Here is a 219096-nt window from a genome sequence, read left to right as displayed (position 1 = left end):
ACATGTTAAGTCATTTCTGTTATCTTTATTCACATTGTGCGTAATAAAATACTGCAGGATTAAAAATGTATTTAGTGGTTTTTATTTCATATTCAAAAAAAAATAGCATCAGGGAGGGACAAGCCCCCCGATTTTTCTTCTCGCAGCAGACATAATGATATTAAAAATTGGAGTGATAGGTATACTTGCCCCCCCCCCCTCCCCACGGACTAGGAATTTCATGATTTCGGAATTTTTTTTTTTTTGGCAGGTAAGATTTCTTTTTTTTTTTGGAGTTATAGGTATCTCCCCCCCCCCCCCCATTATCCCTTATATCTAAATTATCGCATTCATTTGATGATTTTCAGAGGTATTTATCGATTTCTACTGTTAATAAGACATTTTTATGCAACAGTATCGCATTATATAATAAAGGGTAGCCATATAGCCATCTGCATCTGTGTGAAATATGTAAAAAACAATTGCATACGAGTTAACCTGTATACGAGACAGTCTGTGTACGACTTGTTTATAAAATAACCCCACACTCGTACTTCCTGGTTTTTTCTAGGTATTCCTTTTTCCAAAAAATGATTTTGACCATAATGCATTTGACAACCTTTTTTATCGACCCTCTTTATAACAGTTATAGGTAGATATAAGTTCATATTGTGGGAGGCTCCTAGAAAGAATAATCATACCGTGACCAGGAACCGGGTCCATAGGACATTCTATCTACATGTTCTAGGAGGCACCAAGATATGGTAATTTCATTGAAAATCGAGCATTTTGACTGGAAACCCATCACAAACTGGGAAAGAAGGTGGCTCTAATCAGTTCAGCTTCCATTCATAGGCCTACAAGTCCCTACCGCGGTAAATAACTGGTAAGTCTTTTATCGTTACTTTCTCTTAACCTGTAAAAGAGCCATGCATTCTTTCTACGTCTTACTTTTTTATGATAAAAGTACTTGATAATGGAACATTCATTAAACTGATAAATGTCGAGGAAGGAATGCAGTCCATTGGCCTATACCACTTGTCCACTACCAGTACTTGCATAAGACTAATTTATTCTTTACACATAGATCTAGTTTAGCATGTTCAGATTCTAACGTTTCATTGCAATGATTATGACGAGAAATTGTACTTTGTAATGATTGGTCCAGACAACCCATACTGGCTAGTAGGGGTACTAGGCCAGTATGGGCTGTGGGTATAGCCAGGGCAATCTCAGCCCAGCAAGAATCCTCTAGTCTAAAAATTTTGATTGACATCTCTTCCAGAACAGACGTGAGATGACAATTTTTGGTGTCAATGAATCTTACTTGTATTATGGCCAAGATAGCTCATTATAGAGTAGGGATGTAGGGTTATGGCAGTGCAGTTGCACATGCAGCACATATCATGCCGTGTATTAGCACATATTGTTGCTGCATGAATACAATACAGCATCTACAATGTATGTCTTTCTCAGAGTAATATTATATTTTTCCCAAGCAAGAAGTGAGACAATATATGTATTACCATTCTGGCAAAACATTGGAATTCCCAAAATGGAGTAAACTCATGCACTGCAATTTACTTGACTATCTGTTTTGTATCATATAAACATAAACATGTTATAATGGTGAGTTTCCTTCAGTATAAAAATGTGAGTAGAAAATGAATGTAAACATTTCAGAAGCTTAGAAAAATTAGACTTAAAATGTATTGAAAATGAAATGGTTATTTAAAACTTAAAAGTCATAAAATAAAGATAATGAAAGATCAAAAAAATAATTTGAAATTAAAAGATCAAGAAGTTTGCATGTTTCAGCATAAAAATAATAGAAAAGCAAGAGTACGTAAACAATAAATGAACTGCTTACCTGTAAGTATGTATAAATACAGTAACTAATATTTATAAGTATATATGTCATTGGGTTTCAATAATATTCAAGGGTATCAAATTTTCGTGGATGAAGTGAAAATCACAGTTTCAAGGATAGGTAAATTCGTTGCCAATGACCCTATTAATACGAATTTTTAATAGAAATTACACGTCGATGAACATTTAATTTCGTGGATCACTAAACAACGAAATCCATGAAAATTGGTATTCAACGAATATTGATGAAACCACAATATGGTGTGCACCAGTGCCAATTGAGCTACTGATTTGTAATGAGTATAAGGACGAATTTACTTCAAACCAGGGCTGCGTTTTACAAAAGAACTCACGACCACATTTGTGAATGTTTATTAATCACAAACTTATCAATGTTTTATTGTAATATCTGTAAAATATAATTTTGTAAATAAATGGTTTGATATAAATTTTGTTCATTAAAGACCATTCCATGAGACTGAAAAGAATTACGGCAATGCCGTAAGTTCTTTTGTAAAACGCAGCCCAGATAAATAAGCAATGAATTATTCCACGTTCAAGCATATTAATTAATGTGTAATGGAAAGGTAATGGCACAATATCAGATTTGGGAGGAGGGGTCATACATCTGGGACAAACTGTAAATTTGTCCAAAGTTATGCTTCTCATAGATCATTTCTTGGAGTTTGGAAAATAGACTTCAAATTTTCTACATGAATGATCAGATTGCATTTGCGTTGAACTGATATATGGTTGAATAACCTATGATCTGCATTGGAAAAAGGTTAGCTCCTTACAGGGACTGCTATTTTTAAGAAGGAACAGCAACACACACACATGTACATACAATTTATCCTCTTTAAATGGTGGAAGAAGTGTTGATGGGTTGTATGCATGATCTCCATCTTTCAAGAATTAGATGGGTTTTTTCTAATGGAGCATACATATGTATAATACATGCACACATGTGGTTGAATAATAGTTTAGCTTAGAAACCCAAGATAATTAGTCTGCTATCCTCAATTGGTCAAGATAAAACTGTTTTAAAAGAGTATAATAATGATTAAACCATGAACATTAGATGAGCTCAATTTTATTTTAAAATAAATAATTAACATACATTTGGTGAATTAATGAATAACAGAATTTTTTTGCATAGCAGCAAGGACAACTTGTTTAAACTTTCTTCATGTTCTTATTAAATATATTCTAGAATCAAAGACTTGGCCTTAATTGGAAGTTGCATGAAACTTACCTAGACTGCGACATATTTGTTAATTTCATTTCATGACATGCATTTATTCCTATTTTTATTACTGTATAGTGATTAGAGCATAGTTTGAATACATGTCCAATGATGCACATACAGTGTCACTTTTCCAGGGAAAACAACAGAAATGAGATTTAATTCCTGACACAAGCTGCATGGGAACACATTTCCTGTTTGGGCTGTTGTGTGGATCGAAAAATCATGAACAGGAAGAAGGTGAACAGCCTTGGTGTTTTGCTGGGGTCTCTCTGACATTTTAAAGGGAACTTTATTACACTGAATAATGTAGGTCAGTCTTCATCTTTCTTTCTTCCTTCTTCCATCTTTCTTTCTCTTCATTCTTTCTTTTGCTCTCTTTCATTTGTGTATATGCCTTTTAATCTTCCTTATGCTCTCCTTATTCTCTCAATTTATGATTTATGAAGCAGTGATAGTCCTCTCTTTCTCTCTTCTCTCTCTCTTCTAAGATGTTATAGATTATTAAAAGAATGTAACTTTCTTTTAAAGCAGGAAGTGCATATGTCAGGAATTCAGTTAGACGATGAAGTGAAAAGATGTAAAAGTATGATGAAATCTACATGTAAACATATATGTGAAGGTAATTTCATGGATTGCAAGTAAACTGATCAGTAAATGGCACATTATTTTTACTTTATTCTCGGCTTCGTGCTGTCCAGTATATACACATACTACAAACACACTTTTTTCAAGTAAGAGAAATTTATACTGAATCTTTATACGACTTTAGGGGTGTTTGGCTGGTAAGCAATTGAAAAGGCATTTCCTCTTAAGAGAGCTCAATGGTTGTGGCCATTTTTAGACTGTATGGATCTCCATTAGAAAGAGAACTCTATATAAAATCATAGGAAAATACCAAAATTTCAAAAGGTGAAATATATGGAGTTTTTCTTTATTAAATACTAGTAATAGCTTATAAATGTAGCTAAACAAATCACATCTTTTATATTAAAAATTTTTAAACAGATTTGTTTGTTAATTTGTTGGCCATCCAGCCTCCTTAAGTTGTAATATGTTACACCCGGAATTTTATTCCATGGATATAAACAGCTATATTTAAATGTCAGTTTGGTCTCTTGAGAAAATATATCTGTACTCTGTTCCGAGTTTTTGCATCCACCACTTTTTGCTTGATATTTTAATAATAGTAAATACCTTTGTGCTCAAACTACGTTCATCCACTAATATGAAAAATGTCCAGATTATCTGTTTTGAAATGCCCCCTCTACCGCTTCAGGTTTCAATACACATCCCAAAAGTACTTCCGAATGGAGAAAAGATGTAAACATTTCCCATTATAAATCTCCGTAAGAAAATTGTTTTCGTTCCTGTGAAATTTTATGAGTGAAAAGGGATAATTGTTCAATGAAGATATCTTGGATATATTCCCTTTCATCGATTTCAATTGTATTTCTTTCACAGGTATATGTATTTTTATTAAAAATTATCAAAAACTGATGGAAGCAATAACTTGGGACAGACTATAGCACTAATGATGTATATGTAAAGCATGCATGTATATTTGCTGGTTCCTCGTAAAATGAATTAGAGCACATGATGAACCACTTAAAACATGGAAGTGCTCGGGGAAAAAAATCGGCTTAATGCTCTACATCTGATATATCTGATCTATATTATGTAAATCAAGGTCTCATGGTTTTATTCCATCTATCTTTTTTTCTCAGAAGTCTTCAAGGACGAAAGATGAAACTGAAACTTAATGGAATAATTCTGATAAAGGTAATGAAATCTTACATCAAATGTGAAGCGTTGTTAAAGTTAATGATATGTCCATTAACAACTACCACTCTTTCTTTTTTGTAATTTCAGGCCATCTTCATCACCATTTTGCAAGCTTACACTCCGATCCGTCGCTATCATGTTGTTGAAGGGGAGAGTGGACGATAGTGAGTCTTAATTACAATAGTAAATTTTTTTTAACACCCCCCCCCCTCCCCAGTATCTAGTATTTTGTCAATTTCCTGTTTAAACTAAATATGATTAATTTTCATATTGAGTGCTATGTTGTTTATGTTGGACAATGCAGACAGCATTATGTGTCATATCATTTTATCGATACTTAATATCTTTTCACTAGTCTGTTTTGGTACAAATACCTCATGAAAAGCTATATACACTGTTTCAAAAAATAAGAATATAGAACCATTTTAACAAGAGCTTGGACTTTTGGTAGTTGTGTCAATCGGCAATGTGACGTAGGCCTGTCTATTTCATTGCTGGCCACTCAGTAATGGCTCTTTGAAATCAACAAGATTTGTCTGGCTTTTGAGCGAATGCTACGCAATCGGCATATATTTCGCTTGAAACCATTGTCATTTTAACTTGTTTTGACGCAAGAGATAAGGAATAAGGAATCATTCTTTGAATATTATGAGGTGATAATTTTGGTCGGGGTGTGATCAAATCCAATAAAGCCCTGCGGGCTTTATGATAGATTTGATCACGCCCGGACCCAAATTATCACCTCATAATATTCAAAGAATGATTCCTTATTGCTTATATTTATATAATTTTAGGCCATCGTACGATTAAGTCTTTAAATATAAATAAGCAAACCCCACTGGCGCCTCAATTTGGCGTCATTTGTATTATGGGTTATACAATGTATAGTACAAAATTGATACGTAGTGTTATCACAGACAAAGACACTGGATAATGTAAATATAAATAGATATTTACATCCTACTTAAAGTCCAAGGCCTTGTTAAAATGGTTCTAAACAAGGATGTCAATCAGTTCCATATACATCCTGCTCGAATAATATATATCAAGATTTCAATCTTACAAGTTGGTTATTGTTGTTCAATTAAACTATTTGCCATAGGGCAACCCACTTATTTTCATGTAAATGTTTCCTCTGTAACTTATGTGAAACAGATACTGCTTTGTGATTATTTTATTCTGAATACAACTTAGTCTCCATATTTTACACATTTCAACAAAAAGATTGTGTGATTCAGTAATGAAAGGGTAGGTGTGTGGTGGGGGGGGGGGGGGGTGGGGGGGGGGGCAAAACAGGTAAAGTTTAGTATTTCAAACCAAGAAATGTTATTTGGAAATAAGTATGTGCTTTTTTATCTGTTGAGAATGTTTTTTTTTTACTTGCTGCTCTTGTATTCACAATGGTATGGTATTCCTGATTTCCTCGTATTGATTTATTTGTGTGCTTTATTAGAGTTTAGTTCATTTCCTTCCATTTTTAAGGGAATATAATGCAAAATATGTAGCCAAAGATTTAAACTGCAATTTATCCAACAACAATTGCTCATATTGACTGAAAAATTTACTAAATTTACCAAAGCTATATTTGTTGAATGCCAAAATGTAGCCTCTTGCTCTATTGATATTTTATGAATTTGAAAAAAAGCAAGAACAATAAATGAAAATCTTTAGGTTAGTTTGTCCCAGAAACCAATCAGTAATGAGCAAATTCGGCAGAATGTAAAAGCTGGCACTTTGCAAATTTGACCAAATGTATAATTTGGAGCATTGCAAATTTTGTTAAAGATTGCAGAGCTGTCTAAATTGAAGTCAATGCTTTCAGAAAATTCTCACTGAAGAGGAATTGTAGAGATGTGTTAGTTAATCAGAATTTCCAAAAATAAAATTTAACTTCATCAATAAGCTCACACCTTTTTTTCAGTTTGGGGCGTACTAATGCTGGGAGTCCATATATTTGTCATTACTATGAACATGGACAACCAAACACCGACTTGTCTAATCAGTGCTACGATCAAAACAAAGAATATTATGAAGATGAACGAGTAAAAATGGCATACATGTATCGGGGTCAGAGCTATCCAGGTTTGTTTACTTCTATACAGCAAAACTCGGTTATAACGAAGTCACTGGGACCTACGAAATTACTTCGTTATATCCGTTATAACCGTATAAGAAATTCATTAAATTTACATAGCTGGGAATCCAAGATGACTTCGCTATATCCGTGAATTCGCAATATCCGTGTTCGTACTAAACAAGTTTTACTGTACATAGTTTTCTCAACTTTAAATTGCTTTGGTTGTTGATTTTTTTTTTAAATACGGTAATCAAATCTATTTATAAGAATGTTTATGCTTTAAAATGCAAAATATTTTTTTAACAAGTTAATAAAAAACTAGTACCGTATCATATCTTCTTGCATTTAAATATAAAGGTAGAAGTATATGATTATTACAGTAAAGCTTGTTTAGTAAGAATCTAAATACTCTGTATATTAGCAAAATCTGGGATGTAGCTGATTTTTTTTTAATTCCTGGCAAAATTCCTAACAAATCCTTGTGAAATTTTACTGTTATATATTACATAGTGACCTCATTTATGATGAATTTACAGTTATATTAAATTGATTTTGTGTCCTATAGAGGTTAAAAATAACAAATTTTACTTTTTAACTTTTTTAAAAACTATAAAATAATTTCTTGTAAATGAACATTTACAATGAATTGTTTTAAAAGTTAGCAGTACCAATTTTTAAAAAAACTGTTTGAATGAATTTATTACCACATAATCTTTCTACTTGTAATCCAATTATTAAATGTTTCCAAAGAAGGGTAATTTTATTTCATATGAATCAGTAAGCGCAAATGATAGTCATGCAGAAGGAATTATTAATATATAAATAGTGCCTGTTTGGGAGGGTAACAGTTGAAATTGACACCCTTAGAAAACCATTGTCAACCGACGCGAAGCGGAGGTTGACAATGGTTTTCGAGGGGTGTCAATTTCAACTGTTATTCTCCCAAACAGGCACTATTTATTTTGCTATACTGAATGTCTTAATTTTTATGAAACTTTTACTGCTTTTATATAGGAATAACATGAATTCTACAGCGAACCGTACGCGCATAATTTTCGCGCATGTAACATTTTTTAATGTTACCCGTTGCTAAGTGCGTTGCTAATGCTGAGGGTAATAGAAAATATTATTAACTGCGTCTTAACCAATCAGATTTCAGTATTTAACATGAAAGTATAACAATAATATATGTGCTTTACTTATAATTATATATAGAGAAGTAAATTCACTGCTCTCAGGGACTACGCTATAACCAAGCTTTATTGTATTTGATAATTAAGGACAATATATACCGGGTATTCATTTTGCTTTGCATGAGCATACCATATTGCACAAGTATTTTACCATATATATAATCATTATTGTTGTGTAATTTTATACATTGAAACTTACAAAACAAGAATTAAATCAGCATTTTAAAACAATACTGTATCTATTAATTTCAGCATGTCCTCCTCTCCCTAAAATAAACAATGGCTACTGGAAGTGTCCACGTGGTGTCTTTTCAAACTCTGTGGAGGTGTATGCCTCTTGTGCCGCTCAGTGTTTCCATGGATTCACCAGTAATTCTACGAAAGAAGTTGTTGTTCGGTGTCCAGAATCTTTACAGTGGGAAAACTTTGCTGATTTTCAATGCATCATCAATAATGGTAAAAGTTTACTTCATTATTCTACCTTTACATATTCACATTTAATCAGTTTATTTCATGAAATTTGTTGGTACCTCAATCACCAATTTATATTTTGCTGTCTTTAATCTTGCACTTTATGCAGTAATAGTTTGAGCCATGAGCCAAGCTATAGCATGCACATCTTAGTTAAGGAAGATCGATATATGTACATTTAAATAGTTGACATTTTTTCACAAATTTCAAGTACCAGTATTAATATTTATTTTTCCAGTTCTGAATTGACAAATTTTAGAGATCAAAATTCAATGTCTAATTACTGGTAGAAGTTTCTGTTTTATTAAAATTCCAACCAAAATGCTCAATTATTTGATAGCAAATGAATGTTCATGTCATTTGACTGCAAAGATGTGTTGTCTTTTCATTAGTAGATATTTGTCAGCTCTGGAATTTGAGCTTCATTACCAGTAAACCCTTCCAAGTCATCATTTCATGGAATGTGACAACAGCCTGCCAGGAACACAACTTTACATTTGAAATGATTGGCCCCAAACAAAACCTCACAAAAAGACTACAGAAAAACACCACCTTCATTGTTATAAAAGATGTTGATTTGGACACTACTTATGAAGTTTTCCTTTATGATCAGAGGAAGGAGCTTGCTTCAGGAAAGTTTAGATCTGCTGCAAGGGGTAAGGGCTTTAATGAATGTTAATGATATAAAGAAATTTGAAACAGCAATGCTCCTTAATTTAAAAAAAAACAACAGGAAGTTTATCTCTCTTACTTACGATTATGGAACTGATATATTAAATATATAAACAAACTTCTTAATTTTGGAACTAAAGTTTCTCCAGCGAAAGATCATCATGCTCACCAAGTGAACCCCACTTCTGTGAACATAACATGGGAAGCCCCTGTGAACGACTCTTCTGTCATTGGTTATATGGTGAACATCACAGACGGGGACAACTGGTTCACCCTGAACACATCAGATACCAGTCTAGTGGTGTCCAGGTTAGAGACCGGAAAGAATTACGCCATTACTGTAGCCGCATTTAACCAGTACAGTAGAAGTCTGCTGAGTGAACCTGTTTATATAGAACTGCCAGGTAATTTATAACAGGTGTTTGTGTTCTTGACCTAAAAAAATTTGGTCCAGAATGTTAATGTTTTGTTTCTCAGGCATTGCAGCATCAGGTCAAATGCTGCGGCATAGATACATTTAGCACCATATTGAAAAGTGGAATACCTCAATTAAATTTTTGTTTAAATATGAAAAATGTAATATTCCCCTATGCAATTTTGCAATAAGACTAAAAATAAAAATTTTGTCTGGTGCATTATATTTTTTTAATTTTTGACCTGAGAAACTTAAGATAATTTGTCTTTGCCCTACAATGTTATGTCCTTTATTTTTCAAATGAATTTATTTTCTCGAATGTCCTTCAGCTTACAATCCCAGTTTTTAGGTTCCAAAATAAGATATTTCATTTTTATGCCTCAGTAAACACAAATGGTAGTCAATACAGACGTTATTCAGCCATCATTTTCATTGATAATATATTTCTATTGTCTCTTTACTGTTATAAATCTATAGGTTGTGTACTGGTAAGTTTTTATATATTAACACAAAGGCATGTTCAGCAGGGCAGGTGCACAAGAGCACTAGCCAGTATTAATGTTGCATGTAAAGGGAATTTGAGCAAGATCTCTGATGAACATGCCCGAGTAGTTGCAATCAATTTCAAGTGTATTGCTCAAAATGTAAAATGCCCTTAACCAGAAGGACAAAAGCTTTGTTGTGGTTGAAACAGCCAAACATACTATAAATAAATAAAACCTTATAAAACCTTAATTATTTTAAAATCTTTTTAATTTTTAAACAGTTGCCCCAACAAAAATTGTTCATTTTCACCAAGTTAACACCACCGCAATGCACATAAGATGGGAAGCTCCTATGAACAACTCTTCTGTCATTGGTTTTATGGTGAACATCACACACGGGGACAACTGGTTCACCCTGAACACATCAGATACCAGTCTAGTGGTGTCTAGTTTAGAGACCGGGAAGAATTACACCATTACTGTAGCTGCATTTAACCAGAATAGCATTAGTCTACAGAGTGAACCTGTTCATATAGAATTGAAAGGTAATTCGTAAGTTATTTGTTTTTCTGACTGAAGGTTTTTTATACCTGAAATATTAATAATTTGCTTTTTTTGATACTGGTACACTGAAAAGAGAAATACTGTGGAATCATTCAAATTTGTTGGGGCTAATTTTCATGGATAGCTTTGTGGGAACCAATTTCGTGTATTCTCTTATATTTACATATTCCAGTGTCTTTGTCTGTGATAACACTACGAATCAATTTTGTACATACAGCCCAATAAATTCAAACAGCGTATTGTTGGGGCGCAAGCAGGGTTTGCATTCTTTTTATTCAAATTTTAATAGTACAACTGCTGAAAAATTATATAGATATACATGTAAGTAATAAGGAATCATTCTTTGTATATTATGAGTTGATAATTTTGGTCGGGGTGTTATCAAATCTATCATAAAGCCCTTTGGGCTTTATTGGATTCGATCCTGCCCCGACCGAAATTATTACCTAATAATACTCAAAGAATGATTCCTTATTCCTTAAATACTTACGAAAGGAAATATGATTTATAACCCTCATTCATTAATTTGTGAAGGATCTTCATTCAGATGAGAGGGACCCACAAATTACATGAAATTTGAGCCACCAAGAAATCAAATGATTCCACAGTAACTCAATTTTTAAATTTTAGTTAAAAAATGAAAATTGAGTTATTCCCCATTGCAATACTTACAATAACAACTATCTGTATGCTGCCATATATTTTGAATGTATTGACCTAAGAAACTAAAAATCATTTTTAATTTGCATGGTCTTGCAATGTTATCTTTTTTCCTGTTAAACTTGCTAAATCTTTGAAATTTTGATGTTCAATTAATACCAATATGTTTTAATCATAGTTAACATATTCTGATGAGAGATCATTACAAAGTTTCTCTTTGATGTTGTAACCAAAATATGAATGCTGGCATTAGCTCTACTTTAACCGTATGTAAAATAACCCATTTCATTTTGTAGAGAAAAGTGATGGAGTTAAAAACAACAATGATGTGGGTAAGAATTTGTCTTGATGAAACATCAGTACAGTATTTTGGTCTGAAAAATTATCACGCAAAGGATGATCAAATAACTTTACCAAAGGACTACTGGTATATATGATATGGGCCTAATATAGCTCCCTAAAATGAAAATCATCAATTTATTGTAATTCTTTGCTTCCTTGGTACAGATATACTTGTGAAGTTTTTATTTCTTGACTTTCATTTTGATCTAATAAATCAAATAAATAGGTGAAAAACATATATCATATAACTATTCCAAAAAATGATACGGGTATAACAATTTAATGTAGCTTAAATACTTTTAAAATTGCAAATTACGGGGGCCAAATTTGACTCAAATCATATTTAGTACTTTATGCTTTTTCATGATAATCCTGTTATGGCTTATGGAATGGTTTGAGTCATAACTCTAAGGAATCATCCTCAACTTCTTGAATTATTAATTATCTTGAATCCCATAAAGTTAAAAAACAAAGATGTATATAGTTTCTAGTGCTAAGAATTTATTTCTACATAGATTATTACGAATTGCCCTGATGATAATGACATTATTGTTCAGTTATTGTAATATTATTCCATGTTCCTAAATATTACTAGTGGTTATGAATTCTTATGAATTTCAAATTTATTGTTACATTTCATTGTCATTTCAGAACCTACAACAACATTTTCAATTTATGAGCTAATTATTCCGCTGGCTGTTGCTGTTATAGTTGCTATGATATGTATTGTAATGGTTCGTCTTTTCAAAAGAAGATGGCATCCTAAAAGAAATAGTCAACATGGTAACTTTAGAATTCTTTTCATACAAAACTGACTTTCACTGACATAAGGTATCAACATCAGATTTTTTTTTTCTTAAAGTTTAATGAATTTTGATTGTGCAAGTGTCCATTTTTATTTTTATAGTTTATTTATGTTTACACATGCAGCTGTCTTAACATATACTTAATTAAAAAAAATGTTTCCTTCAAATTAAGGAAATATCAATGGAGTTTCACAAAACAACCAAAATTCTATAGAAATGGATACACTGCACAATGAAGAATGCAGTCAGAGGTCAAGAGAGGAGGATAATGGAGCAGATGATCGAGTTAATAACTGTCAAGAAGGATCTACTTGTTCAAGCCCCCTTCTGGCACAACAGCCTCACAATCTATCAAACTCAACAATTCCCATACTTAATGTAAAATCATTCGAGTATACTTGTAACAGTTTGGAGTTAGCTGAAGCAGAACATCTAGATCCCGAGTCAATCTCTCTACGTGAAGAAGAATCGGGCTTGCCTTTGAGGTCAAGTTTTGGGAAATCAGGTGATGATTTGCTAAAAGAAGTAGACAAAATTGCCCCAAAGAAGTGGTCAACAAGCGGTGTCTCAAAGAAAGGCCCAGGGTCAGATTCTGGTCAAGGGTCAGAGACAGGAACATGTTCCACTGTGTCTGACGGTGATGATTCTCCAAATAGATCTTCTCAAAGCAGTCGAAATTCTTCCCAGGGTAGAGGATCCAGACAAATGAACTACAGTCACCAAGATTCCGTTGACTCTGGAAGAGTATCAGAGGGAGAAACTGGAAAAGAGTCGGAAAAATCCAGTGGTGCTGAAAAGGTTATTCCTGTTGAGGTGCTGGAAAGCCGTCTTACAGACATCTCAGAAAAAAGTGTTGAACAAGACAGTTCTGTAGAGATACCAGTATCTGTAGAAAATGAACCAGGTAAGACTACAAAGAAAAGGCTTATTTGAGTTGTAATAATTGTTTTAAAACAAACTGGTAGTTACATACAGGTGTATTTTTCACCATAGCAGTAAATGGGAGGATTACTAAGGTGGTATGGGACAATAACGATTTGTAACATACCGGTACATGTACTTCCTATTGGAAAAAAACAACATTTAACCATGTTTAATTTTATAGATTTTGTAATTAACAGCTTAGCGCAGTGAGTTAGAGTGTGTTTTTATTGAATCTTTAAGTCATGAGTTCGAATCTGATGGGGCTTTTATTGTTGTTACCTTTCCAAAAGTATTTAAAACATTTTTTTTGGCCAAATATTGTAAAATTTAAAAACTCTAAAACAGTGAAATTATTTTGATTATAATGTACTTTATCCACATAAATATTGACAGATGCCCTGTACCACCTTAATTAGAGATAAACATTTTTAATGATTTTATCACAAAGCTTTATACAGTGGCCATTCTGAATTATATTAATGGTTATACCTTTCCAGGACTTGAGCCAATCCAATCTGTCAATCTCTCTGAATTAGGACCAATAATGGGACTATTCCCAATGAAAAATAAATAAACCCCCAAACTAGTCAAGTAATGTTAAATAAATCCCAATTTTAACATGTTTAATACTATAGAAGAAATGTGCATGTAAGGGAGATAATAAATGGATTTAATCAGTGAGTTAAATGTGACTTAATAAATATGAGTCGAACAGACCATGTACGGGATACTCAAAAACATTGAAAAGGCATAGATGTCGGAACTAAGTGGGCAGGGAGGGGGCTAACACTTTTTCTGCAAAGTTATCCATAGCCATAACCAAAGACCATGTTGTTTTTTTTTTTAATTTGCTTTTGATCATGATCAAGATTTTTGAACAGTCTAGTCCCCACACATTCAATTTGCTTTCGACGCAACTGAAAGGTTGGTAAAGTATTTTATGACATTTACAAATACAATGTATAAAATAAAAGATCTTGGTAGTTTAATGTTGTCTTTACTTTTGAAACTTATATTAGTTACATTAATCAAAATTGGATACACAATTCTAAAGAAACCAGACCCCGCTGGGTTTCTGTTTACACGTACATCGTACAGTCATGCAATCTTATGTGAAGACCTTTAACATTGGATGAGGCACTGATAGTTTAATTACTGCCTTTCAGAATTTTTTTATTCCCATTTTATTTTTGCTTCATATACCCCCGGTACTCTCTTTATCATGGAGTCAATTTTAAATAGTAAGTTTTATCTCTTTGATTATACATGTAACTTTGTTCAGGCAATTATCAAAAGGCAAAATTTTTTACAAGTAAATATAATAGTTGGCAAAAACAATGCTGTAATATACAGCTGCCCTTTATTTTTCTCAGCTGATGTACACATATTTTACAGTTGATTTCTCACTGCACTGATTTAAGCAAATAAATGTCTGTTGATTGCATTTTAAACATGCATGCTGAAGCTTTATCAACAGTGCAGGCATTAAATGGTGTTTACAAAAATATTCTTCTATTTTGTATTAATATAAATTACATGGAGTACACTGTGTAAATATCACAATCAGGGGAGATATATTACCCAAGGATATGTCATCAATAGTAGCAGATATCATATAATATGATGTTTTTTTATTAGATCCTGAAGAATGTTCCTGCACCTTTTCAAACTTCACTTCAACAGTAAAACCCGAGCATGTTTATGATCTGGGGGATTTGTTGGATCCCCATGATCATTACGGAGTCAAGAAAAGCTGGAAGAGTTTTGCAGAGGATGTTCTGAATTTTGATTATTCCAAAATTGTTGCTATGGAGTAAGCATTGTTTGATAAATCACTAGATTAAGTATTGAGGAAAAGCAGAATTTTTCAGATATTTAGCTAAAAGTCGGTTTCATCTGTTTATACTTTTGTATTCCTTTTGTAATCCTTATGATAAGGACAGCTATTTTTTGTCATTTTTACACTGCATTTTTACAATGTTACAGACACAGGACGAAAATAACCTTTGAGAACGAAGTTTTACCGCATTTAGTGGCAAAAGAGAAGAAGCTTGGTCACATGGTTTTACATTTTTCACATCATGATCATTTTCGCAAAGATGTGCTGGAATTGATACAGAAAATTCATTCTGAATGTTCGTTCTGTGATAAAATATTTGCAAATTCTCTTAAGGATACCTTTAAAGAATGAATGGGACAATTATAAAAAAAAAGTCCTGATTGTCTGTGATACATGTACCGTTGATGAAATGTACTGACATTTCAAGGTTCCAAACAAAAGCTCTCTACTGCTGTAATTCATGAAGAGCAGTTCAGGTAAATGTCCATTTTCCCCCCAGAAAATGGTAATCCAAGATCCATACACCTGGCGTCACACAACGGTTCAAGTTCTTCAAGCATGCAGCCATTTGCCCATCCTATACAGTGTTGGATGTAGGTCTTTGAGATGTACACCACACACTTCAGGGCTGCTACTGAAGTGTCTCCTTGGAATCCCAGTAACAAAAAGTGGCCATTTCTCTCACAGAGGGGAATATGAAGACAAAGACTGCATCAACATCACGTCTGCTGGCTTGTCAAGATACAGAGCTTACAATTTTTGTTTTGTAAAGGAAGCTCATCAATTTTCCCACTAACCTTGTATGAAAACTCTGAATGCTAGTGTCATGCATGGATACCAGTGCATTGAGATACAGAAGCGGGAGCTTATATAACAATTTCTAAAGACATCCAAAGATATCAGATCTTCTTGCACTGAAGATGTGTCCTATTCTTTCCCATGAATATCAAATATCTCTGCATGCAAATATCTGTACCAGGGTATGTGCTTCACTGTGAATCGTTTAACACAAATTTAGCAGCTGTTCTCATGAAAAAATATACCAAAGAACCCTGCTTTTGTTGTTCAGTTGAACCAGTACAGACAGCACAAAACCAATGTTATTACGTTTAACATGTGTAAAATGTATACAAGTGCTCCCATCAAATGGGGAAAAAAATTGTGATTATAAAATAACTGAATATTCCATGGAATCATTGCCAAAAAAAGTTGAAATGTGTATGTCTGTGATAATGCATGTTATGGTGATAAATTAATAATTACTTTATTTCATAAAGACTGTCTTTATGAAGTATCAGGAAATACAATTTATCCAAATTGTTTTCATTTTTACATTATTCCAATGTATGACTAAATGTATTCATTTACATGTTTATTTAGTTACAAACTTCATTTTTTAATGTCATTTGCGCGATTGAATTATCTATCATCAATTTTAATAACATGACATGCCATATTGTTTTGTTTATTTTTTTAAATAAAATCTGTGTTCCTTTTTTGGAGAGAAAAAAAAATCTTTTTAATCATCAAACTGATTTAACTGTAAGATTTACAACGGGCATGCCCTTCATTTCCTTTAACATCTTATTTTGAAACAGATTCATTCACCATACTTTCATAGTTTAATAATCTAAAACAAGCTGCAATATTAAAGTGGCAGCTCTAGAGCAACTTAAGTGCTTCCAAAAAGTTTTGTAAACATCAATGCAATGTACATTTCCTGTTATCCTGAGTGCCATATGTTGGAGGTGGGTTTTTTTTCCTCAAACTCTCAAATGTACCTGACAAGCAGCTACATGTAGGTTCAATTTGTATCATTTATTTTTTTTAATGAAGAAAAAAAAAGAATTTTTATAAAAAAAAATTTATCATTATACTTAATTATATCTGAAATCATTTTATGATATTTTACTTCTATATATATGTTTACATCGCATATATATTTTGATTTGAATTTGACTGGTTGTTATTCAAGTGAATGAATGTTAATTCATTAAGATTTACAAGCTCATTCTCATTTTTTGGAGACTGCATGTAGATGAACAATTTTGACCGAACTTCATGCAGCTCATCAATTGTTACACACTTTCATTTGAACTGTCAAGATCTTTGTCTCTACTGTACCTTATCTACTTAAAAGACGGCAGGTTTTGACTCTTTGGATTATAAGGATAAACCCACCCCATCTAGGTCTGTGCATGATTGTTTCCAAAACTTTTTTTAAAAAGTGCTGTCTCTGAATTTTTTAAAAATGTATTTTTCCTAAAAAAAAAAATTGTCAATAAATTTATTTCGACAAATAAAAAACAGTTTTGAATTAATAAGTCTTTTACTTTGTGTAACTGAACTTTGATTACCACGTCGAAAATTGTGTTACCTTGCTTTTATTAAAAGTTCTTGGCTTTGCGTCATGTGGATGTTGAAGACTAGGTGGCCTTGAACTTTTTTTTACAGACAATTGTCTGTAAACTATACACAAGCATCTGTAGACTGCGAGTTGATGGTTAATTTTATTGAGCATTCACTTTCGTCGATAATGGCAAGCGCACAGTTTTGATGACTTGATTTTTCTTTTTGTGAAAGATCGACGCAGCAACGAAATCCGTGAAAATTGGTGCTCAAAGAATAATGAATAAAACACAATACTGCTTTATACCCGTATAAGTATCAATACATTCTTTGAATAATTTTAAATACAACTTCATGAAATCAGTTTTCGAGGCGCTAACAATAACAATTGAAACTCGCAAAAATATTCTCGTTCTGGACAACTGTGTATGACGTCACACCTCGAAGATGTTTAAAGCGATGTGTCTCTGAAGCGAGCTAGCCATTCTAAATCTGAAACTATTCAACGTTACTTGACTTCACACAGTCGTAGATTTCTCCACATTCCCGACAATAAGGGTGATAACGCTGGATGCACTCTATGACGTCAATACGCCGTGACGGCAGTTTGTAGAAATAAGAAGTCAAGTGGACAATGCTAAGTCCATGGGAACTCAACAAGGGCAAGACGGCCTCCTTGAAATGGTCCTTTGTTTTGTGTCTGAAATAAATAGTATCTTTTTTTTTTAAATGAAAAAAAAAGATAAAGTTTTGTTCAAGTAATATGCTCTGTATATTATTTTGTTGGTTTGTAAAATAAAAAAAACGTATGAATGCGAGATGTCAACCTTAAGAAATTATATTAAGGTATCATTAAACATTCCTAAATTATACCAAAGAATATTTTATCCGTGATTTATGAAAGGTTACCTACCAAGGATTACTGGTAGGTAACCTTTCATAAATCACGAATAAAAAAGCGTAAACTGTTCCATGCATGTCTTTAGAAGTAGAAATGTAGATATTCACTACTTATTTAATTTTCTGTTGACTATAGGGCTAATTTCATTGAAATTGTACAGAATTCAAAGTTACGATACAACGCATGAAGTTAGTCTTAGTGCAGCGCAAGCGACTTAATTTTTGGTTCACATGACCTTACGTACCTTATTTCTTGGATTTTGTTAAAGGACAAACTAAAATAGGCCTGAATCAGGCCCTGCCAATTGCCAGGATTATCTGGGTCCAGCAAAGTAGAAAGGTCGTCAACAAAACGAATGCTATCGTTTACTGCTCCTTCTAACATTGCGGCAATGGTTGGACACGATCCTACAGTGAGCCGAAAAGTAATTATACATGTCGAGAAAGTGGTTTATGTTAAGATAATAGTTATAAAGATGACAAATTCGAGAAAGTGGTTTATGTTAAGATAATAGTTATAAAGATGACAAATTATCTAATTTATTATTCCAATAAAAGCTTTCTACTGAAAAAAACGAGGGGCACACATAAAGACATCAACAAAAAGATATTACATCACCATGGTAACCGGAATACCTGCACGTGTTGCTCCGCTCTGCTTCCAAGAATGATCCTCAACAATAGCCACATTCTCTTCCACGTTTTTTAGACTGTCTGTTGTCAGTATTGAAATATCTAAACCATTAAATTCGTTTGAGAGTTCAATATTTTCAGTATTTTGATTCATATTGTTCAGAATACAGTCACATTTTGTCGGACTATCGGCATTTTGTACTGTAGCATGAGGTACCGTTATATTGTTAGAAATTGTTTGTAGAAAAATATCCGTGTCCGCAAGATCGCTGGTTTGGAATGCCTCTCTAGAGACACAAAGGTCTATGTCATTATCACTTAAGGTGTTATGCTCTTTATCCACATCGCCGTTTTGATTATCCACATCGCTGTTTTGAGTACGCAATTGGTTTTTTGCTGTATCCTCATTTACAACGTTTCGTTGTTGAACGTTTCCCACATCAGCAGTACATACAGAATTCAGTGACATTGTGTTGTCTGGAAATACAGAATTGCCGAGCAGCTTTTGCAGACGACTACATTTGATGCGTTTAAGTTTTCGGAAAATACAGAGTACGATTAGAACAATTACAACGGACACAAGGCCAGTAATGATTGCAACTTTCAACTCCTGGTTTTGACCATGTAAACTGGCACCTATAAAAGTGATAATCGGGCATTCAAACTTGATTTTTCAAAAATACATTGAGGTTTAAGTTGGTATAAATCGATTTTAACGTACCGGAAGAATTCTTTATTACGGCACAAACAGCGGAAAGCATTGGGTGATCCCATTCCAACTTCTCCGTGCATCTGACTTTGACAAGAGTCCGTCTCTGTAGAGATTCTCCCTTACAGAGTACACGACAGGACTCGTATACGGGGACTGAGAGAGGAGACACGCCATATGGACACTCCCATTTACTACCATTCACGACTGGTAGAGGACCACACCCTAAGAAAAAAAATAAAGGCATTCATTTCATAACAGAATGGCAGTTCACACGTTTCTTTGATAAAGTCAATTTTTTGTTGCTTATATTTAATATACATTTTTTTTAAAACCATGACTTGATGCATATCGGTCAGATGACGACCGATAAGAGATTTTTACCTGGAGGGGCGCCTACCGATGGATTAAAATACGGGTATGTCCTGCTGCTGTTCTCGTGTTCCGTCAGAAGGTTTTTGTTTTGTTTGTAACATTGCTCCGAGAACCGGTTTTGAAAATGCATATCTGACGCACGACCATAGTGGCACAGATAGTTATGGTCAGAGGAAACAAAGCTGTAAAAAAAAGATGTGTTTTGAAAGTTTTGGCAGGAAGTGATAGTACTATAGTACTAATTTAATCCGGGCGGGACAACACGAATGTGGGGAAAAGCAACAGGATATACTCTCATTAGTTTAGATTCACAGAGCCAAAGAGGTGTACAGAGAGTTTGTGATACTCACTATCTTCCAGTTTCGCCTTTGTCTTTGTCTATGAGAAATTCCGACGAAGGGACTGAATTCTGTGAAATAGAAAAAAAATATATAATTCGAAAATGTAACGTGTTTGACACATTTCTTAAACCTGAAAAAGCAGTTTAAATCAAGTCATAATTTAAACAAAATGTGCTGTAATACCCGAAAAAATTTTCCTAATTAATTTGGATTGCGTAATGTGATCTGTCGATCTTCATCTACTTTAGGAAATCTGGTCAAAACAATGGCTTCTAGAATTTAATCCACAAAAAAACAAAAGTTGTATTCTTTAGTTTTAAAAATATTGAAAATTTTCCAAATTTGTTGTTTGATGATTGTGCTTTGTAATATGTTTCACAACACAAGCATCTAGGAGTATTGTTATCTTCAAATTCAAGTTGGTCTAATCACATAGACATCATTGTTAAAAAGCTTACAAAAAACTTGGTCTACTTAAAATTTATTTAAATTTACTGTATCTAGAGATATTTTAGCATAAATGTATGTATCATTTATAAGACCACAACTAGAGTATGCTGTTGAAGTTTGGTCTGGATGTACCCAATTTGATATGGATAAGCTTGAAAAGGTTCAATTATATGCAGCAAGAATAGTTTCAGGTCTTTCAGTCCTAGCTTCAAGAAATTCTCTATATTTGGAAACAGGATGGGAACCATTAATAATGAGACGAGGCCGTTTTAAATTATCAACTATGTTCAAAATTCATAATAATCTTGATCCTTCTTATCTAAAAGATATAACTCCTGTAATTAGAAATGTCACTTCCAACTATAATACTAGAAACGTCTCAAACTATTCTTTGCCTAGATGTAGATTAGAAGTTTTTAACAAGTGATTTTTAACTAGTATTCGTAAGTGGAATAGTCTGAGTAATGATACCAGGGAAGCTACTTCATAAAATATTTTAAAGAAAACACTACAGAGCGATTATACAAAGCCTCCTAAGTATATCTCTTGGTAAAAGATTTTTAAATATCATTCATACGAAATTAAGGCATAATTGTGTTCTCAATTATTATCTTTATCGATGTTACATAATAGCCAACCCGATTTTAGAAGATGTACATCACTTGTTCTTCGTTTGTAAAAAATATTCATTATGTTAATCTTTTATCGTTGAACTTTTTGAATATAAATGATGTACATTTGATACTTTGGGGTGACAAAACTTTATCTTTTGATGAAAATATTTAAAGAAGTTCATACATTTATACTAAAGTGTGAAAGATTTATCTAAGTTTTTAAATTATTTGCATAACTTTCTTATCCATTCTAATTCTAGATTTGTACAGTATTACAGCATGCATTCAAAACTAATGATTTAATTGCATTTCATTAAGTGTACTATAACTGTTATAAATGTTAACTGGCATTGTATGACATTGTAAATGTAATATATTACTAGACTTTGACCAGTCCGTGCACGGGTTGACGTTGCATTTCTGACATTTACGAAATAGGTACATCGACACACCGTATTATTGACATATATTTACATTTTCCAGTGTCTTTGCCTGCGATAACACTACGTATCGATTTTGTACTATATAACCCATAATACAAATGACGCCAAATTGAGGCGCCAGCGGGGTTTACTTATTTAAAAAAATAAATATTTAATCGTAAGATGGCTTAAAATTATATAAATATAAGTAATAAGGAATCATTCTTTGAATATTATGTGGTGATAATTTCGGTCGGGGCTTTATTGGATTTGATCACGCCCCGACCGAAATTATCACCTCATAATACTCAAAGAATGATTCCTTATTCCTTATTGACATAACAAAGCTATATTTACCAAGCATTATTTCCTCTGTTTCTTACGGAAACTTATAGTTAATTCATAGCTCTATTGAAACAGCCAGACTGAAATCTACACACCCTATTTATCTACAGCGGCTGAAAGTGACAGGACTGAAATTGACACGCCCTGTTTATCGATTGGTCTGAACCTACAGCGACCTTAGTAAAATCCCGGACTGCATGAAATAATCATGACGATGCCAGACTCAAAGTCTCACAGGAGACGATTTGGCTGTTTCTTTTAGCTAACGTACTTTTGTACATTAACAGTAATTTAGTGAATTTTACTAACTTTTCATAATCAGCTTATTAATTAGTTAAAGAAAGATGTTAATATAAACAATAAAATGCTTTCTTTGATGATTCATGCGGGTTATGAAGGTAGCGACCATTGCAGGCTAACGCGGGTTATGTATTTTTCCTGCAACTTCGCTACCTTCATATCCCGAATGAATCACCAAAGAAAGCATTTTATTGTTTAAATAAGCCTAGAATAATGCTATTAATTTCACTACACTTTCCTTAGTTTGAATAATCTAACCGTGTCTCGGGAAAGGCCCTCACCACAGTTAGAATGCCTCCCAAATACCCGTAATGTAGCAGAAAATTTCAAAATCGCTCAGGAACGATTTTGGAGAAAATTAATGAAGTTGCATTGAAAAAAAAATCAGTCAAATTCATCATAATAAACCTTTTTGAAATTGTAAATACCTTTCATATAAAAATTTTAATCCATATAATGGAAGAATTTAACAACTTTTCATCAACGTACACGTATTTTCTTTGCTAAAGAGACAATACACGGAACGCATTCTATCGTAAAACTGGGTCCGTAGGACATAATTCATTTTACGATAAAACATATTCTATCTTCACTCTCCTAAGAAATATAATGTGAATTTTTTTGCATGTAATCAAATATTTTTTGTCATCACGATAACAAAAGTAAGTATATGTACTTAGTTGAAAAGTATTTTGTTATTTTATACTTTTATACTCTCATAAGAAATCATTAATATAGATGAACAGAATATAATAGCAAATTTCCCATGAAAATTTACCCGTAACGGTATTTGTGTTTTCATTTCTGAGTTTATTCATGCAAATATGATATTGTGGAAACATAAACTAAAGATCTCGTTAGCGTGAAAGAATTGCGCAAGCGCAAAATTGTAAAATCCAAAAAATCCTGATGATTTCCTTGATTTTTTGAGGAATTTTCGTTGATTATTAATTAGCGAAGCTTAACTGAGAAAAAATAAAAACAAATTGGTAATCTTCTAGTACCAATGATGTTTAAAATATATAAAACAAAAGACAGTATTCTTCCGATTTATCGGTATTAAAGACCAAAAATTCGAGTCTATTATTTTAATATAGAAGTATAGATATACAAGGAGAGGGCTTTCTAAGTTTTTGGAACTTGTGTCCAATCCTTTTGGCATTAGTCAATAAAATATGTTCAATTCAACTCATCTGTCGATATTGATGTGGATAAAAGTTTGGTTTAATCAAGATACTCTCACCGTTTAAGAATATTAAAAATTTACAATATTTATCCAAAACTTGTTTCAAAAATATTTTGAAAGGTAAGAACTGTAAATGCCCCAGCGGGATTCGAAATCGGGACTTGCAGATTCGTAATTTCCGTCTAACCCATCGCGCGACTATATGTTAGGTATCCCTTAAAATAAACGAAAAAATTACAAAGTTATATTTGATTGTATTGTTTATTTCGTAAGGAAGTACATCACAGTACGGAGGTGTCTCATAATTAAAACCATTATTATTTTTATTGAATACATTTCAGGTCATGGGTGTTAACTCAAATTTTTAAAAATCCAATGGGTTTTTGGGAAACTCCGGAAGAAAAGTCTCTATGATGTCAGCATGTACTTGGGAGATTCCACGTAAATTTTACATAAGATTGATTAGGAAATAATGTACGTAAGGGTATGGTCACGATTTGATCTTAAAATTTTCAGATTTTGCTTTTACATGTAGTTGTTTACTGTTCTATCTTTGGCCCATCGAATGCTGACCTAGATCTAGACTGTTTTGTTTAGTAGAAAAGTTTTACATCTGTGCATGTAAATGTATTGTTTTATTTTTTTGTTTCTGTTGAACACAATTGAACAATATTTTTGTCTATTAGTGGTTTTGTTAAGAATTTGTAGTTTTCTGTTAAGTACATGTAATTAGATAACCCCCTCACCCCCCCCCCCAAAAAAAAGTGATACGAGCACAGAACAAAGAATTGTGAGCCATTCAACTTTAGTTACTTGATAACCCACAATTAAAGTCTGGTTGAGCTTGAGAAAAAAAAACATGAAAAAGGAGAAAGAAAAGATAAAATACTTGAATATTTTCCGATTCATTTTGACTGTGCTCCTTTAAAATTTTGTGGTTTTGTTTTCAAACGTTTAATCAATTCATGACTCTGATACAAGTATATATATGAAGTGATATAGGAAAACAATGAACAAAAAGGAATAACTTACACATCCACTTTCAATGATTACCACAGCAAACATGATCACTATTGCGTTGTGCATACTTCAGTGAATTGTAGTCACACTTTGTTATTTTCCTGGAAATCGGCCTCCTTGAGAAAACCCTTGAGAAAACATTCTATCTATATATATACGTGGACGACTTTCCGACAGTTTAGTAATCTTTTCACGGCATCACAAACCGGCGTTATTAAATCAACAAGTTTAAAATCACATAAGACTGTTATGAAGTATTCATTTCCCAATGCACAATTTTTAAGTTTTTTTTTCACTGAAAGGAATCGTTGTAAGATTGAAAAGACTCAACTTGATGGTTTCCTTTTTACTAACATTCCGGATGAAAACCACACACTTCACATATGATCATCACCAAGGATGTGCAGCTCTGCTGTTTTTATTTATCCAAACAGCATGTGTTTTAAATCAAAGATATTTTTGAAGAGGACTGCCTGATTGCACTTCTCGTTCAGAGTTTGCGACTAGGAAACATGTTATTTTACGCTAACTTCCTACGTTTAATTGTTACGATGGCCTCATATCTGGTTCTTTTCATTACTTCCAACGAAAAATTCCCAGAAACCGGAAATACAATCATGATATTGTCATTTCCGGGTCTTTTCTGAATAAAAAGAATTTTCATCTATCTCTTAATGTTTATGAGAAATTTAAAAAAAAATTTGTGTGAACATTATCTATGAACAACAACACTCCTTGACGCCTTATGACATTGGTGAAATGAACATGAATTGAAAAAAAGTATCTTTTAGGTTTGGATACCCTTGTTTCCATATTATTTATTCATAACTTCATTTTTTATCAGGCTTTTAGATAGTTTTGATTTGTTAAAATTAAAGATTATCAAAATTACGAAAAGAAAATATCGAAATCATTTAAGAGTTGGTTTTAGATGTAGATACACTTTTTAGCAATGAAATGACGTGAGAAAAAAAAGAAAGTTTACGCTCTAGTTCTTCTTATCGCCTCTCATCAGGATAAAGCAACCAGTTATTTTAAACTTTAATATTATTATAACAATCAATGAAAATTCGAAAAACTTGTTAAATCTAAATAAAGTATTTTTCTTTTAAGAATTGAAATTTTACACCAAAAATAGATTTTCAACATTTGAAAATAAATATTACTAATTAGGAATAAGGAATCATTCCTTGAGTATTATGAGGTGATAATTTTGGTCGGGGCGTGATCAAATCCAATAAAGCCCGAAGGGCTTTATGATAGATTTGATCACGCCCCGACCGAAATTATCACCTCATAATATTCAAAGAATGATTCCTTATTACTTATATTTACATAATTTTAAGCCATCGTACAATTAAATCTTTAACTATAAATAAGCAAACCCCGCCGGTGCCTCAATTTGACGTCATTTGTATTATGGGTTATATAGTACAAAATCGATACGTAGTGTTATCACAGACAAAGACACTGGATGATGTAAATATATTACTATATTTGCGCAAACAAAGGTCATTAGGTACGCTTTGTGACGCTGTAACACCGTAGAGCACGAACTATTCTACTGCAGTGTCAACGTGGGCGCATATTTTAAAAATAATTGCTGTTAATCTGTAAAATGAATTTTAGGGAAAAGATTTGATAATAAAATGTTGACAAATAATTTTTTTTTTATAAAATAAGAGCTCATGACCGAGTAGACCTTGAATAAATTATTCCATAAAAGTCCTATTATGTTACATTTGAGGTTTAAAACAACGTTTGGACATGTTTTTAAAATCAAATATTAATGATATATAAATGAAATATCCACTTGCAAATGTATGTAACATTTACCTGTTTTAGCGAAAGGGGAAGACTCTCCACTTTTCAATGAAGTTAATATGATCGCCAGATTCTATCCTGGCGTCATGGGTTTCCGATAGTCTAACACTAAACGCTATCCCTAATGATCGTCTTTTTAGTCAACAATTTTGAAACTCTGTGTTTATCATTTTTAACCGTAAAGATAGCTGATACAAAATCAAAGTTAGTCGTTATCATATGAAGTGTTAAGCTATAAATAAACTGGATACCGCACTGATTTGACCAATGGAAATGGGTGTCATATTTTCGGATACTAGTAGTATGATTCATCAACAGTTTAGCTAACACAAACGTGATATAACCTTTTGAATATAATCTGTAACATTTTCAATTGTTTTCTAAACTTTTATTTCAACTTAAATCATCATGTTATTTAATTTTCCTCGTAACTTAATTTAACACTCATGATGATTAAAAAAATACATTTGTATGATAATTAATAACGTTTTTAATTCAGAATAAGCTTAAATTGTAGCGCTCCTAGGAGCCCAAATAAAGAAAATCTTTACACAGTTATATATATGATAATTTTAGCATGTAAATATATCATTATTTGACCGGACGATATGTATTTATAAATACTATTATATAAATGGTGCCTGTTTGGGAGGGTAACTGTTGAAATTGACACCCCGAGAAAACCATTATCAACCTCCGCTTCGCGTCGGTTGACAATGGTTTTCTCGGGGTGTCAATTTCAACAGTTACCCGCCCAAACAGGCACTATTTATTTTATTATACTGAATGTCTAATTTTTAAAGAAAATTTTACTGCTTTTATATAGAAATGAAGTGAATTCTACGACGAACCGTACGCGCATAATTTACGCGCATGTAACAATTCGTTGTGTTACCCGTTGCCAAGTGTGTTGCTAACGCTGAGGGTAATAGAACGGATTGCCAACTGCGTCTTAACCAATCAGATTTCAGTATTTAACATGAAAGTATAATAATATATTATAGTTAAGAGTTTGGGTAGTTTAAGTGACCTTTATTAAGGTAATATTTGTAAGACACTCGAGAAATTGTGTGATATGAATCATTTTACGCAGCATAATTTTGATACTATACATGTAAATGAATAAAGACGAAGAGAGATTTCGTACGCCCGATGTCCCAAGTAATTAAGAAAATGACGTCATTTTGGGATAAACTAACTATCGATTATCGGAAACATATGACGACACGATATACCGGTACCAGATATCGAAGATCAGTGTGATATATGATACCATAAACAACAAGAGATGTTTGTGAAACACTTACCCCCCCCCCCTTCCTTGGACATACATGGGCAGTATACATGTACATTATGGGCAATAAACATGGAAATGAAATTGACCTTTGGAACTTATAATCAATAGGGGTCATCTACCGGTACTCTCTGCGATGCATCAACCTATCAAGTATGACTTGTCTATGTTAACGTATTGTGGACTTGTATCATAAACGGTACTTAAGTCAAAGACAGTGCTACAGTAGGATCTAAGTACATTCTTAGACCTAAGTCCGTAACAAGAAGAGTGCTTGGCAAGGGCATACTCTAAAACCTGGCCTGGCCTGGCCCCAATGGCCTGGCCTCAAAGTTGGCCTGGCCTCACTTTTGGCCTCAAAATTGGCCTGGCCCCAAATTTTGACCTGACCTCAAATTTGGCTTCTTCAAAAATGTTTGGCATCAAGTTTTTAAATTTTTTCTTTATTTATTTTATTAGATTTAGATTGAATTTTTATTGATTTCATTTAAAAATTGAAAATTCAGTGCTTTTTTAATGTTTAAGGAATAACATTTACATCTACTAAGTATTATTTCTCTCTTTCTTACGGAGCATATAGTTAATTCATAGCTCTATAGAAACAACCAGACTGAAATCTACACGCCCCGTTTATCGATTGGTCGAAATCTACAACGGCTGAAACTGACAAGATACTGACAGGAACCAAATGGACACTCCTTGTTTATCGATTGGTCGAAGCCACCAGCAACCTGAGAAAAATCACGGACTGCACAAAATAATCATGATGATGTCAGACTCAAAGTATCACAGGAGACGATTTGGCTGTCTCTTTTAGCTAAGATACTTAAGGAATAGATTATGTCAATACCAAAGCGATTAACTTTAAAACTAAGAGTCCCCCCCTTTAAAAGTTAAACATCATTTTAAGAGACTGACCCGATTGGTGTCCAAAATATTTGTAAACTGGTACATAACATTAAATAATTAGCACTGTGTAATGTACTTTAAAATTTGCAGCTTGTTTACATTACCTGTCAACACCGATCAAGCCAACCCCCCCCCCCCCCCCCCCAAAGCAAAAATTTGATATTAACCTTTCTGTTGCTAATCTGCTACATTGGGGTCAGATTCATTGCCTATCCTGTCATTTAAGATTTCACACAGTCTAATTTAGTTAATGGCATTTGTGAACGACTGCAACATTGCATCCTCCGATAGCTTGACTCAGTGATGGTCATTTATCATCACCTCCTGAATAGAGTAGAGTTTCATGCATGCGTTGCTTGTATATTTTGGAAACAATGTTTCTCCTATGAGGAATTGTCATTATCAGAATCTGAACAAAGCAGAACATTTTGTGGTCATTGATGTTAATTTTTTTTGTTAGTTAGAACAAATATTAGCCTCTTTCATTATTTTTTTCTCAAACAAGTCGTTGGTAAAAGAAGAATTACATAGATATTGTCCGATCCTGAGAGCAGTTTTATCTAAATACATTGCAAAATAATGCCATGGTTATACTATGACAGGGCAAAATCACATTCTGAAGTTCTTTTAAAAGAATTAAAAACAGATTGAATAAAAATCTACTAGAATGGATTACTTGACATATCTGTAGTCATAAATATGCATTGTTAGTACTTAATTTTCAATTGTATCTATTATTTTTAATAGAGTATCACTATAAGACGCAAAAGCCACCAAGTGGGATGTTCAATGTATACTGAAAAAAAAATCAATAAAAATCAATAAAATCATCAAATAAGTAAAGAAAATATAAAAATAGATTTATGGCCAAAAATTTTGGCAGATGCCAAATTTGAGACCAGGCCAAAATTTGGGGCCAGGCCAATTTTGAGGCCAAAAGTGAGGCCAGGCCAACTTTTGAGGCCAGGTCAGGCCAGGTTTTAAAGTATGCCCTTGGCAAAGACAATTAACTCAAAATGTTGGCGGCCGATAGAGGAGGCTTAAGTTTATCTAATAAGTTTGTTTTACATAAATTTAGAAGTATAATTGTTCATTATTTCAATTCAGCTTTTTTAAAAAACAGTGTATTAATCACATAATTTACACAAAATTTATATCCTAATATTCACATATATCAAAGTTTTGCTTTTTTAATATAAATATTAACAGTGGTTTTAATAAGCTATAACATTTTCCCATATAGTATGCCTGTAAATGGGCTGCCGAATAGGTTGTAAACACGTAATGGCAAGAAGTACACCCCTCAGTGACTTTAAAGACGACGATAGTCTCAATTCGGTATGTCGACTCAATGAAGAAATTATATCAGAGATTGTGAATGTCTTATTGGTGAGCTAAGATGTAAAACAAAAGATGAAAAAACCAGTTTATTATTCTTTCAAGTTCTAACGGCATTGCGATATTACATCATAGGCAGTCTTCGAGAACGACGAAAACAGTTAATATTCGTCAAAATCAAAAAAGGAACACCAATATAAGGAATACAGTACCTGAAATTCATTGTTTTGAGCTTTTTAAAACTTTTAGGTATATATATATATATATATATATATATATATATATATATATATATATATATATATATATATATATATATATATATATATATATATATATATATATATATATATATATATATATATATATATATATATATACACACACTCATGCCACCTTGGATTTTGTGTCTGTACAGATAGATATAAAATAATGATTTATTGCAATTACATTCAAATTTGATTAAAAAAAATCGTTTTTAATTTTTAACATAAGCATGACTTAGCTTAGACATTGCTAAGTTTGCTTTATGATACGGGGTAAGACATACCGGTACTTGGGACTTACACAGGTTCTAAGATTTCGCCAAGTTCTATATAGCCCCTGGTACCCCAATTCAAGAGCATTTAAGAAATAGTCGTCTACATCACATATATGGCAAATACACGTTTTCATGATTTATCAGTAATTATATAATTTGTTCAACCTTTGCAGAGATAATGAAGGAAAGCAAATAATTGGAATTTTTGTAAGTCCAAGGGACATAACTCTGTCAAAAATTGCTTGAATTTACCCAAAATTCTCATGATAAATGAGCAAACTAAATTTCACTTCAGTATGTTAAACTTCTGCAAAGAAAATGAACGAAAACTGAAGATAATAACTGGAATTTTTCTAAGTCCAAGGAGCATAACTCTGTCAAAAATTACTCGATCGTACCAAATTTAATACCACTTTTTCTTTTTAAATTGTATTTCATAACATTCAAAAATATGTTGAGGCAAAACCTCATCAGAGGCCCCAACTGGGGTGCCAGGGCCCCCCCCCCCCCTGGATTGGAAATTTGTTATATACAAAATGTCTCAGACATTTATTGCAGGATAGACAGTTTTCAAGCGTAAACTCAAACACCCCAGTTTATAATGCTATTCACGATAGGCAGCTTCTGAATTAGACTTCTTGACATTTGTAAACCGGAATACACACAATCACTCCAGATCCGGAAATGCTTTAATAGAAACTTGCTACTTTAGCTATTCATGTGTTTGTCATCTACTTAACCATACTCCATTATCTCGTTTTTCTCTTCTCATTTTCTTTGGTGAGTTGGTCAATGTAAAACAAGACTCTTGTTGCAAAAGCAACAAAAAGGTATTCCGTTTAGATAAACATGTATCAGTTTAACTGTAAGACATTGCTTCTCTCACATAGAAAAATAGTGGATATGATAATTATTGTGAATGAAATATCCAAACGTTACATCCATGTAAAACAAGGAGAGTGAAAAAGAAATCAATTTTTGAAGTACTTTCTGTAACGACCGGAAGTATCGCCGAACCAAACAAAACATGTTAAACATTTGTACAATCATAAGTTAATCTTTCCTCAAAGTTTGGTTGTTCACGTCTCTGTCAAATCTGAAATCTCGTTGAAACAGTATTTTTTTGTGTCGGGACCGGAAACGGACGAACGGAAATGATTAATAAAAACAAAAGCTGGCATTTCTCGTACATTTGCCTAGCGTACGTCAATGTTTATCAGGCTAGATAAAACACTCAAGAAAATCAGTTAAACTTGTTAAAACATGATTTGTTTGAACCCTTCCGGTGAGAACTGGAAGTGACGATTGACAAAATAAAACCCGTTAAACACATCTTCAATCAAATGTCTATCATTCATGAAAGCTTCGTTTCTCAATCACTAACAGTGACAAAAATGTCGCGGGCATCAAATTTGTAAAAAGCAAAGCTACCTAGAGATAATTAAAATATCTCACAAGAAGTAAAATTTATTTGCTTATTTAACATTATGTTAGATGATATATCTAAGATTCTATACTAATATATTCATTCTATGTAAAAAAAAAAATAAGATAAGAAAAAAATAATTTTTGAAGTGCTTCCGGTGACGACTGGAAGTTACGACAAATCAAACAAAATAGTGTAAACACATCTACATACATAGGTCAATCATCCCAAAAAGTTTCATTGCTCAAGTAATTACCGTTTTTGAGATCTCGAAGAGTCAAGGTTTTTTGTCTCGGGACAGGAAACGGACAATCGGAAGTGTTCAATGAAAAGAAAGTTAGTATTTCTAAACATTAGACAACAGGACTTTATTGCCTATCAATTTATCTAACATTGTCAAAGAAAAACACTTAAACTCATAAACATTTTGATTAGTTTGAACTCTTCCGGCGTGGACCGGAAATGACGGTTGACAAAATAAAAACAGTTAAACACATCTTCTACCTAATGTCTATCAACCATGTAAGTTTCGTGTCTTGGTCACTTACGCTTTCTGAGATCTCGCTGTTACAACATTTGTTTAAAAATGATAACCTGAAATATTTGAGATATCTCACCAGAAGTAATTTTTTTTATTAATCATCGGATAAATGACATATGTAAGCATTTATACTAATATTTCAATTTTGTGTGAAATAAATTAAATGCGTAAAAAATAATTTTTGAAGTGCTTCCGGTGACGACCGGAAGTTACGCCGAACAAAACAAAGTAGTGTAAACACATCTACATACACGGGTCTATCACTCCGCAAAGTTTGGATGTTCAAGTCTTTACGGCCGTTTTTGAGATCTCATGGACACAAGGTTTTTATGTCATGGGACAGGAAACGGACAAACATAAGTGTTCAATGAAAATAAAACTTAGTATTTCTTTTATATTTGCATAACATACATCATTGTTTATCAAGCTAAATAAAACTGTCAAAGAATGGCAGTTAAACTCATAAAAAGTTAGATTTGTTTTAACCCTTTCAGTGAGGACCGGAAGTGACGATCGACAAAATGAAACCAGTTAAACATATCTTCACTTAAATGTCTATTATCAATGAAAGTTTCGTGTCTAAATCACTTGTGCTTTATTGAGATCTTGTGGGAACAAAATTTGTTTTTAAAAAACTACCCGAGATAATTGAGATATCTCACTGGAAGTAGAATGATTTTGTTTATTTAGCATTGCATAGATGACTTATGTAAGGATTTATATTATCATATTCATTCTATGTAAAATAAATTAAATACGTAAATAAAATAAATTTTAAAGTGCTTCCGGTGACGACGGAAGTAACGACGAACAAAACAGAATAGTTTAAACACATTTAGAACTATAGGTCTATCATCCCACAAAGTCTAGATGTTCAAGTGTTTGCCGTTTTTTAGATATCGAGGGAACAAGGTTTTTTGACGCAGGACAGGAAACGGACGACCGGTGTTGTATAGAAGTTTTTCCCCCATAGTAGCTTTTCCCCCCGGAACACCTACTAAATAGTAGCCTATATAGTAGCTTTTCCACCATAGTAGGGTTTCTCACTCACGTTTTTGGTTCAGATTTTATAAAAAAAATATTTATGGAAATCCAGTAAGGATTAAAATCATTGATTCTACACTCCTAGGTTTCATAAATCTGCATTCATCTGTACAGGTCAAGTTTCGTTTTGCCGATTTATTATTTTTATAGACAATGCTGAAAATTGAGTATGTGTGTAATGGAATTACACATAAAACTTAATTTAGGTAATTAATTGGTTTTACGAGATATACACTTATATGCATAATATGTGTTCTGAAATTGTACTAAGCGAGAATGTTTTAAGAATTTTTTGATAAATTTATCAGACTGTCTGTTTGTGAAAATTCCATCCAGGCTAAACCTTTGTTTAAGAGAAATTTTGTTTTGTTTCCGATGTTTCAGAGCCCGATTTTTAAAATCCTATCATAATGATTTCAGTGCATATCCTTTGGGGTCCAATATCTCATAAACTAGAGATGACCATATCACCATATTTTAATAGCGGCAGTGGTTTACCACTTGTAGATGACTCTGAAATTTCAGCCCTCAGGGCAGTGGCCCTTGATGTTTCAGGGCCCGATGTTTAAAACCCCATTATAATGATTGAATAGTGTTCTATAAGTGGGGACCCGAATCTCAAATTTTAGAGATGACCACATAACCATATTTTCACAGTGATACTGGTATACCACTAGTAGATGACACTGAAAATTTTTAGCCCCCCCCCCCCCCCAATGCAGGGTATGGGGCCTTTGTTGTTTCCGAGCCCGATGTTTGAAATTCAATTATAAAGAATATGTATTTTTTAGGGCCCCATATCTAAAAAAAACTATTGATGACCACATGAACATAATTTTACGGTCATTAAAAAGTAAAATCATCATTTAAAAATACACACTCACTCATATATTTCTTTATCAAAATGATTGAAAATTACGTTTAATTCTGCTTTTCTTTTTAAATTTAAGAACAAAAATAATTTTTTTTTAAAAAGTACGTGGGTAAATTCATTATTCTTAAAACCATTTAATCAATTCATAAGATGACTAATGATATACTAAGTAACTAGATAAATAAATCAATAAACTTTTATTCATAGAAGTAGCAATGGAAAATAACAAATAAATAACCAACGTAAGCGCATTTACGACTTTTTTTACTTGTTAGTTAATTAGAAGAACAAGCTTATATTTAAAAAAATATATATCAGCTCATCACAATAGATGTGTTGGTTGTTTTAGTTTTTTTTGTCTTTTTTTGTTTCTGTTTTTTTTTAATTACCCTTGTTTCATTGTTCGAAGAAATAATATGGTACACAAGTAAATCTTTAATGCAAAAATATGAAACAAATAGTATGATAAGATTTTTAGGTAAGTGAATCATACATCTTGTTTTATATGGCATCGTTTTCAAAATCGTATATGTGTATTTATAAATCACGTTACAAACTTAAAAGCGGAAAAATTGCAAAATTGTAAACACTAACGTAAATTAAAATACCCCTTACCCATGATTTAGAACCCCATCAATCAAAGTAAAACTAAAACATTTCAGTTTCTCATCATATCATTGCACCCTGTCTCCCGTTTGATATTTTGAAGAAGAAATATATAATTGTTTTTAAGATCGTCAATTCTAACGGTATTAATTTAAAATAAGCCTTTTGGGCGAAGGGACATTTCCACTTTTTATTCCCTTCCTCTACAAAATTAAGTCAAGATTGGTCAGTTACTAGTAGTTTCCTGGGAGAAGCTTAAACATAGATGGTAATACATGGGAAAATAAAAGTTCCAAACCGGCGTATTTTCACTCAAATATGTTCTCATGTGTTCATAACGTCGAAGTCAAAACTGTAGATAAGCATCGATTAAATGAAAAAGATTCGAGGTATTCCGAAATTCGTGTAAAAGGTGTTTCAAAAAGGTGTAAAAAAATGTGAAATAAACGATGATGACACATGAATGTTATGAAGGCGCGTGCCGTAGTTCATATTTTGGGTTGAAATGTATTTATTGTATTTATTCTATGTATTAATAAATGCCATAATTATCCTTTTTTTATGAGAAATTAATATCATATCAGTTATTGCAAATTATTGTCACGAATGGCCCGCCATAAACATGACCGGAAAGTAAAAATGTGGAAAATTCCACTATATAGTAGGTTTTCCGTGGGGGTAATCTGGATATAAAAGGGGGAAAGCCCACTATATAGTCAGCTTTCTGCGGGGGAAAACTGCTATATAGCCATTTTTTCCGGGGGGGGGGGGCTGCTATATAGCCATTTTCCAGGGGGAAAAGGCACTATATAACACCGGAACTGATTTTTAAAAAATGAAAAAAAAAACGCCTCGAGATATTATCATTATCAATCATCCCTGAAAATTTCAGAGAAATCTATCAAGGCATCTCTGAAAAATTCTGCCGACAAAAAAAGGAGAAAAAAAATAAGAGAAACAAAGAAACAAAAAACACTACATTCACTATAAGGTCTTCCGTTGGAAACGGAAGACCTTAAAAAAGTCAACTATAGTTCTTAAGTTATCTTGACTTCACACGGCTGTAGATTTCTCCACAATCCCGACAATACGGGTGATAACGCTGGATGCACTCTATGACGTCAATACGCCGTGATGGCAGCTTGTAGAAATAATAAGTCAAGTCAAATATTCTATATCCATGGGAACTCAACAAAGGCAAGAGAGCCTCCTTGAAATGGTCTTTTGTTTTGTGTCTGAAATAAGAATGTTAATAAGGATGATACATGTACTTTTTTCAACAAAGCGCCCTAAATCTTTTCTTTAAATCAGAATTGTCTTCATTGCATCTCATTGTAAAAAATGTTATGCTTTTCAAAAAGTATTTAATAACTTTAGACTGCTGGAATTGTTATTATAATTTTAATGAAAAAATAACCACTTTTTTGCAACATCATATAATGTACCTTATTTCTTTGATTTTATTAAATGACATATTAAAATAAGACTGAGCCAGGCCCTGCCAATTGCGAGGATTATCCGGGTCCAGCAAAGTAGAAAGGTCGTCAACAAAACAAATGCTATCGTTTACCGCTCCTTCTAACATGGCGGCAATGGTTGGACACGGTTCTTTAGAGAAACGACAAAAAAAACCGCCTAAATTATGTTATACAATTGCGGTAATTTTTAGTAATCATAAGCAAGAGGCCCGTAGGCCTTGACGGTCACCTTAGCACCATAGCCATTAGATGGACCCATGTTTGCATTTTAAAGTTAAATTGGAGTCTAATCCCGAATCCGAGACTTCACTGACTGTTACCCAATTTTTATTATTTCTTATTTACAAACATCAGTTCATAATTCTTTTTTAAAAAGGGAAGGGAGAGTAGGAGGAATCATGGATTATTCTCGGATTATTTACACTCTAGCTTCAGGGGCCAAAAAATGTAAAATTTTGGTTAAACAAAAAGACCCGCTGGCCTTTAATGGCCATTGTTTATAATGTTCACAATAGTATGTATAATGCATAGAACATGCATGCAGTTTATTACTACAAGCATACAATGCACAATAAAGTAATTACATGTATTATCTACTTAAGTTTTAAGATAAAGTTAAGAATGTAAAAATGTTCACGGACAACACATGGTCAACAGCAATAGGGTACAAACTAGTCTGAGATTCAATTGACCTAAAAATACATGATCATTAAATGGCTATATCTCAAAGAAAATATAAAATATTGTACATTTTCACTATTATACATTTAAGGTTCCGCCCTTGGACCATTAAACCTGATCTAGGCGCCATGAATTTTAAAAATTCAGATAGAGAACTTCATTAAAGGGGCATGGTCACGATTTTGGTCAAATCTTATTTTTCTGTTTTTATTATTTACAATGCTTTATGAATGCATTTCAAATGGCACCGCCTATGAGGCCCTGAGAGTAGTATAGTAATAAATTTCATAATTTATATTCCTCTTATTCTATAAATGCTTCGTACTAAAAATGATGAGAACTGGCCTTGTACAATGTAGTTTTCAAGAAGAAGTTTAAAATGTAAAATTGTTAATGGACAACGGACGACCACGGATGAAGACCAGCTGCAATAGGTCACCCGAGTGACTCAGGTGACCGAAATTATATATTGATCACAAAGGTATGATAGTCTTTTTTAGACTGCTATTATTTTAGGAAAAAGTAAAGGAGCAATAACATTGGTTGTCATTAAACACGAAATACCTGCATGCTCGTTTTGACTCCGAAGAAAACTCTCTTCGAATGCTTTATCCTCTTTCACGTTTCGTAAATCTGTTTTCATTGACGAAATGACTAAAGCATTAGTTTTGTCATCTGAAGCCAACAACTGGGATAAAGGAAGAGATGAATTAGGTTCAACGTTTTCATATAACTGATCTACATCGTTATTAAGAGGAATGTTTGGTTTTCTCATACCATCTACCCCTGTTCTAGCATTGCTTATATTTAGATTGTTAAAAGTTGTTTCTTGGGAAATATCAATATCCGTGAGATCCTTAGTTTGCAATGTCCCATTTGAGTCACATGTACATTGGTCTACATTACTGTTGCTCTGTTCCTTTTCGACATTATTGTTGCCTGTAGACATTTTATATTTCGCCGCATTTTTCGTCACAACGATTTGCTGGTGATCTTCGTCTTCCATTCCAGCAATGTCTACAGGGTTTGGTGCTATGTTGTTGTCTTGGGGTACTGTATTGCAGAGTATATTTTGTATAAGGCGTTTAAATCTTCGGAAAACACAAAGTAGGATTAGAACGGCTACAGCGAACACAAGGACGATTGTTAGTAAAACTTTCATAATATCCGGGTCTTGGCTTGGATGTTCACCTAAACAATGAAAATACTGTATTCAGACACCGTTTTGCATCAAAATATAGCACAATCTGACAATGCTCGATTTAACGTACCGGAACTTTTTTCTACGCTACAAGCATTAGAAGGCAAAGCCCTGTCCCACTCCAACTTCTCTGTGCATCTCACTTTGACAAGAGCCCGTGTCTGTGCTGAGTCTCCCTTACAGACTATATGACAGGACTCGTACACGGGGACTGAGAGGGAAGACACATCACCAGGACACTCCCACTCACCATCTTTCACGACTGGTAGAGGACCACACCCTATGAACCAGAAATTGAGTACAACCTGGCAATAGAATTTGGCGCTTATCATGCATGTTGTAGAAGACTTCGTATGCCTGTTGCATGCAAGTTTAAAGAACACTGTAGGGACACAAAGTAAGAAATATACAATGTATATAAAAAAACGTACGCGAACAATAATATACGCAACGCACCTGGAGGGGCGCCGACTGACGAATCAAAGTACGGGTACGTCTTGCTTTCTTTTTCACGCCTTGACAAATTGTATCTGTTTTGAATGAAACACTGCGCTGAAAATGCATCATCCTCATTAATAAACGTATTTGATCCTCCATAATGACACAAATAGTTGCCCGATGAAACAAAGCTGCAAAACAAGTTGTGCTCTGAAAGTTTGGGTCTGGAAGTGACACATTCAGTTACGATATAGACTTGGAAGGCCCAACACTAAACATGTTTACCATAGTGACTGGAATTGAATCACAGAATTTACAGAAGATATAAAATTAATAGTTAATACTTACTATCTTCCTGTCTCACCATTTTTTGCGTCTATATAAAATTCCGGGGACGGTAGTGTTTTCTGTAAAACAAGAATATCTAGGTATAACTTCTCCTAGTCAAATCTCATATATGATTCTGTTATTCATAATACTGTCTGAATGCAGTCACAATTAAAACTACATATTAGTATTTATATTGCAAATAACCACATACGTCATATAATTTCATTTATCTACAATGTATCTTTCTAACTATCGGTATACAAAAACGAAGTAATAGTGATACTAAGAATTAATTATATAAGAGAACAGTTAATTATTAACAGGGTTTTGGTAAATCTTATAGATTAATTCAAATTATTGAAAGAACCCAATTTTTTGGTAGTCAAAAGGGTACATGTATTTAATTGAAAATAATAAATTAACCAAAAATGATTGCCAAAAAAATATAAACTTAAAAATATAGATAAGTACTAAAAGTAACTTAGTACATGTAACTTAAAAAAAAACCCCACAAAAAACCCTCAAGAACAATTAAAAAAATGTAATACTTACTTTTCCGTTCACTATGATTACTGCAACAATCATAATCAGAGTTTCAATTTTTGTTAGGAGCATGATCCAGCAAATTAAGTCACTTTAGTTTTCCTAACACATGACATGACAAAACATTATTTGATGCACAATTTAGTATTCAGTGTGAGGATTCCCAGAACTCAGATCGTGTAACATTGAACAGGAAGATGTTCCCCCTGTCTATTAAAAACATTCAACGTTTGGCGACCTTTACAAGCGTTCCAGAGGGAAACCACGCGTTACACTCTGCAGTAACCATGTGCAGTAGAGACATGAATGCTATATAATCCAGCAGATTAATGTGATCTAAATATGGAAAAATTAATGTGACAAAGGTCTTGTTTAAAAAGAAGGACAAGGAAATATAAATATATGTCATCACAAGTAGCGCGCTTCCTGTAATCAAAATTGTGAAAGAGTCCAAAAACTGATGATTTTGATAAACGTTATAAAAAAACCCTCAATATCCTGTTGTAAGCATAAAGGTTAATAATAAGACCAGGAGGTTCCGGAGTAACAGAATTTATTTATCTATAAATGAACATGAAGTACAGGAGAGTGTCCATACCATGCAGAGCAACAAGTTAACTCAACTTATACAGGTAAGTTTAACAAAGATTTGAAAAACAAGTAATGACGAATTAAATGTACAATTGTCGTGTTGAGTATCGCTTATTACCCCCATCTCCGCTAGCTAAGGGTTTTCTGTCCACTCCGCTCCTCACAAACGGAGAGATGCAGAACAAAAACCCTCGACTTGGGAAGATGATTTCCCCTTGTTTTACTCAGACATTTTATCATTGCGTTTAAGAATCCTCTTTAATTATATTTGTTCCGAAAAAGTTTTTTGAATTTTGCTCATTTAAGTGGTTACTCTGCCTCAAAATAGGTAACCTTATTTTTATCAGTCGACATGGGATCTACTTATAGAACAAGAAAAATCCAGTCTACACTTAGAACTCCTGTGTCTTTGTAGACATCTTGACGTTTTATTTTCTTTAAAAAATTAAATGTCAATTCAAAACAATCGGTATTGAATTTGACAAATATCTCTATACCTGTCCCATGTTTTTTTATTGGGATTTTTATGTTCTATTAATATAAAATACAGTAAATTCTTTTTACAAGTGGGATAGGGGTCCTAAATAGCGATTGTCTTAAATTAAAAAAGTATACATCATATTCTTAAAAAAAATATGCTATGTTCCTCCATAGACACAGACAAATACATATTGTGTTTTTCAAAACCCAGAACTTGTTGCCAAAATCTTCTCAATAATTCTGTATTGGAAACATGTTTATGTTATTGTGAAAGGTAGCTTGTGGATTATTTCCCACTTTATGTCATCTATACTAGTATCTAATGATCTTCGGTATATCTTGCCTTAAATGTTATCATAACAATTTCATAAAATATTATAATAGAACTTTGAACTTCAACTTTTTATGGTTCAAATCACTGTATATGTCTGCGCTGGTAAAAGGGTTCTCTGATTTTCTTGAATTTTCATTTTCACCAGACTTTCTTCTTTTAGGTTTTATTTTAGTTAGAAGAATTGTTTATAAAAGAAGACAAGTTTTAATAAGAATAAAATTTAAGTTCTGTAAAACAATGTTTTAACCAGTTTTAAAACAATGTATTAATTTGAGAAAATTTTTGAATACAGAAATAAATTTTCAATAAAAATTTTCTAAAAGAAAATTGAGATATTTTGAAATATTAACCGATCCCAGTTCAAGATTTAACATTTTTTCAACTTGTTTAGAATTTGAGTGGATTCCATAATATCCGTACTATGGCATAACAGGAAGAAGATTATTTTCATTATCCAAAACCCTGTTTACTAGACAACTCCACGAATACCCCCACAAGCAAACAAACATTTCACAAGTCCTTACTAGTTTTACATTTGTTTGCACAGACGATTCCTCCCCCGTCCTCCAATTTCAAGGGGCATAACTCTGTCAAAAGCCATCGGACCTAGACTAAATTCGAACTTGGCCTTTATTTTCCAGTAAAAGACCTGCATATGCAACACACACAAACACACACACATTGGCAAACAATACCAGTATACGTTGTCGGAACAATATTCACAATTTTACATTCATTCATAAACAACGTTTTGCATCAATATTCAGATTAGGCACGGTTTATTGTGCAATATGAAGATAAAACCTGTCAGTGAACAGGTGGATGACACAAACTGCACAATAATGCATACTTTGAAGAATAACAAATACTTCCTTTCCTAAGTATGACAAATGTGTGCCATCTTTCGTGTTGTCTTGAAATATTAGGATATTTTAAAAACTGAGGCTCTACATGCAATTCTATACAACAAACCAAGCAAGGTATGAATTTATTGAGGTAAAGAATTTCCTCTTTTCTTTTTTAAAGACACAGTGGTCAATTACTAAGTGTATATATAAGACCACACTAAAATTGTCATATGCAATAACTTTCAATGTGTAACGATAATGTTTTATAACTGTGTGGCTGATTTTCGCTCCAGATTGTTGTCGTAAACTTCCTCTAATACAGGTGTAACGAAGAATATTGACCCTGGTTGAAAATTGACCCGGGGGTCATTTTTCAACGTTGAATATTGACCCGTGGGGTCATTTTTCAACGTTGAAAATTGAGACCAAAATCATGAAATTTATACCCGGGGTCATTTTTCAACGGTTTGAGAAAGATTTTTCTAAACTCTGATGACCTCGACACGTTGAAAATTGATCCTGTTGAGAATTGACCCCAACCTCAGAGATTTTATCTGAATTGGAAGTTACTCTATACACGGCTTCAATGTACTATCATGCACATATTTGAAAGTTTCAGTTTTTAAATGTTCATACTGTCCGATACATATGCATCTTTGCTAGCCAAGTGTCCGATTCGTTTTTTCCATCTCCCCCAAGTCTCATTTGCTGAGAAAAACGAATCAGACTCTTGGCTAGCGTAGATGATACATATGCGGACATGGCTAATTTCTTTTAGGTTGATATGTCTGATTAATCATTTAATTTTGAGACTGAAAATATGATATCCATTTATTATTACAATACTATGTAAATAAGGCTAAGAAGATGACCGTTTGCTTCAGAATGGAACAGGCGAGTAGGGCTAGAATACTTTTTGTCATAGAATTGGTTTTCGTTCCCTCGTGTGACAGAATTTAAAGTTTAAACTTGTCATTATCTCTGATAAATATATCGAACAAATGTTTTGCCCGTACGTTTTCGTCACTTTTCAGAAAGCATACATAGGACTAAGTTATATGTTAGGAAAGAATTTTTTCCTAAGTTCATTACTTATCCGTTTCATTTTTCTAATCTTATCTTATGGAATTCCTAAGTTATGTCTTAACTTTAAGACAGGTAAATCGATGTCTTAGGAACATACTCAACATGGCAACTGTTTATGTTTTATATTGAAATTAATTATACTGTATATGCACATTAAAGTTGAACAACAATACTAGAATACACGTATCATTAAGACCTTTTTCTCTTTACTTCTAAGCTGAATACTTTAAACCTATGAAGACGTACATATATTTCTTAATTAATTTCTTTTGGTGAAGACTTTGAATTTCTACAATTTTTTTTCGATTATCTGGTCGCACGCGCAGATGGATAGCGGGCCCGGTATAATTATACCGGTAGTTTGTGCACTGCATGATGATAATGAATTATTTATGCCCGAGAATCACTGATATCTTAAACAGGAATAAATACTAAACAAATACTCAATTACAGAATGACTGGATGATTTGTCCTATCCCTCCATGAAGTAAACTTTTTTTTACAGGAGAAATTTTAGATGTTTTCTTTGAGGGGTGGGTGGGTTGTTCATTTGATTTTTTGTTCGTGTGGATGCTGTTTCATTCAGAAATTGTTGCATTTTATCCTCACTTCTTCTCTCAGCCGATATACATTTATTTGCAATGTTTTCTTTTAGTAAAAAAAAAAAACAACACATTTATATATCAACCATTACAAACAAAAATTACGAATTACATCAAACTTATAGTCTAAAAGTTCCATATCTCTCCATTCTGAATGCTAATAATCACTGTCTACATGTGATTATTGTATTCCGTTTGAAATATACCGTATGATTTAGTACAATCATATTTTGATATCTCAACGAACCTTTTTAATTTAGGATTACGCATATCTGTATATGTTTACACGGGCTATTTATAATGGACCAAACTAAACAATAAAATGCACTCGAACATTTATAAAGAATAAAAAAAAAATTCTAGCAGGAACCAATGTTTTCAATTGATCGATCATGCGGTCATATTCATATATTTACATTTTCCAGTGTCTTTGCCTGTGATAACACTATGTATCGATTTTGTACTATATAACCAATAATACAAATGATGCCAAATTGAGGCGCCAGCGGGGTTTGCTTATTTATATTTAAATATTTAATCGTACGATGGCTAAAAATTATATAAATATAAGTAATAAGGAATTATTCTTTGAATATTCTGAGGTGATAATTTCGGTCGGGGCGTGATCAAATCTATCATAAAGCCCTTCAGGCTTTATTGGATTTGATCACGCCCCAACCAAAATTATTACCTCATACTACTCAAAAAATGATTCTTTATTCCTTATATAAATATTTACGATAAAGAAATATATGCATATGTAGCAATCATCAAGAAAGATACTATGACCAATTATTTCTCTCTCATATTCCAAAAATACAATTTTTAAAGAGTATGCGGGTTTATAACGTAATTCTTATCTACTCGTGTATGCGTGTGAAGGTAAACTATTGTACAAAATTTTGATACATGCACACAAACACTACACTATTTACACATTTTACTTTTTTCTAAGAAGTTTCTAGGTGAATAAGGGAATGAGTTAATACATTCAATTATATTTAGTTTAAATTCGTATCATATTGATAAGAATTTACATGATCGGTATTAGTTTAGAATTGATAATATGATATGAAAGTGGCTTACAATATATCTTAAGATAAGACTTAGTGAATTGCGTTACGCCAAGAAAGTTTTGTGAAACAGCTATGACAAATCTTAGGGACTTCCTAAGTTTTAACTTAGGCATATCTTAAGTTCTATATTAGGAAACATCTTAGGAAATCTTTGTGAAACGGGCCCTAGAGCTGTATTCGACAGGCACCTGACGTTGTATATTTTTCAAATAATTGAAAATATATTACCTATACTGTTTTATTGGGTAAAGGGTATATATATATTTATATTAAGACAAAAGGATATAATGTCAGATACCTATGTTTAATTTGAAGAGGTCAGAATATTTCCCTGACAAAATAATAAATGAATGGTTGTCATCTTTTTATCTTTTTTTATATAAACTGTATTATACATATATACACAGCATATACATATTAATACATGTTTTTAATTTTTTTTCCAATTTTCTGCATATGCAGAGTCATATTTCCTTTTTAAATCAAAGTACTGAAGTACTGACGGGAGTTGATTTTATCGATTATTATTTATTTTAGAATCAACAATACGTTATTTTGCATGGCAAGTAGTTTCTTGTTTTTATTTCAATAAGGCACGTTTTTTATAATATGAATACTCGGACTTTTTCGAAAAGAATTTCGAGAAAACCCCATATAAATCATGTCGTGTTATATTTAAAGATACTATTAATTCCAAGAAGGTAGGTATCAGTAATCGAAATATTTCTGAAAAATTCTATGGATCCAAGCAATATTGAACTTTAGTTTCGTTCAACCAGACGCTCGGCTGTCTCCGTTAATCCCCAAAAAGCAAGAGAGATTCTCTAGCTGCGTGTTGAAGATTTACGGAAACAACCGATCGTCTGGTTGAACGAGACTATGGTAAACTCTAGTGTAGGAATACATACCACTACAAAAAATATCTAAATTGTTTCTACCATATAAAATCAGACTATTTTCAAGGTATTTATAAATAAGTTTCCTTGAAAAACAGTGTTTCAGAATTCATTACAGCGAATTTATCGATGATTTCCGAGAACTAGGTCTTGTCAGCGGTGATGATTTGTGCTTAGGTCCAAACACTGTTTCACTTTCGGTTTGCCAGAGTAACTGCACAGGAGAGTTTATTAAAATCAACTCCCAAAAATGCAATTTATTTCTATTATTTTGAGTTTTCAATTCCATTATTTACCTGTAAAGAAACACAGGCAACTGACGTAATATATTTCTCAAAATTAAAAACAAATACCAATACCCTCTACAGCAAAAATGTTATCAATTTTAAAAATGTAGGTTTGCATCTAAATATACAGTCGAAGGATGGTTGATCTAATTATATTAATGGTATACATGAAATGGCGTGCAAAAAGTTGAATATATTAAGATTACTCAAGCATGCAATTGATAGATAAACACTTGTTAAAATTCGACTTTTATCAGACCTAGATTGGAATATGGTGATGTTGTGTGGAGCAGATGTATCAAGGAAAAATCCGAATTGTACAAATTGAAGCAACCAGGACAGTGACAGGGATCAGAGTTAATTCTTCTAAAATCATTTTATATAGTGAGCTTAATAATTCAGATAGTCACAGTTGTAACAAACTGAGTGGGTACAAACACTAAAATGTCAATATGACATAATGTAAATTTTGTATTTACACCACCTAGTAAATTTACAATAAATAATATCAAAGTTTCAATTAACTGGGTGAACGTAAAACCAAAATTAAACAATATGACGTATTGTAATTTTAAGAATTATTTATATTTGTACATTTTTCCAGGGAATTATTAAAAAAAAAGTTTTACTGAATTGAATAGTTTAACGTGAAACCATGTATACAAGTATTCTTAAAAAAACATATATACTTTTTTAATATATAGGCCTAGATATCATACAAAACAGGAATTATACGCGAAAGTTTATTATCAAAAAAGTAGTTATTACATATTTAAAGGGATAATATGTAAATTCAAAATATAATCATTTCAGTCTAATTTTAACCCCCCCCCCCTCCTCCCCCGTTGAAACATGTAAACATGTAAATGTGAAGAATAAATATGTAAAAACTGATAATTTTTAATTAGATAATCTCAAGTTATAATATTGATTCGTTAATTTGTGCTTCTTTGCTGTTGAATTTTGAACCGGTTTCATGATCAAAATTCCACGATGCGGGTCAATTTTCAACGGATTAGGGTCTTTATTCAACATCTTTGGTATCAATATTCAACGTTGAAAAATGACCCCCGGATCAATTTTCAACCCGGGTCAAAATTCTTCGTTACACCGGCAAGTTGTACACATTAATCCTTAACATAATATATATTTTTGATTTTCTTGAAAAAGGCAATAAATAGTTAACAGTCTTTGATCTAAACTGGATCGAACCGGTTTGAACATTGAGATACCTGGTAAATCTAAGTTGAATCAGCCTTTCTATGAATGACAATAGGGCTATTGAATACGATTGATTTTAATAAACTACGACATATTTCATACTTTCAAAATTTATTATACGTTGATTAATTTAAGATTGATCAAGATGATTAATGTTGAATGCCATTAATTAAAAACAACGTACTTGACACACTTTTTGGCTGTTTCAACTATAAGATATTTCGATTGTAGATAAAGTACATTTGAGAATGATTTACACATTGTATATGAATACCGAGGAATTTAGATATAATCAGTAAAATGCGTTCTTTTGTGGTTTATAGGTATCTATCTTACTAAGGTGGTGTTTATATGCAAAAGAAATACATTACATTGGCCTGTGGCCAAATCCTCTTTTTGGGACCTGCCCACCACCCCGTATGAGCCACCAAAAGCAGCGGGGTTTTTTTCTTTGGGGGGAGGGGGTTGTAAGTATTTGCAATTGTTTCTAAGGATACCAAAGCAACACCAGTCTGGCATTTATAATGAAATCAGACTGGTGCTAAGCGACCTTAGTTATATCAGGCTGCTCAAGGTAAATTCAAGACTGCAAAAAGAAAGGAATTTTTTCATTGGATTTTAATAAAAAGCAATAAATCACATACAATTTTCGATCAATTATATACATGTTTAAGTACCAGGCATCTTTTAACATTTGAAAGTCAACAATGGTATTTCAGTCCTTCGATTATTTTTTACAGATAGTCGTATAATTTTATGTTTCCTTCTTCGTCTCCTACCCACAGCTGGCAATTGCTGTCAATACACAGGGAGTGGGGACTAACTGGGGTATCTCCCTGTTTTAAGAGAAAGCCCACAAAGTTCCCGTTAGGGTCAAGGACGTGGACGCAGTTATTGTTCGTGTCGGCCACAAGGACACGACCGTAGTTGTCACACGTGATTCCGGCAGGGGAGAAGTTCCCGCTGCACTGGTTGTTGGATGGACCTTCAAATGCAAACTTGAACTTGCCATTGCGATCAAGAACGACAACTCGTCCGGAACCCATCGAGGTCTTGTCTGTTACGCAAATGTCACCGTTGATGTTTTCAGCAATTCTGTAAGGTCTGGTGAAAAGTCGTTTGTTGTCTTCAAACTCGAAAACTTTTTCGAGTTTCAAGTCCTTTGTGTATTTAGCAACAAATCGCCTGCTGTTATCGGATGCACAGGAGCTATAGCTGTCCGTCATGCAAACAAAGAGCCCGCCATCGGCGCAAGATGTTATACCACGCGGGTAATACGGCAATGGAACCGTCTCCATGGCTACTGTCGAAATGTTATAACGAACAAGCATCTTCTTGTGGAAACAAGAAATGAACAACTCGTCGTCCATGGAAACAGAAATGTCATCCACTTTATGGCCGATTGGAACCGAAGCTTGAGGGTTACCTTGGCTGTCAAGAAGAGCAATGGTTGAAGAGTTCCATCCCGCACACGTCCATATCTGATGGTCGTTTGTTATTGATGCTGTTAGAGCGTGTATCGGCACCTCCTCTTCCTCCTGGACCTCTTCCAATGAAGAAGTAGGGAAATCGAAAGACGTCTGCATTCTAATGCTTACATCTTGTAAACAACCAAAGCCTGCTGATATCTTCCTTGACCATAGACGCCCCCTATTGCGGGTAGTCAAGGTTCCGAAATCGCGCTTGACAGATTCTGAAGTCAAGTCGCCAAGTTCAAATGTAATGTCAGTTTTCTCCAATCTAGGAATCTGCTCCCCTTCATCGTAGCTGTCCAGAATAGTGTTGATAGCTGGCAAAGCTTCACAGATCTCAAGAGGTGACCCATGTTGAAGTAGGCTATAGATGTACTGTAAAGAGCTGCCAATGCCCAGAATTTCATGCTCGATTATCTTTTCTATTGAGTGACAATTCTCCAAGCTCTCCTTTTTCTTTTCCAGTACTTCAGTAATGAGAGCGTCGCTGGCAATGTCGATATCGTGCTTTAGGTCTTCGGCTCTGGTGACAATTTGATTTATGACATCTTTGGCGTTGTTTGACAGCGCGTCAGCTTGTTTTCTTGTATTGTACAACTTTTTTCTTAAAACTTCGAAATGACCATTTTCTATTGATGTCATTTTCTGCGTAAGAAGCTGACGTTTTGTATCCATGACAACCGTTAGAGGTTTGGTCCGGTGGCCTTTATGCGCTGGGTCTTTCCTACAGAGTTTACATATTGCCTTGGCACACATCCTACAGTGGTAAGTTAATTCCTCGCCGTGATCTTCACAACTATTCGCGATTTTCTTTGAATGGTATCCATGTAAATCGTCTGGCATAGGTATGTTACTAGGGTCTAAAACTTGAACCGTATGTGTTTTAGACGCGTTACTTTTTAAATGTATCAGACGACAAGAGGAACACATCTTCTGTTCACAATCAAGGCAGTGGACCTCGGCGTGCTGGCTATTGTCACATAAGTCACAGGGTAAAGTCAATTGGATATCCCCCACAGGGTTCGTTGATAAGAATATGTTCTTAGGTAGACTAGTAATGCCCCTGTCTGGAATCGGAGTGGTTCTTGAACACAACGAACATCTTATCACGCACGCGTCACACCAGACTCGTTCCAGACAGGACTCGCAAAAAGTATGAAAACAATCCAAAACTCGTCCGTTTATCGGCACCTCGTAACAAATCCCACACTTTCTGAAAAGTTCTGAGTCTTTACAATGGGCTCCAAGTTCCAACATGGCTGGAGAGGGTTGGATGTAGTCGTGTTGGGGTATCGAAGCTTCGACTGTGTCACTGCACAGAGCAGCGTTGTCTTGTACTGTGAAGCCTTCCTCGGTCACTGAATTGTTCCGTAACAAACCCATTCTGGCGTGATGACAAATTATTCAGCTTGTTTGACTAATTCATCTGCAGTGGTCTCTGTGGAGAAAGAATAAAAAACCAGTGAGTAGGATGGTAACAACAATCTGTCACTCGGTACAAACATCTATCAGCTCTTTAAAAAGAGGGATAAAATTCAAATAATTAATGATCAATCATAGCAGCGATGAGAAATAGGATAAGACTACCTACCGTGTTTTTCTGAAGCGACAAAAAAAAATAAATTCTGCGGGTCTTGTTGATGAAAATAAATAAATATTGTTCACAGTAAGTGGCTAATCCTTGTTGAAGATAAATAAGTTTTAGAAATAATAAGGAGAGTTTGTTGCTCAATTAATATATACCAGTTACCTATGCACTTCTACAACAACAGTGTTTACGTCACTGAATAAATTTGCATATGAAATTAAACCGATTTAAGAAAATAGAAGACGATCAATTTCGCTGATAAATTGACAATGCCATTTTTGTTATTGATAGCATAAAATCATATCTTGGAACGTCCTAGGGAGTATTTATAGCAAAATATTGAGTAAATAAATTCCATGTTTATTTCACAGAGATACGGGCATAAATTTGATTTGACAAATCTGAATGATTCGGGAAATTTTTTTCATCGTCATCGATTGATCTAAGACATATTTATAGCAAGGAAGGAAGAAGTTTGGTTAAGTCAGATGGATTTTCTACAATTAGTATGCTAACACATGCACTATACAGTTTATGTAAAAGCATTGTTTTTATTTCGTCGAATATGTTAATAAGATCAACTTCTGTCTTATAAATTTGATGTGCATCAAAGAAAAGTTTAATAACAAAACCACTTCCAAATTCCAATCTTATAAAATTATCATTTTAATCAGACTTTTCCCCCTTGAAAACAAACAGTTTGACACATTTAAATATAACTCAAACTGTAACCCTCATGTTATTAAAAGAGTGGGGGGGGGGGCAAGAGAGAAAGAAAGTTTTTAAATATTTTTGTTTTACATGTATTTACTTTTTAAACTTTCTCTCCTTAATTGCGTAAAATGTAATGTAAAAAAAATGAGTTTCATAAAAAAAACCTCTATTTTCAATAATAAGTTCTTTCATCGTCAATTTTATTGTTGAAAAATGGAGAGGTAAAAGCCAAAAATTCAGAGAGAGAGAGAGAGAGAGAGAGAGAGAGAGAGAGAGAGAGTAGTTTTTCAATTCACAAACAAAAGGTTCATTTGTATTTTAATGTTGTCACCTAGTACTTGTCTAACAAACGCGAACAAATGCGGTTTGGATGACTGACATTTTAATTAATGAATGAACACAAGTCTGTCCTATAAAGACCACAGTCTGACGATTTCACTAGGGGGACGGCGTCTTAACGGTCTGGGCAGAGAGCATGGTGTTGAAGTAAGATCTGGGGTCCGACAAAAGATCCTGTGGGGAGCCCATCTCCATCACCTAGCAAAAACAATCCTTAATTAATTCACTCACTCACCTACGTCTCATTACCATGATAATAAAATGGGTCATATTTAAATCACTTGACCAGGGTCGCTGATTAACAGACACGTGCAGATTTATAAGACGGTATGGGACAGAATATATTGTTTTAATATGATGGTTTTAGTATCTTTAATTAAATGTCGAATAAATTATAGAATATGGAGCCATTAATCAACGACCTGGTAATCTTATGCAATGTCACAAATGTTATGGATCATAGCTAAATAAATGCAGGTTACTGCAGACTTGATGCAACCACAATTTAGTTATAGGTAAGCGAATTGGACACTTAGACAACCAATTCTTGTTCAAAATCGTTAAAATAAGCTATATTAACATAATATCTACTCTGTAAACCGGAGGTCATAAAAATATCTGTCAGCCTTGTAACCCAATGTTTCGGCATTATGATAATATATTTTCGATGTTAGCGCATTTCGTTATTTATTATACCATAATATGCATTGTAAATTCGACTTGTTTTTTTATCATTTCATTAACATATAATATTACTTATTAGGTTTGTTACTGACTGTTTAAAGAAATTTGTGGGGTCGGTAAAGTCCATAGAAGGCGAGGTGGAGCCGAGCCTTCTATGGACTTTACCGACCCCACAAATTTCTTTAAACAGTCAGTAACAAACCTAATAAGTGTTTTGTTTTGTCGAGGACCTAAAGTTTGATATGTAAACAAACGTTTGTGTTGAAAATAAGTTCAAATAACGTTACGTCCACCATGTTGCGCTATAAATTTTGACGCTTGCCTTTTAAAGAAATTTGTAAGGCAGCCACGTGACGCGTTTCATCCAATGACGTCGCGACATTCTAGTCCGAGGCAAAACAATCACGATTACAGTAAGCGTGAAAAGGATTTAAAACTGACCTTTCCAGCCTCCATAATAATGATGACGTCACAATGTAGGACGGTGTTGAGGCGATGAGCTATTGTGAGGACCGTACAGTCTGCGAAACTCTCTCTGATCGTCTGCTGGATCTTAGCGTCTGTTGCTGTATCAATGGACGCCGTGGCCTCGTCCAGTACTAGAATCTGTATGTTACAGGACGTTGTTTATACAAGCTATCTTTATAAGATTCAAATACAAATGTAATTCAAATTTTATATCTTGTTAACTTGACTTACTTTATTTCTACGCAAAATAGCTCTGGCTAAGCATATCAACTGCCTTTCTCCAACTGAAAAGTTTTCTCCGTTTTCTTCTATCATGTAATCTAATTCATTTTCGAATTGTTTGACCTTAATTTGAAGAAAAAAATTGTTATTATATAATAAACACAAAAACAAAAAAATCCTATTATGAGAAGGAACATAATCAATTTTTGCAATTCTGGCATTTCACCTTTTCTTTCATATGAACAGCTTCTAATGCAGACCACATGACGTCATCAGTATATTGTCCGAAGGGGTCAAGATTGTATCTAACAAAATAAATATATCTTAATAGTATAAAACAGTACAAATATAGACGTAAAACAAACGTTATTACCGACCATTAAAGTATTACAATCTTTTAACCGCCTTTAGTCCTACTTGGTCAGAGAACAATTTCACTAATTGTGAGTAGATGCCACTAGACTCGGTATCGATGCATAATACTGCAAATTAACGCAAAAATTCATGCTTTGTAACAACTATGACAATAGATGGTTTAGAATCATTTTAACAAGATCTTGGACTTTCAGTAGGACGCAGCTATCTATTTCGTGCGTCAGAACAAGTTTTAAAAAATGACGCGGTTTCAAGCAAAATCCCGGTATGCACCGTTTGCGTAGTCTTAGCTCAAAAGCCAGACCTCACATTGCTGTTTGACTTTTAAACTTCTCAGAGTCCAAGATCTTGTTATAATGTTTTTTTATATTCACAATAGCGTCCGAGTAGCGCTGCTTACCGCATTGTACCAGCAAATAAAACTGGATCCTGGGGAATGGTGGAGAGCTTGGATCGTAATAGTTCCAGAGAAATCTTTGCAATGTCCACCCCGTCTATATAGATGTATCCCCCGGATAACTCATTCAGTCTGAACAATGCAGCAGCTAGTGAGGACTTGCCTACAAATTACATAGGATTGATCATAAAGGAAAAATAGGTATGCCACGTTTACGGTAAAAAATGTCATCAAATATTAACACACCTGCTCCCGTGCGACCAACAATTCCAACTTTTTGACGAGGATGAATATCAAATTTTATTTCGTTCAGAACGGGTTCCATATCGTCTCTGTATCTCATCTGAACGTTGGAGAAGATAACCCGGCCCTCGTTTGGCCAGCTCTCCGCAGGGGTCTCGGCGAAAGTCTGACTCTCCGATTCCAATTCCTAAGTTGCAAATTCAAATCTTTCAACATTTTCAATGAATGTGTATACTGATGTTTAAATTTCGTGGAGACAAAAACACGTGGATTGTCAATTTTCTGCGGTTTAAATTTGTGGATTGGTTATTTTCATGAACACATTATTAATGTTCCATCGTGCATTCATTAAGGATGTCAATTCGAGAGTGAATGGGACTAGCAAAATCATAATATTTTCGAATAATTTCATTGTAATAATAAGGATGAAAATAAAAGTCAACTAAACAACATTGAGATGGTGACCATCTCAAAGAGCCCCGCCTAAATAATGGACATAGGATGAAAAGAATTTCAGAGATTTTTGCTTTGACCATTACCTAAAACTTTAGCTGGCATAGAACTTCTCATTTAATCTAATTACCTCTTACATACAGGGAATTTAATTCAATTTGAGCAAGATTAGGCAAATGCAGTCTATAACTAATTATACAGAGATCTGCTATGACCTTTACATTGACTTGGTTCAAGGTCAGTGCTCACCATTATAACCAAAAAGCTTCGTTTAAGAAAAGTAATAAAGCTTAGTGGAGAGTATATATATATACTAATAAGAAAAGATTTTTGTGTGATATGACCTTGACACTTGACCTACAAACATCATTCATGGTCACTGCATATTCTTTGATCAAAAGCACCATGTGGGTGATGTATGAGCCAGATTATAGCAAAGGGAGAGACGATGGGCTCCGAACAAGAAATTCATATAATTCAGCTACGGCCTTCACGTTTGACCTTGGAAATTGGATCAAATTCACTACACACCCTTTACTCAGTAGTTCTGTTTATATGACGTATGAGCCAAATTGGGCTAAATGGAAAATATATTTGCTCTGAAAAAAAAGAAAGATTTTTAATGGTCTGATATGACCTTGACCTTTGATTCACAAACCTCATTCAAGGTCACTGCACTATCTTTGACCGTAAACACTCTGTAAGTGAATTATGAGCCAGATTTGATCAAGAGGAGAGAAGAAATGCCCAGGGCAAGGATTTCATATATATATTTCTTCTATGACCTTAATCTTAGACCTAGAAACATGGTTCAAGGTCACTGAACACCCTTTATGCAAAGATACTCTGTGGATGAATATGAACCAGATTAGGCCAAGGAGAGAGATTGGACAAGCGATCTCGGACGGACAGACGGATGGGAGGACGGACGGACAGACAGATCACTATAGAGCGCCTGCAGAGCGGAGCTCAAAAAATTAGATCAGTGCACAGGATATTACAAGTACATGTATTACCTTTTCATATTGATGAAGACGTTCGACTGATGTGAATCTTGCCTCAACATCGTTCAGTATTCGTATCATGAACTGCATCACTGATACAACCTTTAAAAAGAAACGTATCTTGACTGCTTTGTCATTAAATTTTATACAAAATGTTTATTTGCCGAAGTCCAAATTGGATTTGGGATTTCAATTATATGAACTTTTTGACAAAGTCAGTTATATATATCTGTGCGAGGCGATAATTTCTGTCCCGTCGGAATAAACAGACATTTGTTGTATGCTATATACACTGCAACAGAGTGTGCAAATGAAGAATTATTTCAAACTGTGCCTTTTTCTAACATTACGGTACGTTAATAACATACATGAAGTTTTAATTAGTTCGAAAGTTAAACATCAATTTAACTGATAATTCGTTCATTATGGATTTTTTGCAAATGCGTTAGATCTCAGAAAATAAAATACACTAATTTTCTTAGAATGTTTCCTCGAATATTTTGAGACATCATCACAAATTAGGAGGTATCGTACGTGTGTGCTTGTTTGCGGAGAGGGGGACAATAATCGCAAAAAATAATGTTTTTAATAGAAACTTATTTTCAAATCATAGGAACAGATAAGGTAACGACAACTGAAATGATATGGCTGCATTTAGGGAAATAAATACAAAACACATTGTCTATAATGTTTTAAACAAAAAGATTTGAATACCCTAATACAGAGAGTGAGCGCTAAGGCCGCCTGAGCGGCGTCCGTGGATCCCTTGGTGAGAATCAGAGCTAGAGCGGTGGCTATGGTGATACAACACGCCGCAAGATCCAGCCGCACTCCAATCCACCGCATTGCGATGTCTATCAGAAAAGTGGCTACAGTCGAAACGTCCGTAAAATTCCGGATGCTGAAATTTTCATAATTTGATTAACAGTTATCGAAATAACCAAAAATTGTATTTGAAGAATGACGTCTTATTGCATACCTTTGAATACTGTTTGCTTGCTGCTTGAATGCTACGATCGTTGTCAGGCCCTGAGCTGAAGTGTTTACATGACCAAGAAGTGGCGACCGCGCTATGTTTTCCAAACGCTTGAATTGACGCACCGAGACAGACGACACGATTTTGAAGAAGTAAAAGAATATGGCTACAGGCACTATTGCTATGGCAATCCAAGGTAAGACAACAATGGCCGATATAAGTGATAACAGGACTTGGTTGCCGATTTGGAAGAACGTGTCTTGAAGTTGGGGTAAATAAACATCGGCTATTATGAATGAAAATATTGATGATAAGTTGCAACGAAGTCAGTGGAACTAGAATTTGTATATGTGCAAAGGTACAAGACGCAAAATCGCAGAGCATTCTTGTGTAGGCCTATATGTTACCTTCGTCCAAGTCTTTTGAAAAACGGTTAAGAATTCTTCCAGGTGGGTTGGCATCGAAGAATCGCATTGGCGCTTTCATCACGTTCGTCAATACAATATCGTGGAGCCTACAAGCCGCTCGAACATAATACTGTAATTAGAGTATTTTTTCTTAATAAAGGTTTCTAGTAAGCAATTTTTGATTCAAGTTAACAATTTTGCTGATTATTTTGACGTGAAGATTTGAAGTTGATGAGATCGGTAAAGGAACATCATGATACATACTGTGGCTCCAATAAATCCTTTGGCAATCATCATCACAATTATAATTCCCATCGATGACACATAGACCGTTAGATAAAAATCAAGTCCAGAAGAGGATTGAGAAACAACTGGTATGGTTTCATTCGAAAACAAACTGATACTGGTCGTTGCCATTATCTCAGTAGTATTGAATTGTGTTGAACTATTTGGCACAATGGACGAGTTCTTAAAATCACTGTCCGAATTTGTCTGAAAGAAAGTGTGAACAGAAATAAATCTTAAATACTATGTACAATTATTTTCTGGGTTTTCAAACTGTGAAAAGAAAGAAGTTACCCCATACATAGAATGTGTTGATCCATATACTAAGCCACCAATCACTGAACACTACAGAACCGGAAGTGAGGATGCTACAGGTGATAACAAAAATAGCTACACAGATTCCGCCCATGGCATTCACGTAAGAAAAGTACGTCCCCCATGTAATGTCGCCAACCTGCATTTCTTCAGACTTGCTCAATTTTCCTGAAAACGAACGTTACCTCTGGTAAAAAAAAATATAAGAGAAAAAAAAACCCCAAAACCCCCCAAAAATTACGCCATAGGAACTGTGAATACTTCTTCTTCTTGAATATCTGTCTCCAAGGCTTCAAACAAAGTCTAAGTGATATTGGGTTTCTAATTTCAAATGAGCCTTCTAGACTTTTAGCCATTTATGATAGTTTGATTACATAGCAGTTAATATCACAGTACATAATATTTAATATAAATCTGTTTAAAGACGGGCGTATTGCAATCATTTATTGCAACATTTTTTAATTTAACAGTTTTTATCACCTTTATATGATTTCTCTTTATGAAGTTGGCCTATTTCCGGATTCTTCCCTGTTGTTCCGTTCTGTACTCCGTTTTCTGTTTTCTTCTGTTGTGGTGTGGCGCCTTGGTCTTCGTCTTCAACGCGCTTTACATCATCAACTTATGAAAAAAATATCAATGAGTAAAAAAGGGAAAGGAAAAAATTTGGTATCATCGTTTTAGGTTTTTTTGTGATAGTATTAAGATACTGCACATACTAGTTGCTCTCGTGGGATTGTCCGTGGATTGGTGGAATTGCTTCATCATGGAACTGTAGTATCCATTCAGTGTTATGAGATCGTCATGCTTTCCTTGTTCAACGAACTCTCCATTTTCCATGACCATTATTTCGTCACAGTGTTTCAGATACTGGTAAAATAAAAAAAATTTTGATAATCATTATATGTTACCTTCTTACCACAGAAAGAAAATGTAACTGCAAAAATGGTTTTATTTTGACATTTTTACAAAATTTTCGATTATACCCTATGGTTTCGGTCAAACTTTGGCCGACAGAGTATAATGAAGGAAATGTGTGTTTTGGGGATATTGCACACTAAAACAGAATCATACAAACACAGAAAACCATATTTTCAATAATCAAATGCAAATTTGCATTCACCTGTAGCTGATGCGTTGTAAAGATGATGGTTTTACCATTCAGAAACTTCTTGATACAATTGTGGAAGAGGTGACGGCCAACGTGTACATCAACAGCTGACAATACGTCATCAAGCAAGTAGATGTCGCCGTCGCTGTAAACTGCGCGCGCAAGACTCACTCTCTGCTTTTGTCCCCCACTTAAATTTGTACCCCTGTCACCTATCTATGGAAAGTTAGAAAACTTAATTCATGAAACCTTCGATAACATAATCAAAAGCAAAGTGTTTGCAGTTTGATCTCAGACTTATTTTTTTTTTACATTTCATTTTAGTCGAAGTGTGTGTGTGTGTGTGGGGGGGGGGGGGGTGTTACCTCGGTTTCATCGCCATTTGCCAAAAGAAGAAGATCCGGTTGAAGTCCACAAACAAACAATACATTCTGATATCTGAAAACAGAGAAAAATAAATACCATTGGTGTAAGCAACGCGAGTTAAATATATTGGAAAAAAGAGGTTCGAACCAGTAACCATTCATATTTCACTTTATATACCTCTCCTGCTCGTACGGTTTCCCAAATAAGATGTTGTCTCGCACAGTGCCATTGAAAATCCAAGCTTGCTGAGCTGCGTATGCAACAGACCCATTTACTGCTAAATGACCAGATGCCATAGATATCTAAGGATGGATATTTCATTAGAATTGGTTTATAGAGTAATGTTCGGTAGAGATTTTTTTCATGACTTTTGATTTCTCTGAGACAAGTCTATGTTGCTTCAATAGTATCATTAAACGCAAAAGCACTGTCCCACTTTATCATCTTTTTTTTAAAATATTTATTGTCACTTGATTAAAAGGTACTTTGTCTATAACATGTAATCAGATCTTACTCTTCCCAAAATAGATGATAAAAAGGCGGACTTTCCGCATCCGACTGGTCCACATATTCCAATTAACCGACCCTAAAATATAATAGCAAACAAGTTCATTGAATACCATATTGGGATTATGGAATTCAAGAAAAGTCCACAAAAGCAAACAATTTCATTGCCAAATCGTACCTTCTTTGTCTGAAAACTCAAATTCTGAAGATAAATTGTGTCTCTTCGTTGACTTGAGGGTTTCAAGACTATCTCTGGGGGAAAAAAATGATAAAAATATTTCATTGATATCTTTCTTCACGACAGCGTAAGGAAATTGGTTATATTTTTTTTTTATCTTTGCTCTATTACCTTTCTTCTGTTTCTTCTTTTTGTCTTGGTCTGTTGATTCCGGGGGGTCCCATATAAAGGTAGCGTCCGTGATCTCTATCGCCAGGGACGGGTCAGAACAGTCGGTTGAGGGGGTCTGATACTCGTCCGCTATCAGGTGACGCTGTAAATATTTTTTGAAATAATGGTGATGATTTTTGGCGGTTGTGATAAAATCAAATTAAATCCAAAGGGTTTTACGAAAGATTTGGTCACGCCCGACCATAATTATCACTAAATAATTATTATAATTATTCAAAGAATAATTTCCTATTACTTATATTCAGTTGTACGTTAACTGAAAAAAAAAATGATAAATGATACTTTATCTTTATTTTATAAAACTTTAAAACTACGTCATTATTGTGGCAGGTGTATTAGACCTATTTATTTTTTCATTATTATGAAGTTGTTCGGGTAAAAATCAGGCCATGTATACTGCTTTAAGTAGAACATGTCATGTAACATTAAAAACTTTGTACGATACTTATGATGTGACTAAGTATTCTATTCATAATGATTAATGAGTTAGGATAGGTTTAATGTATTTCCTTATCATGTATATAGTGTTTAGATGCATGTAATAGAAATATTCTGTACACATCAATGATACATCATGATTTTGATACGGGTTGAATAATGAAAATTACAATTTCCAACAAATGGAAATTCTGTGTTCCAAGTTTCAGGGTATCCCCCCACTACCTGTATTTTATACTGACATTCTTGAATCTTTACCCACCTTCATCCTTTCAAAGCTAACTTTGGATTCTCCCAATGCCCTGGTGGCAAATGGTATAAAAGAGACAATCACGCGCAGAAAATTCAGTGTCCCAATCACCGCAAACGCCTGAAATGGACATATACTGTTAATATCTAATTAATTTTTTTCCTTTTTTTTCAGTTATAATGATCTCGCCTTTAAATCAATCGAATGATTTAAAATTGAATTAATGACATAAATAGATTTATAAAACTCGATGACAGGTACTAGTAATACAGCATCAAGTTGAGGGAAATGACACGCTGTCTATCCAAACACCAAAATTCTCAATTTTTTTTAGGGGTGAGGATTTTAAAAGGGGATAGGTTATAAGCTTTACCCCTGTTTATTATCATCACGTTGGACGTTTGTGATTAAGAAAGAAAAAATGTTTCTATAGATACGTCTTCAGCTGACAATAAGTTTGAACAGTTCTAAGTTTGAACAGTGCCGACAGACATTATGACAAAATAAGTACCGTGGCAGCAGACAGTTCGTTGCCGGCTGCTTTGTAGGAAGCTATGGTGGCAACAGAAGCCAGCGTCGGGGTGACAGGAATAATGGCGGTGCTGATGGAATTCAAAATGGCCGACAAAAAGAGATACTTCTTTTCGTGTTTTCTTATATCTGCAACAGTCAAAAGGAAAGCAGTGGATTAATTCTATAAAGACGACGAAGATATTTTTAAAGTGCCAAAAAAAATTCTGCATTTTTCTTTTTCATTTTAATTTCCAATTATTACATGTAGCAATATTGCTCACGTGGAAAAAGGCAATTGTGAGTTATCTCTCTTTTATAAACAGCAATATACCTTGAATGGCGCTTTTGAATGGTTTCTCCCATGCATACATCTTTATCAGTTTCATACTGTTGATCAACTCCGTCATTTTACGTACCTGCCAAGCATGGAAGCTATATATATACCTTAGGTCATTATGTTAAGGTAATCCATCCATTACTGAGGTGAATTTAACAATTTCAATTGATCTCAACTCGTTTAATACATTTAAATACATCCTTTAAAATTATTATGAGGCTGACATAAACAAAAGTGGGGAGTATGTCTGCAGTCAATTAATTTAACCTTTTGCCCTTGAAACATTTTTAAAGAGTCCTAAAAAAATTTAAAGGGAAGGCAAAGCTTTTGCAACTTTTTACCACGATATTTTTAAGAAAATGATTTGAACTAATCGACATATTTAAAAAATAAATTTTTCCCATGGACTTCAAGATGTGTTAAATGTGTTACTATTATTTTTTATAATTCCAAACGTGAATATTGAGTATTTAATAAAGCCTTTTAATATTACACTAAGATTTTTATGATCAAACTTGCAATCTATTGGATATGAAATATGATAATTTTGGATGGACCACCTTGAATAAATATAAGTTGCTTGATATGACTCCATATTTTTCACTTACCCTTTTATCGGTAAACTTTAAAGTTTTCACTCGTAAGTATGCAACTACGGACGTCAATCTTGCCTGTCAAATTGAAATTTGATGAAATTTAAAATATAAAAGAATTAGTACTTTGGGCGTGGAGATTTTTTAACTGATAATTATTCAGTAGTTAAAGTTAATATAGCTCACCTGAATGATATAACAAAATACAAATATTCCGATGGCTACAAAGCACCAAGGCCCCAGCAAATAATACGTGTAAATGGCGCCTATAATCACGTAGATTGGAAGAGCCAAAAGGTATGCAAACGTCACGTTGTTAAGAAATACGCGATAAGCATCGGCACCAAAAATAGTGATCATCTAAAAAGCAACGAAAGGTTACATAACTTGTTTTGTTTTTAAGGATTTTATTTTCGGGAGAAAATTGCACTTTTTATACCTCTGATAATTGCTTCCCTCTGACAGATTTCAATCTCAACATTTTGTCGTAAGCTAGTCCCAGTAATCCTGCTCTAAAGCGAACGCCTATAAATGTCAAATGAAAAGTCAATGAATACTGAGAAATTCGTATTATTTGAAAATACGGCTTTAAGGGAAACCACACTATGATTATTGCGTACCTGTTTGAACACCAAATATTATTATGACGCAAAATGACGTTGCTCTCACAATTTGACAGGCAGCTACACAGACGACTAGACTAATACCATACCACAGGTTTTCCTCCTTCGACTCTAGATATTGTACTATGAGATTCAACAAATATCCCTAAAAATAATATCAGGAAATTTATTCAAAATTGGTTTAAATATAATAAAAAAGTAAAAAATTTTGCCATTGTATGCATTTACTATCTATAGAGACATTACACACCGATTCTAAAAATGTGGAGACCGCATTAATGGCTATAATAACCAAGGTGACAATGATTCGAGTCTTCGCAAATTTCAGCCACACCCTGAGAAATGACGCCTTTTCTTTTCCACGTTTGTTCACTTCATCATTCCATAATCTTGCTAATCTATTTTTGGGAAAATAATGAGTTTCTTTAAAGACATCACTTGTTACAGACATACAAAGTCTGTCGACATATATAATTTTCAATTCACGCAGACCTTTCCGTATTAACATTGGCGCTTTCCTCGTCCGGGCATGTCCATATGTCCTCCTCATTCAATTGTTCGTTACGATGGCGGAAGACTTTCCAGATCAGTTTGGACATCCATGTGACCAAAAGATATGAGAAGAAACCGGCTTTGTTTATTGGTATTTTGCCATCCCTGCAAAGAAACACGTATAGAATATTTTTAGATGGTTACTTTTTTATGAATGTCTCATTTCCAAAATAGACAAATGTCTTAAGTCTAATATCTTACTTAGACCTGGGTCGAAGCGGCTTCAGTACTTTGAGGGCGGCGGAGTACTTTCTCTGGTACGGTTCTCGGTTAGCCGTAAAGTCTGAGTAGGGATACGATGTCCCATTGAGTTGATTTCCTGATCTAAAAGAGAAAGAAAAATCACAAACTTGTGCTCACCGAAAAAGAGAGGCACCACGGGCTTCATGTTCGTCACATTTACCTCGACCACCCGTCTGACATCAAAATCGGAGAATACATTTCAGACTTACTGCCATGTTGATACCGTCTCTTCATCCCATTCTAAGGCCTCATTGAAGTGGACTCTGCGGTCTGGGTATATGCTATACCGTCTTAGCTCTGGTTGTGAAGATTCACGCCTGTTGTTGACCATGTTGTATCGTCGCCTTTACTATAGACCAAGAATTCACCGAGTTTTCACAGATTTGACGCGACACTTAATGATGAGGAAATAGTATGTTCAGCGTCAAAACTATACATTTATAAACTTCATTCATGAATTTTACTCTGTCACTACCTCGCTCGTGCGGTGCATCTGTGGAAATCCCAAAGCTGATGTAACTGCGAATTACTATATTCAGGCGATGTGATCCTGCATTAATATTGTAGGAGGTTGTTCTCTTTATTCAACTCCGACTTTCGTGGCTAAGCATATCTTTCGGTTAATCAAGGGAAATATTACATATACACAGCACAATAGAGTTATTTTTATTTCTTAATCATCGTTGATGACTCTGAAAACAAACAAAAATTTAACGGAAAAAGTTGTTTCCAATATATTCCCAAGTCAAGGGTTTCTGATCCGTTACTCACAAGGTTTGTGAGTAGCGGGGCGGATTAGAAAATATTGACTTGGGAAGATGCCAACAGATATACATGTATAGGCAAACTTTGTTCCGAAACCATTGGAAAAAAATCTTGAGAAGTTTGAAAGAAAGCAAACGAATTTACATTGAATGCTTCCTTCAATACTGAAGTTAAGGTTTGGTCATGGAAGCATGCAGCATAATTTCTTCCCTTTCGTTCTTTTCTTACTTATAGTTTGTTTCTGTTTGTAATTTGCAAACCTTTTTAGCTTTTAGCATATACTTTATTTCATTAAGTTTTTTTTATAATTTGTTAAATGGATATATATTTTTTTTATATCCAGGAAGTCATTGAAGCACTAGGAAACACCCACACCAATCCTCTTGTGAACAAGCAGACTGTTCACAACTAGTGTGGCGATTCATTCATAAAATGAAGTATCTATTATAGGAATTTCCTCTTCGAGATTCGCCTGTACTTTGCGTTATTGTAACAACAGTGTTAAAGGATGGGTCCATTCAAGGACTTATACATGTGGCTGACTTGTGCATGGGTGGAGCGGACGTGGAGATTTCACTTCCGTTCTAGATGCCTGATTTACACTGTCACGTGTTGTCTGACTTGGCTGCGAAATGAATAAAATAAACACAAAGAAACGGTGGCGTATTTCGTCGATCATGGCATATCTGTAACGTTTATGGCGCATTTGTGACGTTTCTATGACTAACTTTGTATTTCAAGTTGCCTTGAAAAGAGAATATTTAAAAGAAGCTTTCTCAAATGTGAGATATGAACTTCTTAAAAGATATGCAAAAAAAATCAACCAATGCCAGTAAAGTATAAGATATGATGAAAATGTAAAAAATAAAACAAAAACAAACAAAAACCATATGATTCAATAACTCAACAAATGGTAAAAATTGTGTAATATGAAACAATATCATAATATATCATATAACTGTACTAATTTGAATCATATAATAATTAATGTATTTTGTAATAAAATGTATCAAGCATGTATCATAGGATTAAAATTGGTTTAAGTTTGATAGTAAACAGATTATTTTCTGTACTGTAGTGTTAATATACGTTTAATAAAGGGAATTATCTCATTATAAAACTATTTTTAACAAATTGTATTTATATCTTAAATTCACATACTGTATCATATTATATAAATAGTGCCTGTTTGGGAGGGTAACAGTTGAAATTGACACCCCGAGAAAACCATTGTCAACCGACGCGAAGCGGAGGTTGACAATGGTTTTCGAGGGGTGTCAATTTCAACTGTTATCCTCCCAAACAGGCACTATTTATTTTGTTATACTGAATGTCTTTTTAAAAAAATTTAAGAAAATTTTACTGCTTTTATATAGGAATAACGTGAATTCTACAGCGAACCGTACGCGCATATTTTTCGCGCATGTAACATTTTTTAATGTTACCCGTTGCCAAGTGCGTTGCTAACGCTGAGGGTAATAGTAAATATTATTAACTGCGTCTTAACCAATCAGATGTCAGTATTTAACATGAAAGTATAACAACATAAAATATCATATGTATGATTGTTTGTATTATATGATATATGACATGATGTGTTAAATATCATTTGTTGCTTTTGATACAATATTATAGGAATAGTAAAAATTGAAATACTTATATTAACAAACCTTAGCGATCGCATCCACCGAGCTAATTTGAGTAAAGTAGGACCATTTAAAAATAGCATCGGGAAAATCACGATCATGGTTTGAATTCCAAACGAGTTCAGACTTAAGGTTTATATAATATTCGAAGCGAGCTTTATGTTAGGTATCTAAAGTTACACGAACCACGACAGTCTTAATTAGTATGGACAAAGGTTTACTAGAAAATGTGTAACAAGGTCAAACTTTCAAACTTGCTTTGAACAGCTCCCAAACCTTTAATTAACCTGTCCTAACGTTAACCTTAGGATGATCGAGATTAATCTAAGTATCTGAAGCTATACCATTATGTTGTATATCTGTGATAACTTACCATGTAAGTCTAAATGTGTTGACACCAGTATTAACTCCAACATGTAGCGAGATCCAAATCTCTTACCGACTTGCAACTGCTCCCCAAACTTAAACATGTGCTATTATAATGATACATGTAATTGAGATCAGACTCAATATATATACTGATACGAGGGTTGATCCAAAAGTAATGTCACAGATGCGATGCACAGATCGTAAAATCTCAGCGTAAAGGGACAGCAATACTTATTCGAATCCTGATGATAACATATCAGCGACGTCATATTTGGATTCAAAGTATTCACACTTTATTTTTATCTCTTTTTTTTTTCGTTGGGTGTATCATATTACCCTCTTCGTGTATAGTAACTGGTAATATATTGGGTTTTTTTAAAAATGTTTTAATCGTTTGGAACTTCTCTCTTTCGATAATCTGTATGAATAAGAAAACCATGCTTTTCAAAAAAAATTGGAACTATTTTTAAAACACCCGTTAACTCTCTCTCTCTCTCTCTCTCTCTCTCTCTCTCTCTCTCTCTCTCTCTCTCTCTCTCTCTCTCTCTCTCTCTCTCTCTCAATATCTCAATATTTTAATATACTTTGACTTATCAAAACATTTTAATAATTGAAATAAATTTCATCTAATTTTTCATTGGAGTTTGAACATTTATAACATTTTAATAATTTAACATTTTTTCTAATTTTCTGTTCGAGTTAAAATTATGATAATATTTTGGATGCCTTATTTATCTGTAATACAGCTTTTTTGTAGTGCGTGATATTACTTTTGGATCAACCCTTGTATCGATATTGATATCAACCATAAAGGTTTAAAATGTCAATACAGACATTTACCTACATATATGTGACCGGCTCCAAAAACTTTAACCTGCTCCAAAACATCTACTTCCTCACGTATATTTATGGCATATATGCAGCCTTCAAGTCGTTATAGTTATAGATCTTAAGTATCACACCGGTCATTTTTTTTCTTTATTACATCGATTAAAACAAAAATTATTAAGTTCATTTCTATTCGTCGTTATATTCATTTCTCATTAAATCATCGTCATACTGTACAAGAATTGGGATTTTTCAGAGATAAAAAGAACAATTTCTTTAGATTCTTTAGCATCCACTTTTATAAGTATTTTAACAAACTAGAAGCCCTTCATTTTGTATGATTATCATATTATATTTACATTCTACTGTGTTTTTCCATTGAATTCCGTGATGTTTAAATGCCTCTAAATGCAACAAGTAGTCAAAGGTCAAATTGACGAGTTTTATTATGACGTCACAAACGTTGAACGCTGTAAACTGCAACGTCACAAGCGAAAATCAAAGTTCACGCTTGTGGCTGTTACTGTGGCTCTTCCATTAATATTAACTTACCCTTAGGATAAGATAGGAATTTTAAGGTATGAATCACATTTGCAGACAAGGCAAGAAGTTAAAAAAAATGTAAATATAAGCATTAAATCATGATTTTTTGAAGTATACACTCTCATAACTGCCGCGGTGTGTGCATACAAATTTTCATAACGCGCTAACGCGCGTTACTCAATTTGTATGCACACACCGCGGCAGTTATGAGAGTGTATACTTCAAAAAATCATGATTCAATGCTATAATAAACACAACACCCCCCCCCCCCAAAAAAAAAGTTGAACGAGAAATTATATTCACCGTCATCAAAACGTGACGTCACAATCGTATGATTGAGCAGTTCATAGTATGATGTTTATGATAACAACGTAATAATAGGGTGACGTCATAATCAGTTGCTTACTTTGTGTTGTCAAAATGCCGTCCGAGGAGTTCAGCAGATCGGAAAAACGCTTTCTAAAGGTAAACCACAGTAGGTTACGATGTTTCAAATGTAGTTTGTTATGTGAACAATATGCTTACAGTGTATGTAATTTGATACAAGTAATAAACATGAATTTTATTTTTAGAAAAGCTCAAAGCTCTTCAAACCAGAGCCTTTAAACCTTAGTTTGTTGGAAGAGAAAGATGAGGATGATAAGATAGACTATTTACTCAACAGAAGGAGAGAAATCGTGAAGGTAACATGTGTACAACAAATTACGTCTGGTTAAACCTGTGTTCAATTTTTAAAATTTCTCCCGTAAATATTTAACTGTCCTACTTTTCATACACTAGGTTAGTCTGACGGGGCTTGGAGATGTTCAGGGGAAGGACGATATCGCTGTCCTGGACCGAGTCAACAAGTTTCTTCTCACCCCTGATCACCGGGAATCGGTAAACATAGCAAAAAATTGATATCAGTAAATTCAATTCAATTCACAAATAATCATCAGCATTCTCCTCTTCGTCATTATTTGAGCTTTCTGGAGAGCCCTCTTTTGTCTTTTTTCAGAAGACTCGTTACGGTTTTTGTCCTATTTTCTTTGGTTTTAGAGGTCTGTTACCCCAGAGGCTGAACAAGACAGCAAACAAAATGAGAAAGGTCTGAACGGTCTAAAAAAGAATCTGAGTGATATATCTCGCGAAAATCTCAACAAAGCACCGCCTGTTTGCCAGAAAACTACTGGAGAACCCAAAAAGGAATCAACAGATCACGAAAAACAGCATAACAAAAAGGTACGGTTTTCTCATAGTACCTATTATAGAACGAAGTCTAGACTAAACATTTGACGCTTAGTGGTTAAAGTGTACAACTTCCTCGCCTGGAATTCCTATTTTCAATGTATTTTGGAATCATTGGTATTTCATGTGTCTATTGTCTAGTACTTCATGCTTCAGTCTCAAATATTGAACTGACGACCCGTAATTTATACATGAATAAATTGAACGCATTTCATTGAATGATCAAAATAGAATGAGATGAGAAAATTCCTCTCCTGGTGTTAACTTCTTTGCTGTCATATAAATATATAGTAAATGAAATATAGGGTAGATGAATTAGTGTATTTAAATGATTAGATAATTAATGAACAGATGAGAAGAAGAAAAAAAGAAGATAATGTCATAAAAAAAGTCATTATCCCATAGTAAAAGACAAGTGTCTATCGAATTTGTTTCCTCGAGTATATGAAGTTTATCACGAAGTGAGATATTTCCCTCAATCATTCGATGATTCAATAGAATGTATATTTTGCATATAGAAAATCTCCACTCCTTCAACAAGCTTATAAGGGAGAAGCAATAATATTGAGTAAGCCGTGATGTATAGGTATCACGTGGGTTACATGAATACGGTGATACGTTTGGCAAAACGCCAAACAAAAAAGTTTTTTAAAAGTTTGAAAAAAAATTTTGTAAAATATTTTTCATTGAAAGTTACTTCTCTAAGACCTTTATATGAGAGTATTTATTTCCGAATGGTATCAGATAGTTATAATTAATATTTTTTGTAGATATCTAGTGTAATGAATGAGAAATATATAATCTTTACTGTAACGAGTTTTATAAAATGTAATTCACTTTTTCCATATTGTCATTTTGTCTATCAGGGTATTATGGTGTTCCGATGGGGCCACTTCGACCTTCGCACTTTCGCCTTTAGGTCGAGGTACGAGAGTGCGAAGTTGCGACGGCGAAAGTGCGAGAGTGCGACGGCGAAGGAGCGAAAGTGCGAAGATGCGACGGCGAAGCGCGAAGTTGCGACGGCGAGAGTGCGAAGTTGCGACGGCGAAGAAGCGATACTAATATCGCACTCTCGCCTTCGCAACTTCGCATTCTCGCCTTCGCATCTTCGCACTTTCGCCTTCGCCTTTTTATAATTATGGAGCTCTCTATCGTTTAAAGACAATTTTAGCTGTATAAAAGGACATCTGACATATTTTGGAGATTTTATTATATATAATTAATAAAATTAAATTTTCCGGGGGGATGAGATCCGGACCTTCTCTCTCCCTTTACTGCATGTGTGAAGTTATTAGTATTGAATTTTCCGGGGGGGGGGGGACCCCCTCTCCACCTCTAGATCCAAACACCAGCAAGGAGTGTCGCATAATGAAATTAGAATTCGAATGTTACTGTGTTTGATCTACGGTAAACAGACAGCTGGTAAGTGACATGAGTCTAGAAGTGCATATGTATACATTATGGCGGACCTTACATTTTATATGGAGTATATAACGATTAGGCATAGCCAGCACTGGTAAACATAAATGTCACATATACACATTAAAATATTTATAAACATTCATAGTAAGCACAATGGCTTAGCGCATGCGTACCAATGATATCATGGATTAACCGGAAAACCTTTGCGAGTACGGTGCCTGCATCAAATTCTATGTAATAGACCGAGACTTTCTGAATGCTATCAAAAAAGGCGAAGGCGAAAGTGCGAAAGTGCGAAGGCGAGAGTGCGAAGTTGCGAAGGCGAGGGAGCGATAGTAGTATCGCTCCTTCGCCTTCGCGCTTTCGCCTTCGCATCTTCGCGCTTCGCCGTCGCATCTTCGCACTTTCGCTCCTTCGCCGTCGCACTCTCGCCTTCGCAACTTCGCACTCTCGCATCTTCGACCTAAAGGCGAAAGTGCGAAGGTCGAAGTGGCCCCATCGGAACACCATAGGGTATTGTATTAGTTATACATAATATCATGAGTCACGTATTTTAAACTCTTATCAATCAGGTATTACCTATAGAAGTCACTATCAAACAAATCAAATATTTCAGAAATACGTAGGTTCCTTTTATTTACTAGATATTGACCATAAGTACTAGTATTGGTTTTATTTGCCCAGGGTCCGGACAGTAGCCCAAAGGCACTCTACACGTCTCTCGTCAACTGTCCTCACCGAGTCATCTACGTCAGAGAAGCTATCAGGAAAATCGATACCCTGTATATGGCCCCAACTCTGGTCGTCCCATCGGTAGCAGAAGACGAACAACTCAAAGAATTCAACAATGTACAAGACTACTCTAATTTGCAAATTACTCAGTACTTTTTCAAAAAATTATTATTGAAATATCAACCAAATTTTTTTTTAAGTTTGAAGCAATTAATGTGGGTTTTTTTAATGATTGTTGTTTTTTCAGTTCTGTGGCGAATTCAGTTGGCGGAGAGATATTCCAATTAGTGTGAGTGACAATGGCACTAGTGAAACTTTGGAGTTTTGTGTGGATCCGCGCGCCATCCCTAGAAATCGATCTCAAAATTCCAACCCTAGCCTCGTGTTAAGGAAGCCAGGAAATTCCCAACCCGATACTATTGGACGTAACTCAATCATTTCGTCCAGTAACAGTTCACAGGTGATCACGTGTTTAAAAAATTTCGAAACATAAATTTTAAATTAGAGATAAACAAGTCAGCAACCATACATGTTATATTCCCTTTTAATTTTCAAAAAAATTCTTTAAAAAAGAAAAATTAGGGGTCGTCAAATTTTTTTAACTTGTCACTATTCAAGGGGAAATAAATTTGTCGATGCCCAATTAATTGGAAATTTGTCAAAGAAGTGGAAAACCAAGCCAAAAATGTTATTTCAAAAGTTGAAGATATCCTTATTGAACATGCATTTGAAACCAGTCACATCCATGTTGTTTTCAAGTAGGGATGTATGTTTGTTCCTTTAAACACGGAAATGCAATATATATTTATACGTATATTGTTTTGTTTTTTTCATTCAATCGAATGTTGACTTCGTATCCTTCAGGGCGGGTTTGCAATACAGGAAGGCGAAGATGATTCAGACAATTGTATGATCATGGCCGGATAACAAGTCTCCCACGACATTGGAATGCTCCAGAAATTGGAAACGGAATTATGATTTGAAAACTTAAGGGCCATATATGTTTAGATTGTGTAAAAATATCATAAGTTATTAAGTACACTTAAAGTTTGTAAAATATATTATAATAGTTATTACATACATCTTTTTGCTTAAGGGCATTGATACAGTGAAGCTTTTGTAATTTCAATAGAACATATTTTGTACTAGTAAAAAACATACTGTAAAATAAATTCTGATTAACACACTCATTTTATCATTGGCTGTTTCAATTAATAAATAGTGCTATTAATTGATCATTTTGGGGGAATAATCGACCAATAAATTTTTTTAAACAACTACTTTCTTCTTTTTACAAATTTTATTAATAACTTGTATGGCATGATGTTGCATATTCAAACCGTAAATTCATTGTGGTGAAGTAGTATCTCCCTTATACAAATTGAGAAAACACATACATTGTAACAAGCCTTGAACATGTGGATTAAATCATAACATGAAAAACGCGACACGCGTCCATTGGTATTAGGTCCAACACCTGACTTTGTGCAGTATTTTCAATAAAAATGAGAAACGATGACATTTGCATAGATAATCATTAAGAATTAAATATTCTACATGGGTCTGAAAATTGTTTTCAGTAAAAAGTTGAAGCCAATGGATAACGGGGGTCCATGCTGAAGAGGCTCTACTGTAAATAAAATGTTACTATAAAGCATATAATAAATAATTCTTAACATTGGGGGAGGGCGCTGAATTCATCAGATCTATATTTAAAGCTGCATGAATGACTATTTCATATAAACTTTTTACAAATAATCAATTCAGTCTTTTTTTTTAACAACCACAACTCATCAATGGTATTTTCTAAAGGCACACCAATTAGTCAAGGACGGCAAAATTATCATGGATTGTGGAAAATGATAAATCCAAATCATATAGAAAAGCACTAATTCAGAACAAAAAGATGGAAACCTAAAACACCCATAAAATCAAAGTTTAAAAAACCCCCAGAGATTTATATATATTGTACATGCATGTGTGCATATTATGTACAGGAAAATATTTAAAATATCACCAAAAGAAGATTAACTCTAGATACATAACATAACTAATGTTGAACAATTTAATTCAACTTTTTTCTGCAACAACTTAAAATTGCGATTTACCAGAGATAAACTCGTTTGCAGTGACTAATTTTCGCAATCAAAATGCAGATTATCGGAAAAAAAATTACCAGAGAAATTTGAGAACTGGTTTACAGCAAGAAATTTTTTTCAAAGAATAGGTTCTTGCAAACCTCACAACAAATTTTTCATACACAAATATAAGTTGTTTTACAGTATTTACCAAAGCAAGACATGAGCATTTATAAACAGTTCGACATCACAGACAAGATTCCATTGTTATTACAACAACTTGCAAAGACTAGAGTATTACACGTAACAATATTTCACTTTTATCAAAGTCCAAATTTTTAAGTTCTGCACATGTTTTCTCCTAATAAAGAAAACATAGTATTCTTTTATATGAATATGCAATAACTAATATGAATATGCAATAACTATTCATTATCATTGACATATCTGTGTGTAATATATACCGGTATGTAGAGCTTGGACTTTTGGTGGGATGTTATCTAGTTAGCTCGATCAACACAAGCTGTAAAATATTGACCATTTTTCTTCTAATTTGCTAAGAGAAGCTCATTAATATTCACAGACTGCCAAAATCAGAAGGTTTTACCCCCAAGATCTGCTCTGCTGTGTAAAATTGATGTCATTTGAACTGAAATATACAGCTCCTTGGATGAATTAAATCAAACAAATGTTGTTGCATTCAATGTATTCATACCTATTAATATCAACCAATGAATGGACAGTTAACCATGAGAAGACCCCACCTTCATTAAATTGGATTTTGTCATGTACTGCCCAAAGTCCAAGCTCTGGTTAAAACGGCTTTAACTTCACAAAACAAAAATGTTCTAAACAAAAAGCGGTTTTTAAAGATATAAAGGAAGACCTTGGAAAACATACATATCTACGAACAAGCTACCTGTTTTAGTTGTACGATCAGATCATTTCACTCTTTTAGGAACGACTTAAATGTGCACATATCCAAACAAACTTACATATATGTATAATGATATCACATGCATCGAAATTTTTAAATATATCTGATTTTTGATATGAAAAATTCAACTAAACTAAATCAAAACTCCTCCAAAATACCCAAGTAGCTATTGACAGACAAATATGGAAAAAGTCTATAAGATACATTATGCATTGAATATTTGTATAAAGCAATGACAAAAAAGTAACAAATATAACCGCAAGCAAATAAGAACGTAACAGTATATACCAGCATAGACAAAGTCCTCCTCTAAAAGAATAGGAAATCCAAAACAACACTTCAGATCAATTAATCCCAAGGAATAGTAAAACTGATTAAACTTTGCTTTCTAAAAAAAGAGATTTTTTTTTCAGTTAGCAGATCTACTGTTGAAAAAAATTCAACTTCTTTCAGATCATTTAAAATATTACAAATATATTTTGTCTTATACTTGTGATTTAAGAGAATTATAACATATACATTGTACAATATTTAAATTTTAACTTAATGTACAACTACCAGGCACACGTACATTATTCAAAGCTCAGGATAGACGAGAGGTCCAAGGATTGCACAATTTCTTAAATCTGATCTACAAAATGGCAATTTAACAAGAAAACAGTGGCATTGCTATGTAAATGTGGAATGCGTGGGTGGTTCTGATTGACAGGTGGGGGTGTGTCTACCACTGATCACGTGACAGATGGTTCCATCAGATCCTGTAGGTGGCGGTAGTTAGGATAACGACACCGCTTGTACACCGCCGGTATCACAATGGTCAGGACCACTCCAAAGGCGAAGCACATCAAAGCGATTATTACCACTAAGTAAGTTTTCACTGTAACAGATGCATCTAATGGTCAATATCAAGAGCTTTAATACAGTACATAATACATATACAGTCCTAGAACAAACATATATTTTACACAGAAAATTAAGAACGATTTGTGAACAAGTTATATCAATGAAACACTATGCCCCCCACCATAATACTGTTCCCCTTACAAAAAATTGATCTTGATCTATCAATGACCTTGACCCTTTACCCCCTGACCTTGTCTCCTGAGCATGACATTTTAATGACCAATAAGAAAAGTTTATCTAAGAGAGTTCAAAGGTGCTAGCTTGTGGACAGATAGCCAGTCAGGCAGACATTTTTTTTATTTCCTCATCATTGATGAGTCATCAACCAAATTCTGATATTGTTGTGCTCATGCATTTTTAATGCATTGGTTTACATATAAATCTCTCAGTGCCCAGTTCTTCTTCTCCTGAAACATGGGGAAATACTTACATCCAGTTTTTGATGAGTTTATTGGACAGTTATTTTCATCGGTCATGTCCCCACAATCGTCTACCCCATTACAAATCCAGTCAGGGTGGATACACACCCCATTGTTACACTGGTCCTTCTTCTGGCAACCTAAATATAATGTTTATACTGTACCACTGTCAAATCATTCATTTTCATGTTCATGGATTGTAAGAAACATGCATGTACATTTGTGGAAATACATGCATCATAAATCAAAGAGATTTAATCCCAAATGAATTCATTTTAAAGTGAATTTTTGTTACCACTATATATCAAGAACTTACTGTATGTGTTATAGCTAAGCTTGACCTTGGTTGGAGCCATCATTTTTACCCACAGTGCATTGGTGCGACTGAGATAATCCTGGGACTGTTTAGAGTTGAATTTGAAGACTCCAGACTTTGATGTTCCTCCATCCAACACAACTCTAAACAATCAAAAACACATTCAGAAGTTAGAATTCACTCAAAAGGTTATACCAGTAAGTTAATATGCTATAATGAATTCCACATCAAATAGACCCACAACTGCATATCATATCCTTAGAATAAGTCTAGGCGAAAAATTATAATAACTTGAATGATGGTCATTTGAGATTCTTCTAAAATTGACGTCCTTTAATGTTTAACTTTTTTAACACCTCTGCAGTAGGTGCATTAATTGGCATTGGGCACTTACATGCTTGAGTTTGAAGACAATTTGGGGTGTGAGAGGGAGAACTGGACGATATTGGTACTGTTATTGGGCCCTGACTTGGGAAGACTGATGACCCAGATACAGGACTCCCCCTCAGGGATCCCCTCTGGTATTTCAATGCTAGATTTGGGGGACGTCAGATATCCACCACATCCTGCAACACACGATGTATCAATTTAAATTTTCCGAGACACACAATCAATTTCATTTTTCAGATACATGATGCAATGTTACTTTTATTTGCTTTACAATAACTGTCACCTTCTTTTACTAGAAACTGAATAAAATTGTCAAAATGTATAAGAGGAGATAATTAATGAGAAAGCTGACTGTGAATAATACATATACAAGTTCACTGTACCAGTATATACAAAAAGTTGATACTTACTCAGCATCTTATAAGTGACATTGAATCCTTTGCTGACCTTTCCCACACCTTGACCTAATTCTGTGCTGCTGTCAAAGACCAGCTGTGCAATATTTGACTCGTTCAAGTTAACAACTGCGTCTGTAGAGGGAAGGTGGTCTCCGGAAAATTTCCACAAAGCTGTTCCTGTATCATCCTGCCATAAAATTAAAACCAGTTCACAATGTACTACATATCACTTTATCAACAGATTGAACCATTTCTGAACAAGAGTATATAGGACTGTGTATATGTTGATATGAGTACAAGCAACATTACCATTTGACATAGGATATACACCTTGACTAAAAGCTGCATTCATGTAGAATTTACTTGCAACTTAAATACCCTCTCTACACTAAATCTTCATACAACAACTTGTGTGTATCTAGAGGAGGGGCCAGGACCCCCTTCCCCCTCTGGAAATTTTTAACTTTTTAAATTCACATAAAATGTTATCAAACACATCGCTCACACCCCAATCCCCTCAAGCATCCTTCAGACAACCCAGGTGGTAAACATTTCCAGATCCATGCATACATGTAAAATTTAATTCCCATGAGTTCCTTTGAACTTAAACATACATAAATAAATGTTAGTTAAAAGGTACTTTGATATAAATATTTTCCAACCTGGAGTCTCAAAGTATGATTGGATGCTAGAGCAGCAGTTTCCATGGCAACATACACAAAAGTGGAACTATTTTCTGGTATTGGAAGATTCCACTTGCAATTAGCATTAAGGGGGTACAGGTTAGGATACTCCGGACTTGTAATTGTTCCTTCGGGAGATATCAGGGTCTTTCCACAAGCTAAAATAGAAGAATTGTGTACACATGAGAAAAAAAAATCTTATACATGCCCTTTTATTTCAAAAGCATGCAGTCCATGTACTGAATTCTTTGAACTCGAGCTTTACCTGGTCTTGCAGAATACATCCCAGAGAGCACTATAGGAATGGTTCCATTTGAACACTGAGAATTATTCTTCAAGTTTACTTCTATTCTACAATTCAAATAAAAGATATTCATGCATGTGTTAAGAGACTGCATGTAACTATTTGTCAGCCTAAACCTATTAACATATCACCTTTGCAAAAGCAGTTCTATTAATGAAATTTATATGTATAAAAAATATCTTTCTGTAAATGTGTACCATTTTCATACTCTAGCTACATGTATAATTGCTCAGATTTTCAAAATAATTAAGGAATTACATGTACTCTTGTTTAGTTCAGTTAATTAAAAAGAAAATTATTACATATTTCATTATTTACTCTAATCCGTACGTACAAGAATCCTTTCTCAGCTCTGACATAAATAGCGGGTGTGACTGGAGAACTCTGGTTTGATAGCATTGCAATCCTCTTGTCATACTGACTGTGACCCTCATAAATTGCGACACTTTCGTTCTGACACAAGTTCAGACTTTCGATCCTAAAAGATGTTATTCCTAAAGAAAAAATATAATTTTACTGTGCAAATAATAAGTTTAATATTGCGTATAATATTCCATTCAGCTCACTAGTTTAATCGATATCTTGAAATTGCAAACATTGTCAAATCTAAAATATTTCCGTAAAATTTTACAACCAAACTGTATGACTATAATTTATATTTGCATCTTGTACAATATATGCTGTTTACTGGAAATTGAGCTTATCATGATTTGGAAAAGAGAAGAGTGTTTACAAGCAATTTGTTACCAGTACAGACAAAATTTATACAGTATAACTTGTACCTGCAGTCATACCTTTATTCCTTGGAACTGCCACAATGGAGCACTGTGTCTCAATTTTCGGTCTCTGCATGTAAAAACTCATTGTAGCTGATGTAAGAATGATATCACATCCTACAGAAGAGAAGCAAGGTACAAACTGTTAGACATGCAGTTTTAAAAAGATGTTTTCATTTCTTTATAATGTTTATGGGTACATAGGGGTGTAGCATTTTACCTACTACATTCTATGCAAAAAACGCACCTCTTTTGGATAAAAAAAATATCCATAATGTGCGTGCATATTGCAATAAATTTACAACTACCAGTAAGAGATAGGATTGAGTACCATCAAACACCCCTTCTTAGTGTGGGGGATGGGGTGGGGTTTTTTTGCCAATCAGTATGCATGTACATATATTGAATTTTTTTTAGTTTTATCGCAAATTTATTGTCCAATGACCAATGGAATATACTTGGTGGATATTTAGTCTTAACATACCAGATGAAACACTTTTGAAAAATCCAGAAAAGAACTCCTGCTGATCTATGTCTTTGCCGACTACCAACATGGCCCCAGTTCTAGACGTTATGGGGAAGAACTGACTGTATGTACTGTCAAAATAGAATAAACATGAACAAATTGCATCATCTACAATATATACATTCTATTTATCAAAAAGTGTATTATTTATACAAAATACAACAACTAAATTACTATTGTGCATTTATTTTGTGTTGGGTGCACAATTATTATCAAATTACTGTGTGTTTTTCTTGAATCGTTAAAATAACAAAAATTTAATGGTGTCTTATAAACATTTTAATACAAAGAAGATTCATTTGTTTACGAAAATGTTATTACCCAAGTTCCACCAATAGTTTATCGGGGAGAGGTTTCAAGCCATCATAGAAAGCAATTCTAGGTGTAGGAGTAAGGTTACTATCATTCAATAGAATCTGAACCTACAATTAAACAGATATTGATATAATATAATAGTTCATTTCATGTGTTTTATTTAATACAAACATTTATTTTTTATAAGATCAAATAAATGAATGAAAAGCTATGATCTTAAAATTTCTGTTTTAAACATTGTTTTATACAATCATGCATAAGAAAATGTAATATTTTGTATATATATATTCATCAAAATTATTATAAATCAGCAGATAAAAACAAATAATTTAATATTCTTATTTAATAATTTCTATCTGCAATTATTTAGTTTCCCTTACAACACTCAATAAATGTGTTTCAGATAATAAGGAAGTATTAGCACAATCTATACATGTACAATAACAACAGAAAATAGAAATTTAATGACTGCAATATTACATAATTATGTTGATAACATCAAAAGGGAATGTAAAAAAAATTGCAATTAAAAATCCTTAAAATACATTTTTACAGAAGATGTCAGCTTGGAGAAATAACTGATAACATCAAAATATGGTCAATTATAAAAACCTGCAGATGAATAGATAAAGCTTTAATTATTGCCTACTCAACAGGTAGATAAACAAAAGGACCCCAAGCAGGTGGCCCTCTTCACAGAGGTGACAAGATTAATCTAGGTAATTATGACCCAATTACCTGGTCAGCACACAAGCCTTGATACCCCAGCAGGTGCCCTATCTTCATTACACACAATTACTTGTTACACCAATCACTTAGGTACTGTTTGAAGTGAGAATCCAGTGGTTTCCCAATTAACAAACTTCAAAGCCCCTGCTGTGCTAATGTAGAGCAAATAAATTCAGTTTTTATAATTGTCAAAACAGCAGGACAGCATGGGAACTAGAGAGGGGAAAAGGGGTCCATGTGAGGCCATACCAGGACAGCTATCGACAGACATGGACAACCAGAAGCTTTGGGATGTAGCTGAGAGACTTCAACGTTTGATTGTGAGCCATGACAGAGCTGTTCAACAGATGTACCTCTTAGGTAAGGAAATCAGTAAACTTGATGATTTAGGGGTTTAACTTTAGATTTAAAATTTCAATTAGCTTAGATCTATTCCTAAGAAAATCAAAATATTCATGTGTCAGAAATTATATGATGTTGGAGTTTGTTCTGTTTTAAGATCTGCAGATTTTCAAAATAAAAATTGTTTAATTATACTGAGAATGCCATCACCTGCAATGATATCTTATATGATAACATGAAATATAATGAATCCTTTGATATCATTAAAAGTACAAATCTCAATGGTATAATTCATTTAAAATGCAATATTATTTACATGTCGGTCTTGTTTATTCTCTAGTTTGCATCAAAATAATTCAAAAGGTTAACAATTAATCAAATGAGTCTTTTAAATCAAGTAAAACATATATTAGCACAAATTTAACATTATTATTAGTAAAAACTTCTTCAATTAATTTACATGGCTTCTCTGCATAACACTTGAAATTTTAAACCTTGAGTATAGAGTGACTTGGGGAATGACCTTATCAATGCCATGTTCTCTATTTGTAAAAGATGTATATCATAATATTTATTCTCTTTACCAAAAAATTTCATTGAGTTATTTCCCATGTATATAAGTACCACCTCATCAAAGCATTGAATGTACAACAGGACACATTTCCTATACAAAAGAAATGGTGCAAAAATAAATGATGAATTCTATATACATATAGTTATAAATACATACTGTAGACAAACAGGAAACTGTGCTTGATTTGTTAACATTTCTACCCTAGGGCCTACAGCATGTCACTTTAGAATGATATATATATAATGAACATGCATGTACACATAAAAAGACATTTAAATAACTAATTTATTCAGTAAGAAGTTTTTAGGTCCCAACAATTAACTGGTACACAGATGATGCAAGAAAGATTTTAAACTTTCTTACATTAAGTTATATATATCATATTTGATATCAGTATATGCATCTTTTATTTACAATATGGAACTATTTTATGGTAACAGCTGGAGCTACATGCAGCCACCATCTATATAAATTTGTAAAATATGATTAAAGATTGGAATTTATAACAGCATTATAAGTGCATGCATGCATGTTCATTAAAGCTGGGAATAGAACAGTTTGAATTGTATCATTTGTATAAACACAATGCCAAAAGGGTGTGGATACATTTATTTGTATCTGGCACATGATAACAATTATTTTAGGAGGATATTTATTAGACACACATATCTTTGCAAGAAGTGCAATTTCACACAAAATCGTTTTGCTTTATGGGTTTAAAAAGAGAAAAACTGTCAATGTGTCAGCAAACCATGTTTTCTTTATATAGTGTATCCATAATCTTATTTGTCAATCCTGAATAGATAAACACTGCCTATCCAGAGAAATTTGGTACTTTGTTTGCAATATTATGCGAGAAAATGTCTAAAATCAACAGATACTATTTTTTTTTTACCCATAAATCATCAAAAATCAATATCCAAGAAATATGCACATCACTGAACAATTGATCTGGAAAACAACAACTCCCTGTCTTGAAAACTGTAGGAGGAATTATCTGTAAAATAGAGATGCTCTTTTGGCATCTGCCCAACCGCAACCCATCCCGCCTGTCCACTCGCCATTTCAATACCTGGATTTTTCTTTTGGAAAACCCGGTTAAAAAATAATAGGAAATCTAGAGCAAGCTAGCTCATGTACCTCTCACTCCCCCAATACATGACAATTATACACACAATGAATGGCAGGGGACACATTATAATTACTGGTATACACAAAATAATACAATAAAGAGGTGCATCTCCTACATGTACAAATAATCACATCAAAACTTCCTGTAAATATGCATGCCTACACCAGTACTTTTGCTTTAAATAACAACAAAATTTAACGTTCAAAATGGCCCAAATTCCCCATAATATAATGAAATTGCATGGATTTTCATGTGACATGTACATGTGCATGTACCAGTACACATCATGACATCATGTTCTATTACCTACAAAGTTGCTCAAAGTTTTTTATACGCTGGTCGTTAAGTAAGCAGTTTCTTTAGTCAAACAATATGTGTTAGTATTAAATACATGGATGCATGATTTACCACTTTGAAGTGTTGATTTTTTTAACCATATATGCGCAGGGGTATTTTTTTAAACTTTCAGCGTAACAACAGGTAGTGTAAATTTCCCCAACACATAAATAACCACTTTTACAGTAATATATGGCCAAAATTGAAGTTCAAAGGGGCCAACATTTTACAAAATTAAAGAAATCTGATTTTCCAGCATAGAAATATGATTAACACATTGTGTCCTAATAAACCTAAATACCTACACATTCACAAAATTCTGTGCAGTGGTTTTAAATGGAGTTGTGCTGATAAACTGTTTATTACTTAATTCAATAAATGGCTAAAATTTTAAGTTCAAAAGGGCTGATCCATTTCCTGGTAATTTACAGATCTACACATTGTGTCCTTAATACCTACAATGTTTTACACAATTAAAATCTGTGCAGCGGTTTATGAAAAGTTGCACTAACAAAACAAAGGACAAATGGACTGACTGAGAGACGTACAGGTCAAAAACATTTTACCCCTCATAACCTGTTGCATGAAGAATAAAAATCTGTGTTATCCTTGAACATTGATACCTATAGCTACATCGATATCTGAGAGATTACTGGTAGAAAAATTCAATTTTTAAATATTTTATTGAAAACACCAGCATTACTTTTAAGTTAAATACTTATCCAATAACCATACTGCAAATAATTCATATTGTTAATATAAAGCAAATACGAAACTACATGTATGCATAAATTACAAAACCATTTGCATTTATTTAACACTGAATTCTCAGAATATAAACCAGGTAGTTTGAAGAAATAATATTATGCTCTGAGTTTTGAAAGAAGGAATTGAAATAAGTAATTAAGAATTCTAACACAATTTATTTTACTATTGGATGAATCATAGGCCCAGGGAGCCAAAATTTATCTAGATTTTCTCAAGTGGGATTTCACTATCATGTCTAAATACTTCCTTGGCAAAACGCAAATTTATTTTTCAGTTTTCTATTTAATTTAAGAAGCAAATTGGAGAATATTTGCTTGCCAACTTCTTTTCAAACAACCATCCAAAAACCTTTATAATGTACGGACTTTGTTAAGTCTATTATAGTTGACTAAGCAAACAAATAAATCACTATTATATGAGAAGTGAACCACAGAGTACATGTACTTATATGCCAAAGAATTCTTTCAGATTCCAAACTTCAGGACATGAAAAACAGACTGTTTCACCAGAGGAACTCCCCTAGATTTCTACAGCTCCGCCAGCACTGGCACTCCAGACTCGGAATGGTGGAGTGGATGCGAGACATGTACGATGAATATCGCCTCCGAAAGTGGACCGAAATTCAGGACCTGATCAACAATATCTTCGCGACGTACAGCTCGGAGGAAGTGATGACGGTGCTCATACTGGCCGAGGTGTCTTCCCAGAGCATTGGGATCTTCATCGAGAACGAGGAAGAGGGCGAGACCAGTGTGACCTCCGAAAGCGATGTCAGTCAGGTGGAGGAGGTGATGATGGTGACAGGAGGAAGTGAAGAGGGACAAGGAACTCAAGTGTCAGGGGAGATGGCAGAAGTGAACACCATCGTGGAAGATGAAGAGATGGAGGATGTTTCGACATTCAGTGTGGCTACAGCATTGTGATAAGTGATGAACCGTAAACAAACATGGGATAGTCTGCATAAGACTAATAGCATTGGTAGACATGACAGAGTGTTTTAGACATTACAATGTGATCATGCCTAACAGACACATCCTTTTAGTCTTTGACATTTCAGTATTGGACCTTGTGATAGAGACCTTGTGATAATAAACATAATGTGATAGTTTTATAGCTCAGGTTAATACAAATGTGATTCAAGAGGTTGGAGAAGTCAGATTTTAGACAGTTAAAATGTGCCAAGTTAAATGTAAAATAACTCAGCAGCTGAAATGTTGACTTCCTCTCCATGAACAAATATGTCTAGTCTTTTAACTCAACTGTCTATTTTTTATTTTGCAAATCATTATTTATGTTTTAAAAATATTTGATATAACTTAAAGTTATCAATATGATATGTATATTTTTATCAAAGGGTCAGGAAGATGTGTAAAAAATCTAACGGTAAACACTGAGTTAAATGAGCACACTAACTCTTCCTGAAATTTGATGACTCTTGTACAAACACTATGTAAATTGATCTCAAAAAAGGACACCACTACACAAAATAATTATAACAGAGATTGTTATGAATACCTACCTTTTTATATGCAATGTATATATATAACATATCATTTATGTACAGTATGTACTCAACATTTTCCTGTCAATTTTTTTCATGCCTCTTACTTAGTGCTGTATGCTGTAGATGAGTCTAGTGCTTGTTTTGTAATATTCAATGTCATATTGAATAAATTCTGAACTTCATCACTCTCTTTCTCTCTCTTCAATGCATGGCAATATAATTAGCAGTATACCTCAAACTGTATACATTCACTCAGAATGTTACATTAACATAAGAATACTACTGACTACATTCTATTATTACCCACTTTGGCTCAATACTTAGTAAGAATATTTTAAATGGGATTATCATTAAATCAAAAAATTAAGTTGTGTACGGGGTATTTTACATAAACTCTCTATTTTGGGAAATATGTATTTCAGCAATTTTTTTTCAAAGCCATTGCTTGATAATTCAAAGTCTGCATGCAAGGATGTATTGAATTTTCAGAGACTTGCCTGTTGGCCTTTGGTGGCTATTAGCTGGAAGTAGACTGGACTAGAATCATTTTGTGGGAGAGATGTGCCATTCAGTTTCACTTGTCCATTATCTGTGTATCTGCCCCCACCAGCTATAACAAAAAAATCTCCCTATTTATATGTATCACTGAATAATCAAAATAAAAAACTAGTTTATAAAGTGTATAGTAATGTTTCTAAAATATTTTGCCCTTAAGGGAACTAACCTTGTGGTTTTAAGGTAACTGTGACAATTCGGGGTGAGCTCCCTTTGCCTGTGTAACTTGTAAGCACAAGGAGTGAGTTATTGCTACTCACAAGTAAATCTCCTGCACAAAAAACAAAAAAATTAAAATATCAGGAAATGTTTTTCATGGACTGTACTTTTAAAAAGAGAAAGATTCTAAAAATAATGACAAAATTATTTACTTGATAAATACCATACGCATATTAATATGTGTATTTATGCTTCAGTTATGATCAAGTTATTCCAATTTAAACATGAACTTGACAAGTTTTTAAAAATAAGTAAGCACCTTGCTTAACCTTACCCATCTGATCCAATATTATATATAATGAAAAAATACAGGAAACAAATATTATTTCATGGAATGTATAAGAGCTGTCAATGATGAAATACTCTTATTTTACATTATATCAAATATGATGGCTGCAGCTCTACAATAGATTCTGCCCTAACGGAGACTAGAAAATTAATAGCATTAACCTATGACATTGGATATTACCGCTCTGATCCAGATCTGTGTACGATGCGATGAGGGTGTCACCATCCACAACTCGGACACTGTCCATGGAATTCGTCAGTTGGAGGCTGCTCACTTGGAGAACTATCGTTGTTGATTTGGGGGACTTTATTACCCAGCTACAAGTTTCAATTAGGTCTACCTCCAAAGTCTCATTGCTAAGGGTCACGGTCTTGTTGCAACCTTAAAATTTTTACCATCAGAGATGGAAATACAGTAAAACATGGCTAAAGCATACACACTCATAGCAGAGTCACTCTTACAGCAAATTTACGTTAGTCTGGTTCCCCAATCGTAACAGGGGATATAAACATCTACATTTATAACAAACATACATCACTAGTCCCTAATGGTTCACTATATTACGCATCAAACATATGATCATTTACAATGAATATAGAGTTTTAGTAATTTTACACAAACCTGATTCAGCATGGACAATCGAACACACTGAAAGAACATAAATTAAAGAAATTATCACACTGTATACAAGAATACGGCTGCTACCATATAATAAGTAGAAATATACCTTTGCAAGACATAAAGAAAATTACAAAATTTGTGAAACTAAAATCAGGAAACAATTTTAAAACTGAATAAAAGAAATATGACTCACATAATGTCTCTGGAGAATGTAGAAATGCATGAAGAGGATTAAGTGAGTAAGTTTGTCTCGATCTGGACAAAATTATTTAAAAATACTTTATTGCCAACAATATCTTACCTAAAGAGAACACTGAGAAAATGTAAATTTCTTTCTTCATCACTTCCCTGGAAAGAGAATATTGATTAACTTATTAAAATTTATTACAGTAACATCTGGTCACATAGTTTATCTACAGTCAAACTTCATTACCTTGAACTACATAGGACTCTTTAAAAACTTTGAAATATCCGAGCATTCGAGATATCGAGGGTAAAATACTTAAAAAATAAGTGGTTTGGACTTACAAATCATTTCGACATATCTATTGTATTCCAGATATCAGTGTTTGAGATATCAAAGTTCAATAATCTGTATTAATATTCTTTTTCTTTTTTTATTGTAAAAAATCCCCATTCTATAAAAGTTTTAAAACTCGGTACAATAACATGATAAACCATTTTAACAAATCCTTGAAGATTCGGCAGGACATAATATCTATTTATAGCATCAAAACAAGTGAAAAATGACTCTAGTTTCCAGTGAAATATGCATAGATTGCTAGTCTTAGCTCAAAAGCCAGACAAATCTTGTTGATTTCAAAGAGTCATACCAGAGTGGCAAGCAATGAAAAAGACAAGCCTATGTCATATTGCCGTTTGACTCAACTACCCAAAGTCCAAGCACTTGTTAAAATAATTCTCATAACACAATAATAAAACATCATAAGTTTTATGATGCATCAATGAACAAATTATATTTATGCTAGATCAGGAAATAAATAGAAACTACCAAAAATCCTATTCATCAAACATCCAATACGAAAAATGAATTTGTGTGTTATTATTAAAATTGAGAAAATTGACAAATAGGTAGCTAGACCACACATCTGTGTACAATTTTATTTATTTTTTTATCACCCCTGCGAATGTTATTGTCATTTTGATTTAGACCACCCTTTCAGTTTCGCAGTAAAAATTGTGCTTTGTGTTTATTGTCTATTTCCTAGAATCTAGGAACTTGTAGTCAAATATAAAATCCCGACGTTTATTGATTTTAAACTCTATCTTTAATAATTAGAGGATAAAACGAGTTCTAGAGATTAATTTGACGATAGAAATTATAGGCTTTTTCTGCTATTGCAACAATTAACATGCTTAGTAGCGGTCCCCCTATGAGGATAAATCTTTGATCCGTGCCTGACCTAGTAATAGCATCAAAGGTGAAACAGACTATAATGCTTTATGCAGAATGTTCCTTTAAAATAGCTCGATATATTAAGTTTTCATATAAAACAGACAAAACTTTTAAGTTTTTAAAAGCATGGTATTGCATGCCAAAAGCTTCAAACATGGCATTTTATTTTAAAAGCAAACCAATGTTTAAACTTTCAACCAAGTGCAGACTGGCAGAGTGGTTGAACACGAATGATAACTCTTGTTTAGAATATCATTGTTAAGTTTGAATAACCTCTATATGATGAAATAAGACATATATCTTCATAGATTTTCATGTTTTAACATAAATAAAAGTAGGATATGATATCGAAAATGGCCAGTCCTTTATACGTATTTTGATAATTTTATCCAAACACTTATACTTCCGCTCGAAATTTCACAGGAACTGAACAAATCTCGTTGAAGTCTCATAAACTTTCATTCGAGTACCTCTGGATTTATTACATACTTAGCAACAATAAAGAAAACACTCCAAACACAATCGCAGGGGTGTTTATGAAAAGCCAAAAGTTACATGTACTACTACATGTACCATGCATTTCAGTTAAAAATTAAAATTAAGACTGATGCTGCACTGAATAATATAACAGTCAAAAAGTCATTATACTGTAGATTTGCAGTGTTACTTGAACTATTGATAAACTTCATTTGGCTAAACGATGACTTTTTGCAGCTAGATACTGCATTACAACACACAAAGGATGTTTCAATGCAGTTTTTGATCAGTTATTAGGACTGAAAATTTTCACAGCATAATTTTTCACCTGTGGTGATGCAAAAAATAGATAGTTACATCCTACTGAAACTCCAAGCTCGTGTTTGTAATTATAGTTCTAAAACATTACATTAGCCTTGACATTGTGGAGATAGTTTAATTCTTAGCTGCCATCATTAACAGTTATGGTTTATAGCAAATAAGTGATTCAAATGATCCATAAATAAGATTCAGTGGATCCATTAATTAAAATACTTGAAACCTTAATTTCATTTTATAATTTCCTGAGGATTGAAAGGGGGCGGAGAATGTGGATTTCATTCAACCACACCTATGCATGTCATTTGTTTTGGGACTAAGTTAAAGTAGATGTTCACACAGAGATTTCATAGATTTAATTTAGTTTTTACTAAATGTATGTACTCTCTACAGTATTTAAGTTTTATTATGTGGACATATTCAATAAATCGGTCACGTGTGTTTATCAGTGTCTACTTGTTAATATTTATTTATTTTATACAGCGAACGAACATGAATAATTTCAAGATGCGTTTAATCGTGGAACAAGGCAATGGAATAAACAAACTATACGAATAAATGATTCAATTGACATGACAGTAATTACTTACTGAATATCAGAAGAAGAAAATTCATATGCGCAACAAACAATATTTTTCTGCTTTCTCTTTCCAATATTCTTCAAAGGTCATGTGACTGCTGAGTGCTGATACTAAAACAAGTCCCACGGAGAAAATGAGACCCCACGTAAGCCCCACCTGGGTCCAACGGCAAATGCATCCATGTATTGGTATAATGATCAAGTATATTGATAAAATATGGTAAATGAATTAGTATTCACTTATTATGTATATTTTTAAGTGGTTTTAAACTGAATATATAGACGTCAAACCATGGACAAGAACGATAACTCCTGATTACTGACAATAATGTGGATACACCATGGTGTGAAAATTAGGGGGGGGGGGGTTAGTTACTTACATATGATAAGATCAGACATGTATTTTGCATAGACACTGCGGACAAGAAATATCGAAGTCCGCAATGACCTTGAACTATATAATATAGAAACTGTACATGTATCTTCTGAAATTAGCACCAGATTGTTGGCGTAAATAGAACCATTTTAACAAGACCTTGGACTTTCAGTAAGATATATCTATTTCTTGCGTCAAAACAAGCTGATTTCAAGTGAAATAAACACGATTGAGTAGTCTTAACTCAAAAGCCATACATGTTAATTTCAAAGGGCCATGACTGAATGGCCAGCAATGAAATAGACAGGCCAACATCAGTCACAATGCTGTTTAACGCAAATACCAAAAGTCCAAGCACTTGTTGAAATAGTTCTAATCTGTTCAGTTCTGGTCTGCAGATAAAGAAGATGGGACAATAAGATGGCGAAAATGCCCATTCGTTTTAGTAGTATTTCTACAATTTTGAATTTATTTTTTCCCAATTAAATCTATTCAAATATATTATAATACAAGTTTTCAAAAGCGCAATTTTCTAACTATATTCAGATTTTAATATATTTAACAAAAGATAAGAAATTTTGGTGGTATCGAACCCATAACATAAAAACCCTAGAGAAATGTATATAAAGTTAGCTTATGTCAGGTACATGTACTCTAACCACTGAGCCATTCCAGACACAACAAATCGACTGTTTAAATATTATGGGTGACTTTGACCACGAATTTACGGACTTGTATTATTTTTTCAAAACGTTTATTTGTTGGGATACAAAATGATATTTTTAATGTATAGTGGGTCATTTCTCCACGTTTTTGTTGATTGAAATCGGTTTGTTTTCCAATAGACCCTATTTAGACTATGAGAAAAATATGGAACACAAACCCACTCTAAAAAAGAAAATGCCTCAAAGTTCTAAAAAAAAAAAAAAAAGACATTATTTGCAGGTTTTGATACGTATACGCCCGTTTGAGTAAACATATTCCAAGTATTGAACATATTTATAGGTTAAAAATCAATAGCATGTTAAATATATTTTGTTTTAATTGAATTTGTTTTTAAAAAATCAGATTTATTTATATTTTAATTTTTCAGTAGCTTGTCCGATCGTATGGGCATTTTACACGCCTTATCCACCCATCTTCTTTCCAGAGTACACCCCTTTCTACCCACTTTTCTTGTCTCTCATTATTCAGTATAAAATACCACAATAACGGAAAAAAATCTGATACCATATACCCCTGTCTCTCTCCTGCGTGTCACTTCAAAGCAGTATGTTTTCCAATTTCTGGTACACACATGGTGCTTCAATCGTATTTTTTTTGTTTGGACCAGACGTAAAAGTTAATTCCACTTTATACCTGTATATGTATTTGTAACAAAACAAAAAATACACCGGTTTAAGGCAAATCTCCACGGCTGAAAGGGACGTACAGTAATTATATTTATCAAACCGGAAAACGAAGAATTTACAATATTAACTTTTAAAAAAAGAAGAAAAAATACACAAACAAAACCCCCAAATTCCCAGTATAAACATATCGGCGGTGTAGATATATGTGATAATTAAGTCATTCCCTATGTGAACTTAACAGTCAAACGCATAAATAGTTTGTAATTACAAAACAAAAGAAGACTCAATTTGAAAAGTGTTGTGTCATTGTACTTAGGTCCAAAAACATTCAATAAACACAGACATCAAACGACCTAGAGTGCCGTCTCGATATCCGTGGGGAATTCTCGAAAAAATGTTAAACAGCAAGAAGAACAAGAATGTTAACAAGTATTACAAATCCCACAATGATTCAATAGCCAATTATTTAATCTAGAATAAAATTTAAATAGATATACATGTACTTTTTCTTACAATTTTTACTTTTTCCATAACACGCCAAATTCGAAAGAATTGACTTTTCATATGTTATTGATATTTGACCTCTCTCTTAGCTCTTGTAAAGAATATTATGATAATTACTCAGTAATAAAAATGTTAAAAATATCACTATGATAAATTAATTTATTATTTAGTGATCTTATTTTTATTTACTTACTACACAGGGGCATCGTATCCGCTCTACACTCTATGACATATATATAATAATACACAAGGGAAGAATCGAAAGTAGGACACGAAATGTAAACAATGTCAAAAAACAACTTACTTCACAAAAGTTACGCAAATCCTCGCACACATTGTTGCAAATGTTGTCAAAAAACACGTTCACACTCAAATATTCCTAATAAACTCGGTAAAAAGCGTTTGTATCCCATTAAAACCGCTGTCTGCTGCAGAAACCCAATCTCTTCGCCCAAGAAAAGATAACTCTGTACTTTCTCTCTCTATATGTTCAGTAATGATAGTAGAAATTTCGGCGGTAAACTGTAAAATGTCTGGGGAAATTTTAAATATTTTTTTCTTCTCTAAAATGTTAATGGAAAACTACGTTGGTGTTCACATAAAAAAAAATTATATTATTTTTTTATTCAATAATTAAAATACTCATAATTCATCATTTTTTGTCTTTGCAATTATTCCAATTTAAACCTTCAAAATTAATTGTCGTTGCCTAAGAATTTCAGCATTGTTTTAATTGTCAATATCAAATTACTAGCCTAGTATATTTACGTTTCTACAAAAGATTAAATGATAGGAAATATATTAATTTGTTTTTTAAATTACGCTAATTAAAGTACATGCCAAATTTATCGGAACGCATGTTAACTTATTATGCTTACGGTAGTAACATATACGACGAAAATTTCCCCAGACATTTTACACAGTTTACTGCCGAAATTTCTACTATCATTACTGAACATATATAGAGAGAAAGTACAGAGTTATCTTTTCTTGGGCGAAGAGATTGGGTTTCTGCAGCAGACAGCGGTTTTAATGGGATAAAAACGCTTTTTACCGAGTTTATTAGGAATATTTGAGTGTGAACGTGTTTTTTGACAACATTTGCAACAATGTGTGCGAGGATTTGCGTAACTTTTGTGAAGTAAGTTGTTTTTGACATTGTTTACAAATCGTGTCCTACTTTCGATTCTTCCCTTGTGTATTATTATATATATGTCATAGAGTGTAGCGCGGATACGATGCCCCTGTGCTTACTATTTATAGAATTACAGTGATGTATTATTACAAATTTGAGACTTAATCTGTCATTAAATGTCAATGTCTGTAATGCGATCATTATGTTAATGTGCAATTTTCTAGAACATTTGAAGGGAAAAAAAACATTTAAATGTAAAAACGATTACTATTATTTCAACACAGGTAATCTGTTGTAGTTGAAATGAATCTGAAAACAGTTAAGGATTGGGGGAGTGCACCTCTAATTTTCTCTATTATTTAGAGAGTATACACAATATCTTTTTAAAAAGTGTATACGCTCTAAATAATAGAGAAAGAAATATAAACAAAGGCCCGTGGGCCACATTGCTCGCCTTAACAGACAACTGAATAGCCTTACCTTATCAGATGAAATTACGACTAGTTACGCAAATCATTTAGATCGATAGGACTTTCCTTCTTTTATATAAAAACGAACAACATAAGCTTACAACTATTGCCTCCATACATTTCATTTCATTTTTATTTGTGTATGCACAGTATGTCCAAGTGAAAGTCCATTTCCCCTTATGCCATCTTCGCTAGCCAAGGGTTTTCGGTCCACTCTGCTCCCCACAAGTTTGTGAGGTGAGGTGCAGATCAGACACCCTTGACTAGGGAAGATGCCCGAATGCGACCCTTATCTGATTCTTAGGAATTGTGGTATGAAGAAATTATAACGGTTCTAGGCATGATTTAGGTAAAATTTCCGCCTCCATATTTCTGTGAGATAAATTGAACATAACTTTGGTCCCTTTCTGCTTAAAGAGGACTGTAATTCAAATTATAGTTAACAAGAAGTTTTCTGTCGTATATTTTTGAGTTAAAATGATCACTCAGTGTATCCTCTTGCTGACCACCACATGAACGATATGGTTAAAACAAACTTCAAACATCTGCAAACTGTCTAGCTTGATACAAAACCAATATCACAAATGATAATCGTTTAATTTTGTCGATGAAAAACTAAAACTGATCCATTCTCTCCAACAAAACCACCACCACCACAGAATATTTAGAGCCGTTGGACTTTGGGCAGTACGTAACAAACTCCGATTTGATGTAGACGGGATCTACCCGTGGTTAACTGTTCAGTCGTTGGCTATTACATAGGAGTACTTTGACCGGCCTCATCCAGGGCTGTATATTTCATTTGAAACTGTGTGAATTTCACACAACAGAACAGATCTTGGCAAAACGATTTTGACAGTCCATGAATATGAGCTTCTCTTCGCGAATTAGAATACTGAAAGAAAGTGTGAGCTCTAGCTGTTAAAACGGTTCTATCCTCGGCAATATTTAATCATTAGTTACATAGTAGAGGGTGTCCCAGAATATCTGATACCAATTACTGTTCAAATAACTTTTGATTAAAGTTATTTTACAAATAAATCAAAGGCATATTCATAACTGTATATGGTGTAAATTTCACTCAACAAATTTCACAAACATTCATAAGTTTTTGACAAATGAAAAAAAACCCAGCTATAATTAACATAAAACGAAAGACGCTTGCTCTCTTATCCAATTCATCTTGAATAAAATTCAATTCAACCAAAGAAATATGATGCAATTTAGTGACATCATATTTCAATGAAAGGCACGCTTTTCTCATAAATTTTTTTGTGAGGAAAAAAATAAAATATCCTACCTTTTAATTGAGTCACAATTTACATGTTTTGGCCAAACATTATTTAATTTATATGAATTTCAAAATGGTATCAAATATTCTGGGACACCCTGTACATGTATTTTAAAGACTGCATAATTACCCAAAGTTTTCCAATCAATGTTGTATCTTTAACTTTTTAATCAGGCTTGCCCCCCCCCCCCCCCACTTTTTTGCGCAGCAAAGATTTTTCTTAAATTTACATCCAAAAAATTGAAATAACATGGAGTTGCCCCCCCCCCTTTTAAGGGAGCATGTAAAAAAAAATGAATTAAAAATAAGGAAATGGACAGTGAAATTGAAGTTAAAAGTAAACCTCCCCGGGATTAGGATTTTCAGGATTTTGGAAAGATTTCGATTTTTATTTTATTTTTTTTGCTTGTCAAGGGTTTTTTTGGGATGAGCCTGCCGCCCCCCCCCCCCCCCACTTTCAAAACCGGTTGCTATGTGCCTGTATCAAACGATCGATTTTCTCTAACTTGACACACCCTACTCTTTTAAAAAAAATGTACACTGGTCTATCAAAAGTCCACGTGACATTCTCAAAAAAAGGAACTTAATGATTTAGAGTTTAAATAATATAATGAATGTACGTGTTTTGTGTAATATAATACAACAGAGCTTCAATATTTTTCTTTATATAAATTATAAATTGTATGAATTATGAATATAGAATACAAGGACTATCAATGGGTATACACCACTTATATACACTGCATGCTTACGACCCAAGGGTATGCACTGTACATCTAGATGCAAATTTTCTTTATACGAATTTCCGGTCATTTTAACAAAGATGGTTTCACTTTTATCACCTCCTCTCCACATACATTAGGCAGGAAAGTTTCCCGCTCAGGTGAGCTAAGGATGACAATTTTATATCGTTTAAAAAATCTCAAGTGAACTTTCTAGCGCTTTAATTAATTACAGTCTTATTTACAAGACTGAAGGTGTTACTAGTCAGTAGAATTAACGAGACATTGAAGTCCGACCGCGGTTTTATGAGCAATTACCATTATATCTAAGGGTAAACACAGACTTGTGTTGATCCCTGATTGACGTCCGTCACCTTATAATGACAGGCGGGGATTGCGCATATCCTGGTAAGGTAGAAAACTCGTCACAGAATAAGACGGACGAATCAACTGCGGGGAGCTGAAGAGGTATTTTTAGTCGGCCGGCCCGTGATCACAGCATTAGTCTACCCTGAGGTTCCCAAAAGACAACATGCTTCGTTTCGCAGTTCTAGGATGTATACTTGTGTCGTTGGTGCACTCTTTACCGCAATATAGGGACCGAATTTTGAATGGACACAATGTTCCCAACCCCTGCTGTCCGGGGAGAACTTGGGACAGAGTCGGACACGCGAGCACGACTGGAACCCAACTTAACCGATTTGGATCCGTGAGTAGATGATTTTTTCCTTGGTTTTTGGTGCTGTTTTCGCAACGCACCAAAAAATAGTTTTATTTAAACACGTTTCTTTTTAAAGACAGTGTCAAAGATCGCTCAGTTTAAGTTTATAGTTTCAGTAATTTCGTTTTCTGTTTATCCGACTTATTACCCAAAATTATTTTTATTTAGTAAATTCCTTGATACTACTTGGGAACACATTTTCATTCGATTTTGAATTTACGAATTTCTACGAAAATACAATTGTATTCATTTTGCATATATTCCCATATGGAAAAACATAATTTTAACCCCCCTCCAACAATACTACTTAAAATAATTTATAGATAAAACTTCTTTTGTAAAACGGTTTGTACTTTCAATGTCTGTTAGCATGCTTAAACTAAAGGTCGGTCGCCATGCAAAATTTATTACAAGAAAATATAGCCAATAATGTTGAACAACACTTATAAACCAACATGCCTTAGCCTTAATTTACAATCAAATTTCTTTAATGATGACTATCAAATTATCAAAATATAGGACACCTTTACATCTAAACAATTCGTGAGAGTTATAATTATATACTTTGAATGTTAGTATCTTATTGAAGCAGTTATTATTAATGTTGGCAATTATGAAAACACATATTTTAGTAGACTAAGTATATTTCACGACTGCGATTTTTCTATAGGACTTCGCCGCCAATGGCCACAGATTTACAGAACAGTTATGTCTCGCCGACTCTGACATGGACGGTGTAAGGAACGGACAAGAGCTAGGCCTCATCACGACCCAGTACAACCTGGAGACCCTCTGTAGATTCCTTGTGGAGTACAACATGAACCCACGGGCCATCAACTTCCTCCAGTACAGAGGTCTTCTAGGCAACGCAAACAGCCATCCAGGTTTGTCTTATTTTCTTCTCATATACGTGCATGTAATCATTTGGTTGATTAGACAGTGTGCCTATACCATTTTATAAAATCATTTGGTTGATTTTTTCGTAGTGAACATACTTAATAATTAGTAACCAAATATGCCATCTTTTCTATTCCTAGTACACCCCATTATTTTTTGTAGGTATCTGTGATCAACAAGGACCAATGTCAAACTGTCGACCCCCACCGAACTGTGGATGCTAGTATTCTTATACGCAATACGGATGTGAGGAAAAACAAAGACTGAGTTTTTGTTTGTTCTCGTGTTTATATGGTTGTACATAAAAATCCAGGGTACAATGTTGTTTAGTTAATTGATGTGTGATTTTAGGGCAACTTGATTCATAAAACCAATCGCTTAATTAGATGTTTTCTTGTCCGTGTGATTGATAACCTAGCGGAGTACGTGAATTTTTCTATACCTTGTTATGAACAGAGACATTAAATATGTTATTATTTGTACCTTGTGGGCCTATGTCGAAAATGTCATCAATATAGACCGGGGAAAAATGACACTGACAAAAACACATTCAAGTTAAGAAACATACACGTTTGTGTACGCATGGACTAGAGTGATAGTCTTTAGCGGGCCATTGGCGACAAAAATGTGCTAGATAAGTATATTTAGTGTTTCACTTAAGACGTGATAGAAATACATGGTATTTATAGTACACTACATGATCAAGGTCCCGCTGTACATACAAATCCTAATTACATCCCCCTACTGGAATGAGACAAGGGTGTCGACTTTGCCTGTAATGTGTCTTTTTGTTCGTCTGACGTATTAATTGCTTTTTTTCTGGCTTGTCCTCTTTCACTTATCCTGTAAATGAGGTAAGCCACAAACACGCACCGAGGAAACTCTGTTAGAATAAAAGAAGTTGGACAGTAGAAATGACAGATTGTTTATGTTTTCCATGCAAGGACATCATGTAATATGAGTGAAAACATGCCGAATTGATTGATGAATCATTTACTAGGTATTACTTCAAACACTGTTATTGTTGAATTTCCGCAATAAAACTAATTCTAACTACAATGTGTGTCTTTTCTGAATATATCAAAGAACAAAATGTCAAGTATCATTTTATTGACTTCCCTGTTTTTCCACCGTCATTAAAAAGGGAGCAGCCTGTCGCGCGTAATAAAAGTGTAGTCTCTGAGTAAATTCGCTGTTTGTCTGCTGTGATCATGCGTCAAACATAAAACAAGGCATACATGTATGAATAAGCTAGAGTGTTTGTCGTCCCTGTTCATTTTTTATGGCTTTGTATTATTTTTGTGGCCCCCGTCCGGCCGCTCCACCAAAACACGTGATCCAAATCCATGTGGCACCAGCTACTATACTCCTGGTATAAACGATTTAAGAACCGCGTTGGCCTTGCTTTCGAATAGGATCCCTGTTCTTTGTGCCTCGGAACTGTATGTTTGTCAGTATGGTTATTAATGTTTTTTGACATTTCATTGTATATATATTCTTTAGCATGATAGATGAGAGACCTTTGACCGTGTGTACACCGGTGGTTTACATATATACAGCCTCAGGCACCCTCACTCGACAAGCTATATTACATATGCATGGCCCCAGTGTTCTTGCACCCAATTCTCATTTATTTCGTGTTCTCTCATCCAAATTCTAATTAACTAATACTATTAGCAAAACAATTTGACATTTTCTTATAGAATTTTTTTTGTGAACGGACTTTATATCGTTTCTTGGTGTATGGTTACATAATTTACTACAATAAGTTAATTCTATTTTAAAAGTCTTAGAATTAAACGTTTTTAAATGAACATTAATTTAGTTTCTTTGTAATTCTAGTAAATCCACAAAATAATTGCTTCAGAAACGTTATCTTCTAAACAATCTTAAATCATCTGAACTTGCAAGTTCAAAGCATTAAATGGAGAAAGTGGAGGGGGTAAAGAAGCTGTCTTCTGACACAAGGGTAAATTCCAAAAAAAATTCTAACACATTAATTCAAATGTATTAAAACAAATGTTTACTTTAAATCACACTTCTACAAATAATTATTGAGAATGGAATGTAATCGCGCATGCCTATTACAATGTATATGATTTTAAGAAACATACATTGTAAATGAAACAGAATCGGGATGCTGTAGATTTTAAAATGTATTTGAATGTAAATGGAATTGAAAGAAAAGAAAAGTAAAATGTTAAGATTTATTTTTACATGCTGTTAGATAAAAGTACAAATTATATGACGGAATGGAAAATCCAAGATGCTGAAAAACTTCATCGGGCTCGACCTGTTGATGAAGAAAAAAAGTCTTATTTTACATAAACAGGAGCTTGGACTTTGGGTAGTTGTGTCAAACATCAATGTGACGTAGCCCTGTCTATTTAATTGCTGGCCACTCAGCCATAGCTCATTGAAAACGGCTTTTGAGCTAAGACTACGCAATCGGTGTATATTTCACTTCAAACCAGCGTCATTTTTTTACTTGTTTTGGCGCAAGAAATAGATAGTAACATACTACCGAAAGTCCAAGGTCTTGTTAAAACAGTTCTACATGTATTTGCATTTGAAAATATTTGTTTTAATGAGAAGTGATAAGGGTCAAAAAATTTTTTATATCCTGGTGAACTTTTTCATGGGCTAATGTCAAAATAAGACGTCAAAATGACCATCATAACCTTTTATGGTTTGTGTCATGCTTCGTTGTGTATATAAATAGACATATAAATAATTTTTGATAAAGTCGTCTTTCCCAACCATGGTATGTGGTCAAACCTTTTGGGGAGCCTTCAAGCTTCATGTAATTTGATCACGTGACCAACAAAGTTCATATCACATCCTTAACATGCTTATATTATATAAATAGTGCCTGTTTGGGAGGGTAACAGTTGAAATTGACACCCCGAGAAAACCATTGTCAACCGACGCGAAGCGGAGGTTGACAATGGTTTTCGAGGGGTGTCAATTTCAACTGTTATCCTCCCAAACAGGCACTATTTATTTTGTTATACTGAATGTCTTTTTTAAAATTTTTAAGAAAATTTTACTGCTTTTATATAGGAATAACGTGAATTCTACAGCGAACCGTACGCGCATAATTTTCGCGCATGTAACATTTTTTAATGTTACCCGTTGCCAAGTGCGTTGCTAACGCTTAGGGTAATAGTAAATATTATTAACTGCGTCTTAACCAATCAGATTTCAGTATTTAACATGAAAGTATAACAATGTATGTTATTTCCTTTTGTCTAATGGTAGTAAACCTGTCTATGAATATATTTAATATTGTTGTTCTTGTTATAGAAAAACGTCTGACTTTTGGTGCTCTCCGACTTTAGCTTCTTCTCCATTAACAACTGAACTCCAAATTACCCAACCCCACAATTTCCCCCCAAATTTAAACGTCAACGTATAACTTTGATTATATTTATCTAATCATGCCATACTTATTCTACTACCGCTATTTCATATCATATTTTTGACGACAAAGGTTTCCAAAATGTTACCATGTTAGCATATTAAGCCGCATAAACATACTAGTCAATTATCAGATGCACAACGTAATTGGTAAGGATGTTTTCTATAAGTTTTTAAGATTGATACCCAAGAAGTTTGGGATCTACCGAGGGATCACTCTAGCTCCTTAAACAGTCAGAGTACAAAAGAGTTGTTTCATTTTATCTATTACAATGCTTTTTTGCCACATTCTTAACACACCAGAAATTTCCATGTTTGCACTGTACACATTTGCATGAGAATATCCCGTTTTGGGTATAATATCCCAAACGGGATTTTATAACCCATTTTTTCATTGTATATCAATTTAGCTATACATTTTGCCTACCAAAAATTCATTAGCGTTGTTTTCAAAGCCTTCAAATCAGTTTCTTTTTTATCATTATACATTTATTAAAGAATTGATAAACCAAAAAAAGGTATGTCCACTTACTTGTGCTAGGAGCATTTGAGTCAGGAACTCTGGGAAGGGCATCCATGGGGTTCCTAAACATGGAGCTCTTGATCCAGTGGACGTCCCACTCGCTGCTGGTGATATCTTTGATGGGCCCGATCAGCCCATTGGGCTTGATCGTGTAGCGCTTCAATCGGAAGCCGATCGGGATGTGCTGGTTGACGCAGAACTCGTCCACCTCGTCGTTGATACGGACGTGAACTTTGACGTGGTGAGCGTAGAACGCGTCATATATCAGGTAGAATTTCTTCACATAGGGGAATCCTACAATATATCAGTTGCCAATACATGAGATATGTATGTTAATGTCCAACATGTATATATGTAAGATCTATATTTTTTTCCAATAACGCCTTCCAAATGACTACGTGTATATATGTAAGATCTATATTTTTTTCCAGTAATGCCTTCAAAATTACTTAAAGGACACGTATAAGATTTTTTTTAAACAATCAAATGCAAATATTTTGGATTTGTAGGGGATTTTTTTTCTTGACTTTATATGAATTTTACACATACTTGCACTAGACCAACTGGGGAAAAACATTGGAAAGGCCAATTTGGTTAAAAATAACACTAAAATAAGATAATAAAATATACACCTTTTGAAGTTTAATTGCACCATTTGTTTTTCCCAGAAAAGTTGGTATTTATTTCTTAAAACAATGATACTGACCGCGTCAACGAGAAAAAAAATGCGAGTTCGGAGAAAACGAGTGAATTTGTGAAAACGTTATAGTAAAGCAACACACACCCATTTTTCATGATAAAAACAAACATTTGAACATTATGTAGGCTTTTGATGCCGTTAACAATTGGCAATGACAAGGCCCAAATCTTTTCGTTTCAGGTAAAGCGAACGTGAATAGGAACAGTATTACGTAAAATTCAAGGTCAAAAACATCGTCCTAACAAATGCTTATTAATTAATGCATGTTCTTGATTGTTTTTCGCTGACGATACAAACTTCAACGACAATATTGATATACAATTCTTCACAGCATATTTATGGATCTGATGGTTGCAAAACTACAGTTTTATACCAGTTATTTCAATTTAAGACGCTTAAAATCATTATGTTCAAGTTTGCAAGGTGGATAAATATAATGATAAATGTAAAGATATAAAGCTTTAAAATACACGGAAATTCAAGGATTAAAGGGACTTGGACACGATTTGACTTAAAATTTTCAAATTTTGTTTTTCCATTTTCAATGTTTATACTGATAAATATAGAAGTTTATAATACTATGTAAAATTTTGAAGCTAAAATATCAAGTTATAAGCAAGATACAGAGTTCATAATTCTTTGTGTTGTAAACAAAGCTCGAATATTGTCATTTTTACATATGTGTTGTATTGATGTAAGTTTTAATCAAATGTAACTTTCTTTTGTTGATAATAGTATTTATGAAGATATTGAATTAGTTTAAATTGTTTTTTACATGTCATTTTGTCTAAGAAATGGTAAAATTCTACATTACATTTTTGTAAACAACTATAAGACTCGAGCTTTGTTTACATAACTATCAATTCTTACCTCTGTATCTCGTTTGTAACTTGACTTTAATATTTAATATTTTGGTCAATCATTTAAAATGCACAAGTAAACCATTTTATACATAAAAAATAGAAATAAATTTTTTGATCTCAAATCGTGTCCAAGTCCCTTTAAGGAATCGTCTATCAGTATTATGAGTTGTTTATATACGGTCGGAGGTGATCAATTCCAATAAAGCTCATATTTAAGGTTTTTAGATTTCACCACCTCCGATCGTCTTCGATTACCTCATAAAATTTAAAGAATGATTCCTTATTTAATTTACTTATATTTTTCAGCAACTGCATGTAAATTTTAAATAACGAAATAGTCATCGATGAAAAGTATTGGACTATACATTTCAAAATCGATTCGTAGTGTTATCAAAGACATAGACACTGGAAAATGTAAAAATAAGTGGATAAATACAAGAATACTAAGAAGTCTACACAGAAACTGTGTGAATGTTACCTCTGTTGTCGAAATCCACCACCAGACTGTTGCATTCAGGATTGCTCCACAAGGTATAGTGGTCACAACCGAGAATCTCCACTCGAACAGTTTTCTTCACGCCGTGCTTCATATCGGATTCTTCGAACACGTAGCGTTGGTTGTGGATGGTTTCCACCTTTTGTACTTCACTAAGCCTATTAAACGTGCCGGGGATCACTTCATCCTTGACAAAATCCGTCAGCTTTCCGACAGAGATCGCTCCTGGAGCCACCCGTGCCAGTTTTTGCATTGGAGACCTCTCCTCTTTGATTACGACACGGCTAAGATCGTAATGCAGTCCCTCTTGTAAAAAAGGTACCATGATAACGTCATCATCTGCGAAAAACAAAATGTTAAACACACTAGTGCATTTATTACTGAAAATACTAAAGCGCATTATTATGATACAATAAAATAATTCGAATATTGTAGCATTGGTCGAATTATTCAGTTTGTCTTTATTAAATTCTGTAATTGAATGGACTAACCTATTAATTGAACGCCGATGACATTTTTCACTAGTGCCCAACAACGCTTGGCATCACAATTTTTAAGCGTCTTATAGAGGTACGGATCCATGTTTCCTTCTTCTTGTCAACTTCAGCACATTATGACGTCATAAGTATTGTGACGTTTTAATAGCATCAAAACATTTTTTCATTGTTGTGACGCCACAAGGAATGATATTATGACGTCATTATGAAATGAAATACACAAATGTATAAGCATGCTCATGTCAGAAAGGGTGTTTGACAGTCTCCATACTGCAGACGTGCGATTAGCATGGAGTTTGATTGGAGAGGAGGTTCTAAAGAAATTCACAGGTATATCTTCATAATAATAATGAGATAATCAATGTCATAACCAAAATGATACAATGCATTTTTTTAAATACCTGTTCTCTCTTTTTCTTCCCGACATATAGATGAACTTGTAACCGCGGTGCCCTTTTTCCAAACATCAAAATGTCCCTGTGGCCCCGGATACATCATTTTATCCAAATTTCGGTCCATTAAGAGATGCTTGCGCAGGTTGCCCCATTACCGGGTGTTCACCGAGTGTCTGTGGGACTACACCCCATGTACGGACGACGGCTTGTCTCCGGCCTCCATGATCCCTATCGTCACCGTCTGTGATCGCCCCGCCTCCACTTTCAGATTCGTGGCATCCGGCATGCGGGGGAACGAATCAAAAACCATTAAAATCACCTTCCATGGAAAGAGAGTGTCTGAGCTGGATCTACGACAACACAAACTTCTGGATCGAAATGTTTCAACACTTTTATTTGGTTTGTAAATTTTGAGACATTGCATTATTATCGTTAAAGTATATTTTGTCATTGATACGTACTGGTATGCAAATTAAATGTATTTAAAATTAAAAAATGAAACGGTGTGTTCTTTTCTCTGTAGATGATGCTGGTTTCGATGGCTTAAAGCTACACATGGTGAACAGGGTGTATTCCATTGACAGAGGTCGGATCGAGGTCTGGGTAGACAACGATGTTGACGTCATCAATATCGTGGACCACAGTCCCATAGGTTTCAAGGTACAACCACAACAGCCCCTATGATTATGAAATCTAGGTATTTTTTAGGCGTTGTTTCTTTCAAATTTAAGAAACAATGGTAATTTCAGATTCGTATCAATTTTCAAATTTTTTCGATCTTCCTTGTTTTTTGAGAGGTAAGGTGTATTGTTGCTGCTGCCGACGATTATTGAATTTTATTTGATTTATGACTCTTGCAGATGTACAAACTTTCGGTAAACGAAACAGACGAAGGAGAGCGCTACATTGACTACGTCAGTGATGTCAATTCTAAGAGGTTTAAAGCTTTGTGGCTTAACAGAGACAACTACTCTCAAATTATACGGAACTTTATTCCTAACCAGAGTAAATATGGTAAGATATCCCACAAAATGCTGGGCATAACCTTATCTATAGATCGCATGACTTTAAGGAGGCTGGGTGGTCAAAAATTTATCAAAATGACCAACCTTAAACTTTGACATATGAAAATATGATTTTGGCAATAAAGTAATACTAGTGAAAAAAATCCAAATATTTTGATTTAAAATTTGATCTTTTTCCTATATCTTTATACATAGCTCTTCTTCATAAGAAGGTAAATACAAGTTAAAAAATCAGGATCACTAGTAATCGGTTTTAGTTTTTTTTCTTCTCTTTTTTTTTTAACATATGATCAGACCGAAACAATATGCTTTTTAAAAATACATGTAAATGTATCAACTTCGAAGGTATAGGATGGGGTTGACAACAAAAATTATTTATCCATATAAGAATATATTTATTTTAAGTAAAAGGTTCCTGCCAAAATTAAGGCGAGGGATACCAGGTTCTCTTGATATTACGTGCTATAACTATGAAATTACTTTACACCTGGAAATTTTAGCCTTTGGTTTTTGCTTGCATCGTGAGCTAAAAACCGTACATCGAGATGTCATGTGCATTGAACACGGATGTGTCGGTGGCAAAAACGGGTTAATTATTTTCAAATGTTGGCAAAAATCTACAGACACGATTTGATTATTATCTGCAGTATTTTAATTTGCCTAGATTTGTTTCCACAATGGGGGTTCATGTGCGGATCCAGAATTTTTTTCCGGGGGGGGGGGGTTCCGATGGATATTTGAGTTTGCTTGGGGTTGGGGTGGAATCGGGGGATTTTTTTCCGGTTATTTTATATATTAGTTAAAGACATTTCAATTTTCCGAGAGGGGGAAGGGGTCCAGACCACCCCCCCCCCCCAGCTTGACTTCCGCTTGGGGTTTAAGCGGTTTACCAAAGTGTTCGATTCACGTTTCTCTTTAAGTATTCACATGTTGAGGTCTCTTTATTCCAAGTATAAATGTACAAAACACACATATATTTTTAAAGGACTAGACTGATTTATCAAAATTAATCTCTGATGTTTGTCCATTTCATTTACAGGTGGAGAGGCCGGTGATGTCAACTGAATACAATGTTTTAATGTCTGATTAAATTGTTTTGGTTAAATATTGTAAATCATTTCTAATTTCATTTATTCATGATTACTAATAAAAAAAATGTTATCTTTTTTTAATAATTTAAATATATCAGGTCTCAATATGTACTTGTACTTTCAGATACTCTAATTACCGAAACATACATATTTTATAACATTTCTGTATTTCTGTAAATCTTTATTGTATAAATTACAAACAAAATGGTATCAGTTCTTGATGTACTACAATCACATATGGCACATGATTTAAGCATGAGTGATGACATTCAGGTATCAGACAATATTCTAACGTTACCGCCGTCGCCCAATGATGACCGTTTGATCACCTGCATCAGACAGTGTGTTATACTGTTGCTACAGTTTAAACGAATTCAATTTTTAACAAAACAATAAAAACTACACTTAAAATACCACAGTTAAAATCTTAATGAGATAGAAAACAAAAAGCATCAATAATAAAATATAAACTAAAATTTAGACACCTCTCAACACACTTCTAGCACAGTTCACCAGTCAATCATGATTGTGACACATTGCTTCCAAAAATAAAACTTAAACAAGGAAATGGATATTTTTTCCACTGAATTGAATTCTAGTCCTTCAAACATCAATTCACAGTTGGAAAAAGAAAAACAACCCATCAGACACTGGAATGTACAGGAGTTAGTGGGAGCCAGGAATGATAGGTACAGTATCACAAGTACTTTATCACAACTACAATATCACAAAATGTCTCTATTTGAAATAAAAGTCATAGCTGAGTGGCTAGTTTGTAACAGTCCACACACAGCTTTACCACAGTACATGATAACTATATAACCATTAAATTTAAACTTTTACATGTAATCATGAATATCAAATCAAACTTTTACATGTAATCATGAATATCAAATCAAACTTTTACATGTAATCATGAATATCAAATCAAAATTAAAAATTAAGGATAACAATTTTATTTTCTTAGGACACAAAGACATACAATAGGAGTATACTCTTTGCATGAAAAAGCAAGTTCTATGTATTTCAATGATATTCTTTCTCTTCTGAAAACATTAAAAGCAATGCTACAGGATGCTAATGGGCCCTAACAACAAAAATTTGAATATATAATTCTTTCAAAAATTTGGTCTCGATTGACATTCAAGTTTACATGGAGTGAAAAAAAGACTATCAAAAACATTCTGAATCTCTTGTTTTGCTGAAATGTTATACAATGAATGTGCAAAATGATTCAAAATTAAATGAACCTATGTAAGTTACAGTTGTGTGTACAGATGTGTTGTGTAGAGATCTGAGTCAATGGATGGTAGTCTTTCCACTCCCTGAAAAGGCTGTAAATTGTCCTGTAACCTGGAACAAATTCCACTGATTATGTCCTCTTTCAACTGCTCAAGGTCATTAGAAGACAACATATGACCCCTGTCACTGATATGACCTCTGACCTGGGAATTACTCTGGGGACTATGACCTTGATACCCCACTGTTTGCTGTGGGTAGCTGGCCCTGTTAAACTCCTGTATGATGGACAGGATTTCTTGTTTCGTACTTTGCAATAGAGAGACAGCTAGGCAAGATTCTCTTTTTCTGTCGGCTCTTAACTCAAATCTGCAGAAAAAATAAGAGTAAAAAGAACACCATAAAAGAAAGAAAATGGACTTTAAACATGCGAGAATATCCAGAAATTAACTTGGACTACACTTTGTCCAAAAATATCACCAATTCATGTTTTGTTGAATTACTCATTATTTTCAAATACCCAGGATTCAAATGATGTTCATTCAAAAGTATGAAAAAATTCAAAGATTTCTCCGTTGAAATGCCCCTTTTAGCTTATCAGGTTTCAATACATGGCTAAAAAATGTGATGTCCATGGGGATTTTGTATTGCAGCTGACCCTGATGAAAAATTGCGCAAGCTATTCCCAGTGATGACATCATGTCAAACACTCTAACCTAAAATAGCTGTAAAATCTCAACCCTCCAGGATAGTTTTCGATTAAATATTGAGAAACACTATATATACTTTCAGTATTGCTCTAACAATATGACCAACCCATAAAACATTTTCATACATTTAACCGATAATGATATCTTTACTTTCAAAGTTCTTTTAATCATTCTTGTCCACCTTTTCTATGGGAAAAACAGGTGCTGTTGGATACCTTAGACATGAACGTTACATGTACCTGAAACTAGAGATGTCCAATTTGATCTCTAATAAACCATCCTCATTCACAGCTGAGACGTGAACATTACCTGAGACTAGAGATGTCATGTTTGATCTCTAACATTACCTGAGACTAGAGATGTCCTGTTTGATCTCTAACATTTCCTGAGACTAGAGATGTCCTGTTTGATCTCTAACATTACCTGAGACTAGAGATGTCCTGTTTGATCTCTAACATAACCTGAGACTAGAGATGTCCTGTTTGATCTCTAACATAACCAGAGACTAGAGATGTCCTGTTTGATCTATATTACTAGAGACTATATATGTCCTGTTTGATCTCTATTACCAGAGACTCGAGATGTCCTGTTTGATCTCTAACATTATCAGAGACTAGAGATGTCCTGTTTGATCTCTTACATTACCTGAGACTAGAGATGTCCTGTCTGATCTCTAACATTACCAGAGACTAGAGATGTCCAGTTTGATCACTAACATTACCTGAGACTTGAGATGTCTTGTTTGATCTCTAACAGGTCGTCCTCATTCACTCCGTCCAGCTGTCTGTCCTTCTTAAATTGATGGATGTACCGGCTCACCAGTCTCCTCATAATGTCCTGTAAAATTACGTTTAATATCAACAAAGTTCTTCAAAAAAAGATTTCTGTCTTGGAAATAACCTTTTATATGCAACATAGACGTTTAATACCTGATAATGGTTTTCATCGTTAGATCTGATACTTGTCTGGTTTTGTAGTGGAGGCTGGTACTTGATCTATAATAGATATAAACTACTATAACTTGATATGTTTTTTTTTAAATTAAATGCTTTAGTCTCTGTAAATTTATACTTCTATGACTAATTTTTTTGTTTCTGAGAGTTCTGTATGATGAAATTTAAAAAAAAAAATACTATTTGTGAGTAGAATCTCAGCAAAGAAATGAGAAAAGCAGCATGCTAATGATACTAATTTTTATATTCTTTCATCATGGTCAGATTAGTTCAGATCAAAACACACTTGTTTTGTTTTTTATTCATATGAGTCACACTTGAGTCTCAAACTCATTGGGACCCATAAACAAGAGGCCCATGGGTCACATAATGACCTGAGCACCAACAGCCATGATAAAATCAGATTTATGGAGTCATATACAAAATATCTAGATAATGTAGTAAAATAGATTGAAAAGAACTCAAGAAGATTTAGATCAAGAAGAACTATTCATAAAAAATTAATCTACATCAAACCGTCAACACCTTATCTAGGACCACAGTCTAAAAACTGAGAACAAACAAATGTCAACATGCTTGCTTATAAGTACATGTAATACCATATATTATAACATTTAAGTTTTTGAGAATAATGAAATTTATTTTCATTGTAAAAATTCAACAACAATCCCACCCTCCTCTGCCCCATTGTGGCCTCATTCTACCCCTGGGGGTCATGGTTTGAACAAATTTGAATCTACATTACCTGAGGATGCTTCCACACAAGCTACAGCTTTTCTGGTCAGATGGTTTTTGAGAAGATGATTTTAGAAAAATACCAACAAATGTTCAATAATTCTAGATTATCTCTCCTTTAAAGGGAACCTGGCCCTACATTTGAACTAACTTAAAAGCCCTTCATCTAATGATGCTTTGTGCCAAGTTTGGTTGAAATTGGCTCAGTGGTTCTAGAGAAGAAGATGAAATTGTGAAAAGTTTTCATCAACAACAACGAAGATGACAACGACAGACAACAGACAAATTTTGATTAGAAAAGCCAAAGGCTCAGGTGAGCTAAAAAAAACCCTGAGAGATATCTGAAAACTTTAGATAAAGAGGTCATATAACTCATTCAAATAATTGTTTAGGATGGACATTTAACTTATTGCATGCAACAAATCCATAATATTCAAAGAAACTAATATTAAGCTGTAATATATTAGAAAATTTCAAACGATAATTGAACTTATCCACTCTCGATATACCTGTACTATTAAGAAATAATGTGAAACAGACACACCAAGGTAAGTAAGAGAACAGCAGATGATGCATGATAAAGTAAGATAACACATAAGGAATATATACTAGTGCCCCCATAAAGTGTGCTACATTCAAATTGACATGTATTGGACACCATGAATAAAGTACATTCTACATTTCAATGACCTTACTTTACTGACCTCCTGAGGCAGGCTCTCTGATTTTATATTTATCCTTGTCTGAATCACAGCCTCTGTCTGCAATCAAATTGTTGGTGGTGATTACTAAACATTCATTCTATTGTATATCATAACTCATACATAAATAACAAGATATCTGTGAGCCAATGCTCACTAGTGATACCCCCGCTCTGATGTGAATATGCAAAATAAGCAAAGTCGACATTTAACAGAAAGCTGGCATCCGATTGGTACAGAAATATATCCCACAATATGGCATGCCTAAACAAATAATGTGTAAAAATTTCAAGCATCTGCGATAAACAGTTGCTGAGAATTCTTTGACAAAAATTTGTTTGAAAATTTTTGCTAAAAATAAACAAAGTCGTCATTTAACAGGAAGTTGACATCTGATTGGTACAAAAATATATCCCACAATATGGCATGCCAAAACAAATAGTGTGTTAAAATTTCAAGCATCTGCGATAAACAGTTGCTGAGAATTCTTTGACAAAAATTTGTTTGAAAATTTTGGCTAAAAATAAACAAAGTCGTCATTTAACAGGAAGTTGATGTCTGATTGGTACAAAAATATATCCCACGATACGGCATGCCTATACAAATATTGTGTAAAAATTTCAAGCATCTGCGATAGATAGTTGCTGAGAAATCTTTGACGAAAATTTGTTTGAAAATTTTAGTTAAAAAATAAGCAAAGTCGTCATTTAACAGGAAGTTGACATCCGATTGGTACAAAAATATATCCCACGATATGGCATGCCTTAACAAACACTGTGTAAAAATTTCAAGCATCTGGGATAAATAGTTGCTGAGATAAATGCGACAGAAATTTTTGTTACGGACGGACAGACAGACGGACAGACAGACAGACAGACACACAAGGGTAAAACAGTATACCCCCTCTCCTTCGGAGCGGGGGTATAAAAACAGGGAAGGGGGTGGGTGGGTGGGGGTAGTCAGCCCCCCCCCCCCCCAGCAAACACAACTATAAACTATCTCACAACCCCAACCTCCCCCCCCCCCCCCCCCCCCCCAACTGGAAACATTTCTGGATCTAAACATGAGCTCTATTTCATGTACATAGTTGAAATTTGTTAAAGATTTTTTTCTTCCCCCAACATTTAGATTCAAGTACTAAATGTGATAACTGTAAAGGATAATTGTAAAGGTCAAACGAAACTTACAGAATAAATGCAACAATATGTAGTACTAGAAGTGGCATATCATCTATAAACACCCAAACCTTCCCAAAGATAGGTTACTGTAGATTCCTTATATTTCACTAGTACTAATTCCGCGATTCAACCATTCTGCATCAAATCGCAAGAATATGAAATCGCGAACACTAGATTTTTATCATAGTTTCTTGAGTTTACACCTGTCAGAAAAATAACAGCAAGATTTTAAAATCTGAGAGATGGCAAATTTATGCGGATATTAATTCTCACGTTTAATTAGGAATTTACAGTAGTTTATATGCTTATTTCTCCTTTCAGAAAAACAATGGTGAAGTAATGGTGAAGTAATTTCATGCAAATAGGACGAAAACAGTTATCTAAGGACTATTTTAAATTCTGTCTATAGACTTACCGTGTTAATTTCCACAAAGTCTCGTATAGGTAATGTTGTAGGAACAGGCTGTATGTAATTAAACAAAAACAGAATCTCAAATTTCATGCTCACAATTAACATTATCAATGAATGCAAATGGAAAATGAAGAATGATAAATGTTTTGTTTTACACTAAATTCTATTAAGTTTTCATTTAAGTGATGTTTTGAAACCCTCATTTTTTAAGAATGATGTTTTCAATAAAAATTTGATTACTTGTAAGGAAATATAAAAAGATTATACATTAAGGCAGATTTAAATCCCTTACAGATAAAACAATTATCTTAAAAACAATATAAAAAGATACCAAGAAAACAGTACTATGCTAACCCGAATCTTTATTACTACACTACTTCACTCTCATAAAAAACAAGTTCATTATTAAATTATTATGAAATACCTATAAGGTAAAAAAATCTGTACATCCATCTATAGGGCCCTTGAACTTTGTCTTAACCATGCATTACAAAATATATGTAATTTGCATTTAACCTTCGAAAACAATTTCTGCTGTATAATGTTACAAATGTTCATGGTGAAAAACCTTGGTAGCTAATAGATTTAGATAATAGATGGTCTTCTTTCATTTAATAATGAAATAACTAAGTTCATATCACAGATATCCAATTACCAGGGGTACAGTTATTAATGCACTAACAAAAGGCCCATGGACCACATCTCTCACCTGAGGAACAATAGCCATAATAAAATCAGCTTTATGGAGCTTTATGGAGTCATATACAAAATATATTGACAACGTATGTAGTAGAATAGATTTGTGAAAATAAATTTTTCTCCAGATATTCTAATGTTAAGCATTAAGCCCTTTTTGTAACAGGATGATTTCATAGCCATTATATTACATATTAAGCTTCACAGTTCTAGAGATGATCTTAACAATTGCTCATAGATATATATATATTTACCTACATCAGGCTTTCAACCCTTGTGGGGCCCAATAATTGTCCAGGGGCCACAGTCTAAACAATTGAGAATCAACAATATGTCATATATAGCTTGCATATATTTTTACACATGAGTTTTTTAGAATAGTTTAAATTTTTTTCCTATGTAAAATTGGATCCCCTTTTGTGGCTCACCCTACCCCTGATGATCATGATTTGAACACGATTGAAACTACATTACCTGAGGATGCTTTTACATAAATTTCAGCTTGTCTGATAAATATTTGGGTTTTGAGAAGATTTTTGTAATATACCAATAATTTTTCAATTATTCTTAGTTATCTCCATTTAAAAGAGGGTGTGGCCCTTCATATCAACAAACTTAAATTCCTTCATTCAATAATGACTTGAGTTAAATTTGGTTTAAATTGGTTGAGTGGTTCTGGAGAAAAAGTCGAGAATGTAAAAAGCTTAAGGATGGACAGACAGACAGGCAGACAGATGCCAGACAAAAAGTGATCAGAAAAGTTCACTTAAGCTTTCAGCTCAGGTGAGCTAAAATTGTTTCATTTCAGCTTACTAATTACTGACTTATTACAATTCACTGTTTTTATATTGTATGTTAAATTTGGGAAAATATTTGTTTTGTCAGATACTTCAATGTTATATGTTTCCTTAAGATACCTCACTACGTCACAAGATGGCGATTTAAATGTTTTGTTAAACTGTTTATATCATTTCATTGGGTTGGATATCATTCCATTGGGTTGTATATCATCGTAGCTCAGTGGTTAAAGTATTGGGCTTCTGAACTGCAGACCATAAGTTCGAATCCGCCTGGAGCTTTTAATTGTTCATGTTTACTGAATTAAATTTTCCAAAATATAATTTTTCATCCAAAATTGCACATTTTTTTGCCTGTTTGAATAAATATTTCTTATCCATTATGACATCTATCACAATAAAGTAATTTCCTGCTGATTTGAGAAAATATTTCAGGGTGTAGTGAGCCACCTTAATATATTCTGTATTTCAAGTCATTAAGACAGTGTTGTTTGTTTATTGCAATACAACATATAATTTAACATGGCTCGGAACATGTATATCCTGATATAATTTCTCAAATCAGCAAAAAACGACTTGGTTATGAGATGTAGCATAATGCATAACAAGTGTACAAGTCAAATAGGCAAAAAAATAAATTTGGATCTTCTTCAAAGTCATAAAAAATCAATGAAATTTCACTGAATGAGCTCAAGGACTTCAAATATCATCCAGAAACTAAAGTACTACATTATGAAACTGATGGATTGATAAACGGATGGCTGGACAAACACTGATGGGGAGACCCAAACCATCTTCACTGCTTTTAGTCAAAAGTAGAGATTATTGAAAAATTTGAAAAGCTATCTCATCTTCATCCCTGGAATGCGTTTTATATTCTTTCCAAAGATTGATTGATTTCTAAATCATTTTGTCTAAAATGCAAAAAACAACACAAAAAATCAACATCAACTAAAACCTCAAAAACTTAACTAAGAAATGTATTACATGCTTGCTGTGGCAGAAATGTTTATTTGAGTTGGTTGAGCAAAATATGTATATTCCATCTTGCACTAAAAATTCTATATAATTAACTCTTAAGTTCATCATCAATAATTGTCAAATTATCTTATATCTTTAGGACAAGTTAATTTTTGCCACAATTTATGATTAAATGTGTAAGCTAAAACTGAGGGTTAAATGTCTTAATAATCAATCACTTAGAAATAGATTTTTGATTAACATGGAAGTCTTACATGGCAATCAAAACTTAATCTTACCAAAATAAACACAATTCACAGTCAAAATCAGACAGGCCATGGATCATGTCTAATGATAGGAATGCAAATTACAAACACACAGTTAAAATCACTGCTCTAACCTATTTTAATCTGGATGCAAATCAAATATCAAAATTCACGAAAAGCCAATTGATTTTCGTAGGTAAAAAAATTATTGTTCTTCATATGAGTTGTTGTATGAAATGACAATATTTATATTGAAGTTTAGCGATTATTCGGGAAACTAACGCATTTATTCGCAAAAGTTATGCATTATATCGTGAAAGTTTTGCATTTATTCGCGAAATTAATGCATTTATTCGTGAAAGTTTTGCATTTATTCACAAAACTAACGTGTTTATTGGTGAAATTTTTTTTTACCTTTGAAAATGAGCTCAATGGGCTTTCCTAGAAATTACATAGTCTGACAACAGAAAAAGACATTTTGATGATGACCATGTCATAAGGCCCATCTTTAAAAAAGGTCATCAGGATGAAAAGCACTTTTAATAGTTGACTTTACATTGACCTAAACTATGACTTAAAAATCTCTTTATCGCGATAAGATCTTTGGATGTTTGTTTTTCAACAAGTAATCTAATGGTATAGTATAAGGCATTAGAATTTTTTTAAAGGTTTCGTATGACCTTGATCTCTGATCTAGAATCGGTTCTAATAAATCAAGGTCACTGCACACCATATACCGTAAACCAATTTTTATTCGCGGCGACTTTATTTCGCGATTTACTGCCAATAAACTGGTTCACGACGACTAATGTTCGCGACCAAGCCTTATCCAGACCTGCATTGTTATAAAAACTATAGACAAAGGATTGGTTCGCGGTGAGAAATATTTGTGACGACAAGGTTCTCGCTAACCTTGCAAAAATTTCTTGCATGCGAATAAAAGTTGGTTTACAGTATGCAGAAACACTCTGTTGGTGAAGTATGAACCAGCTTGGGCCAAGAAGAGAGAATGTACATGCATAATCCAGATGAAGGTCTGCTTTGGTGTTAAGTTTAGACAGAGCTTTAATTACCTGTAACAAAAACATTAATCAAAATCCATTTTTCTTTAGAACTGACACTTTCATACCTGTTTAAAAATATTAAAATGGGCTATGCTTGAAATAAAACAAGAAGCCCATGGGCCACATCGCTCACCTGAGGAACACTAGGTATGATAAAATCAGCTTAATGGAGTCATAATACAAACTATCTGGACAATGTACAATAATACATGTAGATCCTGTATAAATAAAATCCATTATTCCCCCTCGATATTCTTATGTTTATAATAATTAGTCCCTTTTCTAACAGGATGATTTTATAGTCATATCACATGTTGAGTATTGCAGTTCTCAAACAGATCCTTAACAATTGTTCATATATGGGATATATAGCTACCGGTACATCAAACTCTGAACCGTCTTGTGAGGCTGAAGAATTGTCCTGGATCCAAAGTCTTAACAATTATAAAGAATCTTCTGGCTGATTAGTTTCTGAGAAGAAGATTTTTAAAGATTTACTCTATATATTCCTATGTAAAACTTCGACCCCCCCCCCTTGTAGCCCCACCCTACCCCCAGGGATCATGGTTTTCACAACTTTGAATCTACACTACCTGAGGATACTTCCACACAAGTTTCAGCTTTCCTGGCTGAGAATTTTCTGAGAAGAAGATTTTTAAAGATTTACTCTTTATATTCTTATGATTTTTAAAGATTTACTCTTTATATTTTTATGTAAAACTTTGAACCTCCATTGTGCCCTACCCTATCCCCTGGGGTCATGATTTTCACAACTTTGAATCTACACTACCTGAGGATGCTTCCACACGAGTTTCAGCTTTCCTGGCTGATTACCGTACTTTATAAGAAGATTTTTAAAGATTTACTCTATATATTCCTATGTAAAACTTTGACCCCCCATTGTGGCCCCACCCTGGGTCACCCCTCAGGTGAGCTAAAAAATGATATATGACAATCGTAGCAGCAAGTCCATACACAACTTTTCTTTCTCTTTGCTCCCTGCCATATTGCTTTAAAGTATGTATAAAAGTTTCATTAGTGTAATTAAAAGAAATTATTTTGTCACTATGTCAAGTGATGGTTGGTTTTCATCAAATCAAATTACGAGAGAAAATTATTTTTCATTATTCATCCAAAAAATAATATTATATAACCTTTAAATGCATTACTGTAACCCATTTCCTTGAATTCTGGTTACCTGTAATTATCTGCCACCACATAAAGATTTAAATGTGACCGAATAATAAAAATTAAAAACATGTGCAATAAGCATGAAAGATCAACTCAATGACGCTTTTGTAATGCAAAATGATTAGAAATTAATGTGCATTGTTTTTTTGTATTTTTTTTTTCACTCTGAATAAATTGAATATGTAAGTATGATTTTCAAATACAAAGGTAATTTTAGGTAAAAATCACGATACAGTTTGATCACTTTTCCTTTAAATACTAAAGTCAAACTTGACAAAAACATATTGGACATATTTGACACCAAGGTAAATTAAAAATTATGTATTGGTACGGTGTGTCACACTCATAGGGAAGTCAAGGTCACTTGACTCTTATAAGTTAATTTCTAGCTTTCACCAATTCTTATCAATATTACAGCAAAACTCGTTTATTACGAACACTGATATAGTGAATTCTCGGGTATAGCAAAATTTTTTGAGTCCCTGGCAAAATTCTGAACAAATCTATGCAAAATTTTACGGTTATAACAAATTTGAATATAATGAATTTACGGATATAGCGAACTCATTTTGAGTCCCTTAAAGGTGAATAGAAATGAAATTTGAAACTTTTATAACAAATTTCTACTCATTTTGAGTCCCTTAAAGGTGAATAAAAATGAGATTTAAAACTTTTATAACGAATTTCTTTACAGTTAAAAAAGATTGCATTAACATTTAAGATAATGGTTTGAATGAATTTATTTTCATAAATATTTTTCAATTCACAATCCAATTATTAACGGTATCAAAGTAATGTATTTTTATTTGAAGCCCCAAATAACAAACTTTATAGTCTGGTGAAAGAAAACGTGTATATAGTGAATTCGCTATAGTTATTAATACAAATTTGTTATACGGATATAACGAATTACGGATATAACAAAGTAAATCAACTGGTCCCTCAAAATTCTCTATAACCAAGTTTTACTGTAGTTGTTAGGGTTGTAATTGGGACAGCTTCATGTTGTGATGAACTTTCTATCATAAATGATAAAATCAAGTATAATTTAATGAACTTTTTTTCTTCACAATATTGTTACCTAACAGCATAGTGCAATGAGAAAATAGTGCAATGAGAAATAGTCAGTGTTAACTACAAATTGGTAAGTCATGAGTTCAATCCTGTCCGGGGCTTTTTTATTTTCAAAAATATTTTCAAATATACTTTTTGGTAAAATATTGTTGAATTTGAAAATTCTAAACCGGTGAGAGTATTTTGATAATCGTGCACATTTATCCACGTTAGTATTGACGTTAGTAGGTGTCACATACCACTTGCACTTGAAGTTAAATATCATTACAGTAACTGAACACCATTGCGAGGGTTTAAACTGGTTCAATTAAGTTTCTGATGTCTGCATTTTTTGAAAGCTGATAGACGGTTTTTCATATAAAAAAAAAAAACCATTTGATTAAATACATTGCATTGATACACAATACAAGCACATATATATATTCTAATATAAAAGGTTTTGATAAATGACAAAACATAAGGTAAATCAATACTGTCACTCAAACCAGATAAAACTCAACATTACTGGTACCTACAAGTTAACAATTTAATGGTATATAGAATCAAAAATCCAGTTCCTTATAAACTTCCACTTTTCAATTATTTTTAAGCTATCAAATACGGCAATATTTCTTCCAATTATCATATACATGTACATTGTTTTTCTAAAATTTCCAATTAGAAATACAATATGCTAGTATAGTTAATTTCTCTGAAATAAATCTGGTTGTGGACTACATACAGTTGTAGATGATGATATTAGATCAAATAAACTGAACCTGTGTCCTAGCTGTGTGATCTAGTACCACCATTAGATAATTATTGAAGTGAAAGATATATATTCAGGTACCCCAAAGAATCTTTCTGTTGAGCCTCCAATACTGCTAAATCATTTGTGATTCTTTTAAAGTACAGTATTCGTGCACATGCACTCAATATTTCATACATTCTGGTTATAATTAGTTCTGTATTTTTTATTTTCTCCAGTTTGCTTTTGTTGACACAATATTGTACTGCTAATATATGATACAAGATACTGAATGGTATGAAAAAATGAAGGACATCAGTAGAATAAATTACAAAAAAAAACAAGTACAATACACCATTGACTCTTTCCTTACCTTTACACTGCTAATGGAGGTTCGTCGCTTCGATCTGGTGAAGGGTCGGCTTTTGTTGATGCAGGAACTGAGGAAGTTTTTGAAGAAGGATGCAGCATAATAGATGGACTTGGGGCTAATGATCAGATTGAAGGGGGATGGAAGGGTGGATCCCTCGTCAAAGTAACCCATCCATAGCTTGGAGCGAGAAAACTTCCACTCCATGTCTGCATGGTTCTGAAATACAGACAAATCATCAAGTCAGTTTTTTGTCATCTCTATTTTTACTAGTCAGTATCTAAGACCTGATACAGTGAAGTATATTGCATAAAATATTGTTTTAACTTTAAACTACCGGGGGTACATGTATACAAGATAGAGATTTTTAAATGTCCGGTTATAGTTCAAGTCTGTTTAGTAAGATGCTATTTATTGTGCTCTGCAACATTGTGTTCTGCAACAACAACTTCAAAAAGTTGCCCAAAAACAATTAATCATTATCATATTTGCATTTAGTATCACCCCTTCCTAATTTGATTGAACAAAACGACTTGCCTCAATATTCTGGAATGAGTTTGACATCATGGCAATTAACATGTTAATGAGCACAATTATAGCCATACAGTGGTACAACATGAACATCAGGCGCCCCAGCATTTCAGTGAAGGTCTGGCCATTCTGGATCTTCAGGTCATGCTTCGCAGTGATCCCAAACAGCGACCAGTATAGGGTAGCATAGCTCTCACCAAGCCTCAAATAATAAAGCATTATGATTCTTGATAAAAATCGTGCAATGAAATCTTCAACCATACATGGAGCAAGTAAGAAGAAAATAATCCATTTATAACAATTCTATAAGCCAAACAATGGTAGATGTATTTTAATTATGACTCAATAGATTTGTATTTTAGGCATGCAGTTAGTATTTTAGTTTGATGCAAAATCCATGGGCTAAACATGATGCCAATACAGTACCCGCAACGTTATTTTTTACAATCCTATCCTATCGTATCGTGTATCAATCCTATCGTGCGTGTATACTGTTCTAACGTGCGTGAATCCTAGCTATCCTATCATGCGTGTATACTGTTCTATCGTGCGTTAATGCTATCCTATCGTGTGTTAATCCTATCAGGTTAATCGTTCAATTGTAACAGTTTTTCCGTTTATCCTATCGTGTTAATCGTTTCGTGCCTTTTCATAAGCAAGTAAATTAAAATATTTATTTCAAAGCTGCAATTCGCTCAGTGCGCCGTATACGAAAATTTATTGAACAAGAATTGTAAAATCCTTTCCAGCATTCTATTATGATACTAATTTCTTAACTTGTTAGATCAAAATTAACCAATATTACATGTAAATCATATCTGTAAGCATTAAAAATGAAAACTTAATGTAAACTATCGAAGTTCTTGGGAACAAGGTAACATATTTACCTGTATATATCGAATTTATTAAATCGTACGCGAGTGTATACTTGCGTAAACATTAACTTCTATGCAATATAATGTGTGTTTTATGCAACATGTTTTACAGAAACAAAAGTACCGGTATTTATGCTATAATTTATATTTAATTAAAACCAGAGTTGAACCCGTTATTTTCTGTGTGATAGTTGATTTTGGGCTGAAATGTTCTCGCAATCGGCTAGGGTGTGTGGTAATGAAAACAATGATAGCAAATTGTACGCAGAATGTGAACCTGCGGAAATATTTATTTAACTTGTATGTAATATAATTCGTTTTTAATGCATCATTTTCTTACACAGAAAGAAATTTATTTATGACAGATTTTATATTTACTTAAACAAGAGTTTGATTTTTATAATTAAACCCACTATTTTCCGTGTAATTTGATCTCGGGCTGAAATATTCACGGCGATCGGCTAGGGTGTTCAGTATTGAAGACAATGATAACAATTCAAAAGATTTATTGATTGTTTAAGCTCATAATTTTAGTGAAAAAAATAAACTGGTCATTTTTATACATTCTATAAAAAATAATGCAGCGATGATTAACAATTCGGCAATTATTACTAAATAGAATTTCCACGTAAATCTTTATTCGTGCGTGTTCTTTCTCAAATTCTGCCATTAACAGATTATTCGTGTAAATCGTTCAAGCGATTATACGTTTATCATGAACTTCGTTTATCCTTTCCTATCGTGTATCAATCCTATCCTATCGTGCGTGTATACTGTTCTATCGTGCGTTAATGCTATCCTATCGTGCATGTATATTGTTCTATCGTGCATTAATGCTATCCTATCGTGCGTGAATCCTATCCTATCGTTTATCTTGTAAAAAATAACGTTGCGGGTACTGTACATGTATTGAAATTCACAAATCCTGAAAATGTAAAAGGAACTTTGGTTGCTTCCTAGGCTTCAAATTACATTCTTACACTGTCAAGTCTTTTCTACTGTTACTTTATCAAATCAATATGCACGCAAGAGGTAAGACTGATTACATGTACTTACGACACAAATGCCACTGGGTCCTCGGGAACACGGCTCTTGTAATAATACCAGTAGAGCTGAGTCATTCCACAGGCAAAAGAGGTTAGGACCAGAAAGAATATAAACAGGAACTTCCCGATATCTATCAACATACAGCCCAGCGATATTTGGAGGGGTCCGAGATGCTGATTAGCCTGAGCCAGGTATATGATTCGAGAAAAGCTAAATACATTGGCCACTGCGAAAAGCCCCTCTGCTAGCAGAGTAGGGTCTACAATGGGCCAATCTTTTCTAGAAATCTCTCTGTCACCATATCTACCCGATTCAATTTGAACATATGCAACAAATCTTAAAGAAAATGTTGCTAGATAAAGTGATAGCATCATAAAGTCCAGCCAGTTCCACCACTGTCGTGTGTATGCTTTTAGACCTTCATCCCACAGCTGTTTGCACTCAGCCCAAACAAAGCCTGTAATAAAAAGCTGAATCTAAGAAAAAGCAAAATAAAATAATGTAAGAAAATTTATTCTTCTAAAAAATCATGCTTATTTGACGATAAAAATGTACAAAAGAAAATATTACCCATCACCCATAGGAAAATAAGCCACTCCAGTTCCGAGGGAGGGGGTCCCCTGGTATTTCCCCTGTCATTGGGGTTACTGATGTTGGTGGAGCATAGCACTAACAAAACCAGGAACACACCAAAAGAAGTGCTGTGATACAGAAACTTCATGAAAGGACTGCGCAGTAGTTGTCCTATCTTACTGCATGGGAATATGAGATAATACACCGCCATGAATGGAGCAATTAGGATCAGTCCCATACACAGCAAAAACTTGGTCAGGCCATTTCTCTTCCTCCATCCCGGAAGACCCTCGTACCAGATTGAGGTCAACAGTTGCTGACAGTGAGGGTGAGACACAAACTGAAAGTAAACATCAAGACATCAGTAAATTGATATAATTGTCAATTACCCTGCCTCCATATAGAATGCTATATTAACATATACACATATAATCAAACATTTGACACCATCTACAAATAACTGAAGAGCAGATCCAATCAAACTATTCTGGTTACAGAAATTTGACCTTGAACTTGATGAATGACCTTGAACTTTAGCAGCACCTTATGACCTCAACTTTCAGTATAACAGCAATTAAATAAATCCTTATGATGAACAAAGTTTATGTACTTCAAGAATAATGTTGAAGGAAGATTTTTATTTACCCTTCTATTTCAAAATAGGTTGGACAAATTAATTCAAGAACTTCATTGAGAAAAAATTTCCTCTTAATTATGTTCTACTAATGTAATGAGTAATTCAAGAGAGATAACACTTATTTGAATATATGCAAAACTTGCCACATTTGCAAAACGATTGATATCTTCCATTATCTTAATCGCATCTTTTAAACAGTCACATTGAACTACTGGCGTCAGGGATGGGGTAATGGTAATTTGTAATGGTAATTGAGTGTAATTAATTACAAATTTTGATGTAATTGGAAGTAATGTGTAATTGGCCACATTTTCAATTACATGTAATGGTAATTTAATTAATTACTTTAAAAAAAGGCATGTAATTCCAATTACTTTTCAATTACTTTCAATTACACACTGATGGACTTATAAATATTAAGCTGTCCACTACCCATTTTTCCCCCACAATGGTACATTAGGTCAAGTTCGAAGAGTAGTTAAAAAGCATTAAACTATTATTATATATATATCATTATGATACTAAATATTTTTCAAAATGGATTTTTTCAGTGATTCAATATTTAATGATAAGTTTCCCAAATTTAATTAAGTACATGTATTTGATGATTTGTTTGATCTCTTAAAAAATACTTATTTCCCTTCTTATTAGAATAATTAGTGTGTCAATTATCATTTAATTATAGTTTAAAACATCACTGTTTAATTTACAAACAAAATCAGTGTTATCGAAATTATATAAACTATCAAGTCATGCTTTGTAATTGATAGCCTAAAATACACAGAGCTAAAATGCATGGCTTCAAATGGGTTTAAGTTTTTGATGCCTAACATGTCCACAGGGTGTGTTCCCTGATTACTAACATTTGATTATTAGGTAGAGAACAACAGGTGTGAATTGTGTTTTGATAACAATTAAAGTCTGCCTCTTTACCCGAGATTAACCTGTACTTTGGCATTGTATTTACAAAGAAGAAAAAAATAATATATAAAAATGCAAAGGAGAAAGTTTTCATATAATAGTTTTGCATGCAAGAAGTACTTTAGGTGTAGGTTAAGGGATATTGCTTTTAAATTTTATTGAATATTAGGGTGTATGGGACACCTCCATATTGTGACTACCAGTACCTGCATTTTAAAATAAACAATAAAAACCAAATTTATATTTTTTCTTTCCAAAAATTGTAATCATCAGAATAGTTAGCAAATTCTCAAACAGTGAAATTATTTTGATTATGAGGAAATTTTATTCATATTATAGATATACCTCCTTAAATGTTTATGTGTTGTATATAAATCATGGTTTTAGTAAATTTTGATGAAAATGTAATTTGTAATTTAATTAATTACATCTGCAAAGTAATTGTAATTTAATTAATTACATTTCAAAACTCTTGTAATGGTAATGGTAATTTAATTGAAGAATTTAAGCAAGTAATTGTAATTTAATTAATTACTTTCCATTGTAATTGACCCCATCCCTGACTGGCGTATATAATGATTTGACGCTAGCACCTAAAAGCACTGATCATTTATCACGATACTAAATGACTTGTCAAGACCCTGCAATAGTCTTAACAAATCTCATCAATTGTATATACCATAGTCTAACCTTTACAGATACAGAAAATGCATGCTGCTATTATGTTGATGTTCAAAAACTATCATTAAGGAGAGACTTCTGCAATCACATATTAAGAGGATACAAATGCTGTAAATAATGAGACTGACTGAAGTGACTGAAGGCTGATTGACTCAAAACTTAAGTGCTCGTGACTGTCCGCAGATTTTTATTTTCGTTTTGTTGGTGCTATGTAATAACTTTTTAAAACGTTGTGCTTTAAATACAAAAACCCCCATAATGTTGACACATGAATCGTTTTGGCTACATGTAATACCTAACAGATGAACATTAAACAAATGACAGACAGAAAGTAATCAGAATTTAAGAGCTCACAAGCTCTCAGCTCAGCAGTGCTAAAAAGTGGATATAAAGTGGCATTTTCATTTGAAAAGAACTTCTAATACCTGAAATATGATGATAAGAAAATAGTCATGGACAAAACAATACTCAGCAAGATGGTCCGTATTAAGAGTGTCCTCAACTATTGTACTGCGCCAGTCTCCATTACTCTTGAACTAATTGTCATAACGATACAAGATATATATCTTTGACATGAGATACACATATCAGAAACCAAGATATACAGAATATGAAATGCTAAGGAGAACAAAAAGAAGATCAGAAATCAATTAAAACAATATCTCTTATCTTTTATGCAGCAGAGACATGATATTGAACTGACGGAATTTTTTGTATGGTAAACTTCTGCAATTTCTATATGTATAAAAGGGCTCATGTATGGGTTAATTTTCAGGGAAAAAATGTTAAGAACAATGAGTCAACAGTCGTAATGTTTTGCAGTACCTTTTTTGAAACTGTTTCTGTGGTAATAATGGTCATCACAAAATTCACATAAATTCCCCAACTCATACATTTCAGTAACAGATTTCCAGGACACAAATATGAGCTACACATTTACCAAAAACCATGGTTCAAGGTCACTGAACACCCTTTACCCACAGGCACTCTGGCCCTTATTTTCAAAAGTAAGCATCATTTAAGGTACACAACCCACTCAATTCATTGAATGAAAGAAGTTGTGAAGAATTTATTTTAATGGAAGAGACTGGGCATATGACAAAACATTAAAAAAAAAAAGAATGTATTTTGCTCCATGCTCTTCTTATCTTAAAATTCTCTCTCTCTCTTTCTCTCTCTCTCTCTCTCTCTCTCTCTCTCTCTTGATGCATCTCTCTTTCTCTTGATGCATCATTCACTTGCTTATTATTCTGACTAATCCTTCAAAAGAAAAGAAAAAAAAATACTCATGTTGTTGACAATTTTACAAACTTTAATATTCTTATTGTCATGAGATGTGATGCTTCAATATTCCAATAAAGCCACAACATGCAGAGCTCATTATAAAGAAGAAAATGACACAACAACAAAAATTCTCTTTTTTATGAAGAATTTGTCATTAAGACTTTGTGCCATCACAAAAACACAGCACTAATGATTCTGGAATTGAAAATCCTGCAACTCTGTTACTTTATAATGAACAACATACAGCTAATCTACCCTGCCAACTGGTGAGAAAGTCGAGATATTTATTAAAAAGATTGACGGTCCATATAATGCAACAGTTATATTGTTTCTAATCTCCTGTTACCACCCTAATAAGACCATGTATTCAATCACTATATATACATAAACTTTTTTTGATCCTGTATATGTATTTGATATTCTAACTACTGGTAAACTGAACCTTTGCAGATATATGTATTGTTGTCGTTTTGATAATGGTAATTTGAACCTGAGGATTGAAAAAATATATATAAATCAAGAGATCTATGGGTTAAACAAGAGAAAAGCTGTCAATGCGACAACAAACTGGGTTTTCTTTTGTGTGAACAGTATCCATAATCTATTTGTCAACCCTGAATTGATGAACACGACCTATCAAGAGAAATGGGGTACTCTATATGAAATATTTTTAGCAAAAAAATTTAAGTTAAACAGCTGGTAATTTTTCATAAATTATCTGAAATTAAAATCCTACCAATATGCACACTTCTGATATATGTACAATTAATCTGCAAAAGAACAACTTCCTATCTTGAAAACTGTAGGAGGAGTTCTCCGCATAATAAGGGTACCCTTTTGGCATCCCCCGCCTGCCATTTTCACCATTTCAATAACCGGATTTTTCCTTTGGAAAACCCAGTTAAAAAAACTCATTACATACATAAATTACTAACCAGCTGCAAATTTCTTTGACTGAAATAGCTTAAAAGATATCACTGAATACAAAAAAGCAGCCCATGGGCCATAACCATAATTCAATCTTATAAATGATTCCAGGGCTGGGGATCACATATATTAATATTCAGAGTTAAAACAATTTTCCTTATCTTATGACACTATAAAGAGATTAGTTCAATGAAAAGTACAAATAAAAAAGATAGAATAATATTGGGTTTTTTTTACCCAAATAAAATTTTCTGTATCAAATTTTGAAAAAAAGTAAATACCTGTTTTTGTTCATATTTGAGTGCCAACTTCAGCCTGGACAGGGTGAGTTTCTCTGGGAAAGAGGTCAAGTCCAACTCCTCTTCCTCCTCTCTCTCATCCTCCGAGTCGGAGCTCCGGTTCAGAACAGCCATGACCTCCTCACTGCTGCGACACTGGTCCAACAGATCACACGCATACTTCTTACACTGGTCACTCAGCTGAATATAAGTGTCCTTGAACTCATTCTCTGTCAAGGCCAACTTCTGAAGTTCCCAGGACAGCTTGAAGGCTGTGAGGATGGGGTCAGTGCTGGTGAGGGATATCCAGGCAGGACTGGCCAAGGCTTTGTAGGAGTTGATACGAAACAGGGAATGTCTAAGACTGTCCTCATTGACCTTCTCCCGACAACCTTGACACGAGCAAGACAGCATGTGGGGAAACTCTATATTTGCCCCTCTGAGGAGAATCAACTGAAGGATCTCAAACTGATTACAATGGGCTGCCAATATAATTGGGCAGATGTCTGACGAGTAGTCTGAACTTTCTTCCCCCCTTCGTTTAGTTTTAGACCAATCAGGTCCAAGCATTTCCAAAGAGATGCTCGGATGATCAATAAGCATTTCCACTATTCTGTAAACCCCCTCTCTGATTGCATACAAAAGAGCATCACCAATCTTAACTCCGTCCTGCTGCAAAAGAATCTCGACCAATTCCACGTTTTCATTATCGACAGCGATCTGAATTGCGGACCGTCCCAGCATGTTGGTGCAGTTGACATTGACGGGGTCGGGTCCCTGCAGGCACCGTATGACCGTGGGTTTGTCCCCTCGCTCTACCGCCTCCAGAAATACCCTCTCTTGTGTATTGTTCATCTGTGACCGTTTGAGTGGCTCCAAGGGCATGATGACTGGACTCCGAGTCTGGTAGCACCTGGTGTGAGGTTGACTGCCAGCCAGCATGTCTTGTATAAGCTACCTGTGAATTCAAGCACATACTGATAATATCCCTCGTATATCTACCACACGTAATTGGCATCATCTTTGCAAAGTATTGATTATGACTTAATGATATTTCCTGTTTTTTCTTCAATGTGAATGATGAGTTATTAGTACAGTATTGTTAAATATATATATTACATGCCATATTCTGAGTTCCATTACAATTCCATTGACAAAATGCAGAACTTATATGAGTATGCAGACAGGCTTGTAAGATTTTGTGACACATCAAATGAAACTAATGAACTCAATTTCTCTGAGGACTTCCTCTCACAAATGACAAGATAACACAATCTAAGGACACTAAACTAATTATAAACAACAGTTCTCTTTACTGCAGAATAAAGTACACTGTGATCCCAATAGCTGGCCTCTTAAATTCCAGCATAACTGTTTATATAGACTTGTGTTCTTTTAATTTACCACACATGGACATAAAATGCTATATTATCATTTTACTATATCATGCAAGAAATATTTTTTAGTCTTCTTATTCAAAATATATTGAATGTACATTTTGAATTTCTATCCAGTTTGAAATCAGTTGATAAAAAAATAATAGACAAATGGACATTTCAATTCATATCATTGATAGTATTTTCTTTCATTGTTGTATGAAAATACATCCCGTGTTGTAGGATTTAAGTTACAATTAAAAAAAATATCAACAGTTTGATTAAAAATCTCCAAAACTTAACACATGGGCACCTAAAATAGCAAAATAATTTCTCTGGAAGATCGAAGCATCTCTACCATTATGTAAGATAATGAAGATAACAGTAATACATGTACTATTATAAAGCATTATTTTACATATGCTCGCCAAGGGAATAATAAATGTCAAACTACCAATGTTTCAACAGCCTACTTTTTGAAATTGACTGACACTTAAACCTTGTAATGTTTTTTTTCCAATACAAGGGAATCTATTAACTTAATTGAAATACTGCCTACTGAATGTTTGTTATTAAATGGCTTGTCAGATACTGAATGGAATGGGAAAAGCATTCAGATAAATCAGAGAGAGAGAGAGAGAGAGAGAGAGAGAGAGAGAGAGAGAGAGAGAGAGAGAGAGACAGAGACAGAGACAGAGACAGAGAGACAGAGAGAGAGAGAGAGAAAGAGAGAGGGGGATAGAGATAGACAGAGAGAAAGAAAGAGAATTGCATCTTAATATTAATACTGACTAACCTGAAACACTACACTATCTGTTACAGAGGATTTTACTTAGCTTTGTCAGAATCAAGAGGATTAGAATTCAAAGCGCCTACAGTTCTGATAAAACGTTTGGTTTTTGTGCCAAATAAGCAAGTCTGGGTTTTTTCCATAAGGGTGGGGAGAATATTGACAGATTCTCACACAATATATGACACAAACAAGAATGACATGGCCAAATTTCAAATTAAGAGTATAAAGTCAATACAAATCCTCTTATTTCCATACGTTAACAAAGGCCATTGTACAGTACTAACAGGCAAAGCATGACTTCACTATGATATATTTGGACAGTCTATTAAGGTGGAATACATCAAGAAAAAGTCACTCATATTAACAGTAAATTATTTGATTATGAAAGATATAATGATAAATAAACTGTACATATGTCAAACAAGCAAAAAAAATTGCAGTTTGGGGATGAAAAATGAATATCTAAAAAACTCAATTCAGTTAGTATAATAACAAAAGCCTCTGTGGGATTCGAACTCAGGATGAACGGATCACAAGCAGGACATTTTATCCACTTGGCTATGGAGTATTTTACATGTTGCCGGCGATAAAATTCTTTTAATAAAAAGAAATGTCATTTCGATCAGAGATCAGCCATTATGTGATGATGCGTTATCCCACCTTAACTGACCATGACATACTGTTGGTGAAATATTAAGGTCAGACGACACGTTCCTCAATTTTAGATAACTTTTTCCAGGAATTTGTTAATGGTTTACAACTACTTTGACAAGCTTTTTTGCAAAAAATTAGGGTACCTTACCAGGCATTTCTGCAAAATACTAGAGTATGCAATTTCCTATATAATCTTCTTGAAAATACACTTGAATTGCTGATATAAAAATAAATACATCTACAACACATCTAAATTCACTATAATAGAACTATATCTCCGCCGGGGCGGGGCTTTGAACTCACGACCTCTAGAACCTGTACGCTCCTGGCAGTGAGCAGCCACAGTTCTAACCACTCGACCATCTAGGCATATAACCAAATACAAGTAAATTTTGATCATTTTTAAAGTAATTATAAAATAAATTTTTTTTATTGGAACTCTTTATTACGAGGAGATACAAAAAAAATTCTCGAGGAACGTGTTGTCTGACCTTAAATTCTAGTAGAGACAAAAATTCATGGTCGACCTGCACAATTGATACATGTTAATAACATCAGGTGTTGTATCATTTAGTAGGAGAAATTAATGAAACATAAACTTTGTAAATTCAATATAATTATAATAACAAATTATAATACCATATAATGGTAATAATATGATGTCATGTTTTATTATATTTTTCATCGCCAGTCTTATTTTTTGAGTAGAACTAAAATAAATGAGACACCCTACAAATTGGTCTAGCATGACATTCAATCAAGAACCATGAGTAGCACCAAAGGTCATGTACAATAAAAATGCTTAAAAACAAAGTGACAGGGACGGGTGATTTTGCTTCCTTATAAGCGTTATTTATTATATCTCATTCTGTCAAGTCCACATGTAATAAAGTCATAAGGAATGAAAATCACTTTGCTGTTAGCATCAATTCATTATAAGCATGTTCACTTTAACCATGTTTTACTGTAATGATGAGAAATCAATACACATACATAGAAGCATTTTCCCCCCTTTTGCTTTAATTTTTGCTCCCAAAGTTCTCTTTTTACTTAGTTGAAGAATCCATTAGTCCTCATGATCACTAAGTTGAGGAATCCATTAGTCCTCTTGGTCACTAGGTTGAAGAATCCATTAGTCCTCTTGGTCACATAGATGAAGAATCCATTAGTCCTCTTGGTCACTATAATTATGTTAAAAAATCCATTAGTCCTCTTGGTAACTTAGTTGAAGAATCCATTAGTCCTCTTGGTCACTATGTTGAAGAATCCATTAGTCCTCATGGTCACTTAGTGTAAGAATCCATTAGTCCTCATGGTCATTTAGTTGAAATATTCAAAACCCCGCTGTCACCAACTTTCCTCAAGTCAATACTCAGCCTCAAGTCAGAGTTTCCCTCTCAAATTTATGTACTTTCCTACTATGGATTTGTGTTGAGGTCTGAGTTGAATAATCCACAAAATTGGTGACGGCGGAGCCTGAACTGTCAGCTAATTTAATGCCCTGCCTAGTTTTTAATTTATTTTTTTTTCATATTGAAAACTAAGAGACAGACATAATTTTTCAACACTTAATCTTAAGACTTTTGATTTATTCCCAAAATGTTGTTCTATTGCTGAAATGATTGTAGAAATTATTACGTAATAATTTAGGTATGCATGGTGATATTTGTATGTATGGACAGAGGGTGTCTAGCTAGTACATCTTCTGAAACAATGGTATATATGCATACATGTATTTTTTTAAAAACCAATAAGTGTTACAGTGACAATTTTAGTTACTTCTTTGAATTCAAGCATACTTTGTGTAATTAAGAGGGGCAGATGATTCAAAATATTGACGAAACTGCAGACTGTAAATCCTCAATGCATCATCTATCAGAAAACCTTATTATAAAAGGCAGCTTATTATACAAAAGGCAACTTACAATAAAATGCAGCATGTTTAACAACCAATTGAAATCAGCGTGTCTAATAATCTATTAAATTAAGGATGTCTAACAAAATGGTTATTGTTTATTAATGCATGGTGAATATTTGATAGTTTAAAAAAAAACTGTAACATATGATGCAAACACTATTTTAAAAGTCTATAATCTAAAGCATACTTTTCCCTTTTAAGCCAAAAAAAATTTATCTGTGTTTCACGTTTCCCGACCTACCCTATTTTTTATGCGCCAACCCTTACACTTTTTTTTCCAAATCCAGATTACCAATCGTGATTGGTTAAACAATAGAGTCTTTACAATCGGAGTTTAAAAAAAAAAGCTTGTAACAATTCAAAAGAAAACACCACTTATCAATATCACCCTTTAAAGATTTCTAAGTGCAGTTCGACAGCATGGATGAAAGTTATCCTGGGGTATTTTAGCTAAATGGGTATCAATGCAATAAATAGTTTCTCATGGCAGTGATGTTATAAATTGATATAAAGATGTATACGAAAAAAGCAGAGGCAAAATTTTCTTTTTTTTCAGGGTGTAGAGACTGCAGACATCGTAAGTCTTTGAATAGGCCTTACAAACTTTCTCATTGTAAATATAATATAATTAAAATGTTGCAGTTCAATTGCAAATGACATTTTAAAACCATTATTTATTCATTTTAAAAATTTTATTGAGGAGATTTAATTTTAAGGCTATCGTCTGATGAACCAGAATTTCCACTGTTTCTGAATTCAACATCTACATTCCACTTATGTATAGAAAAACCATATGCTAGAAAAGGAGAAAAAGCTCATTTTTTTTTTTAAAGCCAACCTACCTACCCTTTTTTAAAATTTGATGAAATAGGAAACCCACATATATTTTTTTGGCCTTTTTGGGTATAGCACAGGATTATTATTTTTAACTTTAATGCAATTAATGTGTTGGAACAAAAATAAAACTGCATTTAGTTATTTTGGCTGACTGTTTGACATTTATCCAGACAATCAAATACATTTAAAAGTCTTTTATTGGAAAAATAAAATAGATTAAAGTGGGGGGAGGGCTTCATAAAAGATAATCTGGAGTAAAAAGTAATGGTAAATTTCCTTGAGCTAGTCACATAAATTCAATATTTAGATTCTCATCCTGATTTGCAAAAAATATGGGACGGGTGGGTGGATTTTATTTTTTATTTCTAAAATTTTTTTTTTTCCAATTTATGTTCAGTTCTAGAAATACCAACTGCTCTATCCTTTTTTTAAATTGTTAATGCTAATATGAGTACAAAAACCAATATTTAATCTTTTAATTTCATTTTATTTCAACTTAACTGAACATGCATGAAGACACTAGTATCCTTATGATGATAAACATGACTGGAATCAAACGATGATCCACATGTTCATCAGCTGTTAAAATGTACTAAATTTTTTGTATACCAACCTGATTTTTTTCCCCAAAATTTTTTTTGGCACAATTTAAAAAATAAAATAAAATAAAATACATTGGGGTGGGCCACTTTCAGACGGGTGAGCTAGGGTGAGAATCTAAAGATTAATTTTATGTGGCCTAATTTTATGTAGCATATCAAGTATAAAGGTTAACACACCCTAAAGAAGCTTTTTTTTCCTTTACACAAATCTTGCAACAGACTTGGAATCTGATCTAATTAATTCCACAGAAAACCCAAAGCATGAATAGTTGCGATACACAATTTGAGTACAGGAGCATGTAATTTGTTATAGGAGAATATCCTTTGTCACTTTGTCAGCTCAGTTTACTTTGACTGTTTCAACAATAGCATATAGGGAAAAATTCAACCCAAAGAAAATTCTTCCTATTACTGAAAAAATGAAAAACTTGGCTTTATTTCCTCGAATTCATGAGAAAATTGTCTTACTTTAAGTTCACTTAGACCAGGTCATTTAAAATGATAAAAGTTAATTAAGAAAAAGAAAGAGAAGCACTCACTGCAGTTTTGTCATTTGATGAAATTATTCACTGGCCAGTAACCACATTAGACACAAAATCATTGGGCAATGGTCCCCCTCCATCTTCCGAAGGCATCTCTTGGCATCAAGCGGAGCCGAGAAATCAATAGACTCCAGGCTGTGAACAACATGCTCTCAGCATCATCACATTTCTGTCTTTCACACTGACACGCCATCTCTCAGCTGATTGGCCCTTCAGAAAACTTTCTTTTTAAATCATATCGGAAATTCATTTTATTTAATAAATATAACTTGTAGTTATTCATGTAAAAGATGCATAAATCTTTAATTATTAACATAAAGATATTTTCACATGATTACAACAAATTATAATACATATTTATGATAAAACTAGACATCATGTGACCATCTCAGAGGGCCCTTCTTGTAAACATGAAAAAAAAAAACTTCGCTAGACTTTAATTGTTAAGTTAAAAAAAAACATTTCAAAGTCACTTTACATCCTTAATCAACAAGAAATATTAAGGTGAAATATGGGCAAGATATAAAAAAATATGATCCTGACAAGAATTTTTCAAATACTGGTAGTTTTGATATGACCTTGACCTGTGACCTAGAAAGATAGTTGAAGGTAAAAACACACCCTTTTTCTAAAGGCTCTCTTTAGGCAAGTATGAAACAAATTTCAACATCAGGAAAGAACGCAAGGTCCTGACAGGTTCTCTATACACAAGCTTGCTATGACCTTAACCTGTTCCTGGGCATCTTTTACACGACAGCCCTCTGTAAGTGAAGTATCAGCCCAATTTAGCAGACAAATAAATTTTCTTTGGTATAATGAATCTTTAGCAATAAACTTGCTATCATTCTTATAGTCAGTAAATAAGTATGAAATAGTATATGATTCATGGTTAGCAATGGAAAGAAAGGCTTTTCTGAAAAACAGACAAGTACCTGATAAATTGAAAGTGAAAAAAGAGATGTTTGTAAAACACTTATGCCCCCCTCCCTTGGAAACATCTGCGAAGAAAATGAACAGAAACTACAAATAATTGAAATTTTTCTAAGTCCAACGCAAATAACTCTGACAAAAAATGCATGACAGTACCTAAAATCATAAAGCTGTATACCAATTTTTATTTCAATATGTGCATCCTATGCGAAGAAAATGAACAGAAAATGCAAATAATTGGAATTTTTCTACGTCCAAGGGGCACAACTCTGTCGAAAATTGCTTGATCGTACCCAAAATCAAACTTGACCTAGATATTATTATGATAAACCAGTATACCAAATTTCATTTCAATATGTGCATCCTACACGAAGAAAATGAATGGAAACTGCAAATAATTGGAATTTTTCTACATCCAAGGGGCACAACTCTGTCGAAAATTGCTCGCTTGTACCCAAAATCGAAGTTGACCTAGATATTATTATGATAAACCTGTATACAAAATTTTCATTTCAATATGTGCATCCTACGAGAAGAAATTGAACGGAAACTGTTGGTGGACCGACCGACCGACCGACCAACTGACTGACTGACAGCAACAAAGCAACATGCTTTCCCTTCTTCGAAGGGGGACATAATAATTATTCCATAGAAGCATTGTGAGGGTATTTTAGAACCCTCTCATGTTTTGTAAACTTCCAAAATACTGTATAGCTGAATATTTTAGCAGGATGCTATCTTTGGCTTTCTTAATCTTCAGTTAAAAACAAAATGAAAAGTTGTTCAATATGGTAATTGTAAAATGGAGAATTTTGATAACACTTAATAATGCCAAATACTGCACCTGCAAAAATAACCCACTTTATGGTATAAAGCTATTTCATTAACGGTACTTGTAAAGTTCAACATCCTCAGTGATAACAGGTGACACATGGTTGTTTATTTGTATCTGTACAATTAGCACCTACTGACAGATTATCTACTGAAATTGAGAACTGTTATTCATTAACAGACAAGAGTTTAACTTTTACCTTAAAGATTATTCTAAATTGTTAGACATTATATCAAATACTTATCAATTTAGACATCCAACTTTGAAAATATTTTGCTTCTAACAACCTACACATCAAAACCTTCAGAATCTGATCTATAATTCGTCACCATTATCATGTCACATCTACATGATTGCTTTTCTTTGAAATGTCAATAAAAAAATCATAATAACTTCATTGTAGACTTTTAATTATAACAATAAGGCTTTCATAAAAACAGTATAACAAAATATAATGAAATTTTTATCCATGAACAGTTTTCTTTTCCCCATCACATGCAAAATTGTAAAAAAAATCTTTAACAGACAATTTACAAGAATCAAAAGGTCCCTTACAATCATGTTTGTATGAAGACATTTTACAAGCTACAGTTATCAGTTTTATATTCTAAAAAGATCTGGAAAGTGAAATCTCAAAAGGGAATTTCCAATCGGTTTTGATCAAGTAAAATGTATTTGGCAGCTTGGATCTCTGTTAACTACCTCAACCAATAAATAAGGGGCATATATAATCACACAGAATAAGTTTTCTCTCTGCCTTTTTTTAAGGTGGTATGGAACACCACCATATATGTAATGTGGCATAATTCCTATCGAGATAAACAATTAAATCAAGTACTGTAAATTCCTAATTAAACGCCAGGAATTTATATCCGCGTAAAATCGCGAGAACATCCCTCGCGGATTTTTAATTCTCACCATTATTTTCTGAGAGTTAAGAGCTATCCTATAAGAAATATGGATAAATGTCCTGTGTTCGCGATTTGACAGAAAACAGTAGGATCATGGAAATAAGTACTCACGTAATATAAGGAATTTACAGTATAATTCTAAAATATTTTTCTTTCCCAAATTTGTTACCTAACAGCAAAGGACATTGGGTTAAAGTTTTATCTACACATCTGTAAGTTATGAGTTTGAATCCCACTGGGGCTTTAAATAATTTTTACCATTCAAAAAAGTTTTAAAACATATTTTTGGTCAAATATTGAAATTTTTTAAAATGATAACAGTAATTTGACTATATTGTACTTTAATCCAAATTAATATTGACAGGTTTCCATAACACCTCAATTTAAAAACTCTAAACATATATATGTTTATCAATCATAATGTCATATAAAAACAAGCGTTCTGTGAAGTTTTCTTTTAATTAAAATGAACATAAACTCAACTGAACAGAAACATTACAAAACAGTCTGTCTGGAAACAAAACAACACAAATGGGCATGCAACCTATCTGCACTTATGCTGCACTTGATGACTTTCCTGTGGCGAACAAACAACAGAGTTAGGTACAGAACTGCTTTTGCTGGGGCCTGAACTGTCCATGTCCCCAGGGGAAGAGGATTCAGGGGAAGACTGGGTGTGGGAAGGACCCGGTGCTCCCCTACACATGTCTATAGGACTCTCTGTCACTATCATGTCCTCTTCACATGTTACACTGTCGTTCGCTGTCACATGACTCCTGAGGTTTGAGGAGTCCATCGCTAGTAAGGACTCCTGACTTGAATGGCAACTGTCAGAGTATGAGGTCCTCTCCAGTGAATTTCGATCTTCCACCATCACAGTCTCCGAGAGCTCTCCAACACAAGTTTCCCTTTTGTATCCTGTTAATTTTTCTAGTTTTGATTTTTTTCTGTGGGTGTTAAGTCTGACTTTTGGCTGCAATATCAAAGATCATTTCATTAAACTTAAAGGACATATCGCATGTTTCTAAAGTATACGACATTTTACATTTTTTGGCTTCCTTGTGTATCTAAAAATTACTCCTAACAGTTTGTTAACGGTATAAAAGCGGTAATTAGCCATAATATCAATTTAAATTATAGCCCCGATCGTTTAAAAACTCGTTAATTAGATAGCGTGTCACGTGATACAGTGACGTCACATGCGACCTTCTTCGAACAGCTGATTGTAAACAAATTGTAGGATTAGCATTATCTTCTTTAAATTTTGACATTCATTCACCATGTAAGTTGTTTTTTTTTACATGCTGACTAAATAAAAAGAATCTTATTATTCAGTCGTACATGTTTGAGCCACTAGTACGGATAAAAAACAATGATATTGCCGAAAAAGCGACGATGAAGTCGGCAATGACGATCAAATTGATCGACGTGTAAACATTGTAAACACAACTTAGTAAGGATTGTAGCTCAAATAAATCTGTTAAAGGTGTTTATTTATTAAAATCTACAACAGTCTTGGTTTTTGGCGTTCCTAACGACTCAGAATGTTCATTATTGTAAAACTGTGGTGCACAAGAAGCTTGTTTCTTCGGCAGTAACTGATCACAACTTTCTAAGGTTGTTTACTCTATATTACACTGGATTATAAAAGAAGGCAAGAACGTTTTCCTTAAGTTTTGTTTATTTCTGTAAGATCCCATCTCCGTATTTTTTTTTATCCATTTACGTATAAATGTATATCAACAAACTCTATTTCTCGCGTAAACAATCAATATCGACAACTCGATCCATGACTTCTCCCACAAACTCACAGAAATCTCACCTTCCGTACTAAAATTATGATTTCTGCAGAGGTGAGCTACATGTATGAATGAAGAAATCATGTATACAAAACCGATGCATACATGAACGTATAGTTTAACAATAAGAAAAAGAAAACAGCTAATGAAGCGAGGCGGTAACCAAAATGGCGTCCCCTCTCGTTATTTTTCTCCGATGAATTTGCGTTTTGTACACAGGCCCCTGTGCATAAACTTATATTTTTTTTCTTTTTGAGAAATGAAAACGATTTATTTATGAAACTATAATTACAAAAATGTACCATATAAAAAATAATATATGAATTGAATGTTTATTTATAAATCCTCTCGTCGACAGATAGACCCCTATTTGTCACAAGATTTCCGCATACTTTCGTAAGGGAAACTTAAAAAAAAAACAGTCGAAATCCCCATTTTCGGTGGCTAAATCACCCGCAGGAGGCACAGAACACCATCATGTCCCGTTATCGGCAATTTAATAGGTGATAATTAGTTTAATTGTTGTTTAAATCTAATCCAATTACAAAGATGGCTAACAGCACCTTCTCGCTCGAGGTCGCATATGACGTCACACATCATGGCGGGTAGATCGATAGAGAAAATATGCATATCGCGACATTTGAATTTCATCGCTTTCAAACTCACGAATTAGGCAGACTATTTTATGAAAACGTTAATAAACTTCATTTTTAATGAGTATAGAATGATTTTATTTAAAAAATTCCGAAAATTGAAAAACATGCGATATGTCCTTTAAATTTATCATAAGCAGGACACAAACATGATAGATTTTCAGACTGTTTTGAATTAGTGACAATAAGTGTATTACCTTTGGCTTGCAATACAATGGATCATGAGTTTTTTTGTGTTGATGTAACTTTTGCTGAAAAAAATAAAATCATTTTCATAAATCCAAATTTTATTTGGGCTTCTACTATTACCATTTAACAAGTATATTGGACTACCCATATACTGTTAATCACAAATATTCATTCATCTGTTCTAGTTGTGATGGCTTAAGTCTGACAAGTTCCCATAAGGTCCCTTTAATGTGCAGATAATAATCATTAGTATGATGGTTATGATAGCATTTCACATTTGACTAATCAATGCAAAGACAGGTTATTTTATTTCAAGTTCATTTAAGTTGTACAAATTCTGCTAATCTCTCTCTCTCTCTCTCTCTCTCCCTCCACCTCTCTCTCTCTCTCTCTGTAAATTATATATTTAAGCCATTATCATACTAATTCAAATCTGTGTATGAAATTACAGCAGAAATCAGAGCCAATTGTTCATCTTCAATCCAGAGGAGATCATAGGTCAGAGTTCAAGAGGTCACACAATCAACCAAGAGAACCTTGGTCAAAGAGTTCACTCCATCCCTCACAACACAAGGTTGCCATGAAAACCTCCAAGATCTCTGAGAATGGATTTTGGAAGTTTCATCATTTTTCTGATCAAATTTTTCTGAATCTCAATTCTCTTGATAAAGTGCACATTATGAATACATGTAACATACCTTTGCAGAAAACTGCTTCTGGCACTGCTCACAGGTAAATTTTTGTCCATCATGGAAAGACCTTATGTGAGCCATGAGATTCCTTTTGTCCAGGTAAGATCTCTCACAACCATCTCGAGGACATGAAAACAGTAACCTTTCTGGGGAATGAGTTTTCATGTGCTGGTGGTAGATGTTGGATTTTCTGAATATACTTCCACATTCCTTACAACTGAACACTGTAACAATCATAAAGCTATTAATAATTGACCATAATGCATTCAGGAATGGTTGCATGTTTTTGTGAGGTTTTTATAGCATGACTATATTCTTTCAACCTAGACTTACTAGATATAAATAATTCTAAGTAAAACAGTCCTTCTTTATTTGAATTGAAAAAAAGCAACTATAGAGAGGCAGAATTCAGAGCCAATTGTTCATCTTCAATCCAGAGGAGATCATAGGTCAGAGTTCAAGAGGTCACACAATCAACCAAGAGAACCTTGGTCAAAGAGTTCACTCCATCCCTCACAACACAAGGTTGCCATGAAAACCTCCAAGATCTCTGAGAATGGATTTTGGAAGTTTCATCATTTTTCTGCCAACTTCATGTACCAACTACGACACAGTAATTGCCAATGAAACATGCTCTCTTACTTCATGAAGAGCTAGTTTTCAACTTTTGCCATTTAATACAACATACAGTCAAAGTTCATTATCTTGAACTAGATGGGGCTATTTATAGCAATATGAGCTGCAATTTTCATGTTGAAATTATTTTTACCAAAATGTTACTTTCTACTAAAATAACAAAAATATCATGGATTATAAATACCTTTTAGCCATATTTTTGTGTGAAAAGCCGCTAAGAAGCCTTAATTGGAGCATAAATGAATTATTGTCGTCCTGTACAAAAATTGATTTGCTATATATTCCTTAGAAAAGAAATCTTTCCTCTGACAAACATAAATGATTTTTTAAAACCTTATTTATCATAAAAGTTTAAGTTATATGCAGACTTATCATACTAGCAGCTTATTGCAGCAAAATCAAATTCTAAAAAAAACAGCTCATATTGCTTTAAAAACTTCAAGATATCCGAGTAGTCAAAATATTGAGAGTAAAATAAATAAGAGCTGGGACTTAAAGTTCACTTTAACATATCCATTGTAGTTGAGATATCAGTGTTTGAGATATGGAAGTTCAACTGTACTTTGTACTAGATATTGCCTCAAACTACATGGTCAGTTGCTAATCTACAATGTACAGCACCTTTAGCAATCTATGAGTATCAAGTTTTTATATTTTAGGTCATTTTTTTATTTGATCAGAAAAAGGCTGAATACCCTTAATAAATGTAATAAAGGAGACTAAATTTTAATGGGTGGGTTGAGGTATGGCGGTGGGGGTTTAAATTTGAAAATTAATATTTACAAATAGATCTCCGACTGGTTAACTCAACTATATTTTGTTCCATAACCAAAACTTTACCTTTGGTGTGATGAAGATGTTTATGTTTTATCAATAGAGTCCATGTTTTCATAACTTCAGTGCATCCTTCCACATCACATGGGTATCCTAATAAATAATGCATGATGAGTATTAGAAGGCAGAAAGTCAAGGACATTCATTAAGGGCTAGTATGATGAATACAAAATTACATAATATACATGTTATCTTATAAGAGCTATGTACACCAAGCACATTGATTAATTTATGCACTCTTGTTTCCATTCACTACATATATTTTCTAAAATGGTTTATCAAAGATTTTTTTTCCCTTTCTTACATAATTCTCTTTAGTTGACACCTTTTATCATCATATTGTCTGACACTTGCCTTCATGGACCTTGGAATGGCGTTTTAATACACTGGGGAAACGAAAGCTCATCCCACATCCCTCCACAGGGCACCTGTTTCAAGGGAGATCAATCAGGTCAGTCAACTTTCATATCACTGTTAATAACTACCTCTTTAATAAATAATGATCGGAAAAAATTCCTGAGAAAGTCTTAATACCAGTACGTTTACATTAACGTTCTCCTTGAACCATTTTTTATGCATAAAACCCATTACAAACTTTTTTCACAGCACCATAAAATATATATCAAAACAGTTAATTTTTTTTTTACAAAATATGCTTGACTCTGCATTTTGAGACAATAAAATTAACGTACACAAAAGGATTGACATGAGTGTGATCAAACTCATGGACCTTCAGATGCTGGTGTTTACGGAATGCCTTCCCACAGCCTGTGTGCGTACACTAAATCAAGACAGGAAACATACAATACATAAGAAATTAAACATTAATCAAAGTACTAAAAGTACTGATAGATATTTTTATGTTACCATTTATGACATGCTTGTAGAAAGTACCAATCAGTTCAATTTTTTCATAAAAATGCAACAGCTAAACGAAAGAGACAGACATTGTCAATAAAGACTTATCATCAAACTAGCTTCAATATAAAACAATGTTTTTTTCATACATGTTTAAAACTTGATAAAATAAAGCTCTCATACCTTATATGGTCTTGATTCATGGATACGAATAATGTGTTTCTTAAGATTATTGTATGAAGAGAAAAGCTCTTTGCAGTCTTCCTCTTTACATCTAAAAGAAAAAGACAACAATATGAATGATTACCTTATGGTAAAATCCAATCAAATCTCCCTGTAAAAGATTAACAGTCCTTGATCACTCTCGTTGACCTGGACAAGGGAATATTATGGCTATTCATTGATATTTCCGTAACCCAAAAGAATAATATGCTTCTGTATCTCAAAAGAATGATATAAGGTGTCATTCAATAATCTATACATTATTCATTATAGGTTCCTGAAAAGTCTTTTTTCCTTTTATGCATTAGAGTTCAAGAATGGTTTAAAATATTTGTTCCATTCTTTTCATAATTTGTTTTGCCCAAAAATGGATTTTAACTTATTTCTGTTCCATTGGCATCTGGAAACATTCTAGATGAAAAATAATACTTTAATGTATAAAGTTTGTGTGGCGTGTAACCCTAATCCAAACTATATATATCAGTTGAATATATGGATCTTTCATTAAAAAAAATGCTGCATGGACTACTCTTCATAGATTGCAACATCTGAGCTAAATCATTTCACAACTAATTAAAATCTTATAAAGTGTTGTTGGCAGAAGTCATATAATGGCTTATATGCATGCACATATAAAAGTTTAACTACACATCATCATGAAAGGATTTTAGTCAAAACATTAAACAGAAAATCAGAGCCAATTGTTCATCTCCAATCCAGAGGAGATCATAGGTCAGAGTTCAAGAGGTCACACAATCAACCAAGAGAACCTTGGTCAAAGAGTTCACTCCATCCCTCACAACACAAGGTTGCCATGAAAACCTCCAAGATCTCTGAGAATGGATTTTGGAAGTTTCATCATTTTTCTGTTCAAATTTCAAATTATATTGGAAGCTTGGTGGGAAAAACAACTTATTGTACCACCTACATGCACTAGTATAGACTGGTTATTTTGGAGCACTGCAACATATCTCTAAGCTTTTGTGGTGTATATACTTGTTTTGTGAAACTCTTTAAATCATACAAAATGTATGTTTAAAGCAAAACAGTTATCAGAATAGTTTATTGTAATAACAACCGGTATATTATAGGCACCCCCTCCAAAGGGTAATAATGTATTTTGGGTGTAGTATATGCACCAAAACTTTTGACTGGGCAGTAATCATCATAAATTGGATTTGAAAGGCAAATTTTAAACATGTTATATATCAACAGATTATGAACACTTCGTTTTCTGCTGTATGTGTGCCAACAATTATTCTCAAATCTTTAATCATTCTGGTAAATAAACAGAAGTACTAGTTATATATTTATATATTTTGGCTATGTACTGGATTAATATTGCTTATGCTACACCTGTAAGGAAAACTGAGTCAAAAACTTATTGTGGTGTACAATACACACCCCTTTTTCACAAATATTCTTTTAAAAAAGTCGGTACTAAAGCCGCCTTCTTCGCAGAAATGCAAGAAGAGAATTCAGAAGATAGTCAGCAAAATACAGTCTGATTATCCTCAGAAGGCATTCCAAAATAGATTAACACTGGTAAGCCAAGCATAACCTAACAACAGTAAACATTTTCTGTGCAACTTTTATCATACAAGCACAAAGATAACTCAAGATTTGGTCAGAATGGTTTCATTGCATAATGTCAATACACTGTGTAAAGTTATTTTACTGATCTTTAAAATAGTTCTCAATAATACTGGATATCAACTGACTTATACTTAATTGACACAATTCAAAAGAAGTAAAGAAAGTTTTATGATTAAATATCATGATTATTTAGGTTCTTTCTCAAATATGTCTGCATGCATTCTTTCATACACCAACACATAATTAACCTAACAACACTTTTAATAAGGCCTAACAAAAAAATAGGTTTGTTTCCGCTTTCCCGACCGACCCTAACTTAAACCCACCGACCCAAAATTTTTTTCCGAGTTTTTTCGTAAATTTCCGTTTTTTGTTTAAATTTTGTTTTTATTTGATTAAAAAATTTATTGTGTCCTCTAATTTTAAGTCGTAAAAACGCTTATAGAACTTATTTAGATGTCATCAGTGTTGTGTAGATGTTTGTTATTTACAAATGGCAGCACGTCGTGCCAGTTGAGCTCAAGAAATGATCCCACCAGCCAGGGAAAAAGTTCATCAGATCATTTAAACAATGACAACAAATACCGTATTTTTCGGAAATTAGGTCGATACTTTTTTTCCAGACACGTGGACCTCGCCCTATTCATCGCTTCGCCCAATTTATGTTGTTTTTTTTGGTTGGAAAATTTGATATGAAATTTTGCAAAAATTTATGCAACCCTCCTATAAAATCATGAGTGTTTACTATAATACTGCTTGAATTTCTGTGTAAAAATCGTATAGATTTTAATCAATATACTGTAGTAATTTATCATTTTAAAAAAAATTAGATGTAAATAGATTTATTTCTTCTAACATTTCTTACTTAGATCACTGACTGAATCATCTTTCGATCATTATTATATGCTGTCATGCAGTTTGATCGCTCGATCGTGTGCTTACGATAAACAGGAAATCTATTTCGCGCGGTAAAAGTAAAATGAGAACCGTACAAAGGGTAATTACGGGGGGAAAATATTGTCGGGTAGAAATAAAAAAAAAAACAATTCGTTTTCATAATAGAATACATGAACAAGTTTTCTGTATATCCAACGATGAAATTTTAGCCAGTTGTCTCTGAAATCAATCTGGGTAGCGCTTACTTTGTTTATACACAGTTGAACTCTGGGCACGTGCTAATCATGCCCGCAGGCTTCGATAAAATCAGAGGTTGACTCGTGTGTATATACACAGTAAAAAGTCACACAGAGACACAGGGTGGCATGTGCTACCGTAGTCATGCCTCCAGGCTAGGTTACTATCCCCCGGTTAACACAAGTTTGTACACATGCCAGGGAAGTAATAAAAAACGATCTTAAATTAAAACCGGTCGTACTGAATTAATTGGTTTAAGAATTTTGATGCAATTTCAGACATTTTCTTACGCTGTTTTCAAGAAATACATTTTTTTTCCCTTTTGTGTAAAACTGTGAAATAAGGTTAAAGGCTACTATATGATAACGTTATTGGTTTAAACCATTTATTCATTAGAACTAGCGGTAATTTTTCGACCAATTCTTCAAAGTCGACCTATTTATACTTTTTTTTATTTTTTGGCTAAAAACGGCCTCCTTCGCCCAATAAACCGTATCGACCTAATTTTCGAAAAATACGGTACTTAGTTTTTTTTTATCTTACCCAGTTTAATAGATAAATGGTTTAATATGCACAATTGAACAGATGGAGAGGGAAAAAAAAAAGATTAAAAAAAAAAAAAAGCCGACCTACCGACCCTAATTTTTTTCAGCCTTGAAAGTGGAAACAAACCTATTTTTTTTTTAGGCCTAACAGTTTTTCAAATCAGAAATCAGAGCCAATTCTTCATCTTCAATCCAGAGGAGATCATAGGTCAGAGTTCAAGAGGTCACACAATCAACCAAGAGAACCTTGGTCAAAGAGTTCACTCCATCCCTCACAACACAAGGTTGCCATGAAAACCTCCAAGATCTCTGAGAATGGATTTTGGAAGTTTCATCATTTTTCTGAACCAGTTTACAATATGCTCGTCTTTAATAAAATCTTATTTTTCATTTCATACTTTATAATTCAAAATTTTTTCTTCATCTGATCAATTTAAAGATGATTCTTTTTTTTTCAGATGCAACATGATCTATAATAAAACTTTGTATACAATAATGCTCAAACAAACGATGTGAATGTACCTGATTTTTGTTGGACTTGGTTGCTTCTGATGACTCTTCTCATGATGCCTCTTTAAATGTGATGCTCTAGCATACTGTTTTGTGCATCCATCCTCTTCACAGCAAAATGGTCTCTAAATGTATTAAGACATTGTTTCAGCTATAATATCTTTTGAATAAAATAAATCTTTTTGAAGTCTGCAGAAACAAATTTATTATTATCAACTCTTTGGGTGAAAATCAAATGTGTTCAACACTAATATTACTAAAATTATCCCTCTATGCGGGTAGTGCCGGTAGCAACCCATGGGGGTCATACTAAATATGGATGGTGATGTCTGCCTGTTTTTAACTTGCCCAGACGATTGGAATTGATAGGAAAGAGCATGAGGAAAGAGGCAATGTCATACAGATACTTGAAATTAAATCAATTTTTTTTTAAAAGTCAGAAACACTTTGTTTCAATTGCAACTTCCGGGATGCATTTCATTTCGACCTTTTTTAAAACACCCCAGCAGAAAAATTGACACAAAGAACTTTAAATACAAATGTTTTATCATGAAGCAAACATGTCGGAGTACTTGCTCTGGTGGCTTATTAAAGATAAACGAAAAATAATTCTCATTTGCCAGGTAAAATTAGATATAGGTTTTTAACTACCAACTGGGAGACAAACCACCAAACTGAGGCGATTTCAACAGAGCGAGCTTTCGCCAAAATTTGTGTTGCGGATAAAGGGAATTTTGGCGAGCATTCACGAGCGCTTGCTCTGTTGAACACGCCTCGGCCGGGGGTTGCTGCCCAACCTGAATAAAGGCTATCACAAGTACCTTTGTACAGTTCTGTACAGTAGGAATTTTATAATTAGTCAATGAAATTAAAAATCATAAATAAATAATACAAATTTGCACTGTAGCTGACAAGTTGTAACTCTTCCATAGATTAAAAACAAACTGATAAACTGTAGCTGTAGAACTCTTGAGTAATCTAGACGATATTTGCTTGCGCCCTTTCATTCATTTAAAGTAACATTTACCTCTCCAGTGTGTGATCGTAAGTGAATTTTCAATCTATCAGGACGACTAAAAGTTTTTGAACAACCAGGAAAGGAGCAGATGTGCAATGAAGGCGGCAAAGAGGAGCAAGCACGTGGCTGACTTTCTTCGATCTCAGCCATTTCTGGGAACGAATCTAGAGCCCGATTTAAATTAAGAAATACGAACCCGATCTCAATAATTCCTATAACAGAACTAGCTTACTTCACTTTATTTATTTAATAAATACAGGCACGTAGCATCGTTTTTGAAAGTGGGGGGGCCAGACCCATCCAAAAAAAGCAACAAAAAAAAAAAAGGGAAATTTAAAGTTTCCAAAAATCTTCAAAATCCTAATCCGGGGGGGGGGGGGGGGGTGGGGGGGGGGGGGGGGCGGGTAGACTCAACTTTACTTCCAAAAAAAAATTCTTCCCTCCCAAAACAAATTTTTTCCCCCTCCAAATCATTAAATTCCTAATCCGTGGGGTGGGGGGGGGGTGGGGTGGGGGGGGGGGGTTGACTACTCATTTCATTCACTGCTCATTTCCTTATTTTCATAGCAATTTTTTACTAACTTCCAAAAAAGTGGGGGGGGGGGGGGCCAACTCCATTATAATTCCTTTCTTTATATGTAAATTTTAATAAAAAATTTGTTGCTGCGAAAAAAAGTGGGGGGGGGGGCCAGGCCCCCCCTGCCCCCCCCCCCCCCCCGATGCTACGTGCCTGAAATACAGTTAGTTCACTTTGTTTTGATGGGCTATGTACTGTTGTAGTTGTTGGGTGATACAGATCTATCGGCAAACTGTATAAAGGTTTGAATTTTCGATAGCACACGTCACAGTTTTTATTGCCTAATTTTTATAGTAGCTATATCGTCTATTGTTCTTTAAAATAAAAATAGACTCTTTAAAATCAAAACTTGTGTATGAAATTTTGATTTTAAAGAATTTATTTTTGTGTTAGGACACTATTAATTAATGACACCTTATCCACTGTTCTAAAATAATTGAAATGTGTCTGCTTAGCCGGACAATGCGGCACTAGTGCCGGTATTTTCGGCAATAGGTCTATCTGTTTTCTTACACTGAAAAAGTATTATGAAGATACGAGTCGTGCACTGGATATAATGAAATGGGTATTCACTCTCGTACGTACGTACCTTGACCATCTAATTTAATAACGTTTTGCGCAACACCGTGCATTTTAATTATGCAAATAAGTTATAATGCGATAGTTGGCAATTTAACGTAAAACGAAACGACCTCAGTTTAAAAAAAACGATAAAGTTTGATACCATTTATCGAGAAGGGAAATATTATCATGGGTAATAACGCGAATCACAATGTAAAAGATGATAAAATAAACATTTTAACGGCAATGTAGCGCAAACTCAACAGACGGTTGTTATGCAAATTCAATACAATACATGTTTAGGCAAAGATGAAAGCAGAAATAGCAATAAAGACAGCAAGGAAGACTTAGTCACAATAGCAGCCATCCAGCATTACAGTCCATCAACTATACCAACATAGTTGGTAGGTACAGTAGCAGAGAAGACAACGTTTAGGGTGCAACCGCAGAGAAAGTTTGATAAAGAGTAACAAAACTGAAAAACGTGGGATAATCCAGGCAGAAATAAGCCATATGGAAGAGGAGCTTGAAGGAAGACAAGAGCAACAGAAATGGGAAGCTAATGCACATGGACGATATGGACAACAATAGAGTTAAAATGGGAAAAGATCTTATACAAGTGGAGCCTTACAGAAAACACGAACTGTGAGCTTTGTTTGAAAAGAGGCTCTCTGGAACATGTCATATCATTCTGCAATGTCTATTTAACACAGGACAGATACAGATGGAGAAATGACCAATTGTTGTGAGAGCTAGCAGACATTCCAGCACGGGAACGGAAGAAGAAGAAAATTATAAATTCTATAAATTAGTGAGAAAAGGTAACCCAATCTCAGTCAAGAAACCCCCGCGCAGAAATCTATCCTAGATTCAGCAACTTCAGAGATTTTTGCGTTTCAGTAATCCTTTTGTAGGTACTAAAATGAGCTAAATGCACTTTCTTAACCTTTAAATACATAAGGTTGTAATAAATACGAATAAAAAAATCTATGGCAACAAAACTGAAAAAAATAACAAAATAAAAAAAAATAAATAAACATTGAAACGATACAAAATAAAGACCACAAAAGGTTCAGGAAGTGTATAAATTGATAAGCCCCATACGACTATGATTTCAGGCATGTCAATTCAATCAAAACTTATATCTACACACTATATATAATACACACAATGTACCCGCTGTCTCGTTTGATATGATAGGGTGATAAAAACAGTCACACGTGACTGATATCGCTTTTATGATGTCATTATGTTGAAGTGGACACCAATAGCAGGAAAATGCTAACATTGTTCTAAGGTCAATTGTCATTTCACGGATTTCACTATTATTGGATTATTTAACTTTACATTTATACATGACGAAAGGAATTGGTTAAAAGAAAGAGGTGGAAATCTGTGTCTCGTGTTCAACATATTGGACTTTGGTAAGTAACAAATAAATTACATATAAACTATACAGGACATGACAGGAGACCCAGGTAAATTATCAAACCTTCTTTCGATTATGATATTAATAATAATAAATGGACGACTTTTTTTCATGTGACTTTTTTTTTCATTTGGATTATTCAACTGGTCCCAATAAATTTTGAATTTAGAAAAAAAAAAAACAAACAAAAAACCCCCCTAAAACAACAACAAGAACAACACGAAAAATGACCAAACAAAATTCATTGCACACCCTATTTTTTGGTGAGCGATGATAAATTTCATGATGCAGAACTTTGGGAAACAAGTTCATAATATAGTTAGTGAAAGATGCCGACCGGTTTTGTATATAAAAAAAACAGATATAAGAAAGACGTACGCTAGTTTTTCATAGACCTTTATAACATATTTACATGAATGTACACATACTTCTTAAAAAGAATTTATGACGACGTAGCGTAATTAGAATAAATTTATTAATTGCAAAAATCTTTTATATTTAAATTATCACCAAAACTTCGATGTAATGCCTAAACTGCGTCAAAGAAAGGTTTGATATCACCACAAAGCTGGTGAGAGTCCGTTTTACAGTACTAGTACTTTCGCCTCTAGTCTACACCTTAATAGTTCCGTTCTGATTTCACACTGCTTTCCATATCTACACAGAAGAAAGCAGTCTTTGAGAGATATTCCTGTCAATCCCATTACCAAATCATTAAACATCTGGGTAGTTATGTGTTCAATTTGGTACAAACCCATAATTATTTTAAAAAAGAGAAAATCTTGAATGTGATCTCTTTGGAAACTCTCCAATCAAAAAAGAGGACCAACAAATTCAAAATGCAGATTGAAATTTCAAATTGTTTATCGATTATTCAGTTTATGGGTTTTATTTGTTTAAAAACTTTGCATTAGTTTTAATGTCAGTTGACTAGCTGAATACAGAAGTCACTTGATGCAAAGATGTATTAACATAGCAAGAACATACTGTATCCGTGTACCCAAGCATAGCATTAGATTCCTTCTCGAACACTCGTGTTATACACGAGAGTGTGTTTTGTGAATACCATAATACTTGAAGTAAATCTATCGGTCTTGGTTTTATATGCAGATAAACAGCATCCATCATGACTTCAGATAAATCCACATCCGACCTGCAGACCCTCCTTCACTACAATCGTCCAAAGTCGACCCCACCCGCAGCCAATCTAACGTCCAAGGAAGAGTCCACATTCGGGGGGCCTTTCAGAGCCTCCTCTGTCGTTCCCTTTGATAGTCGAGCGAGCGACGAGAGGACGCCCCTTATCGGAGTTGTCAGGTACAAGTATATCATTTCAAGCACGTAGCATCGTTTTTGAAACGGGGGCAACCTCATCCAATAAATCTTAACAAGCAAAAAAAAAATTCGCAGATCATGAAAATCCAAACAGAAGAGGGTGGGCATGGGGATGGACAGGTGGAGACCTATTATACCATAACTTCAATTCCACTATGAATTTCCTGGGGGGTTTTCATGTTAATTTTTACATGCTCCCATAAAAGTGGGCGTTGGGGAGGGCACCTACATGATACTAGTAATTCAAATTTTTATACTGTATGTAAATTTAAAAAAATGTTTCCTGCCAGAAAAAGTGATGCTACATGCCTACATCACTATATTGTAACATTGGTCTAACTTTTAGCAATCGTATTCAATACACAGGATCCTGTGTCTCACATGAAATTCACGTGAAAATAATGTTCCGAAAAAAGAGCACTCATAACCACGTACATTCGCTAGCGAAAGGTTTTTGATCAGAAACCCTTGGTTAGCGAAGATGACTCATATCTTTCATTTAAGAAAATATCGCGAAATTCGTCTGACATAATTCTCATGGCATTCGACACGATTTTCCGATATACTGCACACGAAGAATATCACGAGTACTTCGTGTGGGAAATTTTCATGTAAAATGTAAAATATGATGTGAATTTCATTTTTAAATCAAAGTACTGAGAGTACTGAAAGACGGGGTCTTGAAAGTTTGAATTTGTAATTGTCCTGGATTTCCTCGAATATGCTTCCTAAATTTATGAGTTTGAATTAGTTTTACAATCCATGTTAATTTGGCTTTTTTGCAATTGTCTGATACTTTGTCTTAATTTTACTCAATCCCGGTCTTGATAATTGTAGAAAATTGACACAACGGTATATTATGTAAAATAAGACCCCAAGGAAAAAATTTAAAAATTACTACTAACCAGGAAAATCAAACAACTATATCAAAGTAGATAATTTTAATCATTAGATTTATTCAATTCTGTGATCCAAGGGAAAATCCACAAGTCGGACGGCAGCCGTAATAAAAGTTTTATGAAAACCCCGAAAACTCTAAAACTGCTGAATTAACAAACAAAGTGAACATTTGTATACCAATAACAAACACAGGCACCTGACGTTAGAAATATATTTTTTACAATAAGATTCCAAGAACTTTGACAATAAAAAGATCTGTCACGGCTGCCATTTTGATTTTTAAGACCGACTCATCTGACGCGATTGTCTTCATTTGCGATTCATGCAAAATTAATAGGTAAAAATAAATCCGTTCGCCACCTACTACTTTTTTGTGTAAACTCGTGCATCACCTACACGAATTACGATATAATCGTTCCTTTCATTAAAAATCATACTCCGAAAATCAGAGACATAAATAGCAGAGATTGTCAACTCCGCCATTAGCGTGTAAATGTTACGGGACCAACATTACTTTGAGAACTACAAGTGCAACAACAATCTTGTATAAGTCATTAAATTTAAACCTGATAGTGAACATGAACATGAACCTGTAAATATTTTAAGCATGTTTTATTTATGAAATATTTACAAAAGCTCTTTATTTAGTTTTTAAATTACTTTTTTAAAACTTATTGACTTTTCACAAAGTAATAGTAATGCATTACTTTACTCATGTAATGGTAATGTAATGCATTACTTCAAGAAAATTAAGTAATGGTAATGGTAATTTAATGCCCTAATTCATGAAATAATGGTAATGTAATGTATTATTTTACAATGTAATTCACCCCAAGCCTGATTCCAACTAAGCCGGAAAACATGAACATTAACATTTAACTTGGTTCTTCAATCGATAAGATTGTATATATTATATGATATATAAGTTCCAAAATGTATAATCTATTATAGATTTTGATTACAATGCATAGTTTAAAATTTAAATTCAGTTTAATCAACTAAAGTGCCAACGAACGAGAAGGCAAATTCAGACTTGTTTTTATTTTCTTTGTACAAAATTCGTTTAGAGACGAACAGCAGTCATATCGCAAGTAGACTGGAAGCCAGTGAAACACCTATTTAATTTGTAACTTCGGCTCGCGCATGAAGTTTGGTAGTATTAAGGTGAAAGATTGTCAAAATAAAATTCACAACTTTTCAAAAATGGCACATTGCGTTTGGGAACTTTAATTTCGATTACACCATCAACCTCTTCTATTGATTAATGAGCTCCTACACCAACTGAATCGTCAACGACGCTGTGCATTTAGTTACGTAACTCATTCCACATTTGAACCCGAGCAAGAATATTTTGATCAATAAAACTATTTGTTTATTTTATAAATAGAATTTTGTTTATACACAGAGGACTTAAAAAGATTTAATGCGTGTTTTTATAATACATATTTACTGAAATGCATGAAAACTTTCTGCACTATTTTCTTACGCGTAGACTCAATTCATGTGTTTTACGCGTGCCTTCCGGTTTGAGACTTCGGCTGACAGTAAACCAATAGACGGAGTCACGTGACCCCGTCTAAAAATCATGTGAAAACCATGTGAATGTTTTTTTCTTGTGTGAATTTTACATCAGGGCTAATTGGCTGTGATAAAGATGGCATAGTGCATTTTATTACTTTTTAGCTCACCCGAACCAAAGGTTCAAGTGAGCTTTTCTGGTCACCCGTTGTCCGTCGTGCGTCTATTGGTCCATAAACTTTTCGCATTTTTGACTTCTTTTCTGTAACTCCTATGCCAAATTTAACCAAACTTAGTACAAAGCATCCATATGAAAAGGGAATTCTAAATTGATAAGATTAAGCGCAGAGTCCTTTTCAAAGGGGAGATAAATGCGAAACAGTGAAAATAGGGTGTGTGTTTTTAAAACTCTTCTTAACCCCCGGGCTAATACTAGAGCCCCTAGAGGGGTTCAAAGTTTAACATAAAGATATATAGTACATGTTTAATAATCTTCTTCTCAAGATCTATAATGCTACAATTTGTGAGATTACTATGCAAGCATCCTCAATGAATGTATATTCTAAATTGTTAAAACCATGACCCCCAACTCCGAAACATGAACTCTGAAAGGGGTTCCACGTTCGACAGAGAAATATATGGGGAAAATGTTAAAAAATCGTCCTCTCAAAAACTACGATGCTACAGTTTGCGAGATTATTATCCAAGAATTCTAAGAAAGGGTATACATGTATTCTCAATTGTTTAAATTTTAACCCAGCCTATTGCTGGTCCCCAAGACGGGTTCAAAGTTCAAGTTAGAAATATGATGAGAAAATATTTAAAAACTGCAATAAAATGATACAGGGAAATGTTGTTCAGGTGAGCAATGTGGCCCATGGGCCTCTTGTTTCTGGATTGAAGAGGCCAAAGTGACACGTTTTCACAAAATGAAGAAGAAGACGAAGAGGAAACATTTGATAAACAGAGTTTACGGGACTACTTCAGCTGGAAAAACAAGTGGACAATCCTCAACCACATCAAGATAGCTGTGCTGCTCATCATAACGTCAGTATGCTGTGTAAGTATGGATGGTCATTTATGCTGAACATTACGTTATGGAAATTTTCTGTTTAAATGATTCTTATATTAATTTTTGTTCGCAATTGTTTGAATTGCTGGAAATACATTGCAACTTATTTCTTCTGATATTTTTTAATATATATATATATTATCAATTCCTGCAGACTATAAGGCAACTTCGCATAATAACTCGCCGTCGTGGTAGCATGCATACGTAAACGCATACACAAAGCAAAGTAGCACTAACACAACTTCACGCAACACGCTGTGTTGCTTAAACACAGCTTCACAAAATGCGCCGTCGATTAACACGCTAAAACATCGAAATTGTTATCTTGTTAGTGCGATGGCGTATTGTACATGTATGAAAATGTGTTAGCATGTTGTGTAGCGCGATGGTTTGTTGTTTTAAGTGGTGATAGATCGCCGACAAGTTTTTGTATTGGCGCAAAGGCTTGGTGTGTGAGGGAGATTTTTTTTAACACCACATTGTTCAACTATTGCAATGGCCCTATCCGAACACCATATATATATAATAAGTTGTGTGAACGGGATTTCAGCTTACATGTAACGTGCAAAATGGACTGAATACTGGATAGGTAAATATACGCACACAATGCTTAAGGAACATAGAGATATACAATAATTACATTTTTGTATATAGAAAACACTTCCTTGTCACACGACACGGTATTAAATGAAATAAAAAGTAATGAGAAAGTATGATGTAGTTTCGATCTTCATATCAAGGAAATATCGTTTTACTTTGTGACGTTAAAAAAGATTCAAATTGCACATGCATATCTATTACCTAAATTGGGTAAAAAAAATATCAGTAAAACCTGTTCATTTTTCTTCTATCTAATACTATAGTAGTCAATATATTTGTTTTCCTTATTGGTTGTCCCCATATTAACTAAGAAAAATGTAATATCAGAAGCAAAAAAATACCATGTAAATTTGGGGTATAATAATAATTTAAAGTAAAAAGATTTTTGAACATTTGAACCATAAAAACTTAAGCTCCACGTCCTTAAAAAAAATTAAAAGGATAAACATCACAATTTGATAGTTTTATTGGATAGATATATATAATTGCTTTCTCTTATCGTGAAAAGGGGAACATATATCCATGTATTTTAATATTTTGAGGAGAAGTTCGGAATCATATAATTTATTTTTTAAGCTATATTTTTTATCCGCGATAATGACATTGATCTAATATTGCTATAAAAAATAAGATGTTTTTTCATTAGATCAATTTTAATAAATGTCACAGAATTTATATTTTATATTTGTTGTAGATTGGAATTATGATGAAAGAAGAGATCAAGACAGAACACTGGCACCAAGTCAGCGTGGACAACAAGATTCAGTGTAGGGCTATTTACTTACCCATGTACTTATATATACAGACATTTGATATCAGATACAGCGGAACTAAACTATCAGTGTTCAATTGCAGATCAGGAGTTCGATTCCCATAATAACCCTGTAAAATTACTCCTTAAAGGACCAATCAAGGAAAAAACAAATGGATCTCTACGAGTTACATTTGGGGATAAGGTACAGACTTTCATAAGGTTATACATGTATTTTTACAAGCATAAATGTGAAAAAAACAGCTAGATAACGCAAGCCTTCGTTTGATGATACGATTGCCTAACTTTCATTGTTATTTTTAGAGTAAAAATGACACTTGGAAATTAGAAGTTGACGACATTATGCTAAACAGCGGCGATGCCGCTGAAATAGAGCACAAGTTCGACAAAAGCGCCGAATCGTAAGAGTCAAACACTTACGTCATGCTAAACTATAGTTAAAATTCCTTAATTAAGCGTATAGTTCAAAGAAAGACTTGAATGACATTATGAGGTGGGTTTTTTATATCCTTTTTACATAGAAAAGAGAGCATTGCGTTCGAATTGTCATCTAATCTGAGTGTGGTTTTGCTGTGGAAAGGAGAAGAGCTCCCCACCGCCGAGATCGTGTATGCTGCCATCATCTTACTGTTCGTGTATATCTTGATTATTTTTGAGGTAAAAAAATTCACCTGTTTAATAAAACCCACCAAAAACAACAAAAACAACATCAAAAGATGTCTAGTATCATCAATTAATGTGATTTTTTCCCTTCAGCTTGTACATAGAACATTGGCTGCAATTTTAGGATCCCTTGCTGCCATAGCAGCGCTGTCTTTGTTTGACAAGGTATTGATAAAAAAAATGAAGTGGTTTCGCGTTAAGCTTTAACAATGCAATGGTTTCACGGCAAATATGAATTGTCTGCACTGCAATATGCTAAATACATGTTCTCTTGTTACCGGTAGCGACCAGAACTAGGCACCATAATTTCCTGGATTGATATGGAGACTTTGATGTTACTCTTTGGTATGATGGTCATCGTCTCCATCTTCTCTGAAACGGGCTTTTTCGACTCATGCGCACTTCAGGTCTTTCCCTACGATTTCAATAAATATAATTTTCAGAAAATTTGATATAAAATACACGTATTGTTACTACTATTCTAAGTATATTGGGAACCTTTTGTCAATGGTGTGTTTTGCTTCTTTACAGGCTTACAAACTTGCAAAGGGTAAGGTGTGGCCATTAATTACCTTGCTTTGCGTCTTCAGCGCTGTAGTGTCGGCCTTTTTAGACAATGTCACCACCATTTTGCTCCTGGCTCCCGTAACAATCAGGTAACAAAACAAATATCCATAAAATATTTCAAATACAACTGGCAGAGAAACCTTTTTTTTTTTTAAAAGATAGAACGGAAGAAAAGTTTACATAGGTTTTAATTTAGCACTAAGTCGGTAAACCCACTTCAAGAAATGTTGGTTTAAAAAATAATCCATCAAAAGGTACAGACAGGATACATTATCATTTGAAAATAAATACCCTTCCAGATTATGCGAAGTGTTGAACTTGGATCCCAAGAACATTTTGATTGCGGAAGTTTTGTTCTCTAATATTGGCGGCACTGCGACAGCCATTGGTGACCCACCTAATGTTATCATTGTGTCCAACTCAGATATGAAGGAAAAAGTAGGTTTACTGTTCACTCGCCAAATCTATATTTGTAGCCTCCACCATTTCACTTCGCATCTAGTTTATTTGCACAAGCCTTCATAATATAAATTGCAATGAATCCTGCTATAAAAGATCCCCATAAAAGATCTCCACAAAAGATCTCCACTCCCAATCACCACCTATCTTTTTTTTAAAAGAATGAAAATAAATCTTAAACATGTATAAACCCACCTCAATCTTTTTTGCAGGGTATCGATTTTGCCACCTTTACTGGACATATGTGCGTTGGTATAGTTTTCGTGGGTTTTGTGGGATATGGAGCCCTCAGATTACTGTATCGTGATATTAACAAACTTCAAAACCAGGATCCACCAGAAATTGCAGGTACATGTAATACGATAAATCAAAACTTAAAAGAAACTTTCCACTCTAGAAAACTGGTATTTAGTTTGCTTCAAATGCTAAAATATTTATCTTGGTCCATCAAACGTAGAGTTGAAGCACGAGATCGAGCTGTGGCGGCGCGCGGCTGCGCGGGTGTCCGTGGTTTCTAGAGAGGAGAGCATAATGAAGGCGCTGTTCCAACAGAAGGCCGTACAGAGGGAGAACGCCCTCATCAAACAGCTCTACAGAATGAGGTAACATTCAGACGTCATGGCCATACGTCATGTGAACATCTAGTAAACTAGAGATCTCTATTTTTGGCCTTTTTTTTGTTTGCAGGAGGACTGAAAAGAAAGACTTTCAACAAAACGTGCGAGAACTAGAAAGAAAGGCAAGATTTATACACACAGTAACTTAACGTTGAGTTGATACTGTCAACTAGGAAATTTACGTGTGGTTTTGATTTACGATTACATGTAGTGAGTATTGCATGTTATGCCTGGCGGAAAAGTGCATACTTTCGGCTAACTTGCGTATTATTTTTTTTTTGGTAAAGATTTTACAGCAAAAGAATAAGCGTGTAGGTTTTTTCATGGATAAAAAAATCCGCTTAAAATATCCCTGGTTACAGAAGCGAATGTTTCCCATTCTAATGCCTGGTTTACTATATCAGAAAAGTGGTGTTGTTGTTGCAGTATTACATCACCGACCGGTGGCTGTTGGTCAAGACCGGACTGGTGCTGACCGGGGTCATCCTCTGCTTCTTTCTCCACTCCTTCATAAACGACATGCACATAGACCTGGGTAAGAAACCTTCTTTTTTCTTTTATTATGAGAGAGAGAGAGAGGGGGGGTAGATGATGAATTTTATTGCTCCAGTAGTTCAATACTGCAGCATTGCCTGTTAAGAGGACTGAATGTTCGTGGTATTATTTTAATATTTACATTTTTCAGTGTCTGTGATAACAATGAAATTGATTTTGTAATGTACAGCCTAATAAATTCAAATGACGTATTGTTTGGGGTTCAAGCGGGGTTTGCATAATTAATATTCTAATATTTAATCGTGCAATTGCAAAAAATTATATAAATATAATAATGAATCTTTCTTGATTTCGGTTGGGGCGTGATCAAATTTATCACAAGGCCCTTCAGGATTTATTTGATTTGATCACGCCCCGACCAGAAAGCTCTGTATAAAGATATAAATACATGCTAAAAATTCAAATTTTCAATGTTCAATTTTTGTAAAGAAAATTACTATTTACGACAAAAACATCTTATATGAATTATTTCAAGGTAGATCTGATGATTAATTTGTTGACCATGCATGCAGCCTCCTATAAGAGCACACACGAAATAAACAAGAGTGGTAGCGAAACAAACAACGATAGGTTGTGTTCATTGTTACTGTTGGTTACTTCTGAGAACTAGTAAGTCTCTATATTACACTGTAGGTTGGATTGCCGTCATCGGAGCCATTTTTCTCTTGGTGGTGGCAGACATCAAAGAAATGGAAAACATTCTTCACAGGGTGGAGTGGGCCACCCTCATCTTCTTTGCTGCTCTCTTCGTCCTGATGGAGGTATTAGAAAAATTAAATTTGTTCGGTACCTCTTTAGCTACTAAATCTTTCAACATTCAATGAAATTTTAATGCCTATTTTTAATGCAAAGCTATAATATCTGAACAACATTTTACGGTCACGTTTTCATTAGAGCTAGGTACTAGTAACTAAAATAAGAGTAATTCATAGTCGTAAAGTATTTTCTGTAGGCCCTGACAGAACTGCAATTGATTGATTGGATCAACACCCAAGTCACTGATTGGATTCGGGGATTGGAAGACGACAAGAGACAGCAACTGGCGGTAGCCATTCTTCTCATCCTCTGGGTGTCCGCCATAGCTTCCAGTTTCATAGACAACATCCCCTATACAACAGCAATGGTAATGTTTCAAAGATTTTTAATTCAGTTTGTAAAACTCTTATGCCATGTGTTCATAAGGCAGTAGTCATTTTCATACATTTTAAATCTTATGACGTTTTAAAAATAATGATGAGCAATTGAGTTATATGATACTGAAAGATATATATGCATCATTTAAATTTAGATTCCTGTCCTGCTTCAAATTAGTGAATCTGAAAACATTCCACTTCAGCCACTTACATTCGCCTTGGCATTTGGTGCATGTTTAGGAGGTATGTAACCTCAGGCAAACTTTCTTACTGATTGTGATAAGAGTTAAAGACATAATGGAACTTTTAAAATCAAAACTTCATATGTTACTTCTCTTCTTCAAATATATCTACCGATAATCACACGCCATTGGACGGTTTATGACTTGTTTATTTCAGGGAATGGGACTCTGATTGGTGCGTCTGCTAATGTGGTGTGTGCTGGCATTGCTGAACAACATGGCTATGGCTTCAGCTTCAAAGAATTTTTCAAGCAAGTTCATTTCTAAACATGCATCTCTAACTTTTTTGCTAAAAGTTTGCTGTTATTATTCAAAACTTAATGAAACTATTAGAATTTTACTTTAATACATTTTTGTACAACGTTTGGCCTCCTTTTTGTAGGGTCGGGTTTCCTTTGATGTTGGTTACAACTGTGATCGCCATGATTTACCTGCTGATATGTCACGTGGCTTTCAAATGGCACCCAGATTGATTATACATTATTGTATTGTACACAATATACAATAAAAAACGGCATGTTCAAAACTTATTGTGTTCTCCCCCCCAACAACGCTTTAAAAATCCCTTGTTAAGTTTGACTGATTTTATGTGCAATGGAAATTTCTTGCATCGTTACATTTTTTCATGATATCTTTTTTGTAATACCTCAATACTCAAAATGCAATGCATATTACTACATGTGCTACATGTATGTTATAATTTGTTGTGGATTCAATGAATCATTGTTATTTCATCAGTTCATATTTTCTTGTTCAATAACTGCTACATTACAATCAAAGTTACTAGTATTACAGATTGTGATATTTTTCTTTACATCATTGTTCATATTTCTATTTAATGTCTTATTTTTACTACGACATGTATCTCATTTGTTTGGAATCTAACAGTGATAAGTAAATCGTTAATACATGTAAGTGCAATTTCTTTAATGCTCTTTTCAATTGATGTCACATTTAAATTTAATAAATTAAAAATTACACAATTGTTTTTTGCAAAGTTATTCATTTTGAAGTCAAGAGGATTCCAGAAATGCAGTGCAAATCTTTTCATGAAAAAGTTATATCAATTACCAAAATGAGGGATTGCATTAAATTGTGCTGAAATAGTAAATCATCTTAAAAAACAAGTAGATAATAACTTTCAAACAAATGTAAATATTGTCCAATAACAAAACACTGATCTTATCACTCCTTAAGACTTCCTGTGATGCTACTATAAAAAGCATTTGTCAATCGTCATCTTCTCGTTGTCTAGTATTGCGTGCCCCTGATCCTAATTTGCGTTTTTTAAAAGTCACTTTTGTATTGTCATTGCCACTCGCTAGACTTTGGACTCTCTTTTCTTTGAACCTGCCTCCTTCTTGTTTCTCTTTCTTCTCTTTAGGGGGCCCGGGGAGGGGAATGTCTTCAATGGGGAGAGGCTCTGAGGGTTCCTCCGGAAGATCAAGGTTAGGGGGTTCCCTGAAAGAACACATAAGGTTTTAATTCCCTGTAATGAGACCTCATTTGTTTACAGTTTAAGTCCACCAACAGAATTAAGTTGAATTCTTTTTAAAATGACATAGTTCATTTCATAGGGCCAATGCTTATGCACAGTTTCTGTGATATGAAGTGGGTGAGAAACTCCATTTGCTAGACACCATTCAATTGCAAGGTAACTCCCATTGCAAGAACAGCCCTTTTTCTGTTGAGTGGATTGAAACAATAGGGATAAACTGTTTCGTTGATCATATTTTGCAACTTCAGTGCCCATACCATATTTTGAGCCAGCAATCTTATGTCAATGGCCAAGCACTTACGATTACTGAGCCTCTTAATTATTGAACAAGAAACAAATTGAATGCCAGTTTACATCTGAAATGAATATTTTTCCCTCTCTGCCTGATAACCTTCCATAGACTTACTTCACTGTTTTCCAGTTGCCATAGGCTGATGTTGAGGTAGTCCCCCAGCGAAGTGGTCCCACTGCTACTTCATCAGGCTGCGCATCTAGTTCTTCTTGCTTAAATAAGCATTGGACGATAAAATCAAGAATTAATGTACCCTTCAGTACATCAAGCAATATAAATACCCGATATGTCAATACCATGTACATGGAAAAGAGATTACTAAATCTAATATATGTACCTTGAATATCTTAATATTATTTCTCGAATCAAAAATAAAAGCAAAGCAAAAACACAAGCAGGTGACACTCTAATTGGTACCATTCTGAGGTAAGCTTAACATTACATACAAGTGTGTAATGTTTAAATGCTTTTCATATCTTGGTTATTTTGGCGTAAAATCTAACAATTTTCCATTTTATACAATTAAGTCAAGAATTCAGTACCTTTATCTTAGCAACTTTAATTCTGATCCTCTGATGTTAATTACCGAATTTAGCTAAAGTGTGCACCCCACTAAGCAAACCCTACACAGAATTACATATGTACATACAACTCTGGCCTTCTTCTCCGCCTCCTTCTGTTCCTCTTCTTCCTCACTCTTTTTCTTCGCCTCTTGTTCTTCTATGGAAACATAGACGCTGGGAGCAACCCATTTTGATTCTAAAATTGCACCACAAAAGTTAATAAGTAAAATTATATTGTATACAAATTACTTAAATATTAATTCTTAAACATGAAATAGATTGAAAATTCATATTTGCAAGAGTGGTACATTGTAAACATGTATATGATGACATGAACCCTAGTCGTAATAAAGTAAATCAACTTTACAATGTTACATTTGACACTTTACATATTATTGTAACATTTAATGTTTTGTGATCAAGTTTTTCGGTAATTGAAATTCAAACATCAGAGAAATGAAAATGACACATTTACTTGTTGCATCAATCAATCCTATAAGCTGAGCTTGTATTTACTACAGTGTCCATTATTACCGTGTGAGACAGTGTTCCAGTAATACGTGTAGCCCTCGGCCGATTTAGCTTCATACCACTCTCCTTCCTTCCTTTTCTTTTCTATTGCTTCTAGTGCCTTCTGTTTTGCTATATCAGATGCCTTTTCTTTCTGTTTTTTCTCAGCTTCTTTTTCTGTAACAAAAATTCATCCTCCATGATCATAAAAATCAATATTGAATTTATACTGTATTAAAACTTAAAAATTTGTACATAAGTATTATCTAGTTACCAGTGCTTGAAATGGCAAAAAAAATTCTTTGCCTAAATTTAAATTACTTATTCACAAAAATTAAGCAAACATTTCATTTCTAAAAGAAAATCATTTTTTAAAACCTGGATTTGCGTAGCCAAAATCCACATATAATATTTTTTGAAATTAAATTATCTAGTATATATTTACAAGAAATGCACAGTCTCTTTCATGAATTATATGTGTAGCATAGATTTCCATCCATTCACACTTTATTCTTAAAAACTGATTACAGGGATGGGTAATGAACTCTAGGTATATAATTTTTAAGTTGAAGAGGTATCTAAAATGAACCTACCAGCCTCCGATCTGACTCTCACTCCATACTTGGCAGCAAGTTCAGGGTCACCAGCTAGGTCTTTTTTAAATGCCTCAAGGGCAGCCTAATTTTGTTCAAAGAAAAAAAACAACAATGGCATTCATTCACATCAATGAGAAAAAAGAAAATAAACTGTTCACATACATAAATCATAACAGAGAAGATGAATTCACAAACCTTTTCCATTTTTTGAATATCATCCTCCAGCTCTTCCTTTTGCTTTGCATCCTTTATACCCTTCTTTCTTACCTACCATGAAAGTTAAAGGCTTATATAGTGCTGCACAACAGAACCTAGTTGTCTATCAATATAATCAAGTAATCCTTTTATTCTACATTTAATCTTAGGTTTGTTTTATCAACCTCTGATAAAAAAAAATATATCAGTATAATTATTCACATTGAAGGACTATATATGGTTTGAGCCTAAAACGGCCCCCTAAAATGAACATCAACATTATACTGTAATTCTCTGTTTTCTTTGTACAAATATACATTTGAAGTTTATTTATAATTTTCATTTTGAATAAAGTGCCCACAATTTAAAAATATGACATCATAAAGTTCACCTTTTCCCGCCATTTTCGCATTTTTATGGTAAAAAGGCTAGTTTCCAAGCAGTTTTTCTTTAAGAAAACATTGAGCGATTGCTTGAACAAACAAAATATTTTCACCAAAGATGTATCTATTCAGTACTTATAAGGGACAAAAATTTTGTTCTTGTTCAAAGCGTCGCTCTATATTTCCCATTCAAAAAAAGATAAGAAAAATGTCAAATAATGACTGATTTTGATTGAATTATAAAAATAGCGTCACTTCTGACGTCATATACTGCCAATGAGTGCAAATAAAGCAAATATATAATTATGTGAAAATATAGTTTGTATCAACTCTTAAAAAAAAATAACACAATCATTTAATGTACCTGAAACACTTTAATAAATGGCGAATTATGGGGGCCAAATTTGATTAATATCATATATACTGTAGTTCTTTAATCTTTATGCTTGAATTTTTCATCCATGGAAGGCCTTTTTGCCATCTGCAGATTCTGTCACTATAGTATCACCAATTAAAGAGTCCAAATATTTGTTAACATTTAAATCACCGGGGTAAACCATATGACATTCTAACATGAGTAAAAGTATGTGGTTAAATATTAAAGCTAAATTTAGCTTGGAAGATTATGGTGGCAAATGAATTATAAAAAAGTCATGCAGTGGAATCATCAAAGTCATTCATACTTCAGACTGCAGTAAATTTATATTGTGATGACTAGTGGCCATAGCTCTGAGTCTCTTTAAAAAATACTAAATCTGATTGATATAATATCCTTAGCATTAAATGCACAAATAACTCACATCTTCAATTTTTCTTTTAACATTTTCTTGGTGTTTCTTTCCTTTCTCATGAAAATCAACACTCTGTAAAAATTAAATATATGTACAAGTAAAATATGCAAGTAACTTCCTCTGGTATTACAATATATACTTGAAATAACATGTTTTACCTTAAGTATTTTATCTGACTATGTCACAAAAGAATATAATAATATATCCTGAATGAAATACATGTTCTTCTAAATAATCTTAATTAACAATATCTACTAGGTACATTTACTCATTTGATAATTAATTTATTTCTTGATATTTTTTAATCATTGATTTTTCAGAAATTACTTACAGGTTTATTGTCTGTTATCCAGCATTTACAATATTCACAAAATTTTCTGGGCTGTGATTTCCAGTATTCTGACCTGAAAAATAATTATAAATGAAATGTGAAAACAGGTCCTCAAAACAGATAAAGCTGGTCACTTGACACAAAAAGTTTATATACAGTTCAACCTTTTTATCCATATATGGCCAGAAATTAGTCCTGACTTTTACCCCTTTCTATTTTAAAATAAGACCCCCTGCTAAACAGAAAAAGGCTCGTCACCTCTGTTACCTTTTGTCACCAATAGAATATAGCTGTAACCATTGTTACTGGATGAAATTAAACCATCCAGCGGAAAGAAAATAATCAGTTTTGTCCAGAGACATAAATAACAGAGATTGGCAGCTGATCGAAATCTCGCGAAATCCCGCGGTCTCTATTGTAAAGTGTTCCCAGTTTAAATCAGTATATCTTTCTAATAAACAACTATATCGAAATATAAACAGCTAAAACCTATTACCAAAACATTCAAAATATTATACATTCATGAGTTTATGTCATATAAACAATATTAAAAGAGGAATTTCAGGCGGCAGTTGGCTACCCTTCGTCCGAGATTTCGCCGATGTTTTAAAGCAGGCCAATATATTTTCTAAATATTAATTTTATTTTTCAATTTTTTGTTTCAAAAATGTCTAGAACCTATGCACACTTTTCATTAAAACAATAAACTTTTGGTTTACGATCATTATCTCAGTTCACTAAAATGTAGTTCTCAAAGTAAGGTTGGTCCCGTACCATTTTTCAACAACAAAACACGCTAATGGCGGAGTAGCCAATCTCTGTTATTTATGTCTCTGGTTTTGTCATATATGTTACTTTTGTCACCAGAAAACAGTGCCTTGTTACTGGTTACAAATGAAATGGGGTAAAAGTCAGGACTAATTTCTGGCCATATCTATTTTTATCCCATTGCTACAAAGTGGTGTTAGGCAATTAAGATATTAAAATTTAAAAAGAATAACAGGTTGAGAAATCCAGCTTATTTCGATATATGCAGGGCATTCGGAATATTAAAGATATGCATGCAAAATATGTACTGCATTTTCAGTGAAACTTGAACTAAATGTTGTTTTTTTAACCTTTTTTAACAAACACGGTGGCTAAACATATTTCATTTAGGCTTTTAAAATATAATTAATTTTTTATTTGCTTGAGAACTGTGTAGAAAGAATCATTACAAACAAAGCTGCACATAAGTATAGTAGAGTATCAACAACTTACATGCTTACAAAAACTGCCGGAAGTTTACATTTAGGTGCATGCGTAATGGTTCACAAATTAAGAAAATGCCTATTTTAGGAATCATTTGTAAGGGGGCTTTTCATTGGTGAAAAAAATTCGTATAGCAAAATCTCATTTTCAACTACCAATAAAATTTGTTCTAACGTGCTGATGCATAGGGGTCGCACCTGCGCACAGATACGACACATTTGTTGTTTCACGAAATCTAGGGACCAGGATAGCAGACTGGAGCTTTTTGCACCCGTAATCACAGAAAAGTTAGACGAAAAATATCACAAGGCATATCCTTTTATGTGTGCTCTATGATAAAACAGTATGGTAAGTACGAACGCTCGTGAAGTATGTTGTCTCGGTTTGTTATGATATTGGTCGGCAGTCTGACTCCGTGTTTACGTTTGGAACTTGGATGGAATTTTGCTAAAATGCTGTAAATTGAAATGAAATGTAAACTATTTTTGTTTGTTTAATTATTTTATTGTTAATTAAGCCAATTTTGCTCCAAGAATCCGAGAAATTTGCTTGTAATATCCCTACTGCTGATACTTGCCTGCAATGTTTGTGGGTCAAGGTAAAGGGAACATTTCTCCAACGTTGGCATGGATATCGTGTTGGTTTTTTTATAACGATTAGAACAATTATGTCAAATTATTTTATTTTGTTACTGGTTTTGTAGTTCGTTGAATTTAATATGATGCAGGATAAGCATATTAAACAGTTTGTACATGCATCATGTATGCACAGGCCTAATGATCTATAGTTAAGTGGGCAGGTACAGCCTTCATCTTCCTCTCGTTGCAAACCAAAAGATGTAGATTCTTGGAGTTTAGTTCATACTGGTATAGATGACCGCTTAAGCTCAACCATTGTTATCATTGACTACGGCCAGGTTTAGCTTTACAACTTGAAGTAGAACACTACAGAGTTTATGTATTTTGAATAATTTAACATATAGAAATTAATACTCACTGTATTTGCTAACGTTTTGTCGGAGGTCAAGATCCAATGAAATTTGACATGATGTGAAGTCTAGAGTTCAGATAAAGTTCAAAAATTGATGCACAGCTAGGGTTCCCATTTTATTCTCTTTTTCATTGCAGTTTATATTTTCTTATTTGCAAAGTAATTTTCGGCAAAAGTAAAATGTCAAATAAAAAGCCATGTCTAATGATTTCTGAATTTTGAAATTGGTGTTCTTTGTACAGATGTAGGCATTAATATTATGGTTGTTTTAAATAAAAGAAGTCTGTATTACAAATATCTATACACTAGTATTAAATCAACAGTTGAAGGTTAGACCATGTTATGGTTTTGACAATTGCACAATATAATTAAATTTTAGACTTTGTAAAAAGAAGTAATTAAAAGCTATGCTTACCAGTTCCTATGTAGAGACAACATGAATATCTATTGTTTAAAACAATCTACTCTGGAACAATGATTAAAATATGGCTACTAGCCCGCCTATTATTTATTTTTGTATATTATATTATATTGTTAATATTATATTGTTAATTCATATACCGTATGTCTGGTAATTTTCGTGATGCTCTAATCTTTGCTTTTTTCGCGATGTCTTTTAAATCACATATTATTGAACACCCAGAAATTATATAATCATATAATGTATCATTTTCTATAAGAAACAATTTAAATTGCAAAAAATGACTGACGCAAATTTAAAATGCTACACATTTTCCCCATTTTTGCAAATATGTTGACATGCGAAAAAAAACCTGGATATACGGTATCATTTTTTAAATGAAAAAATGGTTACATATTTTTAATTTAATTTTGTATCTTTTTTTTCTTTCAGGATCAGAGTGATACAGGTATGACTGATATCTATTCTAAAATTTCTAAAATACAACAATAAACCATATTAATGTTTTACAATTATTGAAAAATCATAGAACAATTAAGAGTCGCTTTTCAAAAAATGAAAATGATGAGAATTTGTTTTGTAACTCTAGATTGGGGAGGATGGAATACAAGAGATTCCATGGATGGAGATTCCTTCTCCAGGAGGGAGGATTCCAACCTCAGTATGGGAGACACCAAGTCAGATTCTGTGTATGATGGGAGCAATATAGGTGTAAGTAGTAGGCTCTGTAAGCACTTTAAAGTTATCATTAGATGGCTACATTTACACTGTAAGGTGTATTTAAAGCAGCATCTTGGATGGCTCTAGACTTTATTGACTTTTTCTTTGGTGGATATTGGATAACAACTCTGCTACTTGTTAAAAAGCTGATACAGTGTATTAAAATGTTTTACTATATAAATGTCATGATATCATAAAACTTTCTAGAATGATGATGAATACAGTAATATGTATGATGACTACAATGACGATTACCAAGATGGGTCAGACACTGAAGATGATGATGACGATGAAAATGAGCGTCCATACACATCAACGCCTCAGTCCATGCCATTTAAGTTTATTAATGGAAAAGATGGAATGGGTAAGATATATTACCAGGTGCACATAATTTTTTTGAACATGTCAAGCAACAAAAGTCAAGATGCATATTAACTGAATTATTAAAGACAATGGTTTTTCATTTACAGCTACTTGTGAAAAATGTGGTGCTGTTGGAATAAAGCATGCCTTTTACTCCAAGTCAAAGCGTTTCTGCAGCCTTTCTTGCTCTAGAAGTTTTGCCACTTCTCAGAGAGAGGGTAAACAGAGTCCAACAGGAAAGGGAGATGGAGTCACTTCTCCTTTGGTAAAAAATAATTACTATTTTCTGAAGTTCTTGTTTGAATGTGTAGTTCATATGTATATATATATTTATCAGTGAGCTTTGCTTTCCTTCAGCCACCAAAGAAGCCAGCTGCTAAAAAATTGGCAAATCAAGCCCATCTCCAGCGGCCTGTGGACAATGTGCCCAGAACCCTGACAAAGAGAACAGGTAAACATTTTTTGGGGGATGTAAAATTCTATGTTTCGAAGTTTAATCCATAATTACTGTTTTCTCTCAGTGATATTGAATGAAATGCATTTGTTTTTATGAACTAGCATTTGATGTTTAAGATTCTGGTTTAAATCAAATGCATTCCCGAAAATGTTGTTCCAGTTTTTAACACTTATTAATCATTAACATGTACATTTATCATTGTATTATTCTTTTAAAGGTGGATTGAAAGGTTTTGACTGGGGACCTTACTTATCCTCGGGAGGAGCTGAGGCAGCACCTGTCAGCTACTTCAAACATGTATGTATCAATTTCTGAGATTTATTTTTGAGAATGTTGTATCGTTTCCTCTCAAAGTGTCAATGCTTATTTGTGTATGTGATATTTCTTACAGTGCCCTATGTATGATAGCTGGCACAACATCACCACGGGGATGAAGCTGGAGGTCATTAACTTCGAGTGTGATCTATCCAGTGACGCATTCTGGATAGCCACTGTCATCAAAATAGGAGGTGCAGTAAAACACAATTATAGTGAACACGCTTATGATGAATTGATGCTTACAGTGAAGTGATTGTGTTTTTTTCAAAAAAATATTTCGGTAGAATCTAATGCTTTGTATGTATGTTATTTGATAGGATACAAGGCACTGATGCGGTATGAGGGCTATGCCAATGACCCGTCACATGATTTCTGGGTCAATCTCTGTACAGATGAGGTCCATCCAGTTGGCTGGTGTGCTACAAGTGGCAAACCTCTTGTTCCCCCAAAGTGTAAGGAAATTTTATTTTTCTTTGGTATACAAACTGAGTTTCAAGATATATATACTTAAGGTGATAAGTTCCTGATACAACTTTAATATGCCATTTATCATTTTCAGACATTCAAAACAAGTATGTGGATTGGAAAGAATACCTTGTAAAGAGATTGACAGGTTCTAGAACTCTGCCCAATAACTTCTACAACAAGGTAAGAAAGACGAAAAAAATTCAGTGAATAGTTTAGATCGTGCATTGTGTTTAATTAGATAAAATTGTATTCTACATGTATGTTTTAAACAACGGCTGTTTTGTTACAGGTGGTGGAATCCATCAACAGCCATGGTTTCAAGTACCACATGCAGGTAGAAGTGGTTGACAAAATGTGTGTGTCGGCCATGCGTGTTGCCAGGGTAGAGGAAATCATAGGAGGGAGACTGAGACTGCAATATTCTGACACTAAGGTGTGTACCATGTAATGTAACTTACCAATTGTCTAGGTATTTATCCTTGTCAGAAATTGATTACAGTAGACTTATATTCACATAGTTTATAATTGAATTGACTTAGAATATACGTGAATACATTTGTCTGGCTTTGTAGGAGGAGGACGACTTTTGGTGTCACTGCAGATCCTCTCTAGTCCACCCCATCGCCTGGTCACAGCAGAGTGGACACAAACTTCATGCCACTAATGGTAGGTCTCAACTTTATGATAACTGTATGTATTTGTGTAAACACAAAGTATTTATGTATTTTGATGTTCTAGTCAATTTTTTGCAGAGCACTGATTTATGCATGAAGTTTTTGCCATTGTTTTGATAATTTCTGTACTCAGATAGGTCATATTAGGTAGATATCCCTCTAAAAGTTTACTTGACAAGGGTGCTATGTTTCCAGTTGAAATCCTTATTGACAATGGATCAATTGGTCAATAGACTTAAAAAGGCTTTTGGTATTTGTAGATGCATGGATACCCCTGGTTATTTGCATAGAAATAATGATGATGATAGTGTTATGAAAGTATTTATGACATATCCGGTACTCTTTTTTTTCAGATTATAGAAACAAGTGTTTAAATAAGATTGCTGTTGAAAAATATGATGCTAATGATGCTACACCAAGTTTGTTTTTCAAAGTAAGTAATACATTAAAAGGTTAAGACAAAGATTTGATTTCTTTTCCAAGTACTGCAAATTAACATGTGTATTTATTTATAAATATTTTCTCTTACTTTATACTTATATTTATTTTCTGCTAGATGAAAGAACCCCCAAATGGATTAAAATTTCAAGTTGGAATGAAGCTTGAAGCTATTGATCCATTGAACCTCTCTGCAATCTGTGTTGCAACAGTTATGAAGGTATTGTGCTTAACTAGAGATGTAATTTATAGATGATTGCTATTTGTAAAAAGTCCAGTCATGGTATCTTTCTTAATTATATATTAAAAAAAAACCCATATTTACTGGTGTATGTGAACATGAAAGTTAAATTTTGGGAGTATTAACCTGAGATAGAACTTGTGTTCAGGTGCTGAAGAATAATTACCTGATGATTGGTATTGACGGGTCCATGGCAGAGAATGGGTCTGATTGGTTCTGCTTCCACGCCACCTCACCCTGTATATTTCCTGTGGGGTTCTGTAAAATCAACGGCCTTGACCTTACTCCTCCCAGAGGTTTGTTAACTTTCATATTTGTCCATATATTTGTAACTACAGAGGTACTCCTAACGGTCATGTAAATCAGTGAAAATTACATTATCCTCTCTTTTGACGGTACCATAGTTTCATTATTTATACACATACATCTATACATTTGAGTGTCAAAAATTGTCAAGACATGGATTCTGTCTTTCATGTATCTTTGTATATTTTAGGTCACAAGGGTCCATTTAAATGGTTTGACTATCTGAAACAAACCAAAGCTATAGCAGCACCTGTCAAACTATTTGACAAAGTAAGTACCTCACCAGTAGTATTATAGAAATATGCTGTTTCCTCTCAGTAGTTAATCCATACAATGTTAGTGTGTCAGTTGATAATAAGGAAGTTTTTGATTTTAGGACATACCTAAACATGGTTTTAAGAGTGGGATGAAGATTGAAGCTGTGGACTTGATGGAGCCAAGGTATGTGAATCACAAATTGATAAATAAATTTTCAGTTAATACAGTTTTTAATTGGATGCATAAAAAGTTATATAACAGGTATTGCATTTACATGTAGTCTAAATATAAACAATAATGTCCAGTTTTTAAATGTGAGGCACAATTTGATAAATTTTGTGTAAAAAGTTTGATTTGATGCATTAAATAATATAAGGCAGGTAATGTATTTAATCTGTCTATCATGAATGAATCAAATGATGTCACAATTCTTCAACATGAATTCCAGGCATGTGCTGTTTGTTTTAGGCTGATCTGTGTGGGAACAGTGCTACAAGTGGTGGGGCGCTTACTGAGGGTCCACTTTGATGGGTGGGAGAACGAGTATGACCAGTGGGTGGACTGTGAGTCCCCAGACATGTACCCCGTGGGCTGGTGCGAGGTCATGGACTACAGTCTGGAAGGACCAAGGGTCAAAGGTCAGCTATTACTCTCTCTAAGATCATGTTTTCAAAATAATTGCTTTCATGAATGCATATACTTTGGTGCCTTTTAATTTGCTGATAAAATGTTTTTGTCTTCGAATTTATGCATGTATTTACAGGTATAGTAAGTGTATGTGTCAGAGATGCTTGGTTACATGTACATAGTAAATTGTTGATACAGTTTTTAGTAACTTTATATTTGAATGATTTTAGTGGAACAAGTTCAGCAAATTATGCCAACACACAAAATGTCAAAAGAGCAGAAGAAACGCAAGGGTAAAACGCAGATTTACAAAGGCCCAAGAAAGAGTAAGAAAACCGGTTAGCTACCCATGTAGAAGTGAATTGATTCTACATTACACACTTCATATTCTCTTAACTTTCACTTGGAGCATGCATTGTATTTGTCTTATTTAGATAGTTCTAAGGTACAGTTTTTGCAAATATTTTCAAGCTTTATTAATTAGAATGGTGGTGAGGGGATAACTTTGAATATGGAGTGATAATTGTACCTTAGAACAACTTTGGAATGATGGATTTTGAATGAATTGTAGATTATGTCATTGGGAAATGGTTCATATTTAAGTACCTGTATGTGCTATTGTTAAACATGTAAATGTTTAATTTTCAACTTAATAAATTATCTATTTTTGAGTGCTACACATTTAATGTGTGTGTCATTTCAGACAATTAACTAGGTAGATATTTTCAGAATATTAAAGGTTTCCTTGGATCTAAGATAATTTACATTTAAGTTTTAACAATTATGCAGATCTGCATTGAAGCAAACATTTTTGATGCTGTGTGTGGTGTGATGTATTTAACTTAACTTACTCTGTTATTTCAACAGAGAGGAAGACAAAGATGGGGTCTCCTCTGGCTGACCAGCAGCAGAGGTCTCTGCAAGAAAACAACAGGGATCAGGGCTTCTTGTCGTATGGAAGCCGCACACGACCAGCCCACCACAGTCTGCCACCGCTGGTAGATCCTGTGGTGACTGCCGTTCCTAAAGGTAAACATTTCTTCTGTGGGTACCACAAAACATCCAGTATTTCTACAGTAGTACACCTTAGAAAAGTGGTTGTGATTATGCATTTTGATTACCTGCCCTCTCTACTCCACAAAGCATCCAGTATTCCACATTTGTAAACTTCAGAAAAGTGGTTGTGATTCTGCATTTTGAACACTTAACCCCTCATACTCCACAAACCATCCAGTATTCTACATTTGTAAACCTCAATAAAGTGATTGTGATTCTGCATTTTAAATACTTGCCCTTTGTACTTGAGAGTTTTATGGTTATTGTGTGCGAGATCCATATGACGATAATGATTACTCTTGAATCCGTCATCAAATGGAATGTAGGTAGAGAAATGACTTCTTCACTTTACACGCATTAAAATTCATGTGTATGTGTTGCAATGCAATAATACTTAACTGCTCAGCACCACAGAAACTAGGTATAGAGTGCAAGCTTATGAACATCATGCTTTTCAAGAATTAATGAAAAAAATTAACATATGATAATTTGTAAATTCCTTACTTAAAATTGATTATCATTATTAATACTACAATAATTTGTGGTACTTATTAAGCACATGTTATATTTATATAGAGGTTAAACTACAACAAACTTATGACACAGTTAACAGTCACTGCTCTTCTTTTTACAGGATCCCAAGAAATGGAGACATCTGACACTAGTACCAATGATGGGCCGCCACAACTCAGCCCTCATTCTATCACAGAGAACCAGCTAAAACCCTCATCACAAACACCGCGTCATTCTGATAGTCATACAAAATCTACATCACAGCCATATGTCAAACAGGAACCAATGGACATTAGTGACAATCTGTCAAATCAATCCAATACCAGCATTTCCAGTTCACCAAATGGGAAAACAGCCTTGTCCAACCTGTTGATGTCCAAAACCACCAATCAAGTCAAAATTGTCACACCTGCATCTTCCCAGGGTAATGAACAGATGTCGTTACTAGCGGCACGTCAGTCAACTGTGTCGCCTGATCAGTGGTCCGTGTCTGACGTCTGCTATTTCCTGAAGTCGCATGACTGTGCCTTGTACTGCGAAAGCTTTGTCAAAATGGTAATTGATCTGAATTTTATTGTATTATGCATGTAAAAAAGTTTTTTAAAATTTATCTCTCTTTTTTGTTGTTGAAATAATCAATAAACTTGAAGGGAGGATGCTTGATTGCAAGATTTTGTTTGTTTTGTAGGGGATTGATGGCCAGAGGTTGCTTACGCTGTCAAAGGAGCAGATTGCAAGCATTACTGGAATGAAAGTGGGTGCTTCATTGAAGATCTCGGAACTTGTTCAGCAGCTAAAGTCAAGGTGCAGCAAACCTAATGTGTAAAAACAAAACGGCAATTCACGACTATCTGGTATAAGGCAGCATATTCATCCAGACTTCTGTACAATTCTGCTGTTTACTGCTTTACTGTAGTGCGTACATTTCCTTAACCAGCAGATGGACCTAGTGCAATTCCCCCTCATTAAAACCATTGTTAAGGAAATGTATTCTTTGTTATTTCTAGTTATGTTATGTGAGAGTACACGTAGTTTATGGCTGTTGACTATTCTTGACGAAGTTTCTTTTATTTGTTTATAGGAGTTTAATTTCTAAGTTTTTGTCATTTTGTGTACAATATATGAGATATTACTTGCCAACAAGAATTTTTCTGTTACCAGATTAAAATTGTAGCAGATTTAACTGAATTAGTTTGTTGATTAGATAATTATAGCTAGGGTCCACATTATTCTGTTGATTGTTAAGTATGAGAGGCTATGACTTGAAATTTCTGATCTGTATGTTATTTTTATTTACATTTTTATTCCATGAATGATTGGATTTTTTTTTTACCACAGCATGTAATATTCAATTAAAAGTATATTTTATTAAAAGTGGTTTGGCAATTGAAAAGTTGTACATTTATTTTGTTAAAAATTACATGACTTATTGTCCTACAAGATACTGATATAGGGAAATATTCGCCCTTTTGCTCTCATTGTCAGGATGCTATCTTTTTTGGTTCCATTCGCTTCTCTTTGGGTTGATTTAAGGTGTATGTTAAGGTATACATGTATGTATCCAAGTACTGGAAACTAAGTAACAAGAAGTTAGGGACTTTTGGCATCTGAATCTTGTTCTTGATGCCTCCTATTCAATTTTATTTAAGTCTCTCAAGCTAGGACTTGTGATATTGCAGCAAGTCAAGCTTTTGGAGATACTGTAACAAAATCTTTTAATTAAAAAAAAAAGGATTGCTTATGGTAAAGCACTCTAGAAACCAGAGAAATGGTTGTGGGAGTTAAAGAAAAAAAAGCCACAAGGTAACATGGTACAACTGTATTGTAAAAAAAATTATTGTGAATTACATGTACATTTGTATATGTTTGGTATATAATGATAAAAGGTTATGAGTTAAATTGCCAGTATTTCTCCCCATGGTTAACAGGTAACTATAGAAGCTTCTAATGAAAGTAAATACAATCATGTATAATCAGATATTTTGCAATATTTTTGTTGTTGTGCAAGCTATATCTTATGTGAATGTTAAGATTTGCATTTTTGAGTGACCATTATCTTATTGTTGGTGGTTTTGATCTGAAAACTTGAGGGCATTAAATTTAAAAGAAAGTTTTTTAAGGAAATACTAGTTGTTTAATTTTTGTATCCATTAGACTATCTGTTGTTTATCAAAGTCACATTTTCTTTCTTCAAAATTCAGCAACCTGTAGTAACAGTGTTGTATAAAATTGAGGAGAATATTCTTTTTTAAGAACATTAAAAGTAGGAAAACCATTTAAAATGTTCCAATTTTCAGTGCCAAACATATAAATATTTACATGTATTTGGTATACAGGCATAATTTTACATGTTATGCTAGGTAATCTACAAAAATTTAATGTGTATTTAGTTTCCTATATTAAATACAACTATAGATTAAGTATTTTCTTTTTGTATAGAACTCAATACATGTGTTATTATTTTATCTTTATACATGTCTTGAGGAAAGTTTTATTTTTCATGTTTATTCCACTTTAATAAATGCTTAAAATTTGAAATTTGTCTGTTATACTTTAGACCATAAGGACCTCTTTGGATCTCCATTTTTCAAGTTTGTTAATGATAATCTTTCAAATCTAAATTCATGTGTATGGAAAACGGAAGAGTACCCCCCCCCCCCCCCCCCCCCAATTATTATTGTGCTTTCCAACATAATTGACCAAAATAATGATTTTATGCAACTACCCCCAAAATGCACAATTATCATCCTTTCACAATGATTTCAATCTAAACTTCAATTTTTTTTTACCAACATGGAATCATTTTTGTGTCCTGATTCAAATTAATAAAATTGTCAACAAACAATTATGATTATCAAAATCCACATCATAATTAATTGCACATAAAAGTCATTATTATAATAACTGAAAACTATTTCATGATATTTGATTGTTGAAAAATGTGCTTCTACTTGCTACACTGTAAAAAATTGTAAAAAAATCTCAAGTTTTCCTGCATTCCATTGTATCACAAATGGAAAATAGAACTTAAATGATCATTTATATACAGTTCATGTATGAATTAGAGCAAGCTTGGCATCAATGAAAGTACTGAGTTGGGGTCTCACAACTTTCAGGTAAGTTATTGCCTTCCCAAAAGAGCATTGCTTAAAGCTGAACACTATGATATCAAAAAAAGGCATCAACACATCCCTTTACACACTTGAAACTCGTGGATAATGATTTATACTTGATGTTAGTATTCTCCTGGCTGTTAAAAAATACAGGAACTTTGATAATTTCATCGCCACCGAGTAACATGGGCAATGTAAGATGTACGTTCACACAGGTGAGACATCTACAGCAAAATAATTTGAACTGTGGAGGCGTCTTCAGGTTATACAAGGGTTGTAGGGATAGCAGCATTAAAAGAAAAATATGGCAGCAAATGCCTTCAATGTGCTTTATGAGGTAATTCATCATATCAGGTTATGTTTCTACAAACACCTCAATATGATTGGCTAAACGTTTAAAGTTATCAAACATGATTATTTATATTTAACTATTGATGCCCTTTCATTTGTAATCATAATGCAATAATAGAACCTTTTCTGTCTATACTGCTACAAAATCAGGATTGTTCTTGTTGGGTTTATTTTAATCAACAATATTTTAAAAAAAACCAAGAGGCCCAGGGGCCACATCGCTCACCTGAGCAACTATTGCCTTAATTCTGATCAAATTAGCATTACAGTTTCAAAATATCTTAACAACTAAGTACAGTAGATCTTGCTAAAAAAATTGAAAATCTGCCAATTTTTATCCACCTCTTTCTTTTGGTAAATACCAAGCCCCTTTTGTTGTTGTAACTGTAAGAAGATTTTTCTCTATTCCTATTAACCCCCCCCCCTATTTTGTGGCCCCACTTTTCTCTAGGGTATCTTGGTTTCATCAAACTTATATCTGCATAACCTGTGCTTTCACACTAAGTACTGAGTTTTGGACCGAAAAACTTTCCCAGAATATTTTTAAAGATTTTCTCTATATATTCCTAAGTATAAATTCAAACCGCCATCACGGACCCGCCCTACCACTAGGGACTGTGATTTTAAATTTACAATACCCGAGGATGCCTCTACACAAGTTAAAGCTTTTCTGGCCAAATGGTCTTTAAAAAGAAGATTTTTTAAAGATTTTCTCTATATATTCCTATGTAAAAATTCATCCCCAACTGTGGCCTCACCATACCACTGGACTATTATTTTAAAAAACTTGAATCTATACAATTTGGAAATGCTTCCACTCAGATTTGGGCTTTCCTGGCCTAATAGTTTTGAGAAGAGGATTTTTTAGAGATTTTCTCTATGTATAAAAATGTATCCCCCATTGTGGCCCCGCCCTACCCCCGGGGACCATGATTTGAACAAACTTGAATCTACATTATCTGAGGATGGTTACCTGCCAATTTGAGCTTTCTTGGTCAAATAGTTTTTGAGAGGAAGATTTTAAAGATTTTCTCTATATATTCCTATGTAAAACTTGATCCCCCAATTGTGGCCCCACCCTACCCCCAGGGACCATGATTTGAACAAACTGGAATCTACAATACCTGAGGATGATTCCATTATAATTTGAGCTTTTCTGGCCTAATAGTTTTTGAGAAGAAGATTTTTTTTAGATTTTCTCTATATATTCCTATGTAAAAATTCATCCCCCTATTGTGGCCCCACCCTACCCCCGGGGACCATGATTTAAACAAACTTGAATCTACACTATCTGAGGATGCTTCCACTCAAATTTGAGCTTTCTTGGTCAAATAGTTTTTGAGAAGAAGATTTTCTCTATATATTCCTATGTAAAACTTGATCCCCCAATTGTGGCCCCACCCTACCCCCAGGGACCATGATTTGAACAAACTGGAATCTACACTACCTGAGGATGCTTCCATTCAAATTTGAGCTTTCCTGGCCTAATAGTTTTTGAGAAGAAGATTTTCTCTATATATTCCTATGTAAAACTTGATCCCCCCCATTTTGGCCCCACCCTACCCCCGGGGACCATGATTTGAACGAGCTTGAATCTACACTACCTGAAGATGATTCCATTCAAATTTGAGCTTTTCTTGCCTAATAGTTTTTGAGAAGAAGATTTTTTTAGATTTTCTCTATATATTCCTATGTAAAAATTCATCCCCCTATTGTGGCCCCACCCTACCCCCGGGGTCCATGATTTGAACAAACTTGAATCTACACTATCTGAGGATGCTTCCACTCAAATTTGAGCTTTCCTGGCCTAATAGTTTTTAAGAAGAAGATTTTTAAAGATTTTCTCTATATATTCCTATGTAAAACTGGATCCCCCAATTGTGGCCCCACCCTACCCCCGGGGACCATGATTTGAACAAATTTGAAACTACACTACCTGTGGATGCTCCCATATTAGTTTGAGCTTTTCTGGCCCAATTGTTTTTGAGAAGAATATTTTCTCTATATATTCTTATGTAAAACTTGATCCCCTTCTTGTGGCCCCTCTCTACCCCTCGGGACCATGATTTGAACAAATTTAAATCTACACTACCTGAGGATGCCTCCACACAAGTTTTAGCTTTTCAGGCCGAATAGTTTTTGAGAAGATTTTTGAAAAATACCAACAAATTTTCAATAATTCTCAATTATCTCCCCTTTAAAGAGGGCCTGGCCCTTCATTTGAACAAACTTGAATCCCCTTCACCTAGTGGTGCTTTGTGCCAAATTTGAGCCTTTGGCTCAGGTGAGCTAAAAATACATTTGCTTAACCATCATTTCTAATGCAGAATCTGCAGATCAAGCAGTTTTGAAACAGTACTTTTCTCTTTCACTTTAACAACCGTCAAATCAGAATGAAGCGTCAAAGGCAGTTATTTTACCTTGCTTATTCAGTACATGTATTGGCAACTTTTTTCCCACCTTGTTTTAAAAACTGCATATTTCCCGCCATATAAACCAGATAGTAAATTAAGAACCATCATAAATACAGTTAAAAACTTGTATACTTTTTATTGACAAATGTGAGAAATGAATTACATCATTTTTACAACATATTGCAAACAATTGTGTTAATTAAAATAACAACCTCACATTACCCACTCGGATTTGTGTTGGGCCACTACATAGTTCTAGTTTTGTCTCTCTGACAGTTTCTTTGAATATCATGTCAAACCAATGCAAAATTAAGTAACAATCTAAAAATTTCTACTACAAATACAATACAGCCAAGAAAATTCTGTTTTTTGGTCCTTACAAAATAATTAAAACAATATGACGCAAGATTGAATACACATTAGAAATCAAAAAATTCATAAAATGCTAAAATAATAGTCCATAGAATTAGAATGAGGAATTTTTTTTTTCTAGATATAAATTCTAAAGCAAGTACACTAAATTTTTTAAACTTTTGCACATTTAATTTAGTGAGACTAGATGGGCGATTCCCTTGGATTTATTGGTGTGTGTAACTGTTCCGTGAAGCTGGTGTAATACTCAGGACTTCTATTCCCTGGACATTGAGGTATAAAACAAAAATTATACAAAATACACAAGACAGTTGCACAAAATCTCCATATTGAGAACCCATCAAATTCCGTACAACAAATGTTTTCACAGGTATTGTTTTCCCTTAAATTAAAGTCAGAATGCGTGTTTTAGGGGGTAATACACATAAACTAAATATATATATTTACAGTACATAAAAACAAATGTAAGCTTGCGACACCAGAGTTTTGACCACACCTACTCCGGAGATGCTTTCTCTGCTGTACTGTAGCCTTGTACCACACTGGTGCCAATGAAGACAGCGATGAAATATAAACAGAATGAGATGATGTATGAACTGAAGATCAGGCACCGTCACTTTTAGTCTGAATGTTGCATTAGTCAGTTACACTAAGTTCCATTTCATGTCTATATTCTCACAATAAACCTCCTGTCTGCTGTTGGAATACATCTATACTATCTCCGTCTTCCATATCCAACTATAAAGTAGAAAACAAAATTTAGACACAAATTGAAACTTTTAAAGACACATTGGTTCTAGAACACACTCATTTCAACAAGAATTGAGTAATAATAAACTAATACCTGATCAGATGATGACTTTATTATTTTTTAAACAAAGGAAAACTAGAAATCTAATCATTTTACTTACCCCTGAAGGTGTGTCTGTTTCATTAATGGGATTTCCGTCAAATCTAAATCGCACAACTCCAAGCTTTAATCCCTGGGAAACAAAAGAAATGCAGTGAAGGTCTTCAAATTTTGTGTTCAAAACAAATTTACATTAATTATTATTCATTAACAAGTACAGAACTGTTGAAGTAAAAAATATATACTTACAGCTCTGTCACAGTATGCAGACATCAGTTTCCTCAGGGGGGTGTTCTTCTTAATTTTAAAATGCACAACACTTCCATCTTGTCCAGTGACCTTTAAGTTAATGTGTTCACTGCTTTCAGGTTTAATTTCATCCTGAAATAAATAAAAGAATGCACTAAGTAATTAGAACGTGGACACACTTTTATTTTAAATATGAAAAACATTAGTTTAGTACAAGTCTAGAGCTGAACATAAAAGCAAAGCAACAGAATTCAACAGAATTGAAATTTTCAAATCTTTACTTAGCTCTTATTTTAAAAAGTAACAAATTAGAAGTACTGCCAGTATCAACGACTCATAATCTATCTACCCCCCCCCCCCCCCCCCATTTTTTCAGTAAAATTATTTTTCAATAAACAAATGTGGTCGAGGCTTACTAATGGTCATTTGAATCTATTATTTTTTTTATTGTATCAATATAAACTCAAAGAAAATACACAAGACGACAGTTTACTAATAAGACGCGTGCCTTCCACACCACATGGGGAAAACGAAAACAGCATTGTTCAAATCACAACGCGGGAAGGAGTGTCGCAGTAATAACTTCAGCGACTGTTAAGATGCTTTTTTCGAAAGTCCGTCCCTTTAATGAGTCTTTACCTTTTTCTCCTCTGACATTTTGATTTTTCTTAATAAGTTCTGGTAATGAGCCCTGTCTCTAGAGTCTGTCGGCTTTCCGCTGTTAAAATGGCGCACAAAGGAAATACCCGTGTAATGTACTGCTTTGTAAAACGATTTTTCATTGGTTGTTGATTTTGACCTTCAAATGGCCTTGAAAATAGTTTCAAGACCAATTCAAGACCAGAATGTGTTGGTAATGATAAATAAGCGAGCATATTTTGTGTTTTGTGAACCATATATTAAATCGAGTATCTTTAAATCAAAATTTAAAGAATTTTAAAATCTTATTATATTTATACACAGTTTTCACTAAACTTGGAAGAGAGGTGTATGCTAAATTTATCATCCAATGAAAATTGTTATAATCTGAGTAGAATATTTTACAGGTTATTTAGTACATTTTACATTTTTTTTTACGCATTAATATTTTAAATTATTTTTTTCCACCAAATGCATGATTAAAAATATTGGTAGATCTATGGTTTTCACTATTGAAAACGCCGGGAAAATGGATAATTTAATTTTCAGTAATGCATTCTTTTTCACCTGATATGAAGAAAAGTTTTTGGACTTTTACTCGATTTTAATATTCTCTGGATCACATTTTGCGTTTAATTGGTAGAATTTTCTTTTAATATTTTCCAGTTATGCTCAATAATTAACGTTTTTGGTATTATAAAGCACCGTACATATACCATGTATACATGTAATTTAAGCATACATTGTATGCAGACAAACTTTAAAAAAAAAAATTGCAAAATGTCAAACTATTTTAGAAAATATTAATTAAGATTGCATTTCATTTTTTCGACAAATAATAAAAAAGGATGTCTGAGTTTAAAAAAACACACCATAAAACATATTATTTGATCATGCATATTTTGATAGCTAGTCGATCTAGTCAATTCAGTCGATCTATTTTAAACAATGCATATATTATTCCAATATTGGCGATGTAAATTTTTGCTAGCAAATCTTGGTAAAATTTAATAATTGGTGAATGTATGAATAAACAATCTAAATCTTTCGATCAAGAAGCGTGAAATAGAACTGAATATAAAACATTTTGAAAATATTGCCTTTGGGGCCTAAGTAACTAGCATGTACATGTAGTATCTGCGAGATTCTGGATATTTGCACCAACGATGTTCTCTCTCTCTCTCTCTCTCTCTCTCTCTTGCCTTCTTGTCGGTAGAATAGTATGTACAATTAATGTCAGAAACGTTGATATATACATGTACATACATGTACTTATTTTAAATTCATTAGCCAAAATTAACAACAAGAAGCTTCGAGTCGTCATGAAAAATAATGTTATTACATTTAACATTTCGTTGTTGTTTTGGGGTTTTTTTTATTGCCTTTTTTCAATCTAATTAAAATTTGATGTTCTGAATCCGCTACCTCCTCTGAATTGGGAGAGGACAGCCTTTTGTTTTGATGAACAATGTAATATGTTTTTCTAATCGAAACTTAGTGTTTCTATCGTCCTATAATTATCGGCGAAAATGCCACAGAAATTTTGGAATTTTTTTCTGCATTTAGATATGCTTTCTTAAATAGCCGTTATTGAAGGAGAATAATCCATTTACAAAATGAAATTGCGTGAGTGCTCGAACGTTGTCTAGTATAACTCAACATATTCTTTAGAATTTTACAAAATTGCAAAAGAATCATCTGTCTACAGGTATTTTCTCTCAGATGCTAAAGTATACAAAACGGTTCCAGAACGGGTGTAAAAATCTTCCTTTTTCATAACAGGCACGTAGCATCAGGGGGGGGGGGGGCAGGGGGGGGGGGCCTGGCGCTAGCATTGATATGAAAATAAGGAAATGAGGAGTGAAATTGAAGTTATAAAGTACCCCAGCCCCCCCCCCCCCCCCGATTAGGATTTTGAAGATTTTAGGAAACCCTTTTTTTTTTTTTTTTGCTTGTCAAGATTTTTTGGATGAGTCTGCCCCCCCCCCCCCACTTTCAAAAACGAAGCTACGTGCCTGCATAATTCATAAAGCCTAATTGCAAAAGCCGAATATGAAGACCAAAAAATATTTTAATGTGGAATTAATGCAGTTATACCAAAACAATATTTTTCTGTTGGTGGTTGTGGTGAGTGGAGGGTGGGGTGATGATGCGCTCTATGCATTTTACCTAGCTGTAGGTCTGGATGACCTACTCGTCATCCGAATTTTTTCAGACCGAGAGCTACAGACCTGCAGCTACATTGTACCTCGTTGTCATAACCACTCTACAAGAAAGTACCAAAAATAAAAATATAACGAGGGCATGAGTATTTTTCATGTTGATGGAAACTCGAGCAGTTTTGTGATTATATTAATATAAAATAAAGGAACTCTTTAAAAAAAAATGTTCAATGTAGCTTTATTGTCACCCCACCCCGAAGCACGCATATTTCCAATAAATCCTTGGACTGATATTATCTGCCATTGAACACATTTTCATCCCTTCGAAGCGCGGATCTGTAATTGGGGGGACGGGGTTGGACCCCCTGGAGTACTAAAATTTCTTTTATTTACATTAAAATTACCAAAAACAGCATTGGGACCCCCCCCCCCACTCCTCCAAACACAGACCTCTCTCGGATGTCTCCCCTAGGAAATTTTTCTGGATCCACGCATGTCAACCAACAAATACATTAACATAAATGTACGTATTATAAGTCTACCAAACCATGAATATTACAGAGGTGATATCATATAGAGGAAACTATTGCTTCATTTAAAAGATGTTCTAAACATAATGAAGAATGCATGGCGACATTTGAAAGAGAAATGAATCCAAAGTCAGACAAAAGTAGATGTATTTTATTCATGTTCTGTTGTTTCATTCAATTGGATACACTATACCCAACACCACTGGGGGTTAGTTGACTTGTATTTGTACAGTATAAAAGTCTAAAATTATTTCTCTATTTACATGGTATAAACAAAAGGATACTGAAACATTCAATCAGAGAGATGTGCACTGTACAACTATAGAAAAGACGGTTCGGTGATCAAGAACTACTCCAATACAATACTGATGTGCTAAATCAATTCATCAACAGCAAAAAAATTATCATAATGCTTTTGTTTTCTTTACTAAAATGACAACTGTCTCTTTATCTAAGCATCATGTTAGGAAGGGGAGAAAACCACTGTGCAATTACAAAGTTAATGAAGTTCACAAAACCAAACACAGTAAAAACTTTTACTACAGCAGCTGATAAAAAATAAAGCATACAGGTTAATAACTCTCACTAGTAGCGCGACTGGTTCATCATGCAGCCCTCATTCTCCGTACAACACAGTGTTGTTCCACAGGTGATGTACCCAATGTAGTACCCTCTTACACACCCTACATACATACCCAAATCTCTTTGACATTTAACAAAAGAGTAAAAAAAAAAAAATATACCCCCACATAATTTGTAAACATTGTGGTATTCGAAAATAGCTGATTAATTTTAAAGGGGATAAATCTTTTTAGCAAAATTTTCCCAATTTATTTTTCTAAATTTTGTAAAATGAGTACAAATTCAAGTTGATAGTGGTTACATACATCTCTGAATACAGTTTATCATTGAGGCACACACATTCAAAATGAAATGCCTGTTTGATGAAACAAATGCCACAGAAACTGAGACATCCTATATATATACAAGAAAATAGAGTAATTAATTTTTCGATACATGTATAATAATCCTATATGCAAAAAAACACTCACATACATACATATTTACAATGTAGATAAATATTATTATATATAATAATAAAGACAATTCTATATAATATAATCTATTGTAGATAACGTGATCCGGTATTAACATACATGTACAAAATATTAGCAGATGTTTTTAAATTGGCTTCCTAGCACAAATGAACCCTTTATGTATCTAGAAATGAATGTCACTTCGGTGGGAGGGCTACCCCTAGAGTTCAGATTAAAGAAGGAAAATTAATTAAGGTACCCGGATTGTTGACGTACAAAGCAAAAAAAACGCCACAATGCTTAGACAATTGTACAAGTTATCCCGTGAAAGATACCGTTAAAGTTTTAAAAAAAAAAACCAATAACCTTTGAAAATACTTTAAAATGCAAATTTACGTTTGCATTTATTGGAACCCGTTCAATTAAAAGGATGCAAGAATAACAGTCCTACCTACAGCTAGTGCTTCATGCGGACCAATCACTGTTGTCTTATTTCGTATTCAAATATTCAAAACAACAGCTTTATTTCTGTTCAAATTGATTCCACCCTTCCTTCTGTCTGAGAAAAAATAAAATGACCAATGCAAGCATTTCAGAGTTCTTGCATTTACATGTGCCAAAGAAAATTCAAATAAAAGAAGGAAGGGCTATCAATTAACAGCCTTAAACAGGAAAAATAAAAGGACACTAGGCAGTTCAAAAATTATATCACAGATTTGCAAAATAACTCACTTCATTAAAAAAAAAAATTAACACAAGTTTTATAAATGCCCTTTGCCGCACAAAACTTGAATACCAATTTGAAATTAGATAAACTGCATCAATGCAAAGATTCAAATTTCTACTCTCTGGTTTTCATAGAAAAATTTCAGAGTTATTTCAGAAGAGTACAACTGAGTGAGAAAAAAAGTCTATTCATCACTAATAAAGCACACATAGCTGCCAGGACTGGGCAAAGGATTTAAATTCAACACTGAGAGGAAAGGATGGCCACCGCAGTCATATACAAACCAAAGTTACTAAAAGCTTTAAAAGAGTCTCGAGATGATAATCAAACATTTACTAAGTAATCTTATTTAAACATAATCATATGAATGTTCAAACCATTGTATTTTTCAACAAAAATTTTAAAAATTTCAAGAGATATTTTTGATTTTGTGAAATTGTACATACATTCATTAAAAAGACACAGATATGCTTATTCAAGTTCATGTACATTTACATGTAGATCAACCAAAATGAAAAAGTTATACTTAACTTGACTTTTCTTTTTGTTGAGAAAATGAAATGCTTGTAATACCGAAGATTGACGCTATTAAAATAGCTGTATTTTGTATCTCTACCCTACTAATGTCATGTTAGTTGATCCCTAAATAAAGTTCATGCTAAATCTAGAACTGAAGCAAAAACAGCCCATCTGCATAAGAGGTGATTACATCAAAAAGTAAGGCACTTGCATCATATGTAATTTAACCCTATTCTACAAACCGTTTTTTTTTGTGTGCCAGGAAAATAAACAAAGGCAAAATTAATAGTGAATGCACCATACTGTTAAGTCGCAATTTATCTTTTTATAGCCAACAAATCACAAAAAGAATGTTACACACTGAAAAATGTAGATTTTGTATATTTCAAGATTTTAAGGGGTAGATGCAGTTTGTTCGCAGTGCGTCACAACCAAACATATAACACAATCTCAGACATGAAAGCCGAATTTATGATAAATGTGCTGGTTAACTTCGCACCTAATTCTGCAGATTTCATAAATGCCTTGTGATTGCTCAATATCTGATCACTAATGGATGTTTCCACTGAAAATTACTATAACTTTGATACAAATTGACGGCTCTTTTAAAACTGAACTTCTGTTTACAATAGTAAACCCCTTGATTGATAAGCAGAACACTACAATAACTTCATCATCTATGATAATGCTCTTTCGTAAAAAAAATTCATATTAAAACCTCTTAAAACCTCTCAAATAAAACTTCTATGATGCAACAAATTCTAAAAATTTCTATTAAAAAATGTCATTGTAAACAAAATTTCCTCTTTAAAATAAGAAACAAAATGAAACATAACAAATGTTGTAAAACGACAGCAACATACTTAGTTAACTCTCCATAACGGTTAATAAAATCGTTGCACATACAAAACAAACAAAAATATATATTTTTTCCTTATATGTTGTACAAGTTTGTTAGGCAAAAAATATTTTCCATAATGTTTTGCTATTTGTGAACTCACAATTTGCATAAACATCAGAAAAGAGTAGTCAAACAATACATGTCTGATCCCACACATTCCAAGTTATCTTGAATTTTGTTTTTCAAGTCCATTCTTGGATTGTGATGCATCAGACGATACTGAGCAGCGTCTTGTAAGCACTTTTGTCTCTGTATCGTTTTGATGTTTGACTGAGCCTCTACTGCAGACTGGCATCATGAAGAGTTTCGTCGATTCTGATTTTTTAGCACTTGATACACATTGTCTACTTTTGATAATCCTTCAAAAAATGGTAACAAGTCTAGTAGCTCCGTGTCAGTCATGTCATCAAACCAGGAATTCACCCCAACCTATAATATAACGCAGTGTCAACATAACAAATGCAGAACTATTTTGAAATCAGATCATCAGTTTGTTCACAATATACAACTTTAATGTTAAATATTATAGGTGAAGATAGCTTGCAATTGGTAATAAAATGTTGTAAGAGTTATGTTAATTGAGCACACTATATTTATTGCCATATATAGTATACTATAGTCAATATCTAGCTCATGTTGAGTGGACATATGTACCATGCCACGTCATATTGAATCCACTTAAACACCGGCGTACCCGGTATAAGAATTAATTGCAGATACAAAACCACAAGATTCTTTTCACTGAACACCATCAACGATCATGAACTGGTAGTTGAATATGGCATCCTTTCAAGTTCCACACCGGAAAATGTATATCAAGTCACAAAAATAGGGAGCCAGTCTATTGTTTTCTTGTTTCTGACATGTAATACAAGTTATTCTCTGCTGCATTATGGGATTTGTGCATGTACATACCATGAGAAGCAGTCTATATGATACATTGCTAAGTCTTTCCTTGCATATTTATGGTAACAGCACACTGTAATTCTGTATAAAAGTGTAAAACACTTTACTGACACACTACTTACAGCATTGTCTGGATGGAAGATGTAAGAAGCTGGTGAATTGTCTATAATGACTACTTGAGCCAAATCTCGCCCCAGTCGACTCAGGTCCTGAAAGACAAGGCAGAGTGTTATCTCTGTTGTGGAGGATAACCACAGATTGAAACTGACAATGAAAAACCTGCATGATCATAAGTAAAGACAAATATTAATGTTTTGTATGAGGTCATCAATTTGAAAAAAAAAATTTTAAGGTGGAATCCTAATCATTCAGTGAAAAAGTGATATACCATTTAACATTCATCAATAAAGTGACAGCTTTGAGCGACTTTAATTTTGTGAATAGATCTGTTAGTTAGAAAACAAAATGGTCTTATGGAAAAAAAAAACCGAATCAAAACAAAACATTAAAAGGGCCTCTAAAGTACCGGTACTTGGCTTGCACAATTCATAACTACATTATGTATAACTTGATATGGTTACCTAAATGAAATGTCCTCATTATTATATCTCTTAGCTTCCTTAGTGTATCAAAAATGATCTTTTTAATCAAACAATGCATCTGTCATTTTTAAAAAAATATTACGTAATTTGTAAAGCACATAATTCTACAAGGGGGAAGTGGACTCACATTTCAATCTTTTTTTTTCATGTGTTCCTAGAGGTTTTACATGAAATTATGGGCAAACTTTTGTAACTTCTTTTTGTAATCATTTGAATGTTGCAGGAACTAGAACACTTTTTATTTTGTCTGTTGATAATTTATGGGAAAATGTAGCACTGGCTTTCAGCAAAACATTTCATATTAAAGCTGACAGACATTATTGCATAAAGGAAAATCTTGAAATCTTTTCCCAATACATACACTAAAACATAAAAGATTTGATGATTTATGGACACTGTTATCTATCCCATTTCACATTTTTCTGATAGCAAGATTAATGTTTGCAGGTCAACATACATTGATATGCACAATAATCTTGGTGTATTGATTGTATTTACATTTGATTAGATAACAACTCCATCTATAATTATTCGCCTCTAAAACATTTTTCAATAGAAGAAGATAACTGATGAATTTACATACCAGTGCTTACACGTGTCAAGTAATCTTATGAAACAACATCAGCCCACTAGAGTGGTGTGTGTCCTATCTCCATGTGTTAACAATTATTCATTATGATTGTTTTTAGTAATATAAATATATGCTTCTATGGTACTTTGTTTATTTCAATCAGTCATGGAACTGTCATTTGATCAATTGAAGTGCATATGTACATATTTTGTGTGTTGTGGGTTAATGGGGCTGTGTTTAAGAGGGGGGGGGGAGGATAAAATACAGGTAGAAATATATATATATATATACTTGTACATGTAAATCTTCATGTGACTTAAAACTTGAGACCTTTTCCTGCTTGTTGAATGCACTATCAAATGACTCTGGCTTTGGCTCTTAATGCAGTCATGTCCTACCAGTGGGCAAAGTTTTATCTAATTATGAGATTTATATGGAGGCCCTTTTTTTGTTGTTGAGACATTTAGGTTTACAGAGAGCCTTGACAGTGTCTGCATTTTCAAAAATTTTGTTTACAGACATAGCAGGGTAAAAATTCATGGAGACACGTTTTCTTACTTTGACATAGTTGCCTCGGTGAAAGACACATGATTCCCTGAATAACCTTGACCTGAAGACCCCCCACTTGTCTAACAAGTCTGCCACAGGATCAGCATACTGCAACAGAATAAAAACAATCACTTAGATAATCGTCTCCCTGAATAAACAGCACAGTTTTATACAGAGTCAAAGTCAAGTTTTTGATAAATGGTTTGCAAACATCGTTGTCATTAAATTCAGAACCCAGTGCCAAGTTTACATGCAATCATGCACTGACTTGCAATGCTTACCTTAGCTAAACTAGCAGTAAATAATACGCATTCGAACATCTCTCCCATCTTTTTCAGGAACTCATCAACATAAGGCCGCTTTAGAACGTAAACCTGAGAAGAGACATCACATGAAATGAATACAGCTATCGGTACTGGTATGATAGTAATTATTTTTTGTTATCATATCAGTTCACATCAGGATGTGTATCGTTGTAATAAGATCTTTATCATTGAAACACTGACTTAATACATTTGTCTTATAGAAAACATTCAGCATAATATTCAAATTCTTGCATTGTGTGAGGGTGAATACATAACTCTAAAGAGACACTTGAAATTTAACGACTGAACACAAACCCCTCTGAGTTCCATTATCAAATTCAATAGTTATTCACCAAAATTATGGCAGTTAAATGTTAATTTCAAGTTACTTTCAATGCTGTTGGAATATGATTACATAATACAGAACCTGCAAACGCACGAAGCATTAAGGGTCTTACTTGGTGAACTGTGCCTTCTATTTCAACAGGAACTATGAAATCAGCATTGCTGATAGGCTACAACAGAAAAAGTGAGAAATCAGCAGGATGCCTTACAAAACATTCCTTCATTTTATGGACAAATATCAACAATCTTTATGTTTTATTTCATCAAAATTCAACATTTAATCTAATAGAGATAATTTCAATTCTATGAACGTCATGTTACAAATCAGATGTACATGACAAGCCACTGAAATATTGATTGGACGATTTCAACAAGACTAAACATGGAGACTTGCATTATAGATTGAAAACCAAGAAGTCAAATCAGTGTAAACCATGTAGCAAATGAGGAAGAAAGAGACCCGTTCTTCTCTCGCATTGTCATACCTTAAAAGAGCTATGGACAAGAGTTTCGTCCAGATCAATCACAGCACAGATTTTATTGGTGTCCTTGTTCAGGACAGCTGGAAGAAGGTACTTTTCAGCAGGGCTCTAAAACAACAAATACAACCATCATATGTACATTTTCCACAATTATAAAAATAATAGATTGAAACACAACATTATGGGGAATGCTCCACTTTGTCTCATCACATTTTCTAGTCAAACTGAATGTAGAATATATACTACATCACGTTATAACTGTTAAATTCTTTCTTCATTAATATTTTACAGTACTTCTTCATTTAAAAGTTTACCTATGATATGACTAATACAAATGCATAATATGTACATTACAAGTCCTGAGTCCCTTATTTTAGCTTGACTAATTTGATTGTGTGTATTTTTGTGTTGTAAGCGTACCCTAGGGTTTCCATTCTCCTCCACAACAGGAACTTGACAATTACTTGTCTGAGTGTTGTTGTTATTCGTATTCCCAAAACAGCACAGAAAGTTACTAAATATGTTACGATTACGAGGTTTCTTCAAGGAGTTGGTGCTGGACTCCGTCGACGAGCCTGAAATAAACAAGACACGATGACATGAAACAGTTGTGTAAAGCATCAGACTGTGCACCTATAGCCGCGATTATACAACTTCCTTTTAATCATCTAGCAGTTAAACTCCCAAAATAATCTGACCTTTGTTCTAATTTATAAATAGAGTAAACGACACTTTGCATGTTATCTAATCCACTTAGTAATATGAAAAGTCTTAATTAATGCATATCCATCTGGCCTTTTTCTCGCCTTCTTACAGTTCTTATTTTAGATCTAACTTGCAGAATATCTTTTGAAAATAAAAATACATGTATAAAGGGAGTGTCCAGATTTAAATGTGACATATTCTGTACACTAACTCTACGAAGGAGGCTTCTAAGGCTATTGATTTTCAGACAAGAAGGCTCCTCTGAATATCCCCATCATAAAATAAATGATCCTACTGTCAAGCCAATATTGCAGTCTTAAGGTGATCCCTTTTCAAATAAGAATTTTGATTTTGTCAGTGAGGGCCAGTAAACTGATCTCTTGGCCTGATGTTCAGGGGGCCAATATTTGGCGAGGACATCGTTCATTGGGGTTCAACAAAAGCGGGAGAAATGAACATAAAATCCATAGGAGTGAGTAATATACTATCATATTACCAAGTCATACTGAACAACACAAATTCATTTTGGCAGGTCTTTTATGAAGTATTCTAGAATGATGAAAATGGAGTTATCAATACTGAAGTACATGCTATTGTCAGTGAGAGGCCCATATTCAAAATGAATTTTCCTGGCCACGTCATGTTTTCGATGTCTTAACCCAGGATGTAACAAGGATGAATAAAGTAATCAAAGGCCTGAAGGCAAATGAACAAAAAAGAAAATACTAAAGCTACACAGGTACAAGGTGCTAGGGTCAACCTACAGAAATAACTAATTGTTGAATGATACTTTCTGATGATATTGAGCATGGAAAATGCAGGTATCATATCCACAGGTGCACTCAGAACATGGGTAAGAGTAATTAACTAGAGTTACATGTATTCCTGTGACCTATATGTAACAGGCAGCTTAGTCTTGTACAAGAACAGGGGGGTCTTCTGTGTTAAGAGTGTTAAGCAACATTGCTTAATCCCTGCTGATTTCTTGGCTCTGTTGAATATACACTGTGGAACTAAAATGGCTAGTCATTTAACACCTTTCACCCCATTTCATTGAATAATCTATTTCCTTCTTCCAGACCTGCAGAGCAGTGAGCTTTTAAGAATATTTTCAATTGGGACCTGCAGCTAAGTTTTCAATGCGTAGGTCTGCAATATACTATCTATTAAAAAAAATTTCTGATCAATTTTGTAGGATATAAACTACCTATAGAATGCATTCTTTTCAAACTTCCCTGTTTTCAAAATGTGAATCATTTCAAGAGCAAATTCTTTAAATAACTGTTTTTTCTTTCCAGCCATCTTGATTTGTTTTTCAAATTTTGATATCAGCTAACCTTTCCAAGATGACGAAACCCATTTCACCACAGCTTTACAAATCTTGAGGATTCCCAACCAGCATCCAATAGTTGGCATCCTTAAGAAATCTCTGCCATTCTGTAGTTGCGAACCTCTTTACATTCCTTAATCACATAACAACTTGTGTGAAAAGCCTTCAGTTGCTGGGGAACTGTCACCGATCTCACACAACTACACCATAACCAATAATCATCAAATGGCTTCCATTGCCAATCAAACAGCAGTAACTGCACTGATCAGCACTCCAAATCCACTCATAAATGTGACCAAAGGACTATGTCACTATTAATCTTAATGTATTTAACCATAAAACCTTAATGCAGTGTACAGCCAACCCCCTTTTCTTTCAGTTTCCAAGTTGAACTTTTCACACTATAAAATTTACAATTTGATCAAGTCGATATGCGACTTTCTCCAATCTCCTGGAATAATACATTACTGACAGATGGACAATTTATTTGAGCTTAAAAAATTGTTTCTGTATGAAAACATGGCTCATAAAGCAAACAGATTGTTTTCTTCATTTTTTCAGGATGTCTTATCCTTCACATATATCAACTGAAATGAGGCTTTCCTAATGCCAGGCATGTTGCCAATTCACAAGTGTTTTTTGTCCAAATCTATATGTACACGCTTTAAACAGCTGTCTCGGACCCGATTAATATTCCCCCCTGATGCAGAATCACATGGCTACGTAGGATAGTGAACTACATGTTTTGGCCCCAAGTGTAGTAACTGTATGTAAATGCTAATAATGGCTATTCATTAAGGACCACTATTCTTTCATTATAGTGGGTGATGAAGTTGATAAAAAGATGATGTGTCTGACATGATCTTCCATAATAATGCCAGTCATTCAATGGCTACACTTTTTCTTCCTGGTATCCGTTTTCATACCATACAGTGTTACTTAGCATAGACCCCGCAGTCAAAGTCACTACGTAACCCCCTATCTGCACCTTTGTTATTGAATTTTATGTCTCGATCGCTGCATGTATAAAAGTACCTTGGTAATGTTTAGGCGACTCTGATGCAAATAATTCTGTGCTACAGAATACTACCTGTATAATGAAACCCATAAATATCCAAGGTGTACGTGGGACCACAATATATGGGACTGCAAGTTATTTTTCCTTTCAATTTTCATAAATTTTGGATGGTGGAACCCACAACTAATTCAAAATGCAGAATCTTGGCCATATTTGCCATCTTACTACTGTGCTACAGTCTTTGACCAAAACTTCTTTATAACACATGTAATAAAAACACTATTAGACCACTACACATTTTCTAACATAAAAGCCAAATTATATGATACAAGTTTACATCTTTCCACCAAGCCCAAGGCATTGATGATTGTCTATCTTAATAGAAACACTATTAGAATAATGCAAATTTTTCAAACATAAAAGCTGAATTTTATAGTGTAAATAAACTATTCCCATGATTTAGAGTTATCACACCTTACTATATGGAACAAGTAATGTTAATCATAATATCATACATGTACCGGTATATATATAAATATGCTTGTTTCAAATTCTGGAAAGAAAAGAAACTTTTTCTGTTGGGTCTTTGTACTTTAAGAGTTCTATCTCAAGAAAAAAATGTAGATAACCCTATGAAACAGACATGTATTTCAGTGATATTACTTCAATTATATATATAAGTGCTTATAGATTTACATTCTCTAAAGATTATATGCACTACACTGCATTTCCTTTTTTGTTGGTTTCAAAATGGCACACCCTTCAATCTCAAACTCTCTAATCTCGAATCATGTTCTGATTTTGAACTTTCGGGGCACGTTGATTCAATATACTTTAAAGTCTGAATGCAACTACATGTACATTAAGAAGTGTTGACCTCAAAACCTAAAACGAGATTTTTAAAAACACATAGGTAATCCATTTTGTTTATAGAAGATTCAGTGATAAACCTCATTCATACTGCTCAAACGCAGTACAAAGCATTTCACTGCTGGCAACCAAGGATCTCATTTTAAAGTAAAACAACAAAATATCTTTATTCATGCTTATCTTCAAAGACTGAAAATCTTTCAAAAATTCAAAATATAAAAGTGAATCAAATTCCCATTGGTTTAATTAGCTTGCATTTAGCAAACAGAGAAGGGCAAAGCAGCTCAAAATTCTGATGTAGGCCAGATCATTTAATACTCACTGATCAATGAGCTTACAGCTGTTATTATGAAGAAAAAAATGTATGGATAAATCTGCACAGACAGGCTGTCCATTAGGTATAGAGTTATTGGTAGAAGAATACTAGTAAACAAGAGCTACTGCTTGTCTATTCTCTAGGATATGACCAAACATTAATGGTATACATATATTGTATTTTGCAGTAGGATATGACCAAATGTTATTGAATTTGCAGGTGTTAGTATCTGACATTACCTTTTTTCATATTCCATGTTATTACATGTATCATGTGTATGTACATGTATTTAATATGTATTTGATTTACTAGTTCATGCATTTCCTGATTAATAGAGAGAAACGATAGACAGAAATAGAGAGAAGAGGTACTAACAATTATAATACATGTACCTAGAAGGATATGAACTTGCCCACATGGATTCATGTCAAGATGCATAAATATAGTAATGTTGGGGTAATAGATACCATTCTGTGTCCCCTTGACTTTTGCCATTATGCACGGTACTCAATTCCACAATTATACTGTACATAAATGATATTGCACCACCAGAAATAGTTTTAAATCTACTTAAGTCTGCTCAAGAGAGTGTCTCTCAGAGGTTGTGGTATCTCCGAGGATAGACAACATGATTACAGTGCACATGTTCCCCTGCTCCGACACAACCATCTCTAGCTTGTAGATCTAATTACCCACCATTTCTTAGGTGCACGCTCTCCATACATCCAACCGATACCAAGACAATGAATATGACATCCTTCAACACTAAGAATAGTTCAGGATGGAGATCTGGTGATATGTCCACATACCTTAACATTAGACCCCCAAATCTGATTTTCTTTATTGTAAAAGTGTTGACAACAAAGTTCTGTGAAGCTCAATGAAATCTGACAAGTGTTGATGTAAATCATCCTATTCATGAATATAAGCTCTTTGTTTGCTTGTTTTTACATTACAAATTTGATTTGATGGTTCATAGGAAATATTTAGTTAATATAACAGCTAGTGAATAGGTACATTACAGTGAGGCAACTGATAACCTGTAGATTAAATGTAAATATATGGTCGATATTAAAGATAAACACAAAGCTAAAGACTTAGAAATGTTTCCATCATATTCAGATACTGTCAATCAAATTTAATTTGAAATGACTTTATTATACAATCTAACAATACACTGGCTCATAGAGACTTTAATTTTCAACTGAGGGTTTTCTAAATGAAAAACCATCATTTGAAAGTTGTGACAATCGGGGACTAATATTCACAAAGACGAGGTTCTCAGTAATTTTGTAAAATTTTCTCACGAGCTATTATCAGTTGGTTGACACTAGACGGTACTCTGTATAATAATGAATATTGAGGACGTACCACTGTAAATACATGTATAATTTTATTATGGATTGCACAATAAATACATGGAAGCTCACAATTCCAGTTGTTTCTATTAAGATTTTGAATCACATTATTCTATATTTTCACCTCATTAAAAACAAAAGGCCTTTGAGGGTTTGAATTTTTTAAAGAATAAACCTTGAGAAGTTAAGATGCCCAAAACTGATTCAGAAGCTGATTATAATTAAAATTAGGTGTTATTGGATCCTGAAAAAACCCACAAACAGCTTGCAATCTCATGACTATGATATTTTTAGAATGACTGACTACAATCATAATATATAAACATTCTACATTGATTGATAACCTTCTTGATATTACAGCGAATCAGTAAGTAAATGATGGTACATTGTGCAAAGTGCATTGTGTTGATACTTGTTCCATTGACCAATTGTTACCTGCTATTTTTAATTTGCTCTGCTCAGATATTTACAATCATTAGATATTTGTGTAAGAAATTATCTTAATTTCAATATTATGAGAAATCTCATATTTACATGACATAAATGCCTACTATACTCTCTACTGATTTTAAAATTTAGCCAAACAACTGCCACATTTTATGCCGTCTGGTGTTTGACCTAATTTTTGTTGGGACCTTCTACATCGTCAAGCAGTGTACCATTGTGTTTACAGATATATAGGTCAAGTTAAAAATAGATAAGGTGCACTAATCATGGGGCACTGTAAAAATATTAAAAATGCACAAATATCTTTGCACATAAAAAAAACCATTGGTACATACTGCTCGGACAAATCACATATCGTCACCATCAAGAGTTGCCCAAAACTTTAGGTAAACATGTCGGTCATGTTTGTGACCTTCACCCTTTTAAATATAAACAAAACTTAATATATTTCTTTTAAACTCAAGAATGAAATTACAATACAGAAATTTCCTCGTACAGTGCCTTAAGATTGAATTTATCATCGAAATGTTGCAAAAACCCCTAATCAACAAGCAAGGACTAAATTCCAGTAGTGGAGGTACAGGTGCTTAGGCACAGTAACGTCCGATTTGGCAAGAAAAACTGAAACTTACCCTTTTCCGATGGAGGAAATGAATTGAGTTGCTCTTCATCACGATTTACTTGTGTAATGATGGACGACGTGTCCATTAAGTGGCCACGAAATATCCTTAAACGACGTCGTGTTTACTTTTTAAAGCACAGAAACGTAGTAGTGTAAACTTGTTAAGAAATTCAACATGGAAGTATCATGGCTGCTATGTTTATGCATATTCATGAATATTAATGAGACATCGGTTAACACGACAAAGTCCGTTCTACGGTACATATGACCTTTTTGACTGTTTGATACTGTATATTAGTATGATCTTACTCGTGTACATTTAAGATTGACATACTTTTTATATTTAATAGTTGTAATATTGTTCCCGCTAAAATGCTGAAACCATGACCCGCTCTACATAAAACGACCAATCAGAGCTTCCCTAACAAATACAAAGGTGTATATATATGTTATGTAAGTAGATATATGCTGTACACCACGGATATCAGTATGAACAAGATAAATACAAAAAAAAACCTGACACTGTTAAAAAAATCATTAATGCAAGGCCTGTCGAATATAATGAAGAAAAAAAAACCCTCATTCAATTTTCTTTGTATAAATCAACGATAAAATTAATTAATTTATAAGTGAATTTAATTTAGCCTTTAACGAGGCCGGGTCTATATAATTTGTTCTGCCCTTCTGTTCTACTGATATGATTATTATTTTAAGATAAAAAAAAGAAGACATTATTTATCACACCGTCTGTTAATTTAAGGTGTCATCTCGATCAAAGTTTGTTAATTTTTAACATAGGACCCTGTATATGTATATATGGGCTTTTGCTTGAAATGTGTCAATTTTGCACATTTTTTACATTTTTTTAAACCTCTGCCCCAGGGACTTATTTTTCTGTTCTTCATTTTAAAGTTATTGCTAAAAGGCATCAATTAAATGGTCAAATAAAAAAAAAAACCACCTTTTACCTCCTGGTTTGTTCCAAGGGTCTTATCAAAGTTGTTTTTGTATGCCCAATTTCCCAGATTTGTCAGATAATGGCTTTTTTTTTTTTATTTGACAAAGACGGAAACGGTGATATTTATAGTATTATTAAAACATTCATACATATTTAAATAATAAATAAATATATAACATTACATATTAATGGTCACTTATATCTAATACATGGTTACTGTCTTGAAATATATGAATTAATTTAGCTATATTTAGGCGGGTTAAGGTCAAGATCTAGTAAATGAAAGGTGCCTACAGTTTTATAATTTTCAAGATATATTATGTATTCTTTAAATGATGCTTCATAACAATACCTTTGTTTCATAGGGTGTACCGGGGCTTACATTTTTGGTAAGCACAATGAAAAATCATGTTTTAATTAACCATTTTCTATGAAACACGAAGAATAAAAGTAACAGATCACGGAGTTTTGTCCATTTATATCTAGAATGCCTACAGTCTCTCCAAAAACAGCATCAAAGAAGCTCTTGACCTCCTCTTTAAAATAATGTCAAATTGAATATAGGCACCGGGATTACTTTTCCCGTTATTAGATATAGAATGTCAAAAAATTTGACATTATTTTAAAGAGGAGGTCAAGAGCTTGTTTGATGCTGTTTTTGGAGAGACTGTAGGCATTCTAGATATATTTATTTGGTCATAAATGGACAAAACTCCGTGATCTTTTTAGATTTAGATTGTTTTATTATTTTTCTTTACTTGCACAACAAAATCATTTTGATATTTAAAATAGTATAAATACATGTATAGTTACATATATTTCTCTGCGAAAAATTACCAAACTTTGCAGGTCGTTTATTCTACCAAATTCAGAAAAATAACAAGAGAAAAGCTGGCGCCTGTATCCACAATATAAAAAATAGTCCATTTGTCAAATCTGAATATTGATAAATACGCGGGGGTTAATTAAGCATATATGGAATCTGAGTTATATATATGAAAATCACAAATCTCTAAGCAACGAAACGAAGATCAAACACATAAAATACTGAAGACAATTTTTTTTCTCAGAAATAAGTTTGTATTACGTAGATTTACAACTTGATGACGTCACGACTAAAAGTTGAATGTCGTGTGAATTTGATCGGAAAGCATTGTAAACATATTCAAAATATATAACTAATCTAAGAACTCTAATAAAGTATTGTGGTGTGATATATTGAGAATTCAACATAAGGATACTGGGAGAGATGTTAGTTTTATCAATCATTCGCTAAAAGGTATGTAAATTTGCTTTTATTTCTCGGCCAGGCTTTCCTCTGTCGTTGTTTCCGATATAAAAATCCTACTTTATGGAACAGCACTACCGCGTATATATTGAACAATTTAAACATGAAATTTTATACGTTTCGTTATATAGTTTGATCAATACTTATAGATTGAAAAGTGCTGCTAGAATCGCATGTTGTGTTTTGTTTTGATGCAACATACCATATATTTTCCGAGCAAACTTTATAACAGTTGGGAAGGTTTTACGAGAGAGTTGGGTGAATAACTATTGAATTAAGAAGAACATAGAATTCTAGCAGCGGTTTTGATTAAACTGAGATGTTTTGCCTTCACTTTGTATGTTTATTTTATTTTGGAAACCGCAGGTTAGTGTTGTTTTATCTCATTTTTAGTTAAGAAACATACAGTACTTAACCTATTTATAGTTGTCACGTGATAATGCACCAATGTGGCAGTAATGATTGCACTGACATCTATTTGATCTTATTCAAAATAGTTATTTAATTTCACGATTTTGAATATAACAGTCAAAATAAGACTCTAAATTGATTGCCCATATATGCTTCCTTAACACCCCGCGTACTACCTATGCAAAGAAATGGGGTACTCTATATGCAATGTTTTTGCCAAAAAATGACTAAGTTTAACAGCTGATATTTTTCATAAATTATCAGAAATTTAAATCCTAGCAATTTCAATACCTCTGATACATGTATAATTGATCTGCAAAAGAACAACTTCCTATCTTAAAAACTGTACTAGGAGTTATAGATACAATAAGGGTACATTTTTGGCAGCCACTCGCCTGCCCGCCATTTTCACTATTTCAATAATGATTGGAAAAACGGGTTAAAAATTTTCTCTAAAAAATTCTTAGAATTCAGAAGCAATGGAGCTACATGTGACCTCACAGCGGTCTCCAAAACCCCATGCCGCACAAAATATATACCCCCTTGGGAAATTTCTTGATCCGTCTATTTTCTAGAAGAGTACGCATTACCGGTACTTATATTCCAGTTTAAATTTCATGTCAAAATATTAGAGAAATAAGATATTAGGCATTTCTTTAAGTTTTTACAATATCGTATAATACCATGAGAATTATATTACAAAAATTAGTGCATTTGTCACATCGGCAACAATTTTTATATACATGAACCTAAGTGTCGTTCATTAAAAGGTTATTGTAACAGTTTAGCTGAATATTATGTTTATTTTTTGTCCATTCTGGCGATTACGACATGCCTTTTCCCGCAGCAAGGCAGTTGCCATATAAGGTCATGTCAAAATTCGACAAACTTGAAGACATACATTTGTCAATTTGTATCATATCAGATGTGCTATTGCCGAGCCTGAAGATACAAATGCAGAAACTACGGATTGCAAAGTTAAAGGTTTAATTAAATAATGAAAACAATAAAGCTGCAAAATGTGCATCATACGAAGGAACTAAGTCAAATCTTACATGAATTTTATGCCCCAATTTTTTATATGTTACACATCAAAATATCACACTTTTATTATCAGACTCACACACCAACATGATTGCATATTCTGATTTACAAGTTTACATGTCTGGATTTTTGAACACGATTACCCTCCATATGTGTGTGTGTGTTTATTTGTATGTTAAATATGTACATGGTAAACTAATTTTGAATACGTACAAGTTTTCCATAAAAAAAAGTTCATTCAAAATAAAATCTAATCATCATATTACAAATTACTAGTAATTAATTGATATGACTAGGCTTGATAATACTATTGGCCTTCATTTTATTTACTAAAAACCAAGTTAATTAAAATCACTCAGACCCTTTCCCTAGTAATGTATCATATTATATGTAATTACATGTACATTTTTCCCATTAAATTTCTAGAATCTCATTCTAAAATAAACTTTACTTGAAAAATATAGTTTCTTCCCCAGCAGTACTAGACCAATTTTTGCAATGTTTTTCAAAAGAACTGAATTATTGAAGTATCTTGAAGAGTATTCATTTACATTAAATTGAAAGATATACCAAGATATTGTTGAACATTAGGTTCGAGATTGAGATCAATGTTCCTGTGCTTGGAAGCCTCCAGATTCAGAGGATCTTGTTGATTTTTTTACCCTAAAGCAAGGTTTTAAAAAAAGGCTTTGAAATCACTGCATGTTGATACTTTTATTCCATTAAAATTATTTGAGATATATTTTTTAAATAGTTATTAAAAAAATGTTATTAGATCAATTTTCTAAAAAAAAAAAAACCAACCAGAAACAAAACAATCACAATTTGAATATTTTTGAAAAGTATGGTATATTGACTTACAAGAGTACAAGTATTGACCATTTTGCCATAGCAATTAAGCCCAAACAATACGGGTTCTATTTCAAGGCCGGGAATTTTCATACTCATTACATGCAAACTTATAAAATAAATTCAAAGTAAAATAATAAAAAAAAAACCTGAATACCAACAGTTGCATACAATTTAATTACTCTTGCCCCATTTTACATAAATGTTTCTAAAATATCCACTTAAAAAAAAAGTTTAGATTTTAAAATTGTCCTTAAAAAAAACTCCAGAAAAGATGGATGGGCCTCAGTATTTTCTTAACCACCTGAAAACAAAAAAATATGAAAAGATTACTTTATAATCATAATGTGCATTTATGAATTACAAAAACTGTTTAGTATAACTAATCCAGTGAATAAATGAGAAATATAATTTTATCACAATTAAACCTTAAAATAAATACAAAAGCAAAGAAAAATATGAAAAAGTTCACACATTACTTACATCATTTACCTGGTACTAAAATTCATTGATAATAAAGGCAGACAAGTCTTATAAGACAAGAAAAGCTATGATGACCTAGCTTTAATATGACTTCTTTACTTACTTATTGGTTTCCATGTTGTAGAACAATTCAACTTTGTTCTCATAGTAAAAACTGGAGGGCTGCCCATGATTCATTTGACTGTATCCCCCTTTCAGACAAACATTGCCCTCCTCAGCCGAGGTAGAGGCAGCAGCCCTGGGCTCAGGGAGTGCCTTCACATAGAACCAACAATTGGTTCTAGGATTATAACATTCCACCGAAGAAAGCAAGCTGAATTGATGAAAAATATATGAAAATAATTCTAAAAGTTATCACCCAAATTTCTTTCCATTAATTTTAATCAATATTTCTCTTCTTGTCCTGAAAATTGTGAAGACATACTGGTACATACCGATTGCCTTCACCTATTCCACCAATAGCAAATATATAGCCATCTACTTCACAAAGGGAATGCTCCATCCTGGCAATATTCAATGGAGCCACTGGGCTCCACTCTTTGGTCTCGTATGAGTACACCAATACTTTATTGGTGGGGGAGGGACAATCCGAATCTTTGTACCTGGTTCCACCTACAAAAATTGCATAATCAGATCATCTTGCATTGATTTTAACATGATTTGATTTGACAAATATATATTAAAATTTTCTTCAAAATGAAAATTAATTTGGTCAGTTGCAGTTTTTGCTGATTTTGTGACATGCTTTGCCCCAAACCCCGTCAAACTTGAAAGTCCCATGGAAATTTGACCCCCTGGATCTATCTATTACTACAATCTTGAATTCCCCGCCTATAATGATGTAATTACCCAGCTATTATTGCATTTCAAACACAATCTACTATAAGCTAGACCTCCAGACCCCCCTTATATATTTTTATTTCTTCCTTCTACTTCAATTTTTAGAGACAACCCTGGTCATAAGTCAGGCTTCATTATCTAATATTTTGAACTGATGATCAAAGAGAAGGATATCCACAGAGTAGAGACAAAAGAAACACTGGAGAGAACTTCCAATTTACTTCCAGATGTCCATGGTACATGTATTAAGAGTTACTGACATTCTATAAAATGAGGTAGAACTGTATCTACTTACCAACCATGTACCACTGGTCTCCTCCCCATACCATCTCTGTACGAGAATCCCTACCACCATCAGAGAAGGGCATGTCCTGCATTCGATCTCTTTTACTCCTTTTCTTTTTGACATGTTTGTCATTGCATTTTCCCTCCATTATGGAAACATGTTTTTGCTTTGGTTTCCTCCCCATCATACAATCCATGCTTTGTAGTCCAGTCGGGTTGGGATGATTGTTAAAGCCACTGGCTGGCTTTCCAGCCAGCCATGCCAGAACTTTAATGTCATTCTCTTTTTCTTTGTCGTTCATCACAGACCCTAGGTATATATTTATATTTATGATAATATAATAAGCTGTTTTACTTTTAAGGAAGTTCAGTTATTACAAAATAATAAACTCTGGTCATCATATGTACATAATTAGGAAGCAAGTCCCTATCTCTGTTTACCTGAATATCTAACTGCATGATAATGTTTCAACATCAATTTCCAAATTGATAATGAAATTCTTTGTAAAGAAGTTTTCTATACTCTGTCCCTGGGACAGACCGTAATAATAACATCTTCTAAATGAATTTCAAATTTAAATATTTGAAGTGTCTAAAAATTAGGAGCATTAATGCACTTTGATAAGGTTTGTAGTTTAAACCTTGATCAACTTAAATTTGAAAGTATCCAACTATCCATGCCTTTTTGCCAACAACATCAATTGAATAAAGGTGACATAATTAAATGAAATGATTAAAAAGTAGTCATGTACAAATAAGATGGCTATCTAAGCTGTACCTAAATAGTACATTAATTGTTTCCAAGGTAACCACCTACAGTAAAACTCGCTAACAAGGAACTTGGATAATAGAAAAGGTTTAGTTTGGATTTATGAATGAAATTATAATATTTCACCCATCATTTGTACAGTTAAACTTTCTTCTACTAATATAAATAATCATACTCTTTAAGAAATAAAATTCCTTTATCCCAAGAGGTCTTTATACATGTGAATGAGTTTTACTGAATTAAATGATAACTACTGAAAGTCAAACAATGCTACGTGTACTTGTACATGTCAATTTTATTATGATGAGCCTGGAAATATATACTTTTTACGGTTTTATCCTTCTTTTTATATCATTTTCACATCAATTTTTTTGATGGTATGTTGACAATAAAATATTACATTTTGATTCCCTGTATTGCTTGATACAAGGTGCAGAAATGGTGGACCAGCTTTGACTTTGGGAACAGGCATGACGATTAAAATCCTTGATAGCATCTTCAGTCATTAGAACAATGTCATAAGTGACATCGGGTTCCTTGAACTCAGAGCTACAGTGTGTCTATACGGGCAACAGAAAGAAGAAAGACAGAAAAGGAATAGGTCAGAAGAACAGAAATAAAGATAAGAATCATCCTGGAATGTAACATTAAAATGTTGAAATAGCTTATGTTTACAATGCACATTGGAATATTTTTGAATGTAAAATTGAAACATTTCAAGAAAATAATATGATCTACCAAATATATTTATGATTTTAGGCCATCTCAAAAAGAAGTTTTTGTTCTCTCCAAGTCAACAAATAAATAAGAATGTAATTCATGTAGGTATATCTAATAAAATTCTGGGCATCATATTAATCATATTAATTCTTATGCATACAACTTTGAAAAGAAAACTGAATTTCCCTTCTTAAGTTTATGATTATTACGAATCAAGAAAGGGCAAACAACTGAATTTCAAGGTGATTTATAATCATTACAGTCATTCCATTGATTCATTCCAGTGTTGAGTTAAGTTTTTAACATAGATATACTGTACTTACGTTTGATGATACTTTATTTACAAACAGATGATCAATCTATCTAAGCACGATTTGTACGTTGCACATTTAGCAAACCTGATAATGCTGTCAATTCAGTTGTTTATAATTAAAAGAAAAATCATCTTTTATTGTGGAAGTAAAATTATTTTATACTTGCTTGTATAATTCTATATAAATAAAAGAAACTGAAATAAAAAACTTAGCATAAATTATTTTGAAAAGAAAAATAATTCGGTATGTAGTCATGTTATAAAGAAACATAATTATTCATGCACCTTTAGATATTGCTCAACACTCCCTCCACTGTTGGCAAGGCTCCGAGGTTCTTGAATCTCCAGATTCAGAGGGTCTTGCTGGTTGAGGCTGATGGAGGTTTGAACCCTACACCAAGGTATGAAAGATGCATTGAATTCAGATATTCTTTATTACACTGTCATTTTTTTTCAAAATAAAAAGGAGTAGATCCTTTAATATGCATGTTTTACATAACAGACTGGTAATATATATGTATATGCCTTATTACTTATGTTTATGATTAGGTCTATCATTTAATTTCAAGCTATAAACCTATGATTTTTCCTTTTCATATATAAAAAGTAAGGTAATATTGAAGAGTACATGTACTTACCAGTTAGCCATAGTGATCAAGCCCACACAATGGGGGCTCTGCTTAAGGGCGGGGCATTTTATGAAGCATTCCATCAATTGCTGGCTTGATAGGTGTGAGAACCTGACCATGTCCATCACTCTTTCCAGATGCTTCATTCGATCCTCAGGATGGTGAAGCCAACTTACAGCGCTCTCAAAAATGTCCATCTCTGAACTCACATTGAGCCTATCATTGGACAAAATCATGCAGACTGTGTCCACATCTAAGCCAAAGAAAGAGGAACCGTTCCTTATCTCCATAAAATTTTTGGCTATGGCATCCATTAGAATGCTATGAAGTTGCACATCTTTACGACTCCTCATCTTTTTCAAAAGTTCAAGCATGTCATGGTGACTCAGAGAGGAGATTTTCTGCAAACACATCTGTGTGATTTGCTGCACTTCAAACATCCGAGAGAGATCAAGTACCTCATGCAGACAATCAGGCTTCATGGGATTTATATTGCCAGAATAGATGCAATTTAGGAATGCCTTCAATGCACCTTCTGAAACTCCATTAACTCTAATTTGCCTAGGTCTGATAGGTGGCTGAGTAAAGTCCTTGCTGTTAAACAACTTCTCAAACAAAGGACTCTGACTAGCAAGAACGACTTTATGCACTGGGTAAATGATGCTGCCCAGTTTGAATGAAATGTCACATATTTGTTCTCTGTTGTAGATCTCATTCAAATATTTGCCAATATTGGCATAGTGCTTGCTGTTTGAAGCCTGTATATGACCTGAGAGTGGTGCACTACCAGTTTCATTTTCAGTCTTGGGAGATGATCTTTTAAGGTTTCTGGGGACCTCATCATCTGATGCAGTTTTAAGGTTCCTGGGTACCTCATCATCTGATGCAGTTGATGAAACTGAACTTGGTGGAGAAACTGAACTTGGTGGAGAAACTGAACTTGGTGGAGACGGTGTCTGGTTTTGGTTTCTGTCCACTATAATTGTATAAATACATTCCTCAAATAAATGATACCTTCATAACAAAGTTTCTAAATGATTTAAAAATTGAGAAATATTAAAATAAAAATGAATGTATTTTTCTGAAAATCTAATGATCTAAAAGTCAATCCTTTAACAGCCCACCCCCCACTAACCTTCAATAAATTTAATAAATCTCCTGAACTCAGTGTTGGAAGATGTTTCTATTTAATGAAAGCTACATCAAACAGCTGACTATTTTAATCCAATAGAAAATAGATTTGCTATAATAATTGTATTTCTAATAACAAAAAGAAAAAAAAAGGGTTTGATAAAAATATTTTGGGTTGAAGATTGCAAACCTTTTGTCATTTCTTCAGAGAAGGCAAGTAAACTTTTTTTATGGAGAGCCAAGTAAATGCTAACAGGATCCAATAAATATATAAAAGTAAAATGGAAATACCCCTACCTTTCTGCTGAATATTTCTAAATTTCATGGAGTCCAAGACCACAGACCCAGAGGAAGAAGTTTCAGATGTAGAAACTCTAGATGTAGAAGCTCCTAGGGCAGCTTTTTCAGCCTTAAATAATATGAATGTATTTCAAACAATAAAAAAAATTAGATTAATAACAAATGTAAATAGAAACATTTCTTTCATTTTAAGCAAAAACTTACTTCCATCCTCTCTTGCCGCTTCCTCTCAAGCCAGCAGGCCTGAGGGTCGGCATCCTCTTTGCTCATGAAGCTGTACCAAACGTCCCGATTTACTACAATCGGTTCACGCTTTGGCAGGACTTCACTTGTCACAATCATAGTGTCCTTCATCTTTGGACACGATGAATTTCAAAAAATCTAATATTGCCTTTCAAATTTCTGAGGTTTAATAGTAATTAAAGAATAAAAATAAATTTACAGTTGATAAACTGTTCCAATTGAACGATGTATAACCACACACGAGCACCGGACACTTTCGACGAATCGATGGGCGAAGGCAAAGATTGATAGTATTCACAAACTATCAATCTTTGGGAGTCACGAAAACGCAGCTTCTCTCTAGCAATACCTTTACGTAACTAAGGAAGTTTAAACATGCCCGCGCATTTAACTTGAAATGGCAGGAAGTAGCATAATATCTTGTTTTTTCGTTGAACAAGATATTTCCGGATTTTTGCAAATAACAGACAAATGAAAAGTCGATCAATGCATGTAGCATGTAGATTTTTATAGTATATAGTATTATAGTATTAAATAAAGCAAGACAATCGGAAAAACGCAAATATCCTTAGTTACATATAAGATATATCTTCAAAGATACGATACACGGATATATCGTATCGATATACTTATAGAAAATATACCCTTTTCCGCCCTATCCGATATAAACAGAAATTTCGCCTACCGTGTGATATAAACCCTAGGGGTGTGATATAAGATTTATATTACATCTCTCTTCGGCAATCTTCGGATGTTATATCACACCCCTGACGGTCCTCGGGCGAATATACAGAGACCTTGGGCAAATATAGGATGTGATATAAAAATTGCAATGTAATAATCTAAAAATGAACTGCATGAAATGCTTTGGGATCAATTTATAATGAATATAACAGGATGGGAAGGAGAGGGAGGTGGGACAAGTACTAATTAAAAATACCACCACCACCCCCTTTAATTGATAAACGGGGGGGGGGGGGGGGGCAAATAAAGTAATAATTATAAAGGTCGACGTAAGTATCAACCCATTTAATTGATACTCTTTCAATAACAAAGAAAGTGGTCAGTATATGTATATATAACAATTTTGAAATATACTTTACACGTTAATTTTGTTTTAGTGATAATTATAATTCAATTTCTTATATGGTTATATAACCATAGGCTAGATAATTATATATTGATCGCCCATAGGCGTCGGAACCGGGGGCTGGGGGGGGGGGGGGGGCTTTGCCCCCATCCCCCCTACTTTTTTTTGCAAAGTTATAAGCTTTACCATACCCTTACCCATATTTTTTTTTTTTTGCTTGTCAAGATTTCTGAAAAGGTGAAGCCCCCCTTTCAATTTGCTGTCAACTAAAGCTGTGAAAAAAGAGGTACATGGACCACATTGCTCACCTGAGGAACATTAAGGTATGATAAAATCAGCTTTCAAAAGTAGTAATAATACGAACTATCTGGACTGTGAATGTAGTATAATACATGTAGATCCTGTACAAATATAATCCATTTTTCACCCTGGATATTCTTATGTTTATAATCAAGTCCCTTTTCTTACACGATGATTTTTAAGGTCATGTCACATGTTGAGCATCAGTTCTGAAAAAGATCCTCAACAATTGTTTATATATTGGATAAACCTACATCAAACTCTGAACCTCTTGTGAGGCCCAAATATTGTCCAGGGGCCAAAGTCTAAACAATTTTAACGAATCAGCAATTTGTCAAAACGCTTGCATATAAATAAAACCTTATATTAAAACATTTCAGTTTTTTGTGAATAATTAAAATGTTTTCCTTTGCAAAATTGGACCCCCAATGTGCCCCCGTCCTACTCCTCAAGATTTTGATTGGAATGAATTTGAATCTACATCATCTGAGGTTGCTTTCATTAATGTTACAGCTTTTCTAGGCAAATGATTTTTAGAAGATTTTAAAGATTTTTCTATATAATTATATTCAACGTACATTTTGCCCCCCCCCCCATCCCCATGTTTTGACCCCAAACTATCCCCGGGGATCATGATTTGAAAAAACTTGAATCTGCTCTACCTGAGGATGCTTCAAGATAAGTTTCAGCTTTTCCTGGCTGATTAGTCACTGAGAAGAAGATTGTTAAAGATTTACTCTATATATTCCTATGTAAAAGTTCAACTCCGCAAGTGGCCCCACTCTAACCCGTGGGTCATGATTCTCACAACTTTGAATCTTCTCCTCAAGTATAATTAAGGGTGCTTTGTGTCAAGTTTGGTTGAAATCGGCTCAGTAGTTCTGGAGAAGATGTTGAAAATGTGAAAAGTTGGCAGACAGACGGACGACAAACAAAATGTGATTAGGAAATTCAGTTCAGGTGAGCTAAAAAGACCTTAACATATAATCAGTCAGTTTTGGGAGAGGGCCGTCTAAGTTATGGAACTTGTGCCCAATCCCAATTGTATTTTTGTACAATAAAAATATGTTCAAATCAATCAGTCAGTTAAACATCTATGGTAGTCAAGGGTTGCAGAAACTCGTGGCCAGGGAGGATTACAGATAAATTGTTGATTTTGGATTGGAGCTAGATTTGAAGGCCGTGTGCACGTCTCTTCTCCTTTTTCTTCATGGTATTTCCTCCATGACTATTTTCTCAATTTTCTTCCAATAAACAATGGACATTTTGTATCACTCGATTGGCGTCAAACTCAATTAAACGATTCAATTAACTTATAAAAAATCGTTATATTTTTTTTTGTATTAGAAATTTAACTTTCTTCAAACTGAATTGTAATTCATCGTATCATCACAATCTGATTAAAATCGGATATTCTATGCTCCCGTTTATATGATATGTTACTACGTACATGTAGCAACTATATCATATTATAAACGGTAGCATTGAGGATCAATGGATAAGATTAAAATCAGATTAATACTGTAGAATCATTAACTTTCGTGGGGGCCAATTTTCGTGGATTGCTTAAATTTTACAACTTCGTGAGGACGTAATTTCGTGTATTCTCTCAAACATACAGAGGAAATATGACTTTATTACCCTAATTTATTAATTCGTGGAGGATGTTAATTCGTTGATGAGAGGTACCCACGAATTCCACGAAAATTGAGCCACCACGAAATCTAATGATTCCACAGTATCAGATTTTGACTTTGAAGTTCAAGAATTTTGTATACTTATTACCAATTCAAAACAGCAACTACTCTAAATATATAGAGTTGCAAATACTCAACAATTGGCGTTTGTAATAATGCCCGTTAAGTTTGTTTTTAAGCAATACCCTATGACGATGGCTTATATTCTATGATAGTACTGCATATAATAAAGTAATTTGAGGTTGATGCTTGATAGTGATCCTAAATTGCTACTTTGCTTTTCATTGAAAATTCTAATTATTTTAAATATAAAAACTCGGATGAATTATTTTGTCAGTTTCATTCAGCTTACACGAGATCTTTGAAACGATGACACAACTTCCCTGTTCATTCTAGTACATTTAAATCGGGTTCTGACAATATATAAATCGGACTTTTCCTTCCCCATTATCAAGTTTTCGTCCGCAGAAAATAATTCTAAGTGAAACTTAAGTGAGATATAATCTTCATTATATTCATATCTCTCTTTATTGAAAAAGTTCCCAAGATAGTAAATCTATGTAAGCCAAGGAATTACAGAGCTCTCTCTCTCTCTCTCTCTCTCTCTCTCTCTCTCTCTCTCTCTCTCTCTCTCTCTCTCTCTCTCTCTCTCTCTCTCTCTCTCTCCAGTAATTCTTGTCACAAATGTACGAAATTCATTTAAAAAAGATTGACATCGATAGACCTTTTAGACTCTACCGTAAACAAGGGAGTTGATTTTCAACCCACCCCCCCCCCCAAAAAAAAAAAACAAAAAAAAAACCAAAAAACAAGCAAACGAAACCAAAAACAGACGCGTACCATTTTTACAGATTTATGTTCCAACTTTAAATCTACTAATAGCTTAAAATTCCTATATAGACAAAATGCATAACTTATAAGCGATTAAAATTCATTAAAATCACAGCAACTCGTGAACATTATTGCGCCAAGTTGAAATAAAAACATACGTGATTGAAAAATGCTCGACTAGTTACGAGCATATCAATCTTAATGGACTCCCGATGAGGCGGACAATAAGCAGATACATTTTAATTTTTATAAACATATGTGTAATCATTTAAATTCGTGGGGCCAATTTTCTTGGATTGCGGATTTTTTCCTTATTTGTGGGGATGTAACTTCGTGGATCCGTCGGTTTTCGGTTTTAGTAAGAAAATTAGCTCCTCAAAATTTGTTTTCGTCGAGGATGTAAATTCGTGGAGGAGGTTAAATAAGAATACCACGAAAACTGAAGCACCACGAATTCTAATGATTCCAAAGTAGTACAGAAACACCCTTCAACTATCAAGTTTAATGTACAGTACAGCTCACGAGTATCCCGACACCCACCGTGTAAAAAACACGGTGGAAAACGGTCTGTGTCGCACCGTGCACACGGTGTGACACCGTGTATGTGTATTGGAAAATTCAAGAAAAAGCACCGTGTCGCACCGTGGCCGCCTGTGTAACTCCGTGGCCACTGTGTTACTCCGTGGATATCGTCACCTGAGACGTTGATAGAAATAGCGTACGTTTAGAAATAAAGAAATTATGGCTAAACAAGGGTTGAAACATATATATCCTTTTCACATTAAAAAAAAAAAGAATGTCGACTTAAGTTGCACGGACCCAGAAAATTGTCGAGGCTGTCAACGTGAAGTTAATTTTTTGTGATCTGAAAACTCGACGTAAATGGGTACCTTTTAATTCATTTATACTTAAATAAATTGAAATAAATTTACCAAAAATATTTAATAATCAATTAATATATAATCAAAATTCAAATCAATTTAATTCATCTTGGTTTTTTTCCCCTAAACACACGTGATGTTGTAACTGACGATCCTATTAAAATGTCGGGAGCTTAAACGTCTTATTTCTGTTATCTGTATACACTTTCTGATTTATCAATTAATTTACAGCCTTTCTTTAAACCAATTAAAAATGAGAAATAAAAACATTTCAGATCATGTTTTTCTAAAAACATGTGCTGTTGATGTGCTGTGGTAAATAACAACCCCATATTACCGGTGACTCGAATAATTTGGACTTCAGCTATTTATGTAGCAATAAATAAACAAAAAATCACTTTTATATTATAGATTATAGATAAATACATGAACAAACTCTTGTTAAATTATATTCAAGCATCGTACTTGTATTAAAAATATTCCCGCATTTCATAAAATAATTTTCAACTTTATTTCCGTATAGCTGGTAATGGCCTCGTGATTTCACATGAAAAAAAAAACACTCGTGCGATGTACGGAAGCTGATCAGATACACAGCATTGTCTTTCATCTTGGGTTCTATACATAACAGGTGTTATTGTCTGTCTTGTTAGGTGTCATTGGAATTTACAACTAACTTTGTGTATATTTGGACGTCTGAACAGGTGTACTCGAGATGCCGTTATTCACACCTTTCCGCGAACACCTGTTTGGTAACTCATCACAACCCGTCTTGTGTATGGTCTGAATATATCTTCCTTCTACTTTGTTAGTTCAATGATTTTTCCTAATCTCTAACAAACAAAAAACATTGTCTGTAGATATGTACACAAACAACTACACGTAAGACTTTCGGTGCGTGGATCCGGGGAACAATTCAGCAACTCTATAAATGCGTGAATTTCAAAGTATTAACTTGCGATAAGAAATTATTTACCGGGAAATATTTACCGGGTACACATACATGTATATACGAAAAAAACCTGATTGATTAAAAAAGATGAATGAGATAATACCGGTCACTTTTTGCAAGCATTTAGAACACACAACTTTATTGATGTGAAATAGCGGCGAAATTTTAACGAAAAATCTTATTACATCGTGAACTTTACAAACTTTTAGTCATTGTGTTGAAATCGTTATTAAAACAATGGATCTAAAATAAATGAATTAAATTTATACAAATAGAACTCTGATAATTCTAAAATGATTGCACAAAAGTACGGAGAGAGAGAGAGAGAGAGAGAGAGAGAGAGAGATATTTTGAGTTTACAACGTAATATTCCAACCAACCCTCATACATGCAGTATAAGAATAAAGACACTAAACATTACAAACACTGAATACTTTATTGTTAACCATTTTTATATTTTGCGGACTTAAAAAAACAATAGAACGGCATTTTTCCATATCATGGAAGGAGCACGTGGTCTATCTCGCGGGCTGATTTGATTGACAGGGATAGCACGTGGACCCTGACTGCATATATTCTATCGCAATTTTAGGTAAAAGGGTTCAATATAATGGAAACTATAAATCTAACTTATTACACTGAATTACAAGTAAAATGTACTTAAATTAAACTCATACTGGTATTCTCTCTCTCTCTCTCTCTCTCTCTCTCTCTCTCTCTCTCTCTCTCTCTCTCTCTCTCTCTCTCATATGACGATCATTAAACAATCAAACAGTAATTATTGCAATACTGAGTAAACTGTAGTTTCTTGGAACACAAATAAATTCTAAACTCAAGTTGCTATAAAGATGAAATTAAAAAAATATCAAGTACCGATCCACGGATTCTTAGCGCTATTAATATGTACCGTGCGGTACTACAAGGTACAAGTACATCAGACATATGTATAAAAGAAAGAAAATTTGAAAATATATTAGATATAAAGCTGTATAATTATATTACTTAGAGAAAGTACATTTGTTTTCGACAACCCGTTAGATTTGTTATCGTTGAATAGAGTATAAGTGAGAAAGAGCACAGTTATGGTTCTATGCACTATTGAAACTGCCAAACTACAGTAACTACGATTACTACTACGTTTAAAAACGGACTGAAACAAAAACTTATGGAACCGTTTATTTGAATGTTAAAAAGGAAAAGAAAGTGTTAGAGTTTTAATTGATCAAACTTTTATGTGGGCGATATCGATTTTTAATATCAACAAAAATCAACCCGTCTGAAAATTGCGTGCCTAAGAATTTTATTTATTTCTATTTCTTTGTCTTTTTCTTTCATTCTCTTACGTACATCAATAAATATTTTATTCTTTATAAGTTTTATTCCTAAATCCTCCTTTTTTCACAGGTAAATACCGCGTGTTACACCGTGTTACTGTCCGTATTGCATCGCGTTGCACCGTGTCGCACCGTGTTTTTTATCGTTCCGTGGCCGTAACAGAGAACAATAGATCAAAGGTACCGACACTTCCACGCTCAGCGTGGACTTTCAAACACGGTGGTCGGTGTTTTTGTCGGGATACTCGTGAGCTGTACTGTAGGATTCGTATATGTTTTCGGCACACCAGGTTGACAGGATGTTGAATTGTCTAATCACGTACATACTGGTATATCATACATACTTATAACAAATATAAGCCCTCCCACCTACTATCTTTATATATCTCTTTTTTTCAAAATATTACGAAGGATTAGGGTTGTTTGCAGCCTCTGTAACACTCCTCTAAATATGCCACTGCAAGCAGATCGTAAACTAAACCCTTGGCTTGCGAAGATGGGAGATGGAGTGTCACCAATATACACTCTTTGTTCAACCGTGAATTTAAGAACGACGCACGATGCGACAGACGAAATAAATAACGCACACATGCATGCTTTATCTAGGTGTCTAAATGACAACAAATGGATATGTAGAAACAAGATGACCTTGTATTAATATCCCATTATGTGCGTGTCGCCAAATCAGACTTGAACGTCCAAGTGAATACTTTGTGTCCAATTAAAAAAATGTGGAGTATTTACTAAGAACGAAATATACTATAAGACGTTTTTTGTCGTTTAATGTTTTCTTTTGTACTAAAGTTTGTACTAAAGTTGCGTCGTCAGCGATTACCATCAGTGTTCCGGTCGGAGGTAGCGACAAGTGTTTTCCCTAGATAGGCTCATGAAAGACATTGTGGTTAACCTAATTTCACACTATCAAGAAAAAATATCTCAAAAAGGAAAAAGTTCATAAAAAGCTCCATTTTGGGAGAACTCTAAAATGCGGTCGGTTTGATGTTCACCTTAATCAATTCTCAATGATTTCAATGAAAAAAATCGGTTTTATTATTTCTTTAACTACTGGGTATTTTCTCTTATATTCCAAAATGAAACCGACAAGCAATTAAAATACTAAACAACCTCATGGTACCGGGTAAAATAAACCCGATCTCCTAGTTTTATGAAAGTGATTTGCCCGCGTATGAACAAAAGGTTGAATCACCAATACGCAAAAAGTATTCATCACAATGGTACGTTTGTAAAAAAAACTTTTCTAAAGGTATATTTTTTAGTTTATTGTTGATTCGAATGCTTATGATGAATAAAATTGATATTCAATTTGTTATGTATATATTATGCCTTATTTTCTTAAAACAGATTGGGTATTACTTTACGTAATTCCATTTTCTGCTTCTTATTTCACATCCTTAAATACATGTAACTGTTTCTATCAAAATCATTGTTAGAATTGATTCTGATAAATAAATTCCATTTGAATATGATTAAAATTAAACTAGAAGCAATTCCCGACGAGAATAAGAATCGGATGAATTTATCGGTTGATACACAATCTTGACGACACAATTTTTTTTTCATTGTAATGAAATCAGGAATGGCACCATTAATTGCTACCGCTATGTCCCGCTCGAAGACTAAAAAAGACAGGGTCTATAAAGCTTAAGAACCTATTATTACATCATTGTTTCTTATATATAAATGTATATTTAAGGAATAAGGAATCATTCTTTGAGTATTATGAGGTGATCAAATGCGATCGGGGTTGTCAAATTCAATAAGTTATGATCGAGAGATTTGATTACGCCCGACCGTATTTGATCACCTCATATTCAAAGAGTTATTACTTATACTTATACCGGTATAATTTTTAGCAATTGTACGATCAAATATTAAAATTAACAATAATGAACTGTATTGGACAAAACATAATAAAATCGAAATCAAACAAAATAAAAAAAGTGTTATTACAAACTAAGACACGGGAAAATGTAAATATCATCAGAAACACTCGCGGTTCAAGTGGGAACTTGGACAAGATGATTTAGATACCGAGCTGTGGCATCCGTATCTAGTTGGGGCCTTGTGTTTTTAATCTGTTTTCTCTGTGGTAACCATGGACTATATGTAACATTTTACTAAGACCCAAATTTCCTTTACTGATTTCAGTGAAAATGTGTACAATTTTAAATTCTAATATAAACTGTGCTATTATTTATTTAAGGAATAAGGAGTCCTTCTTTGAGTATTATGAGGTGAAAATTTTGGTCGGGGCGTGATCAACTCCAATAAAGCCCGAAGGGCTTAATGATAGATTTGATCACGCCCCGACCGAAATTATCACCTCATAATATTCAAAGAATGATTCCTTATTACTTCTATTTATATAAGTTTAAGCCATCGTATGATTAAATTTTTAAATACAAATAAACAACTTTTATAGACATTTTTTTTCAGAGACATGTATGACGACATTCTGAAAAATTTACCTAAAGAAAATTAGCAACAGGATTAAAGAGCATCGCGATGATGTTGGTTGCAAAAAGGAGGACGATGTAATGACACACATTGACTGATCACCACTCTGGAGCCTTCAACAGATCTAGATGCGTAGGCAGCGGATGTAGTGACATCCATTGATCAAACCTGAGGATAGTGTCAAATATGTTAAAGGCGTGACCCAAAATGAAGTTGTGCAGAGTTTTTATCAGCAAACACAATTCATGCCCCATGCTTGTTATTTTTGCTCGTTATGAGGTTCACATACAGTTGAATTTCTCTGGCAGCGCCTAACAAGGAATATTATTCAGTGTTTTTAAGGTGGTATGGGATATCTCCATATTGCGACATATTTCCGATTGAAATAAATAGAAAATCAAGTATAATTTTATAAATCTTATCAAATTTAAATTATTTTGATTAGTGTGTACTTTCATCCACATTAATATTGACAGTCAGGTGTCCCATACCACCTTAATTATTTAAGATATTTCCGTATTTGCAGTGTCATGTGACCTGAAATTTTTTGGATAGTAGCTCTTTTTTTTAATCACAAGATTGCCCGGATATGACATGATCGAATGCCCGTCAATGAAAACCTTTCCTTCTCGCATATAGGGAGTATACTTCTTCAAGTTGAAGGTTTTTCAAATGAAACATCGGATCTAGAGCAGCCATGCATACTCCTATTAAAATATTTCTAAAAACAATACTGAAATTTCTTATTGCTCTTACTGTCTTACAAATCAATAACATAGATTTGAATACCTTAATAAGCAATACATTATAGTAACAAATAAAGATTATCATCTAGCTTGGTGAGATTTGTATTGCACGCTAAGATGTTTGTACCTGCACCCTCCAAAAGTCCACACTTTCAATGCTCTGCGAGATTAAAATTATCCGCTATTTGTCTAACCAAGATTTGATAATAACCGATAAAAGCTTGAACTGTTCATCGGAGATTCCTATTCCCAACTGGGATTGCTTCCGACTCCGTTCTCCCACATCTAAGTGGGATATATCGGAATCCATTTAATTTGATCAATTCTTCTACAGCCACTGGCCCGGTACAAATTATGAATAATATCTAATTCGTCTCATTATATATAATATTATCTAAGACATCAGATTAACGTTTCCTTTTAGCGTGCTTTTGTTTGTCGAAAGTCAAGGCTATATGTACAGTAAAAGTACACTGGATACAAAACCCCCAGGCTTGGTCCAAAGAACCATACGAATGTCTTCGTATGTTGAAGATAATGTACATGTTTACAGAGCGTGTCAACAATTACCCTACCGAGGGCTTCATCATTCTATTTCATCACACACATCCAGTAAATGCAGTTTTATTCAGTGTTCTAATCAAAGTAAAAAGTAACAATGATTTTTTATCAAAGATTTTACAGCATAATATAGAACCATTTTAACAAAGCTTGGACTTTGGGTAGTTGTGTCAAACAGCATTGTGGCGTAGGCCTCTCTATTTCATCCATGGCTCTTTGAAATCAACAAGATATGACTGGCTTTTGA

The 219096-nt window shown here is 33.7% G+C and overlaps 19 protein-coding genes and 1 long non-coding RNA gene across 46 annotated transcripts; 8 read left to right on the top strand and 12 right to left on the bottom strand.

The window, feature by feature from the left end:
* Positions 1-503: 503 nt before the first annotated feature.
* On the top strand, positions 504-17652 carry LOC105337756 (uncharacterized). Of its 18 annotated transcripts, none has more exons than XM_034445228.2 (16): positions 504-550; positions 626-865; positions 3232-3403; positions 3629-3716; positions 4822-4876; positions 4967-5043; positions 6801-6961; positions 8402-8605; positions 9013-9276; positions 9433-9696; positions 10474-10737; positions 11713-11748; positions 12410-12541; positions 12737-13468; positions 15127-15301; positions 15475-17652. In XM_034445228.2, exons 5-16 carry the CDS (start codon positions 4841-4843, stop codon positions 15677-15679), a joined length of 2550 nt encoding a protein of 849 aa, XP_034301119.2. In that variant the 5' UTR covers positions 504-550; positions 626-865; positions 3232-3403; positions 3629-3716; positions 4822-4840; the 3' UTR covers positions 15680-17652. The 18 variants fall into 18 exon arrangements, with proteins under 18 accessions (XP_034301119.2, XP_065932819.1, XP_034301131.2 ...); XM_034445240.2 differs by adding an exon at positions 3867-4006 and having other exon boundaries at positions 511-865; positions 3232-3334; XM_034445239.2 differs by adding an exon at positions 3867-4006 and having other exon boundaries at positions 511-865; positions 3232-3334; positions 3626-3716.
* Positions 17653-18125: 473 nt separating this feature from the next.
* LOC105341075 (uncharacterized) lies at positions 18126-25613 on the bottom strand. Its single transcript, XM_011447373.4, has 7 exons — positions 24985-25613; positions 20645-20703; positions 20304-20476; positions 19932-20144; positions 19214-19846; positions 18823-18985; positions 18126-18377 (listed from the first exon to the last, which is right to left on the bottom strand). Exons 1-7 carry the CDS (start codon positions 25036-25038, stop codon positions 18176-18178), a joined length of 1497 nt encoding a protein of 498 aa, XP_011445675.3. The 5' UTR covers positions 25039-25613; the 3' UTR covers positions 18126-18175.
* Positions 25614-35111: 9498 nt separating this feature from the next.
* Positions 35112-40354, bottom strand: LOC105341074 (uncharacterized). The gene is made up of 7 exons (XM_011447372.4): positions 40050-40354; positions 39516-39574; positions 39186-39358; positions 38800-39009; positions 38093-38719; positions 36815-36977; positions 35112-36604 (listed from the first exon to the last, which is right to left on the bottom strand). Exons 1-7 carry the CDS (start codon positions 40110-40112, stop codon positions 36412-36414), a joined length of 1488 nt encoding a protein of 495 aa, XP_011445674.3. The 5' UTR covers positions 40113-40354; the 3' UTR covers positions 35112-36411.
* A 7706-nt stretch (positions 40355-48060) lies between these two features.
* On the bottom strand, positions 48061-51407 carry LOC105329766 (E3 ubiquitin-protein ligase TRIM71). Its single transcript, XM_011431178.4, has 2 exons — positions 50525-51407; positions 48061-50371 (listed from the first exon to the last, which is right to left on the bottom strand). Exon 2 carries the CDS (start codon positions 50314-50316, stop codon positions 48196-48198), a length of 2121 nt encoding a protein of 706 aa, XP_011429480.3. The 5' UTR covers positions 50317-50371; positions 50525-51407; the 3' UTR covers positions 48061-48195.
* Positions 51408-51540: 133 nt separating this feature from the next.
* LOC105329772 (ATP-binding cassette sub-family C member 5) lies at positions 51541-64006 on the bottom strand. The gene is made up of 31 exons (XM_011431192.4): positions 63552-64006; positions 63301-63423; positions 63040-63204; positions 62798-62945; positions 62545-62692; positions 62364-62449; positions 62111-62284; positions 61940-62002; positions 61326-61410; positions 60993-61141; positions 60494-60601; positions 59734-59875; positions 59563-59636; positions 59392-59463; positions 59055-59179; positions 58877-58949; positions 58524-58727; positions 58120-58270; positions 57884-58021; positions 57390-57571; positions 57068-57295; positions 56804-56933; positions 56400-56682; positions 56135-56321; positions 55433-55522; positions 53967-54150; positions 53724-53883; positions 53175-53253; positions 52958-53071; positions 52700-52864; positions 51541-51772 (listed from the first exon to the last, which is right to left on the bottom strand). Exons 1-31 carry the CDS (start codon positions 63671-63673, stop codon positions 51674-51676), a joined length of 4251 nt encoding a protein of 1416 aa, XP_011429494.3. The 5' UTR covers positions 63674-64006; the 3' UTR covers positions 51541-51673.
* A 3808-nt stretch (positions 64007-67814) lies between these two features.
* Positions 67815-72151, top strand: LOC105329782 (uncharacterized). The gene is made up of 7 exons (XM_011431202.4): positions 67815-67958; positions 68066-68176; positions 68274-68372; positions 68532-68714; positions 70827-70991; positions 71122-71334; positions 71739-72151. The coding sequence occupies exons 1-7, from the start codon at positions 67914-67916 to the stop codon at positions 71799-71801; spliced, it is 879 nt and encodes a 292-aa protein (XP_011429504.3). The 5' UTR covers positions 67815-67913; the 3' UTR covers positions 71802-72151.
* A 4-nt stretch (positions 72152-72155) lies between these two features.
* Positions 72156-88917, bottom strand: LOC105329819 (cubilin). Of its 2 annotated transcripts, none has more exons than XM_034445223.2 (17): positions 88791-88917; positions 86290-86336; positions 85989-86015; positions 85548-85748; positions 85029-85130; positions 84802-84914; positions 78926-79026; positions 78563-78675; positions 78085-78195; positions 77637-77796; positions 77264-77349; positions 76978-77156; positions 76328-76502; positions 75922-76093; positions 75528-75670; positions 75223-75351; positions 72156-74766 (listed from the first exon to the last, which is right to left on the bottom strand). In XM_034445223.2, exons 2-17 carry the CDS (start codon positions 86327-86329, stop codon positions 74621-74623), a joined length of 1998 nt encoding a protein of 665 aa, XP_034301114.2. In that variant the 5' UTR covers positions 86330-86336; positions 88791-88917; the 3' UTR covers positions 72156-74620. The 2 variants fall into 2 exon arrangements, with proteins under 2 accessions (XP_034301114.2, XP_034301116.2); XM_034445225.2 differs by having other exon boundaries at positions 78097-78195.
* Positions 79706-83933, top strand: LOC105329793 (uncharacterized). Its single transcript, XM_011431214.4, has 2 exons — positions 79706-80008; positions 83269-83933. The coding sequence occupies exons 1-2, from the start codon at positions 79855-79857 to the stop codon at positions 83721-83723; spliced, it is 609 nt and encodes a 202-aa protein (XP_011429516.3). The 5' UTR covers positions 79706-79854; the 3' UTR covers positions 83724-83933.
* Positions 88918-95078: 6161 nt separating the features above from the next.
* LOC105333574 (temptin) lies at positions 95079-96859 on the top strand. The gene is made up of 3 exons (XM_011436619.3): positions 95079-95339; positions 96022-96235; positions 96411-96859. Exons 1-3 carry the CDS (start codon positions 95163-95165, stop codon positions 96470-96472), a joined length of 453 nt encoding a protein of 150 aa, XP_011434921.1. The 5' UTR covers positions 95079-95162; the 3' UTR covers positions 96473-96859.
* Positions 96860-98441: 1582 nt separating this feature from the next.
* LOC105333573 (uncharacterized) lies at positions 98442-102899 on the bottom strand. The gene is made up of 4 exons (XM_011436618.4): positions 102742-102899; positions 102233-102589; positions 100201-100485; positions 98442-98541 (listed from the first exon to the last, which is right to left on the bottom strand). Exons 1-4 carry the CDS (start codon positions 102830-102832, stop codon positions 98528-98530), a joined length of 747 nt encoding a protein of 248 aa, XP_011434920.3. The 5' UTR covers positions 102833-102899; the 3' UTR covers positions 98442-98527.
* A 28-nt stretch (positions 102900-102927) lies between these two features.
* LOC105333585 (uncharacterized) lies at positions 102928-105352 on the top strand. The gene is made up of 5 exons (XM_011436630.4): positions 102928-103077; positions 103179-103541; positions 103666-103802; positions 104003-104156; positions 105207-105352. The coding sequence occupies exons 1-5, from the start codon at positions 102981-102983 to the stop codon at positions 105230-105232; spliced, it is 777 nt and encodes a 258-aa protein (XP_011434932.3). The 5' UTR covers positions 102928-102980; the 3' UTR covers positions 105233-105352.
* A 72-nt stretch (positions 105353-105424) lies between these two features.
* LOC105333583 (transient-receptor-potential-like protein) lies at positions 105425-133129 on the bottom strand. Of its 2 annotated transcripts, none has more exons than XM_034445215.2 (11): positions 132805-133129; positions 126089-127043; positions 121355-121697; positions 120794-121241; positions 118869-119064; positions 118335-118550; positions 111190-111237; positions 109591-109656; positions 108137-108202; positions 107929-108044; positions 105425-106866 (listed from the first exon to the last, which is right to left on the bottom strand). In XM_034445215.2, the coding sequence occupies exons 2-11, from the start codon at positions 127025-127027 to the stop codon at positions 106518-106520; spliced, it is 2787 nt and encodes a 928-aa protein (XP_034301106.2). In that variant the 5' UTR covers positions 127028-127043; positions 132805-133129; the 3' UTR covers positions 105425-106517. The 2 variants fall into 2 exon arrangements, with proteins under 2 accessions (XP_034301106.2, XP_034301108.2); XM_034445217.2 differs by having other exon boundaries at positions 109600-109656; positions 132805-133126.
* A 1526-nt stretch (positions 133130-134655) lies between these two features.
* On the bottom strand, positions 134656-146339 carry LOC105333572 (transcription factor IIIA). Its single transcript, XM_011436616.4, has 9 exons — positions 146176-146339; positions 145161-145273; positions 141325-141415; positions 140976-141064; positions 140638-140711; positions 140290-140376; positions 138820-139037; positions 138130-138183; positions 134656-136453 (listed from the first exon to the last, which is right to left on the bottom strand). Exons 1-9 carry the CDS (start codon positions 146314-146316, stop codon positions 136025-136027), a joined length of 1296 nt encoding a protein of 431 aa, XP_011434918.3. The 5' UTR covers positions 146317-146339; the 3' UTR covers positions 134656-136024.
* On the top strand, positions 140603-159983 carry LOC105333571 (P protein). Of its 2 annotated transcripts, none has more exons than XM_034445222.2 (20): positions 140603-140734; positions 149844-150050; positions 153390-153546; positions 154853-154925; positions 155014-155114; positions 155234-155331; positions 155452-155587; positions 155687-155758; positions 155878-156000; positions 156125-156249; positions 156460-156598; positions 156832-156967; positions 157077-157221; positions 157307-157358; positions 157663-157771; positions 158425-158552; positions 158744-158914; positions 159080-159167; positions 159324-159417; positions 159549-159983. In XM_034445222.2, exons 2-20 carry the CDS (start codon positions 149860-149862, stop codon positions 159637-159639), a joined length of 2229 nt encoding a protein of 742 aa, XP_034301113.2. In that variant the 5' UTR covers positions 140603-140734; positions 149844-149859; the 3' UTR covers positions 159640-159983. The 2 variants fall into 2 exon arrangements, with proteins under 2 accessions (XP_034301113.2, XP_034301111.2); XM_034445220.2 differs by lacking the exon at positions 140603-140734 and adding an exon at positions 148503-148728.
* An 89-nt stretch (positions 159984-160072) lies between these two features.
* Positions 160073-165653, bottom strand: LOC105333570 (WW domain-binding protein 4). The gene is made up of 9 exons (XM_011436614.4): positions 165586-165653; positions 164326-164398; positions 164004-164066; positions 162821-162892; positions 162623-162707; positions 162054-162206; positions 161606-161715; positions 161071-161168; positions 160073-160627 (listed from the first exon to the last, which is right to left on the bottom strand). Coding segments are annotated over exons 1-9 (888 nt in total). The 5' UTR covers positions 165588-165653; the 3' UTR covers positions 160073-160395.
* A 113-nt stretch (positions 165654-165766) lies between these two features.
* LOC105333568 (MBT domain-containing protein 1) lies at positions 165767-175510 on the top strand. Of its 2 annotated transcripts, none has more exons than XM_011436613.4 (22): positions 165767-165924; positions 167420-167435; positions 167577-167698; positions 167915-168071; positions 168178-168335; positions 168428-168521; positions 168745-168824; positions 168919-169036; positions 169163-169297; positions 169405-169493; positions 169603-169746; positions 169886-169979; positions 170341-170420; positions 170544-170645; positions 170815-170962; positions 171163-171242; positions 171349-171413; positions 171699-171868; positions 172088-172183; positions 172725-172886; positions 173548-173981; positions 174115-175510. In XM_011436613.4, exons 1-22 carry the CDS (start codon positions 165922-165924, stop codon positions 174250-174252), a joined length of 2685 nt encoding a protein of 894 aa, XP_011434915.3. In that variant the 5' UTR covers positions 165767-165921; the 3' UTR covers positions 174253-175510. The 2 variants fall into 2 exon arrangements, with proteins under 2 accessions (XP_011434915.3, XP_065932814.1); XM_066076742.1 differs by having other exon boundaries at positions 172088-172195.
* Positions 175511-179420: 3910 nt separating this feature from the next.
* Positions 179421-181570, bottom strand: LOC105339039 (small ubiquitin-related modifier 2). The gene is made up of 4 exons (XM_011444440.4): positions 181415-181570; positions 180776-180907; positions 180588-180659; positions 179421-180414 (listed from the first exon to the last, which is right to left on the bottom strand). The coding sequence occupies exons 1-4, from the start codon at positions 181430-181432 to the stop codon at positions 180352-180354; spliced, it is 285 nt and encodes a 94-aa protein (XP_011442742.1). The 5' UTR covers positions 181433-181570; the 3' UTR covers positions 179421-180351.
* A 2672-nt stretch (positions 181571-184242) lies between these two features.
* LOC105333567 (CTD small phosphatase-like protein) lies at positions 184243-197925 on the bottom strand. 2 transcript variants are annotated; one of them, XM_011436611.4, is made up of 8 exons: positions 197727-197925; positions 191471-191625; positions 191054-191158; positions 190682-190738; positions 190200-190292; positions 189928-190026; positions 188319-188405; positions 184243-187719 (listed from the first exon to the last, which is right to left on the bottom strand). In XM_011436611.4, exons 1-8 carry the CDS (start codon positions 197800-197802, stop codon positions 187585-187587), a joined length of 807 nt encoding a protein of 268 aa, XP_011434913.3. In that variant the 5' UTR covers positions 197803-197925; the 3' UTR covers positions 184243-187584. The 2 variants fall into 2 exon arrangements, with proteins under 2 accessions (XP_011434913.3, XP_034301105.2); XM_034445214.2 differs by lacking the exon at positions 197727-197925 and adding an exon at positions 193093-193247.
* A 1887-nt stretch (positions 197926-199812) lies between these two features.
* LOC117681319 (uncharacterized) lies at positions 199813-217594 on the top strand. 5 transcript variants are annotated; one of them, XR_010711156.1, is made up of 7 exons: positions 199813-199953; positions 205074-205244; positions 205403-205464; positions 205968-206077; positions 209295-209392; positions 210210-210329; positions 217522-217594. It is a non-coding gene; the product is annotated as an uncharacterized lncRNA (long non-coding RNA). The 5 variants fall into 5 exon arrangements; XR_010711154.1 differs by lacking the exon at positions 210210-210329; XR_004595972.2 differs by lacking the exons at positions 205403-205464; positions 210210-210329.
* LOC105330609 (kelch-like protein 3) lies at positions 202412-208090 on the bottom strand. Its single transcript, XM_034445212.2, has 9 exons — positions 207941-208090; positions 207734-207845; positions 206315-207281; positions 205962-206067; positions 205044-205203; positions 203885-204184; positions 203184-203361; positions 202853-203062; positions 202412-202570 (listed from the first exon to the last, which is right to left on the bottom strand). Exons 1-9 carry the CDS (start codon positions 208088-208090, stop codon positions 202552-202554), a joined length of 2202 nt encoding a protein of 733 aa, XP_034301103.2. The 3' UTR covers positions 202412-202551.
* Positions 217595-219096: the final 1502 nt, after the last annotated feature.

This window comes from Magallana gigas, chromosome 2 (genome assembly GCF_963853765.1).
Source record: "Magallana gigas chromosome 2, xbMagGiga1.1, whole genome shotgun sequence".
NCBI lineage: Eukaryota > Metazoa > Mollusca > Bivalvia > Ostreida > Ostreidae > Magallana > Magallana gigas.
Note: the sequence above shows the minus strand (reverse complement) of the source record. Positions and strands in the feature narration are given on the sequence as shown.

Coding starts and splice junctions, on each gene's coding strand:
- LOC105337756 (XM_034445228.2), top strand. CDS start 4,841: ATGAAACTGAAACTTAATGGAATAATTCTGATAAAG. Junction 10,738..11,712: donor TGTTCATATAGAATTGAAAG/GTAATTCGTAAG, acceptor TTCATTTTGTAG/AGAAAAGTGATGGAGTTAAA. Junction 13,469..15,126: donor ATCTGTAGAAAATGAACCAG/GTAAGACTACAA, acceptor TTTTTTTATTAG/ATCCTGAAGAATGTTCCTGC.
- LOC105341075 (XM_011447373.4), bottom strand. CDS start 25,038: ATGCACAACGCAATAGTGATCATGTTTGCTGTGGTAATCATTGAAAGT. Junction 20,477..20,644: donor AAAGGCGAAACTGGAAGATA/GTGAGTATCACA, acceptor TTTTTTTTACAG/CTTTGTTTCCTCTGACCATA. Junction 20,145..20,303: donor ATCGGTAGGCGCCCCTCCAG/GTAAAAATCTCT, acceptor TTTTTTTCTTAG/GGTGTGGTCCTCTACCAGTC.
- LOC105341074 (XM_011447372.4), bottom strand. CDS start 40,112: ATGCTCCTAACAAAAATTGAAACTCTGATTATGATTGTTGCAGTAATC. Junction 39,575..40,049: donor TAATCATAGTGAACGGAAAA/GTAAGTATTACA, acceptor CTTGTTTTACAG/AAAACACTACCGTCCCCGGA. Junction 39,359..39,515: donor AATGGTGAGACAGGAAGATA/GTAAGTATTAAC, acceptor CTTGTTTTGCAG/CTTTGTTTCATCGGGCAACT.
- LOC105329766 (XM_011431178.4), bottom strand. CDS start 50,316: ATGGGTTTGTTACGGAACAATTCAGTGACCGAGGAAGGCTTCACAGTA.
- LOC105329772 (XM_011431192.4), bottom strand. CDS start 63,673: ATGGTCAACAACAGGCGTGAATCTTCACAACCAGAGCTAAGACGGTAT. Junction 53,884..53,966: donor TGTTGGTCGCACGGGAGCAG/GTGTGTTAATAT, acceptor TGTAATTTGTAG/GCAAGTCCTCACTAGCTGCT. Junction 51,773..52,699: donor TTATTATGGAGGCTGGAAAG/GTCAGTTTTAAA, acceptor TGTTTTTGCTAG/GTGATGGAGATGGGCTCCCC.
- LOC105329782 (XM_011431202.4), top strand. CDS start 67,914: ATGCCGTCCGAGGAGTTCAGCAGATCGGAAAAACGCTTTCTAAAG. Junction 70,992..71,121: donor AACTCAAAGAATTCAACAAT/GTACAAGACTAC, acceptor TTGTTTTTTCAG/TTCTGTGGCGAATTCAGTTG. Junction 71,335..71,738: donor CGTCCAGTAACAGTTCACAG/GTGATCACGTGT, acceptor CGTATCCTTCAG/GGCGGGTTTGCAATACAGGA.
- LOC105329793 (XM_011431214.4), top strand. CDS start 79,855: ATGGGAACTAGAGAGGGGAAAAGGGGTCCATGTGAGGCCATACCAGGA. Junction 80,009..83,268: donor TCAACAGATGTACCTCTTAG/GTAAGGAAATCA, acceptor GAATTCTTTCAG/ATTCCAAACTTCAGGACATG.
- LOC105329819 (XM_034445223.2), bottom strand. CDS start 86,329: ATGAAGAAAGAAATTTACATTTTCTCAGTGTTCTCTTTAG. Junction 78,676..78,925: donor AAACTATTGGTGGAACTTGG/GTAATAACATTT, acceptor CTATTTTGACAG/TACATACAGTCAGTTCTTCC. Junction 77,157..77,263: donor GATGTATTCTGCAAGACCAG/GTAAAGCTCGAG, acceptor CTTCTATTTTAG/CTTGTGGAAAGACCCTGATA.
- LOC105333574 (XM_011436619.3), top strand. CDS start 95,163: ATGCTTCGTTTCGCAGTTCTAGGATGTATACTTGTGTCGTTGGTGCAC. Junction 95,340..96,021: donor AACTTAACCGATTTGGATCC/GTGAGTAGATGA, acceptor ATTTTTCTATAG/GACTTCGCCGCCAATGGCCA. Junction 96,236..96,410: donor CAACGCAAACAGCCATCCAG/GTTTGTCTTATT, acceptor TATTTTTTGTAG/GTATCTGTGATCAACAAGGA.
- LOC105333573 (XM_011436618.4), bottom strand. CDS start 102,832: ATGGATCCGTACCTCTATAAGACGCTTAAAAATTGTGATGCCAAGCGT. Junction 102,590..102,741: donor CATCGGCGTTCAATTAATAG/GTTAGTCCATTC, acceptor TGTTTTTCGCAG/ATGATGACGTTATCATGGTA. Junction 100,486..102,232: donor GGTGGATTTCGACAACAGAG/GTAACATTCACA, acceptor GATATATTGTAG/GATTCCCCTATGTGAAGAAA.
- LOC105333585 (XM_011436630.4), top strand. CDS start 102,981: ATGCTCATGTCAGAAAGGGTGTTTGACAGTCTCCATACTGCAGACGTG. Junction 103,078..103,178: donor GGTTCTAAAGAAATTCACAG/GTATATCTTCAT, acceptor CCCGACATATAG/ATGAACTTGTAACCGCGGTG. Junction 104,157..105,206: donor TCCTAACCAGAGTAAATATG/GTAAGATATCCC, acceptor TTTCATTTACAG/GTGGAGAGGCCGGTGATGTC.
- LOC105333583 (XM_034445215.2), bottom strand. CDS start 127,027: ATGCTGGCTGGCAGTCAACCTCACACCAGGTGCTACCAGACTCGGAGT. Junction 108,203..109,590: donor TGCCTCAGGAGGTCAGTAAA/GTAAGGTCATTG, acceptor TATCTATTATAG/ATCAAGTACCAGCCTCCACT. Junction 108,045..108,136: donor ACGATGAAAACCATTATCAG/GTATTAAACGTC, acceptor GTAATTTTACAG/GACATTATGAGGAGACTGGT.
- LOC105333572 (XM_011436616.4), bottom strand. CDS start 146,316: ATGGCTGAGATCGAAGAAAGTCAGCCACGTGCTTGCTCCTCTTTGCCG. Junction 140,712..140,975: donor ACTCATGTCAATCCTTTTGT/GTACGTTAATTT, acceptor CCCTTGAAACAG/GTGCCCTGTGGAGGGATGTG. Junction 139,038..140,289: donor ACATCTTCATCACACCAAAG/GTAAAGTTTTGG, acceptor TGATTGTTACAG/TGTTCAGTTGTAAGGAATGT.
- LOC105333571 (XM_034445222.2), top strand. CDS start 149,860: ATGACTTCAGATAAATCCACATCCGACCTGCAGACCCTCCTTCACTAC. Junction 155,759..155,877: donor CGCTGTCTTTGTTTGACAAG/GTATTGATAAAA, acceptor TGTTACCGGTAG/CGACCAGAACTAGGCACCAT. Junction 158,553..158,743: donor CTCTCTTCGTCCTGATGGAG/GTATTAGAAAAA, acceptor TATTTTCTGTAG/GCCCTGACAGAACTGCAATT.
- LOC105333570 (XM_011436614.4), bottom strand. Junction 162,207..162,622: donor GAGAGTCAGATCGGAGGCTG/GTAGGTTCATTT, acceptor TTTTTGTTACAG/AAAAAGAAGCTGAGAAAAAA. Junction 161,169..161,605: donor CGGAGAAGAAGGCCAGAGTT/GTATGTACATAT, acceptor TGCTTATTTAAG/CAAGAAGAACTAGATGCGCA.
- LOC105333568 (XM_066076742.1), top strand. Junction 169,494..169,602: donor CCAATAACTTCTACAACAAG/GTAAGAAAGACG, acceptor GTTTTGTTACAG/GTGGTGGAATCCATCAACAG. Junction 170,421..170,543: donor CACCAAGTTTGTTTTTCAAA/GTAAGTAATACA, acceptor ATTTTCTGCTAG/ATGAAAGAACCCCCAAATGG.
- LOC105339039 (XM_011444440.4), bottom strand. Junction 180,660..180,775: donor CTGCATACTGTGACAGAGCT/GTAAGTATATAT, acceptor TTTGTTTCCCAG/GGATTAAAGCTTGGAGTTGT. Junction 180,415..180,587: donor AAACAGACACACCTTCAGGG/GTAAGTAAAATG, acceptor TCTACTTTATAG/TTGGATATGGAAGACGGAGA.
- LOC105333567 (XM_034445214.2), bottom strand. CDS start 193,171: ATGCCAACTATTGGATGCTGGTTGGGAATCCTCAAGATTTGTAAAGCT. Junction 191,159..191,470: donor AGGAGAATGGAAACCCTAGG/GTACGCTTACAA, acceptor TTGTTGTTTTAG/AGCCCTGCTGAAAAGTACCT. Junction 187,720..188,318: donor TCTTCCATCCAGACAATGCT/GTAAGTAGTGTG, acceptor GTTATATTATAG/GTTGGGGTGAATTCCTGGTT.
- LOC105330609 (XM_034445212.2), bottom strand. CDS start 208,090: ATGAAGGACACTATGATTGTGACAAGTGAAGTCCTGCCAAAGCGTGAA. Junction 203,362..203,884: donor AGACCAGTGGTACATGGTTG/GTAAGTAGATAC, acceptor CAATTTTTGTAG/GTGGAACCAGGTACAAAGAT. Junction 203,063..203,183: donor GGAATAGGTGAAGGCAATCG/GTATGTACCAGT, acceptor TCATCAATTCAG/CTTGCTTTCTTCGGTGGAAT.